The sequence below is a fragment of the Watersipora subatra genome, chromosome 4 (genome assembly GCF_963576615.1).
Source record: "Watersipora subatra chromosome 4, tzWatSuba1.1, whole genome shotgun sequence".
NCBI classification, from domain to species: domain Eukaryota; kingdom Metazoa; phylum Bryozoa; class Gymnolaemata; order Cheilostomatida; family Watersiporidae; genus Watersipora; species Watersipora subatra.
This window is the reverse complement of record NC_088711.1, coordinates 15468406-15733413: the sequence shown is the minus strand read 5'-3', so window position 1 is coordinate 15733413 and position 265008 is coordinate 15468406. Positions and strand designations below refer to the sequence as shown.

The window sequence follows — 265008 nt, the reverse complement described above, 5'->3', positions numbered from 1 at the left end:
TCCAATCAGTGTATGGAATGTATATTTTCGAGACATAAGCACACGGACTAACAACTATGTGGAAGGTGAATATAAAAAGCTGAAACAAATTACAATATCAAAAAACTCAGACATCGTCCTTTACACAATATTAGTGATGCTTGGAAATTCGGCTTCCCCAGTTATTGCATATTGTTTACATTTGTGGAATATGTTGAATCTTGTTAACAAAAATATCTGTCAGCAAAACAATTCTCGCCAGCAGTATGCAGGCAGATTTTTATTCTTAAGACTATATTCTATAATGATACATCATGTGCCAATATCCTTTGATTCTGATTCATATTATTCTGCTGTTTTAACATATTGAAAACCAGCAAAGTTTATTGACACTCAATTTATAATTTTGTCTTCCTCAAAGTAATTCAATAAAAAAGAGAAGCGTTCAAAAAGCCGCTGCCTTCACTACAAACTTTAAGTATTTTACTGCATATGTGCATACCAAACATTACGTAGACGATAGTGCGAATGTGCAGTCCCCAGTATTTAGGCTAAGATCCTAAAAGGCTTGTGAGCATACAGCAATCTGCTGTAAATCAGAAATAAGCTTCCACAAAAAAAATAAAAGCTGTATGCAATTTTTATCCGAAATTTTGGATTAAAAAAGATCATTCGTATAGCTTAATCATACTATGAGTTTATTCAGCAGTGTTTGTCTTTTATGCCTAGCCTGGAACAGCCATTTCAATGACGTCGTTGGAAGGAAGCACCCTTCGATATGGCTTCTCATTTCATGTCTAAAAGATGAAGAAGTGTTGTATAAACAACGAGCCGCAGCTGCTGAAAAAGGTTTGTCTTTTTACGAAAAAATATAGGAACGATCATTATAATCTACCTTCTTTGGCAAACCATATATATATATATAAAAAAAATTGTTTCCTCACCCCGGATACCCCGTATGGGTGGTAAATTCTGCTCTAACTCGGGTCTCCTACCAGAGACCTGGGAGTTTGAGCACTCGTCTCAAGATCTTAGCTGTTCCCAATAGCGCACTTTTCTGCAACTCACCTGAGTTGATTGTTGTTGGTATTTGGGCAAGCCACATTTTATGCGCCGGTGTTATTGCGCCCAGTGCCCCAATGACTACTGGGATTACGGTTGTTCTTACATTCCAGCATTTTTCAATTTCTTCTCCAAGAGGGAGATATTTTTCTACCTTTTCTTTTTCTTTGCTGGCTATATTGTAGTCATTGGGTACTGCTATATCTATTATAGTAGCCCTCTTGTTCTCCTTGTCTACCACCACTATATCTGGTTGGTTTGCTAGGACATGCTTGTCAGTTTGGATGTAGAAGTCCCAGAGGATCTTAGCGCGGTCATTTTCATTGACCTTACCAGGAGCTTCCCACCAGTGTTGTGGTTTATTAAGGCCATACTCATCACATAGACTTCTATACACAATACCTGCGACATGATTATGCCGCTCAGTGTATGCGTTCCCTGCTAGCTGTCTGCATCCACTGATGATGTGTTGGATGGTCTCAGGTGCATCTTTGCACAGTCTGCATCTAGGATCGTCTCTAGTGTGATAGATTTTCGTTTGGAGTTGCCTTGTTGGGAGCACTTGCTCCTGGGCTGCCATGATTAGCGACTCTGTATTGGCCGTTAGGTTTCCTTTATATATATATTATATATATATATATATATATATATATACCCTAAACGCTTTTCAAATGCATTTTTATTTATATGCAATAATTTTCATTTCAGGGAAACTGATAGTTCGCAGGTGCAAAAAGTGGCAGAAGTTAGAAGAACGAATCCAAAAACTCAAGAGACAGCTGGAGCAGGGAAAGCGAACAATAACTAGCTATTGGAGAGCGATAAAATATGCTGTAAATGAAATAATTTAAAATTACCCGCAGTCACTTCATAAAAATCTATTGTATATTGTATTTATCGATTCAGTTGATTGTCAGAGAACACTTTTTGTATGTAAAATTATTTATTAAAAAATAGTTCATACCTGTTGGGGCTCTCAGATGAAATTGCTAGAACAAGATAAAATCCTAAATATATCGGCTATATAATATCCAAATAATCCGTTAGTTACTTGGCTGGTTTGTTTATGGTAGATGTTTAAAACACATTTTATTATTATAGTTACATAATATATTATTACATCGATTAGCTCATTTCTTTTATTTAAATTAGGCATGTGAAGAGTAGAACATGTAAAGTAGAAAGAGGAGATGTAGAAACTTTTTTAACAAGCACTTGTTGCAATTTATGGCACTAATGTCACATGAGGATATTTTACCAGTTTCCACTAAATAAATTACTAGACAATGTCATCATTTAGTTGCTAGATATAACTACATGTACTTGGTTCTGTTGCTGCTTTTTTGAAATACCTATTAAGTAAGGAACATAGGCCCTTTGAGTATATTGTGCAATCTCAAGTGAGGAACATAGACCCAAGCAAGTAAAATATGCTCATTATGATGTGAGGAATATAGGCCCTTTGTGTATATTGCGCAATCTCAAGTGAGGAACATAGACACAAGCAACTAAAATATGCTCATTATGATGTGAGGAACATAGGCCCTTTGAGTATATTGCGCAATCTCAAGTGAAGAACATAGACCCATGCAAGTAAAATATGCTCATTATGAAGTGAGGAACATAGGCCCTTTAATTATATTGCGCAATCTCAAGTGAGGAACATAGGCCCAAGCAAGTAAAATATGCTCGTTATGATGTGAGGAATATAGGCCCTTTGTGTATATTGCGCAATCTCAAGTGAGGAACATAGGCCCAAGCAAGTAAAATATGCTCGTTATGATGTGAGGAATATAGGCCCTTTGTGTATATTGCGCAATCTCAAGTGAGGAACATAGGCCCAAGCAAGTAAAATATGCTCGTTATGATGTGAGGAATATAGGCCCTTTGTGTATATTGCGCAATCTTAAGTGAGGAACATAGGCCCAAGCAAGTAAAATATGCTCGTTATGATGTGAGGAATATAGGCCCTTTGTGTATATCGCGCAATCTCAAGTGAGGAACATAGGCCCAAGCAAGTAAAATATGCTCGTTATGATGTGAGGAATATAGGCCCTTTGTGTATATTGCGCAATCTCAAGTGAGGAACATAGGCCCAAGCAAGTAAAATATGCTCGTTATGATGTGAGGAATATAGGCCCTTTGTGTATATTGCGCAATCTCAAGTGAGGAACATAGGCCCAAGCAAGTAAAGTATGCTCATTATGATGTGAGGAATATAGGCCCTTTGTGTATATTGCGCAATCTCAAGTGAGGAACATAGGCCCAAGCAAGTAAAATATGCTCATTATGAAGTGAGGAACATAGGCCCCTTGATTATATTGCGCAATACGAAGCGAGGAACATAGGCCGAAGCGAGTGTATTGTACAATATCGAGTGAGGCCCTTTGACTATATTGCGCAATATGAAATGGAAATATAGGCCATCATGGTTATTTTTATAAAATAATTGAGTGAGAAACATGGTCCTCATGATGATTTTTATACTATTACTGTGTGAGAAACTTAGGCTTCAATCATTATATTTATATTATTATCGAGTGAGAAATATAGGTCCTCATGATTATATTTGTAGTTAGTTAATCTTCATTGAAATAATATTAATATTGTAATGTCGGAGTTGTCTACTCAATATGTATATTGACATTGCATCATCATTTCATCAGACTATGTATTGCATCATCTTTTCATCAGACTATGTGTGATGATGACAGTGGTAATAAGGAGTTGAATCACTTAGAATTGGATTGTGTATGCGTATAGACATAGTTACATGCAGAGAATAAACGGTACTTTAAACTGCAAACTTCTACACTTATATATATATACACGCAAGAGACATTACAATGGCGACGAGGATAGAAATTTATGGAGCGGCTCTACAGTGCTGAACGGGCTGACTTGATGCATGACCAGTTGAGTATATATTTACTGTCCATCTGTATTTGGTGGTTGCTTTTCTGCCTGCACTAACACTCTGCCACTAGTGGTTTTTGTATGCGTGGCATAGTAGCCATGGATAAGGGACCCTCACATTTTAATCCTGATGGGGAAGCTAGTGCTGTGTCGGCAGCCTGGGCACAGTGGATTGAGGAGTTCGAGGCCTTCTCAGACTCTAGAGGCATCTTTGACTTGCCTGGGGATGAGAGAAAGGATATGCGTGCTCAAAGAAAAGCATTGTTATTATTTCATGCAGGACCTCGAGTCAGGGAGATTAGTAAAAACCTTGCTGAGTCCGCAAGAGACGATTATGAGGGGTTTAAGAAAGCACTAGCAGACCATTTTACAGTTGAGCCAAACATAACATTTCAAAGGCACTTGTTTCGTAGGCATAGCCAGGCAGTTGGCGAGAGTGTATCACAATATTGTGCTAGGCTGAGAAAGGCGGGTTCGAGCTGTGGTTATAATGACTTAAACGAACAAATCCGAGACCACATAGTGGAAACATGTACTTCTGATTTGCTTAGGCGCAAACTCCTAGAGCAAGGCAATGACCTGTCACTTACAAACTTGCTAAGAATTGCAGCTACGCATGAGGCTGTGGATGCGCGCGCTACAGAAATGAGTGGTAATGTGGCGGTGAATAGGACCAAGTCCGATTTGTCTGGTTATAACAGACAGGGTCAGAGTGATCCTAGTGGTAGTGTGACAGCTGAGGCAGATAAGCATGGAACAATAGGTAACAGAATATGTGGTAGATGTGGCACCACACACAAAATCAGAGAGTGCCCCGCTTTTGGCAAACAATGTTTTAAATGTCATGGAAAAAATCATTTCAGATCTATGTGCAAGTCTAGTGCACGCAGTGCCAATGCAGTTGTAGAAAGGGGTTTCCTGGCCAATCTCAATATTAGCGGTAGACCCCTGGACTCAGAACTTGCTTTTAGTTTTCAGAGTAGTACAGTGCAAAAAGTAGGATTAAGGAGGGTAAATTTGTGCGTTGGTGGGGTTAGCGTGAGCTTCATAATAGATACTGGGTCTGATTGCAATATCATAGGTAAAGACTCCTGGGAGCATATGAAAGCTAATCGGGTCAATATTTCAAAACAGGAAAAGGGTGGTCCAAACATATATACATACACGTCGAGTTCTCCCATGGCTGTTTTGGGGCAATTCTGGGCCACAGTGAATCTAGGTGCCGAGTCTCTAGCAGATGTAAGATTTGTTGTTATATCAGAAAGTGCTGAACCTCTTCTTGGTGTAGAGACTGCACAAGCACTTAACCTTGTCAAGTTTGCTAACAGTAATAGTAGCAGTGCAGTGGTAGGTAAGGCTGATAGTTGTGGAGTAGAGGAATATAGTTCCAAATTTCCAAACCTATTTTCAGGCTCGATTGGTAGGGCTAAACAAGAAATTTGTCTCACTATTAACCCTGATGTGGCCCCAGTAGCACAATCATACCGTAGAATTCCCTTTGCAATGATGAGAAAACTTGAGGACCACTTGAATGAGCTTGTTGAGTCTGACATAATAGAAAAGGTTGAAGGGCCAACAACTTGGGTCAGCCCCGTAGTAATAGTGCCAAAGGCCAATGATAAAATTAGGTTGTGCATTGATATGAGAAAGGCCAATACCGCAGTAATTCGGCACCACTACCCTGTTCCAACAGTTGATGAACTCTTGAGGGACATGAATGGAGCACAGTTCTTCTCCAAAATAGATCTGAAACTTGGCTTTCACCAATTTGTATTGAGTCCTGAGTCCAGAGACATTACAACGTTTAATACCCACATTGGTTTATACCGTTACAAACGCCTGATGTTTGGTATTAGCGCGGCACCAGAAATCTATCAGCGCGAGGTTGCAAATATCATTCGAGGCATTTCTGGCGTGGCCAACATGGCTGATGACATAGTGATTCATGGTAGAACATGTTCTGAACATGATCAAAGGTTGCTTGAGACTCTGACGCGCTTGGAAGCAGCTGGCATGACCCTCAACAGGGAGAAGTGTGTTTTTGGTGCTAGAAGCATAGACTTCTTAGGACACCATATATCAAGTGACGGTGTGAGCCCAGGGAAAGATAAAGTCAAAGCTGTAGGTGAGGCCCGCATGCCAAAGAATGTAGGAGAGCTTAAGAGTTTTCTGGGATTAGTTGGATATTGCTCTAAGTTCATTCCATTTTTTTCTGACAAGACAGAATCCCTCAGAAAGTTGACACTACGAAAGAGCCCCGGAACGGAGATTTCAATGAACAAACAGGAAGTGAAAGCATTCAACCTTCTGAAAAGGGACTTGAGCAATTATGAAACACTTGCCCACTTTGACATTACTGGGGAGACTCTACTGTATACGGATGCCAGCCCAGTTGGTCTAGGGGCTGTGCTAGTGCAATATTCAGAGAAAGGACCAAGAGTGGTTTGTTACATCAGCCGTGCCCTCACTAATGTCGAAAGACGCTATATGCAGACTGAGCGTGAGGCCCTAGCTATAGTATGGGCATGTGAGAGACTACACCACTACCTCTTTGGTGTCAAGTTTATACTACTAACAGATCACAAACCATTGGAAGTCATATATGGCAGTAAGACCAAGAGGACTTCGATGAGAATAGAGAGATGGGTGCTAAGAATGCAGTCTTATGACTTTGAAGTCAGATATGTGAAAGGCAGCGAGAACATTGCTGATCCACTGTCGAGGTTATTAAAGGCTGTCGATAAGAGGGAGGAGCTTGAGCAACCTCAAAAGGAAACTGAAGATACTGAATTATATGTCAGACACACTGTACTAGGTAGTATCACAGCCATAACAGCTAGAGAAGTTGAAAAAACTTCTCTCACTGATCCTGAGTTGTGTCATGTCCGTAATGCTCTCGAGTCCGGTCAATTTCATGATCTTCCGTCAGAGGTGCCGCGCATATATCGAACTCTCAAGGATGAACTTTGTGTTATTGGTAAATTGGTGCTCCGCGGCAACAGGATAGTGGTCCCGAAGGAATTGCGAGAGGCCATGATCAAGTTAGGGCACGAGGGGCACTTAGGTATAGTAGGTACCAAGAGAAACCTAAGAACAAGAGTTTGGTGGCCAGGCATCGATGCCGATGTTGAGAGTTATGTGAAGCGTTGTCAGGGGTGTCAGGTAACAGGTTCACCCACCAATAGGGACCCTATTAGGGTCACGGATTTGCCTAATGGGCCATGGGAGGAGCTGGCGTGTGACTTGTTGGGACCATTGCCAAATGGCGACTACCTGTTTGTTTTAGTTGACTATTATAGCCGCTGGTATGAAATAGAGTACATAAAAACAATCACTAGCACCAAAATCATTGAGATCATGTCCAAGATATTTGATGTGCATGGCCTGCCAGTATACATCAAAAGTGACAATGGTCCTCAATTCGTCTCGCATGAGTTTAAGCAGTACATGACTTCCATGGGTATCCACCACCATCTGGTGACTCCTAGGTGGCCTGAGGCAAACGGAGAAGTGGAAAGACAAAACAGGTCAATAATGAAGCGCATAAAAATTGCGTATGCTGAAGGAGCAGATTATAAAGTCGAGGTACAAAAGTATTTAGTGGCATACCGCAACACACCCCACAGCATTACAGGTAAATCCCCGGCTGAGATGTTATTTGGTAGAAAACTGCGTACTAAATTGCCACATATTAATGACATTCACAACGCTGAACTGCAATGCAGAGATAATGATGCTGAGCGTAAGCACAGCATGGTAGAAGCAAAAAACAATGGGAGACATTTTCATGAAACAAAATGTGGGGATCTAGTGTTGTTAAGGAGGGAAAACCCTAATAAAATCCAGGCTCCATTTCATAGTGATCCATTTAGGGTTCGTGAAGTCTGTGGGCCTGTACTAGTTCTTGAGTCCAGGGATGGTAGAATCTTTAGGCGCAATATCCATCATACCAAACCGTATCTGCCGCCTGCTACTGTTGATGTTTTAGATAGAGGCAGAAGACAAGTCCCGCAGAATAGGAATGAGCAGATACCCATTACGAGGACAAACGTGATGCCAGTGATGTCACCAGGTTCGCAAGACCCTAGGCCACAACCTTACCAGATGACACATGTTGATGATGAGCCAATTGATGGGGCAGAGGGATCTAATGCTAACACTGATATTGATACGCCACCTAATGCAGACTATCCTAATCCTGGGGCAAATGAACCCAGGAGATCCAGTCGTCACTCCCAGCCCCCGCATTACTTGAAAGATTATGTGACAGGTTAACAGAGATGCGGACAGCAGTCTAATTGTAACATGAAACTAAGTGGTCTGGTTGATCACTATTTTATACAGCTGCGCTCTATTTGTTTGATAAATGTTTTGTTACGAATGAACTATTCGTCTATAAACGAAAGGAAGGATGTAATGTCGGAGTTGTCTACTCAATATGTATATTGACATTGCATCATCATTTCATCAGACTATGTATTGCATCATCTTTTCATCAGACTATGTGTGATGATGACAGTGGTAATAAGGAGTTGAATCACTTAGAATTGGATTGTGTATGCGTATAGACATAGTTACATGCAGAGAATAAACGGTACTTTAAACTGCAAACTTCTACACTTATATATATATACACGCAAGAGACATTACAAATATCAAATATAATATTATTTGCGCTTCTATTTGCAGGCAAAAATAAATATCTTCAATTATATTTCATGAGAAGGAAACTCCCCATCTGTAGGTGAGATTGTCAGATGTAAATAACGAAACGGTTATGTAGAGAGGGTAATTACAAGTAGCAAAATAAAATCATACTGGCAGCAAACAGAAATTGCTTCATGGCAAGACTTATATGCAGAGTTTATATACAAGACAATACAGAATATATTGTAATTATTAATTTAATCACATTATATTAAATAAAATAATTACAAATATAGAATTATATTTGTAATATTTTTGAGTGAGAAACATATACCTTACTGAGTGCATTGCAAAATATTATGTGATGAACATCAGCCCTTGCGAGTATACTGCGCAATATTGAATGAGGAGCATAGGCCTCCATGATTTTATAGATGTTATTATTCAGTGAGGAAGATATGCTTTGATGATTTCATTAACAATCAGCGAGTAATATACGTTTTTTGATTATATTTACAAAATCAAATAATCAGAAAACAGGCTTTAGTTTTTTTTTAATTTAATTATAATACAATCGCTTGGACAACTTATACAGTACGCATTCCTACATAAACTTGTTCATTGTATTCTTGCGTGAGAAACATCGGCAGAGCTAATGTGCTGAGACGAATCATCAGTCACTTTTACGTCCGCAACGTCTAGACAGCAATAAATTTACTGATTGAGCCGTAGCGATTTGCGGAACATAGGGCCTTGCGGAACATAGGGCCTGCGGAACATAGGGCTGTCCCCGATATAGTTTGCAACCCGCCTTGCAGACGAATTTCACGAAAACGCTCACGAGCGATAGTGCGCGATATAGGAGATATTATATACCTCCTGTATGTCCAAGTGCATTGATACGTGAAAGCTTGTAAGTTACATTGTTCAGACCAAATCAGTGATTGATTTTGGGCAATACTTCGGCTTGGTGCCACTTCAACTTTTTTCTGTGATATAAAATAATAAATAGGTAGGAGCAATGATATACAGCCCTGTATATCGTTGGTAGGAGCTACTACTTCATACGCTGCTCTTACTGTGCATACCATAAACAAACTTTTGCCAACGATCAGCATTTATTACTTACTTGCTTACAGTTTGCCATTTATTTTAGTCAGCTTTGTGCAGGTCGCTCATGCACACCGAGCAAGGTTTGAAGCTCCTGTCATAAGCGGATATAAAAATAGTACAATTGTTTAAGCATTGCTTCTAAAATGAAGGAAAAAAGAACAAATTTTTTTGTTTTACTATCTCACAATTTTTTGCTAAAGCCAACGGTGTGTGTAAAACTTTCTGTGATACAGCTTGCTGGACCCAACAGAAGGGAGATAAAACCAACTCTTTACATTCTTGTAAAATCAACAGTGTGCGCTGAACTTAGCGCTTTCTGTGCTACAATCTGCTGGTTCTAACATTAGAGAGCTGAAACCAACAAAATGTGCTGAACCCGATGCTTTTTGATTAAGAGTATGGTTAACCCAAAAGACCGGAGTTAAAACTAAGTTTTATTCTCTGCTAAATCCAACAGAGTGCGCTTTATCCAACATTTCCTGTAACATAGCCTAATGCACTGAACAGGAAGTAGCTAAAATAACTTGTTGCTTTTTGCTAAAGCCAGCAAAGTGTGCTATACTCAACAGCACCTGAAGTAAAACTTGCTGAATCCAAATAATGTCTTCCTAAAATAATGTCTTAACCAAGGCTGCTGGTCTTGATGTGATCTATTAATGTGCTATTACGCCTTTGGTTGTATTCAAAAATAGGTATAAAGATAAAATAATACTTTTGAATTTGTGAGCGCAAAATAATAGTGTAGAAAACTCTTACTTTAATGCATTACCGAACTATAACAAACAGACGCTAATCCTCAGACTGTCATGGTACATCTTCCCTTTGGTAATTGGTGTAGGGTGGTTAGAATGCCATGCTCCATTTCTCCTACTTGGTAATAAGTGCAAAGATTGTTGTGTTGCCAATGTGATAATGCATTTGATCAAGTTCAAGTTTTGTTTAACTCAGCGGTGTTTGAGCTGAGTTGTGCTCAATGATTTGTGTCCTGACCAGCAGTATCTATGAATGAGTTGTCAACATGGCAAGCCATGTAGTTGAAGGCTATCATTAATGTTAGCTGTTGATGTCCTAAAATATATTGAAGAGTCAATGATGATACACTGTCTTGTGCTTCCCATTTTTGACACAAAGTTTCTCTCACCCAGCTCATCTGGGTCAGCTGAGTTTGGCTGGTTTTGGCTGGGTCAGTCTGCTTTGCCATAACCTTCATCCATCTCTAAGCATACAGTGTCTCTCACTGTGTGTGTTAGTGAGTGGTGTCTTGTGTTGACTGGCTCTGGTTGCAGACTTGTGCCAACTTTCAAGCAACCTATGTTTTACAGCTTTTCCATCAACAGCCGTCAGCTTTAGCAAGGTCTCGGTCAAAAATTATTGCGCATCTTCTTCTATTGAGTTTGCATGGCTCAGGAAATCCAATATCAAACCTTGATGTGTCTCTGATGTTGATAAGCATAAAGTAAATGTTTTCATCATGCATCTCTGTTTTCCTATTCGCCTCTCTGCACTCCTTTTTGATGGACCATTAAATAATAGGTGCTTATCGTTACAACACAAGTTGCTTAAATTTCACTAAGCACGCCTTTTTTAATTGTGTCTTTCACACACTTACATGCAAAACATAATGAGCACTGCGCCTTGACAATGCAATTAGAATTTAATATTTAAAAAAAGCGGAAACCATAATTTATTTTCGTTTAACATTTATTCGTCACTTTTTACATTTTGACAGTTTGCTGTTGCAGTTATAACTAGCAACTGAAAAAAACATACATAAGTTTTTTTAAATTTTGATGAAAATTTGCTTGCATGTTTGTATTCCTCATTTTAATTAGTGAAATTAACATAATTACATTTGTTTGTTGTAGAGCCCTCGTTACTCTTTATCCATGGACAACACATCTGGCACAAATCCTTTTATAGATAAGCTACTTTTAGACCCTTTCGAATTTTTGAAAGCAGAGCAATGTCACACTGCAACACAATATGATGCTCCATTCATGATTGTCTCAACCAAGAAAAAACGGTCTAAAGCCGATAATCCTTTCTCTGATATGTACATTAACTCATCATTACTGACCTACTCGCATTTGACCATGCTCATGCCTGAAAACGTAAAAGTGGTTGTTGGTGAATATACGTTTGCTCTCTCTCCTCACCTGAAACTTGGTGTCAGGTAGGTTTTCAACGATAACTTACATTTGTGATTGTTTAACATCAGTAAATGTAGCATACCTAAAAAAGCTTGAAGCCAACTTCAGTAATGGCTTATGTAAACAGTGCTGTAACATGTCATATGACACATGGTCACTGCATATAGGAGCAACTATACTATAGTAGCAAATTGAGCAATTATTAGCAACAAGTGGAACAAATGGTAGCAATTATTCTCAGCAGCAACTGTGCCGATAACAATGATTTTGTTCCACTTTATATAAATTGCTCATTGACATCAAGTTTTAACATGTGAATATATTTAGCTTTGAAAACGGTTTAAAAATTTGTGTATAATTGATTCTTATCCTTTCCATTAACTCTGACTCAATTTTTATAGGTAGTTCATAGGCGGAGTATATACATGTATAAGCCCGTGAGAAATTATTGAATTATCAGCTTCCTAGAATGAGGCTGAATCTGTTACTGGGTTTAGAAAAAAAATCCTTTAGCCCTTTACCTTAGAAGTGAGTAATTTATTAAGCTTTTCAACAGTTTTCCTCTGGTCCTTAATAAGCAAAACCACGCACCAGTGATAAGATTTTTGCTTTCCAAATTGTCCCAATGCCTTGGTTGCTATTCAGTAATTAGATTTTTCAATCATTTTTCAAAGATATTTGAAGAATAACTCCTTGCAGTTTTTTTATTGTTTAATGACCACTGCATTTGATGAAAGTTATGGTATCCTATTTGTTCACTCCTAAACTATTAGCTACTAAGTTTTTTTGCAGTTATTTTTAAGAATCTGAGTCAAAAAGCCTACAAAAGTTATTAAATTTGTCAAAAGGTAAATCTGAATTATGTTACAGATAGACGTATGATTTAACATTAACCTCTCTTAATTGTTTAAGTGCATCATGTACTCTATCTATATTAACAAATCAAGCATTTTCATTGAGCTTGTGTGTGCACTCGTATGCGTGTGTGTGCACTCGTATGCTTGTGTGTGCACTCGTATGCGTGTGTGTGCACTCGTATGCGTGTGTGTGCACTCGTATGCGTGTGTGTGCATTGTATGCGCGTGCGTGCACTCGTATGCGTGTGTGTGCACTCGTATGCGTGTGTGTGTGCATTGTATGCGCGTGCGTGCACTCGTATGCGTGTGTGTGCACTCGTATGCGTGTGTGTGTGCATTGTATGCGCGTGCGTGCACTCGTATGCGTGTGTGTGCACTCGTATGCGTGTGTGTGCATTGTATGCGCGTGCGTGCACTCGTATGCGTGTGTGTGCACTCGTATGCGTGTGTGTGCATTGTATGCGCGTGCGTGCACTCGTGTGCATGTGTGCATTAGTCTGCATAAATTGTGAGCGTTTCCATCATTTTTGGCTGATTTCATCCAAACTTCTCATGCATGTGCTCCTTGCCTTCCTTCAAAACTATATCTGGTTCCTGAGAGTCGGCCTCTTAAACCTGTGGGCTATCTGATTTAAAATGGAAGATCTCCTCTCATCACCAGGCTTACTCCAAGCTGATAATACAAAAACCCATTATGTTAAAATCCCACTAAGTTCATAATTACATAGCATTTTTGTCACTGGTTGGTACAGGCGTGTCTATTGTATTTTTCTGTTTGATGATGTGGCCAAGTTTGTACTTGCTCTATAGCAATTATCATTAATGGTAAGTTAGTTAATGTACTGCTTGAATTGACAATTAAATTATAAATTAAAAATCTACAATTTTATTGCTGTAGTTTTAGCTAGCAAAAGAGACAAGGCTTCGAATGAAAGTCAGTGAATAAAATTTAGCTAAAATGTTAAACTATGCATGTTCAAAGTCTTTGGTTGGCTGTTAATAAATACAAGCAATTTTATTTTGGATGTGTCTAGACATTTTTTTTCACAAATTCTTAAAAAGAGTTGGTATCTGAAATGCATTCTATTACTCTCAAACTTAACTATACAGACAGTGAAACAGTACCTGGGAAGGAGTTATGAATTGTGAAGGTTTAACTGTTGTAGTGATAGAGAATTGTTTACAAAGGAAACATCTGTGTGATCAAATGGTATAGTGGTGTCACTTTTTTATTTGTACAGTTTGGTTAATAAGTGATGAACACAGTAATGTGGTGCAGCAGGAGGGGTTGAATTATTATGCTTTTAGTGCTGGCATGTCTGGTTTCATTGAATCTTTGGTTATTAATGTTTTTGCTTTGATAGCCAACAAAAGTTTTACCATATATATTTATATGCAGTAAACGACTCTATAAATCTAATGATTTTCTTATATGTATAGGTTGTTGAATCTTACATGGTTACTGATACGCTTTTAGTGCAAGAGATGGTGTTGATGTGTTTGTTGGTTGCAATCACAATGGTGGTCTGGTAGCTGCGAAGCGCTGTGTTAGAAGAGCTCCTCTCTCTTTGCCACAACCTCTAGGGCCAGTTAACAAATCAAATTTAGTAAGACTGCTGGTGAGTTGTTTTGATAAGCGATATGTTGTTATTTTTGACATAATTGAAATATCTGCAAATGTAGCATCTGGTGCCTGGTAATGAAGTAAATGAGATACAGTATATAATAGATGCATATATATACTTCGTTAAAAAAATCATTAGATTCGTTCAAATTGTCTAAAGACAATGTAGTGTTTTTATTTTGTTTATTTGTATATTGCATATTTGTTAATTTGTGTTATTTTAGGAAATCAGTACACTTGATCAGCATTCATTTGTCATGATAACAGAGCTATGTGAGTGCAATATTAGAACATTCATAGCATCTGATGTGTTCAAAGAAGGAGGATCACAACTGAAAAAGCGAATGTGCACTGAGTTTCTTTCTGGTCTAAATATACTCCATGCAAACAATATAGTTCACAGCAATATCAAGGTAAACCTTTGTTTTGAGTTTGTTTTTGTGAAAAACAAAACAAGTTTTAATGATATTTTGATTGCAAATATAGTCAAATCTTGATACACAGAGTTAATGTCTTGAGATTCTTTTGTTTAGTAAAACTATCATATGTGTTTTGGTTAATTCATTCCACAGCTCAAAAACTTAACAGTATACTCTTAAGTAATTATGTATGGCATTAGACAATCACAGTATATAAAACTGAGTACAAAACAATTCCTGTATGTGTAAGAAACGGAATTAATACAACACTGATCAATGGTAAGTTATGATTGTCATGTTTCCTTTATAGGCGAGTGAAGGTGTAGCCTTGATGATATGAGACTGTTGGGGTGTAGGTAGGAGTAGTAATAGAGATATGGAGTTAGTCTAACATAAACAACATGAACAGTAATATAACATATTTATATCTGATATTAGTTAGGAGCAGCCGTGGTTCAATGGTTAGCGCACTGACATATAATCAGTAGGTCAGTTGTTGGAATCACAGAAGGATCTTCGGTGGTGTGAGGAAGGGCATCCAGGCACAATTGATCCTGTGCCAACTCTCATAGGCAAATGGTCACAATATATCCTGTACCAGGATACACCATTTGCGATTGCAACCCTTAAATGGGAAAAGTTGAAGGAAGAAGATATTTGATATTACTGTATTTACATTTGATATTTAATTAACATATACAGCACACCCTTTTTTTGCCTCACCTTTGCTTTGCTAATCACCAACTACTAGACAGATATGAAATTTTTTAAAAGATTTGGTTTGAAAATTTTTGCTTATACAGTTTTCAATTTCATGCTTCAAGTCTAAGAAAACCATAGCCCTTGTCCTTTCTCTCCCACTACTACTGTTTGTTCTAGCTTTCGTTAGATCCATAATTTTACAACTACAATAGGAATGAATAAAACTGTAATATTATTCGAACACTGTAGCACCAAAGAATATAAAAGAAACTTGGTACACATGTGCTGATAACCAAAGCTGTAATGTTGCTAGGAGTTTTGAGCATCATACATTGCAAATTACTGCGAATGTTGAATCCAAAATTTACTCAACTTTTAGGTGGTACAAGTTGTTTTTTAAAGTTTGACTTACACCTCCATTGATTTACATCTCCATTTGCATCTTTATCTCCATTGCACACTTGTTGAATACTCTATAATATTTTTCTGCATTAATCTGTTTAAATAGGCAAAGCGTTCACTATATGAAACATATTTTCACTCCTTGTTCTGTAGCCTGAAAATGTACTTATTGGAACAGATGGAATCTTAAAACTTGGTGACTATCCAGTCTTGTCTAATTGGACAGACTTGATGAAACAATTGTTTTGCAACAATTCAGGTATGTTTCTTATTAAAACAAGTGGTCACTGTAAATATTGTGTTAAATTATACTATGTCAACAAATTCATCAAATCGGCAGCTTCTCAACAAATTTACATCCCTGGCAAGAAAATGAGTTATTATTACTTTGTCTGGGAAAAAATAACTCTCAACTGTATGAAGTTTACCTGCTTGAGGGGTGTTGTTGGCTATTGAAAGTTTACATAGTTTTATTTTCAGTTTAGACAGATATACTACTGCCAAAGTATAAGCTTGTGTTAAACTATGTTATTTAGAATTCTTGCTGAATTGCAGTAATAGCTTATTTCTATTAGGTTGTCTAGCATGTTATCTATAGGATCTTGTTATCTGTTCTGTAGGATCTTGCATTGCTCACATTTCCTTGGCCAGGTCTTTAACTAGAGCTCAATTCATTGAATTTTTTTAAAGGTTATTGAACATGCTATAACCACCATTTAAGTAAACATGTTATACCAAAGTTAATCAAATTATAATTGGTATTATCAAACATTTTTATCTAATATTTAATATATTGAATGAAGTGATGACAGAACTTTCTGCAAGACATGTTTTTAGCTAAAAGACACGCATCAGTAAGAAAATGATTGCTCAGTATGTGATAGGCTGCCTGCAAAAATTTAAATGAGAGACTAGTTATTCAAATATTCTAGTAGTTTTATGCTAGATTATTTGACTATTTGATTATTATTTTAGTATGACTTGCTTGCTCCTAACTTGCCTGCCACATCCATTGACCATCTAACTTTGCTTTTGCCAAACTTGTTGCTGTTCCACAGCAAAGAACATGGCTACTGTCAGCAGTTTGTAGCCTGTTAAACAGATACCATTCATTTTAGCATTTGTAGCTTTGGATGTAAAATGTGGAAGATGATTACTATATTAGACTAGACATTTGGGTATTTTTACAATATTCTTTGTATCATTAATATTTCATTGTGACAATTGATTAACAAGCCTCTCTTCACTCGTTATGTACTAACATTTATTGTCGCAAATCTGTATCAAAATATGATTATGTTAATTATGATTTTGCCACATGGTGCCTGAAGAACGTCTGTGTTGGGAGGCAACAGAAGTGAAGAAGCGACTGAGTGATCACTCCGCGCATAAAAGTGACATCCAGGTAACACATGTTTGTTTCATCAATACCTTTTTTTTGATGACCTCGTGTTGAGTAGTAATCCAAGCTGATAGCTGTTATGAACTTATTCTCTGAAGATTATCCTTGCTAGTTACAGTAAATTTTTTGCAATATTCAAATTTTAATTACAATATATGAGTGAAATCTTTTTCTATAGCTAATGAACAGATAACATAGCTACATGTTATATCTTGTTGTAAGGTTGGAGGAATGCTTCTGCACTACATAATATGTGATGGTATGCACCCCTTTGGGTCTCTCACCAGTCCTATTGGAGTTGATAGCAATATTCGGGCTGGTCAGTATTCAGTGGTGACCACTGATGAAGAGGCTAAACATCTCTTATCATGGATGTTACCTGCTGAAGCAAGTATTCGGAAAGATACTAATATCTGCATGACGTGAGTCAAATGCTTCTAAGAGCTCAGCTTTGCATATCTTCTGAAGAACATTTTTGTAACTGTATATAACTGTGTTACAAATGATGGCAGCACTAATCTTTTTAAAGGGAGTAGCGCGTTATCTTGACTAATCCAGAAATAGTGATAAAATTCTTAAGCTGTGCTATGGCGGTATATGGTTGAGAAATACAAAAAGATACAAATGGGAACGTATATAATAAACAAAAAAGTATCGAATAAAACTGGACATTCTGTGGAGTTGAGTGATAACTCTGTGGTAATAAAATGTCATAGTCATCACATGAGTAGAAGAGGAACAACCATGACCATAAACTAATGAAAATCAGTTGCCGAGAACCTGACACATTTAAGTTTTTACGAGCTCTTAGTGACAGCGAAAATCTAGCAAATCATAGAACTTTAATGAAAGTTAAACATTTAATAAAGGTTTTCTGACATCTGGTCGGGACAATTCTTGTAAGCAATTATTGAGAAATACTTAGGTTTTATATCATTTAATGAACATATCTGAGCATATCTGCAAGGCATAACTCTGATTTGTTGATTTTGCACGCTTTCTGAGGATATGAACTGCTGACACAGGAAATTTAGAACCAAGCCAGAAATTGATTTTTAGTTAAAAATTATTGTTTCAGTGGCAAACATTCAAGTAACGATAGTCTTACACAATTGTACTATCAAGTTTGATATGCTATTTACTGCATATACTTTCATAATGTTGGGTTTACATTATAGACATCCATTCTTCTGGAGTAAGAAAAAGCAAGTGCAGTTTATGGCAGCCGTCGGCCGTCAGCCAGAGATTCGCAGTGGGTATGAAATTATAGATCACTTTACTGGTATTATTGTAGATTATACTAAGCCCACATATTGTTTAATAAGTTTAACAGTACCCCTCATGGTTGCCGAGCGTGTGCTTTCCATTTGCAGTTAGCTACAGGGTTATTTGAAACCGATTGAAAATTTAGAAGAGCTCTTAGCCACAATGTGAAAGTTATTGTTGTAGATATGCCACAGCTTCCTTGCTTTTGTGCATGCATTGACGATAAAATGCGGGATGTTAGGATAACACATATTTTTATTCTAAAATAAGTTCAGTACAGTGGAACCCCGCCGTACGACATTAATTCATTTCGGTGTTGGCATTGTAAGGTGGAAATGTCGTATAGAGGGGTATAGAAACACATAGTAATCATTTAATGCAAACACTCCCTGGTAAAAAACATCAAAGTTTTATATACATATTGTACATATTAAAAATTAGTACTTAATAAAATAGTATATTAACCTTAGTAACTATAGTTATCCACAGTGACTTTAATGTATTTAATGGTTATGATCTGCTTATGATTATGGTTATGATTCTTACTTCTTCCTTTAACATCGTTATCATTCTTAGGACCCATGGCTAATGAATTAAAGTTATATATTTAGTTATATAGTTATATGCGTACAATGACTTATAATTTATAGTAAATATTATATTGAACACTAAAATACACAAGAAATTTTAACTCTCACTTACTTTTCACTAGTTTTCGTTTCACTCATGCAAGATCAAGCATTTACGAAACAAGAAGAATGCTGAACTGAAAAATAGAGCGAGCATCGTATCTCTTTCAGGCATTGTGGTAGGTATTTCCATGAATAACATTATTATCCCACGACCAAACACGAGCGAAGCGATTAGTTGGGAGATTTATGATAAATGCATATGTGCACACAACTCCCGAAAAATTATCAGTTAACAGCCGTTACCAAACCCTTGTATCGAAATCTCATCAACAAATTTAACCATTTTTGTGTAGAGTTGTTTAAGTAATACAATAATGATACAAAACACATATAAAAATATTTAAATATGTTACGAAGCCTTTGAAAAGTTTCCACAATATCCTAAAACTAACCCATCTGATCGGATTATACATAAATAGACAGATTAATTTGGCCAAAAATCGCGATAAAAACTTGACAAGCTTTTTCTAATCAAAATTAAGACCGGCCAACGAAACGTCAATAAGGCCGTGCGACAAATAGTAGAACTATTAAGTCGTGCACATTTCACGAGAAAAACGTGCACATTTCACCAGTCTATAGCATTGTCTAATTGCCGAATGTTTTTGTAATTAACGTAAATGTACTGTAAAGTTATCGTTTATTCTTTGCCGATTCTACGGGACTCTGACATTTTGGACACTTATAACGAGTACTTTGGTATTCCAACTGATGTCCAAAGCAGCAAAAGTAAAGGAAATGACGATGATATTTTTCTAACAATTCTTACAATATTACCTATAAAATTATTACAATATTTAATTGTAAGAAGAATTATTCGATTTTATAAGATTTAGTTATAAGAATAATCATTCGAATTTACAAGATCAAAGTATATAGTGACTGATGGTGTGCAATATGTTACTGTTATTATTTTCTAAATATTTTGTTGATGGTACTATGGCTGTGCTCAATATTGCGGTCCTGCCAAGCTGTTTTTAATATCTGCAAAATTAAGTAATAGGCCTACATTTTCTGATAGATATACATCTATTTCTATGACAACCAGCTAAAATATGTTTAGATTTTTAAATTCAGTATAATTATTTAGATATAAATACAGAAATCTAGATAAATATCACAACTTCTTGATATTAGTTGCTATGACCAATGATATACAGCCCCCAGCTATATATATAATTATATGCAGTGTACATGTATATATATATATATGTATATTACACAGCAGCTTGCCATTTTACTTCTAATATTGCATTTCTCCTATTGCAGGTAGAGATATAAACATATAATCTTTTCCTTTCATTATTGCTGTTTGTTGTACATAATAACACCCAGTACATTACAGCTACCATCGCAGCTACCATTGCAGTTCTCCTATTGCACTGCAGTGCCATTTGACTGCTAATATTGCATTTTTCAACCAGCAGTACCATTTATTTTTCCATTATCACTTTGGTCGTGGGCTGTATGACAGGGAGTTTCTAGTTGAATATTACCGTAAGTCCTCATGCTCAAGCCGCGTGGCTTGTGCTCAAAAACAAATGACTCACGAAAGAAAAAATAATCCTCCAACAAGCCGCGTATGCCCACAGACCGCGGCTAATGACTGAGTGAGGTTTTGCCGTCCTTGACCATTTCGAGAGCGAGAGTGTTTAAACTGGTTTCGTTATACCCCCGTCCTCTTGAATAAGTAAACAGGCTACATCAGTACAGGCAAAAAGAATTTTCTTTTACTTCCAAGTTCGAATTAAAATTCTTAAACCCTTGCATCAATAACTTACTTGCCATGTCTCAACTAGATTTTTATTGCGCTGTTAGAGGGCTTCACGTTTATGGAAAGATGCCGATCAAGAATTAAAAGGTGTTAATAACCTATGACTGTGGAGAGTAAAACATGAGCGATAAATTCTTCTTTAGTCTAAAGTATTCCATAAGCATGACCTTGAAAATAAACGAGTAGATCGCCAAAACCCTGTACATAAAAGTGTATCATGACTGCGATTCTATGGTTATGGCACAGAACTGAGCAGAGACCGCATTTATCGAGAAGCCGGTCTGAGCCCCACGTAAGTTTTAAAAAGTTGGCTTAAGCCGCGGCCTATGACCTTGAACCAGAAGCCGCGCCCAACGACAAGCCGCGCGGCTTGTGCATAAGGACTTACGGTATTCAATAATAATGCTTAATCTTCATCATCTTAGCAACATCTTCGTTATTCCGACATATTCAGCATACCAACCGCCAAATTTGAATTTTGAGAGACATTTCTGTTGTGATATGGCAAAACAAATGTCGTAATTAGGGGACAAAAACATATTGTTCCACATAGTAAGGCGAATAAACTGTAAAACTGTAATGTCGTACCCAGGGGTGCACTGTATGTTTTATCTCAGATTTTGTCTACTAATCAACACCTCATAATATTGAAAATTCTAGTAGAACTCTAGTCAAAATTCTAGCAATAATTCTTCATGCGACCACAGCATTTATTATCAGCTATAGAGTGTAACAATTGTTTGTGTATCATTTTAACTAGATAACTGCAGTTAGACCGTGTTTGAATACTACGTTGAATACTGCTTGTAAAATATGCTTCAAACCTTTTGTACAGGTTTAGAACGGCCATCTTGGAGCAGATAAATGACACTAATCAGTGTCTCAAGATGTCTGACTGGGTAAGTGTGCGAGGTGCATCTTGTAATTAATTCGTAATAATACTTGCTTTTGCTGATTATCAGAGATTGGCAGTATTTCATGTGAATCACTAGTATTTTAATGTCACACTTTACGCTGTTACATGTTACACTTACTGCGCATCATGATCTTAATAACAAACAGTACATAGTGGTTGTATCAATTAGCTTTGATGTCAGGTACTTATTCTACCAGCATGTTGTATGATTTATTCTAATATAGAGAGAAAAAATTGACTCAAAGATACTTAAAGTTATGGAAGATTTTTCAGCAGAGAATCAATATGACAGCTCGATGGCCCAACTTCTTAAGATGGTCTCTGATATGACTGGCATGATAGACCAGTAAGAACATGTTTAGTTATTGATTACTTTCAAGAATAGTTGTTGATATAGTTGTCTAACATTTTCTCAGGCATAAAGAGTGAGGATACTTAATTGTTTGGTATTTTAAAATCTGATAATACCAGAAGTTGCTCACGTATCAAATAACCTTTGCAAAAAGCTTTTTTTGCTTTTTGCTTATTAAATCTTAAAGGCTGACTTGCAACAAAATTCACATTACAGTTATTTGGTATCAAAAGATTCACCATGTCTTACTCTGTTGTGTTGTAGGTGCCAAAGATGTGGAAATGTGATTACAAGCTCTTAAAAGATAAAAAATGAAAAGCCGCCGTAGATTGGAATCTGTTTATTTCTCTGACGTAGTCATGACAGTTTGGTTATTGTCTTGTCACGGGATGTTCTCACGTGAATTGAAAAGCCAATAAAAAGCTCAATATAAAACTTATCGTGGCACTAGTTTATGACAAACCCTTCGGGTTTTATCGAAGACCCCGTATCAAATATAGATGCCCGCTACTTTACAGTTTTGTTTCGGCTTGATCTAATCGTCAAGTCGTAATCTGATCATGTGACCCAATACTTCGCAAATAATTTTTGCAGCACTTTTCGATTATCACAGGTGACCAACAGACTTGTCATGATTATCAGACAATGATATGTACTCCTTCGAGCTAAGGTTAAAAAGTTTAACGAATTTTTACGGTAAGTTGTAAGTGCTAAAAGTGACAGCATTACAATGACGATAAAATAGACGCGTAAGAACAATAGACCTGGTTTTATTGAATGCGTGAAGTATATTTTTGAAAATATTTCGACGAATAAGGTTGCATGAAAGTGTAAACAAAAACCATCCTGTAACAACGTACGTCTCATTTGAGCTGTTTTGGAAAGAGAATCCAAACTACAGCGGTCTCGTGTGGCTGCGATTAACTGTTCGTTTTTTAGCTTTTAAGAGCTTTTAATCACGTTTCCACATATTTTGCACCAACAACACACCAGAGTAAGACATGGTGAACCTTTTGATACCAAATAACTGTAAAGTAAATTTTGTTGCAAGTCAACCTGTAATGCTTACTATATCAGCTACTAATCTATGCTCAGATAGCATGATATTTATGTGTTGGCTATAAATGACAGCAGCTTGATTGCGTTGTTTGCTGTGTCAGACACTTTTTAGATAAGACTGAAGACAGAGTTTTAGTCATCTGTTATTTTCTTTTGCCAAATGACATGATACTAAAAATTAATTATTAATATGATTACTATTTAAAATTTCTGGATGGTTGTATTATATTATTAGTGAATAATATAATATGGTAATAGTAAAGTAAGTAGTGACAATGCTTGGTAGTGTTCTCATGTTTTCTAGTAGAAAAACACACTTCCAGGATAATATAATATATAATAATAATATGATTAAATTACCATTAATAATGATATAATATTATTATATTATCATTTCCAGTTCCAATTCTGCTACCGAAACATTAATTATCATTATTTAATAATGATCATTAAGAATGTTTCATTGTTGGAAGTTAAATTAGAAATGATTTTGGACTATTTATATGAGTAAAATAAATGTATACGTATGAAAACCAATGAACACCTATTTGATTTTAATAAGTTATGCATGAAGAAAGACAAATATTATTTTTTATGACATTTAAATAATGAAGGCCATAATTGAAGTATCGAAAGTAATTTGTCTGCGAGTTTATTTTCTTTCATCATTTGAGGTGAAGAAGATTTAAGTGGTGTCAAAACAGTAAAAAAGATTTGACTGATCAAAAGAAAGTTGAATTGTTGTCATAATGGAGACACTGGGCCAAACTTTTATACTGTTAGTTCAGATTATATTATCACGGTAGAAAAATCATTCACACGGGGGCTCTTATGTTGCAGCTAAAGTTCTCACGAATTGAATGCAATCAAGAATTCTTTGGTTCAACGATTGATATGTTCAATTTAATCTCCAATGTTGATGTAACAGCTATTATATGGCGGTGAGCTACGAAATATAAATTTACATGTCGCTGATATGACAAAATTATCTGAAATATACATGTACATAGTAACCAGATAAACATTGCTACGGAGCGATAATTTTTGGTTTTTAGTTTTGAAGATACATACCATCAAATCTCAACTGATGATAACCTCTACCTTTACATTTTTTCAGCATACCACATAAAGCTCAAGCACATATTTGTCTTTTCATATGAAATAATTTTTACGTATGAGAATTGAAGCTTTTCAAAACACTGCAGCTTTGTAAGCAAGAGTAAAAAGCTTGTCAAACTAAAAATAAAATGTAAAAGTAATAAATTTAAATTGAATTAATGACAATTATATCTGAAGTACATGTAAGTTGGAGTACGTTAGGTTGCATATTTCTATTACTGACTTGATGACCAAATTTGCATTGTCAAACCTTAATTTCTGTTCCTGTGACTCTACGATTACTTTTCCCTTTACTTTATTAATTCAGCTGTTATGTAATTTAGGGTTTACATAGTTTTATAGAGCACATTAGTTTTACAACATATATAAATTAACTTGAAAAATCTATCATCGCTTTTAGCCTCTGAAAAAGATTAAATAAAATACAATGTATTCTTGGCTACAATATGCAAAGCAAATGGCAGAATTAATTAGGTTTGTGTTGAGATTTGACTGAATAGCGGCTTTTTGGGAGTTGTTTTACAGCTGAACTTTGAAAATGTTGATTAATGATAAAAGTTGAGCAAAAATGTTTACATCTATAGAATATGAATATCATTACAATAACTGAGGAAGGAGAAACACTAATTTGTTCCTGCTTTAGGTCAGAAGATTTGAAGAAGTATGTTGGAGACGTTTATAATTTCATAGCTGACAGATATTCACATTGTGTCCTTCCAATTTATGATGTTGTGATCAAATCAGCTTTGTGCCTTAGACCACAGCTAGAGGATGTCATGCGCATGAGCTCCAAATCTTCTAATGCATTTTAGTTGAGTAATAATTGTGTTCTTTCATTTCATGATTTGCTTTACATGTATTACGATGTTTTTCAAGTAGATACTATAAATAATTTTGCCATTGATAGCATTATCAAAATAAAGTTTATAAAATATAACCACTAGAGTATAGCTTGGTAAAACTTTTCATAAAAATTAACATACATCTAGGTTTATACTTGAATCATAAGATCCCAGCTTTGTTTCTTCATTACCTCGGACACACAGTTCCTCACCAGCCAGTGTTACCTTTTTCTCGTGTATCATTCCAGCTTTCACATAGTTAGTTCCACCGCACTTTCTGGTAAAAGTAATAGCTTAATGTTAATTCGAAGTTTATGTGCTAAAGAATTACATGGCTGAAGGGGAAATGGTGTTTTCGGAACTGCAGCAGTGCCTATATTAGATGTTGTAGGTATATGATTATAAAAGTTAAATTATTATAAAATTCAATGATATGCATTGCTTGTACATCGCTCTTGTTCAAAATGACTTACTTGCAAGCACTAGTGGGAAACTTTTCATGCGTGACCACTCGTTCTTTGCAGTCTTTACACCTAAAGAATCTCTTGAGGGCGGGAAGCTTGCGATACTTGTGTCTCTCCTCAAAACACCTTTTAGCTAGACTCCAGTCTTGGTAGTCACACTAAATCATAATTTTTGCATGGTATACCTGCTTTTGCATGGGACTGCTTAGCATCAATCTAATTTATTCGTAGTTTGCATGAATACGAAGATGCATTAGTAGCCGTGTTCAACTATATTGAATCCTAGGAGCCGTCAGGGCATTTTTGTGGAAAACCAATTTTAGTGATCGTAAATTCATTAGCAAAAATAAAAATGAAATAAATTGCCAGCAATAAATATGCCATCAAAACATGCACATACAAATGTTGTTGAACTTTGAGCAAAAATACATGTTATTTATATCATCTAAATATTCACCACTGCGTCAAGAAATAAGGAAGCCAATTCTATTAGTTTATATAACCAGTGAAACATTTGCTATCATCTACTGGTATGAATGTTTTTCACCTCAGTACAATCAGTGTTTCCTTAAAATGCATATACCCCACCTAGTATAGCACAAAATCTGATAAACTTGATCAAGACTCATCGTTGAAATGGGTTTATTAAAAAGAAATTTTGGAACCAATTTAAACAAATCAACTCACCTGAATGCAATAGTAAATTTTTGACTCAATCATGTGAGTGTTTAACAGCTTTGTTTCGTAGCTTTCCTTTTTCTCCATCGCTCCAAAATATTGGCTCTCCCTCTCATTTTCTACCTAAAATATAGATGTCTACCACAAACTGTACATTGAAGCTCAATGCAATAGACCACACTAGCCTATGAGAACACTTGCATAAGCAGCAGCGATTATACAACTACATGCAGGCAATCTCTCGCAACCATGATGGTACTTAGAATCTTGAGCAAAGAAATCAAATTCTAACACACTGTTCAACCCCGGGATACGGCAGCCTTATGATACAGTTCTCTCAAGTTACCATGTGGAATATGACATTTTGCCGGACCCTGATGATTACGGCATTTTTCTTGCCCTGCAGTGTAGCAAAAAATTCCTAAGATGCCGATGCGCTATTGGCTGAAACCCTCCCACAACGCCTGAGAGATCTGAAACGCTATCTGTTGTTTACGGCCAGTTATGTGAAGAATCAGCAGAAGGTTGCATTGTGTTTATTTTGTGTGAGTTCATATAATATTGTACAACCTTGTGGCACTTTTTAGGGCTTATATCAAACTTTAATCTATTAGCCATGGGTCCCAATGTTGCCAGTGAAGGTAAAGGGAAAAGCAAGAAGATGATTACTATGGACACGAACAGGAAATAATAAGAAAAATTTGAAGGAAACAGAGCAAACGTCATCGGCAGAAATAAAGGAAGCTATGGGTTGATTAAAATTTTTTTGCTAGATTTATTGCACAGAAACATCCAAAAAACATGTCAGAAGTCATCTTATGGATCTTCATTTGTTAGTTATCTTCATTCCAGAAACATTTGAGGAGTTGCCAGAAACAGTCTTTTTTGCATAGGCATTTCTTCAAAGAGAAGCGTCAAGAAAACATAGATGTTCAGAGTCCCCATCATACAACGATTTCACCTTACGGTCCAGACCGCGAAATGGATTAAATCATAGATATATTAATATTTTGGGGTTCTACTGTATATGCATATATACCGTATATATAATTAGATATATACATGTATTTATAGCTTTTAAATATATCCATATATAACTTTTAAATATATCTACATATATATATAAAAGCTATGTTTGTGTTATGTTATGATATTCATGTAAAACTAACAGCTTACCTGTTTTACTAGATGGCTGTTTATAGATTTTTTATTCCGTATTTCCAAGTATGCTTGTGAATTCACATCAAGCTTGTTTAATTTGACCCTTTTTTCACCCAGGTCGTTTGTCTTTTTCTCCTCGGTGTCTGCTAAATCAAATCACCAGTAAGCAAATGCTAAATCTAAAATGTTAACTGATGAATTTAAACTAGTAGAACAGGAACTAGCTGTTTAAGGTAAATAGATCCCATAATGAACTACTTTGCTTAAGCTTGGCTTACATTGAGCACTTTAAACGCTACTGACAATAAACTGATGGGACTCGTGTTAGAACAATGGCATAATACACATAAGACATATGCTTGTTGTACAATCTAAATAGGAATGTTTGCCTTGCTTGACCAACCTGTCAACCTTGACAAAGTGTCCGCAAAATGCAGTGATTTGAATGCAGGGTTGAAAATACAGTGCTTTCCTTTAATTGAATGCCACCTCTATTTGACCACCACTTTGAAATTCTTTGATCTTTACGAACCCATGATAGAAGTGATCAGTAGAAAAGTGTCCGCAAAATGGTGCTAATAATAATTATAATTATTACAATAATAATAATAGTATTACATCAATATCAACTAATTCTTTCACTGTTGCTGTAGTGGTTGCCATGGTTTTAGTGACAGCATACCTAAGAAGATCACAATCATCAGAACTATACTCTGATTCAGTAATTAAGGTTTCAATTCAATCTATTGTCTTCAGATTTGTCCATAATGTTGTTGACAATCTGACCTGAAGACTTCAAAGTGTTTTGATGAATGATGAGGTTACTCTTTAGGGGCACTGTATGATGTAATAACACCCGTTTTCTAACTCCTAGGCTTTACTGTTTTACTTTAACACTTGAAAATCCTGATAGCAAAAAGAATTTATGTGAAGTTTTTGCTTTGTACTACATACAAAATTCCATATAACGTAGTGTCAAGTCGGGGTGAGTTCTCAAATTTGCTTGGAATAGCAACCTATTTTGCTGCGCTGAGAAAAAACCGACGTACGTATAATGTTATATATATTATATACAACTTCCATGACATTCTAGTTCATCATGATAGATCATCAAATGTGTCGACAAAACAGAGAATAGGTAGCTGCGCAATGGCTTATCGATTGGAGCAGATGTTACAGCGTCGGTCTACCAATCTAAATCTATATAAATGAATATATCTCACAAATTATAAAGTTAAGTCTAGTTTTTCTCTTTTGTATGGCCAAAGAGGTGAATTTGGAAAGATCTTGGAATGGATTAGGCAATTTCTATGTATTTTACTGTTCGTATAATGTAAATTCCCTATAACATGAACGCTCCTGGAATGGATTATTTACTTTGTAGAATCTGTATATAGAAACTACTGTATATAGAAACAGTTTAACAAAAAATACTGAGGTCGCCGGCTTTAATATCGCTCTGCCCGACAAAGGGTGCAAAATATAGGTGACATTAGCATCGCTTCTCCCATTTCACATGTAAAAGGGTTACATTTATCTTTTCAAGATTCTGATGAGCTAGTCGAAAAATACAGTGCCACCCTCTATTTGAATGTCATTTTTAATAAAACGCCACTATGAGGGAAGGGTTAAAAACACATGTCGTTCAAATAAAGGTTTTATGGTAGTCATCATTATAATTGAGCACCAGAGTTAAAAATGCCACCTTTTAAATATCTGGACACATACAATCAAATTAAAAAAGCTCCAAAGTTCCGGAAATCAGTTAAAGCAGTTGGTTTAGAAACACAAATTATACTGAATTCCTATGAGGAAGGTTGAACAACACCACTGCTCACAGACAACTCAACATAAACACATAAATTGTATCTGCATTTGTCCTTACTGACCTGCCTCTTGGCTTGAATTGAGGCTATTATCTAATCTTCTCTTGAGTTGTTCTTTTTGTTTAGCAGTGAGCTTCTTTCGTGTAGCATTGACATCTTCCTTTTGCAAACCTCCATCTTTTTGGATGATCTCCTTTGCTTTTTGCTTTGCGATTAGCTAAGCAAATAAATGGTAAGATAGAAGATTACAGTAATACACAGTATAGCCTGCACTGAAGTAAAAGAGCTTGAGCAACTCGGACTATCTGAGCTGGAAAGCTAACGAAAATTTAATGTTTGTCACATCTGTGAATCTTTACTTTTACTTTAATTATCTGTGCAATCAAGATAGTTCAGTACTTACTAAAGAGCTAATTTGCTTCCAATTTTGAGAACTGAAGATGAGTCATTGTACAAAACTTCCTAAAGGAAGCTCATCATTTGTCAATTATAAATAGCCTTTTTTGCATTATGGCTGCAAGTTTTCAAGTACTGAAAACAAACACAATAGATACTCATGAGGGACTCAGTTAGGGCAACATATAGTAACAATGCTGATGGTAGCCTTTCGCAAAAACGCATATCTAAAGAAATCTTAATTTGTAGAATATGGTAAGGTTTATGCATAAACGTTTAGTCATCAATATTACAAACAAATTGATGCCGCCGTCTAAGCCATACGTGAAGCCAGCAGTTGTCACCAAGTGGTTAGAATGCTACGCTTGCCACGAACAGGTTAAGCTTGTGGCATTCTAAAAGTTATTGGAGGTATTTGACAGAATATTTTATATCAAATTCTGCACCAAATTGATAGCTTACTGCCATGACATAGGGGCAAATTTTTAACTAACGAGTGTGATTAATCATGGAAAGCAGCAACTGTGAGAAACCTGAAACTAGCATACTTGCAAGTTATAAAGACAATGCTCATGTGTTAGGATAAATAGGTTATCATAAAAACTACAAATGAGTAGCCAACAAAAAGGACTATGGTGAACAGAAATAACAAGCCTGTTTGAAAGGTAGTTAATATCACAAATCAGCACTTCACAGCATTTACACGAGCCAATAATCTGTCATTACTTACTGGCTAATTTTTGTTACGGACCGGACCGGTGTGTGTTTCAAGCAAGCACTTCAGACCCATCTACACTGCGGACAAACATGTTGAGCACAAATACATCTATTACTCCTATTTGTTATTAACCCGTTAAAAATGATGAAATTTATATTTACTTTTGGAAAGTGAAGCCTAGCTTGTTCTACAGAACAAAGTGAAACTGCTCACTTGATCGCATGTGATTGGTTGCGACGACTGAACAAATTGCTACAAATTGAACAAGTTCAAACTGCAGTTAAGCTGACTTTCTGGCACACTTTTAGTCGACTGTCAAAATTAATCTCTCAAAGATAACATAACTTCAAACCTAACAGCTTGCTGAGTGGTAGTTCATCCCCACTATGAACCATAGCACTTTTTTACCATTAGTATAGAGGTTTCTGCCAAGAACCATTAGAATGGAAGTTACCAGCAATTGCAGCATGTGTAGATATGTGTACAGAAATTAAAAATAATAATGGCTTATAACTAATTTTCTTCTGGAGATATGCGTCTTTTTTCTATATATTATCGGATACAATTACATGATTTAATTATATCATACATCATACATACATATATCATACATCATACAATTACATGATACAAATTCATGATACAATTACTGAGTGAACAGCGAAATTGCCTTAGTGTTATAATTTGCTATTGTGCTTTACTCTACAATGGCTTTATTTACCCCTATATAAGGCAAACAAACTTTTATGTAGCGCAGTAAGTTGTATTCCTGTATAGTTATGCTTCGGTGCAGTCTATATTGTATATGTGAACCCATTTTGTGTCTCTAATCGAATATAATTACATTTTTATACAAAATAGACAAACAGTCTCGTGAGACAACTCTTGATGCAGATGCCTAAGAATGCATTACAATGGGTTACAAGAGTAACAATTGGCTGCAAAGATAGTTTTAATATAAACGACAAAACATGATGTAGCAATTGAGCAACTCACCTGCCTGTACTCACTGGCTGTCATCGTAGTAGCACCACTTTTGGGGACACTGCTGCCCAATTCTACATGGCTGCTGGCCGTGTTTACTGAGCTATCTGGTCTTTTTCTGTCTTTCAGTTGCTTCGTTAGTCGTTCTTTCTCACGGCGTATTAGATCACTTGGCCGGACGCTGGCTATTTTTAAACCAACATCTTTGCTTTCATTGCCTAGAAAATGGATTCAATGTACTACAGGACTTATAAAATCCAATGAATGGTTTGTCTAGTGAGTTGACGGTACGGTGGTCAAATACCTGGCTAACAACTTTCATGTTAGAATAGCATGCTCAATACTAAGCATGCTCAATACATCGATCGCAGACAATTTTGGAATTCTTAATATTCTCAAGAGGAACGACATACTATACATGTATAAAGTAATATGCATTAGTGAGATTAAATTTGCTAATCCAAGTATTGAAAAGACGCATTAACTTCTAGGTGGAAAGATTTGACTCAACACAGAAAATTGTGGTTAATTAAAAGATCATGGTTTCACACTTCTCAGACTGCCTATGAAGGTTCATCAAGAAAAAGCTCACTACAGATTTTCATGACGTCCTCAATTATCATGTGACATGTGTAAACTGATTGGGTTTGTCACTACCACAAACAAGTGTGATAGAAAGAGGGAAAGTTCATGCAAGAAGCAGGAGGTAGTGAATGATGAAACAGGCATGCACACACCTGGTTCCAGTGTCTTTGACACCAGATGCTTTACAAACTGCATGCTAGCCGTAGTTGGTCTGCTGATTAACTCTTCCAAATGCTCCTCCGCCTTAGTTTGTTTGGCGGCCGCAGCTGCAGATATTCTCTTCTCATCTTCAGCCTTAATCTGGTACAGCTTGAGGGTGCTCTGCATATGACCTTTCTGTTCAAATCTATTCAGAACGCCCTTAAGAGACACTTTTGTTTTGGGCTTTTGAGGTTTCCTGCGTAAAGCAACAACAAATCAACTAAGGGACTCAATCACAGAAACTAAATTCTACTTTAGCCTGTTCTCAACCTTTGATTAAAGGTTTACTAGCAACAAAATTCATTTATAAGAATTTTGAAATAGGTCGTTGAAATAATGAGATTCCAAACTATGGTGTTTTTGTGATGGCTGCGAATAATTGTTCATTTTTGAGCTTTTAAGAGCTTGTAATCACATTTCCAAATACTTTGCACCTACAATACAGCAGAGTAAGACATGGTGAATCTTTTGATACCAAATAACTGTAATGTAAATTTTTTTGCAAGTCAACCTTTAATATTAAAACAATTATTTCTACAACACTGAGTACTCAATGCCACCATATCAGTTTGGTAATAGCGATAGTTTTTCAAACTTATTAACATAGATGAAACGCATGAACTTATTTAAACAAAACGGCTAAATGGCTATTGCATAGAAAACATGACAAAAGCGAACTCACGTTGAATAGCATTTGCCTCCGTACGTGAAACAGTCATCAGCCGACCGTGTCGTAGCGAGTTTGGACAGCAGACTGCTTGGCTCTTTGCTGCTAAATCTATAATGTGTTCAAAGATTGTGACCCTGAAACTGCACGCTAACATATGCCACTCTCAATGTGACTAAAACAACAACCGCCATCACTAACTATAGTACCTCAAACTTTAAAAGAAAATTACAATAAGACTAAACATGGTGAACAAACGGCTTAAAATATTAAGATGGAAAAGAAAGTATAACAGGTGCTAGTTAAATTGAAAACAGTGGTATCTATACATTTTTATTTATTATTATATATTCATTTTATTCTTCTTCTTTTTTTTCAAACGCTCATATTTAATGCATTTCCATGTACTGTCATACACCTCGCGTTTGCACCTCAAGACCCTCGCTTAAATTACTGTTACTTTTAGCGATTTTCTAAAGATTTATCTGGTTTCTAAGTCAATAAAAAAAATCAAATGAAAGCTATGATGGAACCTAAGCTATCTGCAGAGACACTTCAGGTCCTGAAGGCAGTTCATTGTCAATACTAGTTCAGCTTCGTTTAAGGAATGCTTTGCTAGTGAACTTGATTCCTGTTTCCGCTCCCCACCATACAGCATATCATTGATAACTTGGCATATTAATTTTTATTAATTTTTTCGGTGAATGGGAATGTACAGAACAAAACTGTGTGTTTAAAAAAGTTTGAAATTATTTCTAAAATGAATTTAAAAGTGACTGTTATTAAGCAGAAAGAGACCTTTTTGAGCAGTTGGAAGATGACTTAGAACAGCACACGGTTCTTACCTTTAAATGTAAAAAAGATGTACATTTACAAGGCTACAAGTTCTTAAAAATGGAGTGACAGAGTGTGTTATACCACCTCACAAATCATGCTAATACGAGCTAAAGCTTCAGATGCTTTCAACCATCTGTAGTTAATTGTTTAAAATTTAATTTCATAAAATTCCTTCCACGAAATTAAAATTTAATTTAATGAAATAAAATTTTTTAAATTAAATGTTATGAAATTTTAATAATTTTCCACCAAATTATACATTGATTAATCTCTGACTAATATGGAGAAAATGCACTCACGTCGCATTCAATTCAGTTCTTTTCAATCTTGATGCTTTATGCTGCTGCATAGTGTGAAACCTGCACTTGTCGCACGCTGCCCTGTTTACTATATTCGTGCACCTATTACCACTCTTTGTAACTGAGCCACACGTGCCAAACTCCTTGCTTGTGCCGATAACCAACAGCTGACTTTCGCTCTGAATGTTTATAGTCGCCACTGACCGCGTGTTCACCTGAAAAACAGACTCCTAACTCATGCGGTGACTTTATCAACTAATACGGGTATAGCTAATCAACAGGATGGAATATAACAGAGGCTAGTTATTAAGATACATTTGCAATACAACGTTCTTACTTGCGCTTAGGCTACTTCTTACTTATGCCAGGAATGTTTACGAAAATAAACACTGACAAATGTGATTTACGTATAACTATGAGCCGTTCACTTTAACAGAGCTATTGCTGCCATGAGATCTAGAAAATTCACAATACATTAAGGAGGAAATTTACAATACATTAAAAAAATTCACTCAATCAAGGCTGCGACTGTGTTTTTTGAGAGTATTCTATGTACATGCAAGGATGCAAGGCACATGCTTGATGATTATTTTAGAGCTGCAAGTTATTTACTGGAGTTTATTAAATAAACTTAATAATCTGGTATAAAGTTCTAAATAACACAACTAAACCAACAGAACTTCAGATTGGTTACAGACTGATATGCAATGTACAGTAGCCTATTTATTAGTAGATTTAGTAAGTCAAAATAAAAAACAAGATAATTAATGTACAAAATATAGATGTATTATTCTGTGGTGTCTGTTTGGGTGGACAACTTCTACAGCACTATCAGACAAATGATAACTTGGGATTTCGTGTAATAATGTTATGTTATATATTTTTAATGTTTCATCTTGTTTAATAATAAAATTAAAATCAAACCTCATACACAATTAATTCCCACCAGTGACTCTTACAAATATAGTAACTTATGATTTAGTTTTTATTTTAATAATAATAACAGTTCTAGATGAAGCCGTGAAATCTAGAATATCACCCAAAGCTTCCATCTAAAATGCTGTTAAAATAATTAAGAATAACCAAAATATTCTCTTGGCTCCAGTTACCTCCAAATAAAGCAGCTATTACTAAATTGTTGTAAAGCTAATCATGAATGTTCCAGAATAAAGCAGATTTTTATCTGTAAAAACTTTCTGGTGTGTTTGTGACATGTCTATGGAAATTATTATTACCTATTTGTGATATGTCTATGGAAATCATTATTACATATTTGATTCTTTTCGCAACACCTCGCTGCCAGCAGATTCCATCTTCGCATGCCATACAATTAGCTAGATGCTTCAGCCATTTTCCAAAACAAATTAAGAGATTTTGTTTAGAAAAATATAGCTAACTCGTTGTCTATTTGGTCTTGAGGGTGCTATTTATTTGGAGATAAATATGTATTTTTAAATATACAGTCAAACATGGATAACTCGAACTTCACGGGACCGAGCGAAAGTGTTCGAATTATTAGAGTGTTCAAGTTATCAGAGCACTGTCACAAGTCCATGTATTTACTTATTTATTAGTAGATACATGTACATATACAAACTATAATATAAATCAAAAGCACAAATGGCTTGTTTCAAATTAAATGCTTCTAATGTAAAGCTTAAAACGTTGTTATCAAAAAGTATAGAGATTTTTCTATCACTTGAGATTGGTTTGTTGTTTGAGGTGATGTTATTGCCAGGACGTTTTTTAGATTGACATTGGCAAAACTTGATCGTTGTTGAAATGCTCAAAAGAAAAGACATCTTTTTCTTTTGAGCGTTTTACCCACGATCAATTTTGCGGATTTTTTTTTAAGTTTATGCAAAGATTACCTCACTTTACCTTGCTTCCGAAGGGCGATCGCTAAGCGGATGTTTGGTATAAATCAAATTTCACCAAACCTTTAGAAAAGTCGTTGACAAAAATATTTTGCCGATGGTGGTAATAACGACGCTGATGAATTACGAAAAGTTGAGGTTTACCTCTATGACTTGGAATAAAGTGATTTTCTAAAGCGATAACAACCGTTTCGGTAGCCGTTGGGCAAAAAACAGTTCGAGTTAACAGTGTTGAGTTCGAGTTATCTATAGCAATTTATCATTACGTGGGAACGGACCAAAGAAACCGTTCGAATTAACCATGTGTTCGAGCTATCCGTGGGCGAGTTATCCATGTTTGACTGTATATATATAATAAGCTTTTCATTGAGCTGACAGACAAAAGCTCAAAATACGATTTTGTTGGAAAAAGGAGATAGGTACAGTCAAACATGGATAACTCGGCCACGGATAGCTCGAAAACATGGTTAATTCGAACGGTTTCTTTGGTCCGTTCCCACGTAATGATAAATTGCTATAGATAACTCGAACTCAACACTGTTAATTCGAACTGTTTTTTTGCCCAACGGCTACCGAAACGGTTGTTATCGCTTTAGAAAATCACTTTATTCAAAGCCATAGAGGTAAACCTCATCTTTTCGTAATTCATAAGCGTTGTTATTACCACCATCGGCAAAATAATTTTGTCAACGACTTTTCTAAAGGTTTGGTCAAATTTGATTTATACTGCTATACGATTAATAGCACGGGCTTGCCTGGTCACGCGCGCAAGGATTTTCGCCACGCACATACAAAACAAAAACAGCATGTTGTTTTGTATGTGCGTGGCGAAAATTATTGAGTGCGTGACCCGGCTAGCCCGTGACGAATAGTTTTCCGACGTTGATTCCGTGTTGAATCAACGTCGGAATGTTGAATGTTTAAAACGTCTTAGAATTGTTTTTATTAAACGTATACGTTGTCATAGCTAAAAAAACTATTCATCGTTTGACCTAAACACAGAATACGTGTGTACATTCAGTAAGTATCCATTCAAAAAGCGTGAGTGATATACAATGTACCGTTAAACCTCGTAAAACTTTTAATTGAACTGCCTCGGAGTGTTGCTCTTAACGAATCCCAGGTAAAGTAAGGGATTTTTCTTTGGTAACTTTTTCTTGAAGTTGCATAAACTTCAAGAAAACTCGGCAAAATTGATCGTGGGTAAAACGCTCAAAAGAAAAAGATGTCTTTTCTTTTGAGCATTTCAACAACGATCAATTTTTGCCAATGTCAATCTAAAAAAAACGTCCTGGCAATAACATCACCTCAAACAACAAACCAATCTCAAGTGATAGAAAAATCTCTATACTTTTTGATAAAAACGTTTTAAACTTTACATTAGAAGCATTTAATTTGAAACAAGCCATTTGTGCTTTTGATTTATTTTATAGTTTGCATATGTACATGTATCTACTAATAAATAAGTAAATACATGGACTTGTGACAGTGCTCTGATAACTTGAATGCTCTGATAATTCGAACACTTTTGCTCGGTCCCTTGAAGTTCGAGTTATCCATGTTTGACTGTATCTAGAGACAGTGATTTATGAAGTCGCTTTTTATGACTCCGAATGGCTAAACTGCGAATAACTGCCGCATACACCTTTCCCCACAGAGCCTCAAAGGTTCTCATGCCATGACAACTTAACAATGGTCTTGAGACAAACTGGCAAGTACCTTGTCATTCTTCATGAAGCCTGGATTCATAAGGCCAATGGTGGTCGCTACGGGCAGTTTCCAATGATTTTCGTAGCTTCGCCCAAACAGAAACATCGACACTTCCACATCAACATTTGTCATGTCAGCCAACCGAAATATGATATAGTCTCCTCCTTTCTACATATAATACAGCCTATCTTTAACAAATGACATAATCATACGCAGCACAAAAGTGATACATACAATAACTATCTAACAACAATACTTTGATAATATATATATAAATCTCAGTGTTTGTTTGTCATTTTGTTGGTCTTTTTTTCATCCCTGTGTCCAGTTATAGCGACTAAAATCTAGCAATTAAAAATCCACTTTGCAGAGGATTTCAACTGCGATATTCAAATCACAAGTCTACAAACAAGTACGCATAACTACTAGGCTAAGCCGTTAATATCTTTACTTACATTCTTATCGCACTAAATACGCACTTATTATTATTAATTAATATTGCCTTTTACTATTGTTATTTTTTGGGAATTTCCTTTTTACAGCATTACTCAGTATCAATTTTTTTAATTTGTAATTTTCAAATGTGCCATTAAATTCCTATTTCTAGTTTCGGTAAATCTGTAAATGCTGAATACATGTATTTATTATGTGGACAAATGTATTATTTAGAGTAGGAAATGCCTCTATGTTGTCTCTCCATTTGGTCAGACAAAGTATCAGACAAAGACAGTATGCTATCTCATTTTTATGTTCGTACCAGTATTGAGAGGTACCAGTATCGTCCATTAAAACTTTGAATACAACGGGTTTCTGCTGCAACAGTAAACTATTTTATACACACAATTCCATGTACTCATTGTTTATTTTTTCTATTAATTTATTTAAACCGAACAAAAACATTTTTCTCATGATAGGATGTTTAAAAGTTAGAACAATAAATGTTGTATATGTTAAATAAAAATAATTTTCTGCGCAAAGACTTTTTATTACCCGGGCAACACTGGGCATTCATCTAGTAAATAGATATAATTGACAATGAGTAAACCACGCACGCTCCTTCAGACAAAACTCAATACAAATAGAATACACATCGTGTAATACAACATTTGAAGCATCTGTGGGTTTCTTTGAAGGACTAAATTAGTGATATTAAATCTCTATGCTACAATGTGTATGCTTTTATATACAGTCATACATCGACATTCGAGTAAACATCGAGTGTCTCAGCATACGAGAAAACAAAGATGCGAGCAAAATTTCCAGCAAGTTTTTGCCTTGAAATATGAGAGAACTTTGAGATACGAGCAGCCCGAGTGGTCAAGTCAGTGAGAGGCCGCTTCTGAGAACAGCATTGCTCGGTCTTTATCGTCGAATCAGTTTGTAAAAAGTTTTAAGAAGGCTGGCTAAAAGTTAAAGTGAAAGCGAGGCAAAAAGTGCGAAAACGGATAAAAGTTAAAGTTTAGTAAAAGATTAAAACTTAGCTTCAAGTGTGTGTTTAGTAAGCTAAATTAATTTAAGTTAAAATCAAAACTATGTTATGTCACATAGCATCACAAAGGCCTAGTGTTCCGAATGATTTGCTGCCAAGTCTCTCTCACACCGCTGTTAATCATTATGTCTGTCTCGAAGGTAAGAACTCTAAACAGTGCTGGGCAAAGTGATGTTGCATTTTATTGCAGATCATAACCACTAAATAGGTTTTGTTATTTTGTGAGCATTTGTACTGAATTATAACAGTTAAAAGTATGTAGTTACTGAATTACAACTAATAAAAACCCATGGTTTTTGTAGTAAGGAAACGAATTAATTTGGACTTATTATTTTATGTAGGAAATACTGCTTTGAGATACGAGAACATCGACAATACGAGCTCAGTCCCAGAAAGCATTAAGATCGTATGTCGAGGTATGGCTGTACTCAGTTACGGACACAGTCTGCCTGTGGCAGAAACCAGCAATAAAAAGCTAAATTATCTATATATATATTTCTCAAAGTATGTCGTGCGTCTGCATTCCAGCTATAGATATAGCTATAGCGCACGCTGATTATTTTACCTATGCGGCCACGATTTACGACGCCCGTTAAGAAATATTTTTCGTAAGGTTAAATTAATATATCTGAGGTCAAGGCCAATTCTTCCCGTGCGGACAAGTATTCTCTCACCTTTCGGTCAGACAAAGTACGATATCTTATTTTTACATTTGTACGTACCAGTATCGAGAGATTATAGTATCATCGTATTCAAAGTTTTAATGGATATCTTCTGGTGGAACAGTAACCTTTTTTTAACCCTTTCACTGCCGTAGACGCATTTATGTGTTTTCTATGGCCGACTGCCGCAGATGCATTTTTGAGACTTTTCCAGCAGTTGCGTAGTAACTTAACGTTATTATTCATTGACAACATAACCAACGGTCTTTAAGACTTACAGTATTGACAGTGTTGTCCAAAGATTTCTCTATAAAATTAGCGTAAAATAACGAAGCAGTTTTAAATTTTCTTCGGGCATAAAACCGAACATTTTTTGTGCAAGTTTGTAAGTACCTCTCGAGTTTGGAAACAGAGAATTACTTATCTATGTACTTATGTTGATGATATTATAGCCGATTCAGATTTTTGTGATTACGCAGATAATTAAAGTAGCAGCACTGACTCTGATGGTGATGAAAATAATAGTTTTGTAAGAGTAAGGAACATTGTAGAGGATCGTTCTGGCTTCATAGCGATAGCAGCTTCACATAGCGTTAGCAATGCACAAAGTATAGATACATTGAATTTTTGGCATAGCACTAGGTATTTGTTAATATGTTAGCAAAATAAAATACATAACAAAAGTGCTCTAGATAGAGTTTGAAGTTAAAAAAATTGTATACGTATCATGAAGCAAAATCGGCAATTTTCGGTAAAATGGCTGACAGTAGGCCGATAGCTAAATTTGTACCTGGACGGTAGTGAAAGGGTTAAACACACACTTCTATGCAAGAATTGTTATTATTAATTCAACATATTCAGGATTTTTATTTTGTTTTTTCAGTTCGTAAAAATTGTATCATTACCAAATCATCCTTTATTGTAATCATAGCAAAACTGACTTAATTTAGCTATTACTTGCTAGTTATTTCACATTTATATCTTAACCCTTTTATAGTTGTTTTATTTTTTGTAATTTATATGACCTGCACAAAACATTTTCTTCATGATATGAAGTTTGAAAGTTACAGTTGTTTGACAAAGTTTGAAAAATTTTACAGTTGTTTTTATTTTCTCTGTTAATTTATTTCAATTACACAAAACCCTTTTCTCATGATATGTAGTTTGAAAGTTGGAATGGCAAATGTTGTTATATATTAAATACAAATCCATTTTCTGTCCAAAGACCTTTTTATCACCTGGGCAAAGCCGGGTGGTACAGCTAGTAATATAATACGTGACATACTGATGATCGCTTGCTTTCTGTCTTGGATGCAATGACACCGAAGGTGATCCAGTCACCAGTAGGCTTGATATTAGCATTGCGCAGACCAATCCTGGAGAGAAGAACCAGCTCCTTACCAGCCATGGCCTGCTTTAGGAACTGAGTGGAAACCTTTGGATTGCTGAAATGAGCCGAAGACCCCAAAATTAGAACAAAGATGTTTTCCATGCCCAACATATCTATATATATATATATATATATCGTTTACACTTAAAATCTCTGAAAAGAAATGAGATGAAAATTTGACACCTACATAACGGAGAGCCCAACATCTGGTATTTTAAGAGAGTTTGAGTCATCGGCGTGATGTGCGACTCTTTTCCCATTCACCCCTAAAACATAGCAAAAAACAAACTAGTAAATGAAGATCATGTCAGTGTTTGTCACTTACACTAATACAAGCTGAATGATAGCTACCACTCTTTAGATTCATAAACCTTCGTAATTGACGAATGAGAAATAATACGTATATTTGATTCGTTAAAATCTGTCCAATGAGTGGTCCTTAAAGGACAGATTTCAGTTTCCCTTGTAATTCCTTTTATCTGAAATCAGCGTTTATGAGAACTCACCGATTCATCGTTAATAAAAGGGAACTTTTGAATAACTGTTAAATCGTAAGACATGGTAAAGTGCAGGATGGATGACAAAGCTTGGTATTTTTGTGGTACAATAGCAGTTGTTTCAAATGTTCTAGTTTTCACGCAATGAAAATATTCGGTACACGCAATTAATGACACGACTAAAATGTTGGCCAATGCACGACCCAAAACCATGATATTCAGTTTATAGACTGACACTAACCAACTAACCATTGTGCCAGTAAGAGAATAAATATTGCTTATCGACAGAAAAATTGAACAAACGGATAGATAAACAATGGCCAACCATAATAAAGGTCGACATTATGCAGATCTCGATATATGCATTTATATATTGAGATTTGTATATAAATGCAGATCTCGATTTATATCTGCGTTTCATCGAGATCAAAGGCAAACCTTATATATACATCATGAAGTTTTAATTATTGTTTGAGATATAGACAAGTATTTAAAACAAGCCTTACTAAGAAGAATGATAAACATGGCATACATCAGAAAAGAGCACATATAGCAAACATTAGGTGTCATATATAACACAGAGTTCGTTAAGGTTAAATGAATCAAGCGTAGGCCCTTCTCATCGGAATAATGTAGCCATTAAGTCAACTTCAAGCAATTCACGTCTGCAACGATTCTATAGAAGACACTCGTGTATAAGGTTTGTATTTCTTACATTTGTTTTTGATTTGAGAAGTTGTAACAGTGCGATCATAGAATCCTGAGCTCTGCACACTTTCTTGTTCTCGGTCCTTCATTAGCCTTTTGATCTCTGAGCCATTCTCATTCAGGGTTGTTTCTCAAAACGGATAAAAACAAACTGCCATATCAATATTACTGTTATATGCAATAACAGTAAACAAATACTACAGTTATATGTAATATTATATACGAGGGAAACTACCAAAAAGATAATAGTCTCCAATTTTAATAATTATTGCTTTCCTCATGAGAGAAAAATCACCATTTTTATTCTTGGGCCACTGCAATTGGTTCCAGATCAAAATCTAACTAAAACTCTGACTAAAATGTTTAAGAGTTCAGAAAAGAACTCTTGAGTAGTGAAAATATACTAATTGCAAAAAGTAAAGCGGGTATAACACTTATGGCATCACACTTGGCACACTTTAGCAGTAGCTCTATTCAACTGCCTACTTGTGATCATCTCATCGTCTTCTTCCTCACTAATGTCACCAAATAAATCCTTAGCATCAGGCGTTGTTTCATTACCCGTGACAGAGAACTTCGAAAATTCATCCACAGGCCTGCCAGGAGTCTCAGAGTTTTTCTATAAACAAATCACAGCTTTCAAACCGGTGTTAAGCATCAAATTCAAGTTGGGGAAACTTATGCACACTTATTTGCATAAAAGACACTATGTCCATAGTATGTTTTGTAACCTGTATGTGTTGGTTGAGTAACAAAGACAGTGGTGGCTTGTAGTGCACATGAAATGTACAAGCAAATTACGTAAATACCTGTATTGTTGGTGTAGTCGATGTTATAGTGCGCGCTGCAACATTACCAACCGTGTAATCCGCCTTTGAACCATCTTCGCCGGATTCACTTGCTCTGGGTTTTGCTGCTTCAGCAGTCTCTTCCGTGTCAGAATCAAATGTGTCGATCAAGGCAGAAAGTAGTTCCAAATCTTCTGAATCTTCTACAGAAAATATATATACATATTTAGTTACAATGTTTGACTTCTCCTACCAGCTTTCAAGGGGAATGGCTAATGACACACGAGTTTCCTACTAGAGACCTGGGAGCTTCAGTACTCGTCTTCATCTTTTACTACAGAAAACTGGTTTTGTAGTCGTTGCTTCTAAATTAAACTGAACTTGATGCTCTACTGTCTGAAACTTTGATGCTTCCTATAGTATCAACACTATTGCTTAAGAATCAAATGTTTTGTTAATCGTATGTTCCTATTCGACAATGACACTTTACAATTTACATATTGAGCAGTAAGTGGATTTATTACGGCATCACAGTATATCTAAAAAGAAATACATTGTTAGTAGGCATTACTAACTTACTACCAATCAGCATATGCAAAACCTGGATACTCAGGTTAAACAGTAATTGTAGAGTGTAATTATTATGCGAATAGTTCAGTTCACAATTTTAAGCATTAGTATCTTTGTCTCTAAACGGTCGAAGTTTTTAATTAGTGGAAATTATACTAAAACAGCCAATTTTCACAAATGGTTCAAACTATAGCAAACAATTTTTAAACTACGTTAGAGGTGATAAATCTTTTCAGAACAAGATAGGGACCTGGACTAAGAACGTGTAATGTAAATAACAAAAATCTTTGTTTTTGTAGACATGCTTACCCATATTTTGCCGTACAATAAATAATGTAGAAACTTTTTAGATGAATGCTAAATAAAGAAAAGTGGTTTGTTTATCTCAAACGCCTGAACTAAATGGAAATGTTTATGTTTATCGGATGGAAAGAATGATTTACAACACGTAGATTAACTTTGGCGGTCAAATAGTTTAGCGTGTGATCCCAAAAACGGATCGAGTGCGCGCGAGATATCGCTATAAATGCGCGGCAACCAATACAGCGAACACGATATATCTGTTTTACATTAAAGAAAAAGAACATATTTGGAGTTATCTTACTAATTCGATGTATCTAGACTACATAGCGGTTTACAAGCCTCCAACTTCACTAGTTTTCGTATTATTACACGTGAACAGATCGTTTTGATCGTGTAAAAAAGACAAGTGTGGTCACAAAAAGTCACCACTTTTGCAACCTGTAGGTCATTTTGCGCCGTTCAGGTTGCAAGTGGTGATTTTTTGTTGTTGTTGCAGCAAAATCTCAAATAATTGTGCAGTTTTATTTGCAATAACCATAGATATAGTAAACCCTGCTCCTATATCTATGGTTTACTATATCTATCGCAAGAACCAATTTATACCAATCTTACATATATATTATATATTTTGTGAATGCAACGTCTAAATACTCAAAACTTTACTACACTGTATATAAGTACAGTGTAAAAATTGTAGTGTCTTACAATAAAATACATGTACAGTATACAAAACTGGACACAAGGTGTATCACGGTGACTTATACTTTTAGAACAAAAACGTTATGTATTATGTGTTTCTTTGCAGATACAATGTTGAAAAAGCATGTGCGCAAATATTTCAAAGCTACAATCATAACCGCTTTTTGGATTGCATCATGTTATATCGAACAACACTGCTGATGAACAAGCTAGTATTTATTACATACATTGTGCAGCACACAACGCATACATCTTGCAAAACAAAAAATAAGATATAAGCTAGCCAAAAGCAGCTGGAAAATGATAAGAAGCTCAGCATCACTTGAAGCTTTGCAGCTGTCAGACTTGGCATCAGTTCTGTAATATATGCACGAATACAAATTACTATGCAAATACGTGAGATCAGGCTGAGTGTATACTTGATTTTACTTCTTCAGTTATTGATTATCGGCATTCAGCAAGAAAATTGTAAAGGCCAATTATCTCTTAACAATTTCTCTAATGAGTATGAAACAGTTTTGGAAAATAAGCTTTACATGTAATGAGCTTGTTAAGGATTGTCTTACCGAGAACAACCACAAGAAGATAGAATACGATACCGAACACACTGTTCGGCTGATTTAGAACATGGTCTCGACCTATGAGGTCTTCCAACAATCCCATGCCTCGACCCCATCTGTAATAATCAATAAGTGGCTTTTATGCTATCATAGAACTTCGTAGAAATCTAAAAGATGTTAAGCCAAGTTATTTAAATGTTAAAAGCAACTATGAGTAGATCAAAAAGCTGGGACAAACCAGGTTAGATGGCTCACTAATGATACTTGGAATAAGAAATCACTCATATAACCACCAATATGGTATAAAAAAACAATCAAATAACGCTGTTTTACACTAGCCAGACAGAACTTACAAAACATGCTGAAATGCTTCAAAGATCCTCAGCAATATAAAACAGTCAATTAGTAATTATATAAATACTCAAAAGCAAAGGCTCCAGATTAACCGTAAAGAAGATAAAAAACCGTACAAATTCTAAAACAACTTCTAAAAGCACAAATTCTAAAGCTAAGTTTAGCTGGTAACACAGCTGCAGCAGAAGACGTCATTAAACAAAAACGTACGATTCTAATACAAGCAGTTATCTAAACAAAGGCTGTTATCATAAAACCGAAAATAAATTTACATTAACACTATTTTGCAGAGAACTGTTAACATTGAGATGGTTAACTGTCAGGTGTGAATGCCAGGGCCTACTAATATGTGATTAGTGACAAATGGCCTCAACTAAATAAGCGGTTCGGACGGAACCACAAACAACATACTTAGATGAGAAGACTTTTGTGCAGCTAACACGGGAGTTGATGTCGCACAGAGCTACATAAGATGAATCACTCTCTTTTGAGGTCTCAACATGGTAAGCATATACGGAAAGCAGGATACCCACTGCACAGAGCATAAGCTGCAGACTAGCTCTGACTTGCCTGGCCATTGCACAACCTGAAATGAATATTTTGAAGCAATAGGTTAACAACTTCTTACCAAGGTTAACATGCCCTTTATAACACTTAACAATATTATGTTAATTTATATTCAACCGTGTTAGGAGGATCAAACTTACAATGCACTCTTTCTCAACTGAAAAAAATATAAAAGCATTTCATTACAAAATATTATTTGACTTCAAACAACTTCATTTTTTCGGTTACATGTTTTAAATCACTGGTTTTTCATTCGTTTAGTTTTGGTTTTCATAAATTTTATAATGTAATGTTAGCAATTTCATTTTTCGCTGATTGGTAAACATTAGCTCTGCAGCGATTTGATTGTACAAAACATTTTGAGTTTTCCGAAATAGGTGTCAGAAAGAGGAGCAAATGCTTCATTTACACATAATTAGTACAATTAATAATATGTAATAATTGTATCTCACTGAATCTCACTATGCTATCCTATCAGTTTCATGTTATATTGTTAAATTAGCTAAACCAAGCTTGTGTGTAAATTAATCGTTAACTTATGGTTTAAGCTCCAACTTTCATCTAGTAATTCTAGAACTCCTAAAAACTCCCAAATTTTAATGTGAGGAAGACCAGCTAACTACATAATGACACATTTAATTTAAAAACACTAAACAAATTAAATCTTATTTCAAATACCAAACTTTGGTTGAAATTTTCATACACATAAGACCAGGAAAATTTTAGAAAAAATATATAATATATAATATATACAACAGCATGAAAATTACGAAAGGTAGAAAATAAATGTAATTTTATATGGTGAACACAATTAACTTTTTAGTACTAAAATGTTTATAGTATAAAGTCATAAACTGGCACCGACTCCCACATAGTCCTGCTCATCAGGGTGACCATAAAAATATACAATATTTAGGTGAACCCTGTTCAGAATAGCCACCATGGACAAATCTGAACTGTTGCTCCGACACAGAGAGTGTGCAATTTTAGGTTTTGCACTCTTCCTATCATCAGCGTTGACATTTTTGAGAATCAGAACCCCATCATGCGGTGATGTTTCCCAGTCAGGCGGTTAGACCACTACACTGCTGTTGCTCCCATATATATTGGTGCTAATAATTCCTTCAAAAGCTTTCACTGCACAGTGGTACTAGGCCAAATGCTTACCAAGCGAGCAAAAATGCAACCAAGCGAATACATTGGATATGAACCAAATGTACACAAAGGGAGAACAAATGTGGAATTAATGAGCTAGTAATAGGTGCTTGTTCAAATAACAATCACTATGTTTCCATGGTGAGCAGTACTGCGATGCAGCCCCCTCCGAAGTCGAGGGGATTGTACGTTCCCATGCTGTGCAGTGGTTTTCAGCAAATTAGCAGAGAAGAGAAATTGTATAAATCGAATCGCCTGATGGAGAAATTGAATCGATCATGGATACCGAACGTCAGAAACGGTCTTTTTATGCTTCTGTCATCATTATACTTTTATTTACAATAGGCCTACACATTCACAATGTTTTACAAACCTTAACACAAATTTTACAGAGTAATATATTTTTAATAAATATTTTTCAAGTAATATATTATTTAAACGTTTATTCAGGACTTGCCACCTATTTTTCGAAAAGTGTTGGCATCGATAACAAAGTCTAGGAAAGTAATCACCTCATCATCCTCGTGGGTGCAGACCATAATTAAATATAGGTGAAAGATCGGAAGAATAGAAAAAAACAATATTAGCGGGATAACATTTGTACTAGCTTATGGCCCTCGAAGAATCCGTCTCCACGGCATGAGAGCTATGCGCAGCCACTGCGCAGTTGCTGTTTCCTTGCTGCGAATTTGCACTGATTCGCATTGATCAGTGCGCAGTGATTTCAGTGCGAAGACACCGTTTCCATGATTCGGAGAGGGCGCAACTCCGAAGCACTGCGCATCATGGAAACGTGATTGTGCCTTCAAGGAGTTGTCAATTTTTATGCTAAGTGTTGTTCAATTTTTTCTTGCCTATCCATATCAGATTTGTGATCCCTGCGGAAATCTGGGACAGGCAGCGAAGTATCAAATTACAGTGGGCCATACGCCTAAAAATATTTTTTCCAAGAGTTTCATTATTCGTGATGAAACACATCTATTAAAATTTATCATAAGTTTGTGAGAAAAGTTCAGAATGTGACAAATATTTACCGTATTACGCTATGATATTCAGTAGCGTAATAAATATTTGTAACAATATTCAGAGCAAGTACATGATGGCCAGTACTTGCTCTTTATAATCAAAAGGTTATAAAGAGGTATACCAAAAGGTTTAGAAGCTATAGGCTTCTTTGAATTAAACGGTTTAAAATGTCAAGCATTTAGATTGAATATTTAAAAGTTACATTTTAATACTCGACATATATAAAAGACAATAGGTGACTCGAATAAGCATATGTTGGTGACAGTATCCTCTTCTACAATTTGGTAGATTTTCATAAAATGATGAGTTTTTAGTAACAAAGAATTAATAGGTAGTATTGTCCTTAGATAGATGTTGTCTAGAACATAAATGCTGAAATGCTAAGTCAAAGGCCTTCGCAACAATGTTGCTAATTCTGACGTATCCATATAAATATGTTAGTGGTTATTTTAAGTTAATTCTGGCAATTGATATCATCAAAATTTGTTTAGGTCATAGATATATAAACCTAGATTGGCCAATAATAGCTATTCCGATCGGTTGCCTAGTCAGACATAAATAGCATGACGTAATGTCATTCTATTGTACCTCACGCTTGACTGCACTGCTGGTAACAATAGAGCTTATGAGGAGAATTTGACAAAATCACATTTATTTTCACATAAAAACCTTCTTGAATACATAATCCAGTAAACTAAAGCATTTCTGTGATAATATCTGATAACCACCTTAGATTAAAACTATAAAAGCTATGAATTGTTGCAAACTAATCATGAGCCATCAGGGCTTTATTTGCCACCCTCTCCTATCCCTATTCTCTCTTTTCCCCTTTTCCAAAGAAGAAGTGAGAAGGGGAAAAGAGAGAAAGGAGAAAGGAAAGGGGGGGCAAATAGCCCACCCACTCAAAGAGCCAGACCCTGGCTAGGTATATAGACTGATATCATGCTGAACTAAACATGACTAAATATGATGAGTATGCAAGTATGTCTTAAGTCAAAAATGAGACAGAATGATTATTTTACAGCTGGCTATGTAGCTGGCTAGGTCACCAAAGCTGAAATGTAATGATTGTATCACTAGCATCGTAGATGTTACCAACTATGATGTAAACCAAGCAACGAATTCCCTAATCACAGTTAAGAATCGTGGTGGCTTGACTTTGTCTTCGCCTGTGGTGATTGAGGTTTGCAACCACAGTGAGAAAGCAACGAGAGTGTTGCTTAGTAGTGCTGGATTGGTGAAAAACTTTCCCAGGCTAGCACTAAGTGCTACCATGGAGAGGTTGCTGAGGTTAAAAAACATGATGCTATTTGTTTAAAGGTTGACTTGCAATAAAATTCACATTACAGTTATTTGGTATCAAAAGATTCACCATGTCTTACTCTGTTGTGTTGTAGGCGCCAAATATGTGGAAATGTGATTACAAGCTCTTAAAAGTTAAAAAACGAACAGTCAATCGCAGCCACACGAGACTGCCGCAGTTTGGATTCGCTTTCCCAAACGGCTCAAATGGGACGTAGTTGTTACAGGATGGTTTCTGTTTACACTTTCATGCAACCTCATTCGTCAAAATATTTTTATAAATATACTTCACGCATTCAATAAAACCATGTCTATTGTTCTTACGCGTCTGTTTTATCGTCATTGTAATGCTGTCACTTCTAGCACTGATATCTTATAACTTACCGTAAAAAATCGTTAAACTTTTTAACCTTAGCTCGAAGGAGTACATATCATTGTCTGATAATCATGACGAGCCTGTTGGTCACCTGTGATAATTGAAAATGCTGCAAAAATTATTTTCGAAGTATGTAAATGGTTAAGGGAAATAATGGTACCTAAATTCTGACAACTATTTAGTCGTTGATTTTCATTTTTATTTTCATTTTTATATGAAAATAAAATTGTTATTTTCATTTTCATTTTTCACGCGATCAGATGACGACTTGACGATTGAATAATGCCGAAACAAAACTGTAAAGTAGCGAGCATCTATATTTGATACGGGGTATTCGGTAAAACCCGAAGTGTTTGTCATAAACTAGTGCTACGATAAGTTTTGTACTTAGCTTTTTATTGGCTTTTTAATTCACGTGAGAACGTCACGTGACAAGACGATAACCAAACTGTAATGTCTACGTCATCGAAATAAAGAGATTCCAATCTACGGCAGCTTTTCGTTTTTGAGCTTTTAAATGCTTGTAATCACATTTCCAAGTATTTGGCACCTACAACACAACAGAGTAAAACATAGTGAATATTTTGATACCAAATAACTGTAATGTGAATTTTGTTGCAAGTCAACCTTTAAGCTACAAAGAACGATCCACCTCAATACTATTGAGGCATTTACAACGAGGGCATCCTGAGGAACTTAAAAGCTAAGAACCTTCAATCCAGCAAATTTATTTTATTTTTAGTTTTTTTCACTAATACCAGAAGCTTTAGGGAAGTGATGGATTTTTGTTTTCCATCCACTATGCTGGGTTATTTATTTCTATATTTGTAAAGTATTTCTTAACTAATCTCTGGTTGATTATAATTGCAGTTGAAAATAAAATCTGTAATAAAAACACTAGCCAAATCATGCCATTAATCTATCACCCATTGAATAGCATTGATCCACCAATGTCTAGCCATAAATTGTAGATTGCATCTATAAACCAAGCCACAAAATATAATGATTGGTGTGATAAGGGTTTCTTCTATCTCAGTTTATTGATGTCACAACATTAGGCTATAATGGAACTATCTCTTAACCTTAAATGAATGAAAAATCGCGCATGCTGACCCGGTCCGACACGAACTTGGCCCTCAATGCTGACCCCGAGTCTGGTCCGACCCTGCATTCCTTGGCCTTGTTCCAGCTCTAGCTACGAAAGCCATTGATTCCATTTTTCTGATCAGATCAAAACTTCACAGGCTCATCATATTTCGTCATGTTTAGTTCAACATGATATTAGTCTATTTACCTAGCCAGGGTCTGGACCTTTGAGTGGGTGGGCTATTTGCCCCCCTCTCCTTTTTCCTTTTTCTCTTTTCCCCTTCTCACTTCTTCTTTGGAAAAGGGGAAAAGAGAGAATAGGGATAGGAGAGGATGACAAATAAAGCCCTGATGGCTCATGACTTGTTCGCAACAATTCATAGCTTTTGTAGTTTTAATCTAAGGTGGTTATCAGATATTATCACAGAATTGCTTTAGTTTACTGGATTATGTATCCAAGAAGGTTTTTATGTGAAAATAAATGTGATTTTGTCAAATTCTCCTCATAAGCTCCATTGTTACCAGCAGTGCAGTCAAGCGTGAGGTACAATACAATGACGTTACGTCATGCTATTTAAGTCTGACAGGTATTATGTTTTGGTACGCATTTAAAGTGTACACGAAGTGCAGATGGTTACGATTGCATTTATTGACAGAAGAGACAGATAATAGTAATGGCGCTTAAACCTCACACATATAGTGATGTATATCACGTAACTTCCGTTAAGAGAATAGCATAGTCGTTAAGCATAAAGAGCAGCATAACTCTATGGACACAACATCCCTCCAAGACTTTAGATAGTAAAATACATTACAAAACAAAAGGTAATCAGTTAGTCGAGTACACACAATAAAACAAGACAACTACTTAATAGCATAGTCTAAAGTTAATGTTAACAAAATACATAAAATGCACAAAGTAAAAGAAAATATAAAAACAAGACAAGTACCTTGGGTGTGTGAGTGTCTAATACATTTGAAAATCGTCAAACTTTGAAGGTCATTTATGAGCCCGGGAACTACACCTACGACTGGAAAGGCCATCTTCTATAACAACGCTAGACTTAGATTGCTCATTTGGCACCTGTGTGACACTTTCATTTACTTGTGGGCTATTGTCAAAAGAACTGGGAGATGCAAGCTGCTTTGCAAAAAAGGCGTTTCTCCGAACCAAAGAACCATCCGACCTCGCACAAACCATATCGGAACTTTGAAGCCCAACAACTGTATGCTCTTCTCGTCTATAGTTAGTGTCTAGCTTCCCCTTGCTTTCCTGTCTCATAACCACCTTATCTCCTACTCCAAACTCAGTCTCTCTAGTGCCCCTATCGGCATAGGTTTTCATTTTCTCCTTGTATTGACCATCACAATCCCTAGCCTCACTGTCTATACCACGAACAACATCGCTGTACATAGGTAACTTTGTTCTCATCTCTCTTCCAAACATAAAAGAAAAAGGTGTCATTCCTGTTGCTGAATGAGGTGTCGACTTGTAAGCCATAGAAAATTCCTGTACAGCTCTTTCAAGATCTCTGCCCTCTTCCTTCGCAACTTTGAGAACCTTCAAAAGAGTCCGGTTCATACGTTCAACTTCCCCATTGGCTTGGGGCCACAAAGGTGTGGTCGATACCCATCGCACTCCACACTGCTTCAAGTATCCTTGAAATTCGCCCGACACAAATTGCGGACCATTATCTGAGCGAAGCAACTCCGGGTACCCATACAGTGAAAAGACATTCTCTAAAAAAGACAACTTTCTCGGCCTTAGTATTCTTTAAAAAAGAACATTCAAAGATTCTACTAAAATAATCGACTAAAACCAGAACAGAACGACCATCCGGCAAAGGACCCAGTAAATCGATGGCACAAAACTTCCAGGGACCATTAGGCATTTGGGTGGGAGTGATTGGTACAGGAGGGCCATCATTACTAACCAACTGACAAGAAATGCACTGTCTGCAGAACAATTCGGCCTCCTTATCAACACCGGGCCACCAGACTTTCAGACGCAATCGCCGTTTTGTCTTCACAATCCCTTGGTGCCCTTCATGAGCCAAAGAAAGAACTCTGCGTCGCAATGACACTGGAACAAAAATACGGTCGCCGCGGAGAATCACGCCTTCACAACTACTCAGCTCATTGCGAACAGCCTTTATCGCAGAAGAAAACTGCTGCCAATTACCAGTTTGAAGTGCTGAATTAATAGTCTTAGACTCCTCACAAGTCAAAGCCGCCTCACACATCTCCTTCCAAGACAGAGCACAAGGCATAGCAGTCTCTACAACTGCCCTGATGTATGAATCATCAGTGACAGGCCCAGAGACATCCCTTGATACACTCAAACGAGACATGGCATCAGCAATATTCTCGGAGCCTCGCCGGTAAACAAGATTGAAATCAAATGCCTGAAGCCTAAGACTCCATCTTTCAATCGGGGGGGTTGGCCTGGAACTTGGGTTATTAAAAATTGCAACGAAAGGTTTATGGTCAGTCACCAACTGGAAACTGTTCCCTAACAAGTACATTTTAAAATGCTCACAAGCCCAAATCAAGGCAAGCGCCTCGCGCTCAATCTGAGAATAACGTGACTCAACATCTGTCAAACGTCGATGCCCATATGCCACAACGCGAGAAACTCCCTGTTGAAATTGGCATAACACTCCACCGAGACCAGTAGGACTTGCATCTGCGACCACAGTGGTGGGTGCATTCCTGTCATAGTATGCCAAGGTTTCACACGAAGTCATCAAATCTTTGATAGCTACAAAAGAATCCTGGTGTACCTGCAACCATTCAAAACGAACACAGCTCTTGGTCAGTGGCCACGAAGGTGAAGCAACAACAGCAAGATTGGGAACATATCGACCAACAAATTGCACAAGTCCCAAAAAAACTTTTAATTCAGCTACATTTTGGGGAGGTCTAGCTGACAAAATGGAATTAATCTTACCAGGGTCAGGTGAGACACCATCACTCGAAATAACATGACCTAAAAACTTGATCGAGGAAATACCAAATGCACATTTAGCAGGGTTCAAAGTAAGACCACACTCGGACAAGCGACTCATTACTTTTAACAATCTGACTTTGTGCTCAGCACTAGTTTGACCAAAAACGACAATATCATCAGCTAAATTTAAAACTCCCTCAAGCCCATTCAAAACTGTCTGAATGGTGTACTGAAAAATCTCAGGAGCAGCAGATACTCCCATTCTTAACCGCTTCATTCTAAACAGACCGATATGTGTTACAAAAGTAGTAATATTCCGAGATGCAGGATGCAATTCACACTGGAAAAAACCCTGTTTCAAATCCAACTTGGAAAACACTTTAGACCCATTGAGCTCAACTAGCATTTCCTGCATTGTTGGCACAGGATAGCGTTCCCTAACAATTGCCGTGTTGGCGCGTCTCATGTCAACACACAGACGAACCTCATCCCTTTCTTTAGGCACAACAACCAAAGGACTTACCCAAGTAGAACCTATACCATGAACCTTCTCAATAACACCCTCTTCAAGTAATTTTTGTAAAGCATTTTCAACTTTGGCCCGACAACTGAAAGGTAGACGTCTGACTGGCTGAGCAACTGGCTCACAGTCTGGATTAATGTGTAATTTGACCTGTACATTTTTCAATTTGCCCACACCAGAAAAACACCCAGGGTACTTGTCTTTCACAACACTTTCCAAACTGGCTTCAGTACTCAAGCTACTAACGTTGGTCAAACAGAATAGCCCTAGACTACTAGCAGTGGCAGCACTCAACAAATTGCATGCAATACCATCAAAGACATAAAATGTAGCATTAATAGTCTTACTATCTACTGAGACATTTAAATTGAACTGCCCTAACATACGCAAGGGTGCACATTGTCCATAAGCAAATAATTTCTTGGTAGTTGGTTGTAATACAACACTATTGCGTAAAATGTCATAGGTCTGTCTATCAAGTACATTATCTACAGCACCCGAATCTACAAGAATTGTTACTGAAATACCCGCCATTGATGCAGTACAAGTAGGTGTACCCTTACCAAGCGTAAGCCCATGGCCTACCGTAAACTCATGACTAAAATTGTCTACAGCTGAAGGCGAACCAGTCATAGTCGTAATGCCATCAGGTGTAGCAGCGTTATCGTCAGCAATAGCGTTCACCGTCGTAGATTTCTTGTTCTTCGCTTTACGACAGAACCTCGAGCCTGCAAAATGTCCCTCCTTCTTGCATTGGTTACAAATTTTACTCCGTACAGGACAGGAAGTGTCACTAGCTACATGGCCAGGCTTTGAACATCGGAAGCATGCAACGGTCTTTGAAGTCTTCTGTCCTTTTCTAGTGTTACTAGCCGAAAAAGTGTTATAGTTAGATATTGCACCTCCTTTATGAGCAACACGAGCGACGACATTAGGAGTAGTGGCAGCTATAGCTCGAGAATCGCCATCAAGTAACTGAACTGTACCAGCAACTTCCATAGCTCCAGCTAATGTCGTGATTCTAGTATCCTCAATGAGTTTTTTTGATAATCCTGAATGATTAACTCCAGAGATAAATTGCTCCAGCAAATTTTCATCAAGTCTATCTCCAAAGTTACCGTATCTAGATCCCTTTCTGACTCGAATCTGGAAATCTGTAAATGACTCACCACTCTGACGTATAATTGAGCGAAACCGTGTACGCTCCAGCCTCATGTTTCTAGGCTCACCAAAGTGTGATTGTAAGCTAAGCTTTAAATCGTCATAACCAACAGATTGTGGCACTGCAGGCGAAACCAAGTCTCTCAAAGTCTGATACTGACCAGCACTAAGTCCCATTAACAAGATAGGTACCTTCTTTGCATTCTCGGTGCTAGACACAGCAAAGTAGCATTCCAATCTTTCTAAAAACGAGTCAACCTCGGTGCCGTCCTCAAACGTGGGAATAGGTAATCCAGCCATCACAGTTAATAATAACGAGTTAAATAACCAGAAAACGAATCAAAGGTAAGCTAAATCATCCTTGTCGCCAATATTATGTTTTGGCACGCATTTAAAGTGTACACGAAGTGCAGATGGTTACAATTGCATTTATTGACAGAAGAGACAGATAATAGTAATGGCGCTTAAACCTCGCACATATAGTGATGTATATCACGTAACTTCCGTTAAGAGAATAGCATAGTCGTTAAGCATAAAGAGCAGCATAACTCTATGGACACAACAACAGGCTTTTTCCCTATTGGCCAATCTAGGTTTATATATCTATGGTTTAGGTCTTCACTCGTTCTATTCATCTTTTCACTCTAGCATTTTCAATTTTTCTAGCATCTTCAATTTCTAGCTCCTAAGAAACACAAAATAATTAGCATTTGACATGCCGACACGAACTGCAAAAAAATGTGGCTTTTACCAGAATTCTTGACTATGATACTTCAGCTGCATGCTAAATCAGGCACATTAGTTGAAGTGAAGCCCTTAAATAATTATTTACTTTCATTACATTAATGTATATTTTGAATGCTTAGCTTTTGCGTATGTACTATGATATTGAGTGAGTGGACTCAATATCATAGCACATATGGATTTTTTGACTTATGATTCTTGAACAAAATCTGTTATAGACCATTTGTCGAATGTGCTTATACGAAAGTTCATTCAGTTCCGCTAGAGGTTGGAGTTGTCTAACTTTTTTAAATTTAAATATACCTAATTTGCGGATCGTATTCAAATGAAGAGTTATTTTGCCTGCAAAGTACTAACTACAATACTATAGCAAACAAGTGAAGCTTTTGTTGAATCTTCCAAGCATGAGAAGATTTCAAACAAATGAGGCCTCATCTCTTTCTTTATAAGCAATGATGTCATATGAGTTTGCTATCATCAAAATAAGTTAGAAAACTATTGAGAATACAATCCCCACACAGGAAAATTATTAATGAAACTCGTAATTAAACAAATATCGTTGTAACCTTTTAAGACACTCTTATCAAACTTACAGTAGCCAACGTAGACAATGAGCGTACATTAAGTGCTTTCTAGTGAATAGTGTTACAAGTTTTTTAGAAGTAGCTCAGTAAGTATATCCCAAATGAATACGTTAATCTCCACAATTTTGTAATTACCGCTTAAGAATAGTGCAGATTAAATTAATAAACTCTGAAGCAACTAAAAATATTTATCAATTATGACAATTGACAAAAAATAAGTGCGTAAGCTTGTAAGCACCGCACTCTTACCTGTCCGCTAAAGTTCGTATAGCTTGTGCGGTGATCAAGCTAAACGACCTTTACATAGTCTAGCGTAAATGTAAACGGCCCTTGTTCTAACGACCCTAAACAAGTACGAGCCGAATGTAAGATCTACGATAGTTTGAAAATGCGAAGGACGTATTTTCTTTTTAGGAAATCGACTTAAACCGTCATATACCACATTTTGATGTACTGTATTTTAAGTTTTACTTTGCAGTTGGCTTATTATATCTTATAATTTTGTTTTCTGACAAAAATTTGACAGAATAATATATAATGTGACTGTGTTTGAATTATGCAGGTGAATGATGGCTTGGGCATGCGATTTTCCAAATGAGCTCTTGCAGAAGCCGTTAGGTCTAGCTGTCTTGGCTGGCCTCGAAACGACATACAACGCTGTTCATAAAGGCATCTGGGATTTATTTTGTAACAATAGAAAGTCAGACCGTGTTCCCTTAAACTTTGTCACTTTACCTGTGGATCATGACTACCCAAAAGCCAAAGCTAAGGTAAATGGTCTAACGTGTTATAAATTGTATGCTGCTTGTAAAATAAAATCGCATGAGTTGCCTGTTTACACCAGCAGATTGAATACACACTCTTGTTCACTGTTTTCAAAATTTAAACTATATTGTAAATATTATAATCATGTCATAATGCTGCTCTTGTTGATGTAAAGGTAGATATATAACACAAATAAGTAATGTATTCAGTTATGGAACCCACAATTGTAAGAGTGAGCTAATGTGTTTATGCTGCCATTGTTTGAATTTGACCACTGTCTTTTTCTTGCTGTCTTTCCGGGTTTTTAAGGGAAGTAATTTTATATTATGCAGCGAGCAAACTATGAGTGGTACATACCTAAAGGCATCCTCCCACGTAATTGGATGATCAAGCACTTGAGCAAAGTTCCAGCATTGATCATAACATTTTTTGACCTTGACTGGGACGAGCCACATTGGAATGAAAAGCTGATTGAGTGTTCCAGCAGGCTAAAAATTATCAGGTTTGTAACTCAACACTGGTTAAGCTTGTCAGCTTGGTTGTCATAGACACTAGAACTTCTTATAAAGCTCGTAAATTAAAGGTTCATAGGTCAATGGTGTACATGATGTTGATATAAAACTAATATTGATTGTATGTAAGTTGGTTCATAAGAACCTGCTATACGTTGTATTTTAGTAGCTTGGTCCAGAAGAACATGCTATATATTGTCTGTTAGTAGCTTGGTCAATAAGAACACGCTATACATTGTCTGTTAGTAGGTTGGTCCATAAAACATGCTATATATTTTCTGCTAGTAGGATATTCATTAGCATAAAACCTCATACAAGTAAATGTATATTTGAAGTAGTTTATACAGTAGACGCCTGATCTGGCCTCTTTCTTGATGCCTCTAGTGTTGGTGTTAATAGTTGTGCTTCTTTCATGATGTGATACAGGGAGTTATGGCTGTTTGACTATGATGTGATAGCATGAGTTATGGCTGTCTGATTATGATGTGATAGCAGGAGTTGTGGCTGTCTGACTATGATGTGATAGCGGGAGTTGTGACTGTCTGACTATGATGTGATACAGGGAGTTGTGGCTGTCTGACTATGATGTGATAGCGGGAGTTGTGGCTGTCTGATTATGATGTGATAGTGGGAGTTGTGGCTGTCTGACTATGATGTGAGTAAGGGAGTTGTGACTGTCTGACTATGATGTGATTAAGGGAGTTGTGGCTGTCTGACTATAATGATTGCCTTGTAGAAACAGTTTAGAGAAGCGCTCAACAAAGGTAGTAGCTGTACTCATACAGAGGTCTCCACCCTTACCACCAGGTGTGTTCATATTTGTGTTATCACTAGCCTCTCTCTAGCCATTGCCTTTATGTAATGGCAGCCTCTTCAATATGTTGATCATTCACTACTCAGGCCATGCCCACATCTCTTTAAAGATAAAGAGATGTGGGGGCCCACATTTCTTTTGGGATAAAACTGTATGTATGACATCATTTTACACTCGATATATACTAATGCTGTTTGCCACAGGAGAGGACAACATGGCATCAGAAAGAGCGGCAGCTTTCTGTACAGAGTGTGATCTCTCTCCGAAGTCTTTGTTCGTGCTGCCTCATACCGACCACTTGCTGGGTTACATTATCAGGTACATGTGTCTTTCACGAGCTATCGTTAGCATCACTAGGGTGGAAACAGCATTATTAGTAAAACTGCAAGGTTATTTGCATTGAGCCAAATAAGGTGGTGTTGTTTGAATGACTACATACCTCACAACCAACTGTTGAAGATACAGTATGTGAAAGTTTTTGCTCAACCATTGTACAACATATATTATATATAAGTATTACAACATTGCAGGCTTCTTAAGGGAAATAATGGTATCTTAATTCTGACAACTATTTAGTCGTTGATTTTCATATGATAACTAGCATTCTGGCAGTCCCGTGAGAGATCATCATGTGTAATGGCGATCTGCACAATTATTCCTTGATGTAGCGAGGTGGTCGAGTAGCACAATTGGTAGTGCACTTGTTTGTGAATCTGAATATCCAGGTGTGATTTCCGTGCCGGGCAATCTTTTTTCCTAACGTTTTTAGCGTGGCTTCAGATGGATGGTCACAGCTCTTATTATAGTAAAGATTTAGAAACTTTAAATTTGTGTTTGTTAGTTAGCAGTCCTTAGCATAGATCTCGTTGTATTACTATGTGGTTGGAGGTTAAACGGCTCCAGCCAAGCCGCGTTGTCTCTCAGCTACTTGGACTGTTTGACTCGCTATTCTTTTTGTCAACGGATACAAATATCATTTTTTTTGTTTTTCTAGCCAAAGATACTCGACACATTTTGCTGGCAATGTATTCAGGCGTTTTCTAAATTATTGTTTTTTTTCAGACTCGAGAATGCATTCTATGAGCTAGCTCAGAACTATTTTACAACGAGTATTAGGAGAGTGCAGGCTCACAGAGATTACCTCAACAGAACTACACACCAGGTGAGTCACTTCTGTCTCAGTCCTGGCACTCACCGTCTGCTGGCTTCTGTTAGTTTATGATATAATTAAATGGTAACTAAATGCCCTTTTGTAACACGCTAGTCTGCAGTAGTAACATGCAAAATGCTCTATCCATATGTAGTGAATAAATGTTTGTGTTGTCCAAACAGAAGAGGCCACTTGTGTTAAATAATGAAGCTACCACCTCTTTGTATATGTTTGTTTATAAATGTGTATTGAGTGTTTTTTCGTATGAAGACTTGTTGCTCCAATAGTGTAGGTTCAAATCTCAATTGCTACATTCAGGAATTTTGTGACATTTCGTAGTTTCAGCTCACACCTCGTTAAGGCTGGTTCCGTATCGATTGCGAGGCCTTGGCGGTAACTTGCGCAGCAAAACGCTTGCGACACTAGGTTTGGCGGCTTCTGTTCACATATAAAGCTGCATCGCTAATAATCGCATAAAATGTTTGCTCGCCATGCCGTTTCGATAATGGTGACCTTCACCTGTACAGTGCATTTCGAGAAGATTTTGCCTGCGGTTTCGCGACATTTGAACAGCGCTAAACTCTTGCATTGACCGCCGGCGGTACTTGGCAGTACCAGGCGTGTAGGTTCACATTTCACCACAATCGCCTGCAGTGCTGTCGCCGGTGCTTTGCCATGTATGTGGGAACCCGGCTTTAGTGTTTAGATCCTTTTGTTGTTATGTTTAGCTACACTGCTACAGTCACTTTCGCTGTGGTTGTAACTGTAACATACTTTTCACATGGGTGCCAACAGAATCTTGAATGTTTTTAGCAATGTCTGTGTAGTACTTTTTGTATGATTTGCTCTGTTATATTAGCTTGTACTGCTGTTTGTCGCTCTCACATCAGCTATGTATGGTTAAAAGCTCTCACAGCTAATGCTTTGTTGTATAAGTCAGCTGTTGTAAACATAATCTGCCATGAATGTGCACAGCTTTAAAAATCTATCGGAATAAATTTACGTTTTTGTCAACAGATGTTGTTCATCAGGCATCAGTTCAAGGTCGCATTCTTTAACGAGCTCAAACAGGACCGCCAGATAGCACTCAAGCGATACAAGCAAGCGTACGGCTACTGTTTGGAGGCCAAGGCCAATGAGCACACGATCCTTGAAGTGAAGACTGTTGCTGGCTTCGTTAGCTACAAGGTACATACTCCACCCATTTGAGCTTGATGTTGAGGTAACAACTTAGATTGGGACATTTTATTTACCGCTTTAGGGTTGTTGTTACTTGCTGACTTTTTGTCACCAGTGCTAGTATGTCTACACTCCTTGTCCATCATATACTGACATATTCTTTAGCTATGGTTATTTATGATAGCTGACCAATGGCAGGCAGCTGCTGGCTTTTTAAGTTATGCTGTGATATTTACATATATCACATATACATATACACATATACATATATCTATATTTTGACTCATGGATCTCATGAATTTTAAGTAATATGTTGTTAAATTTGCATCATTTTACAGATTTGCTTGTTGTCATTTATGCATAATGCACCACTGGATGCCATAGAGCAGTTCCGGAAACACATAGAAAACTTTAAAACACGCGTAGGACCACCTCATCTCGCGTTTGAACACAGCGCCTGGTTATCGAAACAGTAAGTTCAAAATTTGTTTTGTAAAAGAGTTTTTAAGTTTGACATATGTGCTTGAGTACTTCTTGGTTGTGCCTGGTACAAGGGAACATGTTTTGTTTTAGGTTTCAACACTTTGGCGATTTGTTTGATGAATCGATCCGACGAGGACTGACAGCTATTCAGACTCAACATCCAGGCTTTTACTACTATCAGGCAGCTCAGCACGCTATCACTAGAAAACAGCTCTGCATTGGTCTCTGTCAGGTGATCTCTTTTGTATTTTGACCGTCTGAATGTATTCTTCCTCCTTCCCCCCCCCTCTGTCGAGAAAATATAAGGCTAACTTTATGTTGAACTTTTGGACTTTTAGGGCCATGAGACAACCGCTCAACAGCCTGAACCCGTAGATTTCTTTGGACAACGCCCTTGGCTTACCGCATACGCTAGTAAGTTATATCACGCATTTCTCATCTCACACATTTGTGTACCGTGTCTCTACACCTTCCTTTATTCTGGTAACTGGGTAATGAATGATACATGGGCTAGTCTGTGAGCATTTCCTGTTCGCTTGCAGATTCAGAGGTGTCTGACTCAACAGCCTATCAGCAAGCCCTTTCCTCTCTGCAAAATCTTGAACTCATGGCTAACCACTCGGTAATACTGGCTGCGGTACAGTAGATGCTCCTATAACGTAAATAATCCGTTTCAAGAATGTTTACGTTACAAGGATTTTATGTTATAAGAACAGTAAAATATATGCAAATTGCCTAAGCAGTTCCAAGATCGTCCTAAACTCGCTCTGTTTGGCCCTTCAAATAGGAGAACCTAAACTAGAGGTTTACGTTATGGGAGCGTCTACTTTATCTTATTCGGACTGAGTGGTAACTATCATTGTGCATTGGTATTTAACCTAGCCAACAGGATGTGATGTCATACTATTTGTTACAGGGAGAGATTATACAGCTGCTAACTGTAGCCATCAATCATTTTCAGAAACACAAGTCTTCGCGGATGAGAGTTCATTTAAGTAGGTATTATCAGTACTAGTACCCAGGCAGTCTGCTGCGCTGTGAGAGATTGTCAGATGTGCCCATAAAGCACAGAGATTAAGAACAAATTAAAACATGGAAGGCGAACGATTTGTACAGGTGGTAGCATGCCGGGTGGTGAAGCCCCTTGTCGCAGGTTCGAATCCCGTACTAAGCAATCTTTTTCCCAGCATCCAACCATGTCTTTGGACAGATAGCAGGATACAGCTCTTATTATAGTAAGGACGAGCTGGATGCCTTGCGTTGCACAATTAATAATAAAGCAGCTTATAAACATTACCTTACCTACTACATCACTTTTACACTACATTACCTGCAACTGTTTATAAGCTGTTTTTATTACTCATGCAACGCCGGGCATTAATCTAGCAAGGACAGTTGGTAATCATTACTTGTGGCGCAACATCGTTATGCGTATTTTAACCGTAGTAATAAATATCTTCACGTTATTGATAGCTATGTCCAGTTGAACGCCGTAGTCCGATAGATAAGCTCGATGCCTCTAGAAGTGGAGGGTTCTGAGATCCAATCTTGTGCGCAGCAGATTTTTAGTTACAAAAACTTCATCGCTATAACTGGACTGTATTGTACCTTAAACACAAAACAATTATGTCTGTTAAGTAATTGGTTCATGGTACTGTAAAGGCTTCTGGTATCCAGTTTTTGCTATTTCTGATCACTCCACAATTGTGTGGTTGAGTCAGAATATTGTTGAATGTGTTGTAGTGGTTATGATTGGAGAAGAGCACTATCATGCCAGGGAGTATCACAAGGCTCTACAGTAAGTATCACACGGCCCTACAGTAAGTATAATAAGGCCCTATAGTAAGTATTACAAGGCCCTACAGTAAGTATCACCAGGCCTTACAGTAAGCAGCGCAAGAACCTACAGTAAGTAGTACAAGGCCCTACAGTAAGTATCACCAGGCCTTACAGTAAGTACCACAATGCCCTACAGTAAGTGCCACAATTCCCTACAGTAAGTACCACATAGCCCTACAGTATCCTATGCTTATACTCCTTATATGTAAAATATATAGAGATTGGATCAGATGAACCTGGTTTTACATAATACTTGTAATATCTGTGAAGTCAGAGCTTGTTTTGATGGCCTATTCTGAATATAAAATGATATTGATGCATTTGGTTCACTCAACTAAATCTAGTCGATCAGTCATGTTTTTGATTTGTAGGTGAGTGGTACTCTGCATCAGATGATGTAGTCTTTATAAATGGGTAAACAAGTTATTCTCTGAAGCAACTTATTAATTGCAGAATTCTCAACCGTGTGGCTACGGAGTATAGGAAGGAAGGCTGGTATACACTTCTGACAGCTGTAGTAACCACAGCTCTGCGAAGTGCCTACCTGCTGGCTGATCTCCAAAACTATATCACCCTTTCCCTAGAGTTTTTGGCTGAAGAGATATGTAGGTCTGTCGAGAGTAAAACTAAAGCCCAAGTGGACTTGTTGCAGGTTATCTGTGTAAGTGATGTCACATCAATCGCTGTCTACCTTTATACTTGATGTTATGCAAATATATCTTTGCTTCACTGTTTTAGCTTATCATTGTCACGTGTGTTTGTCATGCTTGGGATTTACCCATCATTCCTTGTGATCCATGAAGTGATTGGATAAAAAGCAACGAGCTTAATATTTGTGGTAGTTAGCTGTGATTTTACAAACTGACATCTGACAGCTGGGTATAAGAGGTGTAATGTTGATATTATTACTGATCCTAGAGCTCTATTCGCTTTTTTTATCATGTCTAAATTTATAATTGCAAAAGTGGCAATATTTTAATTTTAGACATCATTGGGAAGACTAGCCAGTCAATCACTGTCAGTAGGATTGATCAAGATTACCCTGTGGATGTTTCTGTAAATTCGCTGTATTTTGTGACAACTAATGACTGTACATCTTTGTTTTCAATTATAGGGTAATATACCAGACCATCAACCAGGGTGTGATGTCGGGGCAGTGGCGGCTGCCACCCAAAGATGGCAGGACACTGTTAGTGCATCTCCTGTGGTTTCTGAACCGATATGTGTCAACATGGCTGACATTCTTTCATTTGGTAGGTTTGCTAAGCAATGTGCAGCCTTATGATACACGTCTCAAGGGCATTACTTGGGGAGCAGCAGTTGGATAGTCCCTCCATCATAAGTACTTGTGTAGTTCAGCTCGTAATCAATAATAGCTACTCATTACATTTCTATTTCTGACTCTATATAACCTTCCAAGAAAAAAGCTGATACCTCTTTTTCTTGTTGTGGTTTGAGTGCTGTTTTTTTGCTTTTCATTCAGTTCATTGCTAGTTAGTGAAATGTAAGTTAGGGTTATTTTGGTAGTTGACTGCAAAGTGTGCTTCATGAAGTCTAAATACAAGGTGGATGAAGAGGTCAAGCTGGTTGTGTACGTCCGGTGTAATGCTCAGTTCTCCCTCAGGTTCTCCCAGCTGGAGCTTGTATTCAACAATGAGGTATGATGTTAGCGATTCGTAAGCGATTACTAACTTCTACTTCACTGCATTCATGAGTGAGGTGGCTCTGCCATGAACAGTATTCTAAGCAGCTGTGAACTGCATTTTTTACTGTATTAGGTGGTGTCTCTGTACTGGTTTCACAGCAACTTCAAATCGTGAGCTACAACTTTCCTATGAGCTTCATTAGTTACAACGGGCTAGATTGTAATATTGTCTCATAATTTGTGACCTAAATGTACAACGTATCAATTATTGCTGGAGGCAGTTTCACCATGTTTGAGTCTGCTATTGCACCTTGCTATCCAGAGGAATGACTTGTTATATGCTCCTATGAATTGATTGCAGGAGTACAACCAGAAGTGTGTGCTCAAGGACGCCGGTGACCTCATGGCTGTCATTGATGAAAGTCAGCTGAGCTGTAATGATCTTCTCTTCCTCTCAAGAGAAACCAAAGCATTTGATTTCAGTCTGAATCCAGAGACGCATGATATGGGTAAAACGCTGCAGGCCATGTTCGTAAACCTCAGCTTCGACTCTGCTGTACCTATTGTTCTGAGATGCCCTCTCAGTCAGGGCAATATTGGATGTGATGCGGAGAGAGACAGGGCCATATCAGCTGTTCAGCAAATCGACAGACTGCCGGAGTGGAGTGCTATTCCTTCAAGAACATCCATAGAGTAAGAGTTCTTTTCTTATGTTACGCAGTTATCACTCACTCTTGCGACTTCAATAATGAGGCAAAAAATAATCATTAAAAAGTTGAAAATTACAGAAAATGAATAAAACTAAAAAACTTGAATACATAAAATCTCTCGCACTCTGACTCAGTGAGATCGCACTCTGACTCAGTGAGATCGCACTCTGACTCAGTGAGATCGCACTCTGACTCAGTGAGATCTCAACTCTGACTCAGTGAGATCGCACTCTGACTCAGTGAGATCTCAACGTTCACTCAGTTCACTTCCCTTCTGTTGCGCTTCATGAAGTGTTCAAGCGCAACATGCTTGTTCTTGCATCATGCCTCTTAAACGTCCTTGACCCTCAAAATTATTTAATAAACTTCAAAAAAAAAGAGGAAAATGCTTACGATTAATAAAAAAGTGAATTTATTAAATACGAGTTTATTAGTTTTTAGCTCGAATATTTTCAGTTATTGTGAGGGTCGCTGGTCTCGGATTTACCACGGAAACTGAGGGATTACTATAAACTAACAGCTTTGCGAGTGTTTATGCGGTGAAACGGATCTGTGGGGCATATTTTAGGTTGGCCTGTCGCAATTCTGAACTGCAAGTTGAGGCCAATTGTGAGACTACTTGTCTACTAAATGAATGCTTTCCTATCAACTGGATGATCACCAACGGCGAGTCTGAAAGTATAACAAATGTGAGGTAAGCTTGTTATTGCTTGTATTCATCATAAATCATGATTGGTCTTGCAAGTACAAACTCACATTTCAGGTGCGAATCATTTTTGATCTGGCGCTAAATTTACTGAACAAATTGAATTACAATCTTGAAATTGAATCTTAGACATATCCAAGCTAATTGTCTAAAAGTGTAATTATTTGATGTTAGAAATGCTCGAGTCCATTTAGCACTTCTAACAAAATATCTACGCAATAATTAACTTCAGCATTGAAATATGTGAATTTTATAGCTAACTGTTTGCTAGAATGTGACTTTGGCTTTATTATCACCACACTCTAATAGTAGCTTATATACTCTGAGTGAAAGCAATTCAACCCATTATACATTAAATCTCAAATTTACACTATACATATATCCAACAGTTTTATAAATAGATATGTCTGTGGGTTTTGCAATGTTATAATTGGTGGACTGCTTCAATTACTCACAGGGTCACAGAAGGCTAAGATGGGTAGGGTGTCTTTGGCTACACATAACTATCAAACATGCGCCATAGAAATATGACATAGAGCGATGACTATTAATCTATATATACTTTCTAGGTTAGCATTCAGTGTAGAGGAGAACAGCTCCGGTGTATATCTTAGTCTAAACAGTAAGGATGTCACTCAGCTAACTTCTGGAAACAATAGCGTGGTAATAGAGAAGATGGACCACACTCAACAGGTACCTTTTCTCACATCCTTTTTGAGTAATTCGTATTACTTCCAAGGTAGCAGCAGTGTTTGTCAAGGGGTAGAGGTAGACTGCAGTGTTTGTCAAGGGGTGGAGGTAGCAGCAGTGTTTGTCAAGGGGTGGAGGTAGCAGCAGTGTTTGTCAAGGGGTAGAGGTAGCAGCAGTGTTTGTCAAGGGGTAGAGGTAGCAGCAGTGTTTGTCAAGGGGTAGAGGTAGCAGCAGTGTTTGTCAAGGGGTAGAGGTAGCAGCAGTGTTTGTCAAGGGGTAGAGGTAGACTGCAGTGTTTGTCAAGGGGTGGAGGTAGCAGCAGTGTTTGTCAAGGGGTGGAGGTAGCAGCAGTGTTTGTCAAGGGGTAGAGGTAGCAGCAGTGTTTGTCAAGGGGTAGAGGTAGCAGCAGTGTTTGTCAAGGGGTAGAGGTAGCAGCAGTGTTTGTCAAGGGGTAGAGGTAGCAGCAGTGTTTGTCAAGGGGTAGAGGTAGCAGCAGTGTTTGTCAAGGGGTAGAGGTAGACTGCATTGTTTGTCAAGGGGTAGAGGTAGCAGCAGTGTTTGTCAAGGGGTAGAGGTAGCAGCAGTGTTTGTCAAGGGGTAGAGGTAGCAGCAGTGTTTGTCAAGGGGTAGAGGTAGCAGCAGTGTTTGTCAAGGGGTAGAGGTAGCAGCAGTGTTTGTCAAGGGGTAGAGGTAGCAGCAGTGTTTGTCAAGGGGTAGAGGTAGACTGCAGTGTTTGTCAAGGGGTGGAGGTAGCAGCAGTGTTTGTCAAGGGGTGGAGGTAGCAGCAGTGTTTGTCAAGGGGTAGAGGTAGCAGCAGTGTTTGTCAAGGGGTAGAGGTAGCAGCAGTGTTTGTCAAGGGGTAGAGGTAGCAGCAGTGTTTGTCAAGGGGTAGAGGTAGCAGCAGTGTTTGTCAAGGGGTAGAGGTAGCAGCAGTGTTTGTCAAGGGGTAGAGGTAGACTGCATTGTTTGTCAAGGGGTAGAGGTAGCAGCAGTGTTTGTCAAGGGGTAGAGGTAGCAGCAGTGTTTGTCAAGGGGTAGAGGTAGCAGCAGTGTTTGTCAAGGGGTAGAGGTAGCAGCAGTGTTTGTCAAGGGGTAGAGGTAGCAGCAGTGTTTGTCAAGGGGTAGAGGTAGCAGCAGTGTTTGTCAAGGGGTAGAGGTAGCAGCAGTGTTTGTCAAGGGGTAGAGGTAGACTGCATTGTTGTAGGTCATATTTGATACTTTAAAAACAATTGCCATAAGAACCTCCCGTTTTATCGTCACATGCTAAATATTATTCGTGTCTCAATTTATCATCATCAATATTATTCGTGTTTGGATTCCACAGAAATAAATTAATGATAATATTCAAGATATTTGATGACAATAAAAACATTCGTATCCCTGTGTAATAATTGGAGCAATTCATCAAGCTGTTTAGGTGAAAGTTGACTGCGCGAGGCGCTCGTGGATTGAGGAAGGTGACACCATATCACTAACAGTAGTACTATTTGTACTGGCTTATCATTGATTGTAGTACCTTTGGTACATATAGGAATGCTGCTACTGCTGATTTGTCCTTAACCATATAAATTGCGTAGCTTATGGTTTACAGGTCAAGCAAACCTTGTTTGTGAGAGCGGTGGAAGAGGCTCCCGTGAGAATTACTGCTAAAGTGCTTTACAACATACAAGATGACACCTTTTCTCAGAGTTGTGTGCTCAACCTCGATGTTGTAAATCCTTTCACCATAACCTTTCATTACCTGGTGACTGTCTTTACATGTCTTTTATTTGACAGCAATTTTAACTGTTGAAGACAGGACAATGTGCTGATATATTTTCGAATTTTTCAATTGACCATCCAGCTTACCATGAGATTCTTTGCATTTCTATATTTCTTAAGAAGTTATACCAGCTTTGTGAGTCTCTTGCCTACATTCTACTCAGGAGTTGTCAGCTTCTGTTATATGTTTTAGAATAAAGGTCATATAAATGTCAATGCTGATGAGCCGTTCCTTTTGCACTTCACCATATCCAATGCTACCCAATATTCTCTCCATATTCAGAATGCTCAACTTCATCTGGTAGGTAATAATATCGTGCCTATGGGCATTCATATTGTGTGGTTGTTTGAAAGGCTGTATTAAATTTTAATATAGAAAGGCGAGTACAGTAGTACAAAGTAGTATAGGAGTTACTAAACAGCAGAACTGGTCAATTTTAGTCGGAGCATGTACCAGAAGAAAACCAGCTTGTTTCACAGATCTCTGATCTCACCTTGCATGGAGACGAGGAGGCGACCGAATATCAATCACTAGTAATGCCTAGCTCTATGAATAATGATATCATACCCGGTGAATATCAGATAACATGGAGAAGGTGAGAAGCTCTGCATGCTAATCAACCATACAGCTAATTGATTTTAGACGTTCCTGTGGTTGTTTAGTCACTGGTCTCTGTACCGTATTAGGTTTTCTAGATTCTATCATTCCCGTTACTGAGTGAAGAGGTGTGTATGAGCTGACACCTTGTAGGGCTGATGCTTCAGATGAGACTCTGGTGCATACAATGGTTGGTTTACCTCCTGTGACCGTTGAACAGCAGCCATTGTATGTTGATTGTGAGATGCCTGCCTACGGCCATGTGAACAGACCTTTGAATGTCGTTTATACACTCCATAACAGAACAGGCTATGTGCAGGAGTTTGAGGCAAGCATGGACAGTTGTGATTCATTCGCATTCACTGGTCACAAGCAGGTGAGCTCTATATGAATACATAATTTAGTGTTTAAGAATTGTCTACACCTTTAATTGTGTTGATCATTTTATCATCGAAGTTTAGTTTGGAGTTGTCTAGTCTCTCAATATAATCCAAATGTCATTTGTTGGCTGATATATGAGAAAATACCTTTACGGATTAGTTTGAAGTCATCCATTAACCTTTTTTTTAAATTTAGTCCCTACGAAACATGTCCGAAAATTGTATTTTTAACTGTAACTGTTTACATATATGTATATACACACACATGAGTTGAATGGTAGATTTGATATCGTGATATTAATGCTGATGTTGACATCTCTCAGTGCTCGCATCTTTCGGACAAGTTAGCCTCACACTAGCAAATATTCTTCAACTTGTACCTACAGTATAATGGTCAGCCAACAAAATCCACATGACCCTGGTGTCATGGACTGTGGTAGAAAACGTAAAAAAAGTAGAAGGCGAGTTTTAAAAATTTTTCACTAGTGCTTACGCTCACACAGCGGGCCTGCCGTTGGGCAGTTTCAACTACCCGACGGAAGGATTAAATTTTGGTCGGAAGATATCTAAGGTAGAGTGTTGGATAGGAGTACTTGAACTTGGTTCATTCACGGTATTTTGGCTATCGAACCAGTAAACAAGTTGATCACTCGGTTGGAAGTGAGTCAGTTTCTGGTTGCTGACTTTTGGTGGTGGTGGTAACCTTGGCTCATTAGAGCTCAAGTAGGTGGCGTCGGCATTTCTTTACGATGTTAATTTCTGAATTAGGACTATTGATGAACACAAATTAGAGACTTCACGTTGCGTGATATCGCCAAGGCAATAACTATACCTACATATTGAGAGGAGGATGGTGATGTTAAGAGATATTTATGAGGACATTTATTCATTCCTGGTTGGGAAAGAATTAGTTCTTGAGTGCTGTCATATCTCAAACAATTAGCTCCGTGGCAGGATTCAGTTTATCTCTATTATTTAGCTTTTGTGTAGATCGTATGTGCATTGGTAGCTCATGATAGGTAGGTTTCTCATCCTTTTGTTGTCAAATGCAGGTTTCTCATCTTTTTTTCCTTTAATAAATACAAAATTTCTAGAAATTCCCCTATCATACAGCCCACGACCAAAGTGATATTGAAAAAAAGAAAGGGTACTGCTGGTTGAAAAATGCAATATTAGCAGTCAAATGGCACTGCAGTGCAATAGGAGAACTGCAATGGTAGCTGTAATGTACTGAGTGTTATTATGTACAACAAACAGCAATAATGAAAGGAAAAGATTATATGTTTATAATGAGAAATGCAATATTAGAAGTAAAATGGCAAGCTGCTGTGTGATATATACACAGTTTGAAAGTTGGTTGTGTTGAATGTAGAAGGCTTTTGACAGCGATCTGTAATAGAAAGCAAGCATTAGCATTCACGCGTGTCTGGAAGCTTTTTGCAAACTGGAGCAAAATGAAGAAATGGGTTATGATCACAGAAACCATGGTTAAGTCGGGTGTGTGTGATTTAGAGTTATCTACCCTAGCAGGAAAAAATTGTCAGTTATTTTGCAAAAAAAATTTGATTCCAGCTTAATTACAGCAGATTTTATGGTCAATAAACTGAATGCATGTTTACCATTAGTGCGAAAACATAGTTCTGAGTAAACTGGTGTTAAAGTTTGAGAAACGAAAACCAATGCACAATTTTGTTTACATTTCAAAACGTCATAGCAACCAGTATCAAGAAGTTGTGATATTTATCTAGATTTCTGTATTTATATCTAAAGGATTATGCTGAATTTAAAAATCTAAACAGATTTTAGCTGGTTGTCATAGAAATAGCTGTATTTCTATAAGAAAATGTAGGCCTATAACTTAATTTGCAGATATTAAAAACAGCTTGGCAGCACCGCGATATTGGGCACAGCCGTAGTATCATCAACAAAATTTTTAGAAAAATAATAATAGTAACATATTGCACACCATCGGTCACTATATACTTCGATCTTGTAATCTCGAATGATTATTCTTATAATTAAATCTTATAATAATCCTATAAAGATTATAAAGCAATTTGGAGTTACCTGCTCTTACAAAATGGTGCTATGACATTAACCATAGATTGAATATTTTCCAGTAGCTTAGTCAGTAGCTCTGTATTGCAACAAATCTTCTTAGGTCTGTGACACTTACGATTTCGTTTGAGCATAATTTTGCAAATCCCTGAAATACAGTATTCAGGCATCTGAATGGTGCCATGGGCTAAATGATAAGGACTAAGGAAATTACATACATTATTGGCTAATTGCTGACTCTAGACCTTTCTGCATACACAGAGGAATGAAAATGGATTTATGACCTCCCATATCTCAGGCAGCATGTAATGTTGACATGTTGTTATAGCATTGTAGTGCATGGTTGTATTGCATTTTGTTACTGCATTGCAGATCACATTTGCATTGCACTTCATGCCTGGATTGTTTTTGCTACTTACTAATATTATGAATGGATGGGTATCTGACACAACTTATTTTATCTGTGTGATTATAAATTATTCTATTAACACTCTCTCAACTACTATTGCCATCAATCTTATAATTTTTGCGGGCTTAGAAGCTAAACTAGTGACCAGTAATGCGTTTTGTTACAGTTACACTTTCGTACTCTCCCATATGGGTCTCACTCTATAGCCTTTACGATGTACCCACTGGCAACAGGCCAACTACCTCTTCCCATTTTCAAACTCAACATGATGAAGCAGGCAAATGTGACAGACTTTATCAGCAAACTTTTGCCCAAGACTATCTATGTGCTGGTTAGTAACTCTGTTATCATGTAGCCTAGTTTACTGGTTATATTTTCCTTTGTAAGAATTTGAATGCTCTTGCATTTATTTGCTCATGTTTTTCAGAGCGTGGTAAAGTATTCATTGTGTATGTTTTGTATTCTTGTAGCCATTAGAATATTAAATATCCAAACACCAGATTGAAGGAGAGATGATAGCTAAAGAAATGAGACTGTCATGCATAGAGAACAACATTCTAAGAGAGCGACATGCAGAGAGGAGGACATGCGTAAAGGGTGACATGCATCAATAGCGATAAGCAGAGAGGGCGACATGAAACAAGAATGAATAGAACACTGATAATTTTAAAATTCAAATATTGTTGGCAAGATAGTTTTTTTATATATTTATTTGATTTCTAAATGGGCGTTAATGCCTTTGTTTCGGTTTTATCATAAAATGTTTAAACCTTTACTAAACTTATCAGCTTGAGCAGTGCTGATGGCCTGACTGGATGCATGTCATCATTTTTGTGCTATGTGGTACTCATACCATGTTTATACTCATACCATGTGGGTACTCATACCATGTGGGCACTCATACCATGTGGGCACTCATACCATGTGGGCACTCATACCATGTGGGCACTCATACCATGTGGGCACTCATACCATGTGGGCACTCATACCATGTGGGCACTCATACCATGTGGGCACTCATACCATGTGGGCACTCATACCATGTGGGCACTCATACCATGTGGGCACTCATACCATGTGGGCACCCACACCATGTGGGCACTCATACCATGTGGGCACTCATACCATGTGGTCACTCATACCATGTGGGCACTCATACCATGTGGGCACTCATACCATGTGGGCACTCATACCATGTGGGCACTCATACCATGTGGGCACTCATACCATGTGGGCACTCATACCATGTGGGCACTCATACCATGTGGGCACTCATACCATGTGGGCACTCATACCATGTGGGCACTCATACCATGTGGGCACTCATACCATGTGGGCACTCATACCATGTGGGCACTCATACCATGTGGTCATTCATACCATGTGGGCACTCATACCATGTGGGCACTCATACCATGTGGGCACTTATACCATGTGGGCACTCATACCATGTGGGCACTCATACCATGTGGGCACTCATACCATGTGGGCACTCATACCATGTGGGCACTCATACCATGTGGGCACTCATACCATGTGGGCACTCATACCATGTGGGCACTCATACCATGTGGGCACTCATACCATGTGGGCACTCATACCATGTGGGCACTCATACCATGTGGTCACTCATACCATGTGGGCACTCATACAATGTGGGCACTCATACCGTGTGGGCACTCATACCGTGTGGGCACCCACACCGTGTGGGCACTCATACCGTGTGGGCACTCATACCGTGTGGGCACTCACACCGTGTGGGCACTCACACCGTGTGGGCACTCATACCGTGTGGGCACTCACACCGTGTGGGCACTCATACCGTGTGGGCACTCATACCGTGTAGGCACTCATACCGTGTGAGCACTCATACCGTGTGAGCACTCATACCGTATGAGCACTCATACCGTGCGGGCACTCGTACCATGTTCATACTCACACCATGTGGGCACTCATACCATGTTCATACTCATACCATGTGGGCACTCATACCATGTGGGCACACATACCTTAAGACTGTTCAAATGGCTCCATCTGTCATTGTCTAAAAATTTTTACTTGTGATGCTCAGTTAAGACAGTGTTGGAAATCAATAGTTTTGGAACACAAAGCTATCACGATCAGTGGATTTTGCTTCAATAAAGCAAGCTTTAGACGCGGTGCGACGAAAGGCCTTCCATCATGCTAATTAGAAGCCTTTTGGTTATTCATAAATGAATTGAATGGCATCAGCTCCATGCAAGTGAATAAACTGGCTGTGAATAAAAAACCGTAGTCATTGCATTAAATAATAGGTGAAATTTAAGCAAACAGTACTATCAGTGTAGCTATTATTTCATTGTTTGTTGACTTAAAAACTTATTTTGGAGACCCAAGTGTTGAGAACAAACGGGTGATTAACTAGAGTCTATCAACACCCTGCTGCAAGCTATAGGTCTATCGCAAAGTCGTTTGGTTAAATCAGGAGAAATTTTGAACAACACCTGTGGACCATTCTCGGTAGGTAAAGTTGAATGCTTCATGCATGTGGATGGCTGTATGACAGAAAACGTTTGACCTTGTACTATGTTACCATTTTGGTATGTCTGTCAATAAATCAAAAGTGAGGGTTACTGCGCATAGGTGATGAGTAAATTTTACAATTAAACGCAACCATCTTTAATGATTAATTCCATGTTTATTATTTGAATAATATTGCACGTAAAATTATGAGGGTTTTGCTGCCTTTTTTTGAGAGAAGTGTAGGCCTATAACGGAAGAATGGCTTTCAACACAATTTCGCACAATATCTTCAGACTGCCCTTTGGTTGCTCATGGCTTTTTTAAAGCTACAATTTTATCTAGTTTCAGCTAGTACAATTTTTAAATGTCATAGTTTTATTCATTTTCAAATGTCATAAGAAAAATACTGCAGTTTTGCTAGCTAACACACGCATTTCTAAAGAGTTAGTAGGAGTGTCTCTAGTGCTAACATTATCAACAACCTTGAATTGGTTAGCCCTGAAGGTGACTTACAAGCTTGAAAAGCAAATGTTAGTTTTATTGTCAGTATTCACCTTTTTAACTTTTAAACCTAACATCAATTTTGCAGGGTGTGATAGTATCTAATAGGTGATTTAATTTGATAATGTAAAATCAGCAAAATGGTGTTAAAACTACAATTTTTTACTGGTTGAAGGAAAATTTTGTAAAAGTTGTGTTCTTATAAAAGGGCACATAACACCAATGTTCCCAGCGTGTTGCTGTGTCTAGTTTCTGCTCAGGCATTCCTTGGTGAGTGTATGTGAAAGCTTAAAGTTTACCTGTTGCCATAGCCACATACACATACAAATCGTTCTGATAAGTGGTTATGCAGCCACTTTGTATTGATTTTATTACAATCTTAAAAGACAAGACTGTTGGCCTAGATTTTGAACTAATAGAAATTGCTACCGCAAGAGCAAATATTTAATTTTAAATCAATATCCGCTGCGTGTGTATAAATAATATTTTGACACGGAGCAGTAATAGAATCGTTACCACAATTTGCAATCGCAATAGGCATTGTTTACAGATATCCTCTTCAACAGATTTCAACTGTAATTGCTTCCACAGCGGGAGTTAATACTCATCTATGTGTAGTATTATTGATCACAAGTTAAATTGCAGCCCTCAGGTAAGCCACTATCCATTCCTAGTTGCTAGCGTATATCTAGCAAATTTGTATGAGAATTCATACATACACAAATTCATATACATGCTATTCTATCACATATTGTGTCCTACTCCTAATATGCAGAGTTGTAATTTAGGGCAATAAATAGGCTTATATGTTTTTCATTGTCTTGTATAGAATCTCTCCTATTCTATTTAAAATCCATATAACAATAAGCTATGTTCATACGTGTTAAACCAACAACCAATTTTTATCAATCCTGCTGTAGCTTTACTTCACTGAAATATATATGATATAGCATGTCGCAGCTAGGCTTAAAGTGAACATACAATACAGACAATATCTTCCGGTATATGAAAAACATCTAATTATTTTATCTTTTCTAAACTGTGTTATCAGCAGCATTTCCTAGGATGTATAGATCTTACCTGTTTTAATCATAGACCTATTAACTATACTTATAGTAATAGGTATAGTATAGTTAATAGGTTTAACTATAGTTAAACCGACGTCTATGGTTTAACACTCAAATAATATTACCACTGCATTTTTCAACGCGCTGTGTACTTTTTACTGTAATTTTGACTGCTCATATACTATAAATATGGTTGTGAAAATGGAGCATGAGAGTTTTAGAGTTTCAATTCAATATGCCAAAAAAAGCCTTCCGACTGACAAGGTAGTTTGATAATTCTACCCTTGTCTTTCTATTTAACAAGACAAATTTATAGGCTTTGGTTCAAGCTTTAAATAGAAATTTACCCCAATCGACTGAACTAAATACAGGTAGCCTTCACTTACCAACGGGACTATGATCTGAAGAACCCATCGTTAAGTAATTCAGTCATTGAAAAACTGCCCCTTCTAACCTTCTTTGCGTATATATAGACTATCTACACTGTACTTCTTCACCTTCTTTCTTTCTTTACTTCCCATTGGCTTTCTAATACGGGTAAACTTTTAACAAGTAGGGCCTACATTGACTTTCAACTTTTTCGTTTAGCTTTTACGTGTGCACTCGATACCATACGTGCATAGCGATAATGTCAAAGCTAGCGCAGATGTGTAATATCTATACGTCCATAGTTGAACAGTTTTACGAAACATATTTTTATTTCCATTTATTTGCTTTAAGCATATTTTTGACAATTTCCATTATGCTGTCGGAACATGGAGTCGAGGTTAGGCGACGACTACCTGTATGTATATTTGATGGTGCGCAGAGGCGCTGGTAGTTTTACCTATAAAAACCTTTGAAAATGACTAGTGATAGCGTCACATTCAAATGTGTTCATAGCAAACACAACTAAATGAATGTATGGCTTCTCAGAACAATTGATACAACTAGCTAGAGCTAATCATTGATTGTCTAAATGAATTGTAATTGTTTCTATTATTTATGAGTTACCATGTGTAAAAATGCCTTGCTTGCTTGAAAGGAAGCACCATAGTTACAAATAGTAGATGCCAATGGAGCCCTGCTTAATTGATTTTATAGGCTTACATTGGCTGGTGTAAGGCTGTGAATACGTGATGCTAATCAACTGTTAACCCACAATAGGTTTAAGATCCTAGGACTGATTTATTGGAGGAAAGTCTCACTTCGGTAACAAGCTCACTTCTTTCAAACTCTCTGCTCTTTAAACATCTCCAATAACTATTGGTAAGTGTCATACCTTTTGCTTCACATATGGCTCATGAAGAACTACTAAACTGGTATTACTTAAAGTACTGTTGGTTAAAGGCAAAATAAATTGAAAACTATATTTAGCATTTCATATGCAGATGGCCAGTTATTTCAACATAGAACATTTGGACTATTTGATGATGCTATAGCTATATAGCATTATCAAATAGCTATAAGACGTCTTGCGTGTTAGTATTTTAGTGGCGGAATTCCCGCTGTTGCCCAGGTATGTAAATTCAGCTTATCAACAGTGATAGATAATGTAGTTAACTGCCACGCGCCATTAGCCTGGCACATTGCCAATGGCAAAATTGAGTAAGCTCGTTACTTTCTAATAAAAGTTGTGAAAGCAATTATAAAATGACATTGTGTCATAACAGAGCCGTATGCATATTTTCAGTCACATGGTGACATCTATCACCCAAAGAATCTATTAATCTTGCGTAGCTAAGTAGTTTAGCATATCGTTTGGAAAATGGGAGGTTCTGAGATCAAATCTTATGCGATACGAGTTCTTCACTCCGAGATTTTAATACTATAGCCAAACAAACCGAAGCATACACACACAAACTTTGAGATTTATATATTGATTTGGTATTCAGAACTTGTGTAGAAATGCGTTCAAGTGTGCTATAATCAACCTATTTATACAAGGATGCATAGTGATATATCCTAAAACATCTGTTTTAATTCTTATTTAATGCTAGCAAGAAAAGATTCAAAGCAATCGTGTTTGCATTTTTGACAACAGACGACAGCCATCACACCACATGCAGCTAGCTCACATCATATTTCACTGAATTGGTGGCATTTTTCGCAGCTATCCGACGCAGATGTGCAGGTAAATCAGAAAATTGATATGCCAACAATTTCAGGGCATTCAAAATGAAAGCCCTGACAAATTGCCAATTTAGTAGAATGTATAAAAATCTGTAAAATATAGTAAGCAGAGGGAGAAAATACAAAAAATTTAATATTTTTCCTGTTGTCTCGACCCGAATTCCAACGAATACAATTTGAGCCACCCATAGATATATAAACCTATATATATATCTATGGTTTGTATATCTATGGAGCCACCAAACTAATTGTTCACACGTTAGTTGCTTCTACTATCAGCAATCATTGAGAGCAACTTGTTCCTCATTATTGATCCTACAAATGAAACGAACATCAGCTGTGAAAAATCTACCAGAATGATAGCAGGGATGGCAGTTTATATAGCTCTAATCCTATACACACCATATTATATTGTACATTGTCTCTTTTGCAGTCAGTTAAGGCAACTAGGAGAATGGTTGCGGCTAATGTATCATATCGGATCTCCAATCAGCTTGAGTAAAATAATTAGTTTTTAATTTACATTGTAGAGCTAGAGGAAAGCATAGAGTCAGGAGGCTGATGGAGGATTCCTATCAACAAGTACCCAATACAACAATGAACGTAGCAAAAGCCAATAACCGCTACAAGCACGATGCAGAGTATGACCCTTGTCGAGAGTGGCTCCGACTTATAGTAACTAGTGTGACTGTAGTTGGTGCATTTGCTGCGATTTACCCAATACAAATAGGCCTTAATTGTCTGTACGACAACCTACGAGATGGTGAACTGAGCTTGACACATTGCAAGAACCTCTTTACAATCGAGTATTCAGCAACTGTCCTCGCTGTGTCTATAGCGGTCGAACTTGCATTGATTGCAATATTCTGCTATGCCTGTCGACACGAGTTCTGTGGGGTCAAAAGACGATATAAGGAAGGATGTCGGGTGTTTCGTAGAAGTAGACCGCGTTCAGCCGTTGTTGAACCATTTTCTGAATAAGAATGTGCAACAGAGTTCTTAGCTTCTACAATCTACTGGTGCACATTTTGAAATAACAATTACTATTTTTATACAAAAAGGAATTTGCTGTTCACGTGTTTACATTGTATGTTGAAATTTATTAGAATGAATACAGTGTCTGTTAATATATATATATATATATATATATATATATATAATAATTATCACAGATCTATACCTAGAGGCATCAAACTGATAAAATGATAACTAAAAAACACTTTTCTAAGGTAATACGTTTAAACAGCAGATCCATAGTAAAAACCATCTTATGATGGCAACAAAGATAAACTAAGCAGAGGGCAAACATAATTTTTGTTAGAGTTGGAAAGCTCAGACAATACGAAGAGTATATAATACACGCATGCCTGTAGAACCTTGGTGCATAATATATGAATTTCTGGTCCAAACTGTCAGAGATTGGATAACTCCCGGTGCTCAACTTCGAGGATAGAAAAAATAAAAATAAATTTAAAATAAATACTCAATGAACCTTCCTGTAGCATTTTATGCTCACAAATATGTCTGAACTCAGCAACTTTTATCTGAATTACAAAAATATTTACAGACACAAGAGAGAAGCAAAAATGAAGATACAGATACATGTATAAGCGTGTTCATATAATGCTATACATTGTTACATCCTATATACATATATATATATATATTGTATCACAACCATCAGTCCCTAATTGTAGATCAAAAATGCTCCATTGAACTGTCTAAAGTTGAATAGTTGTAAATATAGCTAAATCTGAGTGTATAAGTAAATCAGTCAGCACAAAAGGGTTTATTCTTAGTATACATTAAAGCTTATCTAAAGTTGAGGGTGATATATCTTAGCCATCAATAATATATAAAAATGTTATATCTGGGTGTACAGTTAATTCTATTGTCTTACGTTTTATGTCTTCTTCAACTCTTGCCTTAGTGCACTTGATATCACACTAATAGAGACCAAATTTGCAAAAGATCGGAAGAGCGAGTGGAACGTTATGAATGTGTAAGGTAAAGCAACTCCGTGGATAAGAGCATTAGATGAGTCGACTATAAATTTAATATCTAAGGCTATAACAAACCAGGCAAGGCTAAAGCTTTGGCTAAGACTTGCTATACACGCATAAACAACAGTCCTGAAGAAGTCTTTGGATATCGGCTGGTATGGAATTGATGTCTTTAGCCACCTCATCGTAGGCATCCATAGAGAGCCAGTTGGCAAGATCTCCCAGTCCACTCACTTCCGGTATGTACTCAGCAGCAGCACCAGTACCTGGGTCTGTAAGATGGAGTATAATGGAGATGGAGTGTCTGACAAACTTTCAACTTGTAATATTTTGCTCATGCGCAAATGAGGTACAAGGACTATTCTTAACAGTTCATCGACAGTATAGCTGACATAATTAGCATCTGGTAGATATACAAGCGGTGCATCGACCTCTTGCCTGTTGCTGCTATAGCTGATAAGGATTATTTAAAATCATGCTGCTCGGATCGGATACAAATTAAAGAGACTAGTTGTCAGTTCCATGCTCTTCTTCCGTGCGACTGACTGTCCCAATAAAATGAGCCAATCAATGGCCTACTTTCACCCCATAATCCGATATGACATCGCTTGTTAAAAATTACCCCAACATTACCTTGAAGGTGTGCTACGCTGTCATAGTGGAGCCATTCATTACTAGCAGATGATATCAGATCAGATGTTTCGGATATGCTCAAATAATGACCATCTCTGACTGTCAGAACACCCTTGAGCAGCATCACTGTGCCTTCATCTAGGCCTTCCTCTTCCCCCTTCAGCTGGACCGGCAGGTGTTTGCTTCTCTTTGCATGCCTGTGTACCTGAGAAATCAAACAGAATGTGATAATGTTAACCCTTTAATTTGACAATCACCAAATTCTGTGGTTTTATGCCGTAGCGCCACGTCAGACTAAACCTTAAAGACTAACTAGAATGTCTCTTAAAATTTTATGAAGCAAAATAAAGGAGCTACTAACCTCAGATAATCATCAGAAAAAATGTTGGGACCAGAAGAGCTGTAAGCAGCTGGAATAGTTTGACAAACAACTAAAACTCCAACTGAAAATAATAAATTTACCATAAAAAGTACTAATAAAAATTGAGTTTTTATGTTGCCGAAAAACTGACAACTAAAATTTGACTTTCACTATAGGGATGTCTAGACAAATTGTTGTTTTTCTCTTTGCATGGTGGACCAAGTTTTTATTTTCAAAGGCTTAATGGTAATCGTGATAGGCTATGATTAGCTCTCAGAACAATTCAAATTAAAGATTCTAACTTTTTTAAAGAAACCTTATTGAAATTTTTGAGTTGTTATGACAATTTGTAATATCACTTAGACTCTTTTCATTACATTTGTCACAATTTTTTACACCAATGGGGAAGAACATCTCTGAATGCACCGTATTTACTTTAATGAGAAACTTGTATTTTAAAGCTCACTTATTTACTGTCTAAAAATACTTCAGCAAACTGCCAAGAGCCTTTTCAAGCATTTAAAATAAAATTAATATGTGACAGTTAATAAATAGTATATGAATGTATATATAAATAAATAGCATGATTGATTAATTACCTAGCCTTGTGATAAACAAAACAACTAGCATTTTGGCGACATAAATAAATTTAATAAGTCAGTGTGAATAAAGCTAAATAAGCGGCTACTCTAGCAGCAGAAACAAGATATGTCATTAGTATAAATGATATGCACTGATGATAAAGAGAGCCTCGACAGAAGAATAGAAAAAAATACAGATTTCTTTACAAATGCTCTAATAATCTCCCAAGCAGGTAAGATATTCACTCTAAGCAGCCTATTCTACGACAGCAGTGTGGAGAAGCCATCAGTTTCAGCAATGGTGAAATGAACGCCTGTGCCATACCCATTCTACATGTAGATCTACTTACTGTCTGTGAGCAGGATTCACAAAAGGCGGCGGCAGACAGGTCAGCCAGCTCATGCTCATAACACTCTGGGCACTCAAAAACTGCTCTCTCGCCACACATGTGGCAAATTCTCCGGGCTACAATGACCCAATACTAGTTCTCACTCGTGCCCAATTTAACCTGACCTTGAATCATCCATGACATTATTTCAGACAAGCTCCCATATGCCTAGGAGGCTAGGACCTACATGTATTAAAATACGCTGAGCTATGCTATTCCTGGAAAGTCTAGGACAATACCTCACAGTCTGGTAACACTTGTAATGTATCACAAAATATATTTTTAACATGACCTTGAAAAGAAGTATCAGTCAATCGTTTTGATTATGAATCTGAAGAGAATTAACAGATTTCTCAGATATCACAATTGACAACTTGAATGCAGAGAAGATAGAATACATGTCGGGTTCTCCGTTTCTTTTAAAATTAAGCTTTCAATTACCACAGCTCTATATGTTGTTACAGCATACCATTCATTGCATCAGACGCAAAATTAACACAAAAAAGAATATAATAAAAATTATAGCAAAGCTGTGAGCAATAGTTTTGGGAGGCAGCAGGCATGTAAAACAGCCATTTTTAATATCCAACTAGAATTGTTACGAACTCAGTTCGCTACAGACAGTAGCTCATCACAAAATTGTCAACAAGTATTGTAAGCTGAAAAAGTCAGACTCTTCTACTTGGTCTATAACCTCTCGGCTTCACGCCGAGCTAAGATGACTGCACCACAGCTCGGTGTTAGCTTGTTAGAGCTTTAATAAAACAAGACTAATCTACCTGAAACTATCATGCAGCAAGAATAGAAGAGGCTTACTATAACTTTCTGATGGATAGCATATCCTGATAGAATTGCTAAAAACCATGAAAGATGAACTTGCGGAAAATTTTAGTAAATTTTATTAGAAAGTATCGATATTTTTCTATCATTTGCGATTGTTTTTCATGTTTAAAGTGATCTATATGCTAGGATGTTTAAAGATTAATGTCGATAACATTTGATCGCAACTAAAATGCTCAAATCATGCGAAAGTGGGATTATGACGTCTATAGTTGCAAAGATAACAAACTAGTGATGTCATTTCGCGTGTAATTTTCATCTGAGCGTTTGAACAGCGATAAAGTTTTGCCAATTTTAATCTTGAAACATCCTGGAAGTCAGATCATCTCAAGCATAAAAACATTTACAATACAGTGGAACCTTGGTTTTCGAACGACTCGCAGTTCGAACAAATCGGAGTCCGAACAAAAAATTCGAGAAATTCTTGCTTCGTAGTTCGAACAAAAATCGGAGTTCGAACGCCGGTACGACGCATGAGTGCATACGTGAGGATGGAATGCTGAGCGGCGTACGGGTGTAGATCGCTCTCTCCGTGACCAACTGTTGTCGCATTGTCCGAGATTAAACAAATGTGTAGCAAATGGGCCGAGTTACAGAATTTCGTCGAACTCCACCACCCCGAGAAAGCTGCAGCCACCAGAGTCATCAATGACTTTAACGACACTATCATGAAGCACTTCCGAAAAGTGCTAAATAGAAGGCAGAAGCAAGTGTCATTGGATAGATATTTTAAGAGAAAAGAACATCCTGTAGCTGAGTAAAAAATCCTATTCATAATTCTTTTCTTTATCCTTTTTTTATTTTTACACGTTCATGTTAGCGTAATCTTTCGTATGGAAGATTACGACAACGCGAACGTACGATTAGCCAGGGTTACATTTATGCTTATGTTATTTGTGTCTTTGCCATTTTGCTTAACATTTTCTGAGATCTGTTTCGGATCTCAAACAACTCGGTTTTTGACCAACCTTCTAGAACGGATTGTGTTCGAGAACCGAGGTTCCACTGTAATAGAAAAATACCTATACTTTCTGATAAAATCTACTTAAGTTCTGTGTAAGTTCATCTTTCAGCCCTTCCGGAATAGTTAGCATGCATATGAAAGCAAAAAGACCTTGAACAGTACACTTTCTACACACTATCACCTACATCGAGTTCCGATTTGTGTAAGTAATCAACCTAGAGGCGCTGCTCTCAATCCGCGTTACAGATTTAAATAAAATCCTTAACACAACCAAAATTTAACAAAGTTAATATTATGATTTACGACAGCTGTGTGAAGATTACAGCCTAAGACAGAGTAATATTACACTAAGGATATTGTCACAGCTACTTAAGGCAGACTTTACTCTGAGTGATAAGAGCTAGCATTAGTCTATGATTAGCCTGTTTCCGGCAGCTTAGCATAGATCAAACAGACTGAGTAAGTAAGATCACACACGAGAGGTCAAAATGAAAGGTCTGTCAGACTTCAACTACTGAGTTGGGATTTAATTTCGTGCATGCGATGAGCAAATAATGAGAAACAGCTATTGTTTCTGAAATATAATACTATAGAGATGGATAAACAGTGCATGAGGATGCGACATGTCTTTTTCTGAAATACAATATCATAGAGATGGATAAACAGTGCATGAGGATGCGACATGTCTTTTTCTGAAATACAATATCATAGAGATGGATAAACAGTGCATGAGGATGCGGCATGTCTTTTTCTGAAATACAATATCATAGAGATGGATAAACAGTGCATGAGGATGCGGCATGTCTTTTTCTGAAATACAATATCATAGAGATGGATAAACAGTGCATGAGGATGCGGCATGTCTTTTTCTGAAATACAATATCATAGAGATGGATAAACAGTGCATGAGGATGCGGCATGTCTTTTTCTGAAATACAATATCATAGAGATGGATAAACAGTGCATGAGGATGCGGCATGTCTTTTTCCGAAATATAATATCATAGAGATGGATAAACAGTGCATGAGGATGCGGCATGTCTTTTTTAGTTTTGATCAAGCTTGATAATTTTTTAAAGCACTAAATTAAAAACATGATCGTTTAAAAAGTTGAATGACTAATTTACAATATTCTTAAGCTTTGAGTAGAGAGAAATGAACGAGCACACAATTCCCAATAAGAGACTGCAAAATCTTTACTACACTAAGAGCCGGGTCTGTCTGTTCCAAGTCATGTCTAGAGGTGGAGAAAAAGATTACATCGTACGAGATTTGAACACAGGGCAATAATTTGTCTGTGCCCACAGCTTTAACAGATCAACCAAACAGATAGCCAAATCATTAATTCCGGAAAGAAGAACAATCATACTTTGACATATGAATGTTTTGAAATGCATTTTTAGCAAAGAATGGTCTCAACATACAAAGTAATTTCCGACATACAATGTCTAGTTATCCTATACGAATAATTGTTTCAACATACAGCGGTTTTGACATATGATGACAATTATGAAAAAGGCTGTCTTTGTTTGGTATGTACATGTTTTGATTGTACGCAAACATATTTTTAATGAGATAGACGGCAAGGTTATTTATGCAGTTCAAAATAATGTCCAGAGTGAGCCAGGTTTTATTGCTTTATGCTTTTTACTGACCTCATTTACATAGCAGAGTACATATGGGACAGCTTCATAGAACTTTTGATTGGTCATGTCATTAATTGTTAGCAATGAAGTAACGGAAATACTGGATACTCGTTGCCGATGCTAGAATCTTTTGACTGATGATTGTAACAATCAACCAACAAGTCAGAGCAAATAGCGTCTGACATGCCTGTTCTTGACATGTTACCTTTTCCTTAGTAACTTTCTTAATTATCACAAAGGCAAAGATAACTTTGTTGCGTAAATCTAATAGAAAGCCAAGCAAAATAAAATAATTGAGATGACAACTCCAAAGCACATCATTGCACTTCAATCTATGTAGTCAATTTGAGATTTATTATATGTAGGACAGGGGGTCAGAAACCTTTCCTACTCCAAAACCCATTTGGGAACTCCTCCAATTAAACATGTACTAGAAACCACAATCCAATTTTACATCTGATATATACGGACGTACTAGGTGAATGCCCTACGTTGTATGGGTAATAGAAAAAAACAGCTTCAAATGCTTAATTTCAAATATGATACCCGATGTCTATTTGAGTCCTTATATTTGAGAAAGAAAAATACAAACAGCGTGCTGTCAGCTGCTTTCCTCATATTTATGAAATAACCATTCAAACTCATCCAAATTTAATGGCATTGAATGAACAAAAGAGTGTACAGTAAGGTTCTGTGTGCCATCATGCGTACCGGAGCAGTCAGTTGACCACGTAGCATTACACATTCTGTTATCTTCAAAAACTCTGTTTCTTGGATTTACCAGCAATTTATCCTCCAAGCAGAGATCAAAAATTGCGCTAGTGGTATGCCAGATATATGGAGGCTGCCAAACACGCGAGGTAGGCCAGTCAATCGAGTGTCGCACACCGGATGTGAAGCATATTTTGGACGATTCAAAATGTTTCATTTTAATAAGACTATAATCCTCAAATTCAGAATAATGTTTTGAAGTGAACATACACAAATTTAAGTCCTTTTTTATTTTTAAAAGTCACAGGGAGCCACAACAGAAGTATGAAAGAGCCACAGGCTGTCGATCTCTGGTATAGGGCAACCTTATTATCTGACAACTTATGTTACACAAAGCTCATACAACAGGAGACAAAGCTTTGAAAAAAAATGAACTAAGTATCGTGCTACCAACCGTATTCAAGGACATCCGTAAGGTCGATGTGGAGGTTAGGGAACACCAATTCCATGGCTGATCTAGAAACTATGAGTATGAGGAATTCAGGTACCTGCAGGAAAAACAACAATTGTTAACATTGGCAGCTGTGGGTAGCTTTATGAATGACTAATATGACATAGAGTAGCTTTATGAATGACTAATATGACATAGAGTAGCTTTATGAACGACTAATATGACAAAAGTAGCTTTATGAATGACTAATATGACAGAGTAGTTTTTTGAATGACTAATATGACATAGAGTAGCTTTATGAATGACTAATATGACATAGAGTAGCTTTATGAATGACTAATATGACATAGAGTAGCTTTATGAATGACTAATATAACAGAGGCCTACAAACCTACCTTGATAAATTTAACCTTGCGTTGAATGCAAGTCTTCTCTAGTAATATCTGTATGGAAGGAAACCCTACCCTGGCATCCTGGCAGACTACCAGATCCATTGCATATCCAGTTTGCCGATTGCTGCAAACATAAATATTTCTCTAACGCATCATACAATGTGTCTTCTAAAAAGTTTCTGTAAAAATATCAAGTTTTTTAAATTTTTAGATGGAAAAGTGAAGTCAGCGGCCTACAATTTAAAATAGCATCGAATGGCAGGCTTGGAAACACTGGGTAACTTTCTGGGTCAACATATCAGCTAATGATGGAAAATCGTTAGCAACTATTTGAAACTGTCCAGCGCTGACTAGCTGCCACTTGCCAGCTAATTGCAATTAATCAAACCTTGACACTAAAGTTAATCAGTTCCAATATTTGTTTTGCAATAAATAATTCACAAAAGAAAACATTTCATTCGTTATACAGGTGAAAAACCTTACTGATAAATACTTACTATTAACGACATCTAGCCTCAAAACAAATGCATCAAATGAAACTATTAAAAAAATAGAAAGTGAAAAACTAATTTAATTAAATGTCAGAAAATAAATTAATGAAGCAACGATCAATAAAGAGATTTTTATTCCCACACTGTCTAGACGTCAGAGACAGACGAATTCAGACGTAGTCTTGGGAATACAAGACACGGGCAGTGTGTAGGTAGAGGTTACAATAGAGATAGTGAAATTATGTTGCCTTGCATTTATAAATTAACAGAAATTATCTCTTCAAGATAACAAACTAGTTTAAAAAAACTTAATCAAAGATGTTTGCTCATGCTTTTCTATTATTATACATTTTAATTTAAACCTAGTATGTCCAAAATTTCGAAGACATTAGAGTGAGTTTGAATGCCAAGTGGAACATGAACATTGGAGTTGCGATCACAGGTAATCAACTAAATAAGACAATTACATCATGGATTGAGATAAATACAGTCAAACATGGATAACTCGTCCACGGATAGCTCGAACACATGGTTAATTCGAACATTTCCTTTGGTCCGTTCCCACGTAATGATAAATTGCTATAGATAACTCGAACTCAACACTGTTAATTCGAACTGTTTTTTTGCCCAACGGCTACCGAAACGGTTATCGCTTTAGAAAATCACTTTATTCAAAGCCATAGAGGTAAAATTCATCTTTTCGTAATTCATAAGCGTCGTTATTACCACCATCGGCAAAATATTTTTGTCAACGACTTTTCTAAAAGTTTGGTGAAATTTGATTTATACTGCGATACGATGAATAGCACAGGCTAGCCGGGTCACACGCGCAAGGATTTTCGCCACGCACATACAAAACAAAAATCGCATGTTGTTTTTGTTTTGTATGTGCGTGGCGAAAATCCTTGAGTGCGTGGCGTAACCCAGCTAGCCCGTGATGAATAGTTTTCCGACGTTGATTCCGTGTTGAATCAACGTCGGAATGTTGAATGTTTAAATCGTCTTAAAAATTCTTGTAATTAAACGTATACGTTGTCTGAGCTACAAGACAACTATTCATCGTTTGACCTAAACACAGAATACGTGTGTACATTCAATAAGTATCTATTAAAAAAGCGTGAGTGATATAGAATGTAACGTAAAACCTCGTAAAATTTCTAATTGAACTGCCTCGGAGTGTTGCTCTTAACGAATCCCAGGTAAAGTAAGGTAATCTGCATAAACTTCAAGAAAAAACAGCAAAATTGATCGTGGGTAAAACCCCAAAAAGAAAAAAATGTCTTTTCTTTTGAGCACTTCAACAACGATCAAGTTTTGCCAATGTCAATCTGAAAAACGTCCTGGCAATAACATCTCCTCAAACAACAAACCAATCTCAAGTGATAGAAAAATCTCTATACTTTTTCATGAAAACGTTTTAAACTTTACATTAGAAGCATTTAATTTGAAACAAGCCATTTGTGCTTTTGATTTATATTATAGTTTGTATACGTACATGTATCTACTAATAAATAAGTAAATATATGGACTTGTGACAGTGCTCTGATAACTTGAACGCTCTGATAATTCGAACACTTTTGCTCGGTCCCTTGAAGTTCGAGTTATCCATGTTTGACTGTATTTGCTCCAAAGTTTGCTGAATATCGAAAAACTTCTATATAGAGAAGACCTGAAGCTAAGATCGGACTGTACATATGACCATTAGCTAACGAATGTAAATTACAAAGCTGATTGTGAGGAACTGAGCATGACGAGGCCTAACAAGGGGAGGATCAACAGCAATAAGTTGCTAATTACCAAGCCAAAGCGCAGACTTATTAAAGATTAAAATTAAGCTCAACTGTAGGAAAGAGCGAGTTCATTTTTAGTGTTTCTTTCTAATTTCATAATAAAGTCTAATTGATCAGTGATCAGTGATCACTGATCAATTAGAGCTGTTCTAAAAAGATGTTTTGGCAAGATTAAACACACAATCAAGACCTCTTCAGTAACATTGTGCCAAAAATGGGTTCCGTACACGAGCATCATTTTAAAACAGGCGTATATATGCAAAATCTACTAGAATAATTTAATGCAAGTCAGTCTGGAAATAGTCCAAAGCCAATAGTCCAATTTTTTATATCACAAAAGCTGATAGTTTTTGCGAACTTGTGTCAATGCATTGCGACGGATGTTAACAAATGAAAACCTCAATGGAAGAATGATCAATGTCACAATTGTTCCAACTTGAGATATAGCCATTTTAAAGTTTACACACTTTTTTACAAAGAATCAAAACTTATATCATAGAAACCTTTTAGCTGGTGGTCAATAAGGATGTTACCTGTAAATATGATCAACAAAGAAGCGGTAGACATAATTTGGTGTGACACAACATGACCTAAGTTAAAACCGCCACACGGATATTGATCGTTTTACTTTGGAAATCATTGACAACTCTATGCATGATGTTTTATTAGATGATAATGTTACAATGTTATAATAATCTCATTTTAAACGCTATATTGCAGTAAAATATGGGGTTTCAAGCAAAAAATATTAGTTTTTAAATTGGAAATTCCCAAACAAGTCATGTGCTACTATTGGCTGAAGGTACTCACGTGACTGGACAATGATCAGTTTTGCAAAGAGCTACCCTAGGACACTTATATTCCGCTAGTATTTAGTTTCGTGAGTAGCATACAGAGTAAAATTTCGCTGCAACTTAATTTCGCAGCTTTGATGAGTGCGAAAATATAGTGATGTGAAAATAAATGCAGTGGAACAAACATAATTAGATTCCTCAGGTTTGGTTCACCGGTAATAAAAAAATTTCAATTTGGGACTAGTTTGTAATTGTGAACCGCAGGTAGAATTTTGTGGGCGAGATCGATAATGCAATTTGATCGCTTGCTGCCATTTGTTTCTTGGACTATCAATGAACAAAGCTATTTAATTCCGCCTTTTCGCTCATTCGTTATGATAGTTTAGTTTCGCTCATGAAATTTTCGCGAGTGGATGACTCCGCAAAAACGCGAAAGTTAGATGAGGCGAATACATAAGCATCCTAAGGTAGTTTATTTCAAGCAGAAATATCTCTGGACCTAGATCATTTTTGCTGAAAGTTTGTCACAGAGACTAAACTTTGTGACCAGAACTATTTAAGGAAAACTAAACCTAAAATTTTGAGAGAATGTGACATTGATCATTCTTATGTTGAGATCTTCAAATGCAAAAGGCAATTTAGCTTAGCCGATGTTGAACAAATCTGGCACTCAATTTCTCCATCTCATTCTATCTCTCTTTTAAAAATCAAACAAATCCAAAATCAAACCCAAAAAAATCAAACCCAAACAAATAAGACAGCTTGTCTGAACATAATAGTTGCATCTAATGAGGAGACAACTCTCATTTTAACTCGACCACTTTTTTAGTTAATGAGCTTTTTGCCATTGATTTGTAAGTGATATCTTTGGCTACCTCTACAGAAGGTTATTGATTCTTTAATCCAATGATCTAGCCATACTTGTGACATATCATTTAATAGAGAAAAATACAGGCAGTTTGTCACGCACACTTTAACATAAACAAACACGCATGACTAAAGAGTCACGATATTCACGAAAATGATATTTTTTGCTTCCTGTGCCATCCTCGGGCAAAGAATGTGCGACTAGACCAAGTATGAAATGCTTCAAATGAACTTCAAACTCTAAGATTTTAAGCGCTGTGAAGGTACTAAAATGTTTTCTGGGAGTAATCGCATGACTTGGTAAAAACAAATTTTACTATTAGCAAGCCACATGTGTCACGACTTTGTCACAATGACAGACAATCCATCATTTTTTTTTCGTCATCAAGTTGTTTGCACATGCACTCGTTCACGAAAGAGCTGCCATATTTGTAGAAAACGATCGTTTTTCTTTTATTTAATAGTACTTTTTGGTGTTGTTTTGATACTATAATAAAAAATTGCAAGCAAAAGCATCGTTTTCAACAATTTATTGCAAAAGCTTCGTGTTTTTAACGATAAAATTGTCTATAAAGAAGGCCGACAACGATAAAATGACGTCACGAAAAAACGAAGGATTGGTAAATAATTTTCAAAATAATGATTACATAAGGTAGCTCTGTTACAGGTAACGGAACTCTGCTAAAGCTGATGATCGTACTTACGATTTAAAGATGAGCTTACACAAAACATTAGATTTTATCAGAGTATCGGCATTTTTTTATCAGTTGCAAAAAATTTTAATGTTTGAAATGATTTGAATGTCGGGATGCTTTAAGATAAAAATCGACAAAGCTTAATCGCAATTAAGACGCTCAGAAGAGAAATATGTGAAAAATGATGTCACTAGTTGTGATCGCTGCGATAGTTGATATATTGTGTTCAAGTTGGAGTGTTACGCTTTTCTATTCTGTCAGTCTCTTTGCAACTACAGACATTATAATTACACTTTCACTTAATCTGAGCATTTTAACTGTGATCAAGTTTTGTCGATTTTAATCTGGAAGCATCCTGGCAGTTAGACCTTCAGACGTAAAAAATGATCATAAATGATAGAAAAATACCAATACTTTCGGATGAAATCTACTAAAGTTTTGTGTGTTCAACTTAAAGCATGTTTGTGTGTTCAACTTAAAGCATGTTTTGTGTGTTCAACTTAAAGCATGTTTTGTGTGTTCAACTTAAAGCATGTTTGTGTGTTCAACTTAAAGCATGTTTGTGTGTTCAACTTAAAGCATGTTTGTGTGTTCAACTTAAAGCATGTTTGTGTGTTCAACTTAAAGCATGTTTGTGTGTTCAACTTAAAGCATGTTTGTGTGTTCAACTTAAAGCATGTTTGTGTGTTGCGCATATCAAGTGTCAATAAAATCACAATAAGGCGAATGCATCTTGTCTCCTATAGAAGCTTTCATCTATCATTGAGCATGTAAACGCCATTTCCATAAATCAGTGGGATAATGCTTATTTGAAAAGAGAAGCAATTAAAGGCTTGAGTAAAATGAATGGTACACCCTGTGAAGAGAAGACAATTCCAACACTACTGATAATTTTTTCCATTTTAATGGTAAGAACTACAAGCATTTTAATAGAAGAAATCCTGATAACAAAAAGAATAATTGAAAAAGCAGTTTATTATTATTGCTCCATAGAATTGATAGATTCAATATACTTAGTACGGACACCACACATACTTTAGCTCATAAAGGGGAGGAATGCTGATTATATGTTGTAGAAGGAGGTTGAGGAACTTGTGCAATTCTCTGATATCCTCGGTTGGTAACATCCGCCCGGTAGATATCTCAGCTACCGCCTCCTTCCAGTTAGTCATTACATGTGCCTCCACCAACTCGCCTCTACAACACGTTGACTCGCCAGTGCAAACTTTACTCAAGTCCATGACTATCGGTCGACATAATGACACAGCAAGTCACTCACCCGCGTATGGATTTTTACTCCAGTTCATCTGCGTAGATGTGCAACTTGGGCTTTCTGATGTAAATGCCAAGTAATCAATGCATGACTAGGCGACATACTTATTACTATAACGATTAAAAAATATAAAGAAAAAACACATGACTGCAGCATACACCATACTACCCGCAAATCATTAGCATTCTTGAACAAAGCGAGTGGAAAGAGAAATATGAGGTGAATGATACAAACCTCTGTAGTGGTAGGGTCACACTCTCTACAAGAACATTCCTAATATCTGAGTAAGATGTTTCCAGGTCTTGAAGCAGCAAGTCAGTTGATAAGCTCAGCAGATAAAGCACAGATTCAATAAACCCTGAGTGAACTGTTGCCGAGCCCGCAATACCCTTTCCGCGGCCTGTGAAAACAGTGCGATCTAAATTTGTTAGCTCTTCACCCGCAAACTGAGGGGGCGCGTATGGTACAACTTCTATAGTCACGCCATCGTGGTTAAGATCATCAGCTAAGGGTGCTGGTACAACAGTCACATACGAACTTGCCATACTCGATGGGTCAGTTTGATTGTCGAAAGAGGAGAATGAGATGGGAGTAGTCCTCTCGGTGAGAGGAGAGAGAATAACAGCGGAATGATCATCCGAAGTGGGAGTTCGAGTGGGTGAAGAAAGCGGCTCTGAATCGAGTTCTTCGAGAGGAGGTGGAGGCGATTCGCTAAGTCTCGATAGCGCATACACATCATCGCTGCGATTCGAGTCGGTTATATCTATCTCAACTGCCTCATTGACGAAAGTGTCTCTGTCAAGGTATGGTCTCTCATTTATAGAGCTCGTAGACAAGGATTCGTGAGACGAAGCAAGTTCAAGGTCGCCTACTATGTCATGCATGTCTTGTACATCTAACGAGTGCATCCTAACTAAACCATTTTTGCCTTTTGACTTATTCTTCGAGAGAGTCGATCTTGTCGAGTACAAAGGAGATTTAGTAGAGTAGGCCTTTGACATAGGATAGCCAGTTAATTTTCGCCTCACTGGTCTCACAGGCTTGGAGACATCAATGCGCTCTGACGATGTGCTACAAGCACTGTCAGTCAAACCACTGTTGTCGTCTGCATCCGATTGACTGTCGTTACTCACAATAGATGCTGAAATGTGGTTAGAGTTGAACAACTCCAAAATCGGAGTTTCAATTGGCATGCTTGGAATTTCATGGGAGTTATCCGGTTGACCAAAGTTGGGAGATGAACCAATGTTTGTGTCCGCTACACCATTCACTATCTGGTGAGTAGGAGAAGGAGCAGATGACTCGACAGACACTCCTGCAATGAAACATGTAAAGCTGACAAATTTTAAAATACAAATATTATATTATAATAATTTAATTTTAATGAGTGTATAGCCCAATCCAAACTCTCTCTACTCCAAACTCCTCTCAAAATAATACCATGGGCTGCCATTGGATCACAACTATTGAAATGGGAAGCTAAAACCCACTATCCACAGATGAAACCGTTATGGGGAGATAGTGAGCGAAAAATCAGCCACAAGGAATGATACAGCCTTCATCCGATACGCCAACAAGTTATAATATGAATAGAGCACAAATTGTCACGATGAAGATAGGATTTTCAAAGAACAATCAGGCAGGCATTAAGTAGCAAGTCAAGAGGCTCTCTCTCACACACCCAACTTATGCAATTAGCTGTCAATGCTATATGAGCGAACGCGCTCACATGCCTATGTTCATCAGTACCATATTATTTCCTGCTAATGAATTAATACTTGACATACATCATTATTAAATCGCAACCAATAATTAAATACTTTACGAAGAGAAAACCTTGGCAATGCTGTTGGGAGGTAACTACCTGCTAAGGAGCGAAAGGAATGTCTTCATGCTAGCTTTCATAGAAATACTCATAAGTTTAAAGATGCCAAAATCGTGAAACAATATGTCATCGGATGTGACAAACAACCCATGCTAACACAGGTGCTTGTCAGCCCACAGCCTTCGACAGATGGACTGAAGCAATCATAACTATATGACTTTCGTAATGCCACCCTTAAACTAGCGATGTGAAGCACGATCTTTACTATAATAAGGGCCATGGCCGTCTGAAGTCACGCTTACGCATTAAGAAAAAAAATGTTTTCAACAAGATTTGAACTCACAACTCTCAGCTTAGTAGACAGACACTCTACCACCTGCACCATTTGACCACCATGCAGACCAATTAGTCATTAGACTGATGATGATCTCTCACGGTGCACCGGACTGTCAGGGTACTAGTAACTAGCAATCAGCAAGAATATTCGACACATGAATCTTCAATCTCGGAAAAAGTTATCAATTCACGAAAAGCTCGCCAGCAGTTAGTGAAACGGTAATTTAAATATGTTTAATTATGAGAAGAAACCCCTCAAAATAAGCTAGAGTACAAAATTAAAAAGGTAACATTTAAAATTTTAAAGTCCTGGCTACACACACCAACAAAATGCACCTTTAGCATAGTCACTGTATCATTTCAATACAAATATGTTGGTCTACATTAGCAGAGGTAAAACCAGCACACCGTAACTGGCTGAAATACAGTCACACTTCATTCAACTTACGAGTGCCCCAACACACGAGAAACTTGAGATACGAGCCAGCTTTTAAGCAAGTTTTAGCATTAACATACGAGCCATGTTTGAGATACAAGCACGTGATTCAGTGGCCAAGTATGTCGGAAGTGTTTATCAGAACAACATTACTCTGTATTTTTCAATCGTTCAGGCTATACTTTTGAATCGTGTTTTTTTTCCAAGCATTTTTCAGTGCAGAATTATGTAAATTAAAAGTACTGTGCGTAGACCGAAAGTTAACCGGAACAACGATGGATAATGCAAAGAAAAAGTGAATGATAAGAATTGATATTAAATGCGAAATTATTGAAAAATATGAGAAATACATCCACAATATAAACAATTATCAAACAGAAGGATAATATTATGGGCATTAGGCCTGCAACAGAACTAACCATAGTTTCCAAACGGCTTAGCGATCTTTACAACGAGATGAGAGACTGCTCATGTTTTGGATAAATGACAAACAATTAGCTGGTGACAACGAAACTGAAACGATACTATGTGTAAGGCCGGTTCTATATATCAAGACTATAAAAATAGACATTTGGACAAGTTGGCTAGTGGTCGTGCATTCGCCCCTTTTGACGACACTTGTGTTTGTCCTTTTGGCAAAATGTTGAAAGGGCGACAAAGGCAAACGTCCTTAGATAGGTTTACTTAAAATGACCAACCGATCGAGTGAGCAAAACAAAAGAAAAAATTAGTTAAGCCGTGAGAAGAAATTTAAAACTATGAACGCCAAAGAAATTTTAATTACATTAAGTTTAAAATAAAAGGTTGCTTTCAAGTCTGTGCATCAGAATCCAAATTTATCAAAGTGAAATGTTGTAATGAAGGATAACTTTTCTCTCCCTCTTTGGCCAATACTAGCATTAGCTGCTATTGTATTTACATGTATTTAATTTTACATTTTAATTAATCACATTTTCTTGCATTATTTTTTATTTGTTGCTTTTTGAAAGCATGTGGTAAGTTAAGACAATTACCAACATGTTTTTTCTGTTACAATATCTTGTTTTAAGTGTTTTTGTTTGTGTTTTTCAGAGTATGGAAAGCAATCAATACATATTCAATTGCATTAAACTCGTAAGTTGAAGTATGATTGTGATTGATTCTAATTATCTCGATTTCATTTTATTTATTTCCAACTGAAACTAATTTAATCTACGATTCCATTTTAAATGGTGTTGACACCAATGCTTCACATAAATACCAATTCATATATGGACAAAGATATTCTCATTTATAAGTTATACATGAAAGCCACTAGTATAAACCAAAACTTTTCTTAAAACCTTTAAAATGACGCATTCAGCAATTACCTAAATCCCTTTGATTTGTCATGAATCTAAAGCATTTTGATACTTGGCTGTTTTCATCATTGATGTGTAGCATTTTCTTGGAGCCAAATATAATGATGTGAATAGCCTAAGTGCATTATTTCCATTACTAATCATTGACTATCCATATTAGATGATAAGTATGCTGACGATACCATTATAGTATAGTCCAATAATGGTGCTAAAAAATCAAGCGCAGACATCACATCTTTATCATGACTGAAGCCAATTCTTATTGGTCAATTTGTTAGTCATCGTAACGCATCTTTTAGTAGCATCAGTATGTGTAGCAGCAGCAGATATCAACTACACTACATGCCGTGTAGCTACAGTATATGTAAATATATATACATATATAGACATACAATACATACACATATATACATATTGTAGACCATATATATGTATACATAAGTAAATCTCAATGTTTGTCTTTATGTTAAACCGTGTGTCCAGTTATAGCAATTAAAGAATTAAAGTCTAACAATGAAAGATGCAATGGATTTGATATCGAGACCCTCCTGATCTAGAGGCAGCAAACATAACCATTAAGCTACATGGAATCCAATAGATTCATTGGGCAAATAGTCATTACATTGGTTAGGATACTCATGCTTAAAGGATAGCTTCAAATATATTTTACTTATCTATCGTTTTTTGTGTGACGTCATTTTATCGTTGTCGGCCATCTTTATAGACAATTTTATCGTTAAAAACACGACGCTTTTGCAATAAATGTTTGAAAACAATGCTTTTGTTTGCAATTTTTTATTATAGTATCAAAACAACACCTAAAAGTACTGGTAAATAAAAGAACAACGATCGTTTTCTACAAATATGGCGGCTTTTTCGTGAACGAGTGCATGTGCAAACGACCTGATGACGTCAAAAAAAATGATAGATTGCTACATAAATTAGCTCAGCGAAAAGAAGAGATTATTAGTTGTACATCGATTGCAAATACAGTATGTGATTGATAGTTGAACACCAATAGCAGAAATAATCGATTTGGTTATTTTTAAAAATAAGCTCCGATCCAACAGGATCGACAGAGCATTTAATCGTGCTAGACTATAACTGTTAATGTACATGATGAAACGATAGCTCGAATGATAAGCTCATAGCCCATAAACCAAATGACCTTTAACTGTTATGACTGACACCATAGCCCATGTGATTAGCCTAGCATGCATGAATAAAACAATAGAGCTATAGGACTACCAAACCACTTAGTGCATTAACCAGCACCAATTTACCTTTCCAATGGTTTGCACATCCCACCTACATGTACATATGCATCCAGTCAAACCTCGGTATGCAAACCTAATCTGTTCAGAAACTTTGTTCACTTGCTAAAATTATTCAATGTTGGGAGCATACAATGTGTTTTGTTTAATTAGATCGGCAGTTCAAATACTTCAGGTAATTACAGCTAGAAATGAAACAAATATATTATATAAACGATGAAAAAAAATTAAATGAAGTTATAGTCGATAAAGGTTTTCATGGCCTTTTTACTGAACACAGCTAATTGATACATAGTTTTACTTACTGTAGACAGACGGTGCATAGGTAAAGGTCGCTATAGCGATATTATATATTATATTACCATGGGCTAGCTTAGAAAATGTCAACTTGAAATTTGTGTTTCTCTTTTTAATTATTTTTAACTATTACAACCAGCCCCAACATTGACCCATTTCAGAATTTTTTATTTATATCACCTTCACTTTTTTTTAGTCTGAGAGATCTTTGACATAAATGATTGATCTGAAGAAGCTTGCTCGTATTATTATTGCTTTATTATTATTATTATTGCTCGTTATTATTATTGCTTTCTATTATTTGTTGCTTCAAATTTTAATAAAAGCATTGCCTTTTTCATTTTTTACTATCACTTGCACTAGTTGTCCTAGGATCTATGATTTTAAAACTGAAAAAGGAAGGCACAAAGCACAATTTAATCATACTCGAGCGATATAGAACCAAACCATGTAAAGGAGAACTGCATACATATGTATAGATTTACAAAACTGTCGCGCCTGGAGACACTTGGAACATTAAATGCTAGAGCTTTCTTCGTATGTTGAGACCGATATTAGCTCAAATTTTACATCCGATGTCAAAAGAATGTGTTGAGGTGCTTGTGAGTCAAGGTTAGACTGAGCTAGTAAGTCCAGTTGTAATGTGACCTGGTCAGTTATGTGCAAACACAAGATCAAAGTAGATAAAAATGATCAGTTTTTAAAGTAAAACTAGACCTACTGTAGAACACAAACCTTTCAAAATGGAACTAAAAAGAAATTTAGTAGATCATACGGAACAGTGATTTAACAGCTACAAGAAACAACGAATCAAAAGCATAAAATTTGCATGCTGTACTAATGTTTTAAAAGCAACAAAGGAAATTTGTGACCCGATCACCGAACACGCAGTGAAAATTATTATTTCCCGAGCTATTTGCAAAACCTGTAATTAAAAAATGTCTCTTCTTTTATTCTCACAGCCAATAGGAAAAAGCAGGCAAATTTTTGTACAACAGAGTTGTATGTCAACAGTACTATAGAACTATATTTGTGTGAAAGCATCTGTTAATGTCATGTTAGTATGTCATGTTAGTCATTTCAAGCGAAGCTGTTTTCATAAAAGCCACCAAATGTCAGACCACTTGAAGTGTTGATCTTCTTGTAACATGCTTGGCCACAAATTAAAACTCATCAATAGTCTTGGTCTTCCATTTGATCCGTTTTTCTATCTAATTTCATCTGGAACTGTTTACATAAATGATGACACGATCTGGTCATCGAAGCTATCCAGAATACGTGGCTTTAGATTATTAGATTACTGATCACCACATTCTTGTTAAATATTATATTTGGGAGATGTAGCTAGCACCATACCTGGTGACTCAGCCACAGGTTTCATTTCGAGGCCTGGTGACGAGGCAGCCTCGAATGCTGTATCCTCTCGAGGGACATCACTGCTCCTGCTGCTGTTGTTATTATGGTCTGATAACTCTGGTTCGGATTTATTCTCTTCAAGCGCGAGAGATTCGAGGACAGCGGCAGCGGTCACTTGCTCCATCTGAGGATAGTCATAATCTACAAAAGAATGAAACGCAGATGTAGCAAAATCGTATCTCAGTGTCATTTCAGTATCGCAATTTGAAATAGAAGTCAAACTATGTGTGGGACTAATCTGTGAGAGGTATTGCGTTACCTGCCCTATGTTGTCTCACATTAGCTTATCCACAACACACCTGTCAGAAATAATTCCAGCTGCCACAAGAAGTGCTATGTTATATACGGGCTAAGAGAGCGGAAGGCATACAAAGAGCAAAACTGAACTTTACCAAGCCTATCCCACTCAAGCCAGCCTTTCCGACAGAAAAACAAATTTAATATTTAAAATTGTTATGTTAAAAATGACTTGCACATACCTTGTGCTGCGTGGGACAGAGAGCGCTGACTACCAGTATCGGGAGTATGACTGGGAGAGGGTGACACGGAAGACAATTTTACCAAGCCATCTAAGGGCACCAAAGAGGCATGACCTCTCTTTGAGTCAAACAATCTTTGGTTCTTATAACGACCTGTGCCTTTTCCTATAGGATTGTCCTGCGCAAAAGAGAAACAACAGATTGTCACCATGTTTTTATGATGTGAATTTGGAGTTGTGCCCACGTTGAGCTACTATGTGATAAGTGTTTCAATGTACATTCGTATGATGCACATTCACACAGCCATTTTGCGAAAAAAAAAGACTTTTACACTAGAGGCCAAAGTGCCGCATTCGGAACTTTTCAAATCGAAATGAGAATGAGTGAAGTATAAAAAATGTTTAAAATGGAATAGCTTTTCGTAAATGCTGTTTTTATCTTTCGCGAGTATGAAATATTCAGTAAAAATTTGCGAGTAACACAACCGGCCCAACTTGCAGACAATCTTGCGAATGACGACTGACGAATTAACTGAGTCATGGAAACATAGTGACTATCCGTCAGTGCAATATCCCGTATGAGCTCACTCTTACTGTACAGCTACATGTATATAGGCCGAGAGTTACATATGCAATTTAAAGGCAATGTCAGAGCATTTGCTACTCATTGCATGGAAACCAATTACAGATATGGTGGCTTTTATTGGAGTACTGAGGGTACTATTACAGAAGCAATGATAAAAGCAACAAGAAATAAAAATGCTGAGAGATTGCAAGAAACATACAATCTAATAAGTGAGTCAATAGAAATGCTTATCTTACGACCCCTCACATCAATAGTAATAACCTTTACCCAATGTTAGCAAACACATGGCAGCTCAGTCAGAGGCCAAGCATAGGGATGATAGCCGAGAGTGCGAGCTGGCTGCGTATTACACTATGTAAACATTATCAACAGCAGCTGCCTTCAGCGCACTTTTAAACAGCAGAATGGCTCCTCTAATGGATTTGTTTAGAAACTGAGAAAACTGGTCAGCTAAACATAATTGCCTATGACAACACGCTCGTTTCTCCAGAGAATTCTCCAGATCGTCTCATCTTGTCTGCTGGCTAAAAGGGTTAGCAAACGGAGAAGAACATGAGTAGCAGGGTATCCAAGTCATAAAACGTATTGCTTGAGCTTTGCTATATCAACAATGTTTATTTTCACCCAAATGGATATCTAAATTTATGCATTTGGCTTTTCCAACTGCAAACCCTTTGGAAGCCTACCAGCCCCATCAATTATTGCCTAAAGAATGCTCTGGCAGATGCTGCCAGAGTCATTAATTACGTAGGGGCAACAGCACCGCACAGGGGCAAAGGGTGCAACGTTATCTAGTCAACCAGTGCACAAATACGAGTGACAACTCAGACGATGTAGCCTGAGTATTTTCTCCAGGCATACCAGATAGACAAAGAGTATTGCAGCTGTCTGAAAACAGATCTCAGGCAATTGTTCTGTCAGCACTAGCATGAGTCCTGGTTAATACAAATGAGAATTTAACAGCAACAGCTGAACTTTGTATTATGAATATACTAAACAAGAAAGTTTTAACAAAACATTTTTAGATATCCATTATCCACATTGAGCACCTACCGTGTACTCCATGGTTGGGCTATTTGTTATGGCTACTTGGACCACTGAAGGGCATTTTGGGGACCACAAAATACGTGAAACTCGACAGACGGAAAGTACCCCAAAATAAAGACAGTTGTCTATACATGCAACATTACAGCTATTCATACCATCACTGCAGATGGCTGCGATCGGAGTGCTTTTTAGACAAACGATAACTTGTAAATAAAAGGTCAGGTAGCTTTGCCTAGGTTCAGCATTTGTTACACACTGTGCAACCATGAACCATCTCAAATCGATTAACATTTGTAGTTTCATGACAAGTTTAAGCGATCTGTATGTCCGGGTGTTACTTACGCATTAAAAGAAGAGTATAAATTTTGCTTTAGTCAAATGAGTAAGTTTGCCCCGAGGTGTTAAATTTTTTATTAAAACTTCTGGTAATCTTTTGTGTTACATACAAACTTGCATTGATTGATTCGGTATTCTAGAGAGGAATCATACATCTATGGTTAGTGAATTATCAGTGAATATTCTAGAGAGGAATCATACATTTATGGTTAGTGAATTATCAGTGAATTTTACGAGTTTTTATTGTTAAATGCAAACTTGGCTACCAAATGAGTAAAGCTTCTAAACTTTACCCTTTTTCACAGAGTTTGAAAGGAAAAACTTAAGCTATGTACTGGTTAAGCATGCTAGAAGTGACAGGTATATTATTTGTTACCCAAATAGGTATGTGTAGAGTTATTTAGTTTTATACAGTATTTTCTAACTTCATTTCATTATAAACATTACAATCGCATTAACCATTCATTATGAGTTTCCATTATGAGTTTTCATTATGAAGTTATATGCGTGGCATTGCCAGTAAGTTGAAAAAGTTATGGTGGCAGCTGAATCAAACAGCCTGTTGGAAAAAAGAGTCTTTAGCTATAAATTTATCACAATCTGTCGTGTAGATTAAAGAGTGGCGATGCTCATCACTATTCTTTCTTCAGATGAAACGACCAACCTTTGAAGCGCCCGCACCGGGATGGTAAAAAAGTCTCGTCCATATGGTGTGCATCCAAGTGGTCCATGTAACAATGATACTTTATTTACAATAAAACTGTTAAACATCAACCAACACCTCTGCACCATAAATATACTACCTTGTCCGGTGTAGTTAGCCTAATTTAAATGTATATGGTAATACTTGAATAATGACGCACTGATAGTTTTTCACAAATAATATAATACTTGATTAACGATTAAATAGTTGTAATATTTGAATAACTATATTATTTGAATAAAACCTGGGGTTTCCATGACTTCTTTGCATTAAAAGGATATTGCCAATAAAAGGGTAATGATCGACTATGGATAAGCAATTACGTGAAAGGAGTTGTGCTTCACCCTGTGATAGGCTCACTTTGTCTGCGTTGCAAATGTGTGCAAAATCTGTAAGATCAATTAGCCAGCAAAGTAACTGCAGGTGCTGAGCACAATTGCAGCTTATAAAAGAAGGATCAGCCACCATAAGAGTGTTTGCATGGGTCTGAGAGACGCCTCTACCAAATTTTAACTTCATTTATAGCAAACTGATCGGCTCTTGAAGTTCAAGTACCCAGTTCTAATAACAGTTTGTACAGTTTCACGTGAAATCGGATCCAACTAAATCGGACAGAGTTACGCATTGCGTCTCCAATCTCCATTCGCGGTGGACCCGTACTTCATACCAATGGTTAATTAAGCTATATGGCCAATTGAATTAAGCCATTATGAACTTTTCAATTCAAACACCTTTCAGACATGTTCAGAAATAAAATACACAGTCAAACAACTGAGATTAGTTGTTCTTAAGAGAAGATGATGAAAGGCGCGACGCGTAAGACCAAACTGTAAATTTGCTTAAGGGTTCTGTAATAAATGGGTGCACAATCTCTAAACAAAACTGAAAACATAAGAACCAGGCATATTTAATACATCCATTCTAGTCACCCATCCAAGCAGCAACATTATTATGGCATATTCAAAAATAGGAAAGCTCAAGTTGGCAAAAGGTGAGAGGGAGCGAGGGTACGACTATGAGGCATGACAACGGTCTCTATACAGCCTTGTGCTAGGACAACTAAGATCACGATTACGAAAGCGTGTAAGAAATTTTTAAGAAGTACACTGCAAGAAAGAGAAAGAATTGCTGATGATGTAATGAAATTATCTATCAGCATGCCCAATGAAACGCATTCACTATCTTTTCATTGTGCGGCTATGTAGATTTGGAATTGTGCGACCTTTGAGTTATCGTGGGATAAGTGTTTCGATAGACATGGCATGTTGCGGATTAACGCAGGCGCTTCGTTAAAAAGATGGCAAATTCTACGCCAGAGGTCATAGTGGCGGACTCCATTTCAGTTAGCAACGCGCTTACGAAATAGAAATAACTTAAGTGTAAAAAATGTTTAAAATGGAATAGCTTGCGCCATACTTTCTCAAGCATCATTCACAAGTTCGATTTTTCCATCTTTCGCATGCACGAAACATTGGATAAAAATTTGCGAGGTTGCATTGTTCGCGTACATTGAATTGTAGGTTTTTGCGGTTTCCATCCTGCAGATGACGCAAACATTAACCACGTCATGAAAACATAGTGATTCACTGCTGAAACTGAAAACTTCAATATTACTCTTCGAATTGTTCCAATTTTTTATGTTGTTGATAGGATTACACTTTTACAGCAGTTTGACTTGACATTTTACGCAGCATGCTCCCTACACGCACACATGCAGTGCATAAATTTCTTGTTACATCAGAGATAGCCTGATGCAAAGGCCTAAGGTGATGTGAGATGGCAGAATGAAAAAACTGAATACACGGGGCGAATGTACCGCAGCAGGCAGAGATAAAACGTGGAAAGAGGCGCTATACAAGAGCATTGGCTTATTAGAAACAATTCACAGTTGATATCAACGCAAATAATACAGCTCTTACATTCTGTGATTAGATAGTTGGCTAATTACATAACGCAGCAACTAGCTCTCACTTCTACTTGCTTTTCCTTCTATCAACTTACAAACTCGACTCCTACTAGAATCTCTCCTTGCAAGGAGTCCTCATCAGGCAAAGTACCAATCCACCGAACAGTCGCCTTCTCACTGCCATGGTCAGACGGCCATGATACTCTGTCACCGACTTGTATCGTTACCAATGGGACTGTCTCTGTGCTGTTTATATCATCAAAGAACGATAGCTCGGACTCCGTCTGACTCACTAAGTCGTTGGTATACTGATCACTCACTTGACTCCCATTTGTTAAGAAATTGTTTTCACTACTCAAACTCGGTGTAGATGGAGCTTTCTTCTTTGGCCGTCTCATCGGCGGTTTTGGTGGCACGAGAGTTATCTGTCCAATGTTAACTATCATGCCATTGTTCTTTTCACAGTTGAAGAGTCGTATGTTGTTAACCGAGCCATCGCTGTCCCCTGAACCTTGACTTTGCTCGTCCTGCATACCAACAATAATACTATAGTAAACTATATGTATAAACTAATATAAACTATATATATAGACTAATATAAAATAAAATGATTAAAAGTGTAAGTTACAGGCAGATATTAGCCTAGCTGGCTTGTGAAAGCCAATATTCTAAAAGAGAGTTAGTTATCTATACAATTTAACTCAAAAATATTTTATGGAACTAATAAATGAATCTAATAGTTTTAAAAGGAAAGATGTTCTGTGTATCGGCACTTATTAAAATAAAACATCAACTATTATAAAAAAGTAAACCTGAACTATATAAGCCAATCCAACAAGTTATTACAGTATTTATTGTTTGTATTCGACAAGCTGTCTTTTTTAGAGTTTAAAACATGATGACGAGTAATAAGATTGTTTTCAAACAACAAATACATTCGTAGCTGCAAATACCTACATCACAGTTACAGAAAGTATGCAAGCGCAGATCACAGATGGATCTATAATATGTATATGACTACAACATAACCATCAAAAAGAAAAAGTGAAAAAATATCCCCCACTAGGGGAGGAGATTGACGAGTGCTGGCATGTTAGAACAACTGTAATTCCAGTATTCCAGAGCATTGAGTGCAATAACACCTGCACATCAAATCTGGCTTGCGATCAGATCTTGAGATGAATGCCCAAACTCCGAGGCTCTGGTAGGAGACCCGAGTTTAAGTAGATATTACCACCCACATGAGTTAACAAGAGAGAGGAAACAATTATTTTTACATGTGTACATATATATATATATATAAATACAGTCAAACATGGATAACTCGCCCTCGGATAGCTCGAACACATGGTTAACTCAAACGGTTTTGTTTGGTCCGTTCCCACGTAATGATAAATTGCTTCAGATAACTCGAACTCAACACTGTTAACTTGAACTGCTTTTTGCCCAACAGCTACCGAGTCGGTTGTTATCGCTTTAGAATATCACTTTATTCTAAGCCATAGAGATAAACCTCAGCTTTTCGTAGTTCATAGGCGCCGTTATTACCACCATCGGCAAAATATTTTTGTCAACGACTTTTCTAAAGGTTTGGAAAAATTTGATTTTTACCAAACATCCGCTTAGCGATGGCCCTTTGAAAGCAAGGAAAAGTGAGGTAACTTTCGCATAAACTTCAAGAAAAATCGTCAAAATTTATCTTGATTAAAAGGCTCAAAAGAAAATGATGTCTTTGCTTCTGAGCATTTCAACAACGATCAAGTTTTACCAGATTTAATCTGAGAACGTCCTGGCAGTCACATCGCATAAAACAACAAACAAATCTCAAGTGATAGAAGAAACTCTATACTTTTTGATAAAATTTTTTTCAAACTTTACATTAGAAGCATTTAATTTGAAACAAGCCATTTATGCTTTTGATTTATATTATAGTTTGTATATGTAAATTTATCTACTGATAAATACAATACATGCACTTGTAACAGTGCTTTGATAACTTGAACGCTCTGATAACTCGAACACTTTCACTCGGTCCAGTGAAGTTTGAGTTATCCATGTTTGACTGTATATGTATAATAATAGTGTATACAGACCATTATTTCCACTCCAAACCAGATTCCCTGTTTGCCAGCCAGACGACCTTTCCATTTCACCATTGCCCGACAAGGTGCTATGTTCCTTTTGCTTACTATGACATCAGAGCCAACATTGATGTACTGGGCATGATTTATTCGGTCTGTATCATAGTGGATATAATATCGTTCCTCACTTGTAGGTATGGCCAGCAGAAGAGAGCAAATTTCAGGCGAAATTTCAGCAAGTATGGCGGAGGCGCACTGCAGCGTCAAATCCTCTACCTCTAAACTTTCCACAAACTGTTTGAACAAGGGCGTACCAGCGCGTTTGGACTGAACTGATAGACTACGACTAAGTGATTTAATCGACTGGGGAGGAGAGATTGGCTGCATCTTATATCCTTCCATTTCCTGCCAAAGACTCCCTTTCAACACCCTTTGCTCACTACGTTTAGATAGAAGTCGAGATCGAGAGCTTCCAGCTATTGATCGACACTTGGCAACAGTGTCTCGGAGTAATATGTACTTTTTGGCCTCTTGACCATCGGAACTCTGAATGCTGCCAGGCCTTGACATGCTGCCAGGCCTTGACATTCTGCCAGTTTTGGATAAGCTCGCAGGGCTAACAGCTGTTGTCATCAGGTTGCCCAATACCATGGGCTAGCCTTTCTGCAATGTATAGTGGTAAAATATTTGATCGTTTATAAAAAAGCAAAAAGCTATGTCGATATGTCTGTCAAACAGAATTAAACCACATATTAAAATATACAGTAGTAAACTTGTAAAACACTTACAAAGCTTGCCAAGTAGAAAATGAAAAGTCTCGCATATCTCTGTTGTCCTTCAATCCCTACAAGAATCATTACAAACAACACTTATTCCATATTCTGCAATTTCTCCAAGCAACCTTGCAATCCCTAGCTGCAAGATGCCTATAATGCGTTATACACATCGCATAACTCGAGTGTGATTGATCAACACATCCCAATGCTGGCAAGCTTATTTATTGCTAATTGTAAACAGGGGACCTGTTAAATTTAACAGCTTTACAAGCGGAAAAGCTTGCCCGCTTACAAGCATACACAAACGTTAGGTCATTGGCCTTGTGCACGACAAATGAGATTTTTAAAGAATCAGGAGGTATGCACTCTATGCAATAATTAATTAAACAAAGTTTATAATCTATTATGATGATTCTTCATAATAGATCATCAACCAGAAAGTATATAATGTTTAGTTGATGAAAAGTATACTTCGTAACTAAGCTATTATGACATTTTTGGTAGAATAGTGGCACCAAAAAACATTGAAAAATATTGCACAAGCAAAAATAATCCTGATCATTTGTGAGTTCAAAAGACTGGTGATTATATAACAGGTCAGTTACTGTAGATGAGGAACTTTTATTACATGCACCTGTTTTATATAGACATACAAGCATGGCATCATCCATAAAATTCAAACCAGAACTGAATAGAAACTTCAATGATTTACAAAATACAGAACTGAATTGGATAATAAAAATTGTTTGCATTAGGATGGAACGACTATTATGACAATCCTTAACATAGTGAGACTTTGGAGAGCGGAGTTTATATCACAAATTAGATATGTATAATACAAATCAGATACATATAGTTTTTTTTCTAATCAGCTTTTTCTGAATTAAATATGTATGGAAAGCTGGAAGTTATCTAGTCATTATAGATAGAACACTTCAAATAGCTATTAGATCTCTGCAAGAGCATGCTGTTATCATCATTATTACCACCTCCATACTAATGCTTCAGTCTAATCATAAGTAATCACCTCCTCTCAGCCAAGTAGCTACTATCGAATTATCAGAATTATGAGCCATTACAGCATTTATAACCGCCTTATCTAGATACAGGTATGGGTCGGCGTATGGGATTATTACCAGTTACCCTTATGAGCAGCCTTTCCAAGGACTTTCAATACGATAACATCATCAGAAAGCAGTCACAGGAACATAATTAAGTTTGACTTGAATGACACAAATTCCATAATAGAGACTAGGTAGGTCTAGAAAAATGTACTCAATTAGTGTCAAGAAAGTAATTTGAATTATTATGACATTCTTATTATACATCGAGTTACTGATATGTCTTTAAATATTCTTAGTTAATAATTAAAAAAGAAAATTGTATTAAATCTGGGTAATTAGTGCTTTTAAATCAAAATTACGGAATAAAACAGCTTTCAACGTGACACACTTAATAGAAGCTTTTATTTATTTAAATATGGCGTAGTATAAATTCAATTTCTGGTATGGATGTAACAATGGTCACCATTGATCAGACAATTTCAATAATTCATGTTGTCATTAATAATCAGCGCAACTATAACGTATTGTGTTGATGCCATGTTTCAACGACCTACGTCATTGCAAGCTTCATGTGCAATCATCAAAGCCTATGTATGTGGAGAAGATAAAAAATGGGATGGTCTTAGTTGAAAATTTGAGCGGATATTGAATTAGTTTGTACGGTAGTAACGTGACATGTTCCTAAATGATTAGCAAAATGGCTCAAGCATATCAGTTCAAGCAGACTAAAGATACTACTTGAAAATGCAAGAACTAGCATGGTATTTGCAACTCTCCATCTCTCTGCTTATCTAATAAATTATCCACCCTCAACAGCAGGCAACCCCACAGTTTAGGGAAAACAACAAGCATCAGACAACATATTTGGTAAACATCAACTCGTATACTCTCCAATCTAATGAAATGAAAATGTAGTTCCTATTCTCCAACACCGATTCTTCACATTGTTGATAAATCAATATTGACACAAGGCTGATATCATAGGATCGCCTATATTTGCATCAAACTGGATTATCATATTATAATATAAAGTATTTTATGTTTTAACCATATCGGAATGGTGGAACATGGTGCGTGTCATATTAAACTATACACTAATAATTTTGTATTAGGTGTACTAGCATCAATTGTACTGTTAAATGTAAGCCACAAAACATTAGGCTAATTATTTTTTAGAAACAAATAATTTTTGGAGTAAAAAAAATATTGCAAACACATACTGACACTCCTGATTGCCTTCACAAGATAAAAATCTAATTTCCAAAAGTGGACGTTGGTCGAAGTCTTACTCTCTCCTTTGCATGCTACACTGATATAGGAAACAGGGTCTACTAAGGAATAAGCTTAAGCATCATGGATGAATGGAACATGAAAATTAGACTACCACGAAAATAAAAAGAGCCTAGTAAGTATCATAAACCGAGTACTAAAATGGATATAGGTAACCAATTCAAATCATTTGCACAAAAATTGCGTTGGCATCGTTGGACGCAAGTCCAGCGTACCTTCAGCCTGGTCCATTTAGCATATTTCTTTGAATTTTCGAATAAGTTTATTAATTAAACTGAAGAGTATAAGGTACCTACCAAAACATCAACCTTATGCGTAAGTAGTAAATGTGTTCCTCTAAAGTAGCCGTGTGAAAATGATCAGTCAGCGTAGTCGCCAATAGCGAAAACTATACCCGCCAATGCAATAATGATTTCGCTAGAGACGGGACACCTCACGTGACCTGGCATTTTATGGATCCCGAAACAGGCAATACGGAAAGTGATGAAACGCGGTGTCGCCGCATTTACCGCTACTTCCGTTAACGCTAAATGTCTAGCTTTTAAAAACCGGATGCGGACATTCAGATTTACTATTTAGTGCGGGAACACGAGTAATTTTCGCAAAGATAATAACCATTGTGTGAGTTTGCAAAAGATAAACGTTTTTACACAAGAAATGGCTTAATTTTTTTTAGTTAATATTTAGCTATTATTTTTTCCAATTGTAACAAAATAACTGCATACAACCGCTAGTACCACGTGTAGTGCACCGATGATATACAGCCCCCACATATATGGGCTGTATATCCTTGAGCGCACGAACATATACTTAACATACATAATGGAAGCTCTACTGCATTTTGAAGTTAAAATATCTATTGGTTTATAAGAGTATATCTATTGGCTTACAAGAGTGAAGTTTATAGCTAACTGCACAAAAAAGACCGCGACTTGATTATAATTTGTACTGAGTAAACCATAGATATACTATAGTAAACCCTAGATTGGCGAATAGCTATCATTACAATGGAGCAAAAGTGAGGCATATAATTGGCTGTTGTTTTCACGAAGTTACGTCGCAGTGATGTGCACTACAGCATCAGAACCTTCAATTGAGCAATGACTTTAGTAATGGAAGCATGCTTGTCACAATAGTTTTCAAGTCATAAACATTACAATAAGACCAAATTCTTAGTGAAATGTCATCAGAGGAGACTACAACACCCCTGTTATATCCTGAATTGCCCATAACAAGACAGAACTTAAACTCGAAACAAGAAGTTCTCAACAATATCATAACCTATCTATTCCAATTAAAGACACCAAGCTAAAAGCTGCTAGTAGAAAGTAATAGAAAAACCTTCATCATTGGTTTTGAGTCAGCAGCCAAATTTGTACATAGCATTGTTCAATATCTTTTCAGCAACTACCCTTACATCAACTAGGATCAACCAGGATCACATTGAGAATGTCAGGGTGGCTATAACAATAACCCGAATGGGCAGTGCTTTAGATCTGCACTTCGAGCACTGCTCATAAAAGCAGATATCACACCAAGTTCCAATGCTAACTGTATTGATCTGGATATGAGCAGGGCTGAAAGAACTGGCCAACTCCTGCTACATTCGCTGGCTAGAAAGAAGAAAAAAGAAGAGACAAAAGCTGAGGAAGGTGCAGATGAGGAGTTCGGTGATGAAAAATTTTTTCTAACTCAAATATTATGACTGTATCAAGTTCTTGACTGGTGTAGTAGTGGGAAGTAGAAGTAGTGATGACATAGCCCTAATCTCAGTTAAAGACAGAGTAGGATTGGTGACGCCAACCCCATTGATAGGTCGAATATGTATTGCTGTAGAAAAGTGCTTATGTTCACTCATGGATAGCTATGGTATCACACAGAGAATAACATCACAGACAATAGCATATGTCTTATTACATAACCTCAGTCAAGGTTTTACATGCACAGTGCATACACACCAATCTACTCAAAAGAGTAAATCGCTATATTAAAATCAGAATACACTATGCCGCTTCAAAGCAGGAATCTAGTTCAACCAACCTTGGACAAAAACTATCTTGTCTAGTTATTTTCAGTCATGTCTAATGGGTGTTTAATACAGTTTTCCAGCTTAACTGCTTCTAAATCGCATTTGATTGATTAGTTTGTTATTAGTTTAATTTTTATTTGGTCACTCTTTGTATTATCAATGATATAGAAGCTTCTAAATCATTGATATTATCCATTGCCACGTGTGTAAGATTCTTGCCTTTTTCATCCAAAGTCATTATATAAGTTTTATATATTTTTAATAAAATATGCAGTCTCAGATGCACAAACTATGGTATAATTGTGCAGGCTTTGGTGTTAAGTCAATAGGAGTTCATAGATCAGCTGATTCACTCTACACATCACCATGACGTTGCGTCATGCTATTTATAGGCCTCACTTATTTTGATTATTTGTATATCTAGGGTTTACTGTATCTATGGAGTAAGCTGATAAAACAAATGCAAGAAATATGTTGACCCGACGAATTCTGACAATGTTTGGTAACATCACTAGCACAGGAGTTAACTCAAATCTGTCATGCAATTTACCATAGTCTTAAATATGTGTATCGTTGCTCTATATATTGCTTTGCATTTACAATAACTAGGACTAATCGCCGAGTTTCATTTCGACATTGACCATTACCTCGTGGAACATACTTCAACATAGTAAGAGAGTAAAATGTGCCAATTCAAAACATTTTCTAAGCTCAACACCCTTTCTAACACTGGTCATATCTTAATAATTCAGTCGCACTACATCAAATTGGCTGAGTAACAAAAAAATCCTTGAAAAGTCAAACCAAAGTCTACAAGATCGTTTAAATTTATTAGCATTTAAAATCATAAATCATTAATATCTTCAAGTAGCTTTGCATAATTATATTAGTACAGTATAGCAATTCTCACTATCAGAACAAATTCGATAAATTTATGACCCTAATACCAATCTTAGAAGGGCAAGAATTCACCAAACTCTTGTTTTTACTATGTGGTTTCATAATGGACATAAAACTGTAAAATATTTTATGCACGCTTCAAATGTAAAAGAAGTTACAAAATATGTTAAAATGAAATCTGGCATTTGGAATTTTTAGTAAGTATATTACAAAAAAATATATTATAAGTATTACAAAAAAAATATATTATATTAGCTATGAAATTCTATTGTTTCATAGCGTTAATGGAGTTTCGATTATTACGTCATTTAGCGTATAAATGTGGGAAAAGGGTGTATAAAGTATATGTTAGAGCTTTGAATTGTAAGAGCTTCCGTGGTCTCGAACCTGCAGCTGCAATCTTCGTGAGTTCAATTTCAGCAGAATGCGAAATTTTAATATCTAAGATTTCAATAGCTATAGCCGGACAGACCAACAGATATCCAAACAGACGACGACCAACTTTGAGATTTATATAGAGGGATACAGTGAAACATGGATAACTCAAACTTCACGGGACCGAGCGAAAGTGTTTGAGTTATCAGAGTGTTCAAGTTATCAGAGCACAGTCACAAGTGAATGTATTTATCAGTAGATACATATACAAACTACATGTGTATATAAAACTAAAGTATAGGTTATTTGTTGTAAGTTGAAGGGCATCTGATGTAGAGGTTTAAAGTACAGTCAAACATGGATAACTCGAACTTCACGGGACCGAGCAAAAGTGTTCGAATTATCAGAGCGTTCAAGTTATCAGAGCACTGCCACAAGTCCATGTATTTACTTATTTATTAGTAGATACATGTACATATGCAAACTATAATATAAATCAAAAGCACAAATGGTTTGTTTCAAATTAAATGCTTCTAATGTAAAGTTTAAAACGTTTTTATCAAAAAGTATAGAGATTTTTCTATCACTTGAGATTGGTTTGTTGTTTGAGGTGATGTTATTGCCAGGACGTTTTTTTAGATTGACATTGGCAAAACTTGATCGTTGTTGAAATGCTCAAAAGAAAAGACATCTTTTTCTTTTGAGCGTTTTACCCACGATCAATTTTGCCGACTTTTCTTGAAGTTTATGCAACTTCAAGAAAAAGTTACCAAAGAAAAATCCCTTACTTTACCTGGGATTCGTTAAGAGCAACACTCCGAGGCAGTTCAATTAAAAGTTTTACGAGGTTTAACGGTACATTGTATATCACTCACGCTTTTTGAATGGATACTTATTGAATGTACACACGTATTCTGTGTTTAGGTCAAACGATGAATAGTTTTTTTAGCTAAGACAACGTATAAGTTTAATAAGAACAATTTTAAGACGTTTTAAACATTCAACATTCCGACGTTGATTCAACACGGAATCAACGTCGGAAAACTATTCGTCACGGGCTAGCCGGGTCACGCACTCAAGGATTTTCGCCACGCACATACAAAACAACATGCTGTTTTTGTTTTGTATGTGCGTGGCGAAAATCCTTGCGCGCGTGATCCGGCAAGCCCGTGCTATTAATCGTATAGCAGTGTAAATCAAATTTGACCAAACCTTTAGAAAAGTCGTTGACAAAATTATTTTGCCGATGGTGGTAATAACAACGCTTATGAATTACGAAAATATGAGGTTTACCTCTATGGCTTTGAATAAAGTGATTTTCTAAAGCGATAACAACCGTTTCGGTAGCCGTTGGGCAAAAAAACAGTTCGAATTAACAGTGTTGAGTTCGAGTTATCTGTAGCAATTTATCATTACGTGGGAACGGACCAAAGAAACTGATCGAATTAACCATGTTTTCGAGCTATCCGTGGCCGAGTTATCCATGTTTGACTGTATTTATCAGAAAGTATAGATATTTTTATACACTTGAGATTTGTGTGTTGTTTTAGGTGATGTGACTACCAGAACTTTTTCAGATTAAAATTGGCAAAACCTAATCGCGGTTAAAACGCTCAGAAGACATTTTTTCTTCTGAGTATTTTACTCGAGATCAATTTTGCCAATTTTAATCTTAAAACGTCTTGTCAGTCACATCACCTAAAACTGCAAACAAATCTCAGCCCAATAGAAAAATATCTATTCTTCCTGATAATTTTTAAAACTGGACATAAGTAAACATTTATGACCAATGCAAAAAAGCATGCTTTACATCTGATCAGTTGTTTCATTTAAAAAACTTATCGAGTGTAGTCTGTGACAAGGTATTTTTTTGACAAAGATCAACAGTGTGACTTATTGTAGAAATAGATTTTAAGCAGTTATTATAGTCCTTAAAAACTTGTTAGCCTTTTCTAACAAAATTGGCCGATCGATAGGTATGCCTTCACTACGCACTTGTCTAAACCAAGTCAATAATACACCATCCAAATCATCGTGCGATGTTGAACGATCTCTTAGCCTTGGTGAATTTTGGTCACATAACGATCTTATTCTTTCTTTTTGTTTAATCCATGTTGACCCTGTACTTTTTGGAATATTTTCTCTTTTTGATAATGCTGATAGCTTATGTCCTGCTTCGATTTCCTCGAGTACTTTAAGTTTGTCAGAAGGTTTCCACGCTTTTCTTTGCTTGCGTGATGCCATCGTAAAGCGGATGTCTGTTATAGCAGGCGCCAAGCCACGAGCCTATTTGTGACATTTTATCTTTATGTATCCGCATATAATCACTGTTACAATATGTAGTTTGCATGCTGTGTCTATATTTATTAAATTTTTATCGCTAATACCTTCTAACGTTTATAGCTTGGCCGTAACTAAGCGGACGTCTTAGCGACCCTATTAATCATTTTTATACGATTTCTTTTTCGGTTCCATTATATGGTACGGGGGAAATTATATGTACACTGTACGCGTATAAAAAGCGCTTTCGTTAAGAAAGCAGAGTAGTCTCAGCTCCGCGACTAGTGAAAACTCTTTCGAAATAAATTGAACGGAAACCACGTTTGTGAATTCGGCAAAAAACTGTTCGAATTAACGGTGCCGAGGTCGAGTTATATAAAGCCATTTATCATTGCGTGGGAACGGACCAAGCAAATCCATTCGAGTTAACCATGTGTTCGATATATCCGAGGGCGAGTTATCCATGTTTCACTGTATACGACGAGTTGGAGGTCAGTTAGCAAATTTGTTGTATCCCAAGAGGTTAATGTTGCTCCGCTTGAAGGAGGCAAGATGCCCGAACTAAGAAAAGAAAAGCAATTCACCTACAAAAGGGTTTATCTTCTCAAAATTCGAACGAGATGTTTAGAAAATACAAGATGTGTGATGTCATTAAGGGTAACGTACAACCCTTTGTTTGAACATCACTTCGAATGAAGTGCTACTTAAAAAAACAGAGTGTCATAGTGTTCAAATAAAGCTTTTACGGTATCTCCTCTAACTGGTCCAGGTTTTGAATTACTATGTCCATCATGTACATGCTTGAGACAGTGCATTTCAAAGCAACAATGGAAAATTCATATACAATTGCCCATTTCAATTTTAAACTTCATGTTCATGGCCCCCTAGACTCATTGTGGGATCGGTGAAGCTGTCTTTTAGTGTGTGCAACCAATATAGACAGAGCTACAACTATTACAATCATCACACTGTCTAAAATGTTCTTTTATATGTGCTAACACGTGATTGGTAGAACAGACTCTGTGGAGCCTCTAAACTTCAAATCAAAGGATGCTCCGGGCAACATTGAGGTGCAAGCCAACTCTGACCATTTCAAGTGATTCCTTCAATTGTCAATTAGGACTACTACAAATTTTTCATGAACTAAACAGCCATTATTATTTTTGCCGTGTGACTTAAACATTAAAGGTTTACTTACAACAAAATGCACATTACAGTTATTTGGTATAAAATGATTCACCGTGTCTTACTCTGCTGTATTGTAAGTGCACAATATGTGGAAATGTGATTACAAGTTCTTAAAAGCTCAAAAGTGAACAGTTAATCGCAGCCATCACGAAGACGCCGTAGATTAGAATAGAATCCCTTTCCAAAACGGCTCAAATGGGACATAGTTGAACAAGATGGTTTCTGTTTACACTTTCATGCAACCTCATTCGTCAACACATTTTCACAAATATACTTCACACATTCAATAAAACCATGTCTATTGTCATTATGCGTCTATTCCATCATCATTGTAATGCTGTCGTTTTGAGCGCTGATATCTCAAAACCCACCGTAAAAATTTGTTTAATTTTGTAACTTTAGCTCGAAGGAGTGCATATCATCCTCTGATAAACATGACGAGTCTGTTTGTCACTTGTGATAGTCGAAAAATGCTGCAGAAATTATTCGCACAATTTGGCAGGAAGTATGGGTCACATGATCAGATTACGACTAGACGATTAGACCAAGCTGAAACAAAGCTGTAAAGTAGCGAGCATCTATATTTGATACAGGCTTTTCGGTGGAACCCGAAATGGTTGTCATAAACTAGTGCTACGAGAAGTTTTATATTGAGCCTTTTATTGGCCTTTTAATTCACGTGATAACATCACTTGTCAAAACACTAACTAAATTGTTTGAGTACGTCAGAGAAGTAAATTGATTCCAACCTACAGCGTTTTCGTGATGGCGGCGATTAACTGTTCGTTTTTGAGCTTTTAAGAGCTTGTAATCACATTTCCACATATTTTGCACCTGCAACACAGAAGAGTAAGACATGTGAATCTTTTGATACCAAATAACGGTAATGTGAATTTTGTTGCAAGACACCCATACTATTTGTTTTGGAGTTGTCCTCACACAAAAATAGCTAACTTCTTTTCTGAAATTTTACCTCGTATTTTCTTTTAACTGTAAAGCTGTGCTACTCACTTGTATTGTATATAGTTCTTTCCTATGTCTATCCCTTATAGCTTCTCCGTGCATCGCATGAAGCTTCTGACCCGTGTCAAGGTCACAACCTTACATGACACTAACTGCTAGTTTGTGATTATCATGTATGAATCCTACGTATCTTAAGAAACTTTTATAACACAGGCATTCACATCTTCCATCATCCATGCTATCCTAATGTTAATTGCAATTAGTAGAAGGCCTGAACTTCATTTTTGGCAAAACTCTGACGCTACCTAGACAATGGAGCATACAGTAGAAGCTCCTATAACGTAGAGGCTCCTATAACGTAAATTACAGATAATGTAAATGATTTATGTGAATTTTTGCTTTGTCCTAGGTAAAAAATTCCATATAATGTAAAGTGTCAAGTAGAGCAACTTCTCAAATTCAATTTGAATGGTAACATATCTCACTGCACTTGTGAGAAAATACGATATACGTATGGTGTTATATCTATTATATATACAACTTCAATGACAATAACATTTTAGTTCGTCGTGATAGATCGTCAGATGTGTTGACAAAACAGAGAATAAAACAAAGAGGTAGCTGTGTAATTCTTAATAAATACTTGAAGGCAATTGATAGGTGCAGGTGTTACAGCGTCGGTCTACCAATCTGAATGTCACGAGTTGGAAGTATCGCCGAAAGTTATCTTTTATCATAACCTTGACCCCTAGGTACAGATAGACGACGAACAGGTAGACATTGCTCTTTTTATAGTAAAATATATTTCTGTTTTGTTTTGTTGTAGACATATAAAATATTTGTTTTTAGTTTTATTTTGCAGAATAGACTGCTGTCTAGAAAAAATGAACAAATTTTTGTAAATAGACGTCGAATATGTGCAGTCCCCCATCAATTTATTGTTAACATATTGCAATCGTGGTCTATAAAACCAGTGAAATTAATCAGAAAAAGGAGAAAAGTTGTCGATGCAAACTAATAATATTATAGTCACGATACAACCCACAAATTAAAAAGTCAAGTCTTTTTTCTTTTTGTTTGGCCTGTTTAAGGGATGAGTTTAAAAAGATTTTGGAATCGATTATGGAATTTACATGGATTTTACTGTTCGTATAACGTAAAATCTCTATAATGTGAAAGTTCCTGGAATGGATTATTTACGTTGTAGGAGCATCTACAGTAATTCCGTCACAAATGCATAGTCTGCTCTTTTGTTGCTATGTATAACTCTGTGCACTAATTTAGCTTGTTTTTGGCACAATTATAACTAGTTTTTTCATTGGACTGTTGGATGAATACTTGTGTACATCCTTTTACATACTCATAATCCAGCTTTTATAGTATAATACTAAAATTAACAATTAAAAACACAAGAAGATCCATTGTTTTCATTTATTATGAACAGCTCCCTTGGGACTGTTCTTGATGCTTACGTTTCTAATATATGCAGTAGGTTTAGTGACTTACCTTGTAGGATGAATGCCACAGATGTTCTTCTTGCCGAGCTTTGTTCCACCGTTAAACACGCTGCCACACATTCCTCAGGTAATGTTGGGAAGAAAATGTCATTGATAGCTAGTAGCAGGTCTCTGGACACTTTCTAAAGTTCAACTCGCCTCGATTTTGCAAAGCTTTCATAAATTGGTCTTTAGGTCAACTCGTAATTTTTCCACAGTTTTTGCTCATACGGAAGTTCAACAGGCTACAAATTTATGAACAAACAGTTATATTTAAGTGTATACTAGTACATCAATTTTTAGTTTTTATTAGGTCATAACTTGGTGTTTTAACTGTATTATTGCATCTTTACATTTCTAGTTACAATGATTTATGGTATTAAGATCTGCAAGTTTTCTTTGATAGTTTTAATTTAAAGATGAACTTACCCAACATTTTATCAGAAAGTATCGATATTTTTTATTATTTGCGATTGTTTTTGATGTTTGAGGTGATCTGACTGCCAGGATGTTTTAAAATTAAAATCGACAAAACTTGATTACGGTTAAAACGCTCAGAACAGAAATACATGCAAAATGACATCACTAGTCGTTATCATTGCTATAATTGATATCGGGTATTGCATTCAATTTGCAGCATTGCGCGTCTCTATTCTGTTCATCTCCTTGCAACTACAGATGTCATAATTACACTTTCACTTAAACTGAGCGTTTCAATGACGATCAAGTTTTGTCGATTTTAATCTTGAAACATTCTGGTAGTCAGATCACCTCAAACATCAACAATAATCGCAAATGGTAAAAAGTACTGATACCTTCTGATAAGATCTACTAAAATTTTTTGCAACATCATCTTTAACTTATTACGCCGTGTGACGTATTCGTTTCCAGTTCCTATAATTCTTGTGTCACATCTCGTCAAGACTATCGGTTCAAGCTTGAGAATGTAGCTAACAGGCTCAGACGGCCATCTTCTCGAGTCATTCTTGCTACAAATCTTGTTAGATTAGTTGCGGAACAAATTCTTTCACTCTAAAGTTTTTTGATGACCTTCACTTTGCTCAGTTTCTTTGCTATGGCATCTCCAGGTGTATTTGATTTATTGTCCCGTAGGCTTTTAATTACTGCGAAATTTAAATTTAAACTAGTGCGAAATAAACTGGACCCCTTTGTTGGAAAACTAAAATTCTTATCTACGGCATTGTTCCTCATTGCAAATTTAGTCAATAGCCATAAATTGTACGTTAAATTAATCTTTATTTTGTCCTGACTTTAAATATGAAAACCAAGCAGCTGTAAAATTATCTTTTTGAGTGATCACGTAGGCTAAATTTTAAACATTTCTAATTTTATTGGTTGAAGATAACAAGCTGTACAGATATGATCACAGTACATACATTTTTATTAGCTTATTTTAAGCCATATACATGCATTATACAAACGTATTATTGTAGCAATTATACTGCTCTCTAATTCACAAGCACTTGCATATCAGGGAAAATACGCATTTGAAATGCTGACGAGAAAGCAATGCATAATTATAGGATATTAAGTACATGACCGTATAACGTACTGGCAAATTAATACATGAACATCGTCTTTCCTAGAAACTTATATAGAAAGATTAACACATGATGTAGAGATTTAGGCGCTGACGGCAAGCATGAATAAAAGTTTTATGCAAACATTTTTAAAACATTTAGTAAGTAGATTTTGAAATTCCAGAAAAAAATTTACTGAATGTGAAGTTTGCAATGCATGCTTTTACAAATATGAATGCTTGGTTATTTTAACGGAAAGTTAAAATATTTTTAAAGGAAAGTTAAAAACTGATAATTCTACTCAAATTTGGTCCATGGTAATGGGTTCTTTGTGTGCCATATATTGATACTAGATACAGTTAGGTAGATGATAACACTTGGTGTGACTCTTCAAAACAATTCTTTTAAAACAGAAATATAAATAAATAATTTTTGGCAAACGGATGTCGCTGTTGAATTTGATGCTAGTGCAGATATATTTGGTTGGCTTGCTAGCGCTAGGAATTACTAGAGTTAGCATTAACAAGACTAGACATGGAATTAGCAAGTACTTTGGGAATTAAATATATGGACCAACACTTTTGTGGACAATGAAACATTTTTAAATACATTGGATAATAATTTCCAATTAGGGTTTTTTAAATATGCAAGGCATGTAAACTAGATGATATATTTATTATATGTTCTCATTCATGCCCCCAGTCAGGCCCATTAAGTATGTAGTATGTAATTAGTTGAACGATGCATTGATAAGCAACCTGGGTTGTGTACGCCTTTACATTCTAAATCTCGCTTTTTATCTATGCGTCAATGTGATTTTTATAGAAAATTACAACTGATGTCAAATATGAGATGGAAATTTTTTCAAACCACCCAATAGTGTTAATTAATAACCTAATTATATACCTATAATAGTAACCTTAATAAATAAAATAATATATAATAATAAAGGAACCTTTTAATAATTTGTATAATTTAATGATTTACAGACTTTATGGAGGTTTGTGCAGCCTGGAATGTTGGCACAAGATGGTATTTTAGACTCTGTACTAGCATATCAGTTTATTTAAGAGTTTTATTATTGTAATTATACACAGAGTCTATCAGTAAAAGCATGAGTCAAGGTCACTCTACTAAGTCTGCTATAAAAGGAAACACCTGTTAAGAAGTGTCACTTGATCAAAGGAATCAACCGTTAGAATACATTTGGTTACTTTACACACTGTGTTTTTTTGTATTTTTGTAGATTATATGGATGCCCTTTCAAGGTATAATCATCTAAGTGGTTTGTATATCTGTAACTAGTTAGCATTAACTCATTGCCCCTTTTCTCAAAGACCAAGTTTACATGGGATGGTGTTACCCGAGCTGCTCATGGTTTTGCCTATTTGCTTTTGGCTAGTATTTCCATAGAAGACTGTAGTGTCAAAAAATCTCTTAAAGTTGAGTTGGCTAGTCTTGGCTGGGCTGCAGATCAATATGTACATGTATATATCAACATGCGCTAAATCTCAACTAGATGTGAAGGTCGAAATCTATAACATATAGTCAGCGGAATCAAACCCTATTTACTAACTATAAGACGTTGTGGGATTACAGAATGTTTAACACAGATGGATAATATTGTGTTTTACCACTAACAATATTTATGATTGGACACTAAACAGATAACTTGATGGCACTAATTGTTTTGCCTCTATTGGAAAAGAAAAATAAAATAGTTTTCCTTTAATTTGCTAGAAAAAAGCATTTTTGCATGTAATAATGTGCAATATATGGTATCTAGATGAATTAACATGGTTTCAGCTAGGTGCAAAGATGAAAAATGGGGAGAATAATTAGGTGGTCTCATAATTTCTGACAGCACTGTAAAGTAGTGGCAGTTTATAAGGACGCTTTTGTTTAACATATTAGAGTAAATATTATGTTCGAATGGCTCACGTTTGCAGGAAATCCTGTGTTTTTGCAGTTTGCTTATTTGCATTAATAAAATATCTGCTATTTGAAAAATGTTGGTTCTTAAAAACTCAAAAGATTGTTGACACCATACAACAAGTATTTGCTTCTTCAACGCTTCTCATGTTTAATTTTTTTATTGAATTTTTTTCGCTAAATTCATATTTCAACTTCATTTTGTTGAATACTTCATCTTTGATGCTGTACAGTGGAATAGCTACTGAGAAATTTCCTTATTATGCCAAAGATTTTTTGAACCGTAGATTCTCCAGCTTTGTATCATAATAAGAAGCCCTAAACGTAACATCTTCAATACTATTTCATAAAATAATCTTTCTATTGATGTACCTCACCCCTGCATAAGTATTGTGGATCTCTGTTCTCACTATTATCACTGCATCCAGGCACTTCGTAACACAAACTAATCTAAACAGCAAATTAACGAAAAGGAGCCCATTTTTTCACATTTAAAAACTGTTAGTTCATCAGACTGAATATGACCTCTATTTTATAATTAGATGGTCAGCTGCCTGGGACACTTGTTGATGCCACTACACTGCTTAGATAGTCTCTTACTATCATGCAATAGTAATGTAGTAATATTTTGCTATGGCGTGGTAATATTTTACTATGATGTAGTAATATTTTACTATGGTGTAGTAATATTTTACTATGATGTAGTAATATTTTACTATGGTGTAGTAATATTTTACTATGGTGTAGTAATATTTTACTATGATGTAGTAATATTTTACTATGATGTAGTAATATTTTACTATGATGTAGTAATATTTTACTATGATGTAGTAATATTTTACTATGATGTAGTAATATTTTGCCATGATGTAGTAATATTTTACTATGGTGTAGTAATATTTTACTATGATGTGGTAATATTTTGCTATGGCGTGGTAATATTTTACTATGGTGTAGTAATATTTTACTATGGTGTAGTAATATATTACTATGGTGTAGTAATATTTTACTATGGTGTAGTAATATATTACTATGGTGTAGTAATATATTACTATGGTGTAGTAATATATTACTATGATGTAGTAATATATTACTATGGTGTAGTAATATTTTACTATGGTGTAGTAATATTTTACTATGGTGTAGTAATATTTTACTATGGTGTAGTAATATATTACTATGGTGTAGTAATATATTACTATGGTGTAGTAATATATTACTATGATGTAGTAATATATTACTATGGTGTAGTAATATTTTACTATGGTGTAGTAATATTTTACTATGGTGTAGTAATATATTACTATGGTGTAGTAATATATTACTATGGTGTAGTAATATATTACTATGGTGTAGTAATATTTTACTATGATGTAGTAATATTTTACTATGGTGTAGTAATATTTTACTATGGTGTAGTAATATTTTACTATGGTGTAGTAATATTTTACTATGGTGTAGTAATATTTTACTATGATGTAGTAATATATTACTATGATGTAGTAATATTTTACTATGATGTAGTAATATATTACTATGATGTAGTAATATTTTACTATGATGTGGTAATATTTTACTATGGTGTGGTAATATTTTACTATGGTGTGGTAATATTTTACTATGGTGTAGTAATATATTACTATGGTGTAGTAATATATTACTATGGTGTAGTAATATTTTACTATGATGTAGTAATATTTTACTATGGTGTAGTAATATTTTACTATGGTGTAGTAATATTTTACTATGGTGTAGTAATATTTTACTATGGTGTAGTAATATATTACTATGGTGTAGTAATATATTACTATGGTGTAGTAATATTTTACTATGATGTAGTAATATATTACTATGATGTAGTAATATTTTACTATGATGTAGTAATATTTTACTATGATGTAGTAATATTTTGCCATGATGTAGTAATATTTTACTATGGTGTAGTAATATTTTACTATGATGTGGTAATATTTTGCTATGGCGTGGTAATATTTTACTATGGTGTAGTAATATTTTACTATGGTGTAGTAATATATTACTATGGTGTAGTAATATTTTACTATGGTGTAGTAATATATTACTATGGTGTAGTAATATATTACTATGGTGTAGTAATATATTACTATGATGTAGTAATATATTACTATGGTGTAGTAATATTTTACTATGGTGTAGTAATATTTTACTATGGTGTAGTAATATTTTACTATGGTGTAGTAATATATTACTATGGTGTAGTAATATTTTACTATGGTGTAGTAATATATTACTATGGTGTAGTAATATATTACTATGGTGTAGTAATATATTACTATGATGTAGTAATATATTACTATGGTGTAGTAATATTTTACTATGGTGTAGTAATATTTTACTATGGTGTAGTAATATATTACTATGGTGTAGTAATATATTACTATGGTGTAGTAATATATTACTATGGTGTAGTAATATTTTACTATGATGTAGTAATATTTTACTATGGTGTAGTAATATTTTACTATGGTGTAGTAATATTTTACTATGGTGTAGTAATATTTTACTATGGTGTAGTAATATTTTACTATGATGTAGTAATATATTACTATGATGTAGTAATATTTTACTATGATGTAGTAATATATTACTATGATGTAGTAATATTTTACTATGATGTGGTAATATTTTACTATGGTGTGGTAATATTTTACTATGGTGTGGTAATATTTTACTATGGTGTAGTAATATATTACTATGGTGTAGTAATATATTACTATGGTGTAGTAATATTTTACTATGATGGAGTAATATTTTACTATGGTGTAGTAATATTTTACTATGGTGTAGTAATATTTTACTATGGTGTAGTAATATTTTACTATGGTGTAGTAATATATTACTATGGTGTAGTAATATATTACTATGGTGTAGTAATATTTTACTATGATGTAGTAATATATTACTATGATGTAGTAATATTTTACTATGATGTAGTAATATTTTACTATGATGTAGTAATATTTTGCCATGATGTAGTAATATTTTACTATGGTGTAGTAATATTTTACTATGATGTGGTAATATTTTGCTATGGCGTGGTAATATTTTACTATGGTGTAGTAATATTTTACTATGGTGTAGTAATATATTACTATGGTGTAGTAATATTTTACTATGGTGTAGTAATATATTACTATGGTGTAGTAATATATTACTATGGTGTAGTAATATATTACTATGATGTAGTAATATATTACTATGGTGTAGTAATATTTTACTATGGTGTAGTAATATTTTACTATGGTGTAGTAATATTTTACTATGGTGTAGTAATATATTACTATGGTGTAGTAATATTTTACTATGGTGTAGTAATATATTACTATGGTGTAGTAATATATTACTATGGTGTAGTAATATATTACTATGATGTAGTAATATATTACAATGGTGTAGTAATATTTTACTATGGTGTAGTAATATTTTACTATGGTGTAGTAATATATTACTATGGTGTAGTAATATATTACTATGGTGTAGTAATATATTACTATGGTGTAGTAATATTTTACTATGATGTAGTAATATTTTACTATGGTGTAGTAATATTTTACTATGGTGTAGTAATATTTTACTATGGTGTAGTAATATTTTACTATGGTGTAGTAATATTTTACTATGATGTAGTAATATATTACTATGATGTAGTAATATTTTACTATGATGTAGTAATATATTACTATGATGTAGTAATATTTTACTATGATGTGGTAATATTTTACTATGGTGTGGTAATATTTTACTATGGTGTAGTAATATTTTACTATGATGTAGTAATATTTTACTATGGTGTAGTAATATTTTACTATGGTGTAGTAATATTTTACTATGGTGTAGTAATATTTTACTATGGTGTAGTAATATATTACTATGATGTAGTAATATATTACTATGGTGTAGTAATATTTTACTATGGTGTAGTAATATTTTACTATGATGTAGTAATATTTTACTATGGTGTAGTAATATTTTACTATGGTGTAGTAATATTTTACTATGGTGTAGTAATATTTTACTATGGTGTAGTAATATATTACTATGATGTAGTAATATTTTACTATGATGTAGTAATATTTTACTATGGTGTAGTAATATTTTACTATGGTGTAGTAATATTTTACTATGGTGTAGTAATATTTTACTATGGTGTAGTAATATTTTACTATGGTGTAGTAATATTTTGCTATGGTGTAGTAATATTTTACTATGGTGTAATATTTTACTATGGTGTAGTAATATTTTACTATGGTGTAGTAATATTTTACTATGGTGTAGTAATATTTTGCCATGATGTACTCATCTAGGTATCATCATTATTTTGTAGTGGGCTGCAAGAAGATGTCAGCCAAGCACTATAAGCTAAACTAATATTATTATGGCTAGGTTGTGTTAAAAATAGCCCTCTGACCTCAATAAAAAAAAGATTTCTAATGAATGTTATTGTTTTTAAATGGTGGAAGGCATGCTAATTAGTGGGGTTTATTAATCATCCTTGTGGAGATTAGGCTATCACCTCAGCTGAAAAAAGTTGTTTTTGGAGTTTTTACGATCTCACATGATGTTCATTTCCGTCGTAGCGCAACCATTCAAGTATGAAGTTTTAAAGCTGATCGGCCTTACTTATGGTTGTAAACTAAAGTAGTAGTTAATTAGTTAATGACTATGGTACTGTGGATATGATTCTATTGCCTGCCTTTTATTATATTCTAGTCTCAATATCCTCTTTCCTGGAATCACAGTTGGAGCTCTAGACATCCTTGACCAGGGTCACATCGTTAAACTTCAGACTTTAACAGGGAGACACATCTTCCAGGTAATTCCACTCAATTTGGAGTCGTCTTTTCTCATTATAAAAGTATGTACATGAAATAGATAAATAATTTTTCAATTGAAGTTTCAATTGAAAATAATAGCTATAATCCAAAATATCTCCAATGTATGTTTTTATTATGTTTTATGTTAAAATCGCTAGCAGCTTTGTCACTTCTAAAACTGGAATAATTCGAGAATTTTCATGCTTCACATGCTGGAACTGCCTTTGTATGTCAGGACAAACATTCGTGCAAATTTATGTGATGTGGGTATGCAAAGGCGATAGTAAGTGGATGTTTTTAGTATTATTAGTGACTTCATTATTTATGGTTTAAATTCTTCATTATTTGTGGTTTAATTTGATCTATCTACGTTACCTTTTACTCACTTTATGGATCATAAACAATTATGGTTGTACCCAACCTTCATCACTTTATGGATCATAAACAATTATAGTTGTACCCAACCTTCATCACTTTGTGGATCATAAACAATTATGGTTGTACCCAACCTTCATCACTTTGTGGATCATAAACAATTATGGTTGTACCCAACCTTCATCACTTTATGGATCATAAACAATTATGGTTGTACCCAACCTTCATCACTTTATGGATCATAAACAATTATGGTTGTACCCAACCTTCATCACTTTATGGATCATAAACAATTATGGTTGTACCCAACCTTCATCACTTTATGGATCATAAACAATTATGGTTGTACCCAACCTTCATCACTTTATGGATCATAAACAATTATGGTTGTACCCAACCTTCATCACTTTATGGATCATAAACAATTATGGTTGTACCCAACCTTCATCACTTTATGGATCATAAACAATTATGGTTGTACCCAACCTTCATCACTTTATGGATCATAAACAATTATGGTTGTACCCAACCTTCATCACTTTATGGATCATAAACAATTATGGTTGTACCCAACCTTCATCACTTTATGGATCATAAACAATTATGGCTGTACCCAGCCTTCATCACTTTATGGATCATAAACAATTGGGGTCGTACCCAACCTTCATCACTTTATGGATCATAAACAATTATGGCTGTACCCAGCCTTCATCACTTTATGGATCATAAAACAATCTTATTTTTGTCTGGCTCATTATCTTTCAGTGAAGTATTTGTTGCTTTGTGGTTCCTGAACAACTTTGTATATAGCCTCCTTTCATAACTTTATAGTTCTTGTTTATTTGTCTCATGAAAACGTTTTATTGTTTTGTTAATATGTCCCCAATTTTTCACATTAAAAGTTGAGCTAAACATTGATAATTTGGGATTTCTGTTTTCATTCTTTGGTTCTTCTTTTTACTCTTGATATTTTACAGACAACTGATGTTATTGGCTAATTACGTATTAAAGGTTTAATCAGAATCGCTTAACTCAAAACACTGGATCTTTTCTGAAAAATATTCGAGTTGTCTGTCCACAGTGTACAACTAATATTACTGCAGGTTTCCAGTCCATCAGGCTTGTTTCACTGTTTTGATGTGGAGCCCCTGAGCTGTTATTGCACTGAATTTAAAGCCAACATCTCAAGAATGACTTCATCCATTATGTGCAAGCATCTCCTCGCTATAAGACTTGCTCAGCATTTGGACAGAGTAGTAGTGAGAAACATAGCTGACAACTCCCATTTCTTACGCCTCATTAAATCCTTCATGTTTGATGAGTCTCCTGCCTAAATGCGCACTATGAACTTTGAAATAGAGCTTTTTATCTCCTATATTATATTTTACATAGGTATATGGATCTATTACATAGATATATCGAACTTATTATAAAAAACATTCTATGTGATAATTACTATAGTTAAAGCTGTGTCTATCTTTTTAAAATTTTGGGTGGAGGTTGGAAAAAAGATTGCATTGTAAGGGATTGGAACATTGGGCTTAGCATACCGGCATGTTACTACTTGCGGTTGTTGTTGGCCCACATGTACATGTCATTTAGATTAGTTGTGCTTATACTTAGTATCTGTGCTTTATTCCTGACAATCTCTAACGGCACAGCAGACTGCCAGGGTACTACAGTAGTATTAATAATACGCATTACATAGATAGGATTTTTTAAGCATAATGGTGCGTTCGCTGCACATCTAACAATCTATTAAAAACTTGTACAATTTAAAAGAGTTTACTGTATTTACTTACATAATATCTATGTCTATGTAATTAGCTGTTTTCTGTGTTCAACTGAGAACAATTCAGCCACCTACAAATGACTTAACCTACATTCAATCCTTGTTATTTTATCTTTTTGCCTTTTATGGTCTGGCAACGGTGAGCTGCGCACTTCGTAGTCGATTGCTCAATAGAGATTATATCCTGGCCTTAATGGGCCACAGATGCCTGCTAATTATGCTCTCAGGCTTCAGCAGTAGGGACTCTTTAAGCACATTTTGTTATTATACTCAGCATGGCAATACATGGCTTGCAAAGTGGGCACCTGTCTATTGCGTTATATTTTTCTTTACCAATTATTGCTCTTGTTATGAATCGGCCATAATAAATTAGCAATATTGTTGTGACAAGCTCAGCCTTTTAAAGTTCTATTGACCAAGTTTCTGTGAATTTTAACTATCACTAGGTGTTTATGGCTATCGTTTTACCAAACTTATAAATAACGGCCTTCTTGTTGATCAAATTTATGTGATGCTAGTGGCTCATTGTGTAAGCTATATTATAAAGCCTTCAGTATGCACTTTATACACTCCCCAATATCTACATGTTCTAGATCTAGAACATTCCAAGTCTTTTGCGCTGTTCAAAACACATTGAGCAGCATGCATTGCTATGGGTAAGTATGTCAATACAAAGCTTCGCTAAAAATGAGATAATTGCCATCAAATCTATTCCTTAAGTAGTCCTTGAAACTACAGATAAATTGTATTAAATCTTTTAGCAAATAGACGGGACACGTAAATACACCGACCCACCTTGTGGGTAGTTGGTAAAAGTATTGAAAGTTTTTGTTCCCGCCAACAGATTGTTTAGTTTCTTTATTCAAAGAGTTTATTTTTCTTCAATGATTTGAACAGTATGGCTCCACATAGATATAGTGTATCACTAATAATTTATAGCCAAACCCACAGTATACGCTGGAGCAATTAAATGGATTGATTCAAATCCCTTTCTGTGACAAGGCGTTTGGATTCATAAACTGTCAGGTATCCTATCATTGTTAGAGCGTTAAATAAAACTCAAAAGCTGCTGATTAAAAAATTATTAAATATATACAAGTAGTTATACCCATTGGTTGTACAGACTCTACTTCTCAAACATAAATAATATGCTTTGAAAAATGGTTGAATATTGTTCCTATCCATGTTATGTAGAATTTTCACATGCAAATTCAAGTTTTCTCACTAGTACTGCAAGTTATATCACTGTAAGATAGGTGCGTGGTATACACAGCTATCAATTACTGAAAAAAGCTGGCTATTCTAGTGAGCACTAAAAGCCTGCCTGTCTGATGTAGGTACGTGCAGTAATTATATTATATAGTGTATGAGGCACAAGCATGCACATTAAATTAGTGCACGGATTGATCATTTGCCGCTGATCATATTTGGGAAGTAAGCTGTCAGGCCTGGTAGTCATGGGATACGCACTCTACAGAAGTGGCTCTGTGGTAAGTTCTTTCTTTGTTAAATACGCTGTGTGCATGTTACATTAAATAAAACTTGTTAATTAATTGCTATAGAAGGTGGTCAACCCTCGGCTTTGTTGAACCTTATCAGTGATTTTACAAAATGATGAGATTTTTCTGTTTTGGACTCGCTATTCGCTTTATATCCTCTCTTATTATGTCTCGGATATATCACACCCATTTTGACTGAGGATACATACAGACCAGTTGCACTTGAATTGTTAAACTTAAAAATGGGATGTGTTTTGGGAAGTCATACATCAGACGCTTTGTGGTTTTAAGCTTTCTCAGCAAAACATATGTTCACATCAGCAATATCATTTTGTTCTGCTGATGCTATATGGATAAATAAGAGACTTTGATGAATTCATCTTCAATAACTTCATATTATGTAATAAATTTGTTTTCAAAGTTTCAATCATTGTCTGTCAATGGATGAAAGTTAAATTAAAGCTAATTTAAATTTTCCAGCATTTACATGCTTCAAGCCAAATCTCTTTACACTCACACTTGTATGTCACCATATAGAGTAACTGATGAGACAAAATTGGAAGGTTTCTGTATTAACAAGTCAATGTTATAGAATAGTCATGTAGAATAGTTGACAGCCACAATCAGTAAAACTATAAACCTATTGCACTCATCTAGAAGCTTATTGACCATCCCGGCGCAGCAGTTTTATTATTAATCCATATATAGCTATTTTATCTATGGTATAGAAGTTTATTACAATTCATTTTATGTCCTAAATATCTTAGAGACTTTTTATTTATATATCAAAAATATGCGTTGATAGTTATCACTAATGTACTACTGACTTGGGCCATCATCTATGCATTCTTCCTTTTCTGTATTTATACATTTATACTTTTGCTCTGTCTATGATCATAGATTTTAAATAGACTGTCCAAGTTACATATCTGATCTTTTTGCATCGAACCAGCATCATTATCCAAGGAGAGACAACTACTTACTTCTCCACCCTACAGATAGACTTGCGGTAATAATACCATTGCCACTACATGTATATTTAACTGCTAAAATACATCAGAATTATTCAGAAAGCAATTTCTTGAATATCTAACTTGTTATATTTATTTTTTCCTTAAATTATGATTTAATGTTTTAACTATAAAAAACATTCTTTTGGAGGCGATGATATTGACGCTAAAAAATTTTTTTAAAAGTATACATTATCAAGGCGAGTGGAGAACTGGTTCATCAGTTATCCTTAAGTGAATATGTTATAACTTAATTTAACTTATGTTATAAAGTTACACTCCTTGTCTAACAGCCAGCGGCTCTCTACCAGAGCTCAAGTGTTGGCAGCCTGTCACAACCTCCTATCGTCAAGTCTAGGAGGCTGCCATCATACTGCCCGGCTCAAGGGCAGTACTACGGTTTTACTTGCCCAAGGCCTGCTAAACCTGTTTCCAAGGCTCTATACCAGACTCCTAACAAAGCTCGGGTCGCTGTAGCACCGCCACACTCACTCACATCAACACGCTACTTTGATCTCGGCTACCCTACCCGTACATTTGGAACCAGGCTGAGCAAGGGATCTTCGGCAGCATCAATGACACGTCCTGAGATTTATGGTAAATATTTTATAAAATATAAATATTTATAGATTATTAATAATCAGTGATTTAGCTATAAAATTCTATAGAAAAAGCAATATATATATGACAATGAAGCTTTTAATGCAGCCCTCTCCTGCATAGTGTGAAAGATGCAACAGTAACCATTCTTTGTATCAACTGTTTTGATTAGACTTTAACTTTATTTCACTAGCCAATGCTGACAAAAGCAATTCAAGCTGTATAGAAAAAATAGCATGGGAATTCACTAGTATTTAAAAAAGATTGCCATGATTTAAGAATATTCTAGATATAGGACAATCAAGATGTTTATATCTGGAGTGTTCAGCGGTTTTTGTGAGGTGTAGCTATGAAGTGGATGGTTGGGTATACAGGGTAGTCTGTTACAGTACTTTAGATGGCAGAGAATCAAGCATTCTGAAAGTTTATTGAGCCCAAAGGCCTTCAGTCGTTGGTCATAATTCTCCTTGTGAGGCATCATCACTCTAACCCAAAGTCTTTGTAGCCTTTTTACCTTCTCTATATCTTCATCTGATAAATATGTACACTAGCTACATATGGCAAAATAGAAAATATTCTTCTCCGGTAAAAAATTGTTAGTCTTCTTGGATTTATGCCAACTTTCCAGAGATTTAAATAATGTAGTGGGCAATGTTGATACAAAGCTTTGTCGAAATTGGCATGGATCGCCCATCAAATTGAAAATTATAATGGGAGCTCAAATGCCTTGATCATAAATTCTGGTAAACAATTTCTTTAACCTAGTCATAGTCTAACAATATAGTCTACCATTAGATCATTCTCATCAAATTGTAATGTAACCTACCTTGAGAGACTGTTTCGAAATTGTTTGAATTAGCCACTGAACTCAAACGTTAGCTTGTTAAGCCGCTTGAAATATTCTATATGTTGAGGCTCAGCACCTCACGCATTTCGTTGGAATCTTCAGTTATGGGAGTGAACAAAACCCATTTCTGTTATACAGTCATATAGGCCTATACACAGACTTAGATGTGTTACATAGTTATATAGACCTACACAAACCTACATATAGATGTTTATGTGATGCTAAAGTTAAGCCATCTAGCTTTGAAGCCTCAACTTAAATATTTGAGCATGATTTGTGTTGAATATCAAAGGTTTTCACTAGGATTTTCAAAACCTCAGCCATGATTATATTTAGCGAATCTTATACACTAAAAGTGAGCTTCAGTGCAAACTTGGATTTGGATGCATAGTTGGACCTAGTATTTCCAGTCCAAAATTAGCTACATGCAGTTGTGAAAGTTACTAAAGGACATAGTTTTATTTTGCGTAACTTGAAGCGAATGTCAGTTTAACTGTAAGGCTTGTTGGTTGCAGAGGAGGTGTACGGTATATCATACCTGCCTGGCTATGGAAGGGACAGCTACAGCGCCTACAAAATTGCAGGAGCCACAATGGATGACAGCGATGACCTAATATCAACATCTGTCAGGAGAGACAACCAAGCCCTCCGTAATGTCGCCAAGACTATTGTGAGTTGGTTCATTCTCTTTCTACTCCTTTCCTTTTGCAATACCTCATCTTTGCTTTCTTTATATTTGCTTCCTTACTTTTTACAGCTAGCAAAATTTTGTTAGTTTTCTTTGCATGTTCAAAGCTTTGCTAATTCCTTGCTATATCTCTCTTGTTTTTAGATGAAATAACTCTAGTTTGCTTTAGTATGGTTTTTTTGCCCAAAAACCTCACGGGAGTTATAATTTACTAAAGAGAGTGACATTGTTTTCAAACAGAAAATATAATTAACTGCGATTGTTATGAGCAGCCATTTCGGCAGACAGCTGATGTCACCGGCAACAGTGGGTGTAGGTGATTACAAGCTGCATTAGCAATGTGTATGTTATTACACGATAAACACAAATGCCAAGCTTATACTAATACGTGTAATTACTGTTAACCTTCCAGCGTGTTTGAAAGTTCGTGCATGTTTTTCTATAATGAATATCTCCTTGCTATTGCTTCTCTTGCACTTTCTTTAATGAGCCTTTTTGGGCTGTCTTATTCTTCTGTGGGCTGTTCAGAAACTGGCAGCAGCAGGACTGAATGTTGTCATCATGAGCTGATGCAATAGTTTTAAGAAAGGGAGAAACATAAAATAGGCTTAAAAGATGGTGGATAGTGTTGTACAAGAAATTTTTATTTTAGGATTATAAGGTCTGCAGATTAATGTGAAAGGCTGAATTATTGGTTTTGAATTTAAACTAGTTCTGTAACCAGCTGCCTGATTAGCTTAAAATTAAAACTGGTTCTATTAATAAAAAATAGTTCCGTAACGGGTTAGGCTTACCGGATTAGCTTAGAATAGAAACTAGTTTACTAACAGGCTACTCGATTGGCTTACAATTGAAACTAGTTCTGTAACGGGCTACCTGATTGGCTTAGAATTGAGCCAAACTTGTGATCTAAATTTATACAGATATTTCTTTTACTTCCAAGGGTGAAGAATTTGCTACTCTTTCCATTCTCACACAAAAAACAGTTTTTTAAAAATGTTACTTATCCTGTGTGTTATAATACAATTTGCAACCAAAAATTAGCAGGAATATGACTTGTTAATTGTTCAGCTTGTTGCAGTATAACCTCAATGTAAATTGACATGCTGATTATCTAACCTCTGGTGATATGAGTTCTAATCAAGGATTAACACAACTATGCTAAGTTAGCGATTCCATTTATTTTGCTATAAGTTTTATTTAAGGATCAGATGAGTACACCGAGTCAAAATGTACTATTATTTGAATAATTTATTTACACAGTTATGTCAATAAAATCCCTAAACGGTTGAATCTCAGGCTAACTTGATCTGGGAGTATAACACTATAGATATGAGAGGGGTTAGAGCAGCTGTAGTCCCTCTTCAGCATTCCTTCATACTCCAGAGAGTTGATTGGTAGCTAATTAGTGATTTTATTAGTAAAAATGCAGCGCCTACTAAACAGTTACAGCTTTGTAATGGAACAATGCGGGCTAATGGATTCAAACGTATATTGGCTCATACCATATACGAGTAGGAATAATTTAGAGTGTGTTTTATTACTTGCAGGCTGATATTGGAAACCCATCGCCTAAACAGAAAGTTTTCGTAAGAGCATCATCAGTGCCTCCTCAACGCCGATATAACACTATCAGCACAACACAAAAGACTGGAAAGGTGATTGAATAGCAATGCATATAAACTACACGCAAGCAAGTTTCCCTTGTCAGCACTTGACTGACAGCACAAGTGTCAGCACTTAGTGCAAGTAAATAATAATGTAGACTGACTCTAATTTAAAATTTCCATAACCAGTAAATGCTTGTAGAAGCAGATTTTCTTTTGTGGTCATTTGTTGCGATTTTTTGTAGTTGGTACAAATTCAATTTCTAGAATGTTCTGTACACTGCGTTTCAAATTGTTTAATAAAAACAATATAGACAACTCCTTATGAAGACAACTCCTAATTAGTTTGTTAACTTTTGCAGCCAGCGCGTATAATAGTAAAGAACAGACCGGTAGCAAGGCCGGCTAAGAATGACTTGTACTACCAGGTCTCCCTGCCTAAGACACAATGCGAGTATGTGACGGTGAATAAAGGTTCTGAACTACTCACTGGCAAGGTCAGTACTAGTTGAAACACCAAAAGGTAGATAGTCATTTTTAAATACATTAAAAAGCTGACTTTAATGTGGCTATTATACATGGACATAACTTATCATCAGATTTTTTAAGTTTTTTATACTTAAAGCTTTATGCATCGTTTCAGACACGACTTCTCACCTGTTTGTATACAGAGTGCACTAACAACTAGGTTCTTTTTGCTAGAGCTTTTTGTTGATAAGTGCTCTCTTTACATTATAGTATATTCAGTGTGGCTCACACAATATTCTCTCCATAAACAACACTTACTAAAAACTCTTACACCTTATTACCATTGTGAAGACACAAAAGAATAACTAACAAATCATGGTTTAAAAATGCTTGCAGGATATCCTTTTTCATACACATGTGCAGTGCGTTGCATGGTAGCAACAAGTAATAAAATAGTTTTGTGTTAATTAATTTATTGCAGCCTTTTGTCACCATAGATTCTTAAAATAATTTCGGTGTTGGGAAGTGATCTATTACAGGCCTGGTCATAGGAATTATGTAACACAAAACCTATGGCTCTATGCTTATGAAATGCCATTTGCATCCATCCTGTATCAAAGTTAATGCCTTGTTTTAGAGTTGTCTGCTCAGTGAGTGTGAGGCTCAGTGCATTGTTATATAGATCAGAATGCATGGCTGGAGCTAACAGTAGTATTCCTGCGTGTTTTATATACTCAGGAGAAAATGCACGCTAGAGAGTGTGTTGACTTATCGAGTCCATCGGGAACTCTCGCACTCAAACTGAGGCTCGCTGAAGCTCAGGAAAATTTAGCCAAGCAGGGTGCCCTGCTTAGTAGGTACACACCAAACAGTGAGGATGCTGAGATAGAGGCAGAGCTGCGGCTTATGAGGACCAACCGAGCTCTCAGGGCACAGAGTGTTGTAAGTTTGCAAATTTCTTTCTGGAAGCTGTAGTTGTGCCATGTTATAGTTTTGCCTTAACACACCTACATGTCTATGTAAAGGTCAATTAGGTTTTTTCTGCTTATTGTCTATTGAGCTATCAGCTTATAATTTTTCGAAAAGAAAGATGATTTGTATGACATATAGTATTGTGTTAGACATCAGATGAATTGAGAATACTTTATATTGTAACTAAACAAAGAGCCCAGAGAAGCTACCTACTAACTTGGCCACAGCCATTGTATGACAATAGAGCAGACAACTCCATGTTCATAAGAATAAACTCTTGTTCAGTTACTAGCATATAGGGTAAAATTTAAAAAAGATAACTATTTGTGAGTTTTTGGCCTGCAGTTCCTAACTCGATTGCGGAATGTACACAGAAATAAATTGTGTACTATAATGTAGCTATAGTAACTAACTATGGAATAATAAGTATAATAATAATAGTAATAATAATAATAACTATAATAAGTAACTGTGGAATGTACTATAATCGTCAACACAGCTACACATTTTTCAAACCGGCTAGAACTCGTAGGCTATGATCTCACAAAGAGCTATCTTAATTATAATACCATTCCAGCATATAGGGTGTGGCCAATAATTTGGTTACACCCTATATGAATAATAATGGCAGAGCAGACAACTCCCATCTTTAAAGGCTTGCCTCACTCGCAAGCTGAATAAGCCCCATGCTTAGTTGCTAGCAGAAATTCATTAGCTTTAAGCCTGACCTTTTGACATGACATCCTGTGCTCAAGTTTCTCCTATTTCACAATTTAATATCTTTCTGAGACAAATACAAGTGTTTGATTTTGAATCTAAATAAATCCTAAGCTTTGAAGTTTTATATACACCTTTTAAATTGGTCGCCTTTGAAATGCTGATTAACTACTAATATTTTTTATAGAGAAATGTTGTGCTTTGGCGTTTTAAGATAATCTTTTAAACTCACAGCAACACAAAAGCTCGCTGACTTGACTTTGTCTAGATTTGCCACATTGAATGACTTTAGAATGTGACCATATTACTTGCAGCAGTAATTAAAGAAAGCTCTTTTTTCCTGTTATAGCACATTTTAATTACGGTTATCATTTATTATGTTTCATAGCGGTGATCATTGACTGCCTCTAACTACAGTATTGTTTGTAAGTATAGCATGCTGCCTGCACATTCTTTGCGTGAACTTCTAACTCTGTATACAGACACAACGACTACTACCCAGATATTCAGATAATTAATGCATTTTGTTTATGTTGTCTGCTTTGCAACGTTTCTCCCTTAATGGCCACACCGACTGCAATTATGATATTGTAACTGTTTGTGTTTTTCGTTTATGTTATCATTCTTGTAGCGTTTTGTGCTTAATTGTCTGTTATGCCACTTCAAATGGCTATAATTATTATTTTGTAGATCTTATAAGCTAAAACAAAGGGAACTGCCCATTAGGCTTGCTAACCTATGATACACTTACGCAGGATCTATGCTCAATCTGGTTGCTACACTCTATACTGGCAGATTAATTGTGAGCATGTTGGAAACTACGGTTTGCTTTGCTAGCATATAATTTTAACTTTTGCTACAAATCGCTAATATGCATTTAAATTTTTATCTATTCTCATTGTCGTTTTGTTAACATATATTCTCTTTAATATAAAGTGTAAGCGATAAATAGTTTTGAGACTTGCAATTCTGGCAAATTAGTCAGTGAAATATTATCAATAAACAGTATGTCTAAATGAAAGAATAATAGAGCAAATCACAACCTACTTGAGAAACCTAAAAGTTGAACTTACATGTAGCTGTAAAAATCCTTTGTTCAAGTACGGAGTACTGCAGCAAATCTTAATGTTCATTTGTAGCTTGTCAATATTGGCCCGTTTTCATACCTACTTTGTAAGTATTCAACACCCTATGACAAGTAATATAGGTTGTACAGAATAGGTTGAGATAGTTTTTCATTATTATATACATTATATAAAACGAAAATCTCATTAAAATCTACAGCACTCTCTCTTTTTATACGGAGACAAGAATGATGAGAACATCTTTAATCTTTGATAGTGAAGTAATTCAAGTGTTAAGTATTTATCCCTCGTTTCTTTGCCGATTTTATTTTTGACACTCGAGGGAATAAAATTCATAAAACTATTTGGTAATCTTAACTAAATTCTTTTGCACAGCACTATCAATGTACCTCCAGTGTAAAAAATATAGTATAATCTATTGTTCAACTGTTTCAATGCTAATCAGGTGCCTTCACAGAGTATGTAAACATGGACTTCAATTATCCAAAACGGAGTCAAGTTTTTGTTAGTTTAAAGCAAGTGTTTATTTTCAGACTAAATGTAAGTTTAGCTCTAGACCATACTTTTAGTTGAAAGTATCAGAGCATCACTCAGATCATAGGATTTGAACCTGACACGTTAGCTGACTAACTTGTTATTAAGAAACTTGTTGGATTAACAAAATATGACATGTTATTCATTTAACTTGTTACTAAGTAGCTTGTAAAAATGGGAAAAAACAAAATATGACATGTTAGTCATTCAACTTGTTACTAAGTAGCTTGTAGAAATGGGAAAAACAAAGTATGATATGTTAGTCATTCAACTTGTTACTAAGTAGCTTGTAGAAATGGGAAAAACAAAATGTGACTTGTTAGTCATTCAACTTGTTACTAAGTAGCTTGTAGAAATGGGAAAAACAAAATATGACATTTAAGTTATTCAACTTGTTACTAACTAGCTTGTAGAAATGGGAAAAACAAAATGTGACGTGTTAGTCATTCAACTTGTTACTAAGTAGCTTGTAGAAATGGGAAAAACAAAATGTGACGTGTTAGTCATTCAACTTGTTACTAACTAGCTTGTAGAAATATAATTAGCAAAATATGACATGTTAGTCATTTAACTTGTTACTAAGTAGCTTGTAGAAATGGGAAAAACAAAATATGACATTTAAGTTATTCAACTTGTTACTAAGTAGCTTGTAGAAATGGGAAAAACAAAATGTGACGTGTTAGTCATTCAACTTGTTACTAAGTAGCTTGTAGAAATGGGAAAAACAAAATGTGACGTGTTAGTCATTCAACTTGTTACTAACTAGCTTGTAGAAATATAATTAGCAAAATATGACATGTTAGTCATTCAACTTGTTACTAAATAATTTGCTGAAATATGATTAGCAAAATATGATATGTTAGCCATTCAACTTATCATTATATAACCTTTACATAAAGATTAGCACGAATATGTAAGCATTAAATAAGTACACCTCAAAACTGTCAATATCTACTGTTGCTAAAAATAACTGATTTACACAGTTATTGTAATAACAAGCCATTATTGAACAATTGAGCTGCTAAGCGCCTCAGGCTATCCTGCTCTGTGTCAATATAGAACTACTGTAATAGCAAAATTCTATTATGTATCAAAAATTCTATAACAATTGAGCGAGCAATACTAATAAAAACGATTAGCAATAAAAATAAAATATATAAAAATCAACATAAAAATATACAAAATTAACATAAAAAATATATAAAAATCAACATACAAGTTGTCATTATCAACTATGCACAGATAAGTAAACTATTCTAAGCTAAATGTGGTCAATGGAGTCATTTTGCTGATCTAACAATGCTGCTTCTTTCTTCTGGCACATTTGCTTGTATAAAGCTGAAAATTTATTGTTTATAATATCTTTCTTCTTACTATAAAAGTTGAGAAGCATTCCACCAAGGACAATCAGACCGGACCAAATGTATCTACAACAATGGGTCTCCTTTTAAAGCTATCTTATGCTAATAACACTTGAAAAAAATTTAGCAATAAAATTAAAAAGTGTAAAATTAAGGCATCTTACAAAGAAGACTCTATTTCTGTAAAATGAGTCATAATCTACGACACTTGTATGAAAGCTAACGGTGTGATAAGTTTACACTTTCGTTGCAAAAAGCAACTCAATGCAAAAAATGGCAATAGAGTCTTTTGTAACTACTAGTCCCTTGTCAGCAATACTGCTGAAGATCATAAAGTTGCACATAAGAGCTGGTTGGGTGTGGGGACAATAGTGACCCATATATCTACCACAGTATATTAGGATTACTGTATAAGTAGAAACAAGTGAAATATACTTTTCAGTACCCGTTGAGTAGGACTGAATAGATACATGGATTTTAGCCATGCATTGCTCATGACTTACTTTCATTACGATGTCTTCTAATTCCTAAGAGACTGTTAAAACTGATATTATGATAGACTGTGAATAACTCTATTGCTCTCATGGTGAAGATAGTTTTTGATGTAAGAAAGCTGGTAACTTTGAATGCTGTAAAAAAATTTTACCATTTTGGAATTTTTATAGTTTTTTTCTGTTTTTTAGTGGATGAGAAAATGAATTATGTGCATGCATGCTGATGCGCCTGCTTCAAACATGTCAGCAGAAGAGAAAATCGGGTTGTGGTCAGTTGAAAATATTCAAACTAGGCAGTTTTAAATCCTTATTGAAAATCTGTTGACAATTATTAACATTCATTTAAATTAATAGTATTCTATTTTTGTTCTCAACACTAAAGCTCAACCAGAAACAGTTGAAATTTTAGATTATTTAAAACACTGCTTAATATGACAAAATTGAAATGCAAATAAAGCTGTTTGAGAGATTCATTAACCTTACCGAAAGGTGAAGGGCTTTGAGAATAGAATGAATGACAGAATTATAGTCAGCATCTTTCTGAAGGTTGTCACTGCAAAAGACATGTGAGATTTATCAACCCAACTAGATAAATTTTATCAATGTGTCATACTTAGCAAACAAACACACTAAATCAACAAGACAACACCTCTGCTTGTTCTATTTCATATGTATTTGTTTAAATAAACAAATTATAGAATTACACCACCTTTAGGAGCTTATGCTAATCTGTCTTTGAAATGGTTTTTAATTGTTTAGATGATGGCTTTTTACATAATTGATTATGGGAGATATTGCCGCACTTGGCACTGAGGCAATTGCTTATAATATTATAATTAAAGAACTGTCTAGGCTCATCTCAACAAAACATTTTTCTACCCATAGATATAATAACCCAACATGGCGTACGTACCTGTTACAGCTGCAAGTACACCAAAATGTTTTATTTGGAAAAGTATAGCATTTAGACCCACATATCCCGTGATAGCGAACACAGCTCCATAACCATACGTCTCCAAGGGATGCTGTAAATTGAAACAGACTGTTGAAAAACATACATCGTAAGTTTTATGTTTTTTTAAAAAACTTCAGTGATCATATAGAATATTTCAAATATATAACACTAGTGCAAGTCAAATAGCCTAAATTACCTGCTGGAAGAACATGAATCCTGGAGCAAGCTGGGCTGATAGCAGTAGTCCAAACATTATGTACACAAATCCAATGCTGTATGAAAAGAGTATCTGAAAATATAGTAAAAATAACACTGAAAATCTTTTGGATGCTGCCAACCCATTGCTTATAAGTTGTACAAGTTAGTAACTTTAGCAAAAAGACTCAAGTGCATTACAAGATTGCTTCAACGAGCTTCTAAAAATTCAGTCAATTTATCTAACCTGTCTGAGCACAAATAAAGAAATCTGAAAAAAAAGTTTGATGTGTTGTTTAAAAAAATTAATCAATTAAAATCAAAAGTGCTGTGAGTCAAAATCTTTTTTCAAATCAGCCTAATTAAAAAACAATTTAAACAAGATCAGAATCAGCAGCATTCTTCAAGAGAATTATATTATAATTATAAAGCATAAATAATTAAAGGAGCATTTTTTCAGAGACCACACCATAAAATTAAATTGTATAATGAGGGCTCTTGAAAAATTATTTTATTATTGTATTATTATTATTTGGTAGTTGTCTCCCCATTATTAACCTAACACAATAATACTGTGCAATAAAAAGAAAGAATGGCTGGAGATGCATACTTTGATTAGTTGTAATGCTTTAAATACATATGAGGACAACTTTGTGAAGTAGTCTTGGCTATGCTGACTACACAGTTTTGAAGTATTTGTGTTGTTATGGTAGTTATCTTCTCATTATTAAATGTTGGCAAGTTCTATATATAAAGGCATGATAGGAAATAATTACACAGGGTTGTTGCTATTAACTGATCTACACAAAAGTTATAAAAGCTCACACATCTAAAACCTTTTTTCCTAAGTGAGAAACGTTTATTCTTTTTGTACAACTAACTTCTACAATGCACTAGTGGCAAGTACCTAATTCTCTATGTAGTGATTCTGCAAGAATGCTCAGAAGCAAAATTAATCTTTTACTATTTTTCCTTAAAAGATAAGTCTATAGACTTAATATTTGCAGCTTTTGTGACACAAATGGTTTGTCTGAAGGACACATCGGTATTATAGTTCAGACCAGAAAACCACTGCAGAAGACAATATTACGACATCTTTAGCTGTAAAAACCTTCATTGAGAATAAGTATGTTGAATCCAACACAATCTAGTATACATACTTGTATGTTCTGCATTACATATTCTAACATTTACAATAAAATTTAATTAGAGCATGTGACAAAAAAATGTAAGAAATTCCTATGTTTAATATTGTATGAATATTGTAATCAACTTGTATAGATGTTATCTGCAATTAGCACACATTTTCATTGCTGAGATTTACACAGTTCTTTTTAGTATATTTAATGTACCCTTGTAAGGGATAGTAAGCGTATATATTTAACCCAGTCCATGCCAACCTAAATTGCTATGAATCACTGTGCTAGCCTATTTACCCGATCTTTACTATAATAAGAGCCGTGTCCGTCCGTTTGTCTGAAGCCACACTAAGAGGTTGGAAAAATATGCATCTCATGAGACGTGAACTCAGATATTTGGCTTGCAGCCAAGCGCACTACCAACTACACCACTGGACTACCTTGAAGCTTCCTGGAATAATTGGGCACATACTTATTACATATGATTATCTCTCACGGCTCATGAGACTGCCAGCGTATAAGTATTGAATAAAAGTCTAACGTCTTCTGGTCTCCTAGGCTTTTTGCAGCTTGTAATAAACATGAAACTACATACTGTATCATTCAAACCTTTATATTCTGCTCTTTGAAACCATGCCAAGATTATTAATATCCACCAAAAAGTGCAAATTCTATTGCAAACCTGATTTATGAGTGAAACTTTCCATTGGAAAAACGGAATACTTTTCTACCGATATTATCTATGCTGGTGCTAAATGGGTTAATAAAATGCATCAGATTATTTTGTGTTAATCTGGTTACAGAATAGCTAAATATATTCATATAGCTCATTTTCAAACAGAGCATGTTAAGACGTGTAAAAATTTAAGCGCAAATTGTGCGAGTAGATAGAGATAGTTTCGTTGTTATTAAAATTGCGAAAATCTTTGCTTGTGCTTATACCATTGCTTCCCAGATGAAATACAAAGTACCATGATATAAATTGATTCATTTTTATATTTTGACACTGAAAACCATCACATTTTATGGTTTCTAAAAAGTTAAGAAAAACTCGTCATATGAAATAGGATGATTTTAAATCTGATTGGTCTAAAAATGCCTAATCAAGCCGTGATTGGTCTTGCAATGTTCCAACCAGACTGATTGGTCTCATAATCTCAAAATTAAACTGTGATTGGCTTGTTAGCTCTTTAAGCAGGTTGTGATTGGTCTAGAAGCCTATTGATAAAATTGGTAACCCCAACAGTATGGCTGGGCTACAGAAACTCAAGGTTGTTCTTTAAAAACGAAAAGAATGATTATTTGTATAGTAGATAAACGGATTAAAAATTCCAGTAAGATGGAGGGAGGGGCTGGTAAACAAGAGTAAATATTTAAATTAAGTTTAGGTTTAGATTTTAGCAATAAATATATGGTAAGATATGCTTATGGTAGGGATAGTAAAACATTCACTAATCCAGGAAGTATTCACAAGCATGAGTAACATTCTATAAAAGAGAAAAACTATTTGTTAGGAGTTCCATGTAGCCACAAATTTGCTGGTCTTACCAGCTCAGAATTAGTTGCTTTATGGTCATTGAGAGTTTTTTCCGTCACATTTCCGACAGCTGCATCAGCACAAAGAGCACCAGATATGATCACTACACCTGCAACATGTGAAAGATGCACCAGACATGATCACTATACCTATAATATGTGAAAGGTGCACCAGACATGATCACTATACCTGTAACATATGAGAGGTGCACCAGACATGATCACTATACCTGTAACATGTGAAAGGAACACCAGACATTATCACTATACCTATAACATGTGAAAGGTGCACCAGTCATGATCACTACTCGTGTAACACATGAAAGATGCACCAGACATGATCACGATACCTATAGTGGGCAAGGATGCTTTCCATTTGTTCTTGCCTACACAAATCCGTAAACTGGTCCTTTCACAAACGTGTATTACATAAAAATGTATGATAAGAAACTTGTAAAATGAAAGCGGTAGTCAAAAAACATGATATCAAGGTTTGAATCCACATTCTGGAAATACAGCAAGTGTTTAATTTTGGGCTTTGTTTGACGTTTTTAAGATATGTTTAGCACCCTGTTTAAAATATTTCAGCAACTACTAATCTGACTGTTACAAGCTATCACCTTTCCAATCTAATACTTTTGTTAGAATTCAAACAAAACCTTGGATGATGCTTCTCATGAATCTATCTATCTCAGAACAATATTATGAATTCTTGTCATTTGTACATGTTGAAAACTCATGTCATATGCCTTGAACCTACATTGTATCATGAACCCTTGCTATGTAATGCATATGATCAACATTTGTAATATATCATTGTATCATGAACCCTTGCTATGTAATGCATATGATCAACATTTGTAATATACCATTGTATCATGAACCCTTGCTATGTAATGCATATGATCAACATTTGTAATATACCTTTATCAAGCACCGGTATCCTGCAACTAATTCACGTAGTTGAATCATGCTTTTCTATAGCAACCTGCTTTATATAGCATAACCCTGGTTTGCTATAATCTAGCCATATCTATAAATAAATGAAAAAAGGATTAGCATGGGTGCCCAGTGAGACCTCTCTTACCATAGATATTAAAGTTGGGCTGAATCTCGCTATCAGTGAGTGTAAAAAGTATGAGACTAACGCTCATGGTGAACCTCGCTAGAAAGTCGATTATTCCATATTTCTTCCCTTCAAAAGAGAGAATCTAATCATTACAAATGGGAAGTAGAACAAGTCTTGAAGTAATTTAGTTTATACACGTACATTGATAATCAAGATATTGTAGATACAAACAATGTGGTTATCTTTAAATAACAATTAAAAGAGGAGTACAAAGCACATAAACCATGAAAGTTTATTCAATGACATGAGCTGATATTTTTGGTTGAGGCGGCGAAATGAATGAGAGATGAATCTACTTACATAAATATGTATGTAAATGTACATACATATATAGATCTACATATTATACAGATGCATAGAGATGTATATTTATCAAAAGATTCACCACGTCTTACCCTGTTGTGTTGTAGGTGCCAAAACTGTGGAAATATGATTACAAGCTCTTAAAAGCTCAAAAACGAAAAGCCGCCGTAGATTGAAATCACTTTATTTCGATGACGTGGTCATGAAATTTGGTTATTGTCTTGTCATGTGATGTTCTCACGTGAATTGAAAGGCCAATCAAAAGCTCAATATAAAACTTATCGTAGCACTAGTTTATGACAAACAATTCGGGTTTCACCGAAGACCCCGTATCAAATATAGATGCTCGCTACTTTACAGTTTTGTTTCGGTTTGGTCTAATTGGCAAGTCGTAATCAGATCATGCGACCCAATACTTCGCAAATAATTTCTGCAGCACTTTTCGATTATCACAAGTGACCAACAAGCTCGTCATGATTATCAGACAATGATATGTACTCCTTCAAGCTGAGGCTGAAAAATTAAACGAATTTTTACGGTAAGTTATAAGATATCACTGCTAAAAGTGACAGCATTACGATGACGATAAAACAGACGCGTACGAACAATAGACATGGTTTTATTAAATGCGTGAAGTATATTTGTGAAAATATTTCAACGAATAAGGTTGCATGAAAGTTTAAACAGAAACCATCTCTCACAACTGCGTCACATTTGAGCAGTTTTGGAAGGAGAATCCAAACTACAGCGGTCTCGTGTGGCTGCGATTTTCTGTTCGTTTTTGAGCTTTTAAGAGCTTGTAATCACTTTTCCACATATTTTGCACCAACAACACAACAGAGTAAGACATGGTGAATCTTTTCATATCAAATAACTGTAATGTGAATCTTGTTGCAAGTCAACCTTTAAGGTAATAAATTCTCTATAGCCTGCCCTTTAGTTAGACAGAAAAAGTGAAAACCAAAGCAACAAAATCTGTCTCCCTGCTACAAGTTGCTACTATCACTACTACTGCTGTTACTTGCTAGTAATACTACTACTACTGCTACTACTATTAATAGTACTACTACTACTACTACTACTACTACTACTACTACTACTACTACTACTACTACTACTACTATTAATAGTACTACTACTATTAGTACTTGTATACTAGTAGTAGTATAGGCCAAATTTTCAGAGATCTACATATGGCACATAAACATTAAAGCGCACGCACTCTAACAGATAACTAATGGTACTTAATTATCCCACTCAAATGACTGGCTCTAGTTGTAATATATTTGGATTTTTTCTGTTCATTTTGCATAATATTATTATTACTATGAGTATGCTGTACATGCCACTCGCCTACCTTAATCAGATCTGCTCAACAATTTTTAATATATGCTCAATTAGGTAGCAATCGACAAACAAAAACCAACAAGTCCTTATTGCACTCCAAACTAGCAACTCAAAGGTTTATCTCATACTGTGAGCTAGCACATGTAATTCTTTCTGTTCCAACAAGTTGCAATTTCTATGACAGACTTAAATAAGCAGCTAAAATAACTATTTATAAACTTTATAGTTATACCGGTAGCTTGTTTGTAAGGGTCAGGAAAGAAGAACTGTTTAACAAAAATAGCCATAAAAAGCAAAGTTGCTTCCTCAGGCAATAATGTAAAAATAACAAATAACGATGTATAGGTGACCAATGTTAGCCGCAAATACAGTGACACACTAAGCTGTTAATAAATTTCAAAGCCAAATCAACAAACTCAAAGTGATAAACATCAACTTGTTGGTAAATTCATGCCAGCTTAATAAACACTCCACAGCTAAATAGGGCAACATATATATATATATATATATATATATATATATATATATATATATATATATATATATTTATTTCTACAAGTTGCAACCACTACTACTACCAATACTACTGCCAATACTACTACCACTACTACTACCACTACTACTGCCAATACTACTACCAATACTACTAACAATACTACTACCAATACTACTACCAATACTACTACCAATACTACTAACAATACTACTACCAATACTACTACCAATACTACTACCAATACTACTACCAATACTATTACTGATGCTACTACCAATACTACCACTACTACTACTACCACTACTACTACCAATACTACTACCACTGCTACTAATACTACTACCACTACTACTACCACTACTACTGCCAATACTACTGCCAATACTACTACCACTACTATTACTACTACCACTACTATTACTACTACCAATACTACTACCAATACTACTACTACTACTACTACTACTACTACTACTACTACTACTACTACTACTACTGCCAATACTACTACCCATACTACTACCACTACTATTACTACTAACACTACTACTACCAATACTACTGCCAATACTACTACCACTACTATTACTACTACCACTACTATTACTACTACCAATACTACTACCAATACTACTACTACTACCACTACTACTGCCAATACTACTACCCATACTACTACCACTACTATTACTACTAACACTACTACTACCAATACTACTACCAATACTACTGCCAATACTACTACCAATACTACGATCAATATTACTAGCAGTATCACTAGTAGTTCTACTCCTATATCTAATACTACTACTATAGTACTAATGCTCCTACTAGTAGTACTACTTCTACTACTGTTACCACCACCACCACTTCAACATATCTATATTTAAACAAAGCAAAGTTTCAAGAGGTAAAGGTAGTGCATCTACCTTGTATGACAATTCCACCAATCAGCACTGGAATCAGCTTACAGCACTTGAAAATGACTTGAGTTGGATAGTTGAGGTAGCCAACAGACATGTTGGAAAGGCCAATCGTAGCAACTGTTAAAGCTGCCAGCAGCATATATATACTCATTGGGGCTCTACAACATATATTTAATACATTGTAATGGTGTATATCACATGTGTACTATCATAGTGTACTACTGTTACAGGTATATTCTAAACTTGTATATTAGTAGTCCACCATACAATATCTACCTTCATGTATGCAGCAAGTTTGAATTTAGCTTGGCTTAGACTTGCACACTCGCACTTCTGCCTAAATGGACACCAAAGGAAACAATATTTACCTACGCAGCAAGTTTGTCTGCAGCTTGACTTAGACTTGCGCACTCGCACTTCTGCCTAAGTGAACATCTAAGGAATGGTTTATAAGAGCAACTGTGATCAAGCATGAAACGCCTACTACCGTATTAGATCATTACTAAAAAGATAGACCATAGCATGGTTTGAACCTCTGCCAAAGCTAAGACTACTGGATTGAGTCTCTGAAACGCTTGATTATGGTCAAGCTTCTTTTAAACCTTTAACAAGGATGTATTTACTTATCACCTATACATCTTATTTGAATATGTACTCATACAACATGTCATACATACACGCAGAGATAAAAATACTTGCATATGTAATGTACCCGCGAATATATGTTCATACTTGTGTTTCAAGAGGCCGCAACGATGGCTAACAACTCTTTCACCCAATCCGAATATGGAGAACTGTAAGAATTCCAGCATTGTAAAATACCAGCTATATTCCTTCATTCCTTCTAGATGGAATGTCATTTCCTTATAACATAAAAGTATAGCGGTAATAACTTTCTCCCTGTGAGCTAAGGCCAGTTTCGCAAAGCTCTCAGTTTTAAGATTTGTATACATAAATCTCAGTGTTTGTCAATCGTCAATCCAGTTATAGTGAAAAAGGTTTTAGGAACAAAAAATCCACTTGGCAGAGAATTTGAGCTCAGAACTTCTAGATCTGCAGACCAGGAAACCAATCCTTTAAACTACATCATCCAACTAACCGTAGCGATGAATGATTGTGATGACATTCATTACTCACGCTTAACTCATGGGCTATCAACTAGTACGCTTGATCAGTACGCACGATGTAACGTTTATTAAATTAGCTTCTGACACGGCTATTATTATAGTAAAAATTTCACTAGCTTGCCAGGTATATTTCTCAAATTCATTGGGTAATTATTTTATTACTTGTGCGGCGCTGGAAATTCATCTAGTTTCTTATATATTACATGTTATTTTATTTGTTTTCTTATAAAGACTTTGTCAAGATGAAACAAAAAAGTTTATACTGTTATTAAACTGGTACACTAAATATTTATACATGATACTATTGGCTGATAAAGGTAACACACCTGATACCATTGGCTAATAAAAATAATACACATGATACCCTTGGCTGATAAAGATAATACACATGCTACCATTGGCTGATTAAAGTAGTACGAAATAATGCTTTTCATTATGGTCGACAACAGGTGGAGTTAAAATCTTAACCAGCATTCAAAAAGATTAAAAGTATCTTAGACAATGGTTTTTCCAATCAATTGAAAAAGTTTAATACGTTAATTACTTTGTAATACCTATGAACTCATCTTAACATGTATAGAACAGCACCTTCAATTACTACTCAAAAACTGAAAAATTTTTATATGAACAGATTAAATCGAAAAAGTGATTTCCTTGTCTTGTGTAGAGTTTAAACTACGAGCTAAAAGCGATCCAGAAATTTGAGATTTATAAAAAGACTAAGTAACAGGGTGTAATTCGTACCAGAATATATCCATATATGAGAAAGGAGGCTAGCACAAGAGCTGTTGATAGCAGAAATTGTGACACTCGGTTGAGTCTGCTGATATCGAGGCATAGTAGAATGCGAGAGTCTTGTGTGCCACTTTCTAACATAGTGTAGCGGAATCTAAATTTTAGCAGCGTGAAAGTGTGGGTTGCCTGCTAACAAATGCAATATTCAGAAACTAGGCCAAGTACATGCAGCATAATGTGGAGAATGTAAAAACCAATTACTTGAGCATAAGTATACAAATTGGAATGAATTATTTGTTGTTTTGTGTTGATTCCATACCCTATGTTATCTGAAACTCAATACTATATTGGTGACAGCATCTAATTTATGTTTGATTTACGCTAAACAAGTGTCAGGGTGTATAAGAGCATGTGATGCTGTCACAATATTTTCAGCATTTTATGCAAATTATTAAACACACATCAAGCCATTTCCTTTTTATCTAATAGATTGTTATAATACTGAGTAAAACAACGAAAAGTTATTATGGAGCCCTAAGCTGCAATGATGGCACACCAATCTCCATTTGCCACCAGCCTTGATCACCACAACAACCACCACAACAACCGTAACACAATAGCTACAACCTACCCAAATATGGCAGTTACTGCTACAAATTCCTATGCGGAAGCCAATTATACTGCTCAGTAGCCTTTGATGCTACACATGATCCTGTCTGTTCAGACCACCACAGGTTGAAGGTTACTGGTCAGCAAAAGAGAAAGCCCAGCAACTCGGTAGCACAATTCACATGTTCTGCTCTCTTTCACCAAGCTTCTCACTGGTTCACCGCTTTATATAGCACGTCCTGTTAGCCAGTCACCAGCTTTCCATGGAAGCCAGCTTTTCTATTACTGGCCAATCACAGTACAGCCTCTGATATTCACATAATATCCTACAAACAATCATCATCACTTGCTAACAAATTGACTTATACATGTACAGCGATTTCTTTCATGCAAGCAAGCAACATGCTTGTTAGCTCGTGTGTAGTAGCAAGTTTGTACCAACAATATTTTTGCTGTGTCTTCGGACAGGATATTTTATTATTTATTATCATCTCTCTGCTATTTGTAGCAAGTTAATAATCACATGAATGAATTTAAATTGTGATTGAATTTTTCCGATTGTTGCATCCTCAACGAATTGGCTTAGAAAAAGAGACCACGACATAAGCCTGTCAGTTTTATTTAAACAGGCTACAAGCAGGAACTAGATTTTAAACCTTGCTGGGTGTTATAGTGAAGTATGTTGCTATACAATCACACTGGTGTTATAGCGAAGTATATTGCTATACAACCGCACTGGTGTTATAGCGAAGTATGTTGCTATACAACCACACTGGTGTTATAGCAAAGTATGGTGCTATACAATCACACTGGTGTTATAGCGAAGTATGGTGCTATACAATCACACTGGTGTTATGGCGAAGTATGTTGCTATACAATCACACTGGTGTTATAGCGAAGTATGTTGCTATACAATCACACTGGTGTTATAGCGAAGTATGTTGCTATACAATCATACTGGTGTTATAGCAAAGTATGTTGTTATATAATCACACTGGTGTTATAGCGGAGTATGTTGCTATACAACCACACTGGTGTTATAGCGAAGTATATTGCTATACAACCACACTGGTGTTATAGCGAAGTATGTTGCTATACAATCACACTGGTGTTATAGCAAAGTATGGTGCTATACAACCACACTGGTGTTATAGCGAAGTATGGTGCTATACAATCACACTGGTGTTATAGCAAAGTATGTTGCTATACAATCACACTGATGTTATAGCAAAGTATGGTGCTATACAATCACACTGGTGTTATAGCGAAGTATGTTGCTATACAATCACACTGATGTTATAGCAAAGTATGGTGCTATACAATCACACTGGTGTTATATTGAAGTATGTTGCTATACAATCACACTGATGTTATAGCAAAGTATGTTGCTATACAATCACACTGGTGTTATAGCAAAGTATGTTGCTATACAACCACACTGGTGTTATAGCAAAGTATGTTGCTATACAACCACACTGCTATTTACTTTTACTGAAATAAAGCAGCGAGATTTCAGATTTCACAAGTAGTGAGTATTGGCAGGCGATTAACAGGCTATGAGCTTTTCTATGCATATTACATGGGTCAAAAATTATAATTTTTCTATCTGTTAAAGCTATATCATTGTATCGCACTTACATGTACGCCCAAAAACATTGCTTACAAACATCCTCTTAACCATAATAAAAAGCATTATTTCGTACTACTTAAATCAGCCAATGGTATTGTGCGTTACCTTTATTGCTTGGTTATTATTTGTTCATAAGTACGTATTACAAAAATTTTGAAAAGACAAGTATAATTGTTGATCCTTACCGCTCCTGCCACACTAATAACATACATCCAACCGGCTGACTGAATTACAGCAAAGGCATCAGCTTGAATATAACATATTATGGTTTTACTTCATACCAGTTTACCAAAAAGGCTACAATAAGGATTTGGTAAATCTATAATAGTCACTCAATGATATTTTTTTATGAAGAGTTAGGCCAGTTTTAGTTTATAGTACAAACTATTTTGTGACCTAATTATTAACTTGTGATGATGCATGGATGAAACTAAATTCCAATTTATTATGGAATTTTGGAAAAAAAAAGAAAATTTCTGAACATATTTGCGGTTGCTTAAGCAGGTGTGATTATTCAAATCCAGGACATGTTTAATTTATATATAGTCATCATCACACAGTAATTTGGACTAATCCTGCGCATGCTACAGCCTTAGGAGAGCACTATTTTTAAAGCACATCTCCATAATCAACATTTAAAACTTAGCAAATACATTATATATACCGACAATATTGAGGTTTAGTGCAATTCAGCCATTGGGAGAAGTGATTACTGCACCAATACTTTGTAAACAAGCTGATGTATTAAGGATGCAAGCCACAGATATGCCAGAGTAAAATATTTAATGTTATGCAAATTGTTTTTATCTTTGGTTTGATTTATTCTGTCACTGATCATTTGAAAAGAAAATGTATGCAATAATGTTGTGAGTACTCGCACATAATTCATGATAAGTCCATAGGAATGATCAGTATGACGTACAGCAAGATATATAAGACGCTAGAAACATCCAAAGGGGTGCCAAATATGTCTCGCTACCAATTTGTGTGATTAAGTAGTTAGTGAATGCAGCGCCACATGTCACAAGACCTTTAATATATAGCGTCAAATACAGAGGAAAATTAAATTCAACCTTTTACCTTTCATTTCTTAATGTATGGACTTATAAGAAACCCACTAATTATTAAGCACAGATGGCAAAGAAGTCTTTGACAAGGGACTTGCATCAACTGTAAACCCGGAAAGCATGACACAGAAATGACTAATTCTTGTGAGGTAATACTGATACGTATATTTATCGCGTTTATTGTATTCATTTATGTATATTTATAGACATACTAACACTAACAACAAAAATAAAACATGATACTCACTATACAATATTTTACGTTCTTTGCACAAATATATGTAAATTTGCGACGGTTCACTCTAGCAAGAGCTGGTTTCACCTCAGTGATGATAAGACGACTGAGAATTAAAAAGTTAGATACAAAAGAACAGAGTGAATGAGAAAACATGGACAATGTAAAATAAAACCTTGTTTCATGCCATTAACAATTATGCTATAACCATTCTATGACTAAACAATGTTATCATGAGTTGGCTCTATGACCAATGACCGTGACTTGGGATGTATACTATTGAAAAGCCTCGCTATCTTGCCATTTACATATAATTTATTTTTACTATAAAGGTTCAGGTATATTCCAGCGAGCACTATTAGCCCTGACCACACGTATCTACAATAGAAAGAACATAACATAGAATAACTGTTCATGTACGCGGACTAGATCTAATGGGTGCCAGAGAGGTGTCAGACCATTTTTCTCCACAGCAGAGTTGTTCTCTCACACCATAATCGTTGTCGCTGGCAACAGCAAATGAAACTTTGTTTCCTTGAGATATGTTGCAATGTTGTACACAGTCTACCCAAACCTCGGTGTAATAGAGACTTTGTCAGTGTTAAACAGCAAACACTGTTTAAAGCACCATAGAAAGTATTCAGGCCAAGCAATGTTAAACTTCATGATGCGTCACTACTCACAATTGAACTCACATCCCAATGAATATATATATGACATCTGTCACATACCGTATATGACACCTACGGCAGGTTAATAATATATATGACACCCACGGCAGGTTAATAATATATAGGAAACCTGCGGCAGGTTAATAATATATATGAAACGTACGGCAGGTTAATAATATATATGACACCTATGGCAGGTTAATAAAAGGGATGCAAAGACAACTTAGTTTTATACCTAGTTAGGCACGCTGCATGGTCAACTAGGCTGTAGTATTTTAAGTGTAACACATAATCCCGTGGCCAGTCTAGCTCAAAGGCACGCGTGCATGACAACCAAACCAAAAACTGTCAAAGGTCAGAGGCTCCAATTGGGAAAAGCAGCCGAAGTGATCATAGCCTAAAAGTTTATGATTGAATGAGTTCGGTCATGCTAAGTTCTGCAAAGTGCAACTAAAACTCAAGTTTGATTGTACAACTTATCAGTGACAAATCCAATATTCACCCTTTTTGTCCCAAACAATGAAGTTATTCATAATTTGAAATGCATAAGGTGAAATCAATAACAAAACCACATTATATATTTCGATTTCACATCTGATCCATGTGACCATTTCTTGGCAATTTGAAATGCGTACTTTGAAAGCATTTATTTAGTTGTCATGTGACTAATCATTTACCATTTACACAAACTAGAATAAACATGCATGGGCCAAACTGAACGCTAATTAGCAAGACAGGCTGATGAACAGCTGTATACCCTAGGACACTTATATTTCGCTAGTATTTAGTTTTGTGAGTAGCATACAGAGTAAAATTTCGCAGCAACTTAATTTCGCAACTCTGATGTGTGCGGAAAATATAATGATGTGAAAATAAATGCTGTGGAACAAAAATAATTAGATTCCTCAGGTTCAGTTCACCGATAAAAAAAAATTTCAATTTGGGACTAGTTTGTAATTGTGAACCGCAGGTAGAATGGTGTGGGCAAGGTCGATAATGCAATTTGATCGCTTGCTACCATTTGTTTCTTGGACTATCATTGATAGTCTATCAATGAACAAAGCTATTTAATTTCGCGTTTTCGCTCGTGCGTTATGATAGATTAGTTTTGCGCATGAAATTTTCACGAGAGGATGTCTCCGCGAAAACGCGAAAGTTAGATGAGGCGAATACATAAGTGTCCTAGGGTACTTAGCATTTAACAAGCTAAATTTAACAAATATGTGTGACAGGCATAGCAGGTGTATGACAAGCGGAGCAGATGTAGATTAGAGATACAAATAGTTTTACAGAGTCTTAGACTAGAAAACTATAGAATACGGAAAAAATTATGTGTTTTTCTGTGAAAACCCCAGATATTAAATTCTAAGAACAACGTTAGATAGGAAAGTTCAATTAGCTCACCTGATGGTAAAAGGTTTGGAAAATAAGATAAAAGACAGAATAATGGTTATCATCTTCCTAAAGGTTGTCACTGTAAAGAAATAAAAGGTTGTCACTATAAAGAAATAAAAGGATGTCACTGTAAAGACATAAAAGGTTGTCACTGTAAAGAAATGAAAGGTTGTCACTGTAAAGAAATAAAAGGTTGCCACTGTAAAGAAATAAAAGATTGTCACTGTAAATAAATAAAATGTTGTCACTGTGAAGAAACAAAAGGATGTCACTGTAAAGAAATAAAAGGTTGTCACTGTAAAGAAATAAAAGGATGTCACTGTAAAGAAATAAAAGGTTGTCACTGTAAAGAAATAAAAGGTTGTGACTGTAAAGAAATAAAAGGGCAGTTGACCACGTAGATGAGTACCACAATCTGACACCTACTTGTACAACTTGAACATACTAGGAATGCTACACACCATTATGGTCTGAACATTTTAACACCAAAATGCAGTTCCTGCAGTTTTTTGGTGCTAATATGTTTAGCACCAAGTGCTAAAGAGTGTGAAAATGCTCACAGTGTCATTTTCGAGTGCCAAAATGATTTGTCACTCAAAATCAGTGTCAGAATGATCACACGCTGACAAAAATAATCTTTTAAAAATAAATTTTATTCTATTCAACTTCTTCTAGGGCAAAAAAAAACTAATGTATAAGCCTATATAAAATGATGCAAAAACCAAATGTCAAAACATAGATAATAATTGCAAACTAAATTAATAACATAATAATCAGTCAAAAGATAAACTAGTACCCTGGCAGTCGCGTATGCAATGAAAGATCGTCAGGTTTACCAATGAAGTGCTGAGAGTAATTATCTACACTGCTATTTTGAGTAGGAAGGCGTACAACTATTCGGCAATGGAAGAAGGTGGTTGATTGGTGCAGTGGTTTAAGTGTTTGCCTATTAAACTGAATGTCTTGGGTTCAAATCCTGTATGAGGAATCTTCAATTATCAACCTTTAACTGTAGCTTCAGACAGACCCAACTCTTAATATGGTAAAGATTTACCTTAGAGACGCTTGATTGGTAGCTAGAGTAGGTTTTGGTAGTGTGAGCGATAGCAATGTTCTAGAACTCCCGCTAGATGGAGCTAAAATTGATTCATTTTTATGCTTTTTCCAAATTCTACCAGATTTTTAATTTTTACTTACAAAACTGAATTAAAAAACGTAATAATTAGTCAAAAGAAGTTTTTGTTGTTAGTTTACCTTAGAGAGGCGCCTGAATGGAAGAGCAGCTTTGGCAACGCACAGGTTTGGTGGTAGAGTAGGTAATAGAAATGAGCTACAAATTCTACCAGATATAGCTTAAATTAACTTAATTTTATGCTTTTTCCACTTTCTACCAGATTTTTATGTTTTTTATTTATAAAACTAACATTTTAGGAAATTTTGGTTGCTATATATTAGAAACTACTTTATATATCAAGATAAGTATCTGCTATAAGTTTACCGCCATGTTTGGAGAACTTGTATATACTCTTACTGACCTGTAACTGCTGACAGGGCTCCAAATAGTTTCACCTGAGAGAGTACAGCATTTACTCCTATATATCCAGAAAAAGAGAAGATTACTCCATATCCGTAGGTCTCTAGAGGGTGCTATAAATAATCGATAATAAATACATGGCGGAAAACCTGACAAAAGTTCCCGTAGTAAAAGGAAATGACTTGCACTCTAAGTTTTAAACAAGAGATCTACTAAACAGTAATGCAATGGTACCCGTAAGGAGTTACAGAATAAAGACTCACCCCACGCAATGTCGGGCTCAAGTGTTAATCTTAAAACTTGTGTTTTTATATAAACGAGCAGCAATCTATCTGATTAGAAACTCAAACATGTGCTGTCACATGTGCTGTCACATGTGCTGAGGATAATCACCATCAATGAGCGTGTTCATGGATTGTTGTCGTGAAGTCAGAGCAGCAACTTGCATTGAAAATTAAAAAATCCCAAGCAATGTCCGCTTACGCTTATAAATGACTTGTAGATCTGCACCCAACTATGTCAAGTGAATATCCATAAACATAGTGAAACCATTGCAACTGTAATGACTATCTAACAGGCTCCAGAAGGTTCTAAATGATGTAATACCTGATAAAAAAAGATGAAGGCAGGAACAAACCGTTGAAAGAGGAGGAGCCCTATTAGAATGTATATGAAGCCAATCCCATATGAGTATAATATCTAAAAACAGAAACAAGACAGTTAGTAAACATTTCTAACTCCTAATCTTATCTAACCGTAACCTGAAATCGGAGGTAACTGATCGCATGTACAGAATGTTCATGAATTTTATGTGATATGATTACATACATAGGCTCACCATTTCAGCATTGGATGCTGTCCAAGCTTTCAGTGTTTTCTCTTGCAAATTTCCTATAACTGCATCAGCACACAGAGCGCAAGATATGATTATCACACCTGAGAAATACAATGAGTCAGTTATACGTATATGCTATGAGAGATACTGAAGCAAATCAGTGAAATTATGCAGTCTGTAGTCTGTTAAATCTTAGAATTTTCTGGAGTAACATTAAAGAGCAAATGGATTTTGTCAGTAACTGATTGATTCACTGATAAAAGCCATTGACAGGCTACTCTGAGAGGATCTGATGTGTAGGATTGCTAGTAGAGTAATTTAGACTGTGGTCACGGTGACTTTTAACCCATCTATAGTAAGCCACGAGTCACTAGTCACAAAAACTTGCTGCTGTTCCCAAATTCTCTGCCTAGACATACCTAATTCACACAAATTATAATAACTGATTTACACCAGTCTCATATTTCCAACATTTTCAGCCTCTAAAAATTCATAATGACTCTTTTAGGAGTTACATTCTCTTGTCAATGATTAATTAGCTTTTTCAAATATCTTTTGTTAATGTTATTACAGCCCTAACTCCATAGCAATCATCACTATGGCTAATTGCACAACTGAATATCGCCTATTATTGTTGTTAACAAAGCAAACATAAAACAACATCTTTTTATTGGTCCAAAATTTTTTGTAGCACAAGCCAACAAAGCGCGGCATTTTCGGTTATATATACTTTAACAAATAAATTCACCTTATTTAAAAGTATTGTTTTCTCTCTTGTAGCACGGAGAAAACGACACATAAGAAATACACTATATATATATAAACTTTTACTTTATTTTAGACAATCATAAAAATTTTTTTTCAGCATGATCCTCTGTGAGAAAATAGTGAAAAAATGAATATAAATTGACATTGAGGGTATGCGCTCCCCTTGACTTAATGTAAAATGCTGTAATCATGTAGACTAAACCAAGCGTAAGTGATAGAAATAAAAAAAATTGTCAATACAAACCAATAATAGTAAAGTTCATTAAATTAAATTTTTCTTCATTTTTGAAGGGCCAAAGAGGTGAGTTTGGAAAGGCGTTACAATGGATTAGGCAATTTACATGTATTTTACTGCTAAACAGAAGTAAAATCCCTATAACAGAATGAAATGGATTATTTATGTGATAGGGGCGTCTACTGTAAAGTATTAAAAGCCCGAAAAATATAAGATGAATTTCACCTCACCACATTGATAAATATAACACAAGACAATAGATATGTAATATGAAAGAGCAGAGCAGGACCAAGTGACTTCTTACAATAAATACTTAGCATTTGGCTACTGCACTTGTAATACTACATGTACATATCTGTAATCTACGTGAAAACCATGCCTCAACTTCTATCAGTTTAGTCTGAATAAACAAGTGTCATTTTAGGCTAACAATATGACACAGTTCTTATAACAGCTGACGCATATTTCAGACAAGCTAATCACGGCTGGCAACAGCTTATTGGAACCATGCTCTTACCGTAAATATTAAAGTTGGGCTGAACCTCACTATCAGCGAGCGTGAACAGTATGAGACCAACACTCATAGAAAGGCACGCAAGAAAGTCGATAGCTCCATATTTCTTCCCTACAGAGAAGATAAAAAAGTTGGTTGAAATTTCAATGCCTCAACCGAGGTTTTGTTTGCAGAGACTAGAAACTCGTCAATATACAAACAAATAAAGTGCAAGCAATAGCGAATAACGAGGGGAGATAAACCATCAGCTGATTTCTAGGTTTATAAATGCTGGTTAACCTTGGGGTGTGTGGTGATTGTTGAGTTTGCATTAGAGATGAACAGACACAAAACTTCAGTAGATTTTATCAGAAAGTATCGAAATTTTTCTTTTATTTATAATTGTTTTTGATGTTTAATATGAATGCCAGGATGTTTCAAGATTGAAGTCCCCAAAACTTGATCACGGTTAACATGCTCAGATGATAAATACGTGCGAAATGACATCACTAGTTGCTATCGTTGATATCGGCTATTCAAGTCGCAACATTACGCGTCTCTATTCTGTTGGTCTCCTTGCAACTAAAGGCGTCATAAAATTGCACTTCCGCTTGACCCAAGCATCCTAATCAAGATCAAGTTTTGTTGATTTTAATCTTAAAACATCCTGGCAGTCAGATCACCTCAAACATCAAATACAATCGCAAATTATAGAAAAATACTGATACTTTCTGATAAAATCCACTAAAATTTTGTGCACATTTATCTTTAATTTCCCAATGCTTATTATAATTGGACTAAAGTGTGCATGTTTATTGGTCATACAACGCTGATTGCATAAAGGGTAGATATGTCCCACTGTGTCATCCCTCAGGTTTATATATATGAGCATTGGGTGCAATAACACCTGCACATCAAATGTGGCTTGCTCAAATACCGATGTGAATAAACACAAGCCAGTTGTAGAAAGGTGTGCTAATGGGAACGGCCAAGATTTTCAGGTGAGTGCTCAAACTCCCAGGTCTCATACCAGAGACCTGAGAGTTTGAGTAGCTGTATATATATTTATGTATATACATGCACATATTAAGGTACTAAACCCTCTATAATCTACCCTTTGGTTAAACAGAAAAAGTGAAAACCCAGGCAGCAAATCTGTCTCCCTACAAGTCACTACTCCTGCTAATGCCACTAGTACTATTACTCCTACTATTAATAGTACTACTACTACTATTAGAACTCATATACTAATACTAGTATAGACCAAACTTTCAAACATCTACATATGGCTCTTAAGGTAATTTAGTCCATGCCAATGCACTGCTAGTCAAACGACAGTGAATGCAAAGGTGGCTATCTTTAGTCCATGTCCATGCACTGCTAGTCAAACGACAGTGAATGCAAAGGTGGCTATCTTTAGTCCATGCCCACGCACTGCTAGTCAAACGACAGTGAATGCAAAGGTGGCTATCTTTAGTCCATGCCCATGCACTGCTAGTCAAACGACAGTGAATGCAAAGGTGGCTATCTTTAGTCCATGCCCATGCACTGCTAGTCAAACGACAGTGAATGCAAAGGTGGCTATCTTTAGTCCATGCCCATGCACTGCTAGTCAAACGACAGTGAATGCAAAGGTGGCTATCTTTAGTCCATGCCCATGCACTGCTAGTCAAACGACAGTGAATGCAAAGGTGGCTATCTTTAGTCCATGCCCATGCACTGCTAGTCAAACGACAGTGAATGCAAAGGTGGCTATCTTTAAATAGCAATTAAATCAAACATTCAGTTTATGAACCATATAAACTTATTCAACCCAATATCAGCTGATATGCTAGGTTTTTGTGGCCTGAATTTTCAGAAATCTTCTTATAATGGCTCTTAAAAACACACACTAACATATAACTAATAATACTCATTTATTGAACTTAACTGACTGGCTCTATTTGTGAATGTATTTAGACTACTTGGCTCATTCTGCATATCATTGCTACTATGGGTATCATTGCTACTATGGGTACCATTGCTACTATGGGTACCATTGCTACTATGGGTATCATTGCTACTATGGGTATGATTGCTACTATGGGTACCATCGCTACTATGGGTATCATCGCTACTATGGGTACCATCGCTACTATGGGTATGATTGCTACTATGGGTATCATTGCTACTATGGGTACCATTGCTACTATGGGTATCATCGCTACTATGGGTATCATCGCTACTATGGGTATCATCGCTACTATGGGTATCATCGCTACTATGGGTATCATCGCTACTATGGGTATCATCGCTACTATGGGTACCATTGCTACTATGGGTATCATTGCTACTATGGGTATCATTGCTACTATGGGTATCATTGCTACTATGGGTACCATTGCTACTATGGGTATCATCGCTACTATGGGTATCATTGTTACTATGGTTCCTATTGCTACTATGGGTATCATTGCTACTATGGGTATTATTGTTACTATGGGTACCATTGCTACTATGGGTACCATTGCTACTAAGGGTATCATGTATATGCCACTTGCCTACCTTTATCAGATCTGCTCAAGTCCTATTACTACCCCTTCAACATCTATATAACATGATATAAACTAGCGCATCTACCTTGTATGACAATTCCACCAATCAGCACTGGAATCAGCTTACAACACTTGAAAATGACTTGAGTTGGATAGTTGAGGTAGCCAACAGACATGTTGGAAAAGCCAATTGTAGCAACTGTTAAAGCTGCCAATAGCATATATATACTCAGAGGGGCTCTACAACATGTATGAAGCGTATTCTTACAAAACGTGTGTATATATAATAAGGTTACACTTAGCATATATGTGAGTACATCTACAGCGCATACTTAAGCTGTGTGCAGTTACCAAGTAAGCATAATCCATACACCTGACATGTTTATAACATGTATACTCTCTGAATTTCTACAGCGTGTTGTGTATTGCAACGAAATTCGTAAAAGACTGCACTGAAATGCTATCTACGTAACAGATGTGCTTCTATGGCAAGCATACAGCTGAAATATAGACTCCATCAAAGAACACATGTATAGAAATGAGAGATTTTAAGATGCAGCAAAATATCAATTATAGAATTAGTAAAGCAGATTTATACATTTTATAATAAATAAATTGCTAAAATGAAATGCACACCGCTGGAAACATTTCGAACAGATATGAAACTTGGTTGGACCAAGTCAAAAGGTTGAGCAAAGCGCTCAAACCACAGAACTCTGATTAGATGATTAGCGAAAGCATAAAAATTGATCTAAGAACCTGCTGTCAAAGAGAATACTGGATGGAATATAGAAATTTTAGGTACACAGAATACCACTGGCTAGGCTGTAACCTACCTTCGTTGTTTATTGCTGTAACCCATTGCAGACCTCTCGAATAGTCCAAAAATTACATATTGCAGAAACTGAATCATGGTCAGATACCAGCTGTGATCTTTCATTCCTTCCAGGCGGAACAACAACTCCTAACAAATAAATTCTCGTACAATATAGATACCTTTCACTCGCATGCATTTTGTACTCAACTTTCATCCAATCTTCAAACTAACAAACATATTTTACTACTGTTTATAACAATTAGTTGGATTTTTTGTGAGAGATAAACGAAAAGTTAAATGCTTTACTAATACTAATAATTCAAGAAGTTGATAGAAAAGAAAGATTGTTGAACTTCGATTAGTCTAGCTATTGTGTTTACAAACGATCTCGGCAAATAACAATTTATCATTTTTAAATGATGTTTTTTCAAAACTGTAATAGAAGCTGACATACCAAAAAATATCCATATACAAGGAAACATGCTAACACAACAGTGCTGGACAACAGAAACTGTGACACCCGACTCAGCTTGCTGACATCAAAACAAAGCAACAGTTCAGTTGTTGTTTGTGATTCGTTCTCTGTCATCTTGTAATAAAGTTTACTGGACGACAGGACGAGGATCATAAACTCATAATCTGCAAATATAAAAGTAAGACTTGTTTCTGGACAACATATTTACATAAATTGTACAAAATCACTTATAAAACTATCATATAACTTATGAGCCAAACTTAGTCTTTAAACTATGTTTAAATATATTTTAGTCCGAAGCAAATGAAACAGAAATATGTGCATTTGCACATGAAAAAGGGAATGCAGATGCTTTAGCAATCGAAGCAGTCGCCACGACTGCTAGGCTTCTAATTCATATGGTGTATTATTGAGCCCTAGTTAAAGCCAATTAGATGATCAGAAAAAGGCGTGGCTGATGAGCTAGAGATTGCTTGTTTTGTGGTATGAGAGTTCCTAGTTACACTATTGTAACAGTTTTTAGTTTACAAACTTATATATTTACTTGTTACCATGGTGATGACATACACATGCTCAGTGAGGTATTTCCTGTATAGATTGCATATACTTGTTCATTACTCACATCCGGCATTCTTGGTTTTTGGCTTACTAAAAAAACAGACGGGTTGTTTCTCTTGTATCATGGACTAAAATAAATGCTACTTGGACAATAATTCTAACTAAACTAATATATATAAAACACGATATGGCGTCGTAGGCGACGAACATTGCTTTGTTGGATGTATAGCTGGACTGAATACTACTTGAAGTGAGATTGTTGGAGTTTGAATAGGCCCGTTGTTTTTCAGCGTGTTTGTGCTGAATTGTGACTGACTTTTGGTGTTAGTCTGGTTTGGTGTCTTATTCAACAACATTATGGGTGACTTCAAGGTGTCTGCTCCGAAAGAGATGGATTTTTCTGCACCGCAGAGCTGGCCGGAATGGAAGAGGAGATTTTTGAGATATCGCAGTGCTTCTGGACTGAATGAAAGGAATGCTCAGCGTCAGGTAGACATGCTGCTGTACTGTATGGGCGAGGAGGCGGAGAGTATATATGGTCAGCTGACTGTGCGCCCTCCCCGTGTGGCTAATCCAGATGCCGGTATTGCAGCTGAGGACGCAGATTGTACGTTGTTTGATAGAACTGTGGAAGCTTTGAATAATTACTTCACTCCTTGTGATAATCACTTGCATTACGCAGTGCTGCTGGGTTCCCGAGTTCAACTTCCTGATGAGAGTAATGAGGAATTCATAAGGAACGTGCATGAACTGGCTGTGAAATGTAGCAATTGGGATGATAGACACCGACAGGATATGTTACGCACTCGACTTTTGGCAGGTATGAAGGATAAGGAGTTGAGTCGTGAGCTACAGTTACGTGCAGACATAACGTTTGAGCAGATAAAGCAGCAAATGCGTACTAAGGAAGTAATCGCAAGGAACCAAAAGGCTGAACTAGATGGTGTTCGTTCAGTACAACCAGTAGGCTCGTATCCATATAAGCCTAGAAACTATACACCGCAAAGCCAGAATAATGCAGCAGCTAATCACATGATCACAGATTGTTCATTCTGTGGCTATGATCATGTCAAAGGTAGATGCCCTGCTTATAATAAGACATGTAACGGTTGTCACTTACGAGGGCATTTAAAAAAAAAGTGTACTGGTCTGAAGAAGAGTAATGCTACAACTCAGAGTGTCATTTCTACAAGCGGGTGATGGTGACGTTAGCTCAGATGATGACATGACGTTCAACGTGCACACACTGGATATGGCTGATGTCAAAACTAATGGTGTCTTTCATGAGAACAAGTGGCTACTGACAGTAAACATTTTAGATCATGAAGTGAGAATAAAGGTCGATACTGGTGCCCAAGTTAGTACTATGGCCATTTCCCTCTTCACTAAACTAGGAGGTAAGAAAGTTACTAGAACCAATACTAAGCTAACTGGGTACGGTAACAAAGAGATCACTGTAGTTGGTAGAGTAAAACTAGATGTGCAGCTACAAGATGGTAAATCCGCACTGGTCAAATTTTATGTCACCGATGATGATAATCAAACATTATTGGGCATGCCGGCTATCAAAGATCTAGGATTGTTGTCTAATGTTAAAGTTGTTGACCAAGTGAATGAAGTGCTAGGTGGTGAGTTCTCTGATGTTTTCACTGGTCTAGGAAAGGTGGGTGAACTAGTTACTTTAGAACTCAAACATGATGCTAAACCAAGGGCTGCACCTCCTCGTGTTGTACCCCACCGACTCAAACAACAACTAAAACGAGAGCTAGATAAACTACTAGGTGAGGGTGTGATAGTAAAGGATATATCACCAACAGAGTGGCTATCACCACTGGTACTGGTGAATAAACCTAATGGTGAGTTACGGCTAGTGTTAGATCCGCAGTACTTGAATACACAACTGGTAAGAGCTCAATGTGCAATACCGACCACCACTGAAATATTTTCAAGTATGTCTGGTTTGAAATATTTCACCACTACAGATGTCAAATCTTCGTTCTATCAGATTCCGCTTGATGAGCAGTCCTCTAAGCTATTGAGTTTTGTCACTCCATTTGGGAAGTTCAGATTTGTAAGACTTGGTATGGGTATCTGTAACGCCACAGAGATATTTCACCAGAGAATGGTTGACAGTTTCGCCGATATGCCATTCGTGAAGGTCTATGTAGATGATGTTGTCATCTACGCTCCATCGAAAGAGCTGCATGACAAGTTTCTGAGACAATTCCTACAGAGGTGTCGAGAGATTGGGTTGACTTTGAATCCTGATAAGACTGTGATTTGTAAGGACTCTGTGTCATATCTTGGTCATGAGTTAACAGCTGAGGGTGTAAAACCTAGTCATTCAAAAGTCGAGGCTATCAAGGATATGGTTGCTCCGGTTGATAAGCAAGGTGTTCAGAAGTATCTTGGCTTTGTTAACTATCTTGCTAAGTTCATTCCAAATCTGAGTGAGCATGCTAAGCCTCTCCGAGATCTGTGTAAGAAGAATGTGCAGTTCATCTGGGAGGAGGCCCACATTCAGGCATTTGAAAAGCTCAGGAGCCTGATTATACATGCCCCTCCTCTAGCATATTACTCAGGAGGCGAGGTGACCCTGAGAAATGACACATCATCGCACAGTATCGGCTCTGTAGTACTAGAAGATGGTAAACCCATCGAGTTTGCTGCTAAGTCCCTGACAGAATGTCAATCAAGGTATGGTCAGATTGAGAAAGAGTTGCTTGCAGTGGTCTTCGCTTGTGAGAGATTCAAATATTACTGCCTTGGTCAGAAACGAGTGGTTGTTGAGACTGACCATCTCCCTCTGATTGGTCTTATGTCTAAGGATATCAATCAATTATCTCCAAGGTTAGCTGCCATGCGGATAAAACTGCTGGGCTATTCTATAGAGCTGTTGTACAAGCTTGGTCAATATATGGTCCTGGCAGACACATTAAGTCGATCATGTCCAGAGGGCGCGAACAGCTATGATGACCTGGGTGTAGATCCTCTCAGATCTGTGTGTTCTGTTGTAATTCGTAGTGATGGAGTTATGGACAAGTATCAAAACGCTACTTCTCAGGATGAGGAGTTGCAGGTAGTGCTAGAGTATGTAAGGAATGGTTGGCCCACACACAAAAAGTCGTGTGGTGCTCGTGGTCTGGCTTTCTGGAATCTGCGTAATCATCTCTGTGAACTGGATGGATTGTTGTTCTATGGTGAGAGATTGGTCATTCCTACACAGTTGAGGAATGATGTGTTGAACCAGCTGCATATGGCTCATGAAGGGGTCACGAAGACTCTACAGAAAGCTATGCAGTCTGTGTTCTGGCCTGGTCTCAGGCGTCGCATAGAGGACAAATGTCAGTCTTGTCAGGCGTGCCTCAAGTCGGAAGGCTGTCAAAAGAAGGAGCCATTAATGCCTTTTCCTATTCCCAACACGCCATTTGAGATGGTCGGTGTAGATTTGTTTCATCTGAATGGAAGTGATTATCTTCTGTTAGTTGACTATTTGTCAAAGTGGCCTGTAGTGAAACATTTGCCTAAGAGTACAAGTAGTGGTGTCGTTATCAAGTGCTTGAGAGAGATATTCGCTGATTTCGGTCAGGCAGATGTTATTGTATCGGACAACGGTCCTCAGTTTTCTAGTGATGAGTTCAAGAGATTCTGTACTGAGTTGAAAATATCTCATCAAACAAGTTCACCTCTGCATCCATCAGGTAATGGTCAATCCGAGAGGACTATTGGTACAGTGAAATCAATGATGGCTAAGTGTGCAGATGAAGGTACCGATTAGTTAGGTGGTCTGGTAACGATACGTAATATACCAGTATGTGATGGCCTACCATCTCCGGCTGAGCTGCTTCAAGGTAGGCTGTTGAGAGATTCAATGCCAGTATCTACTGAGAGATACAAAGTCAACAGTTATGATTTGGAGCATGTTAGAAACAAGTTGGGTAGTATGAAGAGTTCTGATAAGTATTATCACGATAGACGGGCAGGTAGCGAGAAATCTCCCCTCGAACCAGAACAGTCCGTGTATTTCAGAGCTGCGTCAGGTGAGTGGAAACCAGGACGGATAATTGACATAGCAGGGGATCGCAGTTACCATTTATCGACAGGTAGTTGTACCGTAAGACGTAACCGTAAAGACATAAGGGTATCACAGCTTCCTGCGCCGCAGAATCAGAGTTATACCCTGGCTGACCATTTCCCAGAACAGGCTGAGAATCTTTGTACCCAGGCAAGAAAAACAGCCCAAGATAGTTCTCGATCAGCCTCAAACGACACTGTACCCATTCCCAACAACCCGCCAGAATCTCCACGTTCGTTACCATTATCTGAGCCAGCCTCTGATAGCAGTGTCCCGGACCAAACCCCTAGACGTGTTCTGCCTCCCCGGAATAGAAAACTTCCCTCCCGATACGCTGACTATCTGATGTTCTAACCAACTTAGAAGTCCAAACCAGTGACATTGTTACATGTTCACATCATATTTCATACCATTGTACTTACCAATGATTTTGTGTATGCTTTAATATTTCCATGGAAAAGGAGATGTAACAGTTTTTAGTTTACAAACTTATATATTTACTTGTTACCATGGTGATGACATGCACATGCTCAGTGAGGTATTTCCTGTATAGATTGCATATACTTGTTCATTACTCACATCCGGCATTCTTGGTTTTTGGCTTACTAAAAAAACAGACGGGTTGTTTCTCTTGTATCCTGGACTAAAATAAATGCTACTTGGACAATAATTCTAACTAAACTAATATATACAAAACACGATAACTATCATTCTAGGTAATCGTAGAAACAGCATTATACCAGCACGTTCTTATGCCAAATTGAACTAGCTCGTGAGACTGGAAAATTGCAGAGTCGATAATGCTTCAGTACTAAAATTATATTTTATACATGAGATTGCAGTACTGGCGTGTTAGTTCCAAACTAATGATGAATCACAAATTAGTTTGACACAAATGCTTCTGTATAGTTTCAGGCGTATACTGTAAACTCAAACAGTTGTGATAAAATTACCACGTAGTTACTTCGCTGTATTTAAATTAATTATTCATACTACAAAAACCGCTAATTTTAAATGCTTGTAACGATTTAGAACTTCGCTACTCACTTGAAAGCGTTCATTCATTGCTTCTTGTACAACGGTACGCTTCTAACATTAATCATCAGCACCTTCTTAGGATACCCTGACATTTTCAAGATCTAAGGCTTACTTATTGTTAGCGAGTCCTCTTTGTGCATCTATACTACGTAAAAGATAACTGCGTGTCCAGTGTAGACAGAGATTATTTGCCGAATAAGCGAGTGTCCAGTCTAAACTACTAAATAAACGGGCGACTACACTTCAAATAGCAGGATCAGTAAAATATTGTGTTATGTTAGAGGAAATCAGGTAATATCATTTTATCGTACAGTAGCTTGCAGCTTTCCGACTTGCTTTCTCGTACCAGCTTTTTCATAATACATGTACGTGTTTAAAATATGTGGTACTGTATTTCATTATGAAATAGCCGATTGCTACCAACGCATCGTGCTACAATTTCAGATGTTTAGTTTATTTACCTTAGTTGTATGTCGTGTGTCGGTATTTATTGCACCCTACATATTTGCTTGCATCTTGATAGAGTATGTAAAAAGCTGTAAGGTTACTCTGATCACTGATAGCTAAAATTCTGATTACATTGGTACTACATCATTACTTGCTTAGAACAATTATGAACATGAAGTTGTTCCAATTATGTTTCTATTCTATATGTGCGATAAGCCGACAATAAGTTATTTAGGTTGGTTGCTAGTAATCTTTTATTTTGTTAATAACAAAATAACAAAAAGCCTCTAATTGCTGGCATATTATCAAATAAAATGGAAACTGTAAAATTATCCTGAATACAAGATAGCAGTGAACAATTGATGTTTAGTTTGAGACTAGCCGAATTCCCGGCGTTGCACGGGTATTAAAACAGCTTATAAACAGTGGCAGGTAATGTAGTTACCTGCCATTTGCCATTATCATGGCACATTGCCAATGGCTAATTTGAGCTAGTATCCATATTGTTAAACTTACTAATATGAGCAATGAGAGCAAGCTTTAGTGACATTGTGTCGTATCATAGTCACTATACATACATATTTTAACCTAGATACCGATTTATATTGCCCGATAAATACATGCATCTCACATAGCTCAATTGGTTAGGTAGTCATTTAGATATCTGGAGGTTTTAAGATCAAGTCTTCTGCAATACGGATTCTTCATTCCAAGATTTTAAGAGCTATAGCTGTACAGGTGGAATCACAGACTGATGAACAGACACCGAGATTTATATAATACTAGTTGAATGCCTGGGTAATAAAAGTCTTTGCACAGAAATTTTATTTTCATTTAACATATAGCAACAGTTACCATTCTAACTTTCAAACTTCATATCATTAGAAAAGTCTTTTGTGCAGTTTAAATAAATTAAGAGAAAAAATATAAACAACTGTAAAGGTTTTCCAACTTTGTCAAACGACTGTAACTTTCAAACTTCATATCGTGAGGAAAATGTTTCGTGCAGGTCAAATAAATTAAGAAACAGAATAAAGCAACTATAAAAGGGTTTAAGTGTAAGTATGAAAGAATTAGCAAGTAATAGCTAAATTAAGTCAGTTTTGCTACGATTACAATAAAAGATGATTTGGTAATGATACAATTAATACGAACTGAAAAAACAAAATAAAAATCCTGAATATGTTGAATTAATAATAACAATTCGTGCATAGAAGTATGTGTGTATAAAAAAGGTTACTGTTCCAGCATAAGCTATCCATCAAAACTTTGAATATGATGATACTAGCACCCCTCAATACTAGTACAAATATAAAAATGAGATATCGGACTGTCTTTGTTTGGCCGAATGGAGAGAGAATGTAGAGGCTGTTCCTACTTGAGATAATACAATTGTTCGAGTGAAAAAAATTAGCCTTGACTGCGATTTAGCAATTGAACCTTACAAAAAACCGGAAATAGAAGTTCACGAAAACACGGAAAAGCCTCGTGTTTTATAGAGTTCATAGAGTTTTAATTAATACGTCATTTAGCGCGAGCAATAGAGAAAAGGGTGTATACAGTATATCGTAAAAGCTGTGAATTGTAAGAGCATTCGTAGACTCGTGGCTAGACAGTTGGTTGCGGTTGCGATCATCGTAAGTTCAAATCCAGCAAAATGTGAGCTTTTAATTCTAAGATTTTAATAATTATAGCTGTACATACCGAACTACACACCGGACTACACACAAACACACAAACTTTGAGATTTATATATATATAGATTATTTGCGTAAAAATTTAAAAGAAGATTTACATGGGAGAATGACTTTAAATAAGTTATGCGGGATAACTTATACAACAATAAATTGATTGACACTATATACAAGTGTTCATGTCTGAAGACTAGATTCTCTATGAGTATTGATTGTGGCAAGATCAATGGTTAATTAATAATTGGATGACTATAACATGGTCTGTATCATCTGTCTGTGTGAGTATCAACGATGTTCACCTTTATGGTCTATCTGCAGTGGGTTAATTAAGTTTTCAATTGAATCGCTGCTTTCTTGTATAAATTCAAGCAGATGTTGATAGTTGTGAGTGTCAGGGAATCTTTTCTTTCTTAGCTTGGTGTAATTTCAGCATCTGTATAATAGGTAATGGTGTACTGTTTCGTCCTCATCCAGGGATGTGCGTGTTGGTGTAAATGTTAAATTGAGTTTATATAGGTGATATTGTAAGGTTGTGCACCTGTGAAGAGACCGGTTAAAATTGATATTTGTCTTCTTAGTAATAAAAGTGGAATTGGGTTTTTCTCCAGCTGTTCTGCTTCTAGGTCCTTTAATAAATAATGGAGCAGTGTCCTGCTATCAGATGAGTTCTCCATCGGCGTTGCCGATCATTATTCAGTTGTTTTTGTATAGAGGATTTTGTAAAACGACTTGCTGTCATATCTGCTATAGTTGTGTTTCAACTATTTAGGTTTACAATGTGAGAGTGTGTCTTCTTCTAAAGTTTGCTTTTTGTAGATAACAAAGTTTTTACGAGATAGCTCTGTTCTATTGCCATTGTATAGTATGTGTATATGTCTCTGGAGCTTAGAGACTCAGCTGTAGGTGTGTTTGTGACGTAGTAGTGCGCTCCCGTCGAGGGGTTAGTCTTTGCTCTCAGTATGGCTTTCAAACAGCTATGGAGAGAAATGCCAGCCTTTTGGACCCATATATAACTATTGTAAAATACTTTGGGTATTATGGTTGAGTCTAGTATCTTTTTAGAATAGTATGGCTTTAACCCTGCATTTGACGAATGGAAGAAGTAGTCTCTATTTTTTGGCCAATATCGCTTTTGTTTCATCTCTTTGTGTGTTGAATTTTAACTTAGGGTTAGGGTTAGACCTCAAACTTTGTTTGAATTGTTAGTGTAGGTTTTCTTCGCTGACTTGAAGTTTGTTTTGGGTTGCGGTTGAACCAAATTGTATCTGTCTTGGAACAGTTTGCTATCTTGCTCCATTGTTCTAGCCAGTGCGTGAGCTTCATGCAGTTACTTTCCGTTGTTTGATATAGTAGGTCTTCATTTGGTCTTGAGCAGATAACTGAACAATCGCCTGCATATTGGGGTTGATATTTGGAGGTTGGATATATTTTATAATACAATACAGAAATGATAGTAGATTTTATAAAATGGTTTTCCATTCTTTTTCGAATAATTTTTTAATCAATAAATAGACACGCAAAGTTGACGTTTTGTGGAAACTGCTTACGAGATAACTTATTTTTATTATACTTATTTTATCTTATAATGTATATCTTATATATCTTATAATCTTATATCTTATAATTATGAGGTCTTTGCTTACTAGTGAGCAGCAAAAAAATCCTGATCGTTAAAAAAAGTAGTCATAATATTGTTCAAATTTTTGTTACTTCAATTTATCCTGACGGCAAAACAAAATTGTATTTCATTATTGCCCAATCTAAGAACAACAAGCATTGGTGGTTGAAATGTTACGGATAAAAAAAGTGAACATTCGCTTCAAATCAACTAGCATCAGCATCTCTTAAAAACTTTTTTCATGACTAAAACAATTTTTTTTACATTTGTTTCAGTTTTGTTGTTGTTTAATCTATAAAATAATACTCATGGACCTTGGCTCTATTGGTCCATGTCCATATGTCTATGAAATACCAACACTGAGTTTTCTGCAACATTCATGCAAACCTGTGTTTAGTGTATCATAAATCAGACTAAGTTTTTCCTCAATCATCAATCTTTTGTTTAAAGATATGAGAAGTTTTATATTGAGCTTTGTATTAGCCTTTCAATTCACGTGAGAACATATGTGACGAGACGATAACCAAATTTCGTGGTTACGTCATCGAAATAAAGAGATTCCAATCTACGGCCGCTTTTCGTTTTTGAGCTTTTAAGAGCTTGTAATCACATTTCCACATATTTGGCACCTACAACACAACAGAGTAAGACATGGTGAATCTTTTGATACCAAATAATTGTAATGTGAATTTCATTGCAAGTCAACCTTTAAAGATATTTGTGAGAAGCATCAGGTGAAGCACTGCATTTGTTCACCTTTTTTCGCAAGAATTTATGTACGCACGCATATTCTAGACTAGCTTTATATTCGCCTTAGATTAAACATAGGCAAAGCTTAAATTCGTGAGAAAATGTCAAGTGAGGAACTTATTCAAGCCACGTCAAAAGTGAAAGTGTGAGGTGTTAGCCTTTTATTTTTTTCACCATTAGTAATTGAGGTTCTAACAGATTCGCATGAATTAACCATGAGATGATAACTCCTAATGAGATAGTCGGCGCTTAAATTTTGCTTTAGTGCACCGTAAGTCCTTATGCTCAAGCCGCGCGGCTTGTCATTGGGCGCGGCTTCTGGTTCAAGGTCATAGGCCGCGGCTTGAGCGCAAGCCGTGCGGCTTGAGCATGAGGACTTGCGGTATATTTATTATTTAAACTATCGCTATACTTCGTGGCTTGTAGTTATTTTTTTGATTAATAAGCAAGCTTCACAGCATTTTTAGATTCTTACCGAGCTATATGTTTATTCACAGATAGTTTCTAACACAATTACCATGCAACATGGAGTGAGTATGACCTTTATGAGATGGCTGGTGATCCTAGTCTTAGTATTTGGAACTTGTTGGATGCTCAAGGCTGTTCTGCCCATGACGAGGTTGGACAACTCTTATACTAATGTTTACTATGCTGAAGAGCCTGTTGAATCCTGACTTTTATTGCTGCCGACTGCTGCTCACCTGTTATGCATTTGCATCCTTTTTATTAGTTTGTAATAGAAGAAAATAGATTGCATGATATTTCAAGGACCTATTTTATAGATTTTTTATGTGGTTTTTGTAAATAATATACATATTTTGGTTTTACAATACTTTAAATAATGCTTTATATCTAGATGTATTTCATGGTTTACAGCAACTTGGGTCCTATGAAACATAATGTGATGAATGAGGAGATGAAACAGAAAGTATCTGAAAAACTTACATTAGTTTTGAACAGCCTAGAAAATACTGGAGTTGCATCACCTTTGGGTGCCGTACCGGTTCCGATTCAAGCAGTCATCTCTCATGTAAGTTGAGTTACTGTCTAAATTACCGACCATTTTTTCAATTTGTTTAAACCAGCAAATTCAAGCTTTTGAATCAAACCTTCATTTCTGTCATTTGATTTTTACACTTTAAAATTATTAGACTGGAGATTAAAGGCTTAGCAGAAGAAGCCAGCTATAACAGAAGCACTGTCAATCTTCTGCAATTGGTCCATTTACTTGTAATGTGAACATAGCATTCCTATGTAGGTTTACTACGTTAGTAGTACCTAATCAGTCTACTGTACCATTGGAAATCGCAGGTATGCCAATGAAACACAAAAAAATAAGTATTCACACAATTATTCTGAAATACTGGAAGGAGATCAGTTAGTGCAAGTGTTAGAGTGTTGTGATAGTGAGCTGAGTGTTGTGAGTTCCAGACCTGTGCAAAGCGGTCTTTTATCACTGCCTCCAACCCTGGCTTCAAACTGATGGTCTGATTATCGCTCTCTCTCTCTAAGTGCCATGTCCTGTGAGGATGTGGGTGATCATGGTTATCCACAACTTCCCATCTCTTGTTCTTTTTAACAATGCTTGCTCTGATATCTCCGTTCTCTGTCTCCTGGTACGTCAGCCGGCATCCATTTGCTTAGGTTTCCTAAATATGTCAGCGGCTGTCTGCCCCGGCTCCATTTTCCTTCAATTCTTCCAGTTACCGTCAAGTTCTCTAGACTCTCCCTTTGTATTATGTGCCCAAATACTCCAGCTGTCTTTTCCTGATGGTTTGATCAAGTTTATTTTCTTCTCTAATTCTCTTAATACTCCCATATTTGTTATGGGATCTGTCTAAGATATGCTAAACATTCACCTTTTAAAACATACTTCTACTGCTTCCATTCTTTCTTCCATCTGAGTTGAAATTGTCCAACGCTCACTGCCATATGTTACGATGGCGTATACTTTAACAATTCATCGCTCTTAGCTTGGTGTCCATAGACATCTTCTTGTCTTTCATTAGCTTTCCCAATTTCTGAATGGCATCTTTTGTGATTCCTATTCTAATTTTAATTTCTGAGTCACATTATCTATCATCCGTTATAATAGCAACGTTGGACAGATTATAGCAGAGAAAGCTGAAGGTTCAGGAAAGTTGAATTTGTTAGTACATATTTCGATCGCTTCCTCTGCTTCCGAATCTACACTTCACCAAACCTACATTCACATTTCGGTTTCTCTATGGTAAAATTACAATTTGCTCCTTTTTATTTATTATGGCTACTTTATTGGTTTAGTTTTTACTAGTTTTTATATAGTATAATATATATTTATATTATACTGTATACATTTTGTAGATTTTATATATAATTTCTATTTGATATTATATATTGCAGCTAAGTGTATACTATGTATTATTACCTAAAGTATTTATTGATAGGTTTTTTGGATTTCGAACCACTTGAAATAAAATACTATGATAATAAATGCCATAAATAAAATACCGTGTTTTCACAAGAGATATATTTGCCATGAGATGCAATGATTTTGAAAAATGGATTAAATCTTGAAATGAAATAGCTTGATATGTAGAGGTCAAACTATTCATATTTGATTGTTGTACATTGCATCACTGTTTTTCACCTTTTGTTATCCTTTCGCTCCTATCAACAACCTATATTTCTAAACACGTTCTATTTTTTCCCGAAATGAGATTTTACAGAATTGCTCTACTTGCTTTATTAATTTTTAGAGTCAAAGAATGAAAGTTTGCTTGCCATCCAGTTGTATAATGCATCCCGCATGGCTTGTCAATATCTGCCAATTCGCTAACGCTAACATGTATATCGATAGATTAAAAATATGCCCATCTCTATATTGACTGATAAAGCTGAGAAGAAAGTTTCCAAAACAGAGGTCAAACCTGATGTATGCCCAGAACCATACGCTTATGACCAATTAGATGGCGATTATCCTTACTTCTATAAAGGTTGGTCTTCATCGAGCTTGTACCGGTGTATATTGTACCGGTATACTGTACCGGTGTATACTGTACCGGTGTATACTGTACCGGTGTATACTGTACCGGTGTATACTGTACCGGTGTGTACTGTACCGGTGTGTACTGTACCGGTGTATACTGTACCGGTGTGTACTGTACCTTTGTATACTGTACCTTTGTATACTGTACCTTTGTATACTGTACCTTTGTATACTGTATGTGTGTATACTGTACGTGTACACTGCACCTGTATGTATTGTACCTGTGTATACTATCAATATTGTTTTTTATCTGTTTTAGAAATAATTTAAACATATTAGCCTTAGTATTTCAATTATTCTTAAGTTTTAAGAGATTTTTTTGGTGTTTTTTGAATATGTTGATTGAATAGGTATGTACAAGAGGCTAACATATTGATATTTTTAGGAGACGCATCAGTGATGCAAACACTGGTTGGAGAGAGGATTTGCATTGTTGTGTGAACTTCCTGTTTGAACCGTTTCGCAGGTTTCAACATGGAGAATTGTACAGGAGTGCCCATGTTTAGCTCCCTGCTCACTCTCACCTATAATTGTGTTGGCTATTCTCAGGAGAACCTCCTCAGGGTCCCACAGCTCCTTGCTTCCGTTCAAAAGTTTTATCCAGGGATTAAAGTTTTGGTCGCTCTTCCACATAACTCATCTATAACTGTACCTAGTAGTGACCACACGACTTTGGTGACATTTAATAGCAGGTACTTCAGCGCTGCTTTTAACTAAACTAGTGTTTTTTGTACCACATTTCAACTCTACAAAGATTCCTTTCTGTCATTTATGTACAAGAAGCCATTTTCGCTTTTATTTTTTTCTCGCAATATTACTTTGTAGCCACCCATAAACATGAAGTTTGTCAGTGTACTTTTTTGTTTATTGCATTTTTACTTGGAGTTGCTCACTCTTTAAATTTTAGAACCAGTGGATGGGCAGTTTTTTCCTCTAGCCTGCTAGAGCTGTTTAGTTATGACTGCCTTGTTTAATAGCAAAGCAGAGGCAGATGTGTGGAGGCAGCTTATAGCAAAGGTCACAAGCAAGTATGTGTACATAGGAAGGGAAGCTGTACACTTCACCCAGTTTGACCGTCTGGAGAGGCTGGTGAGAGAGATCAACAATCTAGACGTACATGTAGTTGCCAGCGCTGTCCGTGGCTACCATTCTGGGAAGGTTGGTGAAATTTATCTGATAAGTAGTAATAGACTGACTATCTGATGAGCAGTAATCGATTATTCGATGAGTAATAATCGACTATCCGAAAAGTAATAACCAGCTATCCGATGAATAATAATCGACTATCCACAGAATAATAGTTGACTGATGAGGAATAATCGACTTTCTGATGAGTAATAATCGACTATTCGATGAGTAATAATCGACTATTCGAAAAGTAATGACCGAATATTCGATGAATAATAATCGACTATCCGAAGAGTAATAATTGACTATCTAAAAAGTAATAATCGACTACCTGATGAGCAATAATCGACCATCCGATGAGTAATAATCGACAATCTGATGAACAATAATTGACAATCTGACTAGTGATAATTGACTATTCGATGAGCAATGCTTGACTATCTGATGAGAGGCTTTTTATATAGGCAAAAAACTTTTATCGCCTAATTTCACTCTTATAATATTTCCCATGTCATATTTGATAATAACCGAGGAAAACCCAAATTGAATAGTTGACTCAACACTTGATGGGTAGCGCCAAAAATAATATTGACACACATTTTTATGAGTTATAACATTGAATCAATCGAACTAAGTGCCTGCCATCGCACGATGGGCTTCACTAGAGGCTGAACTCATACTCACAATAATGTATTTTCTGTGTGACATCACATCCTGTACAATTGCAATTGGGAGATGTAAAACAAGCAGGATTAAAAGCTATGAATTGTATTTAGACAGTTGTTATAATTTGCCGTAAAACGCAGCTTTATGCTGGATGTTGGCTATACACTGCTTTACTGATGTACACATAAAATAATAATATGACAACCTATCCAACAGGCATAGCCTTTCGTCTTACCTGTTAATCGGGAGGTATGGTTCACCTAGTTTTAGTTCTCTATTTTGCAGTGGACCAAGGGATGCGAGCAGTCGCGCCTGCACAACTATACACTGGAGTACAAGCAGGGTTATGAGATGTCGAAGGAAGAGTGTATCGTCTGCCACCATGTACACGGACCCTTTGTGACCAAGACTGAGGTTTTTAAAGAGGTAGTATTTAATTTACAGTCTTATACTCAGATGGTGAGCTATCTCATGCTAATAGCCGCTCTGCTACTCTCATCGCCATCATGATGTGATACTTGACAGATGCTTTTCAGGACGTCTTTGAAGATTTTCACGTATCTTCAAGAAAGGCTGGGTATAACGACGCTTGTCATGAAGTTCTTAGGGATTCAGTTTATCGGAATGATTTTACTAGTACATGAGAATATTTTTGAATGGCTTTTATTTTAAAGCCTAATCGCAAGCCAATCATGGCAAATCTCATTAACTGCTGAATACATGCAAATTTGCTGTCATATGCCATTGAAGCTTCGCTGTTGTATACCACTGTATCTACTACAGTCTTTTCACTCTGTGGTGTTCAGCCTTTACATTGCAGCGTGAAATTATCTGAAGTATGCGGAAGCAGACTTGAATTTGTGTTCTTTTGTAACAGCATTTTTGATGCTACAGGCCATTGCATGAAACAATAGGACTCACTAGGATTATAACCTTTCAACCATAATTTCAATGTATAATATAGTATTTTACTAGTTGAAGGCCCCGCATTGCACTAGTAATAAAAATGTTTTTGTGCAGAAAATTAATTTTTAATCAACATATACAACATTTACCGTTCTAACTTTAAAATGAAGATGTTCGTTTATTTCTGTGTATGTCCAGCCAATACATAATTTAAATATAAAGCATAAGTAAAACGGTTTGTTCAACAAAAAAATTTCTTGCTTCTTATTCTACACATTCGCTCAAGTTTTAAAACAGCTTATAAACAGTTGCAAATAATGTAATTCTCATTGACTAAGTTTCTTTACCTGATGAACTTGAGTAACTTAAGCTAGCCTAAATCTTTACTAAAGATTGCATCTCACGGGAATCGACACCGCGCAATCGGATGCACGGGTGTGAAACCAAGTTCACTACCACTAAACCATGCAGTATCCTTGCTAGGGCTTGGAATAATTATGCTTATAATTGTTACACATCTTGATCTTTCGCGGCGCATTTAACTGCAAACGTAGTTTTTGAGGAAGTTGGCACATCCTTTTGTTTTAATAGTTCAAGTGCTGCAAGCGTGCGTATTCTAGTCAATTACTATAAATTAGACACAATACAGACAAACAATACGACAGACAAACAGACACTTAGATTTATCTACACATGTACATGTACATAGATATAGAGTAATCACATTATATTGTTACATCTTGTAGTTTCCCTTCCCATCATCTGTAAGCGCTATCAGTGGCTTTGCAATCTGGTTTCATTCTATGGTTGAGCAAAAACGAGGTTTGGTAACATGCCCGGACTCAATGTCTTTTGTAACAGATGAGAGTCGGGAGGCTAGCAGTAAACAAGCTTGGCTTGGCCTCGCTGAAGCTCTGCAGGTAAATACTCATTACGGCATCATTTCAGCGTGTTTTTATGTATGCACTCATTGTAATAATGATAGATGTTTTGGTATAATGACTCGCTATCTATTTTAGTAGTGGACACACGAAACATGAATCAGCGGCTGAAACTGATTCTATGTAACTTGCATGGTAAATCTAAAATGGTTATTCGTCACACTCACATTTATAACTCTAATATGCCCACCCATGTGACTTGAGCTTGATCCGGAAAGTCGGAGAAGAAAACTAGGATTTACGGAATGCCAAAGCGACTGGCAAACCCAATCTTCTTTTCTGTTTGAACGAATATAAACTATGTTGTTCAACGGAACAATGATTATGAAAAACATTCAGCAGTCGCAAAGAAATTAAAAACACCAATTCTGTCAAAGCTGCTCAATTTTCATATGTACTAATTACACTCAAGTAACATTTGGGCTATATTTTTCTTTCCTAACAGTGGGTAGCCGAGACCTCTCAGATATGGTCAGTCGCTATCGAGAATGATAGCCACTGACCATATCTCTTTCACATACATCTCTTCCCCTAACACTAGTCCCAGCAACTAACTCTCCTACGTGGTACTGTTTGTGATCCTCTGGCCTTGCAGTTATTAACTTTACAAATATATATTTTATAACTTTCTCATTATACAGTCTAACTCTCATGTTATACAGCCTCTAACTCTCTTGTTATACAGTCTCTAACTCTCTTGTTATACAGTCTTTAACTCTCTTGTTATACAGTCTTTAACGCTCTTGTTATACAGTCTCTAACTCTCTTGTTATACATTCTTTAGCTCTCTTGTTATACAGTCTCTAACTCTCTTGTTATACAGTCTCTAACTCTCTTGTTATACAGTCTTTAACGCTCTTGTTATACAGTCTCTAACTCTCTTGTTATACATTCTTTAGCTCTCTTGTTATACAGTCTCTAACTCTCTTGTTATACAGTCTCTAACTCTCTTGTTATACAGTCTTTAACTCTCTTGTTATACAGTCTCTAACTCTCTTGTTATACAGTCTTTAACTCTCTTGTTATACAGTCTCTAACTCTCTTGTTATACAGTCTTTAACTCTCTTGTTATACAGTCTTTAACTCTCTTATCATACAGTTGCTAACTCTCTCCTCATGAAGTTTTCAGCTATCTCTCTCCACAGTTTATAACAGTAGTATCACACCTCTCATGTTCCACCATACCAGTCTGTTTCTTGTACGTTCTTACACTGTTTTACGCTTAACCCTACTTTGTGTATTGTTTTATTAACTTTTTTTCATAATGCTGGATGTTTCTCTTATCATTTCTTTATTCTGATCAAATTTTAGTCTTTTCGAGTGTGCATCCTTCTAATACTGGTGTCTATTATTTGAGTGTTTCTAACAGTTTTTGTAAGCAATAAATGGTGTTAACCTTGTTGTCAAGCTCGAGCATTTCCCTATCAGCTCTTTCAGTGTTTCTTCACCAGAGTTTTGACTAACCGACAGGTAGAGACTGTCAGGCTTGACGACGGTTCAGTTATGTATTTTGACTGTGAGGAGGCCAAAACGAGCTGCTCCCTATCGGGTGGAGTCGGGATAGCTGCTTCACAATGTTGTCGACGTCAACACGTCGAGTCTATTAAAACCATCTCTACTCTCTGTGAGGTAATTGCTGGAATTTTTAGCCATCACAGAATAGCGATACTCTATATTTTGACTTTGAAATCTGTACTACGTACCACATTAGCGGAACATTTTCTATTTTAAATAGTGTATTTTTAATTACTACGGAATCACACCATATAAATTACATGGAGATGCAGGAAGGGGTTGCAGACGTCTCCTCACACTGCCTCGGGCAGAAACCTTTAATATAATAACCTTTTAGATGCTGCCATGTTAATTTTCACAAGTTTGCTATAAAGTATTGATATAAAGTATTGCTATAAAGTGTTGCAATAAAGTGTTGCAATAAAGTATTGCTATAAATTATTGCTATAAATTATTGCTATAAAGTATTGATATAAAGTATTGCAATAAAGTATTGCTATAAGGTATTGCTATAAAGTATTGATATAAAGTATTGCTATAAAGTATTGCTATAAAGTATTGCTATAAAGTATTGTTATAAAGTATTGCTGTAAAGTATTGCAATAAAGTATCGCTATAAAGTATTGCAATAAAGTATTGCTAGAAAGTATTGCAATAAAGTATTGCTATAAATTATTGCTATAAAGTATTGTTATAAAGTATTGCTGTAAAGTATTGCAATAAAGTATCGCTATAAAGTATTGCAATAAAGTATTGCTAGAAAGTATTGCAATAAAGTATTGCTATAAATTATTGCTATAAAGTATTGCTATAAAGTATTGCAATAAAGTATTGCAATAAAGCATTGATATAAAGTATTGCTATAAAGTATTGATGTAAAGTATTGCTGTAAAGTATTGCTGTAATATATTGCTATAAAGTATTGATATAAAGTATTGATATAAAGTATTGATATAAAGTATTTCAATAAAATATTGCAATAAAGTATTGCAATATAATTATATTGCAATAGAAAGCACTCTATGATAATACCAAGTCTTTCAATTATTTATTGGTTGTCTTGTTGGAGGTAGGGCAAGTCTTATTCTGGTGTAGGTATGACTGTTGGAAATATTCCCAATTGTTGAAGAACTTAATGGAAGTATATTTTATCTAAAGTTTCCCCTATTGTTTATTATCTATTGTATGTTTATGTTAATATAATTATTTATCAGTTTTTTATATATAAAGCACAGTATTAGAAATAATAATTAGTATGAAGTATAGCTTGCGTCTGTGCAAGTCTAGACAAAGTGTAATGGTTTACATAATGTACCGTTAAAATATTGTGTGTTCGGCCTTTTTAGTAAATATTCTCTGTGGAAGCTAGAAACTATCATCTTTATGCAAATCCCAAAAAACAGAGCTTAAAAAGAATGTTTGTCTACATGGATGCTGCTCAACGAAGCATAACTTTATGGAAATTTTAAAATAATGGTGTAGAAGTTTTGATATAGCGTTTTAGCTCACTGGGTTGTATTTTAAACATTGTCGTGCGCAAGCGATATATCATCACTGCATACTTGAAACCCTTTTGCTAAAAAGTGCTAAATATAGCTATTCATGGGTAATATTTATTCTAACTAATATTTAATCTCTAATATTATTCTCACCAATATTTATGCTCACTTATAATAGGGAAGTTAATATACTGTAGTTGCCAGAGTTTGTAACTGCTTCATGCTTGTTGGTCACATAGAATAATCTCATCAGGAGACCCTCAAAACCAATTCTCTAACCTCTCACTCCACATATAAACTACTGTAAGCTACTGGATGCGAAATATGTTTCCCTTGACTCCTGACCAAACATCAATGCATAGAAAGAGTGGAGTTTGAAGCATTTGTTAAGCTAGCCTGTGCCAGCCTGTATTAGTCTGTGATAGCCTGTACCCGCCTGCGCTTTCCTGTGCCTTTTTGTACCAGCCAGTGCTAGCTTGTGCTAGCCAGTGATAATAGTATAACACCAATTTGCTACATGCACGCCGAAACTTTCATAATCGTGAGCATTGATTGTATAAACAGTGTCGCTGTTCAGTCGTCACGATTAGCTTATACAATTTTGGAGTGTTTAGTGACTAGTTCGATTCTCATGTTTTTCAGAAATCTGGTCTCGCGTGTTGGCTGACAGACGAGACCCTGCTCGGTGCACTCAAGTTTAACGGTGAGCCGCCATGGGGTGGAAACGCTAGCATGGCCTTAGCTTCAAGCGATTTTCAAGCATTTGGCAAGCTGAAGGAGCAGTTGACTACCAAAGGCTACACTTTAGTGAGTTTGACCTATTATATTGTGGAAACCCTCGGCTGTGTTAGTCTCGATGTTTATGCTCGCTCTAGAACATTAAAGACACATGTCATCAGTAATTTCTTAGAAATGGTATAAATGGCTAGAGTGTGTCGTACTTGTTGAGCTCTCACCAATAAATATCTTTGTCTATGCAGTTAGCTAGTCATTCTTTGTTGCATATACCAATAGGTAGTATCATATACAAGTATATATAATATATCATTAGCTTCGCAAGATAGACTTAGTTATTTTCATAGAGTGAAGGTGTAGGGTGAGAGGTGTAGGGTGAGGGGTGTAGGGTGAGCGGTGTATTGTGAGGGGTGTAGGGTGAGCGGTGTGGGGGTGTAGGGGTGTAGGGTGAGAGGTGTGGGGGTGAGAGGTGTAGGGTTAGGGGTGTAGGGTGAGGGATATTTTTTGTTCTTTAATCAATCGGCAGCAATTTCTTTTCTGGTTTAATAGTGCTCAAACATGCACCATTTTTAGAGTAAAAACCCATTTCTACACATTTACTCTGCTCAAGTTAACTTTCTGTGTAGGAAGTGAAGTGTTCTTAAGCAGGTGAGCTTTAATAAGTAGCATGGATTGTTCTTAAGTGTCATACTCAGAAGATAGTTGCCTAGTCGGAAACATCCAGATTCAAGATCTCTGGTCATGCAGTGTCATAACCCTGAGAATAAAAATGCCTTTCATTCATAGGAGTAACTAATGCTATGCTGACAGCTTGATAGCTCGCAAAGCTCATGACTTTGGAGAAAATTGGAATCACTTTGCAAATTGGCCTAAATTGCACTAATCCGAAGACCGCTTACACAACTACTAACCAATCATGCTTGTTTTTATTGGATTTGATGATCAAGCAACTTTCAAGGTGATAAAAAACTAGATTGCAGTTTCAAGGTGATGCCCGATATTGCATGTAGGTCTTCCAGCAGTCAGGTTTTTGTCTTCAATCGGTTTCCTGCAATCATGGCTTTTCTACATTTTTTGTTAAAAAGTTTTCGAGGCACAATTCTTGTGGCATAGTTTGATGTTTTTCGATTCTGTTTGTAATGCTCCCAAGGTAATTCTGCTGGTGCTGATTCAATCTAAACAGAACATAGTGAATAGTCGTCCTTCAAAAATTGCTTTAGCCGCAATCTCTGGCAAGTTAGCCTTCTTTGTTATAGCAAACTGTAAGGTGAGCCCGTGGCAACTGAAGTTATGACATTAGCCAGGGCGCATACTATTTACTGCCTGTTTCAAAGTCCATAGTCTCCTGTCATTCATTGTTCAGACAACCCACTCCTCTGATAAATACTATACTATTGGAAAAGAAGGATGGTCTATGAAACTCTCCTCTGCTCCTGAAGATGATAAGGAAGATGTATTCACTGTAATCTCTTATGCTGATACACGGATAAGAGTGCCTGTGAACCCCGGACTAGCTGTCGAATCTATGTAAGTCAATATATGATGAAGAGTTGTCTTCTCTGCCACAGTCCTTAGTTTTGCTTGCCCGTTTGCAGGTTTATCAAGAATGGGTTGTTGCTCTTGTTCTAAGACCAAAACATTTTTGTTGTCATTGTGTTTATTTAGAGGTAACATGACCGTTTGCTTTAATTATTATTAAATAAGCCATTGACCAACATATGAGCAGTTGTTAGTAAATCATAGAGGTTTCGTACAGTTGTGAAGAAAACTTAGGAAGACTTATCTATTAGTGTAGTTGTTCAAAATGAAGGTGTAAGACAGTGTAGGCATGCCTTCAGAAACCAAGTCAAGTCAGGCCATGTTGACTATTATACTACCAGTCTTAGGTTTGGCAGCAAGTCTGTTGTATATGGTGAGTTGTTTGCTATTTAACACATGTGCTTCATTCATTTACTTCACTTTTTCAGTTTTTTTATACGTACCATTTAATTTGAAACACTATTATTTGAAGTAGATATTTAATGCTGAATATGGTAAAGTGGTAAGCAGGCACAGTTTTCTTTTTGAACTTCAGTTGGTCAATGTGGGCACACGAATCCAATTCACTTTCTGTGTTCCTTCGCTAACCAGACCAGTCAGTGTATCAAGTCTGGCATACCTACGATTTAGTCTTCTGCTGCCTGCTAAATTAGATTCTCACGATTACAAGTGTCGCATACATAATCTATCACAACTCTATAGCCTTAGTTCTTTGAATAGTTGTGTACAGAATAAAGGTCCTAACAACAACAATGTAAATTGGAACAAAATTCTTCATTTTACTGAATAAATTGACTTGGCAACCAGCCAAAACTGTTAATGCAATTGACATAGTTTCTTATATTACACAGCGCCCAACCAGATATTCAATTGTGAAAATAAGTCAGTGATGCTGATCCCTACTTTGTTGAACCATATGTTCAGCACGTGATGTGCTTGTTATACTGCAGGTCTGGAGGTAACCCGTATCGGCACTTAGTTGGTGGGAATGACTGGAAAGACAATCCTTTTCCGGTCTGTTCTAAGCCTGGTTTCCATGGCTGCCTCCAGCGAATTCCATCTGATGGAAATCTGTTCTAGATAACTCGAGGTAGAATTTATACACACAATATCATGCTTAGGCTATCCTCAGCGATTTTTGTAACTATTGTTTTTCTTAAAATATTTTGTTATTGTCTATTAGTAAATCTGTTTTCGCCTTCAGAGATCAGACTTGAATGTTTTTAGATAAAATGTAGCTGTAAGGATCTTTCAACCAGTCTTGATGGTTAGTATAGGTCCACCAAATTAACTAGGGTCTGCCTGATAGTTTACCAGAACCTCCCAATTGTTGTACAGACTTGAATGTGATCTGCAAGCAAGCTTATTTCTCTAAATGTTCTGTCGACTATCTCAGCTCTGTTCTGTCGACTATCGTAGTTCAGCACATATGGATACACATGTACATGTTATAGTTGGGTGTGCATGAATATCTCTAAATACATTGATTGCCCATTTTGCCAAACATTTCAATATCTCTCTGTTCAGGCACCTTGCTGCGCGCAAGCTAAAAACTGCCTTTATTTATGCTTTGATTGACTGCTCCCTTTAAAGCAGTCTTTGCTGCCGGCATTTCTTACATTAGAGGTCACCAGAGGTCACCACTGTAAAACAAGGCCTTAAACATGGCATACATATACTTTTTTAATTTTAACCATTATTTAATTATACACTTTGTGCTCCGCATACAAGACATACTTGCCTGAAAACGTAACAAACCTACATGTCGCTGAAATTTTGTGCAGTCTTAGCCAGATAACCACAACAAATTTGCAGTAATGATTAACAAATTAGAAATAACATCTGTTACTTTTGTAGTTGGAATTGTTTAAACATCGAATGCCATGAAATGGTGTCGCAGGGACAGCAATATTATTTATACCTTGAAAATAACACTTTGGTACCGTATCTTAGCTGCATACATCACACATATACATATATGTATATAAAGATACAGCCAAGATAGATTGTCATATTGCAAGGGCTAGTTTCCTAATCTGTTATTATATTACAAGTGATAGCGGTAATCTACTAATCTGTTATTATATTACAAGTGATAGCGGTAATCTCCTAATCTGTTATTATATTACAAGTGATAGCGGTAATCTCCTAATCTGTTACTATATTACAAGTGATAGCGGTAACCTACTAATCTGTTATTATATTACAAGTGATAGCGGTAATCTCCTAATCTGTTATTATATTACAAGTGATAGCGGTAATCTCCTAATCTGTTATTATATTACAAGTGATAGCGGTAATCTCCTAATCTGTTATTACATTACAAGTGATAGCGGTAATCTACTAATCTGTTATTATATTACAAGTGATAGTGGTAATCTACTAATCTATTATTATATTACAAGTGATAGCGGTAATCTCCTAATCTGTTACTATATTACAAGTGATAGCGGTAATCTACTAATTTGTTATTATATTACAAGTGATAGTGGTAATCTACTAATCTGTTATTATATTACAAGTGATAGCGGTAATCTCCTAATCTGTTATTATATTACAAGTGATAGCGGTAATCTCCTAATCTGTTATTATATTACAAGTGATAGCGGTAATCTCCTAATCTGTTATTACATTACAAGTGATAGCGGTAATCTACTAATCTGTTATTATATTACAAGTGATAGCGGTAATTTACTAATCTGTTATTATATTACAAGTGATAGCGGTAATCTCCTAATCTGTTATTATATTACAAGTGATAGCGGTAATCTCCTAATCTGTTATTATATTACAAGTGATAGTGGTAATCTACTAATCTGTTATTATATTACAAGTGATAGCGGTAATCTCCTAATCTGTTATTATATTACAAGTGATAGCGGTAATCTCCTAATTTCTTATTATATTACAAGTGATAGCGGTAATCTCCTAATCTGTTATTACATTACAAGTGATAGCGATAATCTCCTAATTTGTTATTATATTACAAGTGATAGCGGTAATCTCCTAATCTGTTATTATATTACAAGTGATAGCAGTAATCTCCTAATCTGTTATTATATTACAAGTGATAGTGGTAATCTCCTAATCTGTTATTACATTACAAGTGATAGCGGTAATCTACTAATCTGTTATTATAATACAAGTGATAGCGGTAATCTACTAATCTGTTATCATATTACAAGTGATAGCGGTAATCTACTAATCTGTTATTATATTACAAGTGATAGCGGTAATCTACTAATATGTTATTATATTACAAGTGCTTGTGGTAGTCTCCTAATCTGTTATCTCAGATGTTTTATGGACAACAAAGGTGCTGTCAAAAATCATAGTTTCAGCAATAATTAAGAGAGCTTCAAGTTTGTAGTAGTTCAACACATTTGTGTTTTATTTTCGCAAGTACGCTCTGCAGTCTCTTGCACCGTGAGAGATCGTCATGAGTAGTCAGTATGTGTATAATTAACTCTTTCATTACCAAATTTATTTTTCTACCGGGACATAATTACGAATTTGATAAAACCTAATATTTGTCAGGGACGCGTATAAATCGTCATAACCTTTGAATCACACGGTCTATAAAAAGACTTTCATACCAAATTAATCATTTTAAAATTTTACATTAGCTTATGCCATGAAAAGTACCACAAATGCGTTGCAGATTGAGACCGAACACTTTTTTAGCCATTTCGCAATGACCGTGAGCATGTCTGAGCTGGACAATATATCAATATTATTGCAGTTACATCATTATTATTATGATAACTGATAAATATGAATAATAACTCTCAGTAGTACTATTGTTCAATAACAGTCACTCAAAGTCCTTAGATCTGAAATTATTAGAAATGCATAGCTGTAATACGTCTAGCACGACTAGTCGTTGATAACAATAAATTGCGAACAAAAATAAAATATCTTGCAAAGCGAAACTCTGCTCAGGATGCGTGGTTAGCATAGTTTTTATTGGCTCAACACATGCAGATAATCGTATCCTTTGTTTTTGTACAGATATGATAGGTTAATTTCGTGGTATAGTGTTTAGAGTGGCGGACTGTAATTCCGCGAGGCTGTTTTATTCTCGTGAACGAATGTAAATTCTCACGCCAGGCAACTTTATTTCTAACGCTTTTGCCGTGACTTCGGACGGATGGACGGACATACAGACGGACGTACAATTGGACAAACACTGCTTTTATCATGGTATAGATTTGAAAGGTCCTTTGAAAACTATGTTTTTAGTTTAAGCAACTTGACAATAAAGCAGCAACGTTTCTGATTTGACCTAGATATCAACACTTGCTGCACCTTAGATATTTAAATGGTTCTTCTATGTCTGTTCCTTAGACTAAAATTTTTTGTTTATGGAAAATGTAGATTAAAAAGAGGCAAGATTAGTTAAAGCTATGGCTAGTTGCAGTGTAGTGATTTGTACCTGAATTGAGGTCTTCTTCTGATGGCCTCTACATCTCGGGCTATCCCTCTACTGACATTCACACAATACCTGCTTGATATTCTTTTTTAAACTATTGGTTGTAATGATATCTATATTATATCAAATGCGTGCTCTTTTCTTTAGCTGCACTTTGATAACCTTTTTGCAATATGGTCGAAAATAATTTTTCATGATATTTTATAAATTTTTAGTTTTTCAAGTCAAGTTTTGATAGTTTTGGCTTTTCTGTTTCGGTTTGCTCAATTACGATTTTTTTTGCATTCTTGGAATTTTGGAAGTGACAGCAATAGAAAAAACACATGGTAGAATCCATATGCAACCAGCCAATGTTATGCTCAAGCTCACCAAATGGAGGCAACTCCTGAAGGCAACTCGGTTCTAGCTCATAAATTTCACCACTTATCTATGAATGTAAACAAATGCGGATTCAGTAGAAATATAATAGGCAAAGTAAACCTGTAAATGTTCGTAGTAAGGCCACTGTTTACTGACCATTTGATGTCTGGGAGTGGCTTGAACAGACATTGGGCATATTTTTTTGGCAAGAGTTTGCCAGATGCAGGCATAACATGTCAGTACATAGTGGCCATGTTATTAATAGCATACAACATAATTAATTTAGCACACTGTCTCTTCAATACTAATAGATAGACAGTGCTGTTAAACCAGTTTATCAAATTGATGAACTTTGTATGTCTATCTGTAGAGGCTCTATTTTGAACCTTGTCTTTAAAGTCATAGGGCCCTGAAAGCTTACCAGGCCTCATAATATGCCTCGTCAGCTCTACATGTAATCAAGAATATGTGAAAGGCCAAACAATGCAATAACAACATTAAATACGCAATGTTTCTTTTTATCACATTTAGTGTTGATAAGGGCTAGGGGTGGTAGCTGAATGAGTGGAAACTATTTCATCCAATGAAATTCTTGTTGGATACAACTATAATAATTATATCATAACACCTCTATTTTATTGCCATGGTGCTCTATTTTTCAACCCTTCCCTTATAGTGGCAATCAAGTAGAGGTGGTGTTCAAATAGAGGTGGTGTTCAAATAGAGGTGGTGTTCAAATAGAGGCATGCGTTATATTTCTTAAATGGCTCATCAGAATTTTGGGAAGATGAATTTACCCCTTTTAAGGGTGAAGCGAATGTAGCGTATATTTTGCTCCCGCCTTCAAGTGGAGCAACAATCTTTTTTGATGCAATAAATCTGCTAACTTACTCCAACTTGTCAAAGATCTCCTAATAAATATGCATTGTGAAGACGAGAAATATCTCTACCAGTTGATATCTATTGCTTGCAATTAACCTGCGATGATATTATAGTCTGTGTCCTGCTTTGCAATCGTTTAGATTTTTCAATTATTTATTTCATTCATTTTTATTTCATAACTACAATGTTCAACAATGTTGCATAGAAGCTCATTGCATTCATTGATATGTTTGCAACAGTTTGTAGCCAAAACTGGCTTTTTATCTGCAATAGAAGAGGTGTTACAAGCATGGATCCATTGTAAGATCAGATTATCGCAATAATGCTATCAAATAATATGCTATCAGTCTGCAAATCTTCAAGTTATATAATAATAATCTATCAAATGTTACAAATATATATTCAAGAGCAAGTGGCATAAACGAACCATACTTATAATACACGGAAACAAAAATTAACATTTTTGAAACAAAATTATTTGCATCGTTTGCTCGGCCAGTTGCGTTCTGATTGTTACTTCAATGGAGCTAGCACCATCTTTTGGCTTCTCAATGTCTTCCGCAATGTTTTCTGACCTCAACTTTTCTTCTGCACTGCTGAACTAGTCAGTATTAGCGTTCAAACAATATTTTTGGCTGAGAAAAACTTTTATGCGTTGCATTTTGCACAAATAATGATGCACGCGTGTTAGGCACAGCTTTTAGCCTAAAACTAGTCATTCATATACCATCGTAAATATAAACTGTCTTTCACATACGTCAATGTATCAAGACCGACAAGGAAAAAACAAGGAACTACTATTACCCTAATACAGTTACTGATTATTTCTATGGTGCTGCTTTCAAAGTTTTAACGAAAAAAATGAAAAGCTTTTTGGAGTTGGGACAACCAAAGAATTAATTGTTATTGATGTAACCAAGTCATTATTAGTACGATTTTGTGGACACTTTTTTAGTGATCACTTGCTATTATTAGTTTATACAGTAAATCACAGAATGTCAAAGTGGCGGTCAAATGGAGATGGCCTTCAATTAAAGGGTGGTGCTCTATTTTTTTACCCTTTTTTATAGTGGTGGTCAAATAGAGGTGGCGTTCCAAAAGAGGTGGCATTCAATTACGGGTTTTACGATATTTGTCACAATACAAAATTATTTTATTCTAAACCTCAAATGTGCACTTCATAAAATTATGAACTAGTAACTTCATAGACAAAATATCAACAAAATGTATCAACAAAATATATAGATATCAATCTGCGCTAGTTCTATAATTTAGCGACTAGTTGTTTTATTGTTACCTTCATGTTTTTAACATCTGTAAATTTAACAATTTAGTACAGTACTAAATTAGCAAATACAATCACATACTTGTACATTTATATAGCAATACTAGCTGTGCTACCCAGCATTGCCCGGGTATTAAAGATCGGCTTATAAACAATGAGAGGTAATGAGAGTTGCCTGACACTTGCTATTAGCCTGGCACAATGCCAATGGAAAATTTGAGTAAGCTTACTAATGACAATCACTTACGCAATCATCCTGCGTAGGGCGCACATAGCGACGTAGCGACATATATCGGCCAGTGACGAAATAAATCTCTGTGGCCAAATTGGTACGGCGTCGGACTGGCGAACTGGAGGGTCTGAGATTGAATCTTCTTCGGTACAGATTCTTTATTCCAAGGTTTGAATAGCTATAGCTGGTGGGACACACATAAATATACACAAACTTTGAGAAATATATATATATATATACATCTATATATAGATACGATTTGTGTTAAACTCTGATAGTTTTCTAGCTCCTTGTCAAGAATGTTTCCTCTAGATATTCATTATATGCTTTATTCTATTTTAGATATACTATTATATTTATTTATGAATAGACATCTGTATATTTATTACATTACTGAGTCAAATTATAATCTATCACAATAAGAGCCTGTCCGTCGCCACGCTAAGAGCGTTACGAAAAGAATTACTTCACCCAGTAATCAAACCCGGATACTCCAATTGCTAGACAAGAACTCTACCATCTGCAACACTTGACTGCTTTTACACATGCAACAATAGTTGCGTACACACTGATTATATGTGAGGATCTCTCACAGTACAAGGAACTGCCAATGTACTAGTGTTTATAAGATTATAATATAAATCAGATACAAAAGCTGATTAGCTACTTGGTAAATCACTGTGCAGGCCGATGTTCAGATGTTCTCTGTCATTATCATACCTAAATTTAGATCTCTGATCGCCAGATTATTAAGGGTTTCCTTAGTTCAGGCTCCTCTTGTCACTAGTCATTAGTCACCAGTCATTATTCACCAGTCATTAGTCACCAGTCATTATTCACCAGTTCTTAATCCCAGTCATTAGTCACCAGTCATTAGTCACCAGCCATTAGTCACCGGTTCTTAATCATCGATCATTAGTCACCAGTCATTAGTCACCAATCATTAGTCACCAGTCATTAGTCACAAGTTGTTAGTCACCAGTCATTAGTCACCAGTCATTAGTAATCAGTCATTAGTAATCAGCCAGTAACTTGCCACTAGTCACCGGCCACTAGTCACCGGTCACCAGTGTCTAGTAACTAATCACTATTCAGTAGCCACTAGTCACTCTTGTATTTCTTTACTCATCCATAGTCGCTTGTTTTAGGATGACCTCCAATTGTTCTTGAATTATTTCATGACTGCTGTCAGCTTTGACACCCTGTATTTGCTTTTTGATTACTTAGCTATCTATATGATTTTATTTGATATATCTTATTACCCATATCTATGAATGATATATGAAACATAGCTATGCTATAAGATTAGTCAGATGGAGCAGTCTAAACAGGAAGTACATAACATTTTTGCTTGAAGCTGCTTGAAGTTATTTTACAGTGAAATTATGTTTGTAAAAACCTTTCAATATAATGGATAAAGATTTTAATGTATGTTATGAGTTTCATAGTTTTTGGCACATTTCAAAACTTGGCGAAAATTGTGACATGCCATCACCTCTACGAGTTTATTAACATATGGTATAAAATTTTAAAAATTTCTGCCTCGATATATGGAGTACTTTCCAGCAGATGAAATTTTAAATTTCTTAAAGCACTACAGTTTTGTAAGTGAAAGTAAACAGCTCGAAGAAATTACAAATAAAATGTAAACGTAATACAAATTATACACCAGTATAATTTGTATTATGCTAATTCAAGGGCACTGGTATAAACCAGTACCGTGGCATTAGTTTGCCGTGAGAAATCGTCAGGTGTGCCAATCGTCAGGTGTTATAGTGTTCTACTAAGCTAAATGTCGTAAGTCAAAATCTTGTACGGAGTAATGTTTTCCAACCTCTAACCGCGGTTTCGAACAGACTGACAGACACGACTCTTATTATAGTAAAGATTAAACTAGTCCAAACTATTTGTAGCGTAAGTTGAAGTCAGTCTATCGCCCAGCAAGTTAGACTGTTTAGGCACCTCTACCTACACGCTGTCCATTTTGCGAATCACCAAAGCCGCACCTTATGTTTAAAGAAAAGATGACTTGACAATGAGAGCACCTTTTTGATTATTTTTTATTTAGCTTTTACGTACAATTTAAGTTCTACACCTAGTTTCTTAGAATTTTATGTAGTTTTATGTAAAGCATTCATTGTTAAGCTTTTGAACTGTGAAACACATGACATATAAAGTATATTATTTATATAAGAATCTGTGCGTCAAGTTGTCAACACGCGTTATTTTTGACGTCTGCTGCAAATATCGAAACAGTAACTTCATATGTGCAGGTTTGACTGTACTTCAATCCCTTGATCTCTTCATATCTTTCTACCCACTCTAATAAGAAGAGTGTAGATATTTGATACTGGCATCATGGTGCTTTTCTGTCCATTGGTTCTTATGCAAGCTGCAGGGCAATATACTGTTCCTTCAGAGTCAAGTCCATCGACTATTTGAATCTTCTGTCGCTGTGTGAATATTGTATATCTACAAACGCTGTAGTTACGCGCATGCCATTAGTATAGACAAACATTGCTATCGCCAATATTTGCTTACATTTTTCAAAAGTATTTTTAAATTGTGTATAAATAATATGAACAAACAATTTTTTTATGATTAGCCTTTTGTCATTTTTAACTTTTCTAGGCGTGGTTACATAACATGTTGCTGAGGTCACGTAATATAACACATCAGCTCATTAGAGAATGATGGTTGCTATCTCTTGTTTGTGTTGGAACATGGAGGTAATGGTGTTTGAACCATCCTTGACCACGCCTGTAAACGAGTAATTGTGTTACCCTGTGTACAAGTATATGATCAATATGCTGATGGCACTTATATAGGAGCTACAGAAGGTCTGTTCAATCTGATCAAAGAGTTAAAGTATAACTCATGAGGCAGATTATTCTGACAAGATTTTTATGGTAACAAGTTTGAGTGCATTAGTCATGAGAGCTTGGTCTAATAGAGATATGATATTTGTTCACCTGTTACCACTGATATGCCGGAGTTGTGTTTACTGGATTTATGATCGTTAATGGGTGTATCTCCAATCTATGCCGTCCCTTAACATATGTGCTTATATGGCTCTAGTCAAACGTTTATGAAGTGTTTATGGATTCTACGGCTTATAAATAAGCTTGTGACAATCAACTTGTCCAATCCGACACAAATCGGATTCTCAATACTCTAAATAAGCGATTCTGAAAGCTCATCCAAGGCTAATGTTTTTACATAGCCCTAGTAGCAGTCTGTTTCGTCGAAGGTTGCTACTAAGGCTATGTTTTTACATAGCCCTAGTAGTAGTCCGTTTCGTCGAAGGTTGCTACTAAGGCTATGTTTTTACATAGCCCTAGTAGTAGTCCGTTTCGTCGAAGGTTGCTACTAAGGCTATGTTTTTCTTAATCTATATTAATAAATCGTACTTTGTCATTGTTTTGCGTTTTCATATTGTTTTGTTAAATGTAACAGTATTACATTATTTTTATTGCAATAACTGTGGCAAAAGAGACCATATCTAGCGATTACTTGCTAATTATTTCACATTTAAACACATTTACTGTCGTCTTTTTTTCTATAAATTCTTTTGAACTGCTCAAAACACCTTTCTCGTGATATGAAGTCTTTATTATCGCATTTTTGTATAATGATTTTATCCAACCTTTATCCTTCTGCCAGGCTGTCAAAATATCTGGTTTCAAAACTCCTGGTTGCTGAGAATCAGCTTCTTAAACTCCCATCTGCAGGTTATGTTATTAAAAATGATGCAAATTATGGGCATCATCTGGGCCCACCCCTAGTCCTCTATAAGCATTCATCTTCTATTGCTTATTGGGTAATAGTGGATACTAAATTTGTAGCCTGGGCATGGCTCTCTTGGGGGTGGGGAGGGCTCTCTTTCTCCCCCCACCCCCCAAGAGAGCCATGCCCAGGCTACTGAATTTGCATCCAAGATACTTTTGAAAATGTTTTTGCTTCAATCAGTTCATCATGTTATTCACCTACATACATCAGCATAGACTATGAACATTAGAGGGCATGCCTCCTTATTATCAGTTAGCATCCAACTATATTATTACATGTGTACGTAAGTCTAGTGTATTCTAATTGTAAGTGTTAATACAAGTATAATGAGATGAACAGTATTTTACATGTTATAGAGCTGTTTAATGTTCTTTTTTGGTGCCACCCTCGCTATAGAGTTGAGCCAATAGGCTGCATAGACTACAAATATTACAGTCTTTGTTCGTCCTTCTGTTGAAGGTTCTGACCGTCTGTCAAAGGTTTTGTCTGTCTGTCTGTTGGAAGCTCGCAAAAATAATTGCATAATATGGGATGTGAGCTCATGACATTTGGCTTAATAGCACTCTTACGCCTCGGCTAACCATTCACCTTCCAGCATATCAGAAGACTTGTATGTATAGTTATTACACCTGAAAATCTCTCATAGCACACTAGACTGCCAGGGTACCGGTAATTTTCTTTGTTAGGGATGGCAAATTTTAAAAACTCACATCAGTTTGGTTGAGGAGTGATCACGACACCTTACATAGAAGCTTTTACGCAGTCTTTCAAAATATAAGAGTACATATTGTAACTTAGTACTTATGCATACAGTTCTACACAGCTCATCTACGGTGTTCAAATAACATTCAACATTGTGTCATATTTCTCTTTTATCGCCTTGAAGTAACAGATCATGAGACTACTAGAGTAACTGGTAGTGTGGTGATAATATAAAAAAGACAACGAATACTGTCTCGGAATTGAAGCAACAGATCATAGAAAACATAAGCAAATATCTTTGGATTAATATTTTATAAAGTCTCTGAAGTCATCTAGTAGTTATTTTGTCGAAGAAAGTGAAAGTGATGTTATAAAAGTGGAGAGGCTGGCCATAATAATTTATATATATAGTTCTCAGTGTGTGTCCGTCTGATTCGGTCTGTCCAACTATAGCTATTGACATCTTGGAGTGAAGAAACAGTATTGCAGAAGATTTAATCTCACAACCTTCCATTCTCTAGACGACTAGCTAACTAATTGAGCTACGCGAGATGCATAGATTCATTGGGCGATATAAGTCGCTACCGACAAAAGGTTAAAATATGCATAGCGACTGCATTACGGCGCAACTTCAGTGAAGTTTGCTTTCACTGCTCTTATTAGTAAGCTTAGCACTAGGATACTAGCGTGCTCAAATTAGCCATTGGCAATGTGCCAGACTAATGGCACGCGGCAGGCAACTACATTACCTGCTACTGTTTATAAGCTGTTTTTAAAACCCGTGCAATGCTGGGAATTCCGCTAGTTAAAGATGAAATTAAAAACATAGAACTGTAAAAACAAAAGCAACTGTAAAGTTTTTTGATTTGAAGCTCTCATAGTTTAGCTTCTCACCGCTACAGTCAAACTTCTACTTAGCATTTTATAAACAGGCAAATTTACCAACATAATCAGTGAAATGTTGAAAATATTTGACCTTGAAAATGGAATAATTTTCTGTATAGGACGGTTAGAGTTTCTCAAAGCATCACCACATTGCAAGCAAAAGTGAGGAGGCTGAAGTTAAAAATTTAAAATAAAATGCAATAAAATATAAAAATAATAAAAAACATTTAAGCTAAGTTAGTATAAACTTTACCCGGTCTTAGAGTGAATGTCGCTGTGTCTCTGTCACCATCTCTACTAAGAACATGCATCGCTAGACCTACATGTACATATCTGTTTGAGCGTCTCAAAGTTACAATAACAATAAAAAGATAATTTTATTCATGACTTGTTTTGTAATAAATTGTTTTTGATTTCCATGTTGAATTTAATTTATCTGCAGCACCTCTTAGGAAGTCATCCTAGTCTTTTAGGTTTTAGAGTGTGTTAAAATAACTTCAGTATATTGCAATGTAAATATTTGCTCCAACATGTGATGGTTTAACATGCGAAGCAGGTTTCAGAAAACATTCTACTTGCTGTATGCATTTTTACTGCCCTTTTAAGTGTTCTTACTTATATGTGCAGTAGTCTTAATCTACGATGTAGGTAAACTTGGTCTAAGTTGTAGGTAAACTTGTTCTAATTTGTAGGTAAACTTGGTCTACGTTTTAGGTAAACTTGGTCTAAGTTGTAGGTAAACTTGTTCTAAGTTTTAGGTAAAGTGTGTAGAATTGTAAATCCTCTGACGTATGATGGCATGGATGCAAAGCACTTTGGAAGTACGGAAATGATTCACAGAACATTAATTGCAGAGATAATGTCAGTTGTGTGTTTGCACATTGATTGTTAAATGCACCAATTTCGTATCTTCATTACACTTACCTTCGGTCAGCGAGGTCCAAAATGTTCAGTCAGTAATCATCTTATCAGTCATCTGCGTGCTTAGAGTGTTTGGAGCTTTAAAAGAGGCTGTTGTCATGCCAAGGGTCACTACGCGTTGACGCGGCTGATAGGTAAATTCGCTCTTAGCAAGCAATAGCTTATCATACACACGGTGCTGGTCACCCGCTGTCACCTGTCTACCAACATGCAGAAGTTCTGCTTACTGGCTTTATTATCACTTCTGGCAGCGTCTGTATTGTATGCTGCTCCTCAACAGGTATGTACATACTGCTGTCTTCACAAATTTTTGTAGTTTTCTGATGTTTTATTGCATATAAATTTGACTCTATTAAGAAATAAAACGCTCTTTATTGCTAAAATCAACTTTCAATTTTGTATTAGTTCATATCGTATCAGTAATGTCAACTTTAGGATTGTTTAAACCAATCTTGCTCAATTAACTATGCAGTGAATTTTGCAGCATGAAATGGCAAATGTGCTTATGTCGATTTTTGTCATTCAAATGTTTTTTTTAATTCATCGCTGCCGCATGGAAGTAAACTTTTAGCTCAGGTCACCATAAAACTCTGCCGATTAATTTCCAAGTTTGAGTAACAACTAGAATTAGCGTTGCTTGCATTCGTAACTAAAACATTTTATTGAACTACTGTACATATACAAAAAGTCACTTTGTAATTTATTTAAATTTCAAACCAAAAAAATTTAAAAGCTAAAAGAATTTTAACTAGTAACCAAAGGTTGTTTATGTTTAAACCTTAGTCTAGATTATGTAAATGAAAACTGGGTCAGAGTCAGCAGTAATATCTGATGTCGATCATCTGTTATCTTTATAATAGTTATTTACCACTGTCTGCCGTATATTGGATGATGCCGAAAATGAGGGTCTGCTTGAAGCTCTATTCAGCTTTATTTATAATATAATAACTAGAGAATATTAATTTTATTAACAAATTTACCGTCACATATCCTGGTCTTGCTGCCTTCAGCTCATCCTATTAAATGAAGGTTTTTATGTATTATTCCATAAAGAGTCGCTGAAGTACAAACATTGTTTTAACACTGAGAGAAAATTGTCTATTCACATACTTCAAAACATTATTTTGCAGAGAAGTGAAGACCTTGACCTAGAAGATGAACCATTCACATTAGTTGAGGGTGATATACGCATACCCAAATCATTCTATCAAGTGGTAAAAGCCTCTGCCATTTAGTTTGTACCACAAAAGATTTCATATTTCACTTATTTGGTATTTTATAATAATAATGGAATTGTGCTATATTTAAAATTATAATTGCATTGCAAAATATGTTGAGTCAATTTCAAGATTAATGAGTGTATGATGTCTACCTCGAAGTATACTCCATGATTTTCACTTGAAAACTGTATATGTGAAGCTTTATGCTCTGACCATTTCACTAAGTGAAGTATAAATGCAGTACGACTTCGACTTTCGACCACAATCATCAAAAAAGCTGTTTGAAAAGCGCGTTGTTTAGATTTTGAAATAACTTTTTGCATTACAAATAGTTCAATCCGTTTCAATAGTACAAACGCACTTGTTCAACTATCTTTGTATTATTTTGAACCATAAACTGTTTAATTAGAAAGAAGGTAGTTTATAAAGTACACTAAATCTCTCAAAAACGCTCCAAAAATAGAACTTGGAAATGTAGCAGTGTATCTGTAGCGACTTGTACCCCAGCTTTGTTTCCTCATATAAACATGTTTACACAAGCTTGTTTCTTTATAGCTTATACGTTTAAAAAAATATTTTTGAGTTGTATAAAAAGTGTAGAAATAACCTATGTGTTTTATTCTAATAATATATAAATGAAATAGTACACTAATACATCACATAAATACAGTATTTCATCAACTCCAAGGAAGACTTAGATAACAAGAGGAAGAGTAGTGTCAGTGGACAGTTGAGTTGTGTCATTGAGTTTACCCAACTTATCTCGCAACTGTTTGAATTCGGAATGTTTTTGGCATCAAAAGCAATTAATTCTCAAGTTTTTTGTGTGAATTTCCCAATTTGTTTGACATTTTAGATCTTAACAAACTGAGGTTAGACTAGATTAAAATTTTATGATACAGGAAGTCTAAAGATGAACTGACACACAAAGTAGATTTTATTAGAAAGTATCAGTATTTTTCTATCATTTGTGATTATTTTTGATGTTTGAGGTGATCTGACAGCCAGGATGTTTTAAGATTAAAATCAACTTAACTTTATTGCGATTAAAGTGCTCAGATTCGAGTGAAAGTGCGATTATGACATCTATAGTTGCACTTCAGCAAACATACTGACAGAATAGAGGCGCGTAACGCTGTAACTTGACCGCAATAGCCGAGATCAATAACAAGAGAGACAGGCAGCCACACAATTACTGATGTCATTTTGGCACATATTTCTCTTCTGAGTGATTTAACTGCAATCAAGTTTTGTCGATTTTAATCTTGAAACATCCCGGCAGTCGTATCACCTCAAACATCAGAAACAATCTCAACTGATAGAAAAATACCAATAACTTCTGACAAAATCACCTAAAATGTTGTGTAAGTTTTGCATTCTAAATGCAGGATTCTCATATGAAAATGCCTTTACAAGCTTCAGTATATTTTCTTTAATCCAGGTTATAACAAACATTTGTAGAATGAGGAGCAGGACATAGAAGATGAACCATTCACATTAGTTGAGGGTGATATGCGAGTGCCTAAATCATTTCATCGAGTGGTAAGGGTCTCTGCTACATGTTGTCTGTCACAAATACTGTCAAAAACTAATTTTTTTAGTAGCTAAAATATTTGGACTTTTAATTAACTATCGTTATACTATTTGCTAAAAATCGTTTTGAAAAAAAGATTTTATATTTATTACTGCAGTCATATTACATATGGTAATTTACAGCTATTCGTATTTCACTGCATAACGTGAGTTACTTTTTAGCAAGTGATCTTATATCTTTTCCATGAGATATTATCCGAACCCAATTCAACCTCTACTAATCTTCTCAATCACTTTTAAGCCAACACATTTTTAATTCAGACCAACTCTTATCTCTCCGTGTCTCTCTGTTAGAACATCACATTTTGTAATTGTTACATCTTAAAATTGTAATTTTTGTATGTTTTCATATCAACCAATTACTAGATTGCACCGATAACCAATTGTAACAGACACAAATAGCCTGTACCTTAGCTGGTTGGTGTCTGTGTCATATTACTGGGTGAAGTCATCATATCCATAGAGTCTGCATGTGTAGATCTCACAGATAGAATAAGGTTGATTGATGATTATGGGTATTCCTAGAGCTGATGTGAGATTGATTTGGTAGTCTTTAGTAGTTTCAGAGATGTTCACTGACACAGATTCATGTAACTCGCTGTCCGCTGTTGACTTGTAGAAGAGGAATGCTGTGGCTGACAAAGACTTGTTGTGGCCAAACGGTGTTGTTCCATACACAATAAGCTCTAAATTCAGTGAGTTGCTTTTCCAGGTTCATTATCTAGCTAGTGTCAGAGTTTGTTATTAAATTATATTTTCACGACAAATATTTCACATTCAAACATGTTTTGATTTCTGATTTTTGGGAGGACTGCGATTAACTGTTTATTTTTGAGCTTTTAAGAGCTTGTAATCACATTCCCACATATTTTGCACCTACAACACAGCGGAGGAAGACATGGTGAATCTTTTGATACCAAATAACTGTAATGTAAATTTTGTTGCAAGTCAAACTTAAAGATACAGATAGCATGGTAAATGACTTGTACAGCGAAAGCCTTTTCAACACTATAAATGGACTAGCGTAAACCTTGCTTAAAATACAAAAAATTATAGCAGAAGCTTTGCTTATGTTACTGGCTGTACAGTGAAAGCCTTTTGTATATTATAAATGGGACAGCGGAAGCGTTTTTAACACCAAATAGTTTAACATAAGCCTTGCGTACAGACTGACAGTATAGTAAAAGCCTTTTTTTACATCATGAATGGTACAACAGAAGACTTTTCATCACTAAACGTTATAACAGAAGCCTTGCTTGTATTACAGACAGTACAGTGAAAGCCTTGCTTAGAAGGTCCATGCAGATGATCGAAGATGCGACACAGATTGGAGGCAAAAAGTGTATCGCGTTTGTACCTCGCGCTGGCCAGACCAGCTATATCCACATTGAGAATTACAAAGAGTAAGTAGTTGTGTCTTCAGTTCGTTTAATTTTTTATTGAAGTCTGCTGTTACATACACGTACATCTGGTCACTTGAGTTTGGTTCACACTGTATCGCTGCATGTCGGCTTTCTCTATCGGAGATTATTCGTCGACTACGTGCACTTTAAACTGATAACATCTTCGCAAAGCGTTCATGTCAGAAAAAATTGCGGCCATCCTAATATTTCGCTAAGCATCCATGACATTCCGCGATGTGCACCACTTCGGTGGTGATGGTTGGTTGTTGTGGATTGTTTGATCCATAGTTCTCTTCATAATAGTTGCTGCGGGACTAGCATTTCATCGTTTCAGTGACCCCCATTGTGTAATGAGAACATTATGTCACGGATTACTCGTGGATATAAATGCTGATGGGTTTGTGACAGTGTGCACAATGTTGTTACAGACGTATTGTAGTATTGTTGTATTATTGTATTGCAATATTGTGTGAACCAGCCTTAAGTTTTAGCTGTACAATAACCTTAAGAGTCATCCCTGTCACTCGATATTATTGTTTACTTAAAATATAGTAACCAGTTTTTTTCGGTGACAATTCAGACATTCTAATTATTTCGCAATCATCTCATGGCTTGTGATGTTCAATACTAGAACTTTACATTCATATTATCAAACTTTTACATACACAGTTAATTGTAGTATTTACTTCATACGCCAAAGTCAGTATGTCAGAGCAAATATTCCCATAAGAATATATATTCTGCTTTGTTTGATTTGTTGCAGAGCCCAAAAACAGAACTTCAGGTACTTCAAGTACTTGTAGATAGCATTTAAACAAATGCGTTGTATATAACTACATGTATGTAAAAACTAAATTAAAGAAGTAATCATGAGACAGGGGACTTTATTGTTACTTTACATTAGAGACACTTGAAAACTCATGCTAAATATAACTTAAATGAACTTAATTTATACCATTTTATTTTCACGATTAGTTTTTAATTTTTGTCAATTTTTACATATTTAGAAAACTGATGTTTCAAGAACTTTCACATATTAAGCGTTGCAAAATGATTATTTCTTCCATTTGTATTTTGCATGTGAAAAGAGATTTGTATGAAGAAGTGGTCATAAGTTAAGGTGTGGCTGTAATTGCAATCATGCGTTTAATCTTTTCAGTTGCTCCGCTGAGCTGGGCCGGAGAGGAAGCGCGCGACAAATCGTGGCAATTGGGAACCAGTGTTACCACAAGGGAACTATCATACACGAGCTTTTACATACCCTTGGATTTGCGCATGAGCACAGTCGATCAGACAGGGATGAGTTTATTGATGTTCACTATGAGAACATTAGACAAGGTAGACAACTCCTTCATTAGCTCCGTTCTGTACAACGTTGTTGTCTCTTCACCATAGCCTTTACCAGCTTACGGCACCAGCGGTTTCTTACACAACTAAAGTTTAGTTTGCGTTTCAATCAAGACTTTGAAAGCCTTATAGAGTGTTATAATGAATAAGCTCATTATTTTGTGCTATACTATATTATCTGTATATCTAAAATCAAGTATTTGTCATATGTCCAGTTAATAGCGATTGGTTAAAATATGTCAACTGCGAAAATACTATTGGCTACTACTAGCAAGCATACAGTCCCATGCGCTGTGAGAGATCATAATGTGTAATAATTACATGTATATTGTAAAGGAAACTGTTGTGTCCCCTTGACTGCTCCACAAGAATCAAAACTATTGAGTGCAAGGCAACAAGATAAATATGTATTTTACAATATATATACAAGAATACAAGCAAGTCAAAGTGTGCGCGTAAAATGAACAGCATGCAAGAGACTGCCAGGGATTTGGGACCAAATTCTCACCAGCGGTTGTATCTTCTGCCAAGCCGAGGCTTGGCCTGGTCGTGACGTTGGTCGCTTTGACGTTGGCTAGGCAGCTGGCCCTGGCCTCGGCGATCTTCCATCACGATATGCACAATTATTGCGTGGTTTAGCAGTAGTACGCTTGGCTTCGCATCTGTGTATCCAAATGTGTAGGTTTAACTCCAGTGGGGTGCAATTTTTTCTCAACTGCTGGATTCAGACGGACAGACACGGCTCTTATTATAGTAAAGAGATAAACTAGATTAAGTTACTAGCTTAAGTTACTCAAATTTATTGGATAAAGCACTTAGCCAATAACAACTACATTACTTGACAGTGTTTATAAACTGTTTTAAATTGTGAGTGAATGTGTAGCATAAGAAATGTTTTTATAACAATCTGTTTTAGCTATGCCTCATGCTTTCAAATATTTGTATTATGCATTAGCCAGACACACATAGAGATAAACAAACACTTTCATTCAAAAATTAGAATGCTAAATGCTGTATATGTTAAACAAAAATAAATTTTCAATGCAAAAACTTCTTTATTACCCGTGCAATGCTGAGCATTCAGCCAGTTATTTAATACTCCACACTATTCTATACTATTCCACACTATTCCACACTATTCTATACTATTCTACACTATTCCACACTATTCCACACTATTCTATACTATTCTATACTATTCTACACTATTCCACACTATTCCACACTATTCTATACTATTCTACACTATTCCACACTATTCCAAACTATTCTATACTATTCTACACTATTCCACACTACTCCACACTATTCTATACTATTCTATACTATTCCACACTATTCCACACTATTCTATACTATTCTACACTATTCCACACTATTCCACACTATTATATACTATTCTACACTACTCCACACTATTCTATACTATTCTATACTATTCTACACTATTCCACACTATTCTATACTATTCCACACTATTCCACACTATTCTATACTATTCTATACTATTCCACACTATTCCACACTATTCTATACTATTCTACACTATTCCACACTATTCCACACTATTCTGTACTATTCTATACTATTCTACACTATTCCACACTATTCCACACTATTCTATACTATTCTACACTATTCCACACTATTCCACACTATTCTATACTATTCTACACTATTCCACACTACTCCACACTATTCTATACTATTCTATACTATTCCACACTATTCCACACTATTCTATACTATTCTACACTATTCCACACTATTCCACACTATTCTATACTATTCCACACTATTCCACACTATTCTATACTATTCTACACTACTCCACACTATTCTATACTATTCTACACTATTCCACACTATTCTATACTATTCTATACTATTCCACACTATTCCACACTATTCTATACTATTCTATACTATTCCACACTATTCCACACTATTCTATACTATTCTACACTATTCCACACTATTCTACACTATTCTATACTATTCTATACTATTCCACACTATTCCACACTATTCTATACTATTCTACACTATTCCACACTATTCCACACTATTCTATACTATTCTATACTATTCCACACTATTCCACACTATTCTATACTATTCTACACTATTCCACACTACTCCACACTATTCTATACTATTCTACACTATTCCACACTATTCCACACTATTCCACACTATTCTATACTATTCTACACTATTCCACACTATTCCATACTATTCTATACTATTCTACACTATTCCACACTATTCCATACTATTCTATACCGTTCTATACTATTCTGTACTAGCCCCACTCTTGAAATGGAAATGCGGCTTCATGACTGTTGCTAAACCAATCATTTTAATTCATTACTATATGGTTGCAATGAAATCCTTAAGCTTTTCAATTTAATTAGTCTCAAAAATTTCTATTGTATAATCAAAATGTTGATGAACGATAATCTTGTAGTTAGCCTTAAAGTTTCGCTTTTTCTCTCGCAGCGCTTGTGAGAAAAAACCAATGCACGTATAGTGTTATCTCTATTAAAAACAAGTTCTATGACATTCTAGTTCGCCGTGATAGATCATCAGATTTGTCGACAAAACAGGGCGAATAAGTAGCTGCCCAATTGTTCAGAAATACTTCAAGGCAACCAATTGGTGCTGGTGTTATAATGTCAGTCTACCATTGGAATATCGCTGAAAGCTATCTTTTATTCTAATCTTGACACCTGAAGACAGTCAGGTGACGGACAGGTAGACCACTTTTATTATAGTAAAAATATATTTTTGTTCTGCTGTATTGTAGGCGTATAAATTATTTGTATTTAGTTGTCATTTGCAAAATAGAAATTGCTGTTTAGACAAAATAAACAAATAATTTTAAATGGATGTCGAAGATGTGCGCTCCGCCCATTACATTGATTATCAAATCAATGTAATCATGAACCATAAAATAAGTGAAATTAATCAGAAAAAGGAGACGTTGTCGATGCAAACCAATAATATTACAGTTACGATACAGTCAACAAATAAAAGAGTTAAGTAAAGTTTTTCCTATTTGTATAGCCAAAGAGGTGAGTATGGAAAGATCTTGGAATGGAATAGGCAATTTGCATGTATTTTGCTGTTCTTATAACGTAAGTCCTTATAACGTAAACTTTTCTGGAACAGACTATTTACATTGCAGGAGCGTCTACTGTATGTACATGTAACCTGATTGCTTCTTGTCGTGTCACTCGTTAGTCAGTCATGGTTGCAAATACAGGTGCTGAAGCAAACTTCAAGCTCTACGCCGATGGCGCGCTCTCAAACCTAGGATTTCCCTATGACTATGACAGCATCATGCATTATGAGTCTGATAGCTTTTCTAAGAGGCCTTCTAGTCTCCTCACTATCACCCCTAAGATCAAGCTGCCTAGTGGATTCAAGCTCGGCCAGAGAGACCACCTCAGCATTGTCGACATCGAAATGCTTCGAACTCTTTACGGCTGTCATCCTTCCGGTATGTTCTTCTTTGCATGTGCTGTCAATTTTATAACCAAAGTGAATTTATCTAGATAGATGCATATGGCAGCTTGGCTGTCATGTAGTTATTGTCTAAACTAGGAGGTTTCTTGTTGAATTGTAGAAGCAGTTAAAATTGACTCTGTATGTGAAGACAAACTAACCAACTGCTACGTATACGGTCAATCAATGTGTACAAGGTACCCAGATTGGGCTAGCACACACTGTGCTCAGACCTGCAAGATCTGCAACCCACCAGGTATTTGTTTTCTTAAGAATAAAATTCATAGCTAAAACCTGTCATCATTCAGCATATACATGTATATTGATATAGCCCTTGCTATTTGACTCTTTCGATATAACCCTTGCTATTTTACTCCCTTGATATAGTCCTTGCTATTTGACTCCCTTGATATAGTCCTTCTTACTTTACTCCTTTGATATAGCCCTTGCTATTTGACTCCCTTGATATAGCCCTTGCTATTTGACTCCCTTGATATAGCCCTTGCTACTTGACTCTCCTTGAACTAATCATTTCTATCCATGGTCTTCAACATTCTTATGTTTTTGTATAGGTACTAAGGCGAGCTGTTATAAAAGCTTTCCGTAACAAAAGAGTTAATATATACTGTATATATTACCATTTAATGTCACAAAAAGCGTCGGGCTGCTTTTATATGCTCTAACTAGCCGAATGCCTAGCATTGCATGTGTAATAAAATGATTACCCAGTAAATTTAAGTAACTCACCTTGTAAGCTAGTAGTCTAAATCTTTACTAAAACAATAGTGATGTTTGAAGCAAGCTTAATAATCATTACTTTATGAGTAACGAACAACTGTGCTAGCTAATAGCCCCAAGCGCTTTAAGCGTGAGTGTTTTTACCATGTAATGAACGTCATCACAATCATTTATCACTTCTATCAAATGGACATTGTAGTGTAGTGGGTTAGCCATTTGTCTGCAGATCTGTAGATTGTGAGATCAAACCCTCTGCGAAGTGAATTTTGCGTAGCTGAGTCTTTATTGCTATAATCGGACACATGGATGACAAACCAACAGACAAAAAATAAATTTTGTGACTTATATACGCGGGATGTGCCTATTTTTCTAATTTTCAAGATTATTTTCTACTGATCTCTGAGTAATACTATAATACTATATTTGTTTTGTTTGATTTACTTAAAATCCAGAGTTGACCGGAAAACTTTAAGACTCTGATGATCGCTGCGTACATCTATTACTTTCCCCGACTTCTCTGCTTGATAAAGGAATGCTATTTTTGTTACAGTGTGTGAGGACAAATTGGCCGACTGCCACGCATATGAAGCAAATATCTGTACCGTCTACAAGTCATGGTCGCAACAAAACTGCGCCAAGTATTGTGGTTTCACTAACTGTGAATCAGAATCAGCTCCTGGTTAGTTTAGATTTGATAGTAACTAGAATGTTTTGACGCTGTCTATTTGTAGCATATCAGACAGGCAGTTTTGCAGATAGTATATGCTTATTTATACTTGCACCAGGTGGCAACGATGATGTCACAGAAGTTACCTCTACACCAGCCGTTATTACCTGTGCTGACAAGTTTGACTGTTCACACTTGGACAAGTCTACCTGCTCCTTTTCTCATATGAAATCGAATTGTCCCAAGTTTTGCTCTGTGTGTCCAGGTGGGGTTATCTTCTCTTTTAGCATAGTATGGCTTTAGAGTCGCCCTTCTCCACCTTTGACTAGTTCTGAAGTACATGTTCATGAAATAATTTTTCCTTTTTTAGCTGGGGGTAAATTTTATAGAAAGGCTAGCTAGTATGTTTAGCGTAAGACTTGTGCACAGTTCATTGTCCATATCTATGCTCGGACAATCACGAAAAAGCAAGGCTATTTAGAATGTTTAGGTCTATATCAATGTTGAAACAATTACGAGAAAGCAAGGCTATTTAGTACGTCTATGTCTATGTCAATGTTAAAACGATTACGAGAAAGCAAGGCTATTTAGCATATCTATGTCAATATCAATGCCAGGGCTAATAGTAACACAGATTATTCTTGCCATATAGGGAAGACAACACCGCGTCCTACGACCGCACCGATCACCAAGCCTTCAACAACTACAAAAGGTGAGTAAAATTCAGTGTATTGCCCAAAGTTTTAAAGAAGAATAGGTTTTTATATTTTATTGTAAAGATACAATATTATTAAAATAACAGATGATGACCAAATTAATATAATGAAAGCATCCAATTCTCTTTGGATATTAACTGATTCAGTGAGAGTAGTTAACTGTCTCCTCTATGTAGGTGTAGACGACTGCAAAGACACGATAAACGACTGTTCAGACTACTCTTTAGATGCCTGTGCAGGTTATCCAGCGTGGGCCAACAGCAAGTGCCGCTCTTACTGTGGCCTCTGCCAGACAGCAGGTAGGCTTCTGAAATGTAAATGTGTACCATCTAATTAGTGTCTAGGTGAACTGACAAGCACATGCTGAACTGTTTATGTCATCAGGTGGAGGCGTGTTTACAAAATGAAGATAGTATAATCAGATTTCTTCAGTTTTTTACCTTTAGTACAAAATAGGCAGACCAAAGCACACATTTCTTTAGTGAAATTATGGTGAAACACTTATCTAATCTCGCCGAGTAAAAGTTGTTCAGTTTACATCGGGTCCTGGCAATGACATCGATGATGGGGGTGGGTTAAACAGATCAGTGTTCCTGTATTTCGTTTGGTCTAAGTTACTTGCTATAAAACAATTCTTGAATACTTATTGCAGTGGTGCTTTGGTTGATCATGATTGATACTGCGCGTGTATAGTGCTGTTACTATGTGTTATAGCTATTAGCACTGTTGCCACTTCCACATCAACCCAGCAAGGTGTTTGTAAAGATACGATAGACGACTGTTCAGAATATGACCGCAGCGTTTGTGAGAACTATCTTGATTGGTCAAACAAGAACTGTCGAAGTTTCTGCGGTCTGTGTGAAGGTAAGGGCTGAAGAAAACAAGATGGATGAACATCTTTGGAGCAATTTTTTTTAATAGTTTTTAGATTTGGTTTTACATTTTTCGAGTTAGCTTTTGCTCAGACATTTTACAAGGATGATGAGATTTGACATTGGGATTGATTTGACAATGAGATTTGAATGATGAGATTGAAATCGACACTTATGAATTATGCTGCTGTTTGGTAGCTACAAGTACAGTCGCCCCTCCAACCACACGTCAGCAAGGTAACTGCAAGGATCAGATAAATGACTGCACTGCCTACGAATCCAGCGTTTGTGAGAGCTATCCTGATTGGTCGAAAACAAACTGTCAACACTTTTGTGGTCTTTGCGGAGAATCTAATGGTAAGGGAGAGTGAAAATGAAATATATGTATATCAACATCTATTGGGCAACTTTTCTCAGTTAATGATGCTGTGAAAAACTATAATAATTTATTGGACTGAAAAAACAACATTCATTCTGTAAGAAACATCCTCAAAAGTGAGCTAGCCTTAAATGCAGTATGATACAGAGTAAAAAATATGATATGGATCCTACATAGTTAATGAATATTTTGGAAATGTTAGTGATTTGCAAATTGCAAATTAAAATCAGTTTTTTGCTAAAGATACCATGAGCACGCCGACAGCATGAAAACACAACTTCTTGCCCATCATGCAAGGAGTTGTGTTTTCATTAGCATTCCACCAGCAACATAACATAGGGAGAACCGCACAGAAACCAAGCAGAAGCACCTTCGTGCCTTCTTTTTATATATTTGGCTGTGGTTTTTTATGTACAAATATACACATATCTATTAACTTACATGTATATTGTGAGTTATTCTGAAATTGGTGTGGTGCGCTCAAGGAGTCAACTTACTTTACAAAAGTTTAACAACTGACATGCCTAGCTAGATACCTAATTATGATATATACCAAACGTTGTATAGAGTGCCAGTTAGAGTCCTACATACAACAGGTATGCAAGTCTGTTATGTGTCTGCTTTGTTAGCCGTCGAAGTTCTGTCTGCAGCTTGTCGTGTTCAGAGTTTATTCTCCGTCTTGTATGAACGTGAACACTGTAATTGCATTAAAATAGTTGAAATAGTGTGAAACACCCTAACTACTGACTACAAATGCATCAAGCAGTGTCTCATCCTTCCGCGACCATTTAACTTTGGCCTCCACCTGTCCAGCTCTCACCATGTATGTCTGCAAAACAATCACTCAACAGTAAAAATAGAGTGCTCTATCTATAATATATAATGAAATATCAGTGTTTGTTTGTCTGTCATTTGTGTATCCAATTATAGTGATAAACTTAGAGGAATGAAAAATCCGCTTCACACTGGAATTGAACTTGGAACCTCCAGTTCCGTGTTCCAGGCCATGCATTATTACAGCAGTGATAATCCTTGTTACAGCAGTAACAAAGGATTATTACTGCTGTCAATCTTTCAATTGCTCAATGACATGTTAACACTTACTTTAGGCAGCATAGCTAGCTTGTAACCATGGTAACTGAATGTAAACAAGGTTTCGGAGTCCAGCATGTTCAGCAAAGATCCTGGAGTCATTTCACAACAATGTTTGACTTGATGAAATCTTTGATAGACATGGCATACGAGAAATCATACAGCAATATTTTTATTTTTTCATCACTCTCTTGCTAAGAATTCATACTTGCATGACTAAATTTAGAGCTTGGTATTTTGAAGGTTAAACTATTAATCTGCGAAGCTAGATTAGGAGTTTAACCTAATTACTAGCTAGATTTAGTAAACACTAAATATTCTTACTACTGCTACTAAACACACTTAACATACTTTGACCTAATTATTAACAATAAACAACCTGATTAACCTTCATGGATTGCTAATACTGCCATAACATGGTTAAAAATTGACAATTATAAAAAATTTTGAAGTACAAAATGTTTCTATCTTTGATAGTTTCAATGAAACTTTCTAAAAAAAGTTTTAAACTCTTTGAACAATAGAGAAAACTGCATCACTGTTCGAAGGGTTTTAACTGAATTGTTAGTTCAGAAACAAGTCAACAGATATTGATAACAGTTTGCATTGACCTTGTACTGTTTCTAAAAGCTATGGGCGTTGCTAAGGAGGTTGCTAAGGAGGTTGCTAAGGAAGTTGGTAAGGAAGTTGCTAAGGACTTTAAGCTAAAGTATAAAGACTTTAAAGGTTGACTTGCAACAAAATTCACATTACAGTTATTTGGTATCAAAAGATTCACCATGTCTTACTCTGTTGTGTTGTAGGTGCCAAATATGTGGAAATGTGGTTACAAGCTCTTAAAAGCTCAAAAACGAAAAGCCGCTGTAGATTGGAATCTATTTATTTCTCTGACGTAATCATGAAATTTGGTTATTGTCTGTTCATGTGATGTTCTCACGTGAATTGAAAGGCCAATCAAAAGCTCAATATAAAACTTATCGTAGTACTAGTTTATGACAAACACTTCGGGTTTTACCGAAGACCCCGTATCAAATATAGATGCTCGCTACTTTACAGTTTTGTTTCGGTTGGGTCTAATCGGCAAGTCGTAATCTGATCATGTGACCCAATACTTCGCAAATAGTTTATGCAGCACTTTTCGATTATCACAAGTGACCAACAGGCTCGTCATGATTGTCAGACAATGATATGTACTCCTTCGAGCTAAGGCTAAAAAATTAAACGAATTTTTACGGTAAGCTATAAGATATCAATGCTAAAAGTGACAGCATTACAATGACAATAAAACAGACGCGTAAGAACAATAGACATGGTTTTATTGAATGCGTGAAGTATATTTGTGAAAGTATTTCAACGAATAAGGCTGCATGAAAGTGTAAACAGAAACCATTTACCACAACTACGTCACATTTGAGCCGTTTTGGAAAGAGAATCCAAACTACGGCGGTCTCGTGTGGCTGCCATTAACTGTTCGTTTTTGAGCTTTTAAGAGCTTGTAATCACATTTCCACATATTTTGCACCTACAACACAACAGAGTAAGACATGGTGAATTTTTTCATATTAAATAACTGTAATGTGAATTTTGTTGTAAGTCAACCTTTAAGCTATTTATTAGACTGAGTAAGGTTTTTTGAGATGTGCTGCAAGAAACAAATATGTGAGATGTTTGTCACCTCACTTGTAATAAGCAATCAAGATATGTTCATATCAATTAATGTTTAACACATTAATTGATACGAACAGACATTACATAATACATAACATAGCATATATTTATTATATACATGTATGTTATGTATTATAGGCATATACATGTATACAGTTACACGAAAGAGATTATCTCACACTGCCTGCCGGTCTCCAACACCTGATAAATATGAATTTTAATATAAACATTGGTCATAGTTTAAATCTGTATCCATTTATTTTATATTAAAAAATTATTCTAATGTTACATACCTATCTTTTATTTTCCATCATACTTGCTAGTCATATTTTGCTGGATGCTAGTTCACTTCTATTCAGAAGGCTAAAAGTGAAGAGTAAAAGTGTTTTCAATGTTAACAAACATGTTTGAGTGAGATCTGAAACTGTATTGAAGCAACTAATGAAATTATTATTTGCTTTTCTTTAAAGAAAATGATTGATAATGCTACTGTATAAATTTGTCAATCTTTATTTAAAATTTAAATAGTTTGTAGTAAAAAATATCCATAATTTCTAGCAGTTTAGATTAGATATGTAGTGGCTACTTTGCAGCCAACAAGTGAAATCATTAAAAACCAGTTTGTTTATGTACAGAAATATGGAACCCGTAATAGGGAATTACTTACAACGGTAGTTGTCTCGCAAGAGAAGACAACTCCTTTTTTAAACTATTGTGTTTTGTGAGTTGGCATAAAGGTCAAAGCTATGGTGTACATTCTTGTTGCAGATTCTGCAAAACCAGCGTGTCTAGACACAAAGAGTGATTGCGCTGAATATGCTTTGGAAGTTTGCACTAGCTATGCTAGCTGGTCAAGGGATAACTGCGCTCTTTACTGCGGCTTATGCGACTGAGCCAGTCTCCTTCTGAAGCATTCCGTCACTTTGTTAATTTGTGCCAATATTCAAAAGTATATTTGATATTCTAGTTAAATCATTATTCCTTTCAATCAGTCAAATATTTTTGCAAGTATTTATCATGGTGGGTAAAATAAACTAACAGCTATGACCTCTGTTTGCTCTTTTTGTATAATGAAATAATTCTTTATATGTCAAGTTCAGCAAAATCAGGAAGAAAAGAACAGATCTGAGCTCATGCTGTTATGAAAACGGCTACCCTAGGGATGACATGAATTTACTAAATTTTCTGTACCGGCTTTTCTCTTACAGCTGATGAGTGCTCTAGGCATCCATCTTCCATGTAATTAGAACCAAGCAGAACACTATGTGAGACATTGATAACCAGCACGGTTTGTTCTCTGTAACTATAAACATCAAAAGGTCATCTGGTTCAGTTCTAGCTGTGTACTGTATGCCTACCTCTATGCATACCTCTATGTATGCATACCTCTATGTATGCATACCTCTATGAGCTAAGTTAGCAAAACACCCATTAATAGTTACCTTTTCAGAATTACTCCAAATGATTACATGCGTAATAATCATAAACTACATAGCACTCATAAAGGATAAGTGTTGGTTGTTTCTGCTTGCTTGGTTGCTATTGGCAACTACTGGTTGCTATTGGGGACTGGTGGTTACTATTGAAAACTGTTGGTTGCTTTTGGCAACTAATGGTTGCTTTTGGCAACTAATGGTTGCTTTTGGCAACTAATGGTTGCTGTCATAGATATAGTAAACCCTAAATTGGTGAATAGCTATCATTACAATGGAGCAAAAGTGAGGCATATAATCGGCTGTTGTTTTTACGACGTTACGTCGTAGTGATGTGCATCACAGTATCAAAGCCTTCAATTGAGCAATGAGTTTAGTAGTGAAAGCATGCTTGTCATGCTAGTTTTTAAGTCATAAACGGAAGAATAAAACCAAATTCTCAATGAAATATCATCAGAGGTGACTACAACACCCCAGGTTATCCTGAATTGCCCATAACAAGACAGAACTTGAACGCAATACAAGAAGTTCTCAACAATATCATAAGCTATCTATACCAAGCGGAAAGCTGCTAGTGGAAAATAATAGGAAAACCTTCATCATTGGTTTTGAGTCAGCAGCCAAATCTGTACATGGCATTGCACAATATCTTTTCAGCAACTACCCTTACATCAACTACTTTCTAACCTTTAAGATCAACCAGGATCACATTGAGACTCTGTTTTCCACGATACGATCTAAGGGTGGCTGTAACAATAACCCGGATGTGCAGTGCTTTAGATCTGCACTTCTAGCACTGTTCATAAAAGCAGATATCACATCAAGTACCAATGCTAGCTGTATTGATCTTGATGTGAGCAGGGCTGAAAGAACTGGCCAACTCCTGCTACATTCTCTGGCTAGAAAGGAGAAGGAAGAGACAAAAGCTGAGGAAGGTGAAGATGAGGAGTTCGGTGATGAGGAATTTTTTCTAACTCAAATATGATGACTGTATTAAGTTCTTGACTGATGTAGTAGTGGGAAGAAGAAGTAGTGATGACATAGCCCTAATCTCAGTTAAAAACAGAGTAGGATTGGTGACGCCAATCTCATTGATAGGTCGAATATGTATTGCTGTAGAAAAGTGCTTACGTTCACACATGGATAGTTATGGTATTACACAGAGAGTTTTTAAACAAGTAACATCACAAACAATAAAATATATTTTATTAAATAACCTCAATCAAGGTTTTACATGCACAGTGCATGCCACCAATCTACTCAAAACTATTATAGTAAACCACTATATTAAAATCAGAATACACTATGCCGCTTCAAAGCAGGAATCTAGTTCAACAAACCTTAGACAAAAGCTATCACGTCTAGTTATTTTCAGTCATGTCTAATGGGTGTTTAACACAGTGGCCCAGCTTAACTGCTTCTAAATATCATTTGATTCATTAGTTTGTTATTAGTTTAATATCTATTTGGTCACTCTTTGTATTATCAATGATATAGAAGCTTCTAAATCATTGGTATTATTCATTACCATAGGTGTAAGATTTTTGCCTTTCTAATCCAAAGTCATTATATAAGTTTTATATATTTTCAATAGAATATGCAGTCTCAGATGCACAAACTATGGAATAATTGTGCAGGTTTTAGTGTTAAGTCAATAGGAATTCATACATCAGCTGATTCACTCTACACATCACCATGACGTTGCATCATGCTATTTCTAGGCCTCACTTGATTATTCGCATATCTAGGGTTTACTATATCTATGGTTGCTGTTGACTACTTACTGGTGGTTGCTATTGGCAACTGTGGTTGCTATTGGCGATGATTGCATACTATTGGTTACTGCAGTTGATTTTGGTATAACTTCATCATACACAATGCACTAGTGACACTATAGATATAATTAATCTATCAATGAAAACAACAAAAGTAATAATTTGATTTTACGGGCAGATCTGCAGTTTGAACTGAACTGTTAATGCAGCTCCCCTCTAGCTTGGTGAATCATGTACTAGCTATTCACCTTCAAAGATGCTTTTCCAACATTTACCTAGCTTACAAGGTAGTTCATTGAGAGTCTAGTGACAGAGTTGTACTTAGAAAACGGCCAGGTAGCACATCCTCTTAAACAACAGACGAGCCAAAATACTGCAGACTAGCCAGCATCTAAACATCTTATAGTAGCTTGCACACGACCTTAAAATAGAAAAGGGCGGAGCTATAAGTGTCGGCCTCACATTTTTCAAAAGTTGCGTTATCATGTGTAATGACCATTTCAAACAGGATCGAGTTGATTAGTTGATTTCCATATTACACGTGCTTAATAGGCCTGAGCAGCTGTACTGTGAAAAGTCTGTATGAAAAATTAGCTGTATGAAAACATAGCTTTGTCTATAATGGTTTTTATATTTGCTAACTGAATTTTAAAAAAAAATGGTGGAGGAACCTTGAACGCTGGAGTCGTCAATTATTGTAAAGCATTTGATATCTTACAAAAGACGTGTGTAATATAGAGATAATGGTCTACCGCATGGCTTGCTAACACGGTTCCTGCAAGCACGGGCGCGACAAAGACCGCTTACAGTGGCCTCGGAGAAATGTTCTAAAAATAGTACTGGTCAAAATATAGCCTCAACTAAAAGCCACCGGTATGCAGGCTTCATTGTACAATGCACTTATGTACACAATACTAACTTTGCAAATCGACCACCTTGAAGCCAATTAGTTTGCATCAAACTTTAGGTGCCTCGCGGACACAGAAAAGTACAGCGGTGTATGCACAGCGGCTATAAAAGTTACCTGCGTGTTCACAGAAAAGTATAGCGGTGTATGCACAGCGGCTATAAAAGTTACCTGCGTGTTTACAGAAAAGTACTGTTGTGTATGTACAGCAGCTATAAAAGTTGCCTGCGTGTTGACAGAAAAGTACAGCGGTGTATGCACAGCAGCTATAAAAGTTGCCTGCATGTTGACAGAAAAGTACAGCGGTGTATGCACAGCGGATATAAAAGTTGCCTGCGTGTTCACAGAAAAGTACAGCGGTGTATGCACAGCGGCTATAAAAGTTGCCTGCGTGTTCACAGAAAAGTATAGACGTGTATGCACAGCGGCTATAAAAGTTGCCTGCGTGTTTACAGAAAAGTACTGTTGTGTATGCACAGCGGCTATAAAAGTTGCCTGCGTGTTTACAGAAAAGTACTGTTGTGTATGCACAGCAGCTATGAAAGTTGCCTGCGTGTTGACAGAAAAGTACTGTTGTGTATGCACAGCAGCTATGAAAGTTGCCTGCGTGTTGACAGAAAAGTACAGCGGTGTATGCACAGCAGCTATAAAAGTTGCCTGCGTGTTCACAGAAAAGTACAGACGTGTATGCACAGCGGCTATAAAAGTTGCCTGCGTGTTTACAGAAAAGTACTGTTGTGTATGCACAGCAGCTATGAAAGTTGCCTGCGTGTTGACAGAAAAGTACAGCGGTGTATGCACAGCAGCTATAAAAGTTGCCTGCGTGTTCACAGAAAAGTACAGTTGTGTATGCACAGTAGCTATAAAAGTTGCCTGCGTGTTCACAGAAAAGTATAGACGTGTATGCACAACGGCTATAAAAGTTGCCTGCGTGTTCACAGAAAAGTACTGTTGTGTATGCACAGCAGCTATGAAAGTTGCCTGCGTGTTGACAGAAAAGTACAGCGGTGTATGCACAGCAGCTATAAAAGTTGCCTGCGTGTTCACAGAAAAGTACAGTTGTGTATGCACAGTAGCTATAAAAGTTGCCTGCGTGTTCACAGAAAAGTATAGACGTGTATGCACAACGGCTATAAAAGTTGCCTGCGTGTTCACAGAAAAGTATAGCGGTGTATGCACAGTAGCTATGAAAGTTGCCTGAGTGTTCGCTTCAACCTATCTCTGAAAGCTAGCTTTTTCTAACATGAACTTAATATAAAAAACAAACGCAGAACACGCCTTACTTACGCGCTCACACAAGACCCACTCAGACTTAGTGTTAAATTATTCCCCAGATTACAGTGCAGTGGTGAGCAGATTGCAGTGTCAGGCTTCGTATAAACAAGCATTGAAAACATTAACATTAAGCTGACTATGGTTTGCAGATGCGGAAAAAATTGTTAGAAAGAAGCTAGATAACTTGTTGCGAGTTGAGTAATGGTTTCCTTGGCATTATGTCCCAACTCTCAAATGTTGGAACAGATGAATACAAATGATGCTTGTTTAAATATTCCTACCATCATCATTGTATAATTATGAGAAGCAATTAATACTTACTGACCAGTCCCTTTTCATTGTAGTATTACTAACGCTACTGTTATTATTTTGAACTGATCTGCGCAATATTGCTAATGGCCAGTATTCTTTTTAAGACTGAGAGCTACTTCGTGGGAGTGGAGTAGTGTACGAAGGGCTACTGGTTTGATACAGCCAGTAGCCCTTCGTACTACTCAACTCCAGTGAAGTAGCCCTCAGTCTTAGAAAGTTTGATGACCATTGATCTACAGTGTATTACTGCTTGATACTTTTTTTAGAGCAAAGATAAATATTCAGAACTTAGGTGCTATTATACTTGTTAAAAAGGTTTTTTGCCTTTTAATTGTGCACTCAAACATTTTAAAGATTTTTTTCCGACATTATTTTAAAGATTTGCTGTGGTTATTACGCTGTTATATTCATCTTACAACAGTTGTTGACATTAGAGTGTTGATAGTAACGGGAAACTAGAGTTTTAACTTCTGGTCACGAACCTGGTGCCGTTGTTGACACTTGAGTTCTGATAGTAACAGCAATAGTAATGTCAATCTATATAATTATATAAATCTCAAAGATTGTGTGTCATCTGTGATTCTGTGAATCGGTGTGTCTAGCTATAGTTATTAAAATCTTGGAATGTAAAACTTCATTCGTGCTGGATTTGAACTCACGAAGATTACAACCACATATTTCTATCTACGCATTTAACCACTGAGCTACACAGTCCTTAGAATTCTGCGGCTCTTATCATATACCGTATACCCTCTTTTTGATTGCGCACGCTAAATGACATATTAGTTGATACATTGCGCCTACACGTTATAAGACCCCCATTATAAAATGTTTTTGCTTAATTCTATAAAACACGATGCTTTTTCATCCTTGCCCTACTAGGGTGAATTTGTTTTTCGCCATATGATATCAACATTAATTTTTCTCCAAATTAAAATTTGCCGATTGTATCTCAGTTCAGTTTATGGTAAAAACAGGTTTGCAAGCAGATAAGTGATAAAATTTTAGTTACTGAAAGTTTGAAGTTTACTAAAATACATACTAAAACTTCCCTTAAATATGTGTTTAGTAAACTAAATTCATTTTAGATTAAAGTTAAATTCAGCGTTTATGTTACACCTCTGTCTGAAGGTAAGAACTCTCTACCTAGTACATTGTAATGTTATATTATTTTGCAGATCATAACCACAAAATGCACTAGAGTTATTGTAGGTAACTATAGTTACTAAGGTTAACATATTGTTTAGTTACTGTATTTTAATGATGATGATTTTGATGATTTTACTAGGAGGTGATTACATTAGATAATTACTATCATGAGTTTCTATACCACTCTATTTGTACATCTATACGGTATTTTTACCTCATGATGCCAACACTGAAACGAACTAAAATCGTATAACTGTATACCAAATAATTTTTTATTGTGATCGTAGCAAAACAGACTCTATACAGCCATTACTCGCTAATGATTTCACATTTAAATTTGAACGCCTTCACAGTTTTATTTTTCTTCCTTATTTATTTCAATAAAACACTTCTTTTATGATATGAAATTTAATATTAAAGTTGTTTAAAAAAGTTTGAAAACCTTTACAGCTGTTTTATTTTTTCCTCTTAATTCAAACTGCACAAAAAACACTTTTCTCATGATGTGAACTCTAAAAGTTAGAATGGTAGATGTTGTACATGTATATGTTAAATAGAAATAAATGTTATGTCCAAAGACTTTTTATTACTCGGGCAACGCTGAGAATTCATCTAGTCTTGTATAACGATCAAATACAAGTTTTGAAATAAAGTAGGTAAAAAAGATTTAGCTGGCAATTACTCTCTATATTGTTCAAAAATATTCTAAATCTAAAAAATTCTTAGGCGTTTACTTGACAACGAGAACGCAACTCCTTACCTACTTATTCATGTCTATACCAAGAACAATAATTTAGCATTTTCAGTTGATTTCAGATAGTTTTGATATGATCTAATTCAAATTTCTATCTGATTTTGAATGTAAAACTTGCAGGGGCCGGTGATTATATGGCATCACATTTCAGCACAGTCATCATGTTATGAGTTTTTTAGCAAATATAAGCATTGTTGTTTTTTCAACTCTACTGACTAAAGTTCAAGCTAATCTCAACAAGCTTTCAATTTAAGAAGCAGGAGCTGGTATTAATGCTCCCGGTTTTGAAACTGTTAACAGCAAATATATTGCTGAACATAAGAGCAATGATGTCAGAGGTGGTAAATAGAAAGGTCTCATATTGCTAAATTTACCAGGTAGAAGTTTACACTTCAATGTTGAATGCGGTTCAACCTTTGCTTCGTTATTTGTCTTATCTAAGATTGGGGGCGTTGCAATATATATTTACTATTTAATTGGTAATAATATTTACAATTGGAAGCATTTTAGCTGATAATATTGTAATGCGTAAATGTCACAGCGTCGCATGTTTGCAATGAACTAAGCACTTAACCCTAGAGACGATTATGCTATGTGTGCAGTATACGTAGTTGGTCTTCAAAATGTTGGTCATTCTGTTCACCTGTGAGATATCAGCTGTGTATCAAGTCTAAGTTGATATGAACCCTTAACACAGCTCAATTTAAGCAGAAAATGGTTCTTTTAGAAAATTGAAAAATTAAAAAAATGTTTTTTGTAAAGATATAGCAATGATTTTTGTCGTAATGTGTTAAAAAATTTGTCAGATGTCTAAAAACTTATGTGGCAATCAGATCAACCCGCTGTAGCATAGACCTAAAATAGTTTCAGGAATTGTTTTCCCATCAGCTCATACGCCCGAGAAAACTTGACTGCGTGGTTTTGCTTTGTTGTTTTTTGTATGCATTTTTGGTCACCTTGTGCTTACTAAATTTTTAGTATAACTCCAAAGCTTCAAGTTGATTGGATTACTAGTTTTGAGATATCCCCGAAATACTGAAAACACCGATCGAGAAACAAAAAATGGCTGCCAACAGAACGTTAGTTTTTAATGACGCACTGATTGAAATTATTGGCAATAAAGGATCAAAATAGACAAGGCTATAAAACTCATCAACAAGATGAGGTTTACCCTGAAACCAGTTGTTTTTTACTCGTAACAAATACACACTACCAGACTCTGCGCACTGCAACCAGTATATTTCTTCAATTACCTCTAAAACATCATTTGAAAAAGAGTAAAAAACCTATTTATTCTATTAAGTTTATGTTCTTTTCATTGGGCTCTGCAAGCTGAGCTTCAAAATGATATTCAGTTCAAAAGGAGTTGTGCACTCCTAAGTACTTTCACAGTTGTTGGGAAGTTGTTAATACGTGTCTAGGATCAGAGGCTTGCTTGTATATACAATGTTAGGATTCAAAGTGTTAACTGAATACTTGTTACATAGCATAAGTTAAGTTATGTTCCCTGTTCTTTCTGTTTTTATATTAAACATGTTTATCTGCTCTGGGAGCCTCTATATTGTCATATAATATACAGTCTAATAGATTGTTCAGATTTGAACAACAGCTCAGTTAGTTGAAATATTTTCAATAATTTCTTTGGTATGAAAGCAAATAATTTTTGCAGTTGTTTTATTAAAGTAATACTTCTGCTGTTTAAGACAATCCAGATAAATGAAGCAGTATGTTTTAGCTGCAACTAATATGCAAAAAGTTTACTTCATTTGTGAATAATTAATTGCTTGAGAGTTGTTTTAGTGTTAATTCTTTTAAGTTTTTGGCCCATTTCACTATCCTTACTTGATTGATAAAGCTGGTCTAGTCATTCTCCGCTTGTCCAAGTGTTAAAACAAAGAGATGCTACAAAAGTCGCTGGGCTTACGCGTGTGGCTGTTATCTTTATTGGTTTGTTTGGTACGACTCATCACAAACCTTTTCACTAATGCCATATTTAGATTATGCTAACAATGTTTGTTACGATTTTTTCAATTATTAATGTTTGTGTAACCCAGGCAACTCTATTACCATTGTGATAAGGATTCTATAAGAAATAGAGTGTTTCTAAAGTTAGGTTGGTCTTCAGATATAGCTTATCCAAAGGGCCCATTTGTAAATCAATTTGGTAGGAGATGAAATATATATGCTTACTTTAAAAACAAATTGGATGATTCCTCCAGTCTTATGCAAAACCGTCAATAATCAGAAAAATTTTTATGACTGTGTTTCTGAAACAAATATGCAATTTTAAATAAAACAAGTGCTCAGTGGCTTTTAGAAGTAAAAAAACTGCTTCCCTATGCTTGTTAAGTCTAGGGATCAAACAGGTTTAAATATTAAATTTAACAATTTCACAGATGAACAAATGTTAAACATTTTTGTAAACTTATTTTAAATTTAGTTCAATTCTGTTTAAAATTAAATTAAACAATTTGATTTACTAACTCATTTTAGCATGTTTTAGTCAATTGGCGCCCTGCTTTGAGAAGTCACCTATAAGAATCAACAAACACGCTATGAATCGGAAGTTATCTAGAATGTACTCAGTCTCTGATTCACCCTCCACCCTCACTGCTCCCACTCCCTCCTGTCAGTAGTCATTGCGAAACCAACACAAGAACCACCCAAATTTTCGACCTGAGTCACGTATTTATGAGCTGGGAATCGGTGTATAGGGGTTGTAGCAACCACTCAGCTATATTTGCTTTGAGTTACTCTTTGTTTAAATAGATAGGTTCATTCTAATCATTCTTATATCTTATCTTTGTGAAGAGAATGAGCTAATTGTAGTGTGGTATACGCGCTATGAACTATATTTATCAAATACCCTCGAAAATTACGTCATTGAATAATGGTTTAAAAGTCAGTCGACCAGTTGAAAACATTTATAACGCGTTGACGCGAACATCAGCAAGAATCTATCATTTTCCAGGTGCAGGTCGCCTATCAGCATGCAGAAAGTACTATGTTTGACGTGTTTAGTATTAATCGTACAAGTCTCATCGATGACTGTCTCTCCAACAAAGATGGTCAAGCAACCAACAAAGGTTTGTACGTCTATATAATTTTTATACACTTCGTTATTTTAGCATATTTAATTTAGTCAATTGCTCCGGTTATGTTTTTAAATTTATACATTACTTTATTGGCAATAATTTGATTTCAAGCAGAAATGTTTTTGAAATTATGTCGTACAAGAATCATAAAACAGAAAAAAAAGAAAAGAAAAAGGCGACATTTAGTGAATTAAATCAAATAAATGGTTAAACATGTAGGATTTAAAGTACCATTTTTTATTAAAAGAATGAATATTAGGTACATTCTTAAAGGAACTAAAAAGGATATTTTCAAAAATGATTGCTAGAGGTTGTGTGAAATTTATTCATATTGCGTAATTTAAAATGAATTAAAAAAATCTGTAAATGTCATGTGAGAAATGAAAAAACAAACCATGAAAATTTTTTAAACCTTCAATTGACATAAAATAAACATTTAGTATACGTAAAGTAAAAAATCTTAAAGATTTGGAAAAATGATTTCCTGGAATAAATACATGAATAAGTTGAACCTAATTTCCTGCAGCTTATTCACGCCCTCGGCTTTTACCATGAACAAAGTCGAGCTGACAGAGACTATTGCATCGACGTGCTCTAGAAGCAAGTGTAAAATAAGCAGATTAACTGTGGGACTACAGTAGAAGGTGTTTAGTTTTAGTCATTGTGCGGCAAATAGCCAAAGTTTACTTTTTTAAACTAATTTAAATGCTACTCTTAACTGTTAAAATGTTTAGTTCTTTCTACTAGCTTTCATGTATGTGACAGTGACATGTGACAGTGACAGTGACATGTGACAGTGACATGTGACATTGACATGTGACATATGACATGTGACAGTGATATGTGACAGATACATGTGCCAGTGAAACGTGCCAGTGACATGTGACAGTGACATGTGACAGTGACATGTGACATTGATCAATATAACAGAAAATAGCTCATCTTACAACATGATAGATGTACTCTGTTTACAAACATTACATACCATATGCAAGTTTTTTGTAAATAAATAATTTGGCAGTATTTACATTACTAGATATACTTAGTGTTATCCTTTTTTTAGGAACTCAGTTATGACAGTGTTCCAGAGCCTGAATATATGATGTTTGAGGGAGATATAAGAATGCCTGTCGATTTCGACCCTGAAGTAAGTTTAGCCACACTGAAGTAGATCTTAATTTAAATACTTTTACGGAAGTTTACTGACACAATTTTTTTTGTTTAACAGAAACTCAGCGAAGAACTGTCAAGAGATGGAGAACCAGGCTATAGAACTGTAAGTTATGAACTCTGTCGTCTGCTAATATTACTTGAACTGTTAGGAGTTGTTACAATGATAACTATTACTCCTTGTTTACTTTCAGAAGAGGAACGCTGTTGCTGACAGAGGCTTCTTGTGGCCAGATGGAGTCGTCCCCTACATCATCAGCAACAAATTCAGTATGTTACAGTTCCTTCATCTAGGAATTTTTCCAACTCAATGTTTTGGCTGTGAATGAGTTTTCCATTATTGTTTTAAATGGTATCCAGTTGCCTTTAGTAACTAATTTATTGTTAAATACTTAATAGTAAATTGTGATTTATTATTCAATGACTACATATAATTTCTTTAAAAATAGGCGTGTTTTTGAAAGATTTGCAGTTGCGCCACGCATTGTTCAATAGAAACATTAATTATTGACTTGTTACATCCGCAAAGAATAACACAAGCAATTATGAGATGCTATTGTTAGAAGATCTATGAATTTATGAATCTATGAATGATCTGTAAATTTCTAGTAGTGAGAAAATACTTTTTCATTTCAGAATATTCTAGCAATACCTGCGGTAGAACCCATAATTTGTTATAGCAGCACAGGTCAACAATGAGCTGAGCTGCAATATGTTTACCAGTTTGTTTACCAGACTAGCGAAATTTCCGGCATTGCACGGGTATTAAAAATCTGCTTATAAGCAGTGACAGCAATGCCACACTTATAAACTCGGCTTACAAACATTACCACCTGCCATTAGCTTGGCACATTGCCACCAATGGCTAGTTATCTATGGCTTTTACTAATACATCAAATAACGTTGCACCATAACGGAGAGCGGTAGCGTATTTTCATCCACATATCCACCAATGAATCCATCAATCTCTTCTGGCACAATGGTATAGCATGGTGTTTGGAAATTGAGATGTTTTGAGATCAACTCTGCCATGATACAGATTTTTCATTCCAAGTTTTTAATAGCTATAACTGGACAAAGCGAAGTACACTCTTTGAGATTTATATAGATATGTATATAAATATGGAAGTTGGATATAACACACATGTAAATATTAAATAATTAAATATAACACATATACTGATATAAAAGTTATATATAACAGATATGTAGAAACAGATGTTAGATATAACACAATTTACAAGCATAGAAGTTAGGTATGCAGGTGTTGAAGTTGTTACAAATATTCTAGATAAAACATCCAAGAAGCTGTTTAAAGAATCCATGAAGATGATCGAAGACCATACAATGGTCAAGGGCAAGAAGTGCATTAAGTTTATTCCTCGGACTGACGAGGACAACTACATCAACTTGGAGATGCTCAGAAAGTAAGTTGAAAACCGTCTGCTCAGCTATCAATCTCTAGGAGATATCAGCTATTGCTGCCAGTTGATAGTTTTATTGAAGATTTTTTTATTGATGCCGACCTAATGATTATTGGTTAAATAATCGATAGTTATTCATTTTCTATGAGAGAGATTATTTGCATGGTTGGGCTTATTGATAATACTATCTGTTGCCATACACAGCTGTTGGTCAGAGCTGGGGAGATTGGGCATTGGCAGACAGAATGTCTCGTTAGGTAGACAGTGTTTCAGTCATGGAACAGTCATGCATGAGCTTATTCACGCCCTCGGCTTTTACCATGAACAAAGTCGAGCTGACAGAGACTATTACATCGACGTGCTCTGGGACAACGTCAAAAAAGGTTAGGAGTTTGTATTTTTGTCTAATGTCTCTAAAGGGTCACTCACATCAAATTATAAGATTTTACCAGAAAGTATAGACATTTTTCTAGCATTTGACATTTTGTTTGGGGTTTTATGTGATGTGACTGCCAATATGTTTCATGATTAAAATTGTTTAAACTTGATCACGGTTAAAACGCTCAAAAAAAAAAAGTTTCCTAGATTTCTCTAAAGATGATACCAGTAATTGTGCATATTGTTAATAAGTGCTAAATATCTGGTCTCATCGGCATTGGGTTCTTATATGTTTACGGAGCAGTTAAAGAAAAAGATGGCACAGTTTCTAACTAATTTAAATTATTTGAACGATCTATAGAAATGTTAAAAGCTTTATTTGAAGTTTTCTACTAACAATAATGAGCAAATGCAAAATAAAATAATTTTAAGTCAACAAAGAGGCGTAACACTGCAACCTGAGGGCAATAGCTGATGTCATATCGAGAGGGACAAACCGAAACCACAACTAATGGCAACATTTTTGGAGACAACTTTCTTCTGAGTGTTTTAACCGTGATCAAGTTTGATTGATTTTAATCTTGAAACACCCTGGCAGTCATATATCGGGACAAACAACAATAAAAATACACTAAAACAACAAACAAAATCTCAAATGATAAAAAGGTATCAAAGATTTTTGATAAAATATTTTAGAATTTGATTTAAGTAGCCCTTTAATTGGTCAGATTGAGAGAAGAAATATTGATATGGCATCTTGTCATTGTAGTCAAACATACATTGCATTTTTCCGTAGAATCTTTCAAACATTCAAAAGTTATTTATGTTGCTAAAAGTATATTCCAAAAACTTGGTTGGTTTAAAATCAGCTGATAATCATATCTGTACAAATAACCTTATTTATCTTGCAGGGGCGGAAAACAACTTTAAAAAATTTGCTCTGGGGACCTCTATTGACCATCTCGATCAGCCATACGACTACGACAGCGTCATGCACTATGGAACTGATAGTTTTGCCCAAGATCCATCCAAGCCGACAATCACAACAAAAATCAAGCTAACCAATGGAGTGCATATCGGCCAAAGAGACCACCTCAGCGTTATTGATATCAAAATGATTCAAAAACTCTACAGCTGCGATAAAGATGGTTTGTTTCCCCTTTGCACTTCTTATCGTTCTTCAAATGTCTGTTTGTCCAAGTGCCTACTCTTCAAAACTTTATTCGTCTGCTCACTAAAACCATCGTACACAACCTTGAGTGTCTCATGTTAGCCTTATATCTACATTCATCAACTCAATGACCTCTCCTACTCACAATGTTCTCTCCAAAACGCATGATCTGTCCTATCCACAATTATCTCTCCGAGCCACAATGTTCCGTTCTACCAAAAATGATTTCTCCTAGCCACAATGAGCTATCTTATTTACAATGAGTTGTCCTACCCACAACAATCTCTTAAACCAATAATACTAGCTGTAACAATAATATATATATATATATTTTAGCATTCACTGGTAGAGATCCATATGGTCCGTGCTTCGACAAGCTAGAAAATTGTAACCTTTATGGTCAGCATGCGTGTAACCAGTTACCAAAGTGGGCTGAAGAGAACTGCGCTGCCACGTGTGGTATCTGCACCCCAGGTAAATAGTCAACTTACTGTTCTCTATATGTCTATTGGAGGCTGACAGTTTTTATCTAATTACAGGCTACACTGTGTATTTATAGTCCTTTGGTCATATAGTTTAACAATCATACCTAAAAATTAATTTCATCGGTTATTATATTAAGTATATTAATTATTGAAAGATTTTAAAGTTAGCTATGAAAAACTTTTTGATAAAAGCCTACCAAGTTTTGCTGAGTAATACAAAAGTGGACATTTAATTATGCACATTTTACTTTTAGGCAAATATTAAATTACAAAAATAATAATATACTTTATGCTATACTTATGTTTTATTGAATAATAATTTGATGTTTTGTTCAAGTTTTAAAAATTTCCATCAACAAAAATGTCCTCCCATAGGAGTTAATCTCTAGAGCTTGCTGATAACTTTACACTAACTCTTCTATATACATATATTGGCTGCTACATTTCACTACAGAAAAGGATAGTCAAATAAATACCTTTTAGAAAGCACCAAATGTATGACGTTGTTCAGTTGATGACCTCACAAGAAAATGTGTTGATATGCAGCCAAGCTAGAATAATCTAAAACAGAAGTTGACAAAATGTAAATCTTGATTCAATTCTGATTTTTATCTAAAATTTGGTTGGCTTTCTACTTCTTAATATTTATTTTCTTATTGTGTTTGAATTATTTTTAAAACTTTCTTAGGAAGATAATTTAATATGCAAAACTAATAAACTTAATGAAACGCGGAGTAAAAGGTCTAACATAACGTTCAATTACTGTGACAGTTTCTTGAGCAAATATAAAGATGCTAATCAAAACCAACTTGTAAAAAGGCCACCATAATATAGAGGAGATAAAAACTCAACACATCGAAAATGGTGTGAAATCTTTAAAATCAAAACACCCTCCGACATTTTGTTTGCAAAATTGTTGACATTTTGATAGACTTTTAATGCTTGAGAATTTCCCTGGTCTAGAAAGTTTGCACTTTTTTCCATGATTTGTTTCAAGCTCCTTATTTAGTCGACACGTTTTGTAGCCTGTGCACCTCAGCAAATGTATCTTGTTACAGACTGTTCAGATAAAAGAACTGATTGTAAAGACTACAACAAAGATCAGATCTGCTTTGGGGACTGGAAAGACTGGGGAGAGGAAAATTGCGCAAAGTTTTGCGGCTTAGGCGACTGCCAGTATATCACGTCTCCTAGTATGTTGCACAATCTTATTCTAGTGTGCCTCATATTCTTAGTCTAGAGTTTAAATTTTAATTTAATTTTAAATTGCAGACTGTTAAATATATTTTTAATGTAATGACAGTAAAATGGTACAAATACTAATTCAAATGTTCCTACCTAGACATGCCGCTATCCTCCACATCACGAGAAAATTCTTAAACATCATCTACTCCTTGTTTAGGCATCATCAAATCTAACTGCTGCTAGTGTCTTGGTGGTTAAAAAAACATAATTCGTGATTACTGGGAAAAATAACAGACTTGATTAGACAGAAGCTTAGCTACTTGTAAATATCAGTGAAAGGTTCGATGTTATTCAAAGTTGTCTTCTCCTTTTCTCTACATTTTACAAGGAAGACAAAAACAAAAATGTCGCAGATTTTTAAAACAAATTGATTAACTCATTACTTTGTAAGACAGTTTTGAAAAATGAGTTATATAAATGAAAATTTTAATTATCATTTAACAAATACATATAAATGAAACATTGTTTTTTTCATACACCTAGAGCCGGCAGCGAGTTGTGTGGACAAGATAGACGACTGCGCTGACTATCAAGGAGACTTCTGTAACGAGTACCCAACTTGGTCTGCCGAGAAGTGCCCTCGCTACTGCAACCTTTGTCCTGCGGGTATGTGTAGCCCTCCCATAGTTACCAATGGTACTGAGGCACTCATTCTATGACACTTTGTTCTAGCTTGTCTCCCTAACTTTTTAGTCATACAAATACGTTGTATATCGTGTATTCTCACACAAATACATATCAAAATACAAACTCAAATCACTAGTGCTTTTTATTGCTAAAACTAAATTAAAATTTCTACCCTTTCATTTTAATTTTTAATATAAATGTTACAATTACAAACTAAAAAAGGCTGCGAATGAAAATGACTGCGACTGAATTCCCTCCCTATATTACCATCATCTCTTCAGGCAAGTGCAAACCAACTATTTGACAGACTTTAAAGAAATAGTAATCCATATCTCTATTAATAAATTTTATTTTCTTATGGTATTTGTACGTGCAAATGTCTGTCTTTTAGTCAGCATAAACGCTGTGTTTCCACATTTTGTGACCAATTTTGTCCAAACTTCACATGCATATACTTCATGCTTTTTGCCAGGTTTTCAAAATAATTTGGCTTCAAACTCTGTCTGGTTTGTAAAAACCAGCCTCTCAAACAAGCGTCTGCTGGCTATCTGAATTAATATATAGGAAATCCCGGGCATTACCAGGCTTACCGCTAAACGTCGGTAAATGTGGATGAGAGTAATTCAGCTAAAAGATACTTATGTTTGCCGATAGAGTCCAATGAATCACACAAACGACTATAATTTTTGCAGAGGTTCCTACTACACCAACTGTACCTCCTTGCCAAGACCAGATGGATTGCTCACACTTCCCTATCTCTATCTGCAAAATTTCATCAATGAAGACAAACTGTGCCAGACACTGTAACATGTGCCCAGGTAAGCTGCCTTACAGATAGCATGCTGACCAACCTCAATGCCTACCTTCTGACCTTCCTGTACAGAGATAGCGTAGTAGAACAAATAAAGGTCAAATATGAATTCAATTTATATCGTTTATCACCTGAATTTTCTCCAAGTGCGCTAAGTCAAATAAATAATAAAATAGTAATATATTATCATACAGAAAACCTAATAGCAAAATAACTGCGGTTAACAACAGTTTGTGTAGCATGCATACGTTTTGTCAATATAACAATAATCATTTACAGATATTTGTATGTAAACTAACTTATTCAGATCAGAATCTAGCAGCAAGGACAACCAAAGCTCTGCCAACGACCACAAAACCGCCACCAACAACAACTCCCACACCAACTACAACAGATCCTGACTGCTTCGATGCTGATAGTGATTGTGTAGATTACTCTAAGTCCGTCTGCAAAAACTACTACGACTGGGCTAAAGCTCACTGCAAGAAGTATTGCGGTCTCTGCGGAGGTTTGTGATTTGATATAAATCTAGTAAACAGGGCATATCAACTTGTGAAACGCTCTTAATTCCTGTCTGAAAGCGTTTGCAGGTTTTTACATTCTACAACAAGGCACTTACAGTAACATTGTTTTATATTTCTCCTTGTCTATAAAAAAGCAAAATTTAAAGTTATTTAATGAATCTGTCTTGATATGTCACTTTAGAGTCCTAATCTTTTGTTTGAAGATGTTCGCCCACCACCCACTACAAGACAAACCACACGCAAGACTACAACCAAACGTACAACCACACCTGCCACCACAACCCCTTTTCAGCCAACTTCTGAAGGTTATTATCTTTTACCCCACTAAATTATGGCTCATTCAAAGCTCTCTGTGTGTGCATGTCTAGACGTGTGCTAGTACGCTTGTGTCCTTTTAAACTATACTTTCGCATGTTCATCTCAACTCCTGGTTTCACTAAAAACCATAACATGAATCCTTGCAATATCCTGTGACCATGCTTGAGTCTTATCATACATGTCGGAGCATATAATGAACTAGTAACTAAAGCTCAAAATTATTACCCATTTAACTCCGCAAAAACACATAGCGGTTTAATTCAAGTAAGTTAATGAAAAGATCACATGAGCCCTCCCTAACTAGTACCATTTTTGGAACTAAGACTAATTTATAAGCCAAGCAGCTTGGCTATCAAATTCTCTGACTCTTTTTAATGATAGCAAATAATTGTAATTTTATTGGCCTTTATTGTGTGAGGATCTATAGTGTAGATTGATAAATCGATCTATCAATTGATTGATATATTAAACTGATAGTATAAATTATTTTTATAGTTTTTATATAATCAACTTTTAAAGTGATTAATAAAAAGGGTGATTACAGCGGCTGGCCTTGCTCTACTACACTGTAGTTTCATGTCAGTGGCAACGGAATTGCGTGATTTTTGTTGCGTGAGAGGCAGAACTAAAAGTTGTTTTTATTAGACTATTTTTGCTTAAAAAAACAAATATCTCATCTCATTCAGCTGTTTCTATAAATAGAAAGATGTGTTAACAGTCTCTGTCGCTTCGGTGGAGAAATTTCTGAACCCGACAAACACTAACATAAGACACTGAACTGAAGTTATGACAGCCATTAAGCTTGAACTAAAAACATGATGAAAGCGCAACTAACAAAACAAACCAATCAGGTTTCACTTTAAAGCAAGGCATGACACAGCGTTGTGGTCAATATCTAGGACAAACAACCTAGGTAGCTCAAACCATGTACAGTAGAGTAGGCCTACAAGCCAATAATCTGTTCCTGGAGCTTTTACATTATAGGAAATTTAGGTTATATGAACAGTAAAATACATGTAAATTGCCTAATCCATTCCTAGATCTTTCCAGATCTTACCATTGGGTATACAAGAAGGAAAAACCACACTTTACTTTTAAATTTGTGAGCTGTTCCGTAACTGCAGTGATATTGGTTTGCATCGACATCTTTTTCTTTTTCTGATCAAGTTTGCTGGTTTTATAGACCATGATTGGAGTAACTTTACAATAAGTTGGAGAGCAGACATTTTTGACATTCATTTACAATGATATGCTAATTTTTACTAAGCTGCAGTTTATTCTGCAAAGTAAAACTAATTTGAAATATCTTATACGTTTAAAATAAAGAAAAACATAAGGTTTTACTATAAAAAGAGCGGCACTTACCTTTTCGTCGTGTATCTGCTGCTAGGAGAGTCAAGATTAAGATAAAGATAAATTTCTATGATAATCCAACTCGTGACATGCAGATTGGTAGGCGACGCTATAACACCTACCCTATTCTCTGTCTTGTCGACACATCTGACGAACTATCACAACAAACTAGAATGCCGCGAAAGTTTTATATATATAATTGATATAACGCTATACGCACGCCGTTTTTTCTCTCACAAGTGTGGCGAGGTAGGTTACTATTCACATCGAATTTGAGAGCTCGCCTGAGTTGACACTTTACGTTATATAGAACTTTCTACGTAGTATGAAGGAAGAACTTTACATAATTTCTTTATGTTACCTGGAATTTACGTTATAGGAGGTATACGTTAAATTAGCGTCTGCTGTACATTATATTAAAATGTAGATCACTCAGATAACAATATGTACAGACGCATGATACTTACTTGAAGTTAGTTTGTTATTAGTGTCAAAACATACACATCACAAAATTTCAATTCAAGCACATAATCAATATAGGTATCAATATAATCAATATAGGTATATCAACAGACTATATTGAAGTTCTTGCAACAATTTAAATTTTTTCCTCAATAGCAAACTAAAAATAAAATTGTGACACAATATTATGCTTGAAGTAAGTTTTCTTCTCGCAAACTGGAATTTTTTCTAGCGGCTATTAAAAACTGTTTCTGTGTGTATATATTTGGTGGGGAGCATAAATATAAGATATAAACTAAACCTTTTTGCATTTCGTATGAGTCTAGTCAAATTTGGATCATATCATTTGGTTTACACATTGCCACTATGAACAATTAATTTAAAATGAATTTAAACTAATTTAAAGTTAATTCCAATTATTTTAAAGGAGAGTGTAAAGACCAGCTGAGCGACTGTGATGATTATGATAGCAATGTTTGCACCGAATATCTTGATTGGTCAAGAACAAATTGTCGAAAGTTCTGCGGGTTCTGTAAAGGAGAGAGTAAGTCCAGTACTGCTGTCCTACATTATAAAATACATCATCACTACAATGACCTATTGACCTATTGACAATAACCTATCGATTGACCTGTGTTGTTGCGTAGTTACTTGTACTGTAGGCAATTTGTTTTTTATCACAAAAGGTGCTTAAAATAGCTTCAACTCTTGCTACTACTCTGCTAAACTTTGTTACAATATTAGTTATTTTAGTTTATTGTTGTAGTGCTTTATTTTGTTAGCAAATATACAGACAGATAAAAACAGATAATCATGGTTCACTTATCAAAGTTTGATACTAGTTCTTGTCATACAATTTCTCTGCGCAGCTGCATGTTTTGGTTCTTTACCTAAACTTTCCGGTCATTACTTACAATTTCTTTTAATGTTTTTTATCTTTTAATAATGATATACAGCCCCCCAATGGGGCAGCCCCATGGAACTATGGGGGAGGGGGGAGGGGGAGGGGCTGTATATCATTGCTTTTACCTATGTTTTTTTTTCAATTTGAACACTAGGTTTGCTTCAGATGAGGCTGTGTTACATTTTTTTGGTAAAAACCTATAAATAGAATGATTAAATCAGTAGAGCAGTATAAATTACTAAATCAGCCGCAGCAATTTTATTTATTATTATGTGCATTCTACAAGCATTATATTTTATTTTATTTATTTATCTTATTTATATTATGGTTTTTATGCATTTTTAGCCACAACCACAACTACGACTACCACAACTCATAGCTCAAATTGTTACAATAAGTTAAGCGACTGTGCCGAGTATTCGTCTGACGTTTGTGAGAACTATCCTGATTGGTCGAGAACTAATTGTGAGAGCTTCTGTGGCCTCTGCGGAAAACCAAGAGGTAATTAATCACTAGACAATCTAAAGAAATAAAACCTGAAGCACAAAAAATCATTGCCGCCTGGATATAGATAATTACGAATTATATTCCAATGTTCCTGGTAATATGTCGGAGTCATCTTTTCTTGCAGTCACAACAATGCGCACAACAGAAGCCACCACTACAAAGCCTACTACACTGCCTACTACAACTACAACTACACCTAAACCTGAGACAACTACCGAAGGTAATGAAACGATTAAGAGTTGTGTTTTCTTAGCGAGAACATAACTCTTTCCATGCTAGTTTTGACGCCAAGCCAGCATCGAGTTATTTTACAAATGTTAAATAAGAAGCATTGCTTTAAACAAGCTACAAATTTAGGTACATGTAGATCACAAAATTAGGCAACAAATTAAGCCTATGACCTACCTGGCACCTGAAACCAGCTTCTTGCTCGTATTCTAATGATCTCCTAAACCTTGTTTGGATCTTATGCTTTTTCAAAGTCAGTTTAAACCATGCAACCAAATACTGAAGCGTGACTAGGCCTTACATTTTCACAACATTTGTAAAATTATGCTGATATGTTGATAGGCGAATGCAATGACGACTTGAGCGACTGTGATGCCTACGGGGACGACGTGTGCACCAACTATCCTGACTGGGCCAAGATTAACTGCAGAATGTTCTGCAAATTTTGTAAACCGAAATGTAAGTATTTTTCTTCAATATTAGTCATTGTGTGTGTCTGTTAGGCTATTTGTTTGCACATTTTTGGTCCAATTTCATCCAAACTTCACACCTAAATGCTCCATGCTCTGTGCGCTAAAGTTATTATTTGCTATTATTCCTACTTATTATTACTTATTATTTATACATTATTTAAAAATTATTTGCTTTCAAACTCTATCTGGTTCTTGAGAACCAGCCCTGACCCAGGCTAACTGCTAGTTGTTATTATCTAGCCTGTGTTTAGTTGATACGTTACTTGTTGCGGCCAAATTTCAATGTTACTGCCATTTGTTTTCAGCCGCTCCCACTACTACAACGACCACAACAACCCAGAGTTCAATTTGTCAAGATGCTCTAAGCGATTGCCCTGACTACACCCGCAGCATGTGCAGCACTAACCCTGACTGGGCAAAATTAAACTGTGCTAACTTTTGTGGTTTCTGTGGGACGCAAAGAGGTACTGTGTATATTGAATCGTTCAATTCACTGATAATAATAAAACAGTTCACTTTTTTTTAAAAAGGTGTGACTGTCCCACACTAATGCATTTGCAACAACATAAAAATGGACAACTTCCATTTTTATCAAAAAATTCTTTCCTATAGAATAACCATTCTATTTAGCGCTGCACGATATTTTGCATGTACATTCGATTATTTGGTCTCAAAATACATTGAATATCGAAAAATATTGAACATTGGAGTTGTCTTCTTTCGATATATAGTGTTAGACTTCAACGTGAACGATATGAGAAGATATTGGTTAATATTGGCTGAAAAACAGGAGTTGTCACCTCGTTACAATAAAGATAATAGACAACTCCATTTGTGCAAAATAAAATCTGCCGATATTTCGATAAAATATCGGCTTCGATATTTATATCGACTTGAAAACTGACCAAATAAAAAATCGTCCACTGAAATATATCGTCATATCGAATTATATTGTGTTATCGTGCAGCACTAATTCTATTACTCTCTTGTACATAAATTCAATTACTTTAAGGTTTTTATAGAATATTTTCTGTATGAAATGCCACTGACTGGAATACAAATGAACAGGAGGGGCTCCATTAAACCTGTTTATCCCCAGTTACTTCATGTATCACACCACCATAAACTACGCTATTTGGCAATTGCAACATTCTAAAACGCTAAAAATATACAGCAGACCAGTTTCATATTATTTTGTACATTTAGTAAAAGAAATAACATTTCATAATTAAATTTATGTGAAAGTTTGAAAACAGTTGAAGATTTTATAGATTTACATGTATTTAACTTTTGACGTATTCAGCTGTAAAACTAGACTGAAAGCAGACCGAGGAAGGCAAATTTAGCTTTAGCATAATCTCAAAACAAAATACAATGCTTCCTAAAAATTTGCAAACATGCGGTAATATCTTTAAAAGCTTTTTGTCTGACACGGTCACGATCAAATTGTTTTAATAGTATCATACTTGCAAAGATTTCTCTTTCTGCAATTTATTTGCTCTTACTCTGGTGAATAATTGAACTAGAGGAAATTCTGACAAATGCAAATCAACTCTCTATTCAAACATTTTAATCCAATTTCCCCACAATTGTTAGTGTTAAAATCTATAGACTCGTATTACTACGCATTTGAAAGGAAAATTAGAATAATTTGAGAGTTTATCAATAGCAGATGAGAATGTCTCAAGCTGATTCTATGATTTCCAGATCAATGCGTTGACAAGAGAGATGATTGCTATGATTTTGGAGAGGATCAGTGCGGAGGCATCTATTCCACCTACATGAAGGAGCAGTGTGCTAATTTCTGTGGATATTGTTAAACTGGTATCGCACACAGCCCAAATATATTCAATCTCTAAATAGTTGCAATGTTTACCTAAAGCAGATATATATGTTTATCATATTTTACTCAACTGGTTTTTTACAGACTCCTATCTGATTTTGGCGCATTTTAGCATTGACAATGTATGGTTGAAATTGTAATTTTTAGTCAGTATACTTTACAAAGATAAATATACAGCCTTTTGCTATTGCTGATACGCATGTGATTCTGGTGCTTCTCTCGCCATTCTGTAATCTTGTTCTTATCTTATGTACTTGAGTGAATAACAAATACAAGTCTAATAAATGATCAATAAATCCCTAATCATTAATTCTCAAACAAATTATCGCAGTTAACTTTACACGGAAAATAGCATATGTTCCGTTATCTAACAATGAACGAGATTGTAGTCATGGTGAGGACCTTTCAAATTGCCCCAGTCTATAGTGTGCGAGTGAATTGACAGACGCTTATTGCTTCAGCTCTAACCTAGCAGGCATGTCTCAGAAAAAAGTTTCTGTGGTAATCGAGCCACCAAAAAAAACGAATGATCGATCGAGGAAGACGAGTGAAGGTTCCAGTACGAAAGGCTCGCTGACGAGAGGCACACCAAGCACTCCTGGCAAAAGAAGTTCTGTAGCTTTTCAAGATGGAAGGCATATGTCAATCGTGGATGCCGATGGTCACGGGCATCACAGGAGAGATTCTAGTGGTCAGCTGCTGATGCTGCCAGTTGATTTGACCCGGCGACGAAGGTCACAGTCTTGGCAGGGACACCCAATCCGTAAGATAGTAGCGTCCATCAAACCTTCTTCTTGCCTTTTGGCCTCAAAAACAGCTCATCCTCGATACTCAATTTACAAATTCTCATCTACTTTTAAGCAATTTTGAAAAACTAGTTAGGAAACAACACGAGCTTTCTTGTAAGGAATTGACGCTGATCGGTTTTTCTCAGTAGTTCTGTTTTTTCAAGTACTTATTCATACATTTTATCACACAACTATGCGATGTGAATATAATCAGAAAGCTAATTAGGGTTTTTTGTCTTAAAAATGGCATTTACAATTATTGTTAGGAACAGAAGCTATTACTGTACAGCCCACAATTATTCCACTACTCAGGTTCTGGGCAAGTCGGCAGATAGTTTTTGCAGACGCGTTCTCTTATCCACTAAACCTTTTCCTAGGTATAAGAGTCAAGCAATAATTCAGAGTTGTGTTCTTCTGTGACAATAGCTCTGTATCATTATTTATTGCTGAGCTTAAGCCTAGATGATAAATATAAAACAGCCTCCCCTCCTTAAAATCCTTTGTCTAAATACAAAATCATGTTCGACCCAATTTCAAATGTATTTTTCTAAGCCTTTCAAAAATATTTCAATTTTCGATTTCATCCGCCATTCAAATTTTCAAAACAATTTTCAAAACATGAAAAGAACCGTATTAATTGTTCATTACTTTGATATTGTGTAGAGGTTACTTCTACTACTAGTGCTTACATAAGAAAAGTAAATATTTTGCCTGATGCAGTGGTTTAGTGAGATTATAGCAGTCTGGGTCAGCTAAAAATGTGTTCGTGTTTTGAAAAGAGTGTGAGAGTTCTATGGGTGCTGCCTGAGTTTCATAGGAATGTATAAAAGTCAGCGGCAGTCTTGTGAAACTGACTAGAAAGATACCAATGATGATAATCCCAAAATAACTACCCGAGAATATCAAACACAATAACTAAGTGCTTAACCAGCTGTTGAGACAAGAGAACACAACTGCAGTATAAGGAACTCTTTGTTGTCTGTAGCTCACTATGTACATGCATGTATGTGCATATGTACATACGTACATACGCATGTACGTACGTATGTATGTACGTATGTATGTATGTACGTATGTATGTACGTATGTATGTACGTATGTACGTATGTACGTACGTACATACGTACGTACATACGTACATACATACGTACGTACGTATGTACGTACGTATGCACGTATGTATGTACGTATGTATGTACGTATGTATGTACATATGTACGTATGTACATATGTACGTACGTATGTACGCACATGTGCATGTACGTATGTATGTATTTATGACTTTTGATTGGCATTTGTAATCATCAACAGAAGGATGTTTTTTGTTGAATGTTAAAAAAAAGAAAAAATGAAGACAGAAATAAAAAATTATTGAGTGAGTTGAACAGATGTGTTTCAAAAGTTGGTAATCTAATACTATTGTGGAAAAGTCGGGTTAATGAATTGAAGGTTGTAGTAACAGCAAGTTTATAAACTGAAGCATGCAGTATGTTGGTACATGGAAAAGAAAATGACGTCTGTCATACGTGTGAAAGTTAAATACAAATATTCTGGGCATAGTTTATGCAGCATTTTGAAACCTGTAACTTGTGCTGGAAACTATGATTTGTAAACTGGTACAAAGTGTCGACTCAATCAGAGCTATTTGTTTACTAAGAATTTTTTTCTCAAACGGTTTTGTTATGATTCCCTCGCTGGGTGATCACTAGTTTAATGCTCAAGAGAAGACAACTTCATATATGTTCTGACTAAGATTTAAAACAAGCAGCATCATTTCCTGTAATGGTAAACGCTATAGAAACTATTTCTAATTAATAAATACTACAACATTGCTACTTCCCTCAGGTTTCAGCTAAAAAAACTGTAGTCACAACTCCAAAATGGTAATAGGGCTCGAAAAAGACATTTGGGTGAATGAAAACTGTGCTAAATATAATTTTGTTAAGAGACAACTAAATTGTTGGCCATTATAGAGCTTAGATCTGAAGACTTGAATGCTTAAAGGCTTAAAGCTTAAAAACCTTTTATCACAGCGTTAACACTTGTAGATAAATCAGTTGAAGGTCAAAGAATAGTCAGTTTCCTACAATGACTAAAAGCTAGGAGATTGAGTAGCAAGCTGGCATATCTAGAGAGCATTACTGTAGTGTAACAGCAAATGGATAACATGAAACTTCTAAACTAACTAGCATTATAAAGGTATTAAGTGTTTCTTGATAAGACTAAAGGACTTAAGTTAATACCATACGGGATATGATAGTCGATACAATAGTCGATACAACAGTCGATATGATAGTTGATACAATGGTCAATATGACAGACAATACGATAGAGGATACGATAGTTAATACGATAGTCGATACGACAGTCGATATGATAGTCGATACAATGGTCAATATGACAGACAATATGATAGAGGATACGATAGTCAATATGTTAGACAATACGATAGGCAATATGTTAGACGATACATTAGATGATGTGATACGGTAAACGATACAGTTTACAATAGGGTAGATAATACAACATAGAATACAGTTTATAATACAGTATACGATACCATGTATACTATATGCTATATGATACAATTGACAACATGGTGTATGACTTGATAACTAATATGGTATAATACGTTATCCTATGTTACAATGTGGTACATGGTATGATGTGCCATAATATGAAAATAACTCCAGATGCTATTGAGAAGTGTTTAGTCACATGACTGTATTTATTTAGATGATTTTGAATGTTGACAGTGTTCTCAGTTCAGTATTCAAAGTAGGGTATATTAGTGCTGCTTGGTATGAAAAGTTAGTTTTATATAAAACTAGCTGTGCTACCCGGCGTTGCCCGGGTAATAGAAAAGTCTTTGGACAGAAAGTTGATTTGTATTTAACATATAACAACATTTGCCATTCTAACTTTCAAACTACATATCATGAGAAAAGTTTTTTGTCTTATAAACAATGAGAAGTAGTGAGAGTTGCTTGCTGTTAGCCTGCGCGCTATCAGCCAGTACGTTTAATAATGTGAGTGAACAGCTTCTCGTGACGTTATGCTATGCCCCGCGTCATATGCAAAGCAGTTAGGTATTTGCTCTCATACAATGACTTATATTGGCAAGGAAGCAATTCGATTTCTGTAGTCTAGTGGGCAAGGTGTCAGACTGGTAAACGGCAGAGTCTGAGATCGAATCTACTTCGGTACGCAATATTTATTCAAAGATTTTAAGATCTATAGCCGGAAAACTAACATACTTTGAGAAATATATATATAGATAGATACTAACAGAATGTTAATAATCAGCTTATAAACAGTGAGAGGTAATGTAGTTGCCTGGCAAATTGCCTGTAGCTAATTTGAGTAAGCTTTCTAATAAGAGTTGTGAGAGCAAGCATAAAATTACATTGTGTCATAATGGAGAGTAGTAGCATATTTTCACTCACATAGCAACATATATTGCCCAATAAGTCCATCAATCTTGTCTCATCAATCATCAAGTCTAAATGGTAAGGTACTTGCCTGATGAATAGGAGGTTCCGAGACCAAATCTTTTGCGATACGGATTTTTCATTCCCAAATTTTAATAGCTATAGCTGGACAAACCGAACTACACACAGACAAACTTTGAGATTTTTATATATACATGTATATTAAGTATGGCAGGTATATTGATTTTATTTTTTATAACTGCTCCTGTACGTGAATACCTCAAATCAGCTCAGCTTTTGACTTTTTGTAATTTTCGTGATTTAGCTTGCTTCAATTCACCGCAAAATAAACTATCAATAAGCCCTGCTGCTATGTGACAGATCAAGTTTTATTCTTTCTTATCACGATGACCTCTTCTATCTTGCATTGAGGGAGCAGTGAGTCTGTTTGTAAATATTATATTGTACATTCTGTGGTGAGCGTTTGTATCATTCTCAATACCTACTGCATAACATGTGCGCAACGTGTTCAGAACTACCACAACTACTAATCTTCTGAACAGGAATTACAAGAAACCATCATAAACAATTTAATATCTAGCCATAAACCATAAGCAACTGGCAATGCAACTGGAAAAACTGGTACCTGGCTTTAGAAGCCAATTAGATATGACCTATATACATGTATATCTACATGTACATCCTTGACACTATGTTCAGCTATTTTGGATACTTACTTTTTTTCCTAGCGACAGTAATAGAATTTGAACCTACTTACCGCTTGGAGCCGACAGGAAAGGTCCCGGTGAAAAGCATTCAGAGCATGATGAACACAGAGGTTGATGGACTCCTTAGAGATCTGGACTACAGCACTGATGAAGCACCGAGTTGGGCACAGGTAAATCTTTATGACTATTTTTTCTAAATATGTATAATATTCTTCTCGCTAATACGGCTTTCCTATCACTTACAGTGAAACTAGAGAGAAATAGAACAACTCAACTTTCTCAAACTGCCACAGTGATGCCATATTCTAATCTTACCAAACTATCAACACTAATAATGATAACAATAACATTGATAGTGATGTAATAATAATAGTAACAACGACAGCAAAGTAAGGGGTGGCCACTGGAGCAAAAGCAGCGGCAGAAAGCAGTCATACAAAATGGCAAAAAAAGCTGTTATAGGGTGTGAAAATACAGGCAAAGCAGCATACGAATGTCCAGTTATAGACAGAAAATCAACAGAAGGTAAGATTGATTAAAAATAGTAATAATCAAAAGAGAAACAAAGATTTTAGGTTAGAGACATCAGTAAAATATTAAAGCGAGGTTATATTATTTATATTCATGATAATAGCAGCACTCAATCTATACATAGAAATCTCAGTGTTTGTCTGTCATTCGTTTGTCCAGTTATAGCAATAAAGTTATAGCAACAAAAAATTACCTTCGTTCTCGATTTGAACCAGCGACATTCCAATCACAAGTGTACTAAATAGCACACATAACCACAAGACTAAACTGTTCATAACATTCCCACCGCTCCTACCATATACTGTATACCCTTTTTGCAATTGCACACACTAAAAGTGCACTTTTTATTATTAGTTAATATTACCTTTTGTGCTTGTTATTTTTTCGAAATTTTATAAAAAGCTAATCTTTTTTGCCGTTACCTATTTTTGCACGTAATTTGTAATTTTCAAGTGACGTTTCAATTTCAAATATGTCGTTACACTCCTATCTCCAGTTTTCCCTAAGGTTCTATCGCTAAATCTTTTATGAAGCTAAATACTTTTCAGATACGCAATGGTATTATCTCAAATAGAAATTGCCTCTACATGCTCTCTCTGTTTGGTCAGACAAAGTACATATCAGACAAACAGTTTCATGTCTCATATTTACATTTGTACGAGTATTGAGAGGTATCGTCCATCAAACTGTTGAATATAAGCTTCTGTTGTAACGGTCACCTTTTATACACACAATTCCATGTACTCAATTTCAATATTAATTCAACATATTAATTATTTTAATTTTGTTTTCTCAGTTTGTATTAATTGTATCATTACCAAGTCATTTTTTATTGTAATCGCTGCAAAACAGACTTTATGTAGCCATTACTTGCTATTTATTTCACATTCAAACACCTTCACAGTTGTTTTATTTGTCATAGCAATAATAATAACAACAATGATGTTCATAAGTAAAAGCCTAAGAGACCTCAGACACAGTTGTTTCAGTTGTTGATGGAGTATTGGGTACAGCCCGAAGATTTAAAAAGGAACTGAGCAAATTAACAATAAGCTAGGCTTGAGGTACCCGTCAAAGCAGTTTCACAGCAGAGAAAAATATGCAGGAAGGTTGTTATGTTTTGAACATTCAAAAAGGTTTACAATATTCCAATGTAACAATTTAGAATTGCTTCGAGTTCCGTTTATCCAATTTCTATTTCAGATTCTCACAGAACGTCTTAAATCTGAAACAAAATGTCTATTACCCCCGGAGAACCGCTACAAAATAGTTGTGAGTGTTGTGGTAGTCCCGAAAAGTCAACAAGGTATTCAGATAAGCTCTCGATGCCTTTGGGATACTGAATATGACACAATAATTAACAGCGTTTATGAGAATAAGGATATCCATGCCACAGCCACTGTATACTGTGTCTATGCACCTTGAATATGACAAGCGATATTTCATTTTGGCTAAGACGTAAGCAGTCTACTGGAAGGCATGTTGACATTACACAACCCACATGTTTTCAACCCATTTTTGATTTATTTGAAACAGCAGATATGTTGCTCAAACAAGAATGTGCTGATCACATACCAATAACCAGATAATTCTGTTTAGGACTGTAACAGTCTGAAATGAAATGTCTAATTTTATCACTCTATTACTTTATTACCAACAAAATATATAGAAAGAAGAAGCAAGCGTTTCAGCGCTGAATATTTGCCATTTATGATCTGTGAGCAAATAAACTAAAGCCTAAATAGCCTCACTGTACATTTTAAGGTATGCTTAGTTCTGTCTTATGCACCAACTACAATGATCTCTAAACCCCAACTATAGAGTACCACATACAGTATTTTATTACATTCTGTTTGCATAGTCTGCGACTAGAGCTCAAGGCTAGGAGATAGCAACAGTGTTAGGAGCCCAATAAATGCTATACAGATAAGGTAAGCTGGCAGATTGGTGAATATACCATAGCTATAGTGAGTAATTAATTTTATAAATATAATAAAAAAACAACTAGAAAATATCTGAAAAAAAATTTAGGGAACAGTTCAGCAGTTTATGAAAATAGAATTAGACAGTTGTTTATACTCATATTGCTGCACGAGTTATGTACACATACAATACCAAATCTTGCAATGTTTTTAGACAAGAAGGGCTGCTGATATCAATAGCAGTTTGGAGAGTTTTTCATACAATATGAAAGACACTGCATGCAATAAGAAAGGGTTTGCCAGTGACAAAACATAACATTGTAAGGCATGCAATATGAAAGGTATTGCATGCAATATGAAAGGTATTGCAAGCAATATGAAAGGTATTGCAAGCGTGTCTATAAAATGGATACAAAATGATTAAAGCGAGTTACAGAGCAAGCAATATTTTTGACGTTAATGTCAAAATGGTAAGACAGCTACTAATAATATATTGGACAAAAGTAAATAAAATAGTTGGAATGAACTTATTGCAATGTCATTCATGTAGAGATTTCTGGTTAAGGTAAAATAAGTCACTTTACCTTTTGGTTACGAAATGTTTGCTTGGCTTGTCACATTGTGTAACATAACTACATCATCCTGAGGTCATTTGCTATTTTACATTTCTCTGAATGTCACATGACATCAAATAAAAAGTCGAATGCCAATAAAGTCTGAATATAGTCTCAGGCTTTTGTAAATATTCTGTTATAAAATAAAAGTATTCTTAAGATAAGGCATGGCGTGACAACTTCAGGTCTTACGGCTGAATCTTGAGCGTTTGTACTCGCTTGAATCTTTCATTTCATATTCTTCAATTCCTAAAACCCAACACAATATTAAACAAAGCTTATTTGTAGCATGTGTGAAGAACGGCATTGCATTTAAGAGTTGTCTCATCGAGGTCAGAGTAAGACAACCTCTCGAGAAAACTAGATCGATCCGGATTTCTTTTTTGTGACTCAAGTGAACTATGATAATAACTCAGCACTCAGCAGCTCAAAATGGTAGGATAATGCCTTCTATCACCCCTTCTTAATATTTCTAATAGTCATGAAAAATGCTGCCTAATACCTTTAATAAAAGTTTGACAAAACTCTATTAAAACTTGTATGTTGCTATTTAGTATTTTACTTATAATAACATCCTATGACATACTAGCACTTACTAAAGACTATTTAACTTTAAAAACCATAAACCACAGCTTTGAAGTAAGCGTTGGTCTGGTTTAAAACCAACCACAAGTATGCAGCCTGTCGCTTTAAAGGATTATAGTATTTCTGCTCCTTCTGTCAGTGTGCTATTGCAAAATCTATGAACATAATACAGCGAAACCATTGCCCTTGATCTGAAAATATTTATGTCACAAGCTTCTAGTAAAAGTATCTACCTATTTTGATAATCTGATAAAATCGCTTACCGCCTGCAGCTGTGTGATTCATGTTCTGGTCTGAATCAGCTTCGTGGAATGAAGATGGTCTGTTTGCCAAAAATTTATTTTTAGAACTATCTACTTTCTTAGGATCACCAGTAGCGCCATCACAGTTCCTGTCACTTTTCTAGAATGACAATAATAACAACAATGACAACACCAAGCTGACAACAACAACAAATATACTTTTTTGCAAAAAACAACTTTCGGCAAAGCAGATTGCAAGAATCTTCACCTGTTTTCTATGAGCTCGTACTTTATTGTAGTAAGCAATGACATCCGTAATACGCAGATAGTTTGTTATTTGAATATAAACAAGTATTTAGCAGAACACAGAATAACTTCAACTTTAATAACAATCACTAAAAGTAAATCGTTCCGTTATATTCTTACAACAAACATATATATATATATATGTTGCCTCTATATATATATATATATATATATATATATATATATATATATATATATGTTGCCTCCATATATATATATATATATATGTTGCCTCTATATATATATATATATATATATATATATATATATATGTTGCCTCTATATATATATATATATATATATATATATATATATATATATATATATATATATATGATGAGGCTTCAATAGCCGAAACAGTACTGTCTGTAGCATGAGTATATATATATATATACATATATATATATATATACATATAAATATATATATATATATATATATATATATAGAGTGCATAAGTAAATGTATGTAATGTACAAATAATATATGTTATGCACAAGTAATATATGTTATGCACAAGTAATATATGTTATGTACAACTAATATATGTTATGCACAAGTAATATATGTTAGGCCTATATGCTAGTAATATATATTATGTACAAGTAATATACATGTATATTATATACAAGTAATATATGTTGTACAAGAGTAACATAAGTTGTGTACAAGTAATACATGTTATATACTAGTAATATATATATCATGTATATGTAATATATGCTTTGTATGAGTAATATATACTATGCACAAGTAATATATGTTCTATATCAGTAATGTATGCTATGCACAAGTAATATACGGTATGCATGAGTAATATATGCTATGTACAAAATACGGTTACGCAATATCATGTACCTTGATAAGTTCTTCGTCCTCTTCATGAAACTTTGTTTCAATTTCGAGAGGACTGCAGACAATTTCAAGCGTCTCGTCTCGACCCAAATCATCAGGAGTCAAAACGTTGGTAACGCTTGAGAATGCCTCCTGCAGAGTTGAACTAGCTAAATATATGCTTTCCTTTTCTTCGTACTTCTTTTTCTGTTCTTCTCGATGTCCCATAGCCTTTTGTTTTCTCATTTGGTCTTTATAAAACTCAGCAAAGTTGTTAACGATGATGGGAATTGGTAAAGCGATAACCAGCACTCCACAAATGGCGCAAGCAGAGCCGATAAGCTTCCCAAAAAGAGACGTAGGCGCGATATCCCCGTAACCAACTGTAGTCATGGTAATGATGGCCCACCAGAACGCTCCTGGAATGCTAATGAATTTTGTATCTAAGGTGTCCTTCTCAGCGAAGAATACGAGACTTGAAAAGATGAGCACAGTAATGCAGAGGAACATCATGAGTAGCCCGAGTTCTTTGTAACTGCGTTGCAGCGTGTAACCGAGGGATTGGAGACCTGTCGAATGTCTGGCCAGCTTTAAAATCCTGAGCACTCGCAAAATTCTAAATATTTGAACTATTTTTCGAACATTGACGAACTGATTCATACTTTTGGTGTTATCGGTCTCCTGCAGACCGAGAGAGAGGTAGTAAGGTAGAATAGCCAAGAGGTCAATAACGTTAAGAGTTCCCTTAAAAAATTTCCATTTGTTTGGCGAAGCCCAAAATCTGAGAAGATATTCTATTGTAAACCATGTTATGCACACGGCTTCTACCGTTTCGAGATGCGGGTTGTCGACAGACACAGTTGGGTCATCTTCATCTGGCACTTGCAGTTCTGGCAGAGTGTTGAGGGTAAGCCCGATGGTTGACATGATGATGAATAGAATGGAAATAACTACGACCACCTAGGAAAGAATATAATACATTATAGAATGCTTTAGTACCTGCTGCTAGAAGACAGCTGACCGCAATCTTAAACTTTATAATCAAAGCATTCCCATTCATCGTGAAAAGATTGCAAATATTTTTGCTGTTAGAAGCATATCTGAAGGAATTAGTGATGATTTGGAAGTTATGGTACCACATGCTCACAGCATGAAAGAACAAGAACCAAAGAGACATTGAAAACAAGTTAGGGATGATTGACTAATCACACCTTCCTTATACATTCTGTAGCCATAAAAGTTGACAGTTATTTAAAAACTCATGTTCACTCTTGAGAGTTTGCTGGTGTGACACTTGTTTATCATAAGTAAATACAGAATACAGTTTAGTAAGAAATGGTCAATGTTGCTGGGTTGAGATAGTCCAATAATAAATTGTCAGCAAATTTCTCATACCGTAATAGCCGATGAAAATGAAGTTTGCTATGAGCTCTGTTTTAAGGCTGACACTGTGTATACAACTCACTAGAGATGACAAGATGTATAAAATTCATTAAATATATCATAGTATACACTATTAAATTATATATTATATAATTTTACATCGTATATGTGCTTATACTGTATATATATATACACATATCTATATATATATACATAATTATCGAAGTGTGTCCGCGTGTCTGTCTGCATTCCGGCTATAGCTATTATTAGAATAACTGTAACTAGACAACAATGCTGACGCAACGTCATGGAGTACTGTCATTAGAAGCCTAGCAGCTTACTGGAATTTCTCATTGGCAATGTGCTAGGCTAATAGCTTGAAAGTTACAGTTGTTTGGCAAAGTTTTAAAACCGTTTCAGTAGTTTTTATTTTTCTCTTAATTTAATCCAAATACACAAAACCCTTTTCTCATGATATGTAGTTTGAAAGTTAGAATAGGAAATATTGTTATATGTTAAATACAAATCAATTTTCTGTCCAGACTTTTTTATTACTCGGGCAACGCCGGGTAGCGCAGATAGTACATGTATATATGTATATACATTTATATACAGATGTATGTATATGTATATGTATGACTACCTATATCTATATATATGACTATATGTATATGTATATATATGACTGTATGTATATGTATATGTATATATATGACTGTATGTATATGTATATGTATATATATGACTGTATGTATATGTATATGTATATATATGACTGTATGCATATGTATATATATGACTGTATGTATATGTATATGTATATGTATATATATGACTGTATGTATATGTATATGTATATATATGACTGTATGTATATATATGACTGTATGTATATTTATATGTAATTTCAAAAGAATTAAGTTAAAAAAGAGAACTCTAAACTCTGCGAGTTGAATATATTAAAACTAGATGATTTTTGACTAAAACTTTCTCTTGGCAGCTACAGGTTTGTTTTGTGCTTGACGCTCATCAGGCAGTTACCCAAGCTGACGAGCTTTTATATAATTGTATATGTTATTTTGCTTTTATATAATTGATGTGTATATTATATAATTATATATATACATCAACATTCAATCGCAACAATTTATATTTGTTATTGACTTTAGATATTACTTGTGTATAACCATGACAAATGATTATAAATAATTTCAAGAGAAAGTTACTCCTGATTAAAAGAAAGTTGTCTATGCATTTTGAGTTTCTCAAAATGCATAGACTGCTGCTGGGTACGCTTTTCATATTTGAGATCAACAAGAACAATGGTCTGTTTGTATACAATGGTAAAGTGAGTTAGTACTATTACAGGCTAATTATATCTGAAGTCAGTTAAGTTGAGATTTATTACTTCGGAACAATAAGTATCTTGTATTTAACGGCTGCATTGCTTTGGCTGATTGTTTTAAGAACTGAATTCTCTGACAAAACTTCTACTTGGAACTTTGAATACCGGTATTGCGCTTGACAACCATAATTTATAGCATGTGTTCCATAATATCAGCAACCACTATATTGTATTAAGCTTTTGTATGCTTGACTGCTCCTGAGAAAACTAAAAACAAAATAAATTTGTGATTACAATTTTAATACAAAATCAATGCTATTAAATTTTTGTATACGAATTGTTACATACGAATATCTCCAGGCTCAAAATGTTAAATAAATTATATATAATTATACATAAACATTGATAATATAATAAAAATTGTAAAAAGTAACTATTGAAAGTTATAAAAAAATGAATTGCTTGAAGCCTTCGAAATTAGTTAAGGTGGCAAACCATGCACAGACACATCCACGTGCTTGCATTCCTTCATATAAAAGCAGAATATAAATGATAATACATTCTGTCTAATTAAGCTTGAATAAGCTATAGAAACTGCTTGCATTCCCCAAACCACAGGCTAAGGAATGTCCAAAACACACAAGACTTATCTGCCCCATATCAATTAAGGAAAAATGTTAAAGAACAACTTCATATCGATGGAAACCTGTTGGATCATGAAAACACTGATTTTGATCTTATCTTATGACCACTCCATTTTTAAAGGTTGACTTGCAACAAAATTCACATTACAGTTATTTGGTATGAAAAGATTCACCATGTCTTACTCTGTTGTGTTGTAGGTTCAAAATAAGTGGGAATGTGATCACAAGCTCTTAAAAGCTCAAAAACAAAAAGCCGCCGTAGATTAGAATCTCTTTATTTATCCGACGTAGCCATTACAGTTTGGTTATTGTCTTGTCACGTGATGTTCTCACGTGAATTGAAAAGCCAATAAAAAGCTCAATATAAAACTTATCGTAGCACTAGTTTATGACAAACACTTCGGGTTTTACCGAAGACCTGTATCAAATATAAATGCTCGCTACTTTACAGTTTTGTTTCGGCTTGAACTAATCGTCAAGTCGTAATCTGATCATGTGACCCAATACTTCGCAAATAGTTTCTGCAGCACTTTTCGATTATCACAGGTGACCAACAGGCTCGTCATAATTATCTAACAATGATATGTACTCCTTCGAGGAAAGGTTAAAAAATTAAATGAATTTTTACGGTAAGTTATAAGATATCAGTGCTAAAAGTGACAGCATTACAATGACGATAAAACAGACGCGTAAGAGCAATAGACATGGTTTTATTGAATGCGTGAAGTATATTTGTGAAAGTATTTTGACGAATAAGGCTGCATGAAAGTGTAAACAGAAACCATCTACCACAACTACGTCTCATTCGAGTCGTTTTGGAAAGATAATCCAAACTACGGCGGTCTCATGTGGCTGCGATTAACTGTTCGTTTTTGAGCTTTTAAGAGCTTGTAATCACATTCCCACATATTTTGCACCTACAACACAACAGAGTAAGACAGAGTGAATCTTTTGATATCAAATAACTGTAATGTGAATTTTGTTGCAAGTCAACCTTTAAGAATCAAAGTTTTTTGTATGCCACATTTTGACATTTTTCAAATACGTGAAGATTATGTATAAACGTCATAGCAAAAAAGGCAGTTACCATAATTCATTTTTACATGACAACCATTTTATAAGGAAGCCCTTGAGAGGTGTTAGAGCGAGTTGGGTGGGAGCGAGGAAATGAAGCGTTGTAAGCGCCGAGGCATCACCGTAACCTAAATATCTATTTGTAAATGATTAGTTGCCCCCGAATGAGAGAGCGAGAGGTCAGTGCTTTGGCTAGTTATATCGCCAGACTAGAAGATGCTGCAGGCAGCCAGTACCATTCCTCCGCATGCCTTCGCATGCCTCAGCAGCCCACTTACCTTGTTTATCTGTTTAAATAAGACCAACCGTTTGTAATGAACGAACCGTAACTAGGAGAATAATGATGACAGTATATAAAGATTAAACTACCATGCATGTCTGAAAGGAAATGTTCAACATAATTGTATCTATCTACCCATTTAGCTATCTAACTATTTATATACCTATATATATATCTACATGTATCTATCTACCCATCTAGCTATCTAACTATTTATATACCTATACATCTATCTATTTATCTACATATCTACCTATCTACATGTATCTATCTACCTATCTAGCTATCTACCTATCTAGCTATCTATCTGTTTATGTATCTACCTACCTACCTACCTACCTACCTACCTACTTACCTACATACCTACCTATCTTTCTATTTACATATCTACTTATCTTCCCATCAGCCTATCTATCCAACTACATGTATTTATATAGGCCTACCGATCTAGCTATCTATCTACGTACATATCTACCTATCTACTATCGACATGTATCTATCTATCTATCTTTCTATCTATCTATCTATCTATATATCTATCTATCTATCTATCTATTTATCTATCTATCTATCTATCTCTCTATCTATCAATCGCTCTATCTATCTATTTATCTATCTATCTATTTATCTATCTATCTATATATCTATCTATCTATCTATTTATCTATCTATCTATCTATATATCTATCTATCTATCTATCTATCTATCTATCTATCTATCTATCTATTTATCTATCTATCTATTTATCTATCTATCTATATATCTATCTATCTATCTATCTATCTATCTATCTATCTATCTATCTATCTATCTATCTATCTATCTATCTATCTATCTATCTATCTATCTATCTATCTATCTATATATCTATCTATCCATCTCTCTATCTCTCTATCTATTATCTATCAACCGCTCTATCTATCTATTTATCTATCTATCTATCTATCTATCTATCTATCTATCTATCTATCTATCTATCTATCTATCTATCTATCTATCTATCTGGTTGTACAGCGAGTTCAAAAAGACCCATTTTTGAAATGCAAGTTTTTTAATTTAGTATTTAAAATTTTGGAAACTTGCAAAGAGGTCAAATGCATTATCATCAATTGAATGTCAAACAATGAGTCCATTCATATTCCCTATGCACAAGGGGTTTGCATATGGAATGTGTGGTATGTTAATCCCAATCTCGTATACCATCCAATAGTAGAAAAAGTATGGGGGATTTTGCCTTAAATTTGGTACACGTTGGTAAACAATGGTACAAATGAGTACACACTGGTACACATGAGTACACACTGGTACACATAGGTACACATGAGTACACATTGGTACACATGGGTACACATTGGTACACATTGGTACACATTGGTACACATTGGTACACGTTGGTACTTAATAGCAGAGTCCTGTAGGCAATAGCTTAGTGCATGCCTCTCAATGCATCATTAAAAATTGTAACCTGAGATTTTTATCAATAGTTAATGATTGTAGGCTACAATAAGTGAGTACTTGCCATATAAGAAATGTGCTTAGTTTATGCTAAAAACATTTTTATTGGATTCATTCGAGAGTCATTCTCTAATCGATAGAGCAATAACTGTGTTGTGTTGAAAATCGCAGGTAGAACATAACTCCAAATTTAGGAATACTCGCAAGTCTAAATGATTACTTGTCGGGTACTTTCATTCAATAATAGACACTTTTATGTATATCCCAGAGGACTGCGTATAGAGAGTCCAAAAGCAATCTTTCCGATTTATCATTCAAACAGAAACTTGCATAGTATACATATAAAAGGCAGTAGAGGTGAAAAGCGACTACCCAATAGATATTGCACAAGTTAACAACGAGCTGTGATGCTGATAAACAATATTTCCTTATATCGACCCAAACAAGCCACTCAACTGTCGGATCGTTATCTACTATTGTGAAAACTTTCATCTTGAAGAGCAGTTTAATGCACTTCCGATGCAGAAAGACTAGAGGATACCAAACGACTATTAATGATTTTTGCTCCCAGTAGATATAATATTAACAGCCCGACAAAGTACTGCTGTCTTGCTGCCGCTGTCTTGCTGACTTACATGCGCTGTCCTCGAGGTTTGAGGATTCTCTAACACATTCCATACGATTTCCCTAGCTTTATTGTACCTCCCTTCACCAAAGTGTTCTACTTCCTTTTTAGCGTGCAGGCATTCCTTCTCCTTGCGCAGCTCCTCTAGCATGTGGTCCCGTTTCTGGTTTAGTTTGTTAAGGCAACACGGCTCTAGATAGAATTCATCTATTCCTGAAGAAGTCATCAAAATCTATATGAAAGCCAGGGAAATGCTTAAATAGAATATCTGGATAGAGCTTGGTTGATGATGAAGAGAGTGTATAACTTTAATTGACAAACATTGTTGGCTTTTTAACACCAAGCAACTCAAATAAAAAGAGTTTCACTTTTAAGTTCATGATGGGTTAGGCATGAAAACATGTAATGTATCAGGTGCACCCAGAACTCTTGAGGGTCTGTCCGTATTGCGTCAGCAAGTGAGTGTTAGATGACGCTCTAAGCAGAGTCAGCACACATAAGTTGGTCGCAGAGTCAGCACACAGAAGTTGGTCAAGGACCGTTTACCTCAAATGATCATGTAGCTCTAGCATACTATTAGACTCTATAAATACGGTGCCAAACCTCTCAACTATTAAGAGGCTAATATATAGTCTTTACTATAATAAAAAACTCGGTTCCTCTGTCCAAAGGTTGTTGTTTTTCTCAAAAACATCCGGTTCATGGGTAAGTGTTGGGCAAAATAATTCCATCATACAGAATTCGTACGCCCAACATTTAGCCAGAAAGACAAACACTTAATGCCTGAGCCAATCAGGTGTTACCTTAGGTTCGCTTTCAGGCATTTTGGAATAATTTTACAGGCACTTATTGCACCTGATGATCTCTCAGTGCACACCAGAGTACTGCCAGGGTACTAGTACAAGAAAGTATCATCAAATACTACTAACTGCATAACTTTGTAGAAAAGTTGAAATTTTATCCTAGGGTAACGAAAGTTTGCGTTTTAAGATGGAGAAATCTTTGAAGTGCCCTCCACTACTTTGAACAGGAACAGAGTAAAGCATTAGTTTCCCTTTAGTCATGTACAATGAAAACGTAAATTTAATTTTGTTCAATTCAAATGAGTTTCAAACTATAATCAAACTCTGCTATTGATCACCTCAAAGTATGAATTTCTATTAAATTATAAAAGTTGGAGCGAATATCTGACTCTAAACCTTACGTTCAGCAGCCTCGACCAAAGTTTCTTGACATATTGCAGTTATCAAACAAAAGATCGAGGGGCTAAGAATGTCAGAAACAACGTATAAAAATATGAAATGATAAAAACATGAGTTAGATTAATTAAACTATCTACCTATTTTAATTAAAGTACGTTACATCACATGTCTTTATCACTATTGCAATTTATGAACCTGAGCAGTGCTGAGCCTACACTTCTGTTCACATGTCTCTCAGGTAAAATAAAATAAACTGCCTCTTTCTCTTGTTTATTATTTTATAATTAATTAATTTTTTGCATTCAGTTGTATATAGTATATTTATTTTAATGCCCTGCTTAAGTACATGCAATATTTATAAAGATATCATCATAGATGGTTGGACTGTAGAACCAATTAAGTGAATTAAAATGTATAATTACAAAAATTTTTAATTCAAAATAAAATGGTTTTAACATGTGAAGAGCATCGCAGAAAGAATTAGCGATGCATGCATAGAGCTTTGTCTTCATTGAACACCAATATTTCAAGTCAGTGATTCTGTTTGAACACCAATATGTCAAGTCAGTGATTCTGTTTGCACACCAATATTTCAAGTCAGTGATTCTGTTTGAACACCAATATTTCAAGTCAGTGATTCTGTTTGAACACCAATATTTCAAGTCAGTGATTCTGTTTGCACACCAATATTTCAAGTCAGTGATTCTGTTTGAACACCAATATGTCAAGTCAGTGATTCTGTTTGCACACCAATATTTTAAGTCAGTGATTCTGCTTGAACACCAATATTTCAAGTCAGTGATTCTGTTTGAACACCAATATTTCAAGTCAGTGATTCTGTTTGAACTACAATATTTCAAGTCAGGGATTCTGTTTGAACTCCAATATTTCAAGTCAGTGATTTTGTTTGAACTCCAGTTACAGATTCAGTACGTATACTGACTCTACTCTTATAGGATGTTTATGATACATTCCGGGTGATTTACAACGATGAACACGAATAACCAGTTATTTGTTTAGTTATTAACACTGTTAATAATACCTATACAAATAACTGTTTATTCGTGTTCATAACAGTGTTAATAACTAAATTTATTGTAAAAAAATCAAAAACTTGAACCAAAATCATTTTTTTCTGAAAAGTGTCATATTTAGTGAGAGAAGATATTTCTCATACCAGGACTATTGTTTACTGAAAGCAAATGTGTACTTCTAGATAAATAGTAATAAATGATGTCAGCCCACAGTCTCAACGCTTTTATTTTTGATTTTATACTACAACAGATTAAAATTAGCTACAAATCTGTCATAAATGTTCAACAACACCTCTAAAGTTCATTCAGAATAGTTATATGAAAATGAAAGGTTTTTTTCATTCATTACTGCTTTATTAAACACACTTGCCATAACCTTTAATAGCCAGCATTCTTAAGACAACCCAAACAGCGAATCAAATTAGTTTCAGTAAAGTTTCAGTAACTGTCGCATTTTATTCAAAATCAGATTCTCGGACTAAATAATTTATTTTAATCATCAGCAAATACATAAAGCAAATATTTGCTTACAATATCGTTTATTTGATTTAGGCTAGAAATATTTGGCTAAAAAACAACAATACATGTTATCTTGTTTTGATTATAGCAACTATAAATGCCACTTTTTATTCGAATATCACACTTGGTCATAATGACTGTAATCTCAACGCGGGTGGGTTGTGACAGATTTAATTGAGTTGTAATGTGTTTTACACACATTCTGGAATGTTCTTCAAAGGTAAGAACAGGTATCACCTTACAGCCTTGTTACCTATACATTCCGTACCATGGTAAAATATGTTTCTCAAACTGGCTGATGGTATACTGTTTAAATATGATGCAGGAGTAAATTTAATATGCCTCATAAACATATTACATGTAGGTACAACATGTCTATCTATGCCATGTAAGTACAACATGCCTATCTACAAAATGTAGGTACAACACGCCTATCTTCAACATGTAAGTGCAACACGCCTATCTATGACATGTAGGTACAACATGTCTATCTATGACATGCGGGTGCAACACGCCTATCTACAACATGTAGGTACAATACTCCTATCTTTGACTTGTAGGTACAACATGCCTATTCATGACATGTAGGTACAACACGCCTGTCTATGACATGTAGGTACAACATGTATATCTACGATATGTAGATACAACATGTCTATCTATGACATGCGGGTGCAACATGTCTATCTATGACATGCGGGTGCAACACGCCTATCTACAACATGTAGGTACAACACCCCTATCTATGACATGTAGGTACAACATGTCCATCTATGAAATGTAGGTACACCACGCCTATCTATGACATGTAGGTACAACATGTCTATCTATGACATGAATTTCAAACAATGACTTGCTTGTAACTCAACTTAACAAAATGGTGCTTTGTTAACCTGTAAGTACGGAAATTCTGGTAGCAGCTTAAAAAGGCACGATCAACTCTTTGAAAACAAGAATGTAGAAGTGATTCTGTATTGTTTGATTGGCTTTAAACAGAACTATATTGGCTTTGCACATCAACTCCAGTACCACTCTGGTGTTGAAAAAATTTAAAGACACAGTACGCTCAAGCTTTTATGTAAGGGCAAAAATTAAATTTTTTATGACACTCAAAATATGTATAGATTATGATTAAGAGAGAATCAAAAATTTTAAAACAATAATAGAAAATAATACCAACTACCACGGCAGTAGGAAAAGCAATAAAAATTAAATTTAGATGCTAGTTTATAAGCACACCAAGTTGTTTTTAAAAGCCGCAGAAACAAGTTGAATTTGTTGATGATGTTGCTCTGAGCATTTTAATGGAAGTTATGAGTGCTGCCTGCACCAGCATTGCTTAAAGTTTAAACCAAACATCTGATCCTAAGAGTCCAGTATTGAAAGTTGTAGAGAGATAACCATGTGATTATATTAGTCAGAGCATGGCGTTGGGTCTCCTGCGTCATAAGTGTGAACATTAATTAGGCATTACTTTGGCAGATTGAGGCTAAACCTTGTCGAGTTACTCTACGGCACCTTCTTTTAAGCAATAAATATTTGGATGTCTCATCTTTGGCTGCACTTCTGGCAAGTGTTACAGTTTTAAATACACATTGCACTTGAGTCAGTATAACCTTGCTTGCACATAGTTTGCACATACATGCTCACATTTTGTCATAACCAGTGAAGACACTCGAGATAGAGAAGACAACTAATGTTTTTAGTATTATGACAAGTGAACTTTTGAGTTAGTCTGATCAGCATTATAACATCTTATAGGTAATCATGATAGATAGAAGCTATGTCATGTCTCATGTACCCTCATGTGTCTCTGATGTCACAAGACTGTTGCATGCATTCATGTTGTTCAAGGGTATCGCAAACATGGTTCATCTCTAGCCACGCCTAAGTAAAAATTGTTTCAGTACTTTTTACTAGGCAAGCCACTATAATATGAGAATAAGCACGATATGTAAACACGTTAATCAACGTCACCTTCTCGCTGCAGTGTAGCTTAGAAAATTGGCTCAAATTTGCCAGAAGATCCCAGCGGGAGATTGTCTACTCACCCCAATACTCCAGCTCTTCTCCAAAGGAAAGTACACATACATCATCCAGCATGTGTAACTTGCCAGTTCTGTAGAAATCAATGATCGGTGCGAATGCTGTTGGATGTCTGTCAAAGAAAAACTCTTCTGTTTTAACATCATAGTCATCGCAAATTTCCATAATCTGCTCGTGCGTCAGACAATTGCGAAGTTTCCCTAGACGAGTGTTTGGAATTCTGTCTAAAGTCGCCCAGAGTACTTCGTGCTTCTGTCCACCAACGTTTATCGTTACTCTGCTTGTATCCCGGCGACTGACTAGCTCTGGCTGTGAAGTGGATGGCCCTACTGGTGATGCTTGATCAGTCGTGTGTCTTTGTACAACCAAACCGTCTGCATAGTGCAAGTTCATAGAAGAGGCAGCATTTGCTGTTGTGATCATGCTGTTTTGAGCTGGACAGTCAACAACTTCGATTGTTGTCGAGGTTCTGTTCCCATCACAATCCGAAGCTTTCCCTAAAGATTGGGGGTCGGAATACTGAGTTAGTAAGGGATTGCGACGGCTCCTGTGCGTTTCTGTTCGTATCAAGTTTCTCTGCTTGTTGATATCATCTAAGTTGGCCGATGGTTCTGAAGCACTGCAATTAAGCACAAGGATTAAAATGCGCTCAACTGGATAATATTTCTACTTGTCAAAAAGTAGGTGCCAAGCATACCTTGCAACCACTCATTTCATGCTAAAGACAAGCGTGACAAGCGCTAGACCGTGACTCGCTGTACTGAACGGCATGGGGGCAGCGCTTGAGTGCATACACTTGCAGGAAGAACATTAAGTTTGTTTGCTATTTCAAGCGAGTCTTGTTTAAAACATTTGATATTTTTTGGTAGTTAAAAGCTTACTCTTACTATTTTTTAGTATCTGATTGGAGAGCAACTAATCTATTCATAGATATATATGATTAGATGTAGTGCGCTCATGACATTAGCATACAACATCCACCATCATATTTTTCAGGGTATACAATTTTGTTAATCCAACCTTCAATTCAATATCATGACTCCTCCAAAATATTATTAGATTACCAACTTTTAAAGCACGTTTATTCAACGCGCTCAATAATTCCTGATTTCTGTCTTTTTACTTTTTTTCTTTTGTCATTTAATGAAAAACAGCACTTTGTTGGTGATTACCAATGCCAATAAACCTAGAGTTATAGAGTTATACATACATAGAGTTATATATACATAGATATATATATACATAGAGTTATATATACATAGAGTTATATGTACATACAGCTAAAATCTTCTCATTACCAATCTTTAACATATATTAATAATTTACTGATCAAGGGACATTGCGCACATGATGTTATGCAGCCATGTTTTTCCCTTCTCCTCCCAGAGTTTGGATCAACGATCATAATGCAGTACCTAGTAGCTAAACTTTAAACTTCTCACTGGCCGTAGATAAAGGTAGTAATCTGACTGAGCACTTGTCTGCCACTTGTCTACAGTTGCCATATTTCTCCAGTGCATTATGTATGCTCCAGAGGTTTAACAACATATGTATTGTCTATCATCTGAGCTGTGAGTGATTAGCCAGGGGCATACAAAAGTCTTTGACAGACCCAAAGCAGCCACTCGGCCCCCAGAGTCTTACTTCTGCAGCAGGAACCAGTCTAATCAATCATGTGACTAACAAATGCCATATTTAATGTATAAGGACATCTCATAGACCTTTTGAGTAAGAATATAATACAAGTGGTAGCTGCGCTAATCCCATGCCAGTTCTACCTGCTGGATTATTAGTTGGAGCGATTTTATGATGAACTGTTCTCACACCCCTTATGAAGCTTCCACAGCCCCCAAAACAAACACTGACCACCTTTATTCAGCGTCATATAAATTAACAATTGATCTTTAGGGGCTTGGTTTTTAAAGTTTCAAGTTATTAACATCATGCAGTAGTCAACCCACACCAATGGAACTTAAGAAAGTATATATATGCCAAAACTTTAACAAAGAAAATCCCGGGCTACAAAAATGTA

General features: G+C 35.7%; 14 protein-coding genes across 20 annotated transcripts; 9 read left to right on the top strand and 5 right to left on the bottom strand.

Moving 5' to 3' along the window:
- The first annotated feature begins 9445 nt into the window (after positions 1-9445).
- LOC137392724 (uncharacterized) lies at positions 9446-25397 on the top strand. The gene is made up of 11 exons (XM_068079040.1): positions 9446-9517; positions 11583-11890; positions 14202-14343; positions 14573-14761; positions 16025-16130; positions 17203-17276; positions 17496-17695; positions 18452-18529; positions 21841-21904; positions 22146-22267; positions 25095-25397. The coding sequence occupies exons 2-11, from the start codon at positions 11604-11606 to the stop codon at positions 25261-25263; spliced, it is 1431 nt and encodes a 476-aa protein (XP_067935141.1). The 5' UTR covers positions 9446-9517; positions 11583-11603; the 3' UTR covers positions 25264-25397.
- Positions 17634-44398, bottom strand: LOC137392723 (protein MCM10 homolog). Of its 3 annotated transcripts, none has more exons than XM_068079037.1 (17): positions 44110-44398; positions 43252-43433; positions 42929-43061; positions 42450-42572; positions 41425-41503; positions 41133-41292; positions 37706-37864; positions 34110-34324; positions 32989-33084; positions 32258-32502; positions 31533-31738; positions 29486-29639; positions 27612-27742; positions 26445-26558; positions 25767-25915; positions 25435-25570; positions 17634-17735 (listed from the first exon to the last, which is right to left on the bottom strand). In XM_068079037.1, exons 1-17 carry the CDS (start codon positions 44111-44113, stop codon positions 17649-17651), a joined length of 2373 nt encoding a protein of 790 aa, XP_067935138.1. In that variant the 5' UTR covers positions 44114-44398; the 3' UTR covers positions 17634-17648. The 3 variants fall into 3 exon arrangements, with proteins under 3 accessions (XP_067935138.1, XP_067935139.1, XP_067935140.1); XM_068079038.1 differs by having other exon boundaries at positions 27612-27739; XM_068079039.1 differs by having other exon boundaries at positions 43303-43433.
- Positions 44399-57756: 13358 nt separating this feature from the next.
- On the top strand, positions 57757-73793 carry LOC137392731 (trafficking protein particle complex subunit 11-like). Its single transcript, XM_068079049.1, has 24 exons — positions 57757-57960; positions 58288-58457; positions 59204-59274; positions 59485-59599; positions 60344-60443; positions 61449-61619; positions 61949-62082; positions 62184-62325; positions 62432-62507; positions 62636-62715; positions 63010-63088; positions 63837-63891; positions 64386-64593; positions 65047-65185; positions 65460-65590; positions 65939-66270; positions 66856-66981; positions 67563-67686; positions 69275-69427; positions 69638-69745; positions 69886-70040; positions 70196-70418; positions 73056-73220; positions 73360-73793. The coding sequence occupies exons 1-24, from the start codon at positions 57757-57759 to the stop codon at positions 73372-73374; spliced, it is 3276 nt and encodes a 1091-aa protein (XP_067935150.1). The 3' UTR covers positions 73375-73793.
- Positions 73794-80163: 6370 nt separating this feature from the next.
- LOC137393021 (ubiquitin carboxyl-terminal hydrolase CYLD-like) lies at positions 80164-111556 on the bottom strand. The gene is made up of 13 exons (XM_068079402.1): positions 111439-111556; positions 108801-108856; positions 108025-108675; positions 106027-106458; positions 101355-101532; positions 100816-101016; positions 94186-95266; positions 93714-93875; positions 88045-88165; positions 87653-87746; positions 83000-83115; positions 81708-81912; positions 80164-81346 (listed from the first exon to the last, which is right to left on the bottom strand). The coding sequence occupies exons 3-13, from the start codon at positions 108661-108663 to the stop codon at positions 81171-81173; spliced, it is 3405 nt and encodes a 1134-aa protein (XP_067935503.1). The 5' UTR covers positions 108664-108675; positions 108801-108856; positions 111439-111556; the 3' UTR covers positions 80164-81170.
- Positions 111557-120390: 8834 nt separating this feature from the next.
- Positions 120391-131480, top strand: LOC137394591 (zinc finger SWIM domain-containing protein 7-like). The gene is made up of 4 exons (XM_068081324.1): positions 120391-120461; positions 123161-123182; positions 128596-128698; positions 130178-131480. The coding sequence occupies exons 1-4, from the start codon at positions 120392-120394 to the stop codon at positions 130406-130408; spliced, it is 426 nt and encodes a 141-aa protein (XP_067937425.1). The 5' UTR covers position 120391; the 3' UTR covers positions 130409-131480.
- Positions 131481-132261: 781 nt separating this feature from the next.
- On the top strand, positions 132262-140223 carry LOC137393754 (uncharacterized). The gene is made up of 8 exons (XM_068080442.1): positions 132262-132356; positions 133669-133972; positions 135338-135492; positions 137061-137168; positions 137480-137614; positions 138324-138527; positions 139663-139699; positions 139965-140223. The coding sequence occupies exons 1-7, from the start codon at positions 132324-132326 to the stop codon at positions 139666-139668; spliced, it is 945 nt and encodes a 314-aa protein (XP_067936543.1). The 5' UTR covers positions 132262-132323; the 3' UTR covers positions 139669-139699; positions 139965-140223.
- Positions 140224-141802: 1579 nt separating this feature from the next.
- LOC137393597 (adenosine 3'-phospho 5'-phosphosulfate transporter 2-like) lies at positions 141803-153426 on the bottom strand. 3 transcript variants are annotated; one of them, XM_068080225.1, is made up of 10 exons: positions 153268-153426; positions 152646-152825; positions 151507-151637; positions 150778-150932; positions 147661-147768; positions 146586-146683; positions 143900-143992; positions 143662-143773; positions 143232-143301; positions 141803-142320 (listed from the first exon to the last, which is right to left on the bottom strand). In XM_068080225.1, the coding sequence occupies exons 2-10, from the start codon at positions 152775-152777 to the stop codon at positions 142155-142157; spliced, it is 1065 nt and encodes a 354-aa protein (XP_067936326.1). In that variant the 5' UTR covers positions 152778-152825; positions 153268-153426; the 3' UTR covers positions 141803-142154. The 3 variants fall into 3 exon arrangements, with proteins under 3 accessions (XP_067936326.1, XP_067936325.1, XP_067936327.1); XM_068080224.1 differs by having other exon boundaries at positions 152646-152822; XM_068080226.1 differs by having other exon boundaries at positions 150778-150979; positions 151539-151637; positions 152646-152822.
- Positions 153427-156127: 2701 nt separating this feature from the next.
- On the bottom strand, positions 156128-171602 carry LOC137393211 (adenosine 3'-phospho 5'-phosphosulfate transporter 2-like). 2 transcript variants are annotated; one of them, XM_068079662.1, is made up of 10 exons: positions 171308-171602; positions 165914-166098; positions 165479-165606; positions 164728-164882; positions 162133-162240; positions 160616-160713; positions 160384-160476; positions 159779-159890; positions 158253-158322; positions 156128-156555 (listed from the first exon to the last, which is right to left on the bottom strand). In XM_068079662.1, the coding sequence occupies exons 2-10, from the start codon at positions 166085-166087 to the stop codon at positions 156396-156398; spliced, it is 1098 nt and encodes a 365-aa protein (XP_067935763.1). In that variant the 5' UTR covers positions 166088-166098; positions 171308-171602; the 3' UTR covers positions 156128-156395. The 2 variants fall into 2 exon arrangements, 1 of the variants encoding a protein (XP_067935763.1); XR_010978280.1 differs by having other exon boundaries at positions 156477-156555; positions 160606-160713.
- LOC137393972 (uncharacterized) lies at positions 166850-167692 on the top strand. Its single transcript, XM_068080690.1, has one exon. The coding sequence runs from the start codon at positions 166850-166852 to the stop codon at positions 167690-167692; it is 843 nt and encodes a 280-aa protein (XP_067936791.1).
- Positions 171603-171757: 155 nt separating the features above from the next.
- On the top strand, positions 171758-189568 carry LOC137393714 (uncharacterized). 2 transcript variants are annotated; one of them, XM_068080385.1, is made up of 12 exons: positions 171758-171896; positions 176612-176733; positions 176991-177144; positions 178954-179089; positions 179609-179834; positions 180120-180300; positions 181222-181362; positions 182589-182762; positions 184254-184412; positions 186440-186604; positions 187896-188059; positions 189022-189568. In XM_068080385.1, the coding sequence occupies exons 2-12, from the start codon at positions 176633-176635 to the stop codon at positions 189149-189151; spliced, it is 1731 nt and encodes a 576-aa protein (XP_067936486.1). In that variant the 5' UTR covers positions 171758-171896; positions 176612-176632; the 3' UTR covers positions 189152-189568. The 2 variants fall into 2 exon arrangements, with proteins under 2 accessions (XP_067936486.1, XP_067936487.1); XM_068080386.1 differs by lacking the exon at positions 171758-171896 and adding an exon at positions 171938-171970.
- Positions 189569-199604: 10036 nt separating this feature from the next.
- Positions 199605-217780, top strand: LOC137394728 (zinc metalloproteinase nas-15-like). Its single transcript, XM_068081492.1, has 15 exons — positions 199605-199661; positions 202690-202773; positions 204241-204321; positions 204992-205067; positions 205640-205775; positions 206935-207113; positions 210391-210627; positions 210754-210888; positions 211921-212049; positions 212156-212302; positions 212690-212749; positions 212930-213052; positions 213468-213617; positions 213824-213982; positions 217533-217780. Exons 3-15 carry the CDS (start codon positions 204292-204294, stop codon positions 217655-217657), a joined length of 1686 nt encoding a protein of 561 aa, XP_067937593.1. The 5' UTR covers positions 199605-199661; positions 202690-202773; positions 204241-204291; the 3' UTR covers positions 217658-217780.
- Positions 217781-229957: 12177 nt separating this feature from the next.
- LOC137393971 (zinc metalloproteinase nas-15-like) lies at positions 229958-241487 on the top strand. The gene is made up of 10 exons (XM_068080689.1): positions 229958-230061; positions 230263-230441; positions 231348-231584; positions 231944-232081; positions 233151-233285; positions 233821-233943; positions 235083-235283; positions 239414-239530; positions 239850-240008; positions 241252-241487. Exons 1-10 carry the CDS (start codon positions 229958-229960, stop codon positions 241362-241364), a joined length of 1506 nt encoding a protein of 501 aa, XP_067936790.1. The 3' UTR covers positions 241365-241487.
- A 377-nt stretch (positions 241488-241864) lies between these two features.
- LOC137393970 (dynein light chain Tctex-type 5-like) lies at positions 241865-248379 on the top strand. The gene is made up of 3 exons (XM_068080688.1): positions 241865-242150; positions 246356-246504; positions 248069-248379. Exons 1-3 carry the CDS (start codon positions 241865-241867, stop codon positions 248288-248290), a joined length of 657 nt encoding a protein of 218 aa, XP_067936789.1. The 3' UTR covers positions 248291-248379.
- Positions 248380-248562: 183 nt separating this feature from the next.
- Positions 248563-263662, bottom strand: LOC137395309 (potassium voltage-gated channel protein Shab-like). Its single transcript, XM_068082205.1, has 5 exons — positions 262982-263662; positions 258186-258388; positions 251393-252328; positions 250250-250388; positions 248563-249650 (listed from the first exon to the last, which is right to left on the bottom strand). The coding sequence occupies exons 1-5, from the start codon at positions 263397-263399 to the stop codon at positions 249583-249585; spliced, it is 1764 nt and encodes a 587-aa protein (XP_067938306.1). The 5' UTR covers positions 263400-263662; the 3' UTR covers positions 248563-249582.
- Between the last annotated feature and the right edge of the window lie 1346 nt (positions 263663-265008).

What these genes read in the sequence shown, in the direction of transcription:
- LOC137394728 (XM_068081492.1), top strand. Translation starts at nt 204,292, where the DNA reads ATGCGAGTGCCTAAATCATTTCATCGAGTG. An exon ending in CACATTGAGAATTACAAAGA is followed by an intron (nt 205,776 to 206,934) that starts GTAAGTAGTTGT and finishes TAATCTTTTCAG; the next exon opens with TTGCTCCGCTGAGCTGGGCC. An exon ending in TGGCCTCTGCCAGACAGCAG is followed by an intron (nt 213,053 to 213,467) that starts GTAGGCTTCTGA and finishes TATGTGTTATAG; the next exon opens with CTATTAGCACTGTTGCCACT.
- LOC137393972 (XM_068080690.1), top strand. Translation starts at nt 166,850, where the DNA reads ATGGGTGACTTCAAGGTGTCTGCTCCGAAAGAGATGGATTTTTCTGCA.
- LOC137394591 (XM_068081324.1), top strand. Translation starts at nt 120,392, where the DNA reads ATGAATGCCACAGATGTTCTTCTTGCCGAGCTTTGTTCCACCGTTAAA. An exon ending in CGCTGCCACACATTCCTCAG is followed by an intron (nt 120,462 to 123,160) that starts GTAATGTTGGGA and finishes GTATTTTTGTAG; the next exon opens with ATTATATGGATGCCCTTTCA. An exon ending in TATATGGATGCCCTTTCAAG is followed by an intron (nt 123,183 to 128,595) that starts GTATAATCATCT and finishes ATTATATTCTAG; the next exon opens with TCTCAATATCCTCTTTCCTG.
- LOC137392724 (XM_068079040.1), top strand. Translation starts at nt 11,604, where the DNA reads ATGGACAACACATCTGGCACAAATCCTTTTATAGATAAGCTACTTTTA. An exon ending in TAGTTCACAGCAATATCAAG is followed by an intron (nt 14,762 to 16,024) that starts GTAAACCTTTGT and finishes CTTGTTCTGTAG; the next exon opens with CCTGAAAATGTACTTATTGG. An exon ending in CGCATAAAAGTGACATCCAG is followed by an intron (nt 17,277 to 17,495) that starts GTAACACATGTT and finishes TCTTGTTGTAAG; the next exon opens with GTTGGAGGAATGCTTCTGCA.
- LOC137393970 (XM_068080688.1), top strand. Translation starts at nt 241,865, where the DNA reads ATGTCTCAGAAAAAAGTTTCTGTGGTAATCGAGCCACCAAAAAAAACG. An exon ending in TTGGCAGGGACACCCAATCC is followed by an intron (nt 242,151 to 246,355) that starts GTAAGATAGTAG and finishes TTTTTTTCCTAG; the next exon opens with CGACAGTAATAGAATTTGAA. An exon ending in AAGCACCGAGTTGGGCACAG is followed by an intron (nt 246,505 to 248,068) that starts GTAAATCTTTAT and finishes TTTCTATTTCAG; the next exon opens with ATTCTCACAGAACGTCTTAA.
- LOC137393597 (XM_068080226.1), bottom strand. Translation starts at nt 152,777, where the DNA reads ATGTTAGAAAGTGGCACACAAGACTCTCGCATTCTACTATGCCTCGAT. An exon ending in AAGCAACTAATTCTGAGCTG is followed by an intron (nt 143,993 to 146,585) that starts GTAAGACCAGCA and finishes CTATATTTTCAG; the next exon opens with ATACTCTTTTCATACAGCAT. An exon ending in TCAAAGCCCTTCACCTTTCG is followed by an intron (nt 142,321 to 143,231) that starts GTAAGGTTAATG and finishes CCATTGTTGTAG; the next exon opens with ATACATTTGGTCCGGTCTGA.
- LOC137393714 (XM_068080385.1), top strand. Translation starts at nt 176,633, where the DNA reads ATGCAACATGGAGTGAGTATGACCTTTATGAGATGGCTGGTGATCCTA. An exon ending in GTGGCTACCATTCTGGGAAG is followed by an intron (nt 180,301 to 181,221) that starts GTTGGTGAAATT and finishes TCTATTTTGCAG; the next exon opens with TGGACCAAGGGATGCGAGCA. An exon ending in GGACTAGCTGTCGAATCTAT is followed by an intron (nt 188,060 to 189,021) that starts GTAAGTCAATAT and finishes GTTATACTGCAG; the next exon opens with GTCTGGAGGTAACCCGTATC.
- LOC137395309 (XM_068082205.1), bottom strand. Translation starts at nt 263,399, where the DNA reads ATGATCACAACAGCAAATGCTGCCTCTTCTATGAACTTGCACTATGCA. An exon ending in AAACCTCGAGGACAGCGCAT is followed by an intron (nt 252,329 to 258,185) that starts GTAAGTCAGCAA and finishes ATTCTTTCCTAG; the next exon opens with GTGGTCGTAGTTATTTCCAT. An exon ending in AGGACGAAGAACTTATCAAG is followed by an intron (nt 250,389 to 251,392) that starts GTACATGATATT and finishes TTGTCATTCTAG; the next exon opens with AAAAGTGACAGGAACTGTGA.
- LOC137393021 (XM_068079402.1), bottom strand. Translation starts at nt 108,663, where the DNA reads ATGGTATTGGGCAACCTGATGACAACAGCTGTTAGCCCTGCGAGCTTA. An exon ending in GGTTTGGAGTGGAAATAATG is followed by an intron (nt 106,459 to 108,024) that starts GTCTGTATACAC and finishes GTTGGTATGCAG; the next exon opens with GACGAGCAAAGTCAAGGTTC. An exon ending in ACCTGTGGCTGAGTCACCAG is followed by an intron (nt 95,267 to 100,815) that starts GTATGGTGCTAG and finishes GTTTCATTGCAG; the next exon opens with GAGTGTCTGTCGAGTCATCT.
- LOC137393754 (XM_068080442.1), top strand. Translation starts at nt 132,324, where the DNA reads ATGGGATACGCACTCTACAGAAGTGGCTCTGTG. An exon ending in TCTACAGAAGTGGCTCTGTG is followed by an intron (nt 132,357 to 133,668) that starts GTAAGTTCTTTC and finishes CTTGTCTAACAG; the next exon opens with CCAGCGGCTCTCTACCAGAG. An exon ending in GTAATGTCGCCAAGACTATT is followed by an intron (nt 135,493 to 137,060) that starts GTGAGTTGGTTC and finishes TATTACTTGCAG; the next exon opens with GCTGATATTGGAAACCCATC.
- LOC137392723 (XM_068079037.1), bottom strand. An exon ending in CGACTACACCAACAATACAG is followed by an intron (nt 43,062 to 43,251) that starts GTATTTACGTAA and finishes ATTTGTTTATAG; the next exon opens with AAAAACTCTGAGACTCCTGG. An exon ending in AGAACTGAATTGAATGCGAC is followed by an intron (nt 33,085 to 34,109) that starts GTGAGTGCATTT and finishes AACACATTATAG; the next exon opens with ATTTAGCAGCAAAGAGCCAA.
- LOC137393211 (XM_068079662.1), bottom strand. Translation starts at nt 166,087, where the DNA reads ATGATCCTCGTCCTGTCGTCCAGTAAACTTTATTACAAGATGACAGAG. An exon ending in TGGTGGAATTGTCATACAAG is followed by an intron (nt 162,241 to 164,727) that starts GTAGATGCGCTA and finishes TCTTCTCTGTAG; the next exon opens with GGAAGAAATATGGAGCTATC. An exon ending in AGCCCTGTCAGCAGTTACAG is followed by an intron (nt 158,323 to 159,778) that starts GTCAGTAAGAGT and finishes ATTTCTTTACAG; the next exon opens with TGACAACCTTTAGGAAGATG.
- LOC137392731 (XM_068079049.1), top strand. Translation starts at nt 57,757, where the DNA reads ATGATGGCTTGGGCATGCGATTTTCCAAATGAGCTCTTGCAGAAGCCG. An exon ending in CTGGCTTCGTTAGCTACAAG is followed by an intron (nt 61,620 to 61,948) that starts GTACATACTCCA and finishes ATCATTTTACAG; the next exon opens with ATTTGCTTGTTGTCATTTAT. An exon ending in GAGTATCACAAGGCTCTACA is followed by an intron (nt 63,892 to 64,385) that starts GTAAGTATCACA and finishes TATTAATTGCAG; the next exon opens with AATTCTCAACCGTGTGGCTA.
- LOC137393971 (XM_068080689.1), top strand. Translation starts at nt 229,958, where the DNA reads ATGAAGATGATCGAAGACCATACAATGGTCAAGGGCAAGAAGTGCATT. An exon ending in GTGTGGTATCTGCACCCCAG is followed by an intron (nt 232,082 to 233,150) that starts GTAAATAGTCAA and finishes ATCTTGTTACAG; the next exon opens with ACTGTTCAGATAAAAGAACT. An exon ending in CTGCAACCTTTGTCCTGCGG is followed by an intron (nt 233,944 to 235,082) that starts GTATGTGTAGCC and finishes TAACTTATTCAG; the next exon opens with ATCAGAATCTAGCAGCAAGG.